Here is a 288,358-nt window from a genome sequence, read left to right as displayed (position 1 = left end):
TTTTCCGGTGCAACGAGGGCCAGGGGGGGTTCCCACTGTGGAGCCGTTGGTCAGGAAGGCAGACAAATGACACAGAGGAGCACCCAAGTGTTCCTGTGGAAGCACCTCACACTCAAATTTTTGCCAAATCTGGGGCAAGTTTCCCGGCAGGCTGTGCCAGGGTTTTGGTCGAACATTCACCCACCACAGATGATCTTTATCAAGATTACCCCAGGGAAGTGTAGATAGACAGCATCCTCCGAACAATGTACTGGTTTCCATATGTTTAATATATTTTCATATCAAAAAGTCAAATCTTGCGCAATTTGACATTTCCTACAGAAGTGTTGTTTGCTGACTAACTAAGCAAAATAGCATGGCTAAATTCTTCTAAAAATTGTTTCATGTGACCTTTAGTTGTCCTCAATAACAAGAAACCAAGTAGCCTACTCCTGCAGAAACCCTGTACACAATTAACAGCCATGGCTTGAGTGATTAGCACCTCGTATGCCTCAAAGAGCTGACAAGAGTTTTACAAACGCTAAATAATGAAGTACATCAGCTCTACAGGCTAATACAACAGAGGAAAAAGAAGGCTCAGGTGACACACCACAAAAATCCAGCTCTGAAGAACACAGCAACTGCACGTTGGTTCAAGACAAGGAGAAAAAAATGGTATCACCCCTTAAAAATTAAAAGGGACTTCAGTTAGTCCAAACACATATAGTTTGACCTAGATTCTCCTGTGAATAGCCCCTTGGTTTTTTAACAATAGTAAAAGCAAGAACTTATTCAGTTCCATCCCATCGGACTGACCAAAGGAGTCATTGTGATCCAGTGGCTTACGCGGAGGAGAGCTGCCTACTGTGTCACCAGCTGCCACAGCATCTCAGCAAACACACGGAGTCTAACTAGGATCAGCTTTGCTAATCCAAGCTCTCTTAGGAGGTTCACAGCACAGGCAATAGGGCTGCTGTCCAGAACTTGGGACAGCATTGGTATCAGCAAACATTTCCTTGAGCACAGTGCTTGTCACAGAACAAGGCTATAGAATTTAAACTGTCGGCAAAGTCAGGTCACACTGTGATCAGTCGTCCTGTTGTCCCTCCAGTATTCATGGGAATGCCTTTATATGTAACAACGATGTTGCTGTATTTATGCACTTACACAAAAAAGGACTGAGGCAATGAGGGCTAGTTATGAACCACACTGATAGAAATCATGGTGCATCCCCGGCAAGGTTTGCACTACCAGAAAACTCAAAGTATTCTCAACAAAGCCTAGTTTTACCACCTACACACAAGGAGAGGATGAAAGCTCCCAATAGGAACTTGTCAGCATTCTCATGTCAGCACACCTGGAGCAGAGTGCAAGAGGAGAGATCTCCTGGAAATTGTGCTGTCAGCAGCTGCACTGCTCTGTGCTGGAGATAGCTATGGAGGGTTGAACAGTCTGTTGGTCTTTCTGGCAGACCAGCCCACACTTCTTATGCATGTTTCATCATTTTCCATGTACCACGAGCTGCAGTTGCCTGGATTTGTGCTGTTGTTACACAGACATATAAGAAGGTTCAGTCTGTTGGTGAGAAGAAAAACATGATCTCTAGGCAGAGCTGTTCTCTATTCTCTGATTTGTTTCATACTTCCTTTTTTTTTTTTTTAGGGGCAGGAGGCATAGTACAACTGCAGTATCTTTGCTTCTGTCAGTCCTCTCACTTCTAGTGATGTCTGAATTCTTGATCAATTGCTCAAAATTCCTCATAGACTGAGAGAAGTAAAAGCCTCAAAGATTTTATGTTGCTGCAGTTTGTGCAAGAACTGCAGGGACGTTAGAGGAAAAAGACCCCAAACAATCCTCCCACAAAGGAAAGGCAGCACAGAGCAGCTCCTGCCCACTCAGAGGCGCTGCTCTCACTTGGCAAGTATGGACTCAGTGCAGCAATAGCATGGGTGGTGGACAATACTGGACGTGGGGGATTGGAAGACCCACATTACACCTCCAGTAAAAAGCAGGCTTAGAACTATATATGAAACTTCATTATCCTTAGATACACTGTCCTGTTTGTCTTTGACTGATAGAATTTACACATTTTTATTGGTTTCTAGCATTCTGCTTGCCTTATCCTGACATCCAGTGCCAGAAATCTACTTTACTATGTTTTATCTCCTAGTGCAATAAAGCTCTATTAAATTTACTGAAATAATGAATGTGAAGTCTCCCAAAATATCTCAACTCCATCTTTTTTACTACTGTGAGGCTGGCTTGTGCCTTTATATGCATGATTAGCTAGCCAGCCATATTAATACAGTCTTGTGTGATTCAGTAGTGCACTGAGTATTTTCAGGGCTTCGAAAGACAAAGGTAACATTTTGTATACAGTGCAAATTACTCCTTACCACTACTGATTGCTCTTCTTCTGGCTGGAGACACCTACATTTTCTTATCTATAAATTTAGAAGCAGAAAATCATTAGTTTTTCTCAAGTAGTTCAATGATTTTGAGTCACCCAAAACAAACAACATAAAACCCAGTATCCCGATCACAGGCCATTGGAGCTCACAGGGCCTTGCCTGCAGTTTGTTTCCATGAAATGTGTGGCAGTAGGGAGCTCATGAGACTCCCTCTTCTGAACATCATGATTGCTCCTTAAAACTGTGAAGTGTCCACCTGAGGGACCTGCTAAGGACTAAGTTATAATTTCTTTACCCCTGAAGGGGGGAAGATATTGTTAAAACCTCCATGCGGGGAATGGGGTGTTTTTTTCCTTTTTTTTTTTTTTTTACCTTTTTTGCATATGTATCAATACAGATGTACAATTGCTAGTTTATCATGGCATAATAGCCACGGCAGCTAATAAATTATTTCACAGATTGAAAAATATATATTTATGAGGTGTCCTGGTATAGTGGTTTGTGGGAGCCAGGAAAGTGCTAATTCTGATCACACAGAGCCATTGACCAATGTCTGCGGTCAGATCAGTTGACCTTCTCTTTCTTCGGTCATCCAAGCTGGAAAGTGTATTAAATGCATCGCCCCTGGAAAACGACAGTGCGCGTTCATGCATTAATGTGTGTTTTACCATGTATAGGGTGTTACACTTCCCCTTCAGTCTGTAGTTTCTGGTTTCCTAAAGTGTTATGTGCAAGTGATATTTTACGTTTCCTAAACCTTTTATATCCTTGAAGTTTAAGAAATTAGATAGTATTAGCTTTCCTCTCTTAGATTTCTACAGACATTACAGGTTTTGTTTTTTTATCGAAATCATTTTATGGCCCATTAATTGAATAGATAATGTTTCTCAGCAAAGCTTGAAGGATCATATAGCATTTTCAGCATGACACAGTATATTTTCAGCCAGGGATGACATTTTTTTTTACAGTTCTAACACCAGCAAGTGAGCCAGCCTTTAATATCCACTATTCTTGATAGACGTAAATCTTTGTCCTGAAATTTACTCAGAAGAAATAGGACTTTGGTTAAAATGGCATATAATCTAACACCATGGTTAAAAATTCTGAGAGGGCAAGGAAGACATGAACTACTGTTTTTAATAAAACAGAATATAATCTCCCAGAGATCTAACCACTAATTCCCATGAAATTCAGAGAAAGTTTTAATATACTAAGGAGTAAAATATGTGTTTTCAAAGAAAAATCTAGTTATATTACACATTTTAAATCCAAGTCAGTTTTGTAAGCCAGTTTAATCTCTGCTAAAGACCTTTGTTAATCATCCAGCTGAAAGCATTGCTCAAGGAATTATGGTCATAGGAAGTCAAACAGATAAGTCAAACTTCTTACAATTATTGGTAGTGTTCTAAACACTGGGCAGTATTCAAAACAATCAGCCTAAGCTGTGTGTAGTCTACTGAGCCACTGTGTTGCACCACATACCAAGGAAAGGGGAATGTGCATCCTCCTTGGGGTTCTGCCACTGCAAACTGGGACACAGTCCTGTAAGGCCTTGGAAACATGCTAAGCTGCACACACTCTTTCCAGGACAGATGTGGACAAGAAGATAACATTCTCTTGACTGACTAGTTGGATATTTTATGTTTGGAGTCTGTAAGACTTCTTGGCTTTTGGAAAAGTAGAAGGAAAACTAGACTTAGAGGTTCAAAAAGGTCTGCAAATTTAGCTTCAGACCTTTGGTTATATCATAGAATGATAGAAAGGTTCGGTTTGGAAGAGACCTTCAAGATCATCTAGTTCCAGTCCCCAACTGTGGGCAGGGACACCTTTCACTAGACAAGATTGCTCAAATAATTATCTGTTCTGAAGTAATGAGACTAAAAACATTCCATAGTATTGCTTCTGTGGGCAATACTTTGTACCTGAGTTGGTATAATTTGTGGTTGGTCTTTAATTTCTTAGTTATTTAGTAACTACTTATGTGGAGGATATTTTTTAGTGAGGTTGAACTGGGGAGGGAGAAGAGAGCTGGTCATTCACAGAAATACATATTTATATATTTATATATATTCATATAAATACCTATAACTAATAGTTAACAGCTACTTAAACTACAGCCTAAGACTATGGCAGTCCGTTATATAATTTTAAGTCATGATAAGTTCAGACTGTAGGTTGTATTGGTGAATAACAAGTAACTGCACTTCATTTCTAGACCTAGTCCCTACTGTTGCAATTCAGGTGGAAGAGATCATATCTGTGCACTCACATGGTAATTACTCCTCCTTATGGTACAGTTGCTCCAGGGACTACTTTCGAATTCACAGTAAGTGTTTATTAAACAGATCACTTAGAGCTTGCAACTTCTATTTCAGTTCCTGCCTTATCATAAAGAAATAACAGGGCAAAACAGGGAAGAAGCATCATAACCCATGTAAAGTTATTTTCTCATTCATGACCTGCATGTGCTAACACAGGGCTTATTCTCTGTGAAATGAGAACAGTAGATCACTAAGTTGTGCCAAGAGGTATCAGAGGTGCAAAATAAAAAATTCCATAGACTTATGATCTTGTAGAAATAATCAGCTTTTAAAGTCTTCTCTGATCTTCAAATTACTGCAGACCCTGAAATTATCTTTAGAACTGGTGTCTCCTGCACATCTGTCCTTGATGAGCAAAAAGACAAAGAAGGACACAAAAGGAGAATCTCAAAGGAGCCTTTGCCCCACATGGTCACAAATCCCTAGTATAGTAAAAACACCCAGAAGTCTTGTGTGAATAAGGGCCTTGTGTATTCCTTTTTACTCTGAAAGTATTACTTACCTCCCAAGGGATAGGAAAATCTCATATTTTTTAAATACTAGATAAACTATCGCATGCTCAAGTGGGAAGCTGTGCAGTCCATCCTCAAACCATAAGCCCACCAAAAGAGCTGTCTACCCATCAGTGGTGCATTTTTAACGTTTTTAACAAAACTTCGTGTACAGTATGGCTTAATACAATATAAGAAGAAGAAACAATAACAAAGGTATTACACAGACTACACAAGGTCCTACCTATGTGCGTAAGAATGACTTTCTGAACAAGGGCAGTGTCCTAATGCCAAGCAGATAGATGCTTCCCAGAGGGAACATAAAAAGTCAAAGGAAAGACTAGTGGAAGGAGGAGGGTAAAAAAGAGCATTTGTGGACTCCTGCACCCATTTTACAAGCGGTAGAAACCGTGATGCATCTTCCTTTACTCATATTGCATGACTTGGAGTAAAAGTAAGATTCAGGCGCTAGAAGGAATCACAAAAGCAGCCAAATCACAAAGCAGGGGTCACTAAACATGGAGAGACACATGGATGTGCATATTTTCAACTCTGTGCATATTTTTGCCTCCTTGGCATAATTGGCATCCTTGGTGTTCTGCTTTGACTGTTTGTTCTAATCCCCTTTTTTTTCACTCCTTCATTTTCTTCCTCTCTGCTTTGCTCCCCTCAAGGCTCTAAACACAAGCACCCAAGAATGTTTGCTGCCATCCCACAGCTAACTGTGCTGTCTCGTGATTTCCTTTTTCTCCTTGTGCACTTATCTCATCCATTTACATTGAAAGGTCTCTGGGACAAGGGACACTCAAGTATTGTCTTTTCCCGATACCTTTAGGCCAACTCTGGTTCCTGTACTGATTTATAAGGTGCTAATCTACTCAATATAAGAACCCACAGAGTATCTTAACCTATAGCACTTTTGAAGTAGATTATATGCACTGCTGAGTTTGAGACCAAAATAATACAGTGTACCTACCTCTTGTAACAGTCATGAGAACACTTCCAATGTATCTTTTAAATGCCAAAATATAACAGGCTCATTTCTCATAATTTATAATGTACATATCCTGATGGAATCCTCTTTTTTTTTTTTTTTTTTTTTTTTTTTTTGCAATGAACATAGAGGACTGAAGCCCTTGCAGGGAAGTATTTCTACTGTAAAATGAAACTCCTCTCTGTTTTTGATCAGGCACATTACAAGGTGTCCAGGTGTACTTTTTTCAAAAATTAAATAGGTAGATGACTTCTTGGCAGTGGGGAAAGACTTGCAATTCTACATTAAACATTTCTGTGGGAAAAAGGCTGTGAGACAAGTCAGAATCAACCCACTGAGAACTTGGAGGGAGCTTGTGGACTCCTGGTGAACACCCAATCCTGCTCTCAGTGGAAGCAGGAAGATCCTACTGTAAGTAGGTAAAATTAAATTAGAGATGAGTAGTAGATAAATCAGATGAGAGACATAACCTGAGATAAATGATTAAAGAAGCAAACCCATTCCATTAAGAATGTGAAACTAAAAATTAAGGGCTCAAGTACAGCTTCCTTTCTAAGGATAAATCTCTGCTTCAATCAGAATTGTGACTTGCGATTTCAGCAACATGCATAGACCTTTACCTTTAAAGTAGCCAGTGCAGATGTTGATATGTGTGGAGTTAGCAGGAGCCATCAAATACTCAGGACAACACTGAGTTCACATTTATTGGTTACACCAGTGGTCTAAGCTAACACAACACTGAGTTCTCATTCACTGGTTACAGCAGTTGTCTAAACTAAAGCAGCTATTTGACAAATCATGATGCTGTCCTAGAGACTCTTCAGGTTCTTCCACACTGGGACTTCTGCTGTGAACAAAAGCACCATGAGGAAGAATTCCAAAATCACAAAAGGAGGGAGTTTCCCAAACTGGCTTTGACAGCAGGTGAAGTAGAGTACCTATAAAGAGAAAGCAGAGTACCTATAAATCTAACTTCATCTAACAGAATTGTTGCATTCATATGAGTGGGACTTAAAATCAGCTTCTCTCTTGTGCGAGCCAGAGTAGGAAATCTTGATCCCTAAATTGGATCTCTACTGTAGATGAACTTGAAGCTTCTGTAGTCTTATTTGTACTTATCTTAACCAAGTTTGCAAGCTCAGCCTTGCCTCTCTAATTTTCTTCAATCTGAGAATGGTAATTCAAACATTTGCCAGAGAAGAGTGTGTCAGGAAAAATCAATGAAGACCTCCGGAAGTGCAGTACTCTACCCCAGGATTTTGCATACTTTGATTCATCAGAAACATTTTAAATAAACAAGACCTTTGCATACATTCACTCCTCCTCTGTATTTAAAATAACGTTCTTGTTATTTATAATTGTATTTCTATATTATTGTTCGACCATATCTTCCAGCTCTTAAAAGCTAAATTGCATAAAACCATGTGACCAAAAATTTGTCTCACTGATATTTATGTAAGTATATTGGGTAAAGCTGGGCCGTACACAAGCTTTATGATGAAATCATTTGTGTCTTGTCCTTATTTGAATTTCCGTATTTACTTAACAAAAGATTTCGCTGGGGCTTTTCAGTCCTTATTTACATAGATCCATCAAAGATGGCATAGTTAGACGCAGGATGTAGTTGAAAGTAGACAATAGCACAGCAGGGTTAAGGTATTGGGCTGCAGCTAAAGTGTTTTGTTAGGAAGATCTGATAAGTGCTTAGACTTTTTGCTAAAATAAAGACCCTAACAACAGTGGGAATTCAACAGGGTAATCACACTTAATGCAGACTGTTTAGCGCAATTAGAGGTGATTGGCAGTGTCTTAAAGCCCTTAAACAGAAACAACATATAAAAAGAACTTACCTCAATTGGATTTCAGCTTCGTTGCCATTTTCAGTCTAATGCATTATATAAACTGGTTAATGCACATATTGGTCCTATGACTGTAAAGTATCTGTAGTGAGACTTCCTGTGCCATGGAAATATCAAAACGCTCCATGTGATATGCAGCCCTATCAGGAGGCAGTGTAAATAAAGAGTTTGTACTTGCCAAAGGATAAATCTCTTCCTCTCTGATATCCATGAGGTGTTTATCAATGAATTGATCAGGAATGCAGAGGGGAAGGCAGGGAGACAGTGACAGATGATCCAATAGCAGAATGGACTGCAAAGTGTATTTTTAATGCAAAACCAAAGTTTGCAAATGCTGATTTACAAACAACTGTGCATTTGTGTTTATAAATAACACACAGATATTTAATCTACTGTGTATGCAATACTCTGCTTTAAATCTATGCAGACATACTGAAGTCACTGAAATAAGGCTGATTTTCCATTTCCTAATGATTTAACTCATAGGTCTGAGTGGAACTAGCTAATGCAATGAATCACCAAGGCAGTTACACACACTTCAGGAGCCTTGGCAGGATACATTTCTGTGAGAGTGTCTTTAGGCCAAAATTTGCTAAAGCATGGCACCACTGACACTACCAAATATTGAGTAGTAGTCTGAGCTTGGTAGAGGAGCTGTATTGAAATAAAATCGCACTTATCCAGAGAGAGAGTGTGGCCAGAAAGATAAGAGATCTACCTTGAACAGTTTAAATTGTGTTGATCCAGATCAGAATTGCCATACTTTCAGATGAGATGAAGGGTTGGAGTAGCTGTGTGCTCCTAAGGTGCTGCAGTGTAGAAGCTGGGTAGCTTAAAAGTGAAAAACCTAATTTAAGGAAACCTTCTTAAAACAGTAGGCAGTACCTTCTTTTGAACGTCTAATGCTACCAAACTTTTATAAGTTTTTATATTTATATTATTTATAGTAATACAGTGGTTGTGCATATAAAATATCTTGTGTTGGTCCAACTTAATCTGTTCTCAAAAGATCGGTATGACCACCATTGTAGCAATGTATCTACAACTGGGGGTGTTGGAATAGCTCTGAAGAGGTGTAGCAAGGGAACAACCATACCATCATGACAGTCACCTCAACCAGTACTTTTTGGTTTCCAAGAGGAGGGGGCAGTGCTGAAATCCACAGCTAGATACACTGCTTCAGCAGAAGAATTTATGCCATATAATTTGTATATTTACACAAGTTCAAAATAATGACCAAAGAGATCAATAATCCTCTGCCAGTTTGAAGACACAGTGAGGTGAGTATATACCAAGAACCTTCCTCTGAATAAAATCTACCAAAAATGAAGATTTGCTCACAGACTTTGCATTATGACAGACAGCAAAGAAAGATGCTGGATTAGGTTTCTTAATCAGAGCTGTAGGTTTAATCAGTAGTCATAGTAATCCAATCTACACTAGGCTGGGAACTGCCTTGGTTCAGCCATCCAAGAGATAAGCTTTTTTTGTCTGACCCTCTCACCTGGACTACCTCCACCATCAGTGAAGACAGAATAGGCACCTTCACCGAAGGACACACACGATTAACTCATCCCAGGTACTTAGTTTTCAGTGATTAAAGTTCAGATGAATGCTTTCACAAGGTGTCTAGCACAGTCAGATTCAGTCAGACACTGAGGTCAGTAGAATAGTGCCAATCTTCAGTGAAAAGATCTGCCCTTCAGGGCTCCTGAACATCCCACCCACACAGATCCCACACAGATCCCCGATCCTGGAGCTATAGATAGTGAAAACTCTTTCTTCTGCTTTCAGATCCTCTAGGACCAGAGTCTTTTTGCAGTTATACACAAACCTCCCTGCACACACGTAACTCCTTAGCCATTTGCGTGTTTCACTTTGTTCCTTACTAGTCATAAGCAAGATGTCTGAAATCTCTGCTTATGAACACATTTTACTAAGAACAGAACAGATAATAAACATTTCATATATTTTCTATTTCATATAGTTTCTACATTAGGATAAAAAATGAACCATTATTTTATTACTTAAGAGACAAAAAAGAAGGTGAAATTAAAATAATCTTCCAAAGGCAAGCTCTCAAAAACAGAGAAACATCATAATTTTGTTTGCTTGGCTAGTAGCATAATTTTGAAGCTTTTTGTTACTCAAGCAACTTTTGTTTCCATTTTTAAAACATTAACTGGAGGCAGAGGCTTATGGCTACTTTGAATGTTAGTTAATTAAAAAAGCGTTAAATTACCATCCTTTCCCTTGCCATGGGGAGCAAACAGAGGGAGTATAATGAGTTTATTAACTCTCATAATGTCAGTGTTGACTGCATCCAAATATTGGATCCATTATTTGTCAGTCCCCAAAGAACCACCTAGAGAAGTAAATGGGTCAAGGATTAATTGATTGGTGGAAGGTTCTCTTTTTCCGGTCACAGTTTTGCTACTGTGCCATTTATATGTGCAGGAGAGGAAAATCAAGGTATTTTGACTCTCCAGTACATTACCCTGCTTTAGCCTGGCTTCTTGAGTCTGTCACACTACTGCAATCTTTCAATTATTTACTGCCAAATATCCTTAGGAAAAGCACTGATCTCAACTGGGAACTACTGAGGAATATTCTAACAAAAGTTTTGGATTTTTTTTGTTTGTTTGCTTTGTTTTTTAAACCTCATGCTAATTCGTGGAGTTGGAGTCATTATCTGAGAACTAACCCCGCAGTCAGTGTAATAAACTTTGTGCTTGCTTATTCTCAAGAGGCTCAGCAAAACTTCCACTTAATACAGCAAGCCAACCTCTGTTTAAAATAGGAGATGTTGCTGGATATTAACACTCAAAGCCATCTGCAACTTGGAAAGCTGCATGTGTTTTAGACCAACCAATCCTCCCAAGGAGCCTTGTTTTGCAAAAAAGGATAGAGAAGCATGTTAAAGGGTCTGAAGATAAATAATAAATGAGTGAGAGCTTAAGACCACAATTAGGCCAACGTTAATAAGCATTAATTCCAAAGGATAAGGGATTTATCTTTAGAAGTAACCACTACATAATAAATGTCCTTCTACGCCTTAATGGATAAACTCACTTGGTATCACAACTGATTACAAAACAGGAAAAGGTTTATACATAGGAAAAGCCCAAGTAAAAGTCAAATGATTAATTTAACTTTTCTTAAAGTCAGGCAGTGGGGTTTTTGTTTGCTTTCCTCACTGTATGTGCTTCCAGTGCACCTAGAGAATGCTACAAACAATTACAAGACACATTTGCAAAGGTTTTTTCTCGCTTTCTTTTTCCCTTACACTGCCTCAGCAACAGCCTTACAATCATTCCCCCCCAGCAAAAAAAAAATACCTGAGTATTTATCCATCTTCCTGTCACACAACTCTAACCTTCAAGAAGGGGTCTTTCGGGTGTAACTAGCTTTGCCCTGTGTGCTATTGGCATCCCATTGTCAATCCAAAGAGGAACCCCTTTCTGTGACAATTTAAAATTTGCTAACTAATAGAAACTATGCTAAATACTGAATATTCCAGCTAGACAGGTAGACCTTCTCAAGGCAGCTGAAGCAACCTGTAGAAAATAACATTTCCAAAGCTGAAATAGTCAGTTAAATTAGATCTTGTTTGTTTGTTTGTTTGTTTATTGGCTTCGTTTCCTCCTCTCTCCTATTCTTACTGTTTATGTGATCAAACTGTACTGAATGGTAGAACATCTCTCTGATGCCTCTGGCTCCTGCTGAGCATATTAGCTTATCTGTCCCTTGATCCCATCTTTTAGAAAATTAGGTGCTGTGACAAATCACAGCATATCAAATTGTTTTAAGTTTCTCAGCTCTAAGTGTTATTTTATTGTCATTGTAACCTTTGTTAAAAACCTCAGTTCTTAGAGACTAGATAAGGACATGATATCAACATACAACAAATAATGACTGGTAAGAAACAGAACTTTAATACGTGATTATAGCAACAAAAATGCAAATCACATAATTAGTCAGGACTGGCTTTAAGCCTTGTCAAACCTACAGAAGTGGAAGTTTTAACGTACCTCCAGTGTGTTAGAGCACTTCAGCCAAGTGCAGGTTTTCATTATGGTGACTCCAAAACAGTCAATTCCATGGTCCTGCCACGCCTATGGTTTTATGGATGGAGTTGATGGACTCATCCTTCAAACTCACGCTCTGGTTCTAGGAAGTATCAAGGCAATTTTTTCACATGAAGCATTGGAGCTGGGAAGAATAGCCCACAAGGTACAACATTGCATCATTTATGTGGGCATCTCACAGCACAAGTACCTTGTTTTACTGATGGAAAATAGAAATGCGTAAGTAACGCAGATATTCTTTTACCTATCAGATAGCCAAGAGATTTTCTCTCTACTCATGAAGGTGTCTTTGGCTAAAACATTTGGAATAAAGAGACTGGATAAGAGAATATATCATAGTTCCCTTAAGGAAAAGTAGTGCTAGGAGTAATATATAAGTTCGATCAGATGCTTTAACAAAATTATATTCTCCAACTATCAAGAATTTAAGAGATGAATATTTTTCTTATTAAAAAAATTTTCTTCATGAAACTAAAAGCTCCATATCAGCCCTGGAGTATAATACTGAAAGTAATGCTAATACTTGTTCTAAAATCAACACTAACAACTTTCCTGAAGTCATTCAAGCAACGACTGTTACTGCAGTTATTGTTTCTGTTGCTTGAAGCCATGGAGGAGATTGTGGAGGAGCTAATAAAAGTGAAAACAGTCTTGTCAAGGACCTGGCACAAAGCTGTTATGCTACTGGCACCTCCAGAGAAATACCAGGTGGTATCAGCTCAGGTAACCAAGATATCTCAGATGAGTGATTAAACGGATTATGGCTTCATTTCACAAATGAGAGGGATGTTTACCCAACTCTCAGTGACTCAATGAAATTTCAGTTTCCCCTCTGTTTGAAGCCCAGTGATTCTAAAATACAAAGAAATACTGGAGATAATAGACTTATTTTCTTACATATTTAAGGGTAAAATTCTTCCCAAGATAATAAATAATTACAGCATTTGCAACTGCTTTATTAAAACTGGGTATGGTATTTCATAAATCACTTAGATGATAGATCTCTCTATGCAGGAAACTGGGAGCAAGAAGCACATGCCATCGCCAAACTAGGCGAGAACAGGAAAAAATCATTACCCCATGTTATAAGCACTGGATATTTCCAAAATAAAAAAGCAAGTAGTAACTGAATATAATTTTGAGAGGCTAACTTTAAAACTACTTTGGGCAGTGAATGATTAACCTGGTCTGATTTCCCTGCTCGTTGCAGAAGGGTTGGAACCTGATGACCTTTAAAGGTCCCTTCCAACTCAAACCATTCCATGATTATATGATTCTATGATTCTATTAAAAGACTGATTAATGTCAAATAGCTCTGCTTCTCACTGTTGTTCCAAGTCTCCCATTCTCCTAGCTCACATCACTCTGCCCTGTCTGCCTGAGACAGAAGACTGCAGCAATTATTGGTGATTACCGTGATAAACTCAGCATTAATGATGTACGATGTGTCAGCGCTTACGTTCATGTATCAGCTACCTATAGACCCTGCACACTTCCAACAGTAGCAATTATGTTCATGATTGATACATTTGCTTTGTATCCTTTTAGATCAATTCAAACTGCAAACACCTATTGGTCATCTTTACTATAAACCTGGCTACTGCAAATCTTGTTGGTGTTCTCAGAGCTTAATATTTCCTCATGCTGTTTTTTTTTTCCTCCAGATCCTTGAGCAATGATTTTGCATTAGTCCATATATCCTTCATATCAGGAAGAATGAACGTATGGGAAATACTGTCTTTATCTGCAGGCTGAAATTCAAACCACCTTCACTCTGTCTCCAGTTTTTATACTATCGAAATTCTAAAAAAAACAGTTGGAGTTTTCCCTCAAATGAGTGCATGCAAGGATTTGGCCCCACTTGAGAAGTCGTTTGGGTGAAGATTGTGCACATCAGGGTTACTCACCAATTGGTGCAATAAGGACTGCTAATGCCTTGCTAAGCTTTCCAGTTCTGGGTTACTGCTGTCTAGAATATGACTCATGGTGGCACCAGGTGCCAGTTGTTCAGTCGCATGACAGATGAGCTGGCAGTAGATGTAAAATCTTTGGGGGCCAGACATCCAAGCAGGAAAGGTGAGTGATGATGGTACCAAACCCATCAGAGTCCTGATGAGTGAATCCTTAGCGTGAACTCCCAAAATGATGGCTTCAAGAGGCTGGGAGGGCCCTGGCACACTGCAAAAGAAGTGCACTATTTACAGTTGCTACTTTTTGCTTCCCAGTGTTGATGGAAACCTGTACTGTTAATTAACCTGTCATTTACAGCTGTTGAAACAGTTACTTTGTTGTTGTGGAAACACAGGTGTGGGTACACTGTCCCCACTGATGTGAAATTTGGTGAAGTCACATAAACCCTGGTATTACCTGCCTGTAGTGCATGTGGTCTGAAGTATATTATTCAGTTTCTTTTAAAATTCCATTGTTAAGTAGCAGGTTTAATAAGCAGTGACAAGAAAACCGTTCCCACAGAGTGTGATTACATGTATTGCTGTGGTGGGTTTTTTGGGGTGGCAGCAGTAGAAGTTGCTCCAAAAACAACTTGATAAACTCACAGTAGAAATGCTGCTTCAAGGACCGTGTTAACAAAAAAGCTGAATGCAAACTCACCTCATGAAATCCTTAAAATGCAGGTGGCAGGAAATGTGAAGAAGCACCAGGAGTACTAGTTTTTTATACGGCTTCTTCTCATATTTTCACTAAATGTGGAGAAATGACTACACAGAGATATAATTTCTTTAACCTTTGATCTGAGCCAGTACAAAATGATCTTATGTCTTTGGTCTACCTTTATGTGATGGCGACCTGAATTATTTCCAGATATTACGTTTGCTTGAACTTTGAGATTTTATAAACATATAGGCTTTTTCTTCCTTATTTTCCCTACTTTTGAAAGGTGTCAAGGATGTTTCATGAATGATGTAACACTTCACGTGAAAGAGATATTGATGTATTTCCCATATTTTCACCAGAATGTTAGCTAGTAGACTTGGTATTTATAAAGATAAATGTTTCAGTAACATTTTATTCCTAATTTCAGTGATTGTACCTTAACAGGCTCATTTCACCTTACAAAGAACAAGTATTAGAAAGGCATGTTTCAATAATATCCTGATAAAGTCCATCCAAAGAAATACTGTTTCATCCAGGTTAAAAATCCAGATGTTGAACTCTGTGCCACTGTTCGCTGATATCTTGAAGTCATTGTTTGTTGGTGAATGATTGCACAAGGCACAAACAAAGTTGGCTACAGGACATATGACAGGTTTTGGCACGAGCTTCCTTTCTTTTTAATGGACAAGCCTGCCTATGCTCGTGACAGTCAACTGCTCATCAAAACACAGAGCTTAAATCCAAAATTTGACATATGCACCACAGCTCTAGCACTTTCCCCTTTCAGTTCCATCGAAAACATAGGCGAGATTAACTAAACATTTCTCTTTAATACACAAAATACTCACTACAGGCTAAATTTATAGATCAGAATAAATCGTTCAAACATATGGATTTAATGCCCTACTACAGAAATAGGTACAGTCTAATTTTCTCTCTCTCTAAAGCTGATAATAAAATAGACAAGAAAAGTAGCATCTGAATCCCATATATCAGCCCCTAGGTATAGTTAAAAAAAAAATAAAAAAATATACATGAACAAAATTTAATTTCTTAAACTGTTCTATTCCAAAATACATATTTAAAGATCATTACTCAATTACTGAAGCACACTTGATCTATATATATTTTCTAGCTCACCAATCTTCATTATTTTTCTATGTTATTAATATTTTACTACATTGTTTGGGTTTTATTTTTGCTAGGCACTTGCAAAATCAAAATCCCCTCAGGTAAGAACATAGGATGAGAATGTCAGCTCATGAAAATTTAAATGCTTCACCTACTCCTTTACTACACTCATTTCTTCAGTGTCAGTTTCTTTAAATACTTGTCTGAATTTTCTCCAAATTATTGTTTTATTTACTTGTATAATAAAAGCCTTAAAAATGTGTTTTAGTCTTGAAAGCAGAATTAAGCTAACAGTAAATTACTGAAATAAAATATTTTTTTCCTGAAATTTCTAGTAAAATAACACATAGATTAACAGTGGATGCTAATGAGCTGCTGTTTCATTTCACTGTGGCTAGCTGTCATCAAATATTAGATCCATCAGTGACTATAAATGCTCTGTTTTTAGGCCTCTAGTGGTTATTCATTGTATGATCTTCACCAAAAATCCTTACCTGAATTATTGCTAATATAACAGAATATAAGCAGAAAGGCTGTAAGACCTGTTTCTTAATGAAACTAAGTTTTTTTTGTGATACTTAGATTACTTTCAGCAAAGGAATTGAGTAAAGAGAGTTTGAGATTTGACCTTCCATAGTAAGCACTCAATAGGCTACAAAATAATACTTTTACATTAATCAATTTTGCCTTGACAAACATATACTTTCTGTAAAAATAGGTTTGTGAGACACGTTGCTTTATTCCATATCCAGCAACCTTGGGATAACAGTCCTAGGCAGTATGAGATTGTGCTGTAGGCCTTGATATTGCAAAAAACCTCAGCTTCTACAACCAAACACAGACTTCTTGGCAATTAGATCAGCTGGACTAAATTCCTCTCTGACATGATTTATAAATTCATCCAATTTAATTTGCTGATAGGAAGCTGAGCACTGTACCTGGGTCATTTGGTCTGATTTATATCAGAAAAGTGTGCAAAAGAAAATGGAGCTTCTCTATCTTGCTCTTGTCCTCTCCTAAATTCCTGTTACTATATAACAGGCATCCTTTTCCTTTAATTACCTTCTTCACGGCTTGAGAGCTTTGATGACTTGATTAAGCCTTGCAGTGCAGTTCCAGTCCCTACCCATCTGATTAATTAGCCCAAACCTTATTAACTTACTAATTCCAATCAATAATGCACTGATGCTGAACTGCGCAAGGGCAAACTAAGGATAGCAATTTTATTTGAAGACACAAAGCCACATACGGTGTGTTCTTTTACTTCTTCACAGCTGCAAAATTAAAACTACACATCAAGAACATATTTGCCCAGGGTTGAATTTGTCACCACGTGGTATACCTGAACTACATCTCCAATAAAACTTACAGTGATGGAGGCATATTGGTGGCACCCCTACGCTGAACAGCCTTTTTCCAAATATTTAGCCGTTGATGGTGGAAAATGGCACCCAGCATGTTGGGGTTGTAGTTTCCTGCACAAAATGCTAATAGCACATGGAAGGCACAGCAGACCCCTACCCTCTCCTGTACACCCTCCCTAAACCTGTCGAGAAGCAGGGAGAGCCACTTGGTGCATTTTGCCTCATTTTAAGAATGCCAGTGGACATATTTCAGTGCTGAAGGATTATTTCAGCAACTACCAGCACAGCCAAAATGGCAGCCAGATGAGTCAGTGCAAGTTTAACTATGGGTAGCTAAACCAGAGCTGGTAGGTGATGGCACTTCTGTGGCCCTCAGCTCCTCTGCCCCAAAGTTTGTCACAGCACTGATGCTGGAGACCTAACATGTTAGTAGAGAATTCAGCCGTGAACTATCAGGCAATTCCATTTCTCAGGCTGCTGTTTTCCTACTCAGTGATTTGCCACCATTTCACATATTTTCATTACAAGTGGATGCTAGACCTAACTTTCACAGTCAGTAGCAGTTGTGTCTTTTTTTTTTTTTTTTTTTAATTCTTTTCCTGTGGTGGGGCTGGGACATTAAAGTAGCTCTACCTGTTGTTTTGAAAAATGTTGCTCTTGTCTAAGTTCATTTGAGTTGGACTAACTTTCTTCAACTGCTAGAAGGGGAAAAATCATAGAATCAAAGAATATCCTGAGTTGGAAGGGACCCACAAGGATCACCAAATCCAGCTCCTGGCTCTCTACACAGGACAGTCCCAAAAATCACACAGTGGTTTTAAAAGCCAAGCAGTACAAGAAAAAGTACAAAAATAGTATGACAAAAAGACTTCTGAATCATTCTTTCACCTGTAGTAGATAGTCCTGGCAATAGTAAAGATAGTAAATGGTACAGCTCCCAGCACACATCTCAGCAATGCATAGTAGTTTGCATCGATGGAATTTAGGATAAGAGTCAGTACCTAAGATTGATGCTTGATGGTAACTACCCACCGTTTATTCTCCAAATAGAAACATCTTCCAGACCAAACACATCTGAATAACAAGCCTTCAAAGCACTGTGCTAAGAACAGTCTGCAAGAGAGGAGCTGCACAGGTAGGATGTGTGGGAGGACACAAGGGCTTCTCATTAAATGCCATTGTTATTCTTATTTTCACTGGGTTTTCATTTTCTGATCACATAAGCAGCTTTTTTGTTCTCATTAATGTATGCCTTTGTAAACAATCTATAGTACCAAGTACCTCTATTATGCTTTGCACAGGCCACTGACAACAAACCACAATTCTCTAAACAATATATTTTCTCGAAGGTAGTGGGTATCAAGGGCTCTTAATAGTACTATGGCGAGGATCAATTGTTCAGCTCTATAGTGCAGGAGTGTCTCCTGAGCCCCTCAGTGCCTGCCTTTGTGTACAGTATCACTGATGGGGAGTGACATTTCTTTCTTAGGGAACCTTCCATTAGAGAGGGGGCTTTCAGGCAAATCCAGTGGTGGAGTGTTTGAAAAACAAAGCATGGGTAGAAATGGGCTTTTATCACATTTGGCCATGTGATTGACAAGGAATCAGACACTTTGCCTGCTACTCAATAAGAAACTCTATAAATGCATTTTCATTCCTGAAGTGTTACTATTTTTCTGAAGTTTTAAATACAAATACCTAGTGCTTCACTATCAGGGTAAATTTCCTAAAACAAAATTAAAGAAAAATTCCAAAAAATTCCTTTGTGTCTGTGTTTGCTAGAAGATTTACATCAGCAACTAGTATTTGGGTACAATGGCTTCACACTACCTCCTGCAGTTTCCTAAAAGCACGAAAGCACGTTTTTCATGTGTCTGCACCAAGTTAGGCCAGGATAGTAATTATGCAAGAGTTGTATTGAAACAAAGCTGTACATGAAGTTTCTACCCCACGAAAGCCATATCTACGCTGCAAGCAGATCTGGTTTTGAATAACTCCTTCTATCATACTCATGTAAAATCCATTTGCATGTGTGATTGTGAGTTTTGAGTCCAGCATCATGCTAGGAGTGCCAAGTAAATCATGAAGACTTCATCTTTACTGATTATGGCCTTTCCTGAAGAAGTAGAATGTAGTGGTTTTTTCTTACATTAACAGCCCTCCAAAGCCATGCCAAAATCCCTTGATTCCTAGCTTCTCCTAGGATATTAGGAGAAATCAAGCTGTAGCTGAGATCAGTAATTGATATGTGAGATATGGGACTGATCATTTGTTAGAACTGAGAGTCACACTGCCCTGGAAGGAACTTATGAGGAGCTTAACATCCCAGCCTTGATGGCTAAGCACCAGGAGTCAGGAAGAGTCATCTGCATGAGAGAAGCCATACAGCCTGGCTGTGCCTCAGCTTCCTGTCTGCAAGACAAAGTGGAGAAGTGTGCTGATAAACCCTAACAGAGGATAATGAACTCCAAGAAGGAGATGAGCAACATAACCTGGCTTCACTAGGTGGTGGTTCTGCACAGCTAGAGAAGGTGTGAGGAAGTTATATTGTGGCAGAATTAAGGTGCAAGTGGAATTCCACATTATGCCCAAATTATGAACACTCCCTTCATCCTGCCGAGGTTCATGAACACATGAGCCCAATCAGGAAGATTTTAAGCCAGTTTGCTACTGGCAACCCAGCTTTGCAGGGGAGTCTCATGCACTGTCACTGCCAGCACAAGATCCCAAGGGTCTGCCAGGCTGGATCCACTATGCAACCTGGCTGTTCTCCCAGGGCTGGCACAGGACAGGGGAGGCATACTTCACTGGTCAAGATAAGCATTTAAGCTGCTTCCAATAATCCTTTCATTCATTAAACCACACTAAACAGATTTGCTTGGTCTTCAAAATTAAGTCAAGCATGGAGAAAGGAAAGTGCACCTAAACTGATTGTACAAAGTTAGCACGGGCTCTTGGCACAAAGGTCTGCCTGCCAGGGACACACAGAGGCATGAGACTGGCTGCAGCAGTGTATCCATGCTGAAACAGGTCACACAGGCTTAATGAACATCCAGCATCCATTGTTCCCTGTCACCAAGGGGTGTTGAGAAGTGATGTGACCACAGGGATGTGTTTGCAGGGCTTTTAGGACTCATAGCTTATAGAGAAGTGCACAAGCTCTCCAGACACTTTTGGTTTGTATTTCTACTGTGCTCAGGACCAGTCAAGAACTTCAGGCAGACAAGGCTTAACACCTATTGAGTTTCCAATCCACCTCACCCAATTATTCCCACCACCCCATCTCCCTTCTGTTTTCTGAAACATACTCTGCACTTCTCCACTCCTCTCATTGTCTTTTGTTTCCTTCCCACCCTCCATTACCTCCTTCGACTTTTACCTTGCTCTGATAAGATCCCTAAAAAAAACCATAAAAGTTTTCACAGATATTCATGTAGCAACTGACACCTTCTAGGTGTTCTTGTTTTCCACTACCTGTTGTTCTCCCATTCCCATTGCCCCTCACCCCACTCATAAACATGCAAACCCGATAACCATCACAGGACACAGACAGCAATCCTGATGGCAGACAGCACTGAAAGAACAATCAGCTCCTGCTACCAAGCCCTTACATACACCATCAAATGCTGTGAAGCTGAACACAATTGGCTGTAGCAAGAGGAGAGGACAGCACGGGTTTGGTCAGCTATACACAAACTGACATTCCTTCCCCAAAGTCACTCAGTGAGAGCCTGTTTTGCCCTGTTATCCTTCCCTTCTAGGCAGACACAAATTCGTAGGGATGCTGGTTTTGTCCAGATACTGTCACCAGTGTGGTGGCCACCACTTCTGACATCGGGCTATATTGTGTCTTGAGTGATCCATGCCCTCAGAGATCCATGCCCCCAAGGACTATAGGGTGAACCTCTTCCTAAACATTGTCTGGGCAAATGCTCCTGACACCATGAATGGCATTATCTGATCTGGTATGCATTTCCCTGCAATGCAACCACACCTGCCAGGTCTGCTAGAAAAGTCTGAGGTTAGGTCATGTGGAAGATGTCTATCTAGTGTACTGGGGGAAGGAACAGCTCGGGGAGAAGGCTTCAAGGACCAAGGACAACCCATTTTCTGCATGGTAAAAACCACAATAAGGGGCTGACTCTGCTGGCCCAGCCCTTCTTCTAGACATCCCTTGACTGAACAACCATCTAAGTAATACCTATTATAAGTAATTACTTTGAAGCTACTCAGTAAAATGTGGTATTACTATATTATGTCTGTTCTCATGATACTCTTATCACAAATTATATATCCCATTCCAATCCATGTCATCCTGTTTCAATAGTAGCTGCTGAATATTCTTTCTTTGTGTTCTTTGGGACTGCAACAACAGGCTAGTTAAAATCCCCCAGGACCCATAATACTAAAGCTCCTCCTCGAATTACACATTTTCATATCATGTAGTTAGCTAATTGCCAAAACATAAAGGGAGTGAATCTGCTCCTCAAGTATGGGAACTCCATGTTTTGTTAAAATATTTATTCATTTTTCTGGTGTGCAGAGGAGGAAAAAACCATGAACACAACCAAATGAAGAGAAGTAGGAAAATAGCTGGTTATATATAAAAGAAGGGGGAGGGGGGAAAGTCTTCTATTTATTTTTTCCTATATTCTTTCCTTTAAGTATGTGGAAAAGTTATTATAAAATACTTATAAGGAATGAGATTTTTAAAAATGCAGCAAGAAGGAAAGATCTGATGAGTTGGTATCAGCCTAAAACCAAATGAAATATTTCAGGTTAGGATCCATCTCACTGAGCATATATTTTTAACGAATGGATTGCAGTGTAGAGAGGACAGTGAAATTCATGTGCTCCAAATATCCTTGAGCTTTCATTCTAGAACATTAATGGAAGATTCCTAACCAGGCTGAGTTTACTAAAACAAAAACACCCCAAGGTCACACTTCTTAAGATAAGATATGTTCAATAGAATCACTGAAAAGGGCACATATGTTCCATGCCGATATATGTCAATCATATATGTTGTTACTTTTTGAAAACTGAAGTGTAATGGGAGTATATTTATGTTAAAAGCATTTAAAAAATCAAGAAATCAATTTCTGGTAAGATGCCTTCATATGAGGAAGAGTAAATTTTTTTTCCATCTCCTTTTCTTTTCCTTTATTTTATTTTATTTCAATTTACATATATCAAAGTATTTATTAAAAGCTATCAATGTACCTATTTACCAAAAGTAAATCCTATGTACTGCAAAGCATGAAGGAAAGTATGATGCTTCATTTCATTTCAGGTTTCACTTCAGACTTCATGCACGTAATTTGTTATTCACTTATTACAAGTTTAGGTTTTTAAAATCAGGTAACACAAAATGTTGTGTATTTTGTGCAGCTCCGGAGAACTGTAAACCTGAAAATAGAAAACATTCTCATTGTAACTTATACATTTTTACTGTCTTTACTTCTACATGCCTTCCTAAATACACACATACACATTTACACACAAGAGAATTAACAAATTGGTCAGGAGCAACTAATAGCAACCACTGATTATGCTGCATGCAGAGCTAAATCCTGCAATATTAGCACCTAGAGAAGAGTTTGAGCCCCTCTACCCCAGGCGATACTCCTTTCAGTGGCTGAGGTGAAGCAAACCACTTGTAACTCAAGAAAGTGGTTTTGCAATGTATGTTCACCTATCTGCCTTTCCATCAGGCCCTTGAGAGTGAGGGCATACAAAGAGAGCAGCTGCTGAGTATCATTGGGGAAAAAGAGGTGTAATAGACAATAAGTAAATATTAGGGGGTGGTGGTGGTGGGTTTCTTTTCTGGTTTTTGGGGTTTTGTTTTTAAAGAACTGGCTAGTAAAGGAGCAAAGTCTTAGTAGCATAATTGACACAGTAGACTGTAGGGTTTTAATCAAGCAATCCATGCATCTTTCCTACTTCTAAAAATCGCAGTCTTTCTTGGATCGTGTCCCATATGTGTGCTAATAATAATCTTGAAAATTTAACTAGGTAAAAAGTTGTGTCAATTTGTTCACTATTTAAAATAACAACAGGGCTTCATCTCCAAAGAGAAAGTCTGCACTAAAGGAAATTCAGCAGTGCAGGAGAAGGAATTTCCAAATATACCTAAAAGGCTATAATAAATAACTTCATTAAAGAGCGAGAGAAATGCAACTGAAAGCAACCTGCCTGGGATATTCTGAACAGCTACTAGAGCCCCAGCTGCAACGGGAGTAGATGTCCTACACTGACCAATTCCAGTGGAGATATTAGCGAAGCAGATTATTAGAGGAGTTCCTGAACATCATTACAGAGGCACATACACGGTGTTCCAACAAAGGGTATCACCAAGCATGTAAATTCAAGCTCTGCTCATGGAAAGCGAAAAGGAACGGGAACAAATGGAATTAGGAAGGCACTGACAGCAGGGCAAAGACAAGGACCTGTCAGAGACTAAAACGCCAAAATGTTGAAGACGGAAACTTTTATTGCATTGGACTGAGCCAATGAAGACATAGTAAACAGTGGTTACAAATGTGTTAATCTGCTGCTTAGGACACTGGGATTTAGAGTAGCTCATTTGCACCGGTGATGTTCGTTTATTGCTCTTCCCCTCGCTCCCGCCCCCCTGACGCTGCGAGGAGCAACACCTCGTAGAGCACATACAGCAAAGGCTGGGACCCTGCAGGCTGTGGAGGGTGCAGCTCCCTTCGAGGCCATGCCCTGAGACTCCTTCCCTTAGAGAATAAGTCATAATGGGAGGAGGCCAAGCTGGCTGTGGGAAATATATATTTCTATCTTGCTTCTGTGTAGTCATTTTTTTCGAGGTCAATTAACGTGGATTTGGGCTCTACTTTCGGCAGCAGGAAAATAATTTAACTGATCTGTGGCTCTTTTTTCCCTCCATTTGGAAAATGAGAATTGCTATCCTGGTTGTCTTTACACAAGCCTCTGAAGATCTGAGGACAAAAAGCATAAGTTGGCATCACAGTGGGACATTAAAATATACCTACTCTAACTCTCCGAAGTTTCTGGCAGTAACCATCAGCCTCGCTACCACCTTCAGTACCTTGAGAAAACCCTCTTTCAACAAAGAAATCACTGAGTAACAAAAGGTCATCGAAATAGCTCCAACACCTCCCTCTCTTGCAGGCTTCCACCTTGTCCTGGTTGCTGTAACAGCGCTTTGGAGAAGGTGGCAGTCAAAAGTCAGCAAGAAAGAGGCTTGGAAGAGACCAGTCTGGACCAGAGCCTGCCCTACACAGCTGGGAGCACGAAATGCCGCCAAGACCAGCTCAGCCGGGCCAGAAATTACAGGATTGAGGTCATTGTACTGCAAAGGAGCCATTGTAGTGAAATCAATAGGGACGTTTTAAAACATCCTTACATGACAATTCCAGTGTCAGAACAGAGCAAGTCAAAGAAGGTTGTTCCTCATAACAGGTTAAACTCCTGAGGGTGGAGATAATCTCCCAGCAGGAAGGGAAGAAAGTGCTGTGCCCGCCTGGGCCAAGATGCTTTCACACTCCCCATTGCCTTTAGGCTACAGAGCCGGCCATTATCAGAGTCATTGTCATTATTATCTTAAAATCTGCTGCCTGACATTCAGGCATCTATCAGGAAAAGACCAAGACCCTATTAGTGCAGGAGATGAGCCCCCAGGAGGAGGGGAGGCAACTTGTTTATAGAGAAATTAACGCTCCTGCTGGCTACATTCCTATCAGCCCTGATAATTCTAAAGTGACATTCATTGGTAAATCTGATTTTACCATCCTTTCCCATCAATCAGTCGAAAAAGTCTCCTACCAGTTTTTGTTGTTGTTGTTGTTGTTTGGGTTTTGTTTTTGTTTTTCTTTTTTTTAATTGTCTCACACATTAATTTGCCTCATAGACACAAGATCTGCTGGCCCCGAGCATCAGACCTCTGTTCGTATGTGAAAACCATGTGCCCGAAAGGCACCACTACCACTGTGTTCCGGCTGTGTTTGTGATATCTGACTTCATCCTCTCAAGCTGCAGTTCAGGAAGTCCCCATTTTCCTATTAAACATATTAATCGATTGTGAAAGAATGTCACTCCCAAGCGATGCTTCCAAAGAACATGATGCTTAAATTAGAAAAATCCTTTACGTGGAAGGGAAGCTTCCATTGCAAATGCACGTTTGAGGTTTGAAAATAGTGGTCAGCAAAGCTTGTGTATTTTACTGATATAAAATAGCTGTTACCTCACCAAGTCCCCTTGAAGCTCTAATTTCTCAAGCTGATTCAGAAATATTTTCCCTGGTTTAGATGGTAGGTCACAAAAGGTACCATCTCACAGGTTCTCATTTGTAATTCTAAGTTAATTCACTATTTTACCAGCAGCTGCATAAAATACAAAATGAAGTAACAATTAAATAGCATTCACACTCCCTTACCCCCATTCTTTTTTGAAATTAAATATTTGATTGTTATAGAATCTTTAAAGATCTGGGCATATATATATATAAAAAATTCACTTCTTGATATATTGCTAAGTGAACGGAAACAGGTGAAAACTTGCAATGGTCCTGTAGCTGTTAAAAAAAAAAAAATCTCTAAATTTGTTGGAGATTTATGTAAAATAATCCAAACTCGTGAAACTGAGTGTGAAGAGTACAGTCTTTAAGGTGATGAATAGTACTAAAAGACCTCTTTACCACACTGAAGGTAGTTAACTGAGCTGACTGCCTCGAGCATTGACACCTTTAAATGACTTGTTTATCAAGGCAAAGATGGGTTAAATTTGTAAAATATTTGTCCTTCTTCTCCTGCAATACATTAATCCATTAAACCGCGTAATTGTTTAATTCTCTTTTTCTCCGTACTCTGTAAGTGGTTATGAAAAGAGATTAGTGACGAGCTGACGTTCAAGGAAACTAAGTTTTCATTCTGTCTACTGGCAGGTGGGGAGATGAACAGGAGGCTGCTGATTGTCTCCCTCCCATTGGAATACTTACAATAGCGCCTTAAAAGCTCTTTCTTACAGCCCTCCGGGGACTGCTATGTATATAGAAACATATAACGCCCCTGAATCCCACTGAGACCTGGCTGAGGAAGGGATCCGCCCAAAAGCAAGAAGAGGTGGGCAAGATGTTGGGCTGTATAGGCAGAAGCATTGAGGGGATGCAGAGTTGTTGGCTTGGTCTGATCCATGGCCATGCTGGGACCATCCCGGTGCCCGAGCTCTCATGGGGCCACCTGGCCACCTCATAACTCAACATGCTGTAGCTAAGGCACCTACGGCAGGTTAAACTTCTGTCGAGTTTTTAACGACTGTAAAAACCTCCCCTTTGGCCTTGGGTATTATAACTATTTATGAGTTTGACCTTTATTTACTCTCTCATGTAGAAATCTTTTAAAATATGTCTTTGAAACCTTGGCAAATACGGACCTACACAGCACTGGTCAATACCAATATAGTAACATAGTAGAGCAGCTTCCACAAAAGCAGATGATAAAGTGTATTACCAGCAAAGCTGCTTCAAAGGACTTTCCCCTTCAGCTGGGCACCATCAGCTCTTTCTTATTGCAGAAGGGTCTAGGGAATGTAAACATGCAAGGGATGCCAAACATCAACGTGACATAAAGTCTGGAAATGGTAAGAACCATTATCCAGCCGGGGTCCAAGGGAATGATGGCTGTCAGCAGCAGTAGGACAAGAGTGACTGCCATCTGCCATTGCTTTAGAATTTTCTGTTCATCCTCAGTTCAGGACTTGGAAATAAGTTGATGATGTTGAGTACCCAGTGTGAATGTCACGACATTTCTTGAAAAGTAGCTCTAGCAAATTCATTATCTTTTGCAACATGAATGCCATCCAAAGTAGTAATGAAACTGAGAGTGGATAGTTATTAGTTTTGTATTTGACTTACTTGAATATTCAGTATTGCATGACTTTTCAAAAGGACATTTTTAATAGATGTTATACACATGCACTAGCATACGTACATGTACACAAATGAATATATATATGTGTGTATATGTACACACAAATAAAATCAAAAAGTCTGTAATATTCTGTTAAGAATGGTGAACACAGTTGGTAAATATTTACACAGTGTAGAGGAGGAGGTTATCAGTACAACCATACAGTTATATAAAACAGAACCTCATAATCCACAATACTTCATTTTGATTTCAACCCACCTATAACTCATATACATATATTATATATAATATAATATAACTTTCAACCACAGTATAACTCTACTGTTATCATGCAAGTTTAATACTTTATGTCATAAGTATTATGGAAATTAAGAGGGGTTTTCCTATGACAATAATTAAAATCACAGAACTATATGAACACAATATGCATCATCTTTGACCATCATTATACATTATACAGAACTGCCATTCATTCTAATCTGATGAAATTCTAGTACCGGGAGGATGAATCCCAAATACTTAGATTGGATAAAAAGTAAGGATAAAATTAAAAGATTTTTTAATAGTTTTCATTTCCTTATCACTGTAGAGAAAGAATTGGTATGACTACTGGAAAGATAAAGAAAAGTGTCACAGACACTTCTGTGTTGCACAGATTTTGTAAGAGGTTTTACATGCTACTAGTCGCTTTAGTTTTGATTCTCTTCTGAATTTTCTCAGAATTAAATTATTTTTCGTATTCAGAAGAACAATTGTCCTCCTTTAGCCCTCCCATAGAACCTTTTTTGTCATAACAACATCCCGACCAAAACAGTTCCCAGGAGACAAAATCAATCAAAGCCATAAAAGGAGAATGTTTTTGTCATGCCAGGCCCTGCTGCTCGTGCCTTGTAGTTATAAAACCATCAGCAACTAAACTGTGACTAGACAGACCCTCTGAATAGATCTAGCCAGTTACTCTAACCAAAATCAACAAACCTGTTTAAGTGGAATAATTTACAGTTAAAACCCCCTAATATATAGAAACAAACTATGTTAACACAATGGTAATGGTGTCACAAGAGCATAGAAACAGAAAAGGAGCTTAAAAGCCCTGAGTCCAGACACCTTCCCTATGAGGAGTTAATGTCATAGTGGTTTTCTCTTGGACTGCCTCCTTGCCTGCAAATCTGGCACCCGAACTCTTTCTTGGATGGAAAGAAACTAAAACCCCCCAAACTACCTCATAGGCAAACTTCCAAAACAAAAGTCTGAGGACACCCTTGTGAAGAGGTCTAAGGGGACAAGTAAAGAACCAACCCAGATGCTTGAGCAAATAACCAAATGTCTCTTTTCCAGGAACTTTCCCGTTTGATGACACATTTTTTCATGCTGAATTTTGGTTTTTTTGTGTATTAGATTAACTGTGTGTGAAACTAAGAGAAAAAAGTCTTAGGAGAAGAGGCATGGGTTAACTTGAAGCCTACTGTGATGAAGTAGAGTGATAAATCTGGTACTATCCATACAAGGGTTCGTACCATCCTGGACCAGAGGTCCAACGAAGTTAAGAGAGAGAGAAATTCATTTTGACTAGTAAACTTCTGGATCAGCCTCCTTACACTGTGTGCAGCACAGACACCCAGCAGGGGACTGTCTCAGCCCTGCTGGCTTCAGAGCCATGGTGTGAAGCCTTCTTTCACTGCCAGCATGAGGAAGGAAGCTTTCAAGAAGGCAGCTCTGGACACACCACAAAAGCAAGATCCTACCCTCCAGGGCAGGACTGTCTCTCTTTCAGCACTGCATGTGGCTTATGGAGGGGAAAGCCCCAGTTCATCCAGTGTCCTTCAGTGCTGACATCTCCAGCGTTTGCTGCTCCTGTCTTGCCCATCCCCAGTAACAGAGCAGGATACTGCCAGCCCATGTTCCCTCTATGCTTACTGATGGGTACATCGGTGGGAAACAGCCAATACCTCAGGCTCTGGGGGGAGACTTAAGAAAAAGAGCAGATTCCCCTCTGGTTATTTCATTGAGGTTTTCACATCTCTGGAGGAAAAAAAAAAAAGAAAAACAAAACCGCTTTTCATTAAAAGAATCGTTTGAGTCTGTTGGTGAAACTGATACTACAGAAATATACATTCCTGTGTGCTGCCTTGCTGCACTATAATGGCTCTTGCATTAGGGACTGGGGGCAGGGGGGTTGCTGTTGTCCATTTACCTTAGTAAAGATTGCTATTGAATGAAACCTTTAATGGGGTGTTTATGCCCTCACTCAGCTAAGAGCTCGGAGCTTGCGGCAGAGTAGTCTTTCCCTCCACCTTGACAGCTATTAGAGAATCAATACAGGTAATCCCTCAGCTGGCCGTCAGCACCCGTCGCTGTGGGGCTGCCACTGCGGTGGGGTCACTTGTGGGAAAGCGAGACTTCTCCAGGGAGGACTTGTCACAATACTCCCCCCACCACCACCGCTGCACCGGGCCAGTGTCCTCCAAACCACGTGAAGCTCTGCAGCTCCGGAGGGAATGCCACTGACTCCACTTAGATTAAGTTAGAGGATGGACTCTACCCTTTCTCTCTAGGGAGCAGGAGCCTCACAGCTTGATTTCACTTCAGGGATTATCTGTGACTTGTCCTTTTTGGCCAGTATAATCCAAGAAATCATCCCTTTCTCCTTCCTTCATCCCCAGTGGATGTTCTCTGCTCCTGAATTTCTGTTAGTGACCAAGGTATCTCCTACCGGCTCTGCTTAAGTCCCTGCAGTCAAAGAAGGAGGGAGTGCATTTTCTCACTGCTGCTCTGCAGACTCATAATACTGTAGTTTGCAGGGGTGTGTGGCATTCTCGACACTAGGGCATGCAACAGTGCTCTCTACACTACTAAACTGCTGGGCTAGCCAGAGGTTAGCCTTGTGACAAGAGATTAGTCCTGTGAATTTAAGTCTGGTTTGCCATTGCTGCAGTGGAGATGAGCTGGGGTTGCAGGACAGTCCCTACAGCAAGAGCTGCTGCAGAGTGACTGCTGGGGATGGAAATGGAGTAGAGTTGCTCAGGTCCTGTTGTAGGACAGGCAGAAGTGCTGTGATATCTCCCCCCGGTGCTGTCCCCTACCCCAGTTTGTTAACGCCCAACCCCAGGCACCTTCGAGGGACTGGCTTTTCAGAAAAGGCATTCACTCTTGGAGATAAGGCCTCTTTTAAAGGTGGAATCAAACACCATAAATACACAGACAGTTGCTGAAAATCTGGGTATGTTCTACATGAGGTCAAAAAAGAAGGAAAGAAGAGTGCAAGGACACTGCAAGAACAGTCTCACACCCCTCCATGTGCCCAAGGCCTTGCACTCTCTACATAAAGGAGAGACAGAAGGAAAGATGCAAGGGGATGTGTGTGAGGAGAGAAAGGGAAAAGGATGACAGTGTCTGTCGGGGTGAAACACCAGCACTTGCTGTGGGGGTATGTAGGAGACTGGGGACCCAAGCAATGGCTTTCTTAAGAGGTGGACAGACAGTCAGGGCTCCCCTGGTGAACGACCTCTCTTGTTTAATGGACAGTTTTGTTTGTGGCATTATATTCAATTTACTAAGCTCCTCTGTGCTTTTCACCTTTCCTCAGTGGTTAACCACCTCCCTCTTCTCAAGAGTCCCCCAGGGTGACAGCAGGACAGAGGCTGGGGCAGCAGGGCTATGGGGACCAGGTGTTTGAAGAGCAGGGATATGCAAGAAATGCTGGAGGCAGCAGATGTCGGTGTCCAGGCCTTTTGTTCCCTCACACTTGCCAGCCTGAGTTCTGGGACCACCTTTTTGTTTTTGTCTCCCCATTGTCATTCACACAGGAGGGGCTCCTCAGGAGTTAACCTCACAGAGTCTCATCTCTCTCTCTCTCTGCACCCTACTGCCCCAAGAAATAGTTGATTGCCCTTATACTCTGGTTTCTATTTAGATCACTTTCTATTAACATTTAAAAAACCCTGACAGAGTTAATGCAGAGCACTGAAAATCCGCTAGTGTCTTACAGGGCTGGTAAGTCCCAGTGACTTGACTTGCCACTCCCCTCGGAAGGACCACTTTTAATCCTCATTAAGAGAAAGAACAACCAGAATGTACACATCCTTTACTTTAGTGAGAATGTGACTCCAGACAGGGATGTCACCCTGGCAGCTGGGGCTGCCCAGCAAAAGGATTGAGCCTTTACAGTTGGTCAAATATTCCCCCTTGAACTTGCAGTGCAGCCTGCCTCCTGCACCTGGCCTCCTGCACCATGCAGTCATCCTGGGAACCTGCCAGACCAAAAACTGCAATATGCACACATGCTCCCTCCCTCCCCCCTATCTGTGTGTATAAACATCCGAAATCCCATTGCTGGTTGAGCTGCCTGGAGCCGCACATTCACCCGGCTCTTGTCAGCATGGTTACAAAAGGTGCAAGTAGTAAATATGTAAATCCTCGGGGAGGAAAACCTCAGCCCTGGCTGCACACTGGCTACATGTCCACTACAGGAGAACTACCTGGTCTCTCCCAAACCCTGTCTGGCAAGGACAGAAATAGGTTTGCGTTGGCAATCCCTGCATTTTCCTTGCATGGAACTAAAATCTGCTGTGGGCTGGCAGGAGGCTCAGCTTGCCGTCCCTCCTGCTCCCTGCTGCTTCATTTCTCTCCACCCTGCTGTGAAGTTTGCAGAGCCAAGCGTCCGCCCTCCCGTCCTCACTGTCCTCAGCCCCTGCACAGCTGGGACTCGCTATTCAAAAGACAGAGTATGCCACTATAGGGTAGTTAAATGCTTTAGGGTAGTTAAATGCCTTATTTAGTTCTCAATCTGGATCCATCATCTTGCTTGGGTAAAGTGGGAGTGTACTCTATCTAGAACTGAATGGTATCAGCTTTCATGAACTATTGGGGCACTTAAGGCCCAATCCATCAAGACACTGGGTGCCTTTGGCTTCCAATACAGTCAGCTGCTACCCAGCAGGACAAGGACTAGAATTCCCAGTAAGACAGTTTGACTCTGTAATGACTTACAAATGACACAGAAAACACCCTTCATCCATTTGCTGGTACCTCAAACACACAACTCCAGTGCATCTGGAAGAAAACAAGCCATCGCCCATCGGTGTATGTTATAACCTCCAGTAATTTATTTTCATTCTTTGCACCACTGTAACTGTAGTAATATTAATAATTAGCATCAACATTTACATACAAAGGTTTAATGTGCAAGACAACCAGTACAATCACATGTGCAAGTAAAATCCTTCACATACTCTTTTACAGGCAACACATCAAATACTGTAGCAAGGTGCAAATATTTTAGTACAACATATTTGGGGTTTCTTCAAGAAGAAGAAAATGCACACAAGTAAGACCACTACAGATGCACCATTTAAATAAACAACCTTCATTCAGAAGAAACAAAGAAGTTACTTGCATGGGAAGCTAACCGTGCATTTCATAGTACTTTAAAGCCACTCTTAGTCACAACATTTATGTCGTTTTTAGTTGACTTCACCCATCCTGAGTTATTTAATGTACTGAACCAGCAAAGCCTTCACACACATAATTTCCATTTCTGTTGGCCAAGATTCTGTATGCTTGAGGAAAAAGACCTCCTAGAGGCAGGCACCTGTAAGAAAGATTCAGCTCCCCTACCTTTTCTTCAGTATGGGTTTGTAGATGTAAGTACTGTGATAATTTTCTGCTCAGGAGTGAATGTTACCTATTTAGAGGTCAGGAGTTCAGCTCTCAATATGCACAAAATTCAGCCTGCTCTATTATAGTAATATTTGATATTAAAATAAGAAAAATAATATCAGACTCTGATTTTCGTTCCACCCTAAAACCCACATATATATGTACAATACAATTGGATTTGCTTATTTAAGATAGTGCCTAGTGCTGAGCCTCAATATTTTACTTATAAGTGGTTCAATAAATATTTAAAAAATATTTTTACTATGAAAACAATGAGGACAGTGCATATTAAGTACAATAAAACTTACAAAATTAGTGCAAATCAACATATTTATGGATGCAATATCTGCACAATAAGTAAATGTAGAGGTAGCATTTTTCTCAAGTTCTGTATTTAGAGACATTTAAGTTGGTACAAAATAAAACCTTTTCTTATACTTTATGTGCAAGATCCTTATTAATATGGGCTGATCTAGAATACTTAGAAGAGAATATCATCATCCCAGTAACATCAAACTACCTGTGTTCATCAACCAGCTTCAGCATGGGCTTCCATTATCTCTCCTGGATGCAACACAGTCCCACAAACAACACTCTCATATGCACAACCTCCTGCCAATTGTGCTGGCCACTCAGTGATAATAAAAACTTCTACACTAATTACAGCACTCCCTATACTCAGTGGTCCTTCAGCACAGCCTCCTAGTTGAGGTTTCACAATGACATGGAATGCCATTTTGTTAAGAATTTTAAAAAATTTTGAAATTACATGAACTTGAACAAATCACTCCTGACTTTGTCGTATGGCCAGTGAGAAGTGGAGGATGACACCTTCTAGTCCTCCCAAGGAGGCAAAGGCTTTCCTGCAGTCTCGGGGAGGAATTTCACATGCTGAGTTTTATGCTTTGAGTCTTGGCATCACCTATTCTATACTTTCAGATTTTGAGCAGAGGAAAGGAGTGCTGCTACAGCAGTCATCCAATGTAGAGCTAGGAGGAAGCAGAAGACCCACTCTTCATATCAGGACTCACCACAAAGACTCATCTGGCCTGGACCAGACAGGTTGAATGACATTCAGAATGAAAAGCCCCACTAGGGTGACTGTGCCTGCTCCTGACCTGTGCTGAGACCACAGTGAAATGCCTCTGTGAGGCCACCTGACTGCTTATGACACACCTTGAAAGCTCACTGATGTTTCTATATGTTTGGTCCTCTAAACTCTACTGGTTGGTATCTGAGGCCTGCACATCTCACCACACCCTGATTCTCTCCCTCTGGGCTAACCAGTATCCTCTGGAAGAGCTAACCTTCAGAGTCCTGGAGCTCTCCATGTCCCAGTAGTTGAATGAAGAAACTGAAATACCTCTATGTTGGTCCAGGAGTCAGTATCTCTGAGGCAGTTCACATATAAATAGAACATAATTAGAAGATTTACAGGATAAGGGAAAGTAGACCTCATACCTGTGCTCATGTGTCCAAACAAAACAGGTTAAATCAATTTTGAGAAATGCACTTGATACAAACATCCCTCGCACAAGTTTTGATATGGATTACACCAGGAAGTCCACAGCCATGGTGCACTAGAGACGCAGAAGCAGTCCTCACAGTGATCTTTGTGCACAAAAGGTTTTTGGGAGGTAAAATTCTCTCCCGCCTGTTAAGATTAGGGTATGGGAGGAGAGGAAAGGACAGGTTGAGTAATGAATGTTCCACTTCACCCCAGTGTGGCATCAGGGTGTACTCAGAGAACTCCTGTCCCCTGGGCTCAGTCATATGCCTTGGGTCCAGAGACTGGACCTACCCCAAGAGTCACAGCCTGGGTGAATGTCACCTCCCGTGGCGTGCACACAACCATGGACAAACACATACACACAGACTGATACACACATGAGCTGGTCCAGGACATGCCAGCAGGGTTCCCGACTAATGAACAGTGTGGATCTTCATGTGGAAGTTATAATCCTCCTGCTCAGGGAAGTGCTGGCCGCACACTGGGCACGTGCAGCCCTTCTCCTTGCTGTGTGTGCGCCGCACGTGGCTGTCGTGGGCTGCGTGTGAGGCGAAGGCTTTGCCGCAGTGCTTGCACTTGAAGGGCTTCTCCCCCGAGTGCTGGCGGATGTGAGTGCGCAGGATGCTGGATGCTGTGAATGCCTGAAGGGGCAGGGATCAGAAAGGGGATGGAGTTGGAAGTAATTTGTTTTCACATATATAATCCCCACCTTCAGCTAACCCAGACCCTACTAGGAGCCATGTGCCCCGAAAATTAAGTCCCGAAAATTAATCCCAAAAATTAAGCTCACATCCTCAGATAACTGGACAAAAATCCCAAAACCCACAGCAGTGAGGAATCAGAAGCCAACAGCTATTGCTACATAGACGTAGCTGAGTCTAGGGAGATGGAGATAGGTGAAGCTCAGAGAAAGATTTCTGACCAGAGACACCAGTAAATATCTTCTATGCGTCAACAGTAAGAAGTCAATACTGTCCTAATTAGCTTTGCAGCTTCTTAGTGTTTGGGAAATATAATGCAAGCTTTTTTTCAGTTTTAATTTTCTAAGTTAAACCCTTTCACTGGCTTGAGATTCAGCTGCTAAAATTCATCCATACAGTCCACCATACATCTTTCATGGGTTCATTTTCCCTACTCCATCATTACTCTTCCTTCAGTCAGATCTTCTAGCCAGTTCCCCCACCATTACACACACACTTGAGTAGCTAAGTGCACAGTTTCCCACTCTGTCACAAAGATGCATCCTCCATTTGGGGATAAAACCCTCTCCCCAAAACTTGATCAGGAATGTTGCAAAGTTGCCAGTGTTTTCCTCATTTTTTCTTTTCCCAGGACACTTTCACTATGTGCAGATAACATACAAGAAATCCTCTCTAGTAAGTTTTCACAGCAAATGGCAATAGACATAAGACCCTGGATGTATATATCAAAGGGGCCAAAATGTGTTCGAGGGACAGAATGGTGATGCTGACCCAACACTGTTCCTTTAATTTCAAAATGTTGCCCAAACAGTGACTGCTTTGCTTTCACATCAAAGGAGTTGGGAATGCAAAGCCGTCATTAGACCTATCAGGGGAAAAGGGGATTCACCTGAAAAAACCAGCCCCTGGTTTTCCAGCCTCAGAAGTGATGGCTATGTCCCAGGATAGGTGCATCCTGGACTAGTAGTTTAACCTGATTCAATCCACAGCAGTAGAATGGGAACTAACTGGAGGCTGATCAAGGCTCGCTAGAGATCTCTTTACAGTACGACCTGTAGAGCTCTGCCACCTCCTTCTGTGATCACAAGATAAGGGATAAAATTTCATCCTAAACTCTGCCTACAAGTGTTCAGGATCTCTGGGAGACAAAAAAATATAACCAAAAGCAGCATTTTCTAAGGTTCGTTGCTTCAGGACCCTTCAGCTCTGAGTTAGTCTCACCAGTCATAAACTAAGTGTCTCTCTCTGAAATCAGGAGCAGCTGACTACATGCTGATGATGCTTCTGCATTGCATGGACACTCCAGAGCACCTGGAGCCCTACCAGTATTCATCCAGCAACAGCCTGTTCATCTATCCTCTGTCTGCTGGGAGAGCTGTCGCTGCTTTCACAGGGAGACCTCACCTGAATCATCTCTGCTGTGATGGGCAGTAACAGCTGAGTACATTTTTGATCAGTGCTGTATGGCTCTGTCTTCTTTTCCAAAAGAAACCTGCATGCCCAGCTGCACACCTACAGCCCTGTTATTTCAAGGTAAGCATGCACAAATCCTTATTGTGCAGGTTCAGTGTACAGAACAAATCTCTTTATGGCAATCCGGAAGCAGTGTCACTAGTATCAAAACTACCTATCTGATGAAAAAGTGGGATACTGGATCTAGCTGTGTGCCTTGGATGGTATTTGAAATGCTCCCAAGCTTTCATAGACCTTACTTCTGCAGCAGATCACTGAGCTGGGTTGAACCACAAATTCCATGTCAGATGAATACCAGACATTTTTTCTTCAGTCTCATCCAGCCCTATCACTTTAACTCACAACTGCCTAGAATATACGCACTTCCCAGCTTAAATGCAAAGCATTTTCTTGAAAGAAAACAGAAAAGAAACAAAGGATAACAGAGGACAGATGGAGGGATGGGACAGGGCTTTGCCTTACCTTGTTGCAATAGACACATTTGTAGGGGCGCTCCCCAGAGTGAACCCTCATGTGTTTGTTCAGGCTGGAGGACTGAGAAAAGCTCTTCCCACACACAGAGCACTGGGGGGAGAAAAAAAAGGGCTGAAGTTAAGGTAAAGCATACAGCAGTAGAGTTAAAAAGAAAAACCAGGTATATGGATGACATGTGCATGTATTCTTCCATATATTTATGTATATACACATGTTATGTATTCATGTATACATAAACACAGTAGTGATTATAAGCAGTAACAATCTGAAATAGCCAGAATTTTAGTATGGTTTTAAGAACAGATTTATATATATATATATATATATATATATATAAAATAATGCAAAAATTTAAAGTCTTTTATTGTTAGAATAGTTAAATATTATTTTTCATAACATGAACAGACCATATTGTCTTTCAGTAATAAAAAATCTGAATATTTCTGTAAAATTATCACTCTTTTAAAAAATGTAAACCAAGCTCCACTTGCTTCCTAGAAGACAAACATTTAAAAAAAAAAAAAAAAGAATAATCTTAAATTGATCTTTTACAGTAATAACCATTGTTTCAGAAATGTGGAGTCAGTCACAGCACTAGAAAGGAAAAGGGGAAAGGAAAGGGGAAAAGGAAAAGGGGAAAGGGAAAGCAAGGCAAGGCAAGGTGGAATTAAATGGTATTTAACACCTTATTTTTAATAGAATGTTTTAATCTGTTACTAATTCCATGCAGATATTCTGACATTGTAATGATGCCGTTTTAGTTACAAAATGTTTTCTTGAAAAAAAAATCCCATTATTGTAGGATGATCTATAAAAAGGTACTTGAAGAATTTTTAGGACTGATTTAACTGTGCCATCTCAAACACTTAAATTTGCCCTTCCCAAGCTTTTTAGAAAAAGTCTGATTTTCCACTCTCAGTGCTCCTAGAGAAAACCAATGCTAGAGCAAGGTGTTTGCTGCAGATGAGTAAAGTATTTTAAAGACTTGCTTTCATCAGTTGAAAATCTACTCCACATGGAGTGTAAAACTTTTGACTCCTGTTTGGATCAACAGAAACAAATACAGATGTGGGTCAGTTTTCAGACCGAAGGGTGCAGGTGGGGTGTGGGAAACAGTCATGAGACATCACCATTCCTGATCCTGGAGAAGGGAAGCACCTTTAAACACAAGTTAGCCATACACTGTTTAAGAAAAGGAGCAACACCCACATGAAAATATCCAAAAAGCCCAGGAGAAAATTAGTTTCATTGTAAACTCTTATGGACACTGTGGGGCTTGTTTTCCTCATATAAATCCATTAAATGTCTTCAACTAAGATTTGCTGCAGAAGACAAGCTCTCCCTGTACAGGCAGAGCTTCCCACCAGGGAACTGCAGGGAGGGAAACTGAAGGAGGGGGAACATCATCAGCAGCACCTTACCTGGGCCAAAAAAGACTTTTTAATCAGTTCCCCCAGAAGAGCCAGTGACTAAAGAGAGACCCGGGAGCAGGCTCACCTTGTGAGGTCTGTGCTTTTCGTGAACGTGTAGAATGTGTATTCTCAGCCGGTCTCTTTTTTCAAAGGATCGGTCACAGAGGTGACAAGGAAATTTGCGGTCCCCCTGGTCCACGCATCGAGTGTACTTGAGGTGCTTGTCCCGATAGTACTTGTAGGCAAAAACCTTGCCGCAGCGCTCACACTTGAAGCTCTCCCCGGCTTCTGTACAGCAGAAAGGATTACACCACACGTGCCATTACACCACGGCAAAAGGGACTCAGTTCAAATCTGCATCCTTGTCAGAGCTGGGACCCAACGGGGAATTCTAAGTCTCTGAGAGGGTGATAACGGTAATCGGATGCTGGCAATATCATCAACAAAATACACGTCGGGTCTCCTAAGCGTTCGCACAGCTCCTTTCCAACGGAGGGGAACAAACTAGAGCCCACAGTCTGCTAAAATGATTGGTTTTAGCTCCTGACTTCAGCAAAGACAGGATTTCATCCTTGTTTCTCTATAAACAGTGGGCGAACGTGTGAAAACCCAATGCAGAGTCCCACATAAAAGCGTCTCCCCATATGGAACCATTGCCAGGTATTTTTCTTATCAAGCACTGTCCGCAAATTTTACCTCCCACTCCCAAAAGAAAATAATTTGCACACCTTTTCTATCGTTTTCAATTAACTATCGAACAAAATATGACGTTTATTTGGTTTTCTTTTGTATTTCAAACCGTTCACAACCACTGAATTTAGCAACAACACCGGAAAATTTTAAGATGTTTTTACATCATTTTCTTTCTTTAATAAAAGTAACTTTGGCTTAAGCCTTAAGATGAAAGGAGCAATTTAGCGTCAGTCTGAATTAAACAGTTCCAGACAACAGGTACAAAAATTTCCATTCCAAATTTCCATGCCAAATGGCATAAATCTGTTTTCTCCACAACTTTTGCTTTTAAGAACGTCATACTTTCAGTACATTACAAGCAGAAGTTTCCTACCCCACCCTCCTCGAGTAAGTGCATTTGCTACTTCTTTCGCATGCAATATCGCCACTGTGGGATCGGAACGACTTCAGCCTGCCCCATTTACTTAGAGCGTTACTTGCATGAAAAATATCACTTAGTCAGATGTGCAATCCTAAGATGAAACACGGCCAAAAAAGGAATGACCCCGAAAAGCCCTTCTCCCCAAAACGGGACCCCTCAACAACGGCGCTGCGGGGCCGAGGCAAGCTCAGCCCAGGACGACCAGATGTTTTACAATCGTCAGACCAACATTTTTAACTCCCCGAGGAACCGCGAACTGTGACCAAGCTGTCGGGGCAGAAAGGGGCGCCTCCTTGCTCCGCGCTGCCGGCAGCCCTCGGTGCAAGCCATGGGCTCCCCGACGCCGAGGGGAAGATGCTGTTTTGGGATGCTGGAAGCTGCAGGAAGGGGCGGCCGATGGTCGGCTCCCTGAGAGGGCGGGCAGACCGGGGGGACCGGGGCTGCGGGGCCACCGCCACCTCGAGCACCCCCGCGGCAGGGCCGGTCACCCCCTCCCCCTCACTGCTCACCGCAGGGTCTGGCAAGTTTTTAAAATAAAATACAGCTGGAAAAAGGTGATGTCTGTGTTTCTTTACCTCCCTTCGCGCGAATCTAGTCCCTGCCAGGTACACATTCGTGGGAATAAGGGACAGTGTCCCCCGAGGGGTCTTTGGTAGGCTCACCTTCGGGGTGCTGCGGAGGCTTCTTCCCTTCCGACATGGCCTTCAAGCTGATGGGGATGCCCAGGAACTGCACGTAGCAATCACCGTACCACACCAGCAGCTCCTGCTTAGGGAAGATTTCCTTGCAGGTCTCGTAGAAGATTTCCCCCTGGCACTGGATAGCTGTCAAATTCTGCTCCTCGGGGAACCTGGCACAGTTCACCAGAGACATCCAGTTGCCAGCGGCGCCCTTCCCGTCTATGAAGTGGCTCAAGCGACCGTATTCAAAGATCTGCAAAACAGAGAGAACAGGATCAGGTTTGACCAACCCTTCCAGCACGGTCCGCTCGCACCAGTCCCACCACCCACACTGGGTCGAACCCCTCTTGCAGGCTACGGCAGAGGGGCGGCCGAAAGCCTCGCCCCGACCCCGCTTTGGGGGTGCGGGGTGAGCCCAGCGGTGCCTCCGCTACCTCCCACATCAGCGAGTTGTCGTCGTAAGTCTTGATCTCGCTGGTGTTGACCACTTTGCCTTGGAAAGGGCCGAAGCGGATTCCTTTGGGGATGGGATCCGTGCAGAAGACTCCAAGGTGAGACACGTCCCCGTAGGCCACCCGCACCACCGAGAGTCCTGCGAGGGACAGGGCGCTGAGTGCGGTGCGGATGGCGCAGCGCGGACGCGGGCGGTCCCGGCCCTACCTTCGGGTAACTGCAGCGAGTCCCGGTCGAGCAGCGGGGCAGAGGAGTCCGCAGCGCCTGCAGAAGAAGGACACCTTCTTCAGCCCAGCACCGACCCTGAAGGAGCGGGTCCTGCCTCCCCGACAGAAGCCGCAGCACTCCCCGGCTTTTTCAGGGTGTGGGCTCATAACCCAGGAAAAACACGGGGAAATCCAAGGTGCCCCGGCGATGGCCCTTGAGCCTGGTTGTACCTGTACCCCCTCTGGGGGTCGACCCGAACCCCCCCGCACACCCGGCTGCAGAGACAGCCCTGCCTCCCGGTGCCACCCAGTGTCCCTCCCGCCGCCGTCAAAGACCCCGTTACCCGAGCTGGTGGGGGACACCCGGAGCCCCGAGATGGCGTGGAGGCTCCCGGTCGGCTGGCTGCTCCGGAGTGCCCCGTACAGCACCGCGTTGAGCTCCTCCTCGGTGAAGTGGTACCTGTAGCTCTGCCCCGCCGCCCCGTCGGCTCCCGGGCTGCGGGCAGTCCTGTGCGGGGGGCTCGGATAGGGCGGCGAGGGTGATCCCAAGGGCCCCGTTCCGCGGGCCGAGCCCTCGCTGGGAGGGAAAGGAACCGGCAGCTTGGTGTAGAGGGGCAAGGGGAGGCTGGGGAAAGGCTCGGCGGGCAGGGGAGGCGGCTGGGTCAGGAAAGCGGGGACCCTGCTGAAGGTGAAGGAGGGCAGAGGCGGGGAGGAGGGAACCAGCCCGCCCAGGGGCTTCAGGGGCTGGAAAAAGTCAGGGGCCGCCTCGAAGTACTGGGTGGGAGGGAGGAAAGAGGGGTAGTAGGAGGGGAGGCTAGGGCTCATCCCGAGCGCGTCTCCGCCGTCTCCGGGGGGGACCGACTCGCCGGATAGGGACAGAGCCATGTCAGGACGAGCCGTCCGGGAAGGGAAAGCGGGACCTGTCGGGAAGCTGAGGGGCAGACACCTGGGTGCTGCCGGCGCGGGGTCCCGCTGCGGGGCGGGGGAGGGACGGAGTCGCAAGAGCCGCTGCTCTCTGCCCTCCGCCGCCAGGCGCCGTCGGGGCGAGCGGGCGGACGGCTGCCGGCCCCCTGCGGCTATATCGGCCTGGCTACCGGGGTGGGCGTGGGGGGCAGGCGGGGGCGGCCCGCCCTGGGGGTCGCACAGCCCCGGGGCTGGTGGGCGGGGGGACAGGGTGCCCCTTCCCCGGGGCGGAGCCGCAGTTACTCGCGGAGCGGCCGGGCCGCCCCTCTCCACGTCGGGGTCGGAGGTGGAGAAACCTTTAGTTCAGGACAAAACCCCATACAGCATGGGTTACTGCAGAGCTCCCTCTTGAGTAACTCGTTCCAACCTGGGTGACACTACACATGCAGGTCTGGAGGGAAGGGAAAGGGTGGGCTCTGCTGCACTGCAGAGAGCTTGGGGACTTGCACCCAAAGGTCTCTCTCAGAGAAAGGTAGCATAGAGCTTCCTGGGGCACAGGATAGCATGAGTCAAACTGCACACAGACTCAGCTGGAGGTTTAAATGCCATTTCAGTGTATATAAGTGCTGTGCTTTTTAATTTATTAATGCCCCATGTGATCCTCTGTAAAGCATTGTCTTCATCCCAAAGAAGAGATGCACTAGGAAGCACTTGAAGCAGCCTCAGAGAAAACCATGGCTCCAGACACAGCCACTGCCTGCACTTGACCAGAGGTAAAGCCATCCTTTCAAACCTTATTTTTTATCTGGTCTCAGTGAAGTGCTCTGAAATAGAGAGTTTGAGAAAGAATCACTGTCTGCCTCGGGGGAATCAGGGTGCTCAGCCCATACTCTCTCAGACACTGTAATTCCTACCTAGCAGAAGTTTTGATTTGTAACCTCCCCTTATTTTTTTTTTTTTTCACTCAGGACATAAACACTAAAACAGCAAACACAAATACACAACACTATTGAGAGAGACTCAGAACTGACCTTGGCTCCCTCAGTTTCCAAGACCCCTTCCATATCCAGCCCAGCACATCTCTGTCCCCATAGCTGAGTAGGAACATTTATGTATTTTGCATTAAATGTATTTGGCTAATTCTCCTACCTACAACCTCATTCTCCATCCTAACCTGTTTGTAAGACAAAAGTACTGAATACACCATGGAGCTAATAAGCACAGGAGTTTTAGGGAGAAGATAGGAATGTAGCTTTCAGAAACTTGCTTAAGGTAGTACCTTAGTTTAAATTGCCTGTTTTTTGTTTTGTTTTGTTTTGGTTTTTTTTTTTTTTAATTTTTTCTGCATTGTTCCAAACCTCTGTTATTTGTAAGACAGAATTATGTTGCAGTGCTTTAGGAAACAGTTTCAGGAAGGCAGTTTAACATGCCTTTATTGATGCAACAGCAGCATAACACTAGTACTAGCATTAATCTGATTTCCAGGAATAAATCTTTGAGCTCTGATCGCACAGAAAAGTTTGAGTTACATTTAGAATTAAAGCATTGAAAGATAATCTACGCTGTGTCCAGGTGTCAGACGACAGGAAGAGGGAAAGAGACTTCTGGAGAAGACATGCTCACATTGGAGATTCATGATAAATGAATACAAATGCAACATGAAAATTTTAAATTCTCATCATTAGTTAATTGTAGAGATGCCCCGAAATAAAATGTTTCCTTTTTCTGATGACACAGAGCCCAGGAGAGGAAGAGGGCTTGAGGCACTCTTGTCACTATACTGCAGATAAGTCTTAAGAGGCTTTAACATCCCCATAGGGGTTAAAGGCATTTATTGCATTAATAAGTCCCAGCCGTGGGAGGACATGTGGGGGACACAGAAGTGCAGCTGCTTAGAGGCACCCCCAGCAGTCTGGTCAGCCCTGTGGACAGCCCCAGCCCTGTGGACCTCCTCTCTGTTTTTATGTCTTGTTACAAAGTAATCAGAGCAGTCTATTAGCCTCCCTTTCCTGCTGCAGGATTTCAGAGTGTATTTGTTCTCTGCAGTTATGTGGGGATGCATAATTAAGACAAGCACCAAGCTGCTTGCATAGCATTCAGTCGCCTAAGTGGCCTTAGTGTTGTTTCCTTGGATTGATCCAGATGTCTCGATCCAAAAAATTGTATCTCAAGCCCTCCACTCCTCCTCTCAATTTGGACACCAGCTCTTCATCATCACTCTTACGCCCACTGTGCATCTCCCTTACTCCAGACTTCAACCGGTCTGCCTCCTGCACATTCCCAAACACACATCATTACACCTAAAAGCAGACTCTTCATCCTTCAAAGACCACAGCAGACCCTGATGCCCAGCTTCCCACGTGTGGGCTCCCCATGCCCCAGCACTTAAACTGATAACCAGCTGCAGCGTGGACATGAGAATCCCGGTGATGGCACCAGACGCTGTCACGGAAATAACCTGAACTGCAATTTAGATCAGGTCAGAGTAGAAATGGTTTATTGTTATGGCTATAGGAGAGCACAGGGAGCAGAAGGGCAACTGGCTCTGCTGATGGACTATTAAAAAAGGGGAAAACACATTAAAGTGCTTCAACTTCCCTTTTCTAGTACTAATTGTATCTTTAGGTACATCAACATTTTAATGATGTTACAATTAATTCTGTGACTTCGATAAAGCAATCCATTGTTCTCACCCCATTCCAAATACACTGAGAACACAGTTAACTGAAAAATACTGCACAAGAAAAAGTTGGGGAAGCCAGTGTAAGATTTGCAGCAAACCAATCCTGTCGCAGAGATGCAATCCTTTTCCCTTTGCTGGGACAGGCCACTCAGTGGGCACGTGAGCAAGGACAGGAATATCTGTTGTTCCCGTCTCTCAAAGAAACTTTGCCAACACTTTGCAGGGAGCTGAATAAATTACTCCAGTCAGGATCACTGTGGGTCCTTCCAGCATCTTAAGTAGTTGTAGTATGAAGTGATAAAGTGAAGTGTAGCCTGAAACTTGGATCAGAGAGACATTTTTCATGCAATAGAAGAATTATCCCACCTCTCCTGCACTATCTTCTCAGGAACATCTCTTAGGGAAAATTTCCTGAGCACACCACAGAAGTTGGAGCAGCTTCATTGATTTCCTTCTACAACAGGGTAACCCACCTAGTTAATCTAGCAAAGCCAGTAGATATAATTATTTTGGACTTCAGCAAAGCTTTTGATACTGTTTCTCACAGTAGCCTTCTGAACAAATTATTTGGCACACAGCTGAAAACTGTGTAATGTGATGAGTGAGCAACTGGCTCACAGGTCGGGCACATAGAGTTACAGTGAATGGGTTAACTTCAGGTCGGTGTTTGGTCACTAGTGGGGTTCCACAGGACTCCATCCTTGGCTCAGTACTCTTCAACATCTTCAGTAATGACTTGGATTCAGGACTAGAAGGAATATAAATAAATTTCCTGATGACACTAACTTGGGAGGAGCCTTTGACTCCCTCGAAGGCAGGGAGGCCCTGCAGAGAGACCTCGACAAGTTAGAGAGTTGGGCAATCATCAACTGTATAAAGTTTAACAAGGGCAAGTGCTGGATTCTGCACCTGGGATGAGACAACCCTGGTTCTGTGTATAGACCAGGGAATGAGAAACTGGAAAGCAGTGCTGCAGGAAGGGACCTGGGGGTCCTGGTCCTGGTTGAGTGCAAGTTGAACATGAGTCAGCAGTGCCCTGGCAGCCAGGAGGGCCAACCATGTCCCGGGCTGCATTAAGCACAGCATCATCAGCTGGTCAAAGGAGGTGGTGGTTCTACTCCACTCTGCACTGGCGCAGCCTCACTTTGAGTACTCTGTGCATTTTTGGGCACCACAAAATGAAAAAGACATTAAGCTATTAGAGAATGTCCAAAAGAGGGCCATGAGGATGGAGAAGAGTCTGGAGGAGAAGCCTTATGAGGAGTGACTAAGGCAGCTTGGTTTGTTCAGCCTGGAGGAGACTGAAGCGAGAACAAATTGCAGTCTTAAACATCCTCATGAAGCAATGTGGAGGGACAGGTATTGGATCTCTTCACTTTTGTGATCAGTGACAGGACTTAAAGGACATGTCATGAAGCTGAAACAGGGGAGGTTTAGGTTAGGTATCAGGAAAAGGTTTTTCACTCAAAGGGTGTTTCAGCACTGAAACAGGCTCCCCAGGAAAGTGGTCACATCACCAAGCCTGTCCAAGAAGTGTTTGGACAATGATCTCATGCACATGGTGTGATTCTTGGGGTGTCCTGTCCAGGACCAGGAGTTAGACTCAATGATCCTGATGGGTCACTTCCAAGTCCTCATATTCAATGATTCTATGATTCACCTCCCCAGCCTCTGTGGTGTATCAGTTTCCCCAGTCTTCACTACCTTCTTCATTCTTAAATATGTCAGTGGGTGGAGGTTGAATAGTTAATTTAGAGCATATTCAGTATGAACTGAAACATTTAAAGCAGAGTTCCTGCTGCCCCAGTGAATGAGTTTGACCTCTGGCTCTCTGGTAGAAGGAGGGTCTGAATGCTATCTCAGCTCCTCCCCTTGCACAGAGACCCTGTCACCGTGGAATGTTGCTGCTGCCTTTACTACCCAACTTCAGGGGAGGCAGAGGGAACACCACATTGGATACCACTGAAACTGTCACATGGCCTGTCCCCTGTGCCCAAACTACTGTTGTTCTTTAGGCCAGAATCTTTTAATGATCGCAGAAAGATTCCAGCTCCTCAGGGGTGGAGAAGTAACAAAAAACAGGCATCCCATTTGTGCTGGTTTTGGCTAGGGTAGAGTTTGTGCTGAACACAGGGTTGATAATATAGTGATATTTTTGTTACTGCTCAGAACTGCTTACACAGGGCCAAGCTCTTTTCCCCTTTTCCTACTGCCACACTGGCAAGGAAGTTGGGGCTGCATGGGAGGTTGGGAGGAGACACAGCCTGGACAGGTGACCCAAACTGACCAAGGGGATGTTCCATATCATATAACATCATGCTCACTATATAAAGTGGAAGGAAAAATGAGGAAGGGGGGAACACTTGGAGTGATGGCATTTGTCTTCCCAAGTAAGTGCTACTTGGGGCCCTGCTCTCATGGAGATGGCTGAACTGAATTCACTTGCCTTCCCATGGGAAGTGTGAATTAATTCTTTGTTTTTTCTTTTCTTGTGTGGAAGTTTTTTCTTTCCCTAATAAACTGTCTTTATCCCGACTCAGCGATTTTCTAGCTTTTACCCTTCCAATTCTCTCCCCAGTCCTTCTGCTGGGACTCTTAACAGTAGTCACTTTTGCTACTCAAATAAGACATAAACACAGCTGAATCCTCACCTCTTCTCTAACTGGTAGAGGTCTATGTTCACAGGTGAAAGCACACCCTGCCCTGCTCTCTAGGTTCACAAGCACACACAGGTTCATGAATGCCCCGGATATGGGCACAGCCCTTCTGCCTGCCCAGTACCCCTGCCCACATCCCAGCCCTCACAGAGGGCTTTACAGCATAGAGCTGCTTTACAGCTCTTTGATTTGCTAGGCTAGTGCAGCTGGATGCATGAAACATGAGCGCTCACACACTCATCCCTACACGCTCTGGTCATAGTCCACTGTACAATCGCCAGATTTCACCCTTTCAGGCAGAAGGTAAGTCACATTCTGTTTCAGCCACCATCAAATGTTTCTCCAACTGTCCTTTAAGATCCTCTACTTGATCCTTAATTTTTTTTTTCCCCCCTGAGAGTTTCTCAAACTTCTAGTTAGGGATTCTGTTTTTCTTCAGAAAGAAGGTGGCCTCCCTGTACCAACTGAAAAATACAACCCACTGAAATTGGGGTATCTTAGGTCCTCTGGACTCCAAGGTGCTCCTTAAGCTTAAATCCTTCAATGCAATCAAGTGTGCTTTTTTTCACCCTCATGGGAAGTATCCAAAATGAGAGACTGAAGAGAAAAAGACAAAGGTACATGAGTGGTCACTTCTGGTTATAACATCTAGCTTAAGCCCACCATGCTGGCTGAGGTTGGAGTCACTAGCAGCAGTAACAAAGGCTTAGACTAGAACCTAAATTAGGGAAGGATTAATGGGGTCCATCACACCCACCTGAGTCTTTAACTGCTGGTGTGGTTTCTTTTGCACTTGAGAGCTGTCCCTAATGCCTGTCGTGAAGCGGCACAGACCTCAGTGCCCAGCTCTGAAGGACGACCATTCATACATGTTCATTCACACTGTAATTCCAACTTGGACCCTTTCCTGACCTACCTCTCCTAAGGACTTTATTGATTTGTGATTGTTCTTCCCTCTTTTAGCCAGTCAAAGAGTAGGAACTCCTGGTGGGACTCCGGACTGACCTGTATTAAAAGCTGGGATTCAGCAGCCCCCACACAATGCTGGAGCCTACAGACAACCCTCAGCTTAAGTTCCATCAGGGATTTCAAAAAGATAAGATGATGTAAGTCATATATACCAAAGGCCAACAGAACCACTCAGGGCTGCCCTGTGTTCTGCTTTCTTCAGTACAAGAACTAATTTATCATGAAAGTTCCACTGTGATTACTGTTTCAGGGCATGGTCAAGAGGCCACGAAGTACCTGGCACCTCTACCTCCACATTTCATAGTCCAAGAATCGAGGAAGAGGGCAGGTACCACTGGCTGCTCTATTCCTTTGCCACAGCCTGAGCCCAAGCACAGCATGGCACGCAGCCCTCCTTTTATACTTGGAACAACACATGGAGAACCGTAAGCAGTGAGAAACAAGCCAGGGAATAATTCTAAATCTCCAGGCATCTCCGTTTTGTCTCTGTGAAAAGTCTATTCTGCAAGACTCCACGTGCAGCTTACCATGAAAAGGACCTTCAAAAGGCAGCATCACATTTTGTCTCTTCTGCCATGATGTCAGGTCCTCATGTCACACGCACTGGTCTCTGTCAACAAAGCCTGATCCAGAAAGTAAAAGGCAGTACTTCTCTTTCATAAAGTCAGTTACAACAGAGGTCATCATTAGCTTGTCATATTTTGATGCCAGGAGTCTTAGTGAAAACTGTTGTATCTTCTTTTTAATATTAATAAATTATAATAATGTCTAAAGGTAAGGTTCTGATTGGAAACATTTCCCCTCTTACTAGACAGATGTTTTCTCTACTTGCTTCTGACTTCACATTTGGAAGAAACATCCTCCTGTTTTGCTTTCTTTAATGTGGCATTATTTTCCTCATATGCAAAGACTACCTTAATTTTGCTGAAGCCACGAGAACTGCAGGATAAGCCTTGTTTTGGTAGGAATGGTGAAAGGTTACCAGCATTTGAAGGTCTTTAGAATAACTTTAGCTTTTAAAATTTTTTATTTAAATAGCTTTTATGCCTCATCCAGTTCCCAGAGACAGCATAAGGTCATTATGATAATCAATCCTTGTAGTGCCTTTAATTGTTTGTCTGTTGTGTTTTTTTTTTTAATTGATCAATCAAACATTTTCAACTGTTTTAAATTCAGCATTTGGCATAGCAAGAATAAGATCATAACTCTACTCAGCCCCACTTCACATCATTTCAGGTCTGCCTCTGCTGACACTGTCGTGAAAGACACCCATTTCATCCTGACTGATACATAAAAAAGTACTCATAATGAACTGTTCTCACATTAAACCAAGAGATTAACATTTTCAGTTAATATAGCACTATAAAGATAAAAGGATTTGCAAGTAACAACTAGCTGGAATATAAAAAAGCCTGCTACCTTCTTAGAACCTACCAATCTATCTACCCCCTTCAGTGCTTTAGTGCTACATCTTATACCCTTCTATGAACAAATAAAGACACAACAGAAACACGTTGAAATCTCTAAAGCCATGTAAAACCCGAAGGCATTAAAATTTATTAAATGATGCAATAACAACAGAATTCTTTATTTACAATAGCATTATTTAACATCAAATAAGCAAATAGCATCAGCAAAGCAATATTAACTTGCATAAATGTATTTAAAATTTCTCTGAATATATCTACCTTTGCATAAACTGCTAACACTAGAAATACAAACATCAATGCAGGTGAACAAAGTGATGTTCAGAGTCAACTCCGTTTTGAAAATAAATCACAACCTGAAACACTGTAAGCTTTCTCCTGAAGAACCATAGTTTATATATTGCTTAATTTTACCCTTGTATAATCTTTTCATATACACACATCTCAGATGCAACTTCATGATGAACTGTACAAATAAAACCCACAAATGACATAAAGGGAAAAAAATTAAATGACAGTAAATGTTTGAAGTAATGTGTCCATCATCTCTATTGAACAACATAAAGATTAAGTGATGATGCACTTATTCCAAAATTGTACACAATTCACTATACAAATATAATACATCAGACAGCTATGTAGGAATATACAAGACTTAAAAACAGATCTAAGGCATTATGCTAGATTTTAGCATTTTGAGGTTCTTGCACATAGCTTTTACCTGTAGTAAGAAACTTAAAAGATTTTGTTTTAGTCTACAAAGAAACACCAGGGAGAAAATTCTAATTAAAATCAAAGCCACTACAGTAAATTTTCTTTTGTGCAGAGAATGCTTTTGCTCTTAGGCAGCATACTACCATACAAATACTAGAAAACTTTTAAATTCACACCAACAATTAATGGCTTAAGTTGCATTTCAAAACTGATTGTGTATCTTTGGGTTCTGCAAGTGGAGCTGTGCCACCCATTTAATCTGTTAAGCCCATATGAATTTCGCTTTTAAACAAAGATTAAAAAATGTATTGTATAAACTGCAAAAACATTGCTTTTAATTAATACAGGCCCAAAGGGATACCGGTGTGGGACAATATTTTAAGGATCGAGTACAAATTAATTCCTTGTAGCAAAACAGCTCACTTCACTTTTTAAACTTACCACATTACATGAACACTTAAACAGGTCGTACGACCGTGTATATATGCTTATTTTTCACATTATGCGCCTTTCACATTTAGTAATGTAAGTAGAACACTGATTAATTGTTCTGTTAAACGAAATCCAAGTACTTTCTCCAACAAATTTACTGTATACAGGATGAAAAATACTGATAATGAAGGGAATTGATTTGGCTTTTTTGTTTCTATAGTGATCAATATGATCAGAAGATTTCTTCACTCACTTTTCTCTTTCATTACTTAGAAGACGACAAAAGTCACAATGAACCCAAACGGAGCCAAAGTGATAGGTACAATCTCCTTTCTTTCAAAATGGCAATGGATGATGAAGTATCATAATCACTACAGATAAGCGTTTGCAGGTCTGTTGTGAAACAGGACAAATTTAAACTATTTTGTCCACTGTGAAAAAGAATAATCTATCTGCAGAGGTTACAGTTAAGAACCAAAAAAGAATGGAATAGAAAAAAAAATTATTCTAAAACCCATTTACACTTAGTGGTGCATGAAGTTAATTTCTTCAAATTTATACACTTCTTACATAAATATTTTTGTCAGATATATAATGCAAGTTTAACACCAATGTTGTAGCAATGAGGCTGTGGAGTTCAGGGCTGATGGTTACTTTGGTTTCCCATCAGCAGGTCAGAGGATGGTTCAGCTGACTAAATATTCTGTTTGAGTTTGGTAACAGAACAGTGACAGCTGAAAAAATGTTGTTTCTCCAGAACGGTGACACTGCCCTCCTTAGGGACAAACACAGAAACAGCCTTTATCATATTTTCCTCAACCTTAACATAAAATAGCTGCTATTTTATTTGAACTCCCACCTGAATACCAGAACAAATTAAACGGCAACAGAACAAGCCTTTCACTCCCAGAAGGCAAGGCTGATGAGATATTATAAAACACACTGTATTTTACATTACATCAAAAAATTTGTGTTCAGCTTAGAAAGTCTGTGGATTAGTGTCCTGGTTCCGGCCAGGGCAGGGTTAATTTTTGCAGTAGCCAGGAGAGGGCATGGCTAGGACCCTATACCACCTCATGTCATTGCTGGGGGTGGGGGAAGGGAGTCCCTTCCAGGGAGAAGGGCTCTCTTCTGGGTCAGCATAGCGAGGTGGAGGGAGCAGTTTGTCCCTGTGAGAAGTTCGCCTCTTTCCTGTACCCTCTGTCATTAGTATTGTTGCTGTTATTGTTACTGTTTCTCATCTGGTTGCTGTTTCCAGTAAATTGTTCTTATCTCAACCCATGATCTTTACCTTTTGTGCCTCCAGTTCTCCTCACCAGCCCTGCCACAGAGGAGGGGGGAGCTATCTAGCATGGTTTGGAGAGTCTCAGTGGGAGCACTTAACTGGGAAGTACCATTCCTAAGCCATGACAATTAGGAGTCAGCAGAAAGAAAACAGAGGTCAAATCCATCAATTTCTTAATATTTCAAGTCCTCAGAAACTGATGTCAGTATAAGAAAAGATTATTCCAACCACAGTGGGCAAGGAAAAAAACCAACATGCCTTAACAGTGGCCTGCTTAGTAACAGTTTTTCTAAGATTCGTTACGAAAGGATATAAACATACAAAAATCAAGAATTGGTTCCTACAGTGGCTGCATATAATATAGGTTAGTTAAATGATATTATGAGCAGAATCACAAGGTTTAGAAAATAAGAAGTCTCAAGCCTACAAATTAGGTCTAATCAAGGCATTGTGATTCTTTACAAAACACTTTTCCAGGAGACACACACGGCTAAGAAGATATCTAATTTAATACTGAAGTACCTCATTTGGAATCAACTTCACAACATGTATATCTCACAAAAATTATACAAGTAAAACACTTAAGTTTTCAACTTAAATTATTGCTTGTTTACATATAAACTGGATTTTATGTACCTTACAAAACGTCCTCGTAGTTCATACTGCTTTAAAATAATCAGAAACACATGATAGTGGTGAAGTCTGTAGTGATATCTGCTATAGGTATTACAGGAATTGTTATTTTCCCAGCTAAGGGGATGGGAACCAGAAATTATCATGCTTTAAAGCAGGTATCTTAGATATTATGCACCAATTCTGCCACTACCATAATCAGTACATGCATTACCATTGAACTTTGCTGTTCAGCATCCAGTAACTGGTTGTCCAGATTGCTGGAAACACACGTAGGGAAATAACGGAGTAACCTGTTCTTTTATTCTATTAGAAAGAAGAGGAAGATGTAAGAGGTCAGGAGAGCCAAGTTAAAAAAAAAAATAAATCAGGATTTGCTGATTGTTAGGAATTTAATTAAATGAAAATGTAACCCACCTGTATGTTTGAATTCATGACTTGCATTATAAACACTACCACAAAACCCAACCAAAACGCCCCTTATAAACAGCCCTCTCACAGGGTAATTTTCATCTGTTTTACAACTTTAACCCCATTCAAAATTGGTCTGTATAGTTTTCTGCATCAGTTGATCTTCTCTGACTTGCTTGTCAGTGGAACACACTCGTTAGAGGTCTCTGTATGTACCAAACGTTGCTTCTACGCCCTCTTCCACGCCTCCTCTCCGCCCCAAAATGCAGGCCTTAGTCTAAAACACCAGTTTTCAGACAGAACTGAATCCTTTGCACCAGACTGAGTAAGCCAGGGAAAACAAAGCAAAAAAACCCCCAAGGTCTAGAACTAAACAGAAACAGAAGAAGAGCATGGTCGTTTTTTCCTTAAATACATACATTTAAATACATTCAATCTGACATGGTTTATGAAAATTGCCTGTCAACATTTACTTTGCAGGAGAGATCTAAGTTGCACTAAGGTGAATGCAGTGAACAGACTGAGCAACTGTCTGTACGCTAGCTTCAGACTGTCAAAGAAGAGGCTGCTCGTCGGCAACCACCACCCGGCTCCCCCTCGGGAAGGCAGGGCTGAGTCCTGTTGGCAGCAGGCGGCCGCCGCCGGTGCTGGCAGCTCAGCTGGGACACGACAAACAGACGCAGCTCTTCAAACTGGTAAGGATTTGGGGCCATAAGCCCGGTCAGCTGAAGAAAGGAGCAACCAAACCACCCTCAGGGTCAGCAATATTTCTGAAAAATAAAAAAATAAAAAAAAAATTAAAAAAAAAAAAAAGAAAAAGAGAGAGAAATGGGGATACTTGTATTAATAAATATTAATTCTTCCTGCTCACATGGTGAAAACAGATAGGTCAATGAGATCTGGGATGCTGTGGTGCACCTCCCACTGTCAAACATACTTGAAATTTAGTTGGAATTTATAAAGCTTTATAAAGGAATTTACAAAACTATTCTTTGTGTACACAGATACAACTGACCTGCTATTTAATTCCAGTGATATCAGTAGTAGTTTAATTTCACTGCATTCTTAGGTCCTTAATTCATTCTATTTATCATGGATATAATAACAACTTGGGATCATTTCCCTCTTGTAAACTCCAATTAAAGGAATGTTAATAGGGTTTAAGAGAAGTCTAGTTCTTGGAATATGTGCAAAGTCTCTATGTATTACTGCTGCATCACACTCAGAGGAAACAACTGCCTTGGTTCACTTTTCCTTCCAAGATGCATAATAAAAAAAAGGGGAATAAAAAAGTAAAACCAGCTTCAGCTACTGATCCCTAGAGATGTTCTTTACCTCATACTTAATACCCTTGCAAGGTCTTTACACAAATACAGTACAAACTGGTTTCAGCTGAGTTGATTATCTTGTACATTCTTACTTAAAAAAAAACCCTGAGGAAGTGGTTTTCACAGTTGTTTTAAGACTGTCCCTTCCAGTGGCTGTAATCTGTGCTTCTCTGTCTTCCTTCCCTTGCAAACGCCTGCTCCCATGGGGTGCTGTGGTCAGTCAGGTCAGAGAGTCAATCCAGCCAAAACCCATTTTCCTTCTCCCCTGGGGTTGCTTTTCACTTGTATCCTGTGACACTGGCAGGGAAGAGGCTCTTTCCTTGCAGCCTCCTGCCATGCCTGACGAAGGCCCCGTTTGCTCGGGGACAGTGCTGGTGGTAGGCAGCTTTCTCACTGGTCCACGTGCATGCTTGTCGTGGCTTTGCCCTGGCTCAATTTGCTTTTATACCCCCCATATAATTACTATCAGTTGAGAGAAGGTTTATGCAGACAAAAAGAGACTGAATTGGGAAAAAAAAGTATGAGCATTTATTATTAACAAGTTAAAACTAAAGAACTATATCTACAACAATTCTACTTAAGTAAAAGATGCTATGTATTTACAGAAAAATACTTCTCCCCCCCTCCCTTTATATCAGTCTAAGGAGGAGAAGCAGTTTCTGTTTCCATTCTTGGAGTTCCAGCTCTTTCTCTAGCAACTCTGCAGCACTCTCGTCGCAGCTGGAACTCCTTTATCTCTCTCTCATTCTGTGTTGGCCTCCAGGGCTGGGCCTACCCCCCTCCTGGGCTAAAACCGAAGGCTGGGGGTTACCCAGGTCCTGAAGGGTTTTCTTCCATAGGCTTGCAAGGGGACACTTGCTTACTATGGATCTTCTTTCACAGAGTTACAGGGGATAATGGTTTAAGAGTTCACCCCTGTTTCCCTATGGAGGTCCCTCCCCATGGGAAAACAGTCCTTGATAGACCTCTCCAACATGGTCTAGCATGGATCCCACACATGGATCCCAACATCCCTACCCGAGCCGTGTTTTGCTCCAGCGTAGGTTCTCTCAGGGTCACAAATCTTCAGCACCAGCAACATGGATCTCTCACTGAGATCCCAAGCTTATCCGAGCCGTCCTTGCTCCGGCATAAGCATCGTCCCCTTCAAGGGTCACAAAGTCTTCAACAGGACTCTGCCTTACCCGAGCTGCTTCTGCTCCATCATAAGGCTTTCTCTCTCTGTCAAAGTCACAAATCTCTGATATATCCACAAGCTCCTCTGTGAGCCGCATGGGGGGTTTTTTCACCCTAACAAACTTATACAAGTGGCAGGGATTTTATTTTTCAGTCTTTTCCCTGCTGGAGGGAGGGAGAATGAAAGGAGAAAGAAGCAGCCCTCCCCCCTTCGAACCTTTCTTCTCTCTCCTCCGACTGCCAACTTTGACCTTGGAGGTTCCTTATTTCTTCGCTGGAATTTCTTTGCAGCGGTTTCTCGTCCAAGCAAGTAGTCTTCTAAAGTTGTTTTTCTTCACTCTCTCACAAGAGAGAAGGGAGGCTTCAGTGCTGCACCTGCCCCCCTGCACCGGCCCAGGGCCGGGGGAGGAGGAGGCCTTGGCCCACTTCAGGGCCCACCACTGCCTTTCCTACATGGCTGCTTAATTTCAACTGCGCAACACAACCCTTCTGTTCCGTTTTCTTAAAGATGTAATTAGCAAAGGCGTCACTGAACTTTTTGATTGGTTTTTTGTCCGGAAATCACCTGGAAAAAAACATCCACAGCCCCAGGGATGGGCTGGTGGGCAAAACCACGACAATGCTGCTAGGCTGCCTTCTGGAAGCTGCCTACACCATGCTTTTGATTTCACCACATTTTCCTCTGCATTGACACAAGGCCCAGAAATGTATCTTTATTGACAAAGTCAGTGTCACGAACTGCCCCGCAATTCAGGAAAGCAAAGTCCTATGTTTTGTACATCCACTATTCCCAGCCCAGCTGGTGCCACTGGAGCTATTTAGGGCAACCAGCTATAGGCAGCAGAGTGAGTCTTGATCCTGGCTCCTCCTTTCTTCATCACAGCACAGAGACACTGCACTGACATCCCTCATGCCCAGACTAATACGGACAAAGCAACCTTTGACTCCTCTTTCAAATATGTCGAGAGGCATCTCAGGGACCCTGTTTACTGGTTTTTTAAAGACAAAGTGGGAAACAAAAGTGAAAATCTAAAGATGTCCTTATTTTTGAGGAGGACATTTAGCAAACAGTATCTCTAGAAAGATGCTAAATAAACACTTCCACTGTGCCAGCAACTTGGAAAAAATTATGCATTGCAAAAATTGCATATCGATTCTCTTCTCAGTTTTCTAATTACACAACTTGAACTTAAAGTTACATAGAAGTAGTTTATAGCTCAGTCACATGAAAAAAAGTAGCTATTTAACCTCTATTACAGTTCAAAGTTTAGTAAAAGGTATAGTGCATATAAATCATCTACATTTTCATTGACAGTCTAGAGGTACATTAGTAGAAAAAAAGGAAAATCACACAGTGCAGTCCAATGTACCTTTACAAAATAATTCAAGGTTTTTAGAAGTTCCTTTTCTTCAGGTGAGACAAAACTGCTTCATGCACGGCTACTGTCCATCTCATTGTCACAGCACTGACTCCATTTTGTTAACTTTACACCCCAGGGATTCCCTGCCTGAAGTAATGCCACTCATTTCTTTCCACCTGCACTGTGAATTCTCTCCATCCTCTCTTGTACCCTTTCTGTCACGTCCACTCTATTTTCCTTCTCCCTTCAACCATTATTTAAAATCTACCTCCTCCTTTAGTCTGTTTCCGCCTCAACAGCCTTATTCCCTTTTTTATCTCAGTGGTACCTGGTATCTTCTTATCTGACAGTTGGGCATCTTTTAGGACATGAAATTTAACTTGTTCGGGGAAGCACTAAGTAGGAGATCTATCAGCCTCCCAGTACCTGAAGAGGTCTATAAGGGACATGGAGAGGGACTTTTTACAACGGTACGTAGTGACTGGACAAGGGCGAATGGCTTTAAACCAAGAGTAGGTTTTGATTAGGTATTAGGAAGAAATTCTGTACTGTGAGGGCGGTGAGACACTGGAACAGGTTACCCAGAGAAGTTGTGGATGCCCCAATCCTGGGAATGTTCAATGTTGGATGGGGCTCTGAGCAGCCTGGTCTAACGGAAGGTGTCCTGGCTATGGCAGGAGGTTGGAACTGGGTATCTTTAAGGTCCCTTCCAACCCAAACCATTCCATGATTCTGTAGAAACACCTTGGTATATGACAGCTTCTACAAGAGCAGAACACTCTGCATCATTTTATTAATCATCATAGTGATCAAGAAATAGTTGCAGATGAGACTTTTTATGCACAGATCCCCCACTCTTGAAGACAGATACTTGTATGTTTATATGAACCACGAAGGTGTGGAAAGGGATGTTTTAAATATACACGTGCATACAAAAAAAGGCAGGGATACAATAAAACACACGTACAGCTACTTCCACCTCAGTACTTTCATATTCTTCACTTTCATTCATGTTGATAACTTTTCAGACAAATCTTCCTCATTTCCCCTATTATTCCAGTTCCTTTTCTCTGAAAGCAGAAAGCCTTACCAGGCCCATGACCAGGAGGGCCTCGGAGGAGTGGGGGCAGAGGCGGCAGCTGCAGCTATGCAGCTAGATGGCGCCTGCCCTGCGCTGCTCCACGCGGCCACCACTCCCTCCCTCCCTGTGCCTATGATGCAAGCGGCTCCCTCAGGTTAATTAATATTTCCCTGGGGCACTTGTAACCCTGCAAGTAAAGAGATACCGTATCCATTCCAGCCCACCGCATATTCATCGTTCTGTTGCCTCTGTGGGCCATTTCTTACCCGTGCTGCATCTCCGTCCTGCTTTATCATATCCATTCCAGGCAGCTGGTTAGGAAAAAGATTGCCTCCCCTCATAGCAGGATCATTAACCTATTGGTAACAAGATATTAAGGAGAATTAAAAAATACACTGGGAGGAGGTCTGGGAGTTAAAAAGAAGCATTATAAACCACTACACTACTTGCATATACCAACACCCACTCCTGAGATGATGCTGAAGTCAGGGAAGTGACTGTACAGCCGAGCACCCTCCTTGCACAGCATGTGTTTGACTCATATTATTCTGCTTCACAGTCAACAACAAAGATTTCCTTCCTGATACTATGACCCTTGTGCATGTTTTACAAAGCAGGCTCCATAAATTAGGTCAGTGTTATCTGAAGAAGACATCCCTGCTATGAAAATTCTGAAAGTAGAAACATGTAACTGCTTTCCTAACCTCAATAATACAAGGCTTGGCTGCTTGCAAACCATCACACAATTTTTTCAAAGCCTGATGAGATAACTTGTAGGCTAAATTATACAAACTATTGACTTAGTTTTAATGACACTTTTCTGTTTGTAAGCAATGGGAGAAAGCATTAAAAGGGAAAATGTGCAGTGGCATGCCTTCCTAAAGGGATGGTCTCCACAATTTTCTGAACACAGTCATGGGAAAGAACTGAAGCTGTGAATTTCCGCACAACCAAAGGGTCTGTCATGCTTAGTTACGTGGAAAAGAGTGGAAAATGCTTTTTATGTGGAAAAAAAATTGCCAAATTTTCAGCACTGCTTTCTTAGTCAAAGGATTCATCTCACCATGTAGGAACAGGTATAAAATACAAAACAGAGCCCTTCAGCAAGGTTCTGAAATATTAGGAAAAAAACAGTTTTCCTTAGAAGTTTTAGGGGGAGAGAAACATCTTCCACAGTCTTTGCTGAATTGGTTCGCTGTTGCTTCTCTCATAGTAGATGGATGTGATAACAGTGAAGATATGCCCCTCCAGATTTGCTGGAAGGAAAAAGATGTTTTTTCTGTCACCTGCCCTTTAGGAGACTTGTGTTGTGAAGGAGAGGAGATTCTGTCTGTGCTCCACCTCACTTCAGCTACAGCAACCTGCTGCAGTGTGGGGGAATCACAAAATCAAAGAACGGGTAAGGTTGGAAGGGACCACAGTGGGTCATCCGGTCCAACCTCCCTGCTCAAGTAGGGTCATCCAAGAGCACATGCCACAGGCTTGTGTCCAGATGGTTGTTGAATATCTCCAATGAGGAAGAGTCCACAACATCTCTGGGCCAGTCTTTTCCAGTGCACAATCACCTGCACAGTAAAGACGTTTTTTCTCATATTCAAGTGGAACTTTCTGAGGACTGTTGCCTCTTGTCCTATTGCTTGGCACTGCCAAGATGACCCTGGCTCCATCCTCTTGACACCCTCCCTTCAGATACTTATAAACATTAATGAAGTCCCATCTCAATCTTCTCTTGTTGAGGAATACTGTCTTGATTTTATCACACCAAACTCTTCTCATTTCAGGTCCTTCTGACTGTTGTTTCTCTCACTATTCATTTATTTTGAAAAAATGCTGCAAAGCTAAATGCAATCACATGCAACCACCTAATGGAGGAGTTTCAAATGCTACCAGAGAGAAGACCACAATTCAGTGGGTACGGTTAAAAATTTAAAATATTTTTGCCATAGGAATTTCAACTCTGAAGAAACTCATTGTTTAAGTCCTGCAAGCCTCCTAGTGATGCTTTCTCCTTCTTAGTATGAGTGAGCAGATTTTTGAACCTGAATGTGAAAATTTAAATTGGGAGGGAAGAGAATCACGTAATTTCATTCATTCATTCATAAAGAAAGAAGACAGCTTTGCAGCTTTATCTACATGCATTTGACTAAGCAACAGAATCTATGTTTGAAAAGTGTTTTCTGTTATTGATCAATATTTATCAGAATACACAAGCACAGACGTCTTTTCTGATTTTTCAGCAGACAAAGGGAGGTAAAAAATCAAAAGCAGAAATAAGTAAGTTGTATATTGAATCAATGGCAGTTTTGGAACGAGAAGATGGCTGCATGATTTGCCTCGTGGCACTTAGGACAGGTATGGAAAAAGAAGGTGGTTCCAGGCTGCATGCTACAAAAGTAGCAAAGGCATCCCGGAAGTTCCTATTACACAATCTCTTTGCCAGTGATGATGCAAGAATTCTGACTGACATGGTATCAGATACCAAAAAGAAAAGTACTATTTTGTTATATAAATACATTTGCTTCAGAAGTCCTTAAAAGACCCCACATTCTCACGTTAACTTTTCTGACTGCAATAAATACTCAATCAGAAAAGTATGGGGAAGGACAGAGAAATGGAAGGGTTTTTATAATTTCCTGAAGACAAGTCAAGCAGTATTATCAGATATGAAACCTGACTAAAACAAGAACAAAGATGTTTTACAATTCCTTAGCAATTAAGTGTATTAATACAGCCTCCTGCTAATAAAGTAGAATTATATACAAGGTGTCTAACAAGAAAAGTTTCCTGCCATTCCTCCTGGATGAGCTCCTTTCATCCAATATGCTAAAACAAAATCAAAATACTGTTTCAAGATAACTCTTCTTAGATGCCATCATAATTTTGGCCTGGAGAGTACTGTCATGAAGACAAGAACAAAGGAAGATGTGTGAATGGTGGAATACCAGGAAGGTTTACTTTCTTGATGCCTGGGGAAGCTGTTTTGGACAGAAGGAACCTGCAGCCCTGGCAGCTGGCATTTCAGCATTCCTGGTAGCAGCCTCCTAGAAAAAACACTAGTTAAGAGCAGCCTGAAGAGCTTTAATGTAATTATGAGAAGATGATAATGAGACAAGGTCTCATTCCTCAAATACATAAAAAGCCATTAAGTATCATTAATAACAAGTCCATTTTGAACATAATCTTTTTATTTGGTAATGCTGAGAGCCCAGATAGTAAACAAGAGAAGATGGAGATACACAAGTGTGAGCAGAAACTTAGTATTTCTGAGCTCTGGCTACATCTCTATGATACAGCATAGTGCCACAATGAGAGAGGAGACAGAGCCAAGCAAGCATGTTTGGTACCAAAGGTAATATACCTGCTTTTTACCAGGTAAATAAGTCCAGGCACAGCTTTTCACTATAGGTAATATATCTTCTGCAACTATCCAGTAACATTGTTGAGTTTTTCTCAAAAGCAAGAATACATTTGCAGTGTAATCAGTGTTACTCACTGTGGTCAGAAACAGACAAGCATGTGAAGTTCAAATTATATACTATGGAACAAAAAATGACATTGAATAAGTAAACAGAAGTGTAGGTGACAGCGTAAGAAAAACCCAAATAGTGAATGAAATAGCAACAGTCAGCAGAATTACAGAAAACGCAGTCATTTTGAAAGCCACCAGTGACAAGAAAAAGTCCAGCACAGTCTAGATAAACTGCTAAATAAAGATGTCAAATAGTAAAAAAAAACCCTATGCCCTAAAAACAGAAAAGTGTCAATGTTAGTACTCAAATATAGAATTTTAGCTATTCATGTCTCTCAGGAAAGAAAATGTAAAGCAGCATGGCAAACACTCCTGAGGACTAAAAAGGACCGCCTCATGGCCCAGAAATGGCCCCTCAGCTGTCAGTTGGCCACTTCTGACCTAGATGAAGCAGAAAACATTTGCTTGCAGATGACACAGTGCTGGGGTGGTAAATCAGAAGGAAAACAGGTTACTGTTACAGTATGAGCCGTGGCACTTTGCTTAAACCAACTCCACCTATGAAATGCAATTTCATGGAGACAAAAGGGAGGCAATACATTTGGGAACAAAGAACGCAGGTCTCATCTATAGAATGTGCTGAGGAGAACTTGGGGATATCATAAGGGCTTCAGTGTGACATTGTCATCAACAGAACCAAGACAACTCATGGTTTGGATTACAAGCTGTCTCTGATTACTCTGTTCGTACTTCTAGAAGGAGGTTACAACAATGGAGTTTAAAGTAGATCCACAAAAGGGAGTGATGGGCTGAAAAACAAATGTTGAGATGGATAAAAAATCCCCAGCCTATTCAGCTTACTGGAAGTTAGGTAAATGTTATCTTGAAACAAGATCTTGTAGTCTAACAGGAAGGAAAAGCAGTGCGACAGCTGTGCCTGGGGAAACAGTAGCCTGCATGGAAATCTTTGAAACAAAATCAGATCTCTTTCTACAGTGCAGTTTCTCAGTTCAGGTTCTTAGGAAAAATTATGCAGCATGGGTATCCTGAGAAATCAGAATAGGTCATCACCTTTAAATCTCCACTCTTTGTTTTTGTTTTACTACATTAAATGTGCTCAACTCTATGCACTTGGGAACTAATAATAATAATGATAAAAAGTCTGATATAACTGGGCTTAGCAACTGGGAATATCAGAGAAGGTGACAGATTTGTGAGTATCAAAATGACTTTCGGTCACCAGTATGTAGCAGCTGTAAAAGACAAATGTGATCTGCAGCTATATCTGTCAGAGTATTCCAAGAGAAACAGGGAACAACAAGTGTTATGCACATGGCTCTGGTGCTTAGGAAATACTGATGCAAACCAGAACAGGTGCAGAAAAGGAGAGGGAATTTAAAGCCTAAGAGACTGAAAAACTTCGGTTTGTTTGGCTTACAAGAAAAATCCCAACAAACCCAAACCAAAATAATCCAACAATCTCAAACCAACAACAACAAAAATCACATTGATAGAATCTTTCTAAAACACAAGACAAGAGCTATTTAAGGTAAAGGACAATACTGGAAAAGAAAATACTCTGTTATCAAATTTAGTCTGGAGAAAGGACATACATTAACAACCCATTAATATAATCAGCTTTAAACTGGAACGTTATCGTATCAGAAAAAAGATTTGTGATATTGTCTGCCATAGAAGGAGATGCTGCCTGAAGACACAAGGGGTACTTTCCCGCCAATATTTTAAAGAAAATTCCATAATTTCAAGACTGTGTTTTAAATAAATTGGAGTTCAGCTTTGAAACAAACATATGAACCTGTTAATTAAGAGGATTTGTTTGTCAAATAGTTATTAATGTACTGTGTGAGCTTAACTGCAGGTTAACAAACAGAAATGTTATTTTTTCTTATTTCAGATACCCTGAGTAGCAGTCTCAAGTAAGAATGAGTCTGTAAACATTCTCTTGGCAGAAAAGAACAGGTTACTTACCTATTGATTCAGCAACCTCTTTTATACGCACCATGTTACAAAAAATGTGGATTTTGTACTCATGAAGTTGCCAGACAGATAGTTCTTGAAACTGATTGCCTATTTATTCTCTGGTACTACACTGTGGCAGTCGAAGCATCTTCCACACCCTGCCCATGCCAGCATCTTTCACTCTTTTCTCTAGGAAACAGCTGCCTGCCATTCAACTCCTAGCCTGAATGTGCTATGGAAACTTACTCACCGAGAGCAGGAGCTAGGTCAGCATGCACTTTCTGCTGAAGTTTGGGAGCAACTACATGTGCTGGCTACAGTGGTGCTAGGTCAAAACAGGAAATTCAGATGCAAAAAATGCTCTCTACCTCATCGGTCACCTTGGTTATTCGAGTGCAGAGCTAAAACCAAAGCCCTTTTAACATCATAATTTCTCAAGAAAACTAGTAAAAGAAACATAATGGCTTACAGCAGTTACAGCCCATCACAGCGGACCTGAAAAGCTACTGAAAATCAAAGCAAATCCTCTAGCTGTCATCTCACATCCTTAAATTCTCACCTGCTCAGGACCCATGGAGGACAACCCTGATGTAGGCACAGAGGTCGCTGAGGTCATGCTGATCTGCCCTGTCATCTGGTTCATGTTGTTCATACCACTTGTGTTGGTTGCCATGGATACACTGATGTTCATGTTATTGTTGTACATGCTGGTGCTTGCTTGCTGCCCAAAATGTGGTGGGGACTGTTGTGAAAACATGCTACAGCAAGGAATGGAAAAAGCAATGTGTCAGACTTAGAATGCTGAAGCCACTAAGAAACTGTTTTCTTTTTAATAAATTTTAAGCTAGAATTTGTATATACTGCCATTTATTCCAACTTCAAAGGAAAAACTAGTTTTCAGCTGCATTAATGTCCGTGGAAAAGATTTTAAAAATTTAAGGTCCCATGTCTGTGCACAAAAATGCATGCCTTTGCGTGTGAAACTATGGCAGAGTACAAATCTGTTATGCATGTGCAGTAACAGCCAATTAGCTGTCTAAATGTGCTTTGTCTGTATTTTAAAGTAATTTTTGGAGGGAAAGGAAACCAGCTTTTTTTCCTTCCAGTGTTAGCACAGCACAGGACTGTTGATCTGAAATTGGAGCTAGTATAATAAACATTCTTTTTTGCAAAATAATCTATTTGCATGTATGAATACCAGATTTGTACATACAATTATGGGCAAGTGGGCTCACAAATATAGACATGCAATTGTGCAGAAATTTATTTACCAAATCTTAGCATCAGATTTTGAAAATGTGCCACCGTAAAGAAACAACATATAGTCTAAGACAATTATCCTCTATGTTCCTTTAAGGCCTTTCTGAACAACTTAAGGAGGAGTAACTGTGGAAGATCTCATCCCACATTTTACTCAGTCAAGTGCTTTCTGGATAGTATCTTCCTTCCCGTTATGTTGGAAGTTATATTAGAGACTTCTTTACATTTCCTGAAATGCACTTCACTGTTTACATACCAGTCTTTTCTACTCTTCAAGCATAACCCAACAGTCAATGAAGAAATTATTACTGACAATAATTTAGAGGATCTGCATTAGACTGAAAGGCTGTGGAAAGGCTGCTGTGTGTCAGATGGCACACGATAACCACCTCTGTATCCATGGCTAACTTTTAGTGCCACGTGAAGCACTGCTCCCACGGCTGAGGAAATCTTTCAAGGTTAACACTCAACCTTGCACTTGGGTACTCCATTAGGCTATTGTTGTGCACTGTGAGACTTGGTGGAGTGCAACAGCATTCCGGGCACAGGACCAAACTTGGAAAATCCCACCATTCTCTTCCTTCCAATTCCATGTCTTTTCAGGCCACCTAACCCCATTTTTAAGTTGTTATCTGGATGGTTGAAACAGTACACTACAGATCATTGTGAATACTCAGTGGCTTGTGTAAACACATTTGACATGCCTCCACTGCAGAGCTGCAGTTTAGCAAAGCCAACCACTACTCTTATCGAGCTGCCCCTGTGCCATTTTTGGCAGAATCCAAGACAGTCGCAGCTATGCCTCCCGCAGATGCTTCAGGAAGACACTGAGGATGGGGTATGGACAAGGATCAGGATAAGAGATAAATCAGACGCTTTAAGGGGTACTTTATTTGGACCAGCCTCATCAATAAAATACTGGTGTTTTGGATTTATTAAATCTTTATCAACCAGTGGGGAAAAGATTTGTGCCTGGGCTAGGACAGTAAGAACAGCCTGAGAACTTCAGGATGATAAAAGCACAGTGCTAGAGACAGCTGTGTGCACCCCAGTGTTAAGTGATACAGGCTGTACCTGATAGTTCCTTCCATCTTCCAACGAAAGGCAAAGGTCACTGCCATCTGGAAGCTGCCTACCGATAGTCTTCCACATCCAGCCCATTTGATTTGGACAGACTGATTGTTAGAGCGATACCAGCTGGGGCAGGGGCCTCAACTGAAGAGGTGACTGCATGCATGAGGCACGCTACGATGCTGTCAGGGAATTAAATTATATGCTAACCTCCAGTATGTGCAAGCACTAATGGGCTGAACCTAGTTACACTCCAGCATTTAAAGTGGGAGGTGATAATCCAGTCACTGCAATTCCAGAGCAGTAGGGAATGCATAGGCTCTGGCTCAGCTGACCCAGCCATGTGGAAAGCAGTGTGGGAGCAGAACATGAAAACTGTATGCAGAAGAAATGCATCCACACAAATGTTGGGGGCTGTTCACTGTGCAGCAGAGGTGCTTCTTAAGGACACACAGTGTTTGATCAGTTACCACAGATGAAGCAATGCACTGCGTGGATGCAGGTCTTTTAGCTATGCACTCACTTTGCCTTGTATGAAGACAGAATTTAAACCAATTTGTCAAGCCAAATTGAAAAGAAATCTCTTTTAGGATAGATAGTTAACAACAAACACACTAACAATTACATAAAACAAGCCCATAAATACATGTAGACTGTAAATGACCCCATTACTCTGTGTGTTGTTCATTTTGGTTTTGTTCTGGATTTACCTGTTACCACCCATATTCCCTTGTGCCCACCCATTCATCTCCGTAGAGGACTGATAGGCAGGATTAGCCTGAGACTGCTGAATCATGGGGCTTTGAGAGTGAGCCAGTCTTGGTGACATTAGTGGACTCTGAGGAGTGGTGGCCCCTGTGAAGCCTGGATCGGGCTGCTGACTTATACCTGAAGAAGAAAACAAGAAATTTACCCACTGAACATTCAGAGTTAAAACATGCCAAGAGCTCATACCCACTGATATATCTTTACACCTGTCAACATGCCTAGTCACACAAGTGGTCTCTCCTCTCTACAGACTGAAAGGAAAACACTAGTGACTCCCTCCCACCCCCCAACTGCATTCAGAACAACAAATAAAACATATTTCTTTTCACCAAAATCCATTTTGGTGAAAGTTACGCATGATCCATTGACTGTATGGCACCACCTTTTAGCAGTTAGGCTATAATTTCCAATTTTTTCTAAAACTCCTAAAACCTCAGAATCTTTGTTTCTGTGTCCCTGCAAAAACAAGCAGTGCCATTTTGTGCAAGCATTTAATGATTCTGTAAAATAAAAAAATCATATAGATGCAAGGAAAACCTAATTAAGGTTGTAAAATGCCAATTGTGTGCAGAACTTTTGTTATAAAACAAGTCACTTTAGTCTTGTTTAAGTTCATTATAAGCAGCATACTGAACATAAACAAGCCATTCAATGCTGGGGTAAGGATAAGGTATTATGAAATCTGTTCTTATATTCATTGGTGTAACTTAACTTCTCTGTATTTTGGGTATATCAAAAATGGGAATAATAATGTCTCTTCATTTTCATCAAGCAGTCACAAACACATGGAGTGAAAGTACCATTATGAAATGTTATTAGTGTTAGAAACTGGCATAAAGGATAACAGATCACTAAGAGTAGATAACAAATTTAGAATTGGATGGGCATAATTGGTTATAGCAGCAGAACTTTCACATAACATACTATTTAATATAATTATAGTATAACTTATGCAATAGATATAAATAAAGAAGCTATAAAACAATAACTGTATGGAGGCAACTGCCCAATGCACCCCTAGAACAAAGTGGTACGCAGCTTTGTGAACCACATGAAGAAAATGGTATTAATTACTGTATTTACACAGGTTTAAGGACAGGGAGTGGAACGCCTTATCTAAAACTAATTTATATTAATAAATTCAATAATTAGTTGTTAATTTTACATTCTAATGTACACTTGAAGATATTTTTTATTTTTTTGAAAAATATGTCTAGTATTTAAGCAATATCTCATTAACGACATTTAAAAACTACATACAGCTTTGCTTCTGGTTACTTTATGGTGTTCATCAATACCTATCCACATCTTTTTCTTCATTTGCACTTTTATCACGTATACTGGTTTGTTCAATTCAGTCAAAATTCAGAGTCCGTCAAGCAAATACATACACACGTATGAGTCTGCGTGTGCACACCCACTTTTATCTGTATGTATCTATATATAAACAAACACACGCATCACACTTCCACTATTGCTCACAAAAAAGAGCGATGCTTGGAGAATAAGTGGTACTAGGGCTAGGAAAGTGGAAAGGCACTATGTTCCATTTAAGGACTCCCAAGGGATCCAAACCCCCACTGTTCCCAGGGAGCCAGGCAAGAGCCTGTGCGAGGAGGGCTTGGATCCAGCACTGAGGGGAGCACGGGGGAGTTAAGGACTGCCAAAATGCACTGAGGTGGGGTGGGACCAGTACCGTAGTTCGGAGGAAACGGAAACTGCTGTGCATTGGCCTGCGGGATCCGCGGGTTGCTCATGGTTGCCGGTATGCCACCAGTGGCCACCATGCTGGGGGTCATGCTCAAGCCTTGCCCTCGCATCATCAGCGTCCGCTGCTGCACCTGCTGCTGCTGCTGCTGCATCTGCCGCTGCCGCAGGTGTTGGCTCAGGATCTCCCGCTGCCTCTGTGCCAGCATCTGCGCGTTGATGGGGCCCTGCAGGGAAAACCCATCAGCAACCCCTCCCAAGGCAACCTCACCAATGGAGGCATATCTACCACAGCAATCTGGAAGATTCCAGCTTTCCCCCCCCCCATCACACAACTAATAATAATATGAAGAAGGAGAAACTAATCCTATTAATATACTTCTGTCAGGAAAGACTTCCAACACTGCAAGAGTCACTAAATGAACTAATACCAGTGTGCTTAAGGTTGCAGCAACTTGTAATTGCAAATAGAGCAGTTCATTAAAAAACCTGCATCTTTAGGAAATTAGAAGCTTGGTTAAAAATGGAGTTATATCATATCCTTAGGAAACAACCACCTGTCCCATGTAAATATGGGAAACTCCCATAAATAAAACAGTAAAGTATTTCCTGTAATGCAGAGTGCATTATTTGTATTCAAACTGTATTTGCTGTATAGCATTATTACTATACTATATGAAGGGAAGAAAGAAAAAAGAAAGTGACTTTTTTTTTTAAAAAGGTATTTCTCTCACCTGTGTTGGCACTCCAGGTCTCAAAGATAGATTCATATTGGAGACACTGCTGATTTGATTTATCAGTGGCTGCCGATTCTAAAGAAAAAACACAAACCACCCCAACAACAAAACCCAAAAGTTTTTAGAAGGAAAGGGAAAAAGGGAGGTGTTACATACAGAGTTATACACATCTACTTCCCCGATTGGTTGGTTTGTAGACCTAGTTTTACATATTCAAGCAGGGACTAATTGTTCTCCACAAATCCTATTATCATGCACAGTATGCTGTTTCCTAAGGAGATAATACACCAGAGAAATAATAACACAGGCACTAAGATGTTTATACCAAACTTCCTCCCTTCACAGTTCCTGTCAATTTTCAGGTTGGGACTGGACTGTTGAAGTTTACTCCAAATTAGACCTTCTCCTGATGTTTGAAGGCACACATGATCTTTCCTTCTCCAACAGAAAAAGCACTGATATCTCATTTATAGTACTATGAACTGATATATTTAAAAATCAAACAAGAAAAACAACCTAAAACAATCCTCAAAAGTAGACCAAAGCCAAGGGGGAAAAAAAGGAGGTAGGTAACAGGCAGCAATAAAAGCAGTTAGATTGGTGGAAGAGTCAAGATATAACAAATAGAAAAAGGTTTGTGTAACAAAAAGCACCAGTGTAACCTTGCTCAAAGACTTAGTGAGACCTAGGCTTAAATACTAGTCACATGTATTATAGAAAGAATAACGTAAAGATGCCAAAAGAAATCAAAAACGAGAATCTGCAAAGTAATGTCCTGTCAAAACTCATCGTGACCGGTGTTTTTACTTTAAAAGTGGAATTCAGCAAGATCTGGTCTATTTGGAGCAGGCTGACAGTATGTGTCGCCCAGGAGAGGTGTCTGCGCCAGCGTGGAACCGGGCGTGGAAGGGGACGTACCTGCTGCGCCTGGAGCCTGTGCTGCAGCTGGAGCCGCAGCTGGTTTGGCTGGTTCTGCACGATGCCAGCGGGCCGGAGGCCGGGCCGGGGCTGCATGCGCAGGGCGGTGTATCCCGGGCGCTGCCCCATGGCGTGGAAGCTCGGGTCCTGCATGGGTGCGTAGCCGCCCTGCGCCATCTGAGCCTGCGCCGCGTACTGCTGGGAGAACACGGGAGCCTTCTGCTCCATCAGGATGCTGGACTCCTGGCTGGGGAAGGACTCAGGGTCGACAGCTTGGCTCTGCAGAAATACGGGAACAATAGGAACAGTTGGTGAGACGCAGCTTTTCAGAGGATTATATGAGACTAATACAGACAGCCTGCAAAAACAACCTTTTGAGATGTGAATGTTTTTAAACAGAAAATTACATAAGTTTGCTTTACCTCAATATAAAACTTAAAAATAAACATAACTGTATTTTTGACTATCAAAACATATCCATGGAGACAAGAGACAAATTCCTCCTCTCTTTTTTCTTTTTTTTACACAAATACCCGCAATCTTTCTCATGTTCTTAACACAACCATTATATCACTCTGCTAATGAAAAAAAACCTGAAATGACAAATGTTGGATCAAAATCTGTAAGTGAAGTGATGGCAGCATATTTTTGCCATTGAATCTGGGATAAATTCACATACTTCACAAATGAATAAGTAGATTTTTTTCAGTATCCTTAAACAAAATAATGACCTCAAATAAAGATGCCTGAAACTATTACAGAAGTTAATGTGAATGGAGTGCCTAATTCTTTCAGGGCACTTTTGCACTAACTGATTATCCATTAGCATAAATAAGGTAACACAAGTCTAAACTGCATTCTAGATATGCCCTTAATATTTGCTCTAGCCAGAATAATTTTATAGCTTATTCCACACTGACCTTGAAAATGAAGTTAATCTAAATTTGTGCCCTCATGAAAGAAAGTCTTTAAGCTGCTATAAAATGATCAATGGTTATTTTAAAAAATATGTTTTAAAATGAGACAGTTTTCTTATCTGCAAAACTCTTTCACTGAGGTATTAATTAAATAGAAACGTATTTACCACTTAGTTTGAAATAAAATATTATTCATATTTTCTGGTGGTGGTATTCCAAAACCTATGTAATATTGCATGAAAGTTTCACACCGCAAAATTGAAGTTAACCAATAAAATGTATCTCCAGCTTAACACCTCACTGAGTTCTGTGTTGCACCAAATAGGCTTGGAGATAGCTTTATGTTCAAAGCAGAATTTCATTGGTCCTATTTCGTATCTAAAATGCAGACATAGTTCAGAAGTTATGTCCAGGGTGCTGATGAGTGCTGGAAAATGAAATGGGTATTCTGGGCTCCTCTGAGAATATTAAATCATCATATAAATATGTACAGCTGATTTTGGAAATACAATTCTTATGCTAGAAACATCAGGAACTAACTTCTCCCCAAAATATTTTTATTTTTACTGTATTTTTTTGCACCATATAAGACTTAAATGGACAAGAACTAAGTGAAAGCCACCAAAACTAACTGTCAGGGAAAATGGATAAAAAAGTATAGAACAATTTCATGCTACAAAGTTTAGGAAGTATGTTCATAATTAAAAAAAAAAAAATTACAGTTTAAGTGCTTGGAACGAAATCAGCTGCTTAAGATGAAACTCATCTCTTAACACCTATTAATCAACTCAGGGAAAAACTACGGGTGAAATGAAACATTACAGGTTTGCTAATCCAAAAGATTGTTGCCCCCATCTCACAAAAGGCTTGATCGTGCTCCTAGGTTTTTGTGTTCATATTCTCCTCTTTCCTATACTCTGTTGCTGGTTGTCATCTTACCTTCCTTCCCCACAGGTGTTATTCTGACCACCATTTTTTTGTTTTGGTCAGTTTACCTGCATAAGGGAGGTCAGAAGGAGATCTAAATGAGGGTGGCAGGGGAGAGGAGGAAACACTAAACCTGGGGCTGAAGGAAGCTCTTCAGGCGACACTGACACATTAGATAGACTGTCACCAAAAGATGTACCTCCGTCCTAGTTTGCAAGAAGTGTTTTATAATCCTGTTTTTCAATTCCACCTCGACAACATATGTTTTCAAAGCAACTACTACATGCAAAATGCCATGTCCCACACTGTATACCTGGCTCACTAATTCTGGTATTCCTAGAGCCCTGTCGATTTCTTCTAAGCCATCAAAATTCCTTAATGCCATGTAAAGCTGATCCAGGAGAGCACCCTCATCACTTGGTGACTCTGATGAAGGATGATTACACAAGAGATCATCTGGTGAGCTGCCAAACGGTTGCCTGTGAAAACATGAACACAGCGTTGGTAAACAGCTGCTGAAAAACAAGAAATAATATCAGAGGATTAGTACTCAAATTGAACTAACAAGTGGAGACAGAATTCTTTTAATCACTGCCAATTTTGTTTAGAAAATTATTCTGGATGAAAGTTATGCTACCCAAAGAAGTAACTAAATAGTGTGATTAATGCCTGTCAAGACCCTACAAGCGTGGTGTATCTGACAAGCAAGAAAGCACACCAAACTTACGCCTGAGTGCTGATATTATATTACAGGGTCAACAGGGGAACAGAGAAGTCAGTACAGAATATAGTCAATGAAGATAGAAGGCTAAATAATTGTGGTTTTTTAACTAACTGTAACTTTGAATTTCAGGTGTCAGATTAAGCATACTATCACAAGTAGACTCTACTCTTAGCTGGTTTTCTATCTAATTTTATTTTAGGCTATCTAATTCTATTTTAGGCTAAGCAAGCTGAAGAGGCCACAGAGGGCCATGGATTGTCTGAGCTTGCAAAACTGAACATCTGGAAGAGCTGGGCAGAAGCATGAGGGAGCAGGGAGAAAAGGACATTCTCCTTTTTGTTTGCAGCAAAACACGGCATCAGCTCACCCTGTCTGCACACCCCATCATCAGCTCACCCCAACTGCCCACTTGGGTACCAATTTATACCACATAAAACCCACATAACTTGGTTATGTGCCTTGGAAGGACATCAGCAAGAATTTGGATATTGTAAGGCAGAGTGTGGTGGCTCTACAAATCCTGCTTACCTCACCCCTAAATTTGTATGCAAAGCACACTCACAGTTACAAAGGCAGAATAAAGGTTTGTTCTAAACCCAAAGGACAAAACTTCCTAAGAAACAAACTAAATCTGAAGTAACACCTTATCTGCAGGCAAATAACACATTTTTGTTTTGCAGCTCACACACCTGCCCTGCTTCATGCACGTTACTACAAGATTACAATAGCAAATACAAAGAGCAAAGCATTCTGCAAGAAGGGCAGCTACAATACGGGCATCATGGAAGAATCTCATCCCAGATAATTACTCGGATACAACAAAAGCTGTCACACATAGAGGGAGGAAAAGCACTATGTATGAACCCTTTTTACATGTCTGTTTAGAAAAACAAAGAAACATGTTTGTGTATTTAGTTTCCATAATGAGATATATGGTTGCCATGGAAGTCTAATCTCTATGTCAAAGCTAAGCAGAAGAGCTGCATCGTCAGGCTATACACTGAAAACACCCAAAGGATGGTAAGCAGGAAAACTAACCAAAATGTATTCTTTTTAATTAGATCACAGACAGTAAAACAAATAACAGGATATATATGACATACCCTTAAAACATTGCAAAGTATTAATCAATCTCATATATATGTTTCTGTAACTGTCACAGATGGAATTATAAATCAGTAAAGGGAAAGAAAAATTAAAAAAAAAAATCCTCTGATTCAAATTGCTTGCAAACTTAAAGATGACCTATAAGAAGGGATCTATGATGTGGAAAAACAACTGATGAGGCTAGCAAAACAAACCTCCCTGAAATTGCAAATGGGCATGAACATGCATGATAAGAAAAATTTTAAAAATTTTGTCAAATCTGTATGTTAAACAATGACAATTACTTACAACTACAATTTCCCCGTTTCTTTTATATATTGGAATAATACTTTTAATTTTTTTACGAATTATATTTACTCATTTAATACACATGACTGTAATCAGATTACAAAAATACCAGTCTTGGGGATTAATAAAATAAGAAATGGCAGCACCAACCAATCCATCATCTCTGGGTGTAAATGATCAAAATATGATTACTTTCAAAGGCAAGGCAATGGGAATTTTTTTCACCATCTTCAGTTACAAGGGAATTATGAAAAATGCAAAGGTAGAAAAAATGGAAGAATTAACTACCTGGCTTGCTGACCAGACACAACCCTATATTTTATTTTAAGGTGTAATTTTTAAAGTTAATAATTCAGTCATGTAAACAGTGCATTTTCCTTAAGTATACCTGAAGAAAACACCAGGAAACATCTTGAAAAGCATAGAAAGTAACAAAGAAAATGCCACATATATTTATGGATAGTATTTTCAGACATCCTAATGAAAATTAACAGAACATAGACAGAAGATTAACATTTTTTCAAACATACTTTTTCCCAGTTGTTTCCACTTCCTTTTGTTTTCATTGATCCCCCCATTTGCTACTGAAAAATATCCCAACTTATGCAGTTGAAAATATTTAAACATTTTGCACTTGCTTGTCCATTTTTCATCACTGAGACAGTCCATATATATATATGTAGATATACAGTTTCTATAAAGTAAGCTGCAAGCCTTTTGGAGAAGATATGGCTCTTTTTTAAGAAGCGTAAACCACTTATCATAGCTTTGCCATTATTTAAAAAGTCTTAATAATGAACAAAGTTAACACATCACATATGAGTTCACGAGTGGTGCTCAAATTGTAGTTCTGATTACCTGAGAAGGAGCTGACTTCAGGAAAGAAGCAGCTTTCCTTTCACTTCATCTTTCCTTCCTCATCTTTTACAGAATTTAAGTCAATTAAAAAAAACCCAAACAAAATATAGTTAACCATGTCCTGCATCACTTAAGATGCTACCCCACTGCAGAAAGAAACAGCTATCTTGTAACTAAACAGTTATGGCTACTAGTACTGGCATTTTCCCACTTTAGTGATAAGTATAATTATTAACAATACGAACAGCAAAATCAAGACAGAATCATGCCAACGTTAATGCTTCAGAGCTGCAAAATGGTGCAAATACCTGAAGTGTCTGGCAGCATTCACTGTGACACAGAATTTTCAATTCTCTCAACACATTAAAGGGCGAAGAGAGCATTTATAAGTATTACTGGAACACGCATACATTTCATGAGCATAAAATACTGTAAGCATTAAATTGATGTACATTTGGTGAATATTTTATGCAGAATTTTGTTTCCAGGAGGTGTATAAAATATAGGCCTGTAAAATCTCTCTGTGTTCTGATGTGAAACCAAGACTCACCTGTTCTGATTACCAAAAGTTGCCTGTTCTATAGGTAAGATGCTGTCTGGCCATGGTGCAGTCTGATTTGGAGGTGCCTGTTGTTGGTTGTACTGAGGTCCTCCTATGTTCATCTCCAATTCGGATGGCCCTAATCAAGAAAAAATAACCATTGAAATGATGCTACTTTCATGTTAATTCTTTCCATTAAATTATCTATGTTATGGTAAAAGCAAATAAAAACATTAAGACTTAGTAACATTACAGTTAGGAGCATCATTGTTTTTTTGTTAAAGTTTGCTTTTAAAGTTTGCGAAAACATGAGAACTCTGAAAGTGGTTCAAAATTACAAAGTAGCAGATACAACATCACAGATGCAAAACTTTATAAGACAAGCATAAAAAAAATAGTATACAGAGACAGTATCATAATGTACTTGCTTTAAAAGTGACCAGAAACACTTATAACGTTCAAAGCATTTCATCTAAAAAAACCTCTACAGTCTTTAGTGAACAGGAGCAACTTCATATCCTCTTTCTTTGGCCATACCACTGAGGAGCTATAGAGTAGCAGGAACTGTCCATCTCAACACATGCATTAATATGTAGTGTTTTAGACACCTTCCTTCCCACATCCACAGGAAATTTTCGCTGTGAAATATGGTTCTCATCAAACCTATAACTGAAGTGAGTATTTTTTTTCTTTTTTATTCTCTGCCTTATCTTTAACAATCCAGCATATGCCAAAAAGGAACAATTCCACACGCGCCCTGACTTACCCATATTCATGACCTGAGATGGAAGCATCTGCCTTGGGCCAGCCTGGTTGCTGGGTCTCAAGGGGATGCTGGCCGTGGGGTTGCGGATCATGCCTGCCTGCACCGGCCTGTTCATGGCGCTGGCTGTGGGTGCACAGCTCACCCTCACAGCAGCAGCCTGGCTTCCCCAGTCTCCAGAAGTCATGGCAGGTCGAGGGGCATTGCCACCGATCATTCCTGCGCAAAAGTCAAACAGACTTAGGTACCAGCACATGATTCAGAACAGGTTTAGCACTACTGCTGCCTGATGAGCTGCATTTTTAGCAACAAAATTGCAGCAGTTTCACTCAAAGCACGTTGTACTGCAACTGCCCATCCAGATGTGCAAAGCTACAGAACGATGCCTTAGTCAAGGGACTGGAGATTGTCATACATTTTACAAGAGGAAGATCCCCTTATTATTTCCAAAATGCTGTTCAGAGAAAGTGTTCCCATATGTAGTCTGCAACAGGTGCTGAGGGTGTGTGGATAGCCTTAACTTCCTTCCTCAGGAAATGAATCACGTTTTCTGATTTGTATGTCACTGCTTTACTTTCCAAGTGCTAAATGAGAATGGAGACTTGCTAAATGGAGAATGGAGTAACAATGTGTTAACGTAAACACGCTTACAAATTAGAAGGATTGTATATAAATTCACATTCTGCAAACATCTTTTGGTGACTTCCTTCATTTGGAACCTAGAGCCTTCTTAGCTTCAAGGCTCACCCAGATAATCTCGCGCCAATGTACAGTGCAGGGAAATTACTCACAGGAACTTTCCGATAGGTGCTGAAGTTCATTACCGTTATTTTAGGGGAAGTCCTCCCACATCTACTGTAAACAACTGATACAATTTATTTACACTTGGATTATATAGAATACTACACTCTGACAGTAGCCAAAAAACCTCAACCAAACCCCAACACAAAAAAAACCCCTAAAATCCAAAGATGGGCATTCATAGTATTTATACATTTCAATTTTAATCAGTCAAGAGAACAGGTAAAACACTCATTTCAGATTGGACTACTGGTTCAGATTTGGTTTTCCAGTTGCATTTTGCAATATCCTTAAATGAATACTAAAAGCCACACAAATAATTATTACTCATCAGTTCAATTACTCGGTGACAAATAACTAAAGAGAAAAACTGCCTGAAGAGGGTCTCTGTTTCGTCTGCTGTACAAAATTTGCTTTAGTGTTACATCCTCAGGTTTGTTCTGTTTGTGTACATATTCTATCAGCTGAAATATGTGGCGTGCTTGAGCAAGGCAGGAACACAATAATAATCTCTAATTTGTACACGTAAGATGAATGAAATCCTCTAATATGTACACAGAATATGAAAGTAATAGAACACTTAAAAGAATACAGGTTGAACTGCTTATAGAAGCTATTTCATTACCTGGCAGCATGTCTTTTTTAATACCGATGTGAACTAAATATAAAAGTTTGACACTGAACAGCCACCTGAAAGGACTTACAATGCCCATTTATTTACTCAGAGCTGTTATAGCTGTTGTTGCACACCTACACAGTCTCAAGCTGCACATTAGTTGAAGTAAGTCCAAAAGCCAGATTTTTCTTTTCAAATATGCTATGACACCTTTGTGCATTATTAAGTGAACATGCTGTAACTGCAACATCCGATGGTTCTCAAAAAGGTTATGTGTCAGAAAATGATGAAAACATCAGCATTTCTTTAATTTGAGAATCAAGGCTACTAAATAAAGGATAATCGACGGCAAAACCAAGTCTGTAGAGATACACATTGTAAGGGCAACAGTATTGCCCACAAATTTGTTTTGAAAGACCCATCTCTACAGACTAGTTGTTCATTTGCTTTTTTTGAGGCAGAAAGATTGGATTTTTACCTATCTAAGCCTCAGCTGAATCTGTAGTATTTATGTGAACAGACTTTAATTGCCATTCCACTGTGTTCATCTAGAAGTTTTCGGGTAGGTGAGAAGCAGTGCATAAGGGTAGGACTAAAAATATGCAGACACAGAAATTCAAAATAAATATGCCAATACACATCCTCCCATAAAACACGATTTTTCCCAGATTTTTTGGAAAGTAATAACCTGCACTTGTAATAACCCAAATGTTAAGTTACACATGCTACAGCCTGTCACTCAAGTATATTAAAAAAAAAAAAAAAAGTCAGCTTACCTGTGCTACTGTTGCCTAAAGTTCCTTGACTTCCTATCATCCCTTCATTCCTGCCCATCAGACTCGGCTGAGGTATCACTGAGTAAGGGCTACTCGTCCTTATGGGTGGGAAAGTTCCTGCACCTGTTGGGTTCTGCAGTGTGATGTCAAGTGGTAAATTCTGGTTTGGTAATAACCTGCCCAGTTGCCCTGCTCGTGGGTTATTAAAAGCTAGACAGGAGGAGCAAAGAAAAAAAGTTACAAAATGGAAACTTTACAGGTTAAAAAAAAAAAAAAAAAAAGAACCCAGACACAATTAAAGCTCTTGGGCTGAGCTATTTAATGCTGCTTAATATACCCACTCCTATCTGTCTGAGAAACATCCCTTCTTGACATTTTAATGTAAATTTCAAAATGGAACATTCTGACACTAAACACAAACCAGATATGATGTATATTTTAAAAAACTTCAAATGATGCAATTTAACTGACAGAAGAGTCACTATAACAAAATACACCTCTATGTGATGTGCACACTACTGCCAATTAATCTTACACCTAGTAGGACTGTAATTGCACACAGATGTCATCCTGAGGCAGATTGTTAGGAATTATCTCAGTTTTGAGTGTTTTCCAGCACAAGCTGTGCCCCTGAAGAAGTTATCAAAATTAAGGGCAGATTGAGTCTATATTGGATCCCACAGCCCCATTTCTACATGTCCCTCTTAATTACTTTTATAAAAAATTTCTTTCATTAATAAAAATAAATACTTCCATGATTCAGCAACAACAAATAACTAGTCCAGAATTAGAGCTGTGCCACAATAATATTCTGGTAAAACAGAAAGTTCCTCGATGGTTACTGTCACCTTTATGTAACTATTTTCTTCTGGTCTGTGCTTTTAAAATCAGCCTCTGCGAAGAAAACTGCCTCAGAAAAGTGAGTTTCAGATTATGATTGGCAAGCATCTGGCTCAGCTAGTCTTTGGGCAATGTTCCAAAGCATAAAGGCATCTCCTGTGTGCACAGCTAGTTCTCAAACATGAATCGAACACTGACCTTGTAGCTATGATTCCATTTCCAATCATACCCACAAAATACATACAAGTAAATTATACACTTTTGTGAAATTATTATTTGCAGTACTTCCTGATAGCTTCCCCTAGTAGAGGTTCTGATATAACAGCATCCTTTAAGCAACTTCTGCATTTCTGTGTTCACCACATTTCAAAGAAGTTAAATAACTTCTTTCTTATTTTAGATTGAAGTAGCGCTACTTTTGAATTTGGAAACTTAGATGAGGTTTAGTAAGCTTATTAAAAAGTACAGAAACATTCTATTCCAAGGGTCTCTGACTTTTGTTCTTATTTTATAAAACCAGACTACAGGAACTCAATATTCTTTTTTTTAATGTAAGTTCTCTGCCAGGTGAATTTGCTTATATGCATGTATAGGAAAGACTTCACATCACATACAACTAATTCTTAACCATGGGATCAAAATTTTGTCTTCTGTCTCTGTTCAAACAAGCAAACAAAACTTACTCATGAAACAAAAATTACCTTCTCAAGATTAGAGGCATCATCAAGTTTAAGGACTGAACCAAAAATGAACTTAAGTGACAGTTTCAGAATAGTTTGTCCCAAAAGTTTGAAAAATCACATAGATGAGTGAGTTGTTGCATGTGTGGTTTTGCCAGCACCCCCTGATCTTACAAAAGGAAAGCTGGAAATGCAGCACAAAATAACAACACAGCTGATGAACTGTGATGGTGATTAGATCACATATTCTGGTCAGGATGGGACTTAAGGAGGCTCCCTGTTCCCGTGTAACAGACTCAAGAAATATAGCAAATCTAGCAGCTTTTTCTTTTAACAGATAAAAATATTTTAAGTATTTTCATGTAAAACTTGTAACATGAAAGCTGGTTATTTCTTCAGAAAAAAAATAGTTAAAAACCCCAAACCTCTGTTGGAATTGTATATGATTTGACATTCATTCTACATTGCTTTTCTGTGAGCATGAGAAGCCTCTCACTATTTCTATGCACCTGTTTTCTGTGTGTTCTTCTACTGAAAACAAAGCAGAAGTTCCTAGGGAGATCAGGCACAGACACAAGACTGAGCCAGGGGAAAAGGTTTTAGGGTTTTAATATAGATGGGAAACAGGATGCTGCTTTTGCAGAACTGCTGCTAACCACCAAGTCACTCTCATTTACAATCATACTGTTACTGTACTGTCAGTAGCTCTGCAAGCAGATTTAAAGCTAGGTTAACTCTAGAAAGCCAAAAGGCTCCACTTGAAGGAACCAACAAACCTTGCTTCAGGAAGAATATACTAAAGACTTTACATGCACAGAGATTTTCTTCTGATTTTTGTGCTGCTGCTGTTAGTACGCCCACACTTAGAAAAATGAGTACCTTAAATCCAAGCATCTTTCTCTGAGTAACATGGATAACAAGTGATTATTAAAGGATCTTGAAGTGCCTTTAATATGAATTTAAACACTAATACTTACTGATAGAGTATTAATATTTATTTAAACATTTCCAAGTAATTTGGGTTACTTTGAAAGTGGCTCGGTGTTATTTTGATATTATAAGAACATCTAAAAATATTATCTAAAAAGTTTTATAAAAAAAGAAATCAGTTTACATTTAAGGAAGTAAATAGATGCTGCCACCCTAGCCAACAGGAGTAAAATATGAAGCAGTGGTTTTTTATGCTATTTTATTCAACATTAGTTGATAAGACTCCTGTCCTGCTTGCTTTCCATTATTCTATGGTGGTAAACCAACATTTCAATGCTGATTTGTTAGCTAATTAATAGAGTTAAGGAAAGCTGTCAGCTGGAAGGGACTCAATTAAAAGCCACAATTTCAAATTAAACTTGGACATTCCTCTTTATCTTCTGTCCTTCTATTAATCTTGTGGTTTTAGAAGAAGACTCTCCTTCATTCATCTTCTGTCCCTTTTACTGCATGAGCTGCTGGAAAGGAGTGATCTGCATCACAAAAAACCACTCTCTATGCCAAAGCCCTCCCAACGGCAGCATCAGATACAGCAGGGGACGTTTGATTTATTTTGAGGGTACCCCTTAAAACTCCTCAGAGGACACAGACTTCCAGGGTGAACTCGGTGCGAATTAGATTTAACCTCCCCGTGTGTGTTGAAACGGGACGACCGCAGGTGGCGCTGTGTCATCATGCAACACCAGAGCAGGACAAGGAGCTGCCGGCTCCTCCCCCAGCCGACCCGGGGACACCTTGACCCCTGCTCTGGGGGCTCACAAGCTTAGTGCACACGTGTGTGGAAGGGGAAGCGGACTCACTGCTCTGTGAAATCCTCATTGCTGGTTTCTGGGTGGCCACCGCCGCGCCAGGGCTGCTGTCACTGGTGAGCTGCATGAGGTCATTGATGATGGCTTGCTTGTCGACCGAGCCCGCTGGCGCGCCTGGGCGGCTATCTGGGAAAAGCTGTGGTAACTGGCTGTTCTGCAGGTCATCCAGAATCTCTTCCAAGTTATCCAATTCACTGCCTGGCTGCAACAAAGAAAGCACAAACCCACAGTACACATCGCTGCTCGCCTGCTCTTGGCATCCTGCTCATACCAAGCCAGGCAGCCTGCAACTGTTACACCCGCACCGGTTTTGGATGCATCCGGCAAGATGCCCGATGTGGAGGAAGCTCATAAAGCTGTTGAAGGCAGGCTTCCCAGGGCTCATCTGCCTTGCTTGTGGGGAGACCAGTGTGGCACTGGCACCCCTTCAAAAGCCCAGCATCAAGATGTATGATTCCACATGGTTCATACCTCGGGCAACAGGGAGACTCTCCCTGTGCACTCGGTGATCGGTGCTGACAGCAGGAATAATTTTGGCAGGAGAAGAGATCCAACAGTGTTGAAGATGGGGGTTTACATAGGTATAACTAATATTCCTTTCAGCACAGTCATATTTCTAGTCTCTTTACGACTTGATTAAAAGCATATGATGGAAAAGTTGCTTCATGGCTAAAACAATTACCCATATGCTTTTTCTTTGTCACGTTCAAAATCTGAACACTGAATAACTCTATACAAGTTAACTGGCAAGAAACACACATTTCAATAAAGTTCAAGAAATAAAAACCTGAGAACTAGTTACTAGAATTTGGAATTTATTTTGCTCACAACTTCCGAAATAATTGAAAAAAACTTCTCTAGAGTAAGAAAAGAGAAATCTAGTTACACTTATTTAAGTAGAAAATTATCATGAATTAAAGCTGGAAGAAAAATTAAGTTCATCCTATACTAACATAAATATTGACCTGCTTGTTTTTCTTAAAAAAGTTGATTTTTGTAAACATTCTTTTTTGTCAGCTTCTCTGTCTGTAAACTCTAAGAATCAGAATACTTTCATGACTGAAATGTGGAAGTCATCACAACTATATTCTCCAATCCCAAACCTTTGAATAGGGTAAAACTTGGGTAATAATTAACAACAGGGAGTCCAGTCTCAGTTACCAGCAAGCTGCACAGGAAACATATTATGACAGTATTTACAACAAGTATCTACTCAAAATCAGCATCTTCATTAGGAAATGTGCAGTGATGGAAGAGAGGCAGAGTGAGCAGCCAGGCGTGAAGGACAGGGAACTGAGAAATAACACCACAAACATGCACAACTGAAACAGAATTCTTCCTGGGTTTTTGTCCTTCCCCATATCATAGAACTTCTGACTTACTGACAGCAAGCTTACAGCACAGATCACAGGATAACGTCAAAATACCTGAGAAAGTTTTAAACTAGCTACAGAGGCCCTTGCAGGCTAGCTAGGAAGCACTGCACATTGTACACTATGTACAAAACTCCTGCTGCCACATCTAACCTGCTCCTGGGAAGCCCAGTTATTTTATTCAGAGGTAGCTAAAATGCCCCGAGGTTACACCACTACATGCCTTTTTTTGGTGATTGGCTGCAAATAAACATGGTATTGTTCTTTACTCCTTCTACATCATCTCCTAGTCTTACAGATTGGAGTATATGGTGCAAAAGAGGAGGGAGTTTACTCCATTAAAAGGCATCCTGTGGGTGATCTGGAGGCTGGTGTTATTGGCAAAATGGTAGGAAATCACAGAATCAGAGGAAATTTAAAACCTCAAGGTGAGATCAGTGTATGCCACTCCCTACAGAAGTTCATACAGCAGCTTGTTAAAACCATCCAGCGACAAAAAATCCACAGCTTCCCTGGGGAACTGGTTTCAGCACTCTGCCATTCTTACTATTCTTGTGGGGTTTTTTGTCAGTCTCAATGCAAAATCTCTCTCACTGAAATTGAGGCCTTTCCTTCCACTTGTATTTTGAATCTGAGAAACACATTGTGCTCCCCTTTCTTTTTCTAGCTTTTCTGTATTTGAAAACACATGCCCTTTTGGGTTTCAAGGTGAAATAAATAAACAAGCTCAACTTGTGAATCTTTGTCAGCATATAACCTGTTTTTTAGACCTCTTATTAGTCTTGTTACTCCTGTGGATTGCCTTCAGTTGATCCACACTTTTGCTGAAGCCATGTCCGGAACAGGACTTAAAATGAAGCCTTACAGCTGCTGAGTAAAGCAGAAAATTTACTCTACACATGGTATGCTTTGATGGCGTTTTCCAGGAAAGCTGTAATTTTTAAAATTACTTGACATTACTGACTCAAACTCACCTTGTACTCACTATGATTCCTAGACACAGTTCTGAAAAAGTCCTATCTAGTCAGTTGTTCCCTCCTTTTTTAAAAAAAATCTGTGACATTATCCTTGACTATTGATAATAAATAGCATTTATTCACCCTGAATGTTCTAATACATTTTCTCTATATCTCCTCTTTGCAGTTGAATTTGAATTCTGTCCCCCAGTGTGCCTGCAGACATTCAAGTACCACACACATCTTTACTAAGCATACGCTCTATTCTCCCATCAGGTCATTTAGGTTAACTAAAACACCGAAAAGCTCTAAATGCTGCATGAGCTCCAGCAGCATCTCCATCTTGACAGTGAATCCTTTCAATAACTACTGCGTGTGTAATGATTTCCAAACAGCTTCCTACCCACTTACAGCAGATTCATCTTGACCACGCATCTGCAACCTGCTTATGAGAATGCCAGAAGTAAAAGGGCCAAAGAGCCTTGCTCAAACCTAGGCACATGGCACACACTGCTTCTCTTATGTCAACAAGCCCACTACCCTCTTGCCAAAGCAAAAAGGGTTGGTCCAACATTACCTGTTTTTGACAAATCCCACTGATGACTCACTACCTTCCAGGCAATTACAAGGAGCTGGATGGACACAGCACATTGACAAAAAAGGCTGAGCCAGGAGGAATCAAGTGTGATTTTATGAAGCCTAAATCATGGCACAGACAGGGAATAAGCAGATTCAAAGAGGTGCTCCAAGAGACAGCCATGAGTGATGTTTATAGGAGCTGCAGTTTGAGTGATGGGAGATCTGGTACAAGAAGACTGCAAGAGCCAGAGGAAGAGACTGATATTGAGTATCATAAATTATAGAAGGATGATTCAATACTCTTTGGGGAATTAAGACATATGGCCTTCATTAAACATATCTGAGACAACAGTGAAGGGAAGTTTTATATGTTGTAAGGGGGTTTTTTGGTTTTGTGAGAGATTTTGTGTTGCTCTTTCTTTTAACATTCTGGCTACAGCAAATTGTTGTTTAAACATTAGGTGTTAAAAATAATAACAACCCCAAACCAAACCCAAAACAATGCCAGCGAAGAACATATTGATCCAAATGTGTCAGAAAACAGCACTCCCTAAAATGCTTTTAATTCCTCTCAGGAAGTGGGAAAGAAAGGCCAAATACAACAGATGTATTTCAACAATACAAATACATAATCTTACCCTTTTTTTTTTTTCTTAACATAATCAATATTATTTTTGATGAGGGTTCTCAACTGCTACAGAAGTTCCAAGATAGGTTTAGAAGTAAGACCAAGCTATGATGTTAACCTAAGTCTTTCCAGACTCACCCTCAAACGGCACCATATGCGCAGAAACTAGCATTAAAATATTTACTTGGTTAGTTTCATGGGATTTTTCTTTTATTTACATTCTATATTTATTTTGTTAATGGTCTAAGTTGAACTTTATGTAAACAGAAGGCACACCCTAACCTCCCTGCAAAACAATTATTTGTCATGAATTGGGGAAAAAAAAAAAAGGCCTGATAAGGTGGTAAGCACCACAAGAAAGTTTTTGTGCATGAATTTTCACTATTTCTAAGCAATGCAATTACTACAATGACACCAGAACTTGGACACCAAATGCCAGAAAGCATAAGACAAATTATTCTTAGACATACTTCTGAATTTGAAAAAAGTACTTATTTTATACTGACATGTAGAGAAATACAGATTAAAGTCAAGTGCTTACAGAATTTTTTCAGCTCTACTGCAAGGCAGCTACACCTCAACATGAAGTTTGGTTTACAAAACTTTCTACGTCAAAGTCTAGCTTCCATGAATAGTAAAGGGCTGGATAAGATCCTCAACTCTCTGGAAAACTCCTTCCTGCCAAGGGCAATGCCCATGGCTTACCCTGAGACCCTGTATTCTAAGGACTGACAATAGGATGGCTTCTGGTGGGGACACAACTTCAAACTATACCTTCAGTACATAAATTGTAAGTTAGCTCATCTGCTACCTCTGAAGCGTGGGCAGAGCAGTTGACCATAAGAGGTAAACAAAACCAAATCCCTGCTCCAAACCAGTGATAAATTAAAGGATTATAAAAAGAAAGGAAAAGGAAATTAGAAGTGAAATCAATATGGTATTTTTCTCAGTGGTAACTGTAATAAAGATAAAATTGGTTAAAAATCCTATTACATTATCAGGCTACTCTACAACTAACTTTTGAAAACAGAATTCTAATTGAAAGACATTCAGAAAATGGAATCCCCATTCTAAGGTTTTGATAGAATTTCAGGAAGAAACCAATGCTCTTCATCAATTTAATGAATTTTAGACCATTAAACAAGAAATAGGTTTTTGGAAGATGAGTGGCATGTGTAAAGAAAATATGCTAGCCTTGGGAAGATAATCATTTCCAAATAAAGCAGAGTTGATAAAGTATGTGTGGAACTCCAGAACAGTTTCTGAGTTTTAGGACAAAAATGTGTATGCTTAAGGTGATTTCTGGAACAGCACTGGTGGAGACTGTTGCATTGTGAAGTCCCTGTGAAATAGGCTGTCTATATTGTCTACTGGCTAAAAAAGAGGAGAGTACACTTGTGAAAATTAGGATTTTATTCCACAATAGCCCAAGTGATTTCCCAGAGAATAAGCTACTTTAGCAAGGCAATACCTGACACTGTTCATCACGTTTCTCTGACATCCCCCTACACTTTCACTCTCCTTTCCCCCTGAAGCTGTCAGCCAGTCCTTGCCACACTTGACCGTCTCCTGAGCACTACATGGGCTGCTCCTGGCCAGCAGCAACATGTGCTGTCTGCAGCCAGAAGCACAACGAGGGGTTTTTCAAGGGACAGCCTGAGCAGTGTAAATGGAAGGTGTAGGGTAAAGTCCCACCTTGCAGCCACACAGTAGCCAGTGGGCTGTCAGGGAGAGCAGGAGAAGGCAGGCTTACTGCTGAGGGATACACTCTTCCCTTTTTAACAGTGGCATGAGCACTTGTGCTCAACAGCAACAGCCCCTGCTACAGCTGGTCCTACAGGAAAAACTCCATTGAGCGTCCCCAGCAGGTCTCTCTTTCATACTTTTCCCTACAGCTGCTGTAACTTGAATAACAATCAGCCTAATAAAGCCTGTTAACCATCATCCCACCAAGGAAGGGAAAAAGGTAGGGCAGTGCTGGAAATACTCTCTGCCATTTGAGAAAGGCTTCCTGTCAGTTGCTGCTCCCTGCAGAAGTGTATGTTTAAACACACTACCTAGAAGACTGCTATTTTTAGTGCAGTGGTGCACTTCAAAGCATTTCCTGCTCAGAAAGTCACACCAAAAGTAAAAGGAGAAAACGCAATTGCTCTGCTGCCTCCCAACACACCCATCTCCCTTGCAGAGGCCATCCCACTGCTGGTCTACTGCAGTTTCCAAAGAAACTGCACACTCCAATGACTAATTACTTAAAAATACAACATTCCTCGGGGAGGAGAAGTTTTAAATAAACCTGCAAAATAGGTAACACAAGCACATGGCTAATTTTTACATATGGAAGGAAGAAGGAGGGGGAAGGATACAGGAGGATGGAAGAATTTAGCACAAGAATCTGTGTTCTGGTCTTATACTAAATAGTTCCAGCTTTGATCTAAATTTAGGCAATGACCACTTCCTGTGGGAGACCATCTTCCAAAGCTGAAGAGTTTTTGATGCTAAATATTTTCAGTGATATCACAATTGGGGTAAAGTGGCTATTTGTTTAAAGGCCTGGCCTTCAGACAGTTAAACACATTATTCTATATTCCCCACCATTTCCTCTCCTACTCCACTCTGGACTTCTGTTTATTCAGCTCCAGGTTTCACTGCATTTTAAGTCGGTTTTAAAACTCTGTTTACAACCACCGGGAGCAACAAAAGCCCTTCTGTCATTATCCAGCAGTCTTCTGTCACAGAGATGGGACTGGCACCTCTATACCTTGGTGATGAGGGAGCCCTTACCACTTTATCACAATTCCTGCACAGCTTTGTGGTTTTCTGAATAAACCTAACTCCTGGGCCTTTTCTGTACCTCTGGTTTCCCTCTCTTGGGAGACAAACTCCGTCTTCAAATTTTAAGAAAAGGCAATACATTCATAGTCCATACTTCAACCCCCTCAAATCCCTCCCCAATCTCAGGAACATAAAACCTAAAAATAAAAAAAATGAATAGACTATTCACTTTATGAAGTTCATAACTCCGGAGAACCTGATTTTCAACTGCTTGGCAGTGCTTGTAGACACTGAAGTCTCTGTAAAGCTGGTCTTAAAATTAGTTACATGTTTACATTTAGGGTGAGACCACTTCGTATCTTTAGTCACGAGAAAGAAAAGCCGCTAGTTTAAATTCTTCATCTGTGCTACCACTTGTCAGTGGCAATATCACTAAAGAGCAGCTTACCTTCTATATTTTAGACACATGATAGGATAAGATAAAAAAATTTGTGTAATATCTTTCTATTTTTCCATCAACGATAAAAGGAACTCGTAGGCCTACCTTGGACTAGACAGTTAATTTCTAGAGGGGACAAAACCTGCTCTCTGAGAATGGGTTTACAAACTAAGATGTTCACTGTGTATTTTGCAGAGATCATAAAAGAGGATACTTGTATTTTTTTAGAAATTTAATTCTTAGGGAATAAACCATTTAAAGGCCATGATTTTGATCTATGGATGATGGACATAAATTTCTTGGTGATAACCAAATTCTACGTTCTCGTCCAGTACCTAATACAGAGGACTAAAGATCCCTGCCTTCAATGTAATCAATGTATAGGATCTGAACTAAAAATGGAAATCTACCAGATACTTTTAAAATAGTTGATTTTTGCCAATTTAGCTGTGATTTTCTTGAGATCTGTGTTTTTCTAGCCTAATGAAGCCTAAGTTTTCACAGAGAATCTAAGACCCACCTCTACAGACACTACAAAATAGCAGTTTCTATTCATCCAGGCTTGAGGATAAATCCCTGTAGAAATTAGTGTAATTTGGCTTGGTTTTCCCTAAAGCATGGGAAGGATTGAAAAACTACAATTGTTCCTACATAATGGCAATAGTTGTCAAATTCTGTTGAAACAGCAGAAGTAACCTTAGGAATAGCCTGGATAACTGACATTTTAAATGCTGCATCCACACTGTAGTGGTGTGTTTGGCATCTGTGTTTTGTGGTTAGAACCACTGCTGAAAGAACTGTCTACTAGTTACAGACTGCTGAAAGGGCAAATAAAAAAAATAATAATCCAATGCTGTGACTTGGGGCTAAGAACATGATGTCTATTCCTCCTCAGCCTCAAAATACAATATAGAAAATATAAAAAAGGATGTTTATATATACACATAATAAAAAAATACAACAGATTACAAACAAACAAGCTCAAACCTGGCCCTCACGTTAAAAATACGCAATATTTTTAAATCCAATATTTTAAAAATGAAGGATATGGCTGTGACTGAGAGCCACGAACGTTTGCAGAGTGTATGATCTGATCATGATTTACAAACTAAGGCTTCATGCACAGGGCTGCCTGGGGATTAATGACCAGCTGTGAGAGCTGATAGTGTAGGACAAATCTAAGGATCATTAACTCCAGCTAGTTATAACCTTCCCCACAAAATGCCTTATATTAAAATTGATATTGTAATTACCCATTTTATAAATAAAATAAACATATCGAAGTAGCAAATTGCTTTTGCTGCGTCCCTTTTCCTGCAAAGCTCTGAAAACTGGAGCATTCTGGGTGAACTTGGTGCTTTTTAAAAGTGAATTCTGCCTGAAAGCCAGTGAAATAACACTTTTTAGCATAGGTCCTAACAACACAGTTTATTAGCAGGTTGGGCAGTAGAGCAACAAGTAATCTTGCACAGAATGTGAAGAAATTCTGAAAGTAAAATAAATTCAGGTAACCTTGCAGAGGGAGACATGATCTCTGCACCGAACGATTAATCAGGCACTCGGGTTGAATATAAAGAAGTTTTAAGGAAAAAAAAAAAAACGAGAGAACAAATCCTCCCAGTTGGCACAGAAGTCTACTAGCTTTGATTTTAATTTGCAGGTGAAGTATAGCACAAAGACCAGTAACACAAAGTTGGTATCAGTCCTTTGAAACAACTCCTGTTCTTGAGCACAAACCTGTTTTCCACAGGAGGAGTGTAGCTGCTATGCTGGGCCACTGGGTCAAGGACCTATTTAGCACACAGCAGTTCAACATCAGCCTGTGGGAAAAGCTGTCAATTAGTGAGCACTAACCAACAGTCATGAGTATTTTCTCTTTGCCTGACTACCATCTGGGAAAGGTTCCCCTCATTATCCATCTCCTCCCAGGCAGAGTCTGTGCTTTTAGACAGTGATGATCACAACCTAGTAACACCAACTGGAAAAATGAGTGAAGACTGGATTTCAAAAGACAGATAATATTTTCCTGAAGTGCCAAGATACTACTCTTAGAGGAAGTCATATGGCAGAAATGCAGGTCTAGAACACGTCATTCACATGGAATGCAAAGATTAGCTTACCTGTTCATTAGGCTCAAAGCTTATCTCTTCTTTTTCCGTCCTCATAGCTATTGACTTTGTGCTACCGGAAGGGTCTGTCTTACTGTCCAACCGCTCCAGTTTTGGGGGTATGTCTGGTAAACCAATATCTTTAGTATCATCTTTATCTAGCAAGTAGCGAAGTAGTGCATTATTATTCTTCTTAGGACTCGCCGGCTCCTGTTTAACAGTCACCTCTGAACCAGGAGCTGTGCTACTGGACTCCTGATTCAGTTCTTTGCCTGTGGCCTCTGCTGTGAGCTTGGCCAAATCTACAGGAGAACTACTGTCCTGCAATAGTCTGTGCAAAATTTTATGCTTCTCCTTGAGCGAGGTTCCATGTGCTGAACCAGACCCAGGCAACCCTCCCGTGGAGTCCTTGCTAATGTCTCCCATGGTACTGGACAAAGGTGAAGGCTCCATCTGATCTGATTTGGTGGTCAGCAACTGTAAGAGCTTTGTCTGGCTTTTTCCATCGTGCAGTTTATTTTGTCCATCAGGTCTCTCGCCACTGACAACCGGTGGCATGTTGCTATCGCTGTTATCTTTCTGTTCTCCTGAATGGCAGCTGCTCTCTGCTTGTCCAGTTGTACCTTCTGATTGCTCCCCGTATATTCCAAAGCAGTCTTTAGAGTCCAGGCTTCCCATCTTGCTTAGCTGGGGAGGATTCATATTCACAGGGGAATTTTGTAAATTTCCCATTTTTAGGTCAGGTGAAGCCAACGACGATCCTAGAGAAACTCCATGGCCCTCGCTGAGGGCCTGAAGTGCGTTCAGGGAACTGTTGGTGTAGTTATGGCTATTTCCTGTGCTGCTGCAGACTCCCACAGGTGAATGTAAGCTTCCTGCAGGCGAGAACTGACTGGGTGGGATGCGAGGACTTCCTGCCACTCCAGGGCTCACACGATGCCTTGGGGAAAGCATAGAGTTTGGCTGCCCTGGGTTCATGACAGGGCTGCTTTGTGAGGGGCTATTCATTTTTAGTGCATAGTTACTACCCTGAGGAGTGGATGCTTGTATGCTTGACACATGGTTCATTCCCCCTGAACCACCAAACCTGCCTGCTGGCATGCCCATTTGTTCCTTTGGGCCATTTATGGCAAAATTTATATTGCTACTGATGGTCATATCCTGACCTGGGTTCCCACTGCACATGGCCTGATGGGCAGGGCTGCTGGAACTAATTGGGTTCAATATCTTCCCCATTCCTTGTCCAGTCAAATCCTGATTCATTCCACAGACATTCTGCTCTCTATGTGGGAAGGGGAAGAAAACCAGCCTGTTAGCTAAAACGACAGTGGCCAAATTGCAATTACTTTACAGAAAAAGAAGCAAACCCCCAAACCTTGCTTTAAAATAACACAAAACCCCTACAGTCAAAAACAAATCAACAATTTGACAAAAGTGATATGCAACTCTCAACATGGCAGAACATTACCAGTATGCTTTTTCAGAGCCTCATTAAAAAATCAGTGGAAGAAAAAAAAATAATAATTAATTTAAATGACAGTCATTAGAAATGCAGATAGGTCACAATTTCAAACCCTCTTCCTTTAATGTATCTTTCCTCTACAATTTGGCAAGAGTTAAAACTTCTAGAACTGAGAGAAATCTCATCTGAAACATATGACCCAACAAATACATGTTTTACAAGACAGCTGTGGACAGCTGTTTGCTGGAGAGTTTTGAACTTCTTTGAGATAGCCTCCACCACAAGGCTGGAGTGGGCTATTTGCCCACCAAGTTCATAGTGAAAAGAAAGTTGAAAAAGTCACATTTCTACACTGCCAGAGTATTTCAATACTGCTCCAAAACAGCATGTGAGCCAAGGGAACTACTGGATACTGCTTCAGAATGAGAACAGTCTGTTAGCAATCTAGTCCTGCACAAGCATTTAGGAAAAGGGAAGAAGGGAAAAAACCCCAAACCACACACACGTGAGCTGAAACTCATATTTTACAGGCTGTAAGACAGAGGAAACAGAACAGAGAGAGACCTCATTGCCAACACCCCCTCCCAAAAAAAAGCTCTTGTGAGAGCACTTGAAGGTCACTTCTCTTTTCCTCAGTAGATTTTAATTAGTTTATGGGAAGACGCAACATACTTTTTACTTCTGTGCTAAAACCTAATTCAGAAAAATCAGAACAGAACATATTCCCAAATACTAAAAGCTACAAAAGAGACAGAGTCAAGTAGCTTAGAAAGAAAAAAAAACCCAGAGGTTCTGACAAAAATCAACTTTGGACTTCTAAAAAGACATACTCATTCCTAATATGCATTTTCCATGAGATGAAAACCACTCCCACTTGCACAGATTAAGTAAGTGCAGATATACCTTCCCATTTTGCTAAAGCATGACAAGTGAAATAACTGAAGAACACAGAGTAGTGACCCTTGTTATTCTGTATTTGTTACCTTACATACAAAGGCAAAGGTGAACAACATTAACTATAAAAAATGAGCTGGATTTTTAAACCTTATTACAAGTACAATAATATCAGCATTCTACTAAAAATAAAAAAATAGGCCAGAATATATGCAAGTGCAATTTTTAACTTAATGGTGCTTTCTTAAATTTAAAATTTAGCACTTCATGAAATGCCAGGTATATTCAGCAATCCAAAGAAAAAAATTTCAGACAGCTTCTTGTCATGTCAATTTGCAAATCTACAATTTCTGTAAAATCGTTTCCGTTGTAATTACATTTAGCAGTATTTTCTTCCTCTCAAAAAACAACAGCAAAAAAAAGATACTGAGGATACAAGGAAAACAGCATTGAAATTATAATCAGCCAATACATCTGACACAAATAGGACATGCAGTGACTTAATAAAAATTGCACGGTGAAGTTCTGATACTCATCCTTGCCTTTAACATATTATTGACTGTGCTTTTTAAAAAAACCCACAAACTAATAGTGGTGGCATTTCTCAGGATTGGACATGTGAAAGCCACTACTCCAAGCACCAGAAAAGACAAGGAATTAAGAATCAAGGAATAAAACATGCATTTTGCCCAAAGTGCGGTCCTAGTAATTATAACATGTTCTTTTAAGAAGACCCAGCACCAATGTGTGATAGACTGTGAACTACAGAAATTGAATCCTTTAAAGTTTTCTAGGTTTAATTATATTTGAAAAGTTTTTTGTGTCTACTGTGCAAAATATAGGAAATTAAAATACTGAAATTAAGAATGTGACATTAAAGGAAATTTTGTATGTTTAATGGAAGATCTTGATGTGAAAATCTAGCATGCCATTTTTAAATCCTGAAATAATCTTACAGTCTTTTCCTGTTGCAAGCACTGATTTCAAAACCTTATGCAACCTTGTACTTTCCACGTCTCTTTGCAGGGTGTGGATGTAGCAAAGTGGCCAGGATTACCTGTGAAGCATATGCAAGGAGATTACAAGCTGAGGTTCATTTGTCGTCTGAGAACGGATGAGCTTGCTCTTCGTTTGGGCAGAAGCGATAGTGCCATCCGACAAGGAGAACCGATAAACAGGACTAAAAGCCAGTCCCTGCCTCAGCACTGCGAGCAAGCAAAATAAGAGAATTAAATTAATGAGAAACTGTAGTACAGGTAGCTTAGCTGCTCAGCATCTCATGTTCTAAATCCATCAGCACTGATACAACAGATACTGTGTTGCTGAAATAAAAAAAAAAAAAGAAAAAACCCTCCACTTTTGAAAATAAATAGATGCAATGCACATAAAATTAAGGATCCCACATACTTCAGGGTGACTAAAAGAAAATCTATACGGAGTGACAGCAATAACAGGAAGTTACTATGAAATACAGTATATTTCAGGAGTAAACAGGAAGTTCCTGATGTCCATTTCACTCTTCATCAAATATATGTCTTAATTCCTTTTGTTCCTCATACATTTTTTCATCTGTATCATCTATACCATGATGATTAATATAAATGCCTTTAGTTTTTAGATCATGTTTCCATTAGCCTGTATCTTTTCCTCCTTATTGCCTGCTTAAATTGTCTTGTACCAGTTACTTTCACTACATCTTTAATTTAAAAAGTACATAAGTCTCTTACATGGGAACAACTGGAAAGAGAAAGTTTTACTTTTTAAAGAACAAATAACAAAGATATACAACTCAAAAAATGACAAATACAATCACCTAACCTAAAGTTTGGGCTGTCCTACCTTTTCCTCAGTGTTGACTACATTTCAGGTTTGGTGTTTACTTCACTGTACATATTCTGCAGCTCTTTAAGTTTTCAGTGTAAATCTGAACTTCAAGAAATTCAACCTCTACAAATACTTTTAATTTGCTATTTTTTTACACATATACATTTTCTGTGGGTTTTTTTTTTAATTAATAGTATAATGTGATCTTAATTTCATTGCTTGTCCTTCAATATCTCCTGTTGTAATGAACAGACTGGTTTTCCAAAGGTGGCCTTTATTTGTCTCATCTACAGAGCTACCACATTTTCAGCCTTGCAAGACTGCGTATGATTGCTTTCCTTCCCTGTCCCCCACTGTTATATATTGTTCTGCAAGGTTTCAAAGTATTATTTAGGCACTGAGAAAACAGGAAGCACAATTTAAACAACCAGAAGAGTTTTTTTCAGAGTAAAAATGTAAAGAAAAACAAAAACCTACAACTGTGAAACAATACAAAGCAAAATTTCACTGTTAGGTATGTCATTGTTTCAGTTTAACCTTTGGGCACCAGAAGGTCCAAAGCTCTTAACTTTAGCATATACCACATCAGGAAATTCCAGTACTCAATGCCAACAGGATACAAGTGAAATCTCTACTTAAATCATTTTCCAAACCAATTCTTTAAGCAAACAAGAATGTTTCCGTATTCCTCCTGAGGAAATGCTGTTTTTCTGACTGTGGCCAATAAAAACTTACCATATATTCTACATTTTATACTGACATTTCATTTCAAAATGTGGGTTTTTATTGTTTATCAAGCTAATACTGCATTTTTTTTCCCACTGTAACACTGGAGTACTTGTAGGAGACCATTACTTTCTTTGCTTCTATTCTCAAACCATAACAGCTTAAAAAATGCAAAGGGTTTCTCAGTCAAGCACAAAGATGCTATGGCCTAAGATATGTCTTGTTTTTCTTCTCCACACTGCAGGACAGGGGAGAGAAACACTTCAGCCATTATTCCTCTCCAGTGCTGTATCCTTTGCAGTAAAGCAATTCCAGAGGTTTTTCCTCCTCCTCTTATCACTCACTCTCTTCAATTCCACAAGAAGAGAAGAGCCTTCTCATTTAGACTAATTGTACAGCTTATACCACAGCCCGAAGCCTCTCCTGCAAAATGATACAGTGTAAACTCCAAAGTACATATATTTTCATCACTTCACAGATAGCGTAGAGAGGACTCATTCAAACCTTGGCACTAGGTGTAGGAGCTGCTAATGTAGTCAGGAATAACTGGAAGAGGACTGAAGTAAGCAGGAGTGGGATGCTGTAACTAAATCACCTTTGGTGCAGATGAGTTCTTACCCGAAACTGCTCTCCAAACCCTTGGTGTAACTTTAATTGCACACTACCCTCTTCAATTCTGTCTGAAAACAGAGCATAAGGCTGCGAACTCTTAGCACTTCTACTGTATATACCCCAAAAACTGTTATCCAAAACACCACAGTATTTCTGTGCCCTCACATTCCTAAAACGTCACATGAAAGTTTCATGAAAGCACAACATATTAAAGACTATTTAACTAATGTCTCATGACTCAAGCTCTTTTTCTGTGTGTATTTGGTGGAATAATTTGATATTTCAGTTACAATTTGGTTTCCAAGATGGCATGCCTGCTGCTTAATGACCATAGTAACTATTTGTTACAGGCTGGCTGTAAACCCTGTTCTACAAACGCAAACCCAAAGAATGATGCTCCTGTACTGGAAATGTTCCAGTTATTCCCCAATGGTTTTGAAATTACTTTCCCATGGACTAGAAAGGGTCATTTGTTTTTACTAATTTGGATCTGTGCTACTGGAATTAGCAGTATAAGGGTTTTATCAAAAATCCCCACCCAGTCACTGCCACAGAAACCTCACGGGGAACCTTTCACAGTTGCAGTATTCTCCTACATCTTCCCTACCATAATCTTGACTAAATAGATGTGCTTGTGGTATATTCTATAACACTTATCAGCTGGATACAGTGCAACAATGCAGGTTTGTAAAAAGTCCAAGTGTTGCAGCTTTGGCAATTCACACTGAGTGTTTCTCACAGGAAACATGGTAGTAGATGTCAATTTTTGTAGAGAAAAGGAATATAGGTCAATGATTTGCAACGTGTGAGTTGAGGTTCTGAACTATGATGGGCAGTGAACATTTCATTGGGCAACATGCAAGGGTCTTTCTTTCCAAAATAACTGACATTTTGAAGCTTTAAAGCACATTCCAAGGTGGCACAGTTATAACAAGCAGGCTAAAACAAATAGGGAGAAAGGTGCAACACCTGTACAGAGAGCCATCAGTATGTTAGGTAAATCAGCTTGAGAAGGGTACTGTCAGTAGTCCTTGATTGTTCCATGTAAACATAACAAAGAGAACAACAACTAAGAGATACAAATGACAAAGAGTTTAAATATAGAAAGTGCTAAAAATATGAAACCTAACCTTCCTGGTGATGCCTCTTGGCAAAAGATATTTCTCCCTCGTGCTGTGAATGAAACCTCTGAATGCATCTTCTCACCAAATCCTCCCAGCCAGGTTTCATGGCTGCTCGCATGGTACTTGTGTCCAGTGAAGTTATTTTGCCTGGTATTAGATACATTAGAAAACACTTGTTACAGCAATTTCCTATTGAGGAAGAGAAATTAAAATTAAAAACTCCCACTCTTGTTTCACAATACCTTGTAAATCCTGGCGTGTAGTAAAGCTCTCTGATGAAGGAAGAAGTGATCTCTCCTTCATTGGTGGCGCTCTTCTTGCAACACAAATTAAGCAAGACTGCAAATCTTAAAGAAAAATGTTATTTTAATTTTTATAGAAGGGGAAGACTTCTGTTTACACAAAGACTTCAGAAATATTTTTAAAAAGATACCTAAATCTATTTGAACCAAAAAATATGTCTTCTACCAAAAAAAAAGGACAGATAAAACTCAGTGAGTTGATATCTTCATTATTTCCTACAATATTAAACAAAACAGAAAAAGTGGCTTTGTTTTCTCTTTTTGAAGAAAAATTACCAAGGACTCCAGCACAACCAATAAGTATTGGCACATGTTTTGCATATACCTGTAGTAGCTCAACCATTCAGGACAGAAATTAACAAGATTAATAAACAAGAATACACTGCAGGCACAAAGAGTCCATTTCTTCAACACTCACCGTTTCATACCTTCTAAGCCACATTTCCTAAACATGCCCCAAATGCTTGCTGTCTCTGAGAAAGCAGCTTCAAAATAACCATTTGTACTTACCTGAATACTTATAAAACAATCTGAGGAAATTTACCTGCTGAAGCAGTAAATTGTAAAGGAAATGGTAAACCACAATTGTCTTCAAATTCTAAGAATTCGAAAAATTGCCCTTCAAAACTTTCTTCCCAGTCAGCTACTTTCTTCTTACAATTGAAGCAATAATAAAACTAGGATATCTCTTTCAGGTAAACAGTTTCTCTCAATTTCAACTATATTGGTTTAATAAATAGATGCATGCAAGTGTATACACTCATAGCCAAGAAGAACAGTATCTTTCTACAGTTAAACAAAGAAGGAAAAAAAAACTTACAACTTTTCCATTTTTTTTTTCAGGACTTAGAGCTCACTTTATCAATTGCCCCAAAACTTCAATAACATAAGTTTAAAGTGGTAATTACCTTCACCGTCCTCCTTGAAGGAATTTGGCTGAGAAACAGCAAAGCACTGCATAGTTTCATATTTCTGATGTGCTTCCTGGTTATCATGGCCTTCTTCAGAATCAGTAAGAGGCTTCACCAGCATCCGACAATTAAAGGTATGGCTATTACGCCTAGGAGTGTCACCAGACCAAGATCCCCCATTCACTGAGCAAAAGCAAAGATTACATAGTGAGATAAATCTGGTAGCAGGCACTTCTGCTGCTTATCCACAGGAAATTAATCAAGGTGCTTTGCAGACTGGTTGGGAAACAAGATCATTTAACAATAACAATCTAATTTTAATATTAAAGTCCAAACCAGGACATAACAAGGTGATTTACAAAATTATCAGATTTTAAGAGCACTGCTAATTTGTTCAGCTATCATGTTTTTTTCAAATGACTAAGAATGACATAGTAGAAAAGCAGGATAAAAGTCCAAATACCGGTGCATGTAAAAGTTATACAGTACTGCATAGATCAAGTTAATCTATAAGTCTGGAAAAAGATAAGGCAGTATGTAGGATCTTTCCAGTGAACTTAAAAGGAATTAATACAAAAGAGATGTCTGCATTGTACAAAAATCTGTGTCCAGATTAGAAAGGGAAAGAAAAGGAACTCATATGCATTTATAAAACCAGGAAGCAATACAATAGGGAATATATTGAAACACAGTCTCAGCTACAGTGGGAAAGACTGGAGGGATGAGAAAGACCTGGGTGGAGTGATGGATAAAATTAAAGCCTAACACAGTGCTTAAGACAAGTAAAAAAAGAAACAAAATCCTGAGATGCACAAATATAGGTACTGGACATTAGAGTGAATTAATGTAGCACGACATAAGGAAATAGTAGGGTCATACTTAAAATACTCTTCACTTGCCCTCTTGAGTCATAAAATGCAATAAAGGCAGTAATATATTGAGTTTAGCCATTTACATTTTTGCTTCTTCAGAGTATATAAGTACACTAATAAAATGCTACAATGAACTGCATGATGCTTTAAGAACTGCTGTAGGTAAGTGAGGCACCCAGTATTGACTTTCTCCTTCTTTTCACCTCCTCCAAAATGCAATAAATTAAAACTAATATTAATATGGATCAAAAAATGGCTTCAATTAACAAAAACAGGTTTTGAAAGATAAGCATACATCCTGATGAGAATAAAAACATTCAAATAAAAATTCTAGTATAAGGAGGTTTCCAATTTTTCTTTTATATTCCCCCTTTCCTGGGCCATTCTTGGAATAACCAGCCTAGACAGAGAACTGACAGAGAGTTCACACAGCTAATGCTGTCTTTTAGTAATTCACTCTGGAGATCCATTAAAAAGTATCAGCTAACATGAGTTACTAAGAGCAATTTTAACAAAGAAAAATCTGAAAAGAGTGGAGGACACTTTTGAGAATAATATTAATCATTCATAGTCTATATATACATTAAAAATATATAGTGTATATGATGAAACTGTAAGTAATAGAAGGACATTAACTTCAGTTATTGAAACACTGACTTATAAGAACAAAGTTAAATAAGTAATGGTATGATATGAGGAAAAGTTATGTACCTAAAGATTTTGGCAGCAGGATTTTGACAAATTCATTGTGGTCCCCTACATGCAGGATGCTATATATGCTTGTGTTCATCAGCTCTTCTTGGTTGTACCTCAGGTACTGTGTCACATTCTCAGAAACAAACACAACATTACCTTCTGGGTTCACTACGAAGAAGAACCCATCTAGGGCCTAAAAGGGGAAAAAAAGAAAAGCAGAGAGAGAGAGAGAAACATAATATAAAACAATCACATTAACAAGACACCCAGAAAATAAATACTCCACCCAGAAGACATAGCAGAATCTTTCCACATCAACCCTAGTTCTTACATTATTGTCTGTAAGAGCAATGGACGCATTTCAGATTCAGAATCTAATCTTACTTATATCAAACTACTGTTAAAGCACAGAAAGGTGCACACCTTGCAAAATAATGAAACCCACCCACAGAAAAAACCAAATCTCCCACCCTAAGCAAACAAACATAAATAATGGAAGAGGTTGCTATCTATCTGCCTGCGTATGAAGTAAGAAACCTGGACCAGAAGATGGTTCTGCTAAACCCACTCCATGCAGTACAGGAAGACTGAGCCCAGGAAAATACCACAGGACATGCTGTCACAAGGCAAGGAAAACACTAGCAGAAAGACTCTCTCCCCATCCCCAGCTTTGCATCTTCACAGAGGCGAGGCCCGGTGCAGCCAGGAATGTGAGGGATTAAAAGCAGAGAAGGGCAAAGGGAGCTGAGAGCAGGCAGTGAGCGGCGAGGATGGGGAGTTTTAGTCTCTACTGCCAGGACTGCTTTCATTTGTTTTTTAATTTGACACCAGTTTAATTCAGTCCACACATGATCCAGGGAACAGGAACCAGACTTTCACCTCTTCAACTCAGCTTCATGGTTTTCCAAAGGATTTAAAGTTTCTGTGAGGAAGTGTATACATTAGTATTTTCTGCTGATTGGTTTCCCCCCTTATCTCTTGTGACAGTGACAACCTAGCTGCAACATTCTTTCCAAGATACCTCCCCTATGCTATCTGAAGCCTAAGCCAAATACTACATCACTTCTACCCAATGAGGATAATGTAAAAATTTGAGTATTGGTAAGAAATTCTCATGCAAACTTTATTTTTCTTAAGATGCAAGCATGACTGCAGATGGTAGAAATGTCAGAATACATCCATCTAACTTTATCTCATAAGAGCAGATAAAGGGGGGGATACATTTAAACTTAAAGCACGAAAGCATTCCACTAACAACCTACACAGACTTCTTCAGCTTTACCTGATTTATTCACCTCTCTAAGGATTGGCAGGAAGTCACTAGAAGAGTTGTGAGTTATTGTATCTCCAGAGACAGAAAGAAATCAGAAAAGTAAGCAACCCATAATTCATTTTGGGTCAAAACCAAGTGGATCTATACTAAATCTGAACACAGCTCACTGCAAAACAGCCTAAAAAGCAGGAGCTGCCACAGCAAGCATGTGGCATTTTTGATATGGTCACATTTGCAAGTGTACAACTTGTGTGCTGGTCTTAGCAGGCAGTTCTCAAGTCCTCTGATTACAGAGATGTTAAAAATATTGTACACTACTGAACAATTAGCAAATCCAGACAGTAAAAGAGAAGCCTAAGGATGGACTTTACTCCTGTCTTCAGCCACCTAGCAGAAGGCTAAGGAGAAGACAGAGCCAGGCTCTAGTCAGAAGTTCACAAGGGAAGGATGAGACACAACAGACACGTGTTGCAAGAAAAGAAACTTCACGGAGATACAAGGAAAAAAAATTCATCATGAAGGTGGGTCAGATATGGGAAGAGGCTGCCCAGAGAGGCTGTGAAACCACACTCCCCAGAGATATTCAAAACTTGGCTGGACTTGGATCTGGGCCACCTGCTGTACTTGGAACAGCTTGCAGTGGGAGGTAGGAATATACAGGCTTCAGAGGTTCTTCCCAAACTAAGTTAGACAATGATTCTGCTCCAGGAGAGGGATAGTTAAAGCACAATGCTCAAGCAGAGCGGCTGAGGCAATGGTTGACACACACTGTTTTGTTCTATTTTATATTACAACACAATAAAACCCACAAATAAATGTACAAGCATATACTTTTCCTGACTGTCTTTAAATTAAGATAAACTAGGTCTCTTTTCCTCCTGTTTTCATAAATTCTAATCTCTGACTTTGTTTTTTGCATTGCCTTCTTGTTTCTGATAATTCTTGGTTTCTCCTGTTAATTTACTTTCTTTGGAGAGCTCCCTCCTTTCTGTGTGCTTTCTTGACATTCATTACATTTTCCTACTGAATACTATTTAGTTTAAGTAGCAAAGATTTAAAAATTATTAATAAATTGAGGCTCTAATATAATTTTCTTTTAGCATCTCTGCTATGGATTAGGGTTTTAGACTGCATTTCACCACCATCTGAAACCAATGTAAGCATGACCTCTTTGATTTAGTCCTCTCTACATGATGACAGCACCCTGTACTGTGTGAGGATATGAAGAGCTGGACCAGAGAACTGAGCTGGCTGAAAACTAATTGAAGAAAAAAAAGATGCTAGCCACATCAGTCCCCTAAACTGGTTCCCCATCATGGAACCACACGGAGTTTAGAGCTGGTAGAAGGGTGTGGGTTTGGCTGAACCATTCTGCTAGGCAGTTGTCCACACATCAATTCAAAGGGATTGCAAAACCAAAGCCATCACAGATGTTTACTGGAGTCCTAAGGAGAAAATTTTCAAAGGTGAAGATGGCAAGCAAGAGATTTTGAGAGTTATTGGTAACCCACAATAATCTTCGGTTTTCCCTACTCTTTTCTAGAGTGGCAACTTCTTTGGCAAGGAAGTGCTCTGTGCTGTTTTCTCACAGATGCTTCTTGGGTTGACCACAGAAGTGGTCTTCTGGGCCTAGAATAACAAAGGGCTTTATATTTCAGTCTCCCATTTCTTTCTCTTCTATTAATAAAATAATCTTACAGATAAGCAGCAGCAGGTTTTTGAGCAAGTGCACCAAGTTACATAAATATTCTAGAAGCTTCCACAATTGTAATAATTTCTTAATTCTGTGTCCAGATGTGAGCGAGCAAAATCAATAACTTTTCTTCAGAGCTATTGGGACAATGGGTTAACAAATAATGGACAACGTGATGGAACAGAAACCAAGAAAACAAATATTGTTCTAGATGACATATTGGAATGGAAAATGCATTTGTGTTCTTTGAGGTGTTGTCAGTTCTCTCTTGACTACTTTTCCACACTTTCATGCTACCTACTTTATGCTTTAACCAAGAAATATGTTAAAATAAACCTCAGAGGGAGCTGCTGCTGACTATTACTCACTTTCTTCAGCTAAAAACACTCGTTATTTTGAGGATTCTTCAGTTTTATTCTTTAATAAAAACAGACTAAATTTCTAAACCAAATCAACTAATAAACTGTTCATCAGCATTGCTGCTTTTATTTGGTAATGAAAAAGGGTAGGTTTTTTGAAGAGGTTGTATAAAGGGGTTTTGTAAAGATGAAATAACTTAATTACATTTCCTTAAGGTGATAAAAACACAGAGAAAGTATCTGTGGTCTTTTCACAGAAAACATGTAACAACTTTCAGTCCTTTTCAAGTTTTTTGGTGCAAAAGGACCATGCTTCATTAATCGAATTCCACAATCTTTCACTGTTAATAAGCAATGGTTTTAATGCAAAGAAAAACTAAATTAGGTGGAATAATGGAATAAACAGGTGATTTTACATGTCATGTTTGCTGCAATAGCCAATCACGCAAGATAAGCCAGGAAAAATACTGCCTTATTCTTATTTTCCCTGTGATTAAAACAGGTCCTTAAAATAAATTAATAGAAAATTTACAGATAAATTTTAACATAGCAATGTAAGAAATGAATGTTTAACCTTGTTTGATAGCAAAACCAACAACATTCAATTCAGTGAGTACGCATCATAAATATTAAATTAAATCAATCTGTTAGCCCCACTTTTCGAAGAACAATGTTTTTGATCCATCCAACCTCTCTAATCTTTCTTATGTTTAGTACTCTGTATTTGGAGCCCTTATTTCATATGCAGTATAGAAAACTATGTGTTTATTTAACAAATTATGAAAAATAACTGGCATATTGGTAAAGGGTTGGCAAATAGTTAAAGCTGTTATAAATGCAGTTAGAAATGGTCAATAATTATGCTTGTGCCAAAGTTGGTTCCTTTAGCTTGATTCACAGTTTGTGTTTTATGTTATCTAAAGTAACATTTATTCTTCCTTACAGATAAAGTCCACAGCCAGAACAGGAATAAACAGTTTGCAAGTGAGCTTAAGCAGATAAAGCAGTAGTGCCAAAGGACAGTAGCCTATGACATTAGAATCCCAGACAATATACCTACCCAACATTACTATTAATACATTTGGAAGCTAGGTTTTACCCACATAGCCTTTCGAGGTATCAAAATAACAGCTAAAATCAGATAGAAATCTTAACCAAACAAACTGAAATACACATTTTTAAAAGCTCTCTAGATTATTTTTATATTTTAGAGGGAAGAGTCCTTCAGTAAGTGCTGAAATGCCAAAATATTAAAACAGTATAGCAATGACATGCAATTCCAGAGGAAGCATTTTTCACTTGTATACTACTGTATATATAAGTTAATGTTTAGGTACAACAGGTCTTCTGCAGCTGTTGTGGTTTAGAACAAATAAAACATGCACAAGCAGACACCCAAGACTTGCCACCAGCTGAAGCCCCTCAAGTTGTCTGTATTCCAAAGAAGCAGAATTCTCTTCGTCTGCCTCTCCCCACCCCAAGTTAAAGAGAGTTGCATCACTGAATCCAACTGAATTATGCTGCCTGTTCTTAAATGACAATCCCAAGTAGCCAAGATGGCTTGTCTCTCTTGACCATTTCCTTATGGTGACCTCTGACTATACCTTTTCATTAATTCATCCTAGGAGGAGCAGAACTACCTCAAAAAAAGAAGTTTTGTGCCCTTTACCTCAAGCATCATTGGTCCAAGTGCATCCTTGTCGATGACACTCTGACCCGTAGATGATACATCTGCTTTTTGCACTTCATCTTCATTAGCCGCTGCTGCTTTTTCTGCAATAAAGAAAACTATGTCTTAAATGACAGAGCAGTGATCTCTCAGTGATACACCAAGAGCCCACAGAGAATTGAGAACAGCTATGAAACGGTTACAGTGCAACAGTTCTGAAAATGAGATTAAACAGTCTTCCAAAATGATTAAACGGAAACATAACCACCCTATTTGCTTCTCAGTTTTCAGGTTTTATGACACAACTGAAATAATTTCTGCTGTTTCTCTGCTAGACATTTTACTGAACTACAAAACTCAACACTGGGCAAAGACAAGGGCCTTACATGAAGATGCAATGAGCAAAAGCCAGGATCAAGGTGTATTAAAAGACTGATCTAAAACAGCATGCAAAGCTTACAGCTGCACAACTTTTCCACGACTGCTATATTTAGAAGGAAAACCATAAGTCCGCAATCTACTGTTTCAGTACTGAGAAACAGCCATCTCGGTTCTGTTCCCATGCCTCCACCCACGTTCTTACTATCACACAATTTTCATACCACCTTATTTACCAATATGTTATTAGAACTACATACAATTTCAAGTGCTGTATTTGAAAATAACAGGCAAGAAAATAATGATCGAAGGTTTCTGGAACACAATGCCTGACATTACAATGTGTTATATAAAGCATCACAGATCATACCCAACTCCAAATGCATGGGATGCTCATAGAACTTTCAAATCTAGTGGGTTTACAGTTCATATCAAGTAATGGACTGTATTAATTTTTCTACTCCAAGAATGATTCTGGTGTTTAAGGGTGAAGTAATAGTAGTAATAAAATCACTATACAAAATACCTATTCTAATACATATTGTACATTGTAAATTAATGAAATTAGTAACTTTTCGTTGCTAGTTCTATACTCAAAACATTCTTTTGTTATTGTCAAGCAGCAGCTATGTAAAAGTAAGGCCACCCTGCAATCTAGAATATTAAAAACAGTTAAAGATTTCTTATTTTCAGTATGATGCAATAGATCATTTTAACAAACACAAAAGCACACTGAAATTACAATAATAAGAAATTATGCCTTCTACAACAATAAACCAGAAGATGAATTTAGGAATTACTGAAAGTACAATGTATGGATGGCACAAGAGGCCTTTGGAAAATCACCTTTAGTGAAAATTAAAGCATCAATCATAGAAATTGAAATGTATCCAAAGGTACAGTATTTTCTGCTATCTGTAGATCTGCAGTACTACAGCCAAAGTTCCTCTGAACTTTCCTTGGCAAAGGTTATACAGTCAGTGTGAATATATGCTGGTCAGACATACAGTAAAGAAATTGCTTCTGAGAACCCCTGGGTGTTCTCCTATCAGCGATCACCCACTGGCAGTAAGGCTTTGGTCACTCGTGCTGTCTCATCTGAGATTTCTACGGTTTCTTGCTTTCATGAAAAGAGTCATGAAAATCTTAGCTGTCTTCTTAGGGTATGTCCTTACACTAGATAACACCATTGTGAACAATGATGAAACAAAATTGTTCTGAAGATGGACTGTTTCAACTAATGGACTAATTTTAAATCACTCTTATTAGCATAATCTCATGGAAATAAACACACTAGAAATAACTATTAACATTTCCTCTACAACTTAAATTCTTCAGGATACAAAATTAGTATTTTTGGTTTAGACTAGCAACTGCAGTGAGATATTATATATAAATATTTTTTTTCTCCTTACCTTTCTTCTTTTGGCAAAAAGCAGAAATTAGGTGTAATGGGAAAACAATTGAACAATCCTTCCCATACTACAATACAGCAGTTGGCACCATATGATGATACAAAACTGAAAACATGTTCTAAAAATTCTAAAAGGATTCTAAAAATAGAGCTGAGCTTTTAATAAAGTCAGTGATGATATCTGTTTCCCATCTGTTCCTGGTAGCATAAAGTGATCTCTAGTTTCACAATGTAAAATGTTATAATGGATAGGGATATCAGCTTCCTGCTCTCATCCCTTCACACTGCTTCAGCCATTGAGATAATCTTGATTGTTTTTCACGTAATACAAAATATTTGCTGTGATTTTTTTCACTCTTACAACCATGGAGTTCATACAAACCACCAGTAACATCTATTAAAACAATTGTTGTATTTTATGCACACTGGTGGGGTTTTATACAAACGCAAAAGAGAATGTTTCTAATTAGTATAATGGTAATCACCACAGAATCTGAAATACCAAGGATCTCTCAAACCTCACATCCAGTTCCTGAGTGGCTGCTTTGTTCTCTGCTTTCCCATTTCTCCATTTTGACTCTTTGAATCCTAACTGCTGGTTTTATCACCAGCTGGCCCTCACAACCATTTGACCTGTCCATTTTCTTTTCCCTTTGACATTCTTTTCCTCAGAGGGCCCAATTCCTTTATGGGATCAATAAACACAGTGCTTGCTCAAGGGAAGAGTGTAATGAACGGAGAAAATATGAAAATGCTATTTAGACACAAATGTTACCTGTCCACCTCACCCCAAGATAGTGACAACATACACTGCATTACTGATGACATTCGGCGAGGCATTCTGAAAAGCATTATAAATCACAAGTGCTCCAAAATGATGGACTTCATAATTGGATCTGTAACTTAAACATGTAAGAATTCAAGTAACTAGAGAGCTTAGAAGAGGTTACACGTTCAGGCCACAAGCCACACTTATTTAAGTGGCATTGTATAGGAAACCACAGCCTCAGACAGCCTCTGAGTAGGACCAGCTGTAACTCAGGTCATTGTTATAAACTGCAGCTACTGATAATGTTCAACTGTGCAATGAATTGTCCATTTTTGACTGAACTACAAAGCCCTCATGAAAACTCTATCAGCACATACAGGAAAAGTAAGTCCAAATCCTGTCAGCAGTGTTGTCCTGACAGTCAGTCATGGGGAACGTCTCGAAAAGCAAATCTTTCCTTCAGCAACACAGCACATGGGGCTAATTAACAACGAAAATTTGTTGCAGGAAGGTTGGAAAAAAACAATGACTGATACACAAATTTTGAATGCTGACAACACTCATGAATTATCACAAGGCAGTATTTTTAATTTTTCTTAACAGTTCCAGCTTATGGTGTTAAGTAATGGTGTAAAAAACGTAAAGTTGACTTTCCCTTTTTTACTTCTCCTATGTTTTCTAGGTTCACTGGGGGCCCTGCAAACCAATAAAAAATTATATGATTTCCACACAAGATTAACGATTTCTGAAAGTTAGGGGTTAGGAAAATATCTGTAGAGGTCCAACCTTGCAACGCCTCTCAGAAGCCTTTTCTCCAGCCCCATGGGAATTGCAGGTATTGCCCTGTGACTAACCACAGCTGCTAGATTTTTCCACTGCAGCCACTCACATGGAGGGTGGGAGCCAGTTCCCCGATCTCGCACCTTCCAGCAGTGCTGCCTCCTGGAACAGCCACGTCCCTGTTCAAACGTCAGCAAAGTGTTACCAGGCATCCTACGGGCACAGTGGCCAAAGCAGAGCACAGGTCTAGTGTGGAAAGAGAAATACAGCCTTGTGTTGGTGGAGGAAGTGAGCTGGGAGGAAAGGGGCTTAGCAGGGCTTCATCAATTCTCCACTGGAGAGAGAGCGTTCAATTAGAAACTGGTTCCATCCTTATGCATATGGCTACCAGGGATCAAGCATATTTTATCCAAATTATAGTGCATGCACATGAAATATTTATTATCTCTGCTCAATTAAGAGATTAGCCTACGAGAGAGAAAAATTTAAATAAAATAGAAGTATCCCTGAGAGAGATACTACAAAGAATATATACATCCAATTATGTAGTATTTTAGTGATGTTTGTAATTTAGACTTTAAACTGTGGGTATGTTTACAATTGCACAAGCATTAATATACTAAAATACATATGAATATTTTCAATTGGGCATCTTCTTAGTGATCATTAACTGTATTTACTTTTCTACATTTAACATGCAGAATAAAGAAGGAAAAAAAAAGCCTCAAAAATATTTTCTGACAAATTTATGAGTGGGAAAGCCTCAAGCTTTATTTCAAGCTCATTCCAGATTCTGAAAGCAAACCTTTGTGAAATCACATTAGTTTAACAGAAATTCCTAAGTCAGAGAAAGAGAAGCCAAAAGCAATAGCTGGAAGTCTCCTGCTACATTTTAACTTAGGAAGTCTTCCTGGTTTTCCATCCTCCCAACTCAAGTTATGTTGGTTCTCTCTGGATTTCTGACAGCAGACTCAGAAGTGCTACTGATGGGCATCACCTTCTCTTGGTTGTATTTTAAACCCTATTTTCCTAGATGTGGACAGGCAGAACCAGTTGAAACACCTAAGAGGCTGTCTTTGTCTGTATTCAAGCTCTGCTCCAGCTTCCTTAAGGAAACCTGCTACAGAAATATTTCCCCCTTGATGCTCTTTGGAAAACCAAGATGCATTTTCGAACTGAAGAACAAAACTGTAGTCTCTGCAGGAATTTCAAAATAACTTTAAAGAGAAAATGTACATCAACACACATTTAGCTTGTTTTTCATGGGAGAAACACTTAAGGTTCTTCACAGAACAAGAAGAGCAAAAAAGAGATGCTGGTGAAATCCTCAGCAGGGATTATACTCTAATTATACTACCAATACTCTAAAAACTGCTGAAGAAAGAGGTTAAGTAAAAAAACCCCTGTAACAGGTAAAATCAAATTTATTATCCAGTATTGTTTAAAACAGGTTGTCTCAAGTGTCCTGCATATAATTCCTGCTTTTCATAATTTTCTGAAATTGCTCTTGAAATGTCACACCCATCTCAAATCACATACTCTCATTTGTATAATTGGTAAAAAAATAAGCTAAGAGATTTATTACATGGGATATTAGAAAGCTCAACTCTGCACATTCAAAAAACCATACAAATCAAGATCCTTGTAACAGTAACAGTAAATTTACTTGAAAGGGAATATAAATGCTATACAAAGTTTTAACATGAAATTAAATTTTACACAGAACTATCCTGAAAACAACTTTTGTTCTCCATTTTTTTGTATGCATTAGCCAACTACTTTTGTCTTGTCTCATCCATATTTGTAAATTTGCCATGTATGATCCTTCTGAATTGCTGAGAGTAGTGAGTTTCTGTGGCTGGGTTTTGGTAGCAAGGGGGCAACCGGAGCTGTGACCCCTGCATCCCGTGGTGCAGACCATGGTGGAGCAGCTGTGCCCCTGCAGCCCATGGAGGACCAGAGTGCAGAGACCCCCTGCAGCCTGTGGAGGAGCCCATGCTGGAGCAGGTGGATGCCTGAAAGAGGCTGTGACCCCGTGGGAGCCCCATGACGGAGCAGGGTCCTGTCAGGGTCCTGCAGGTTGTGGAGAGGGAAGCCCACACTGGAGCAGGTTTTCCCTGGTAGGACTTGTGACTCCTGTGGGGAACCCATGCTGGTACAGCTCATTGTTGAAGGACTGCACCCCATGGAGGAGTGACCCACGGGACAGCAGTTTATGAGGAACTGTTGCCTGAGGGATGGACTCATGCTGGAGAGGTTCATGAAGGACTGTCTCCCATGGGAGGAACCCCACAGGAGCAGGGGAAGGACTCCTTTCCCTGAGGAGCAGCAGAAACAACAACTGACTGTAACCCCCATTCCCAGTCCCCCTGCACCACTGTGGGGAGGAGGTAGAGTCTGGAAAGAAGGAGAGGTGGGGAGAAGGTGTTTTAAGATTATTTTACTTCTCACTCTTTTGCTCTGATCCTGTTAGTAATAAATTTAATTAATATCCCCACTTTGAGTCTGTTTTGTTCGTGATGGTGATCAGTAAGTGACCTCTCCCAGCTCTTAAATCATGAATCCTTTGCTGTTTGTTGTTGTTTTGTTTGTTTGTTTTTGGTGGGTTTTTTTGTTTTTGTTTTTTTCTCCTCTGTCCAGTTGCAGAGGCGAGTGAGAGTGGCTTCAGTGGATATCTGGCATCCAGACAGGGTCAACCCACTACACTGTGCAAAAACAACATCCAAACAAACATTCAAGGAAACAGCAGAAGTATGTAACTGTAGATACAGTATTAAAAACTAATGCTAACATACAGTTATGTTACATACCTAGGCTATGCTATATACCTATAGTTATGCTATATACCTATATACCTAGAAAGTATACCTAGGAAAAGGCTACACTTTCAGCTGACCTTACAGTTTTGAATATTAGATTAAATAAATTTCAATTATTAGCTGTAATAATATCTGTGTGTGACTATTGCTAAGTAATTATATTAACTGTGGTAATGGACAGGGGGTTTTTAACATGAATAGGGCTGTATAGAAAGTGCCTTCAAATTTATCAAATTGAATAAAAACAGAAAAAATTTAAAAAGGGGAATGAAAGCTTGTATTTGATAACGAGTAGTTTTGGATCACAGCATGTGATGAAGCAAGGCTGTAAAGAACGTGTATGTTCTTTTGATGGTTGGCTAACCACAGGGAAAGCAGTTCTGCCTTGTAGCTGTGTAATTCAAAGCACTACAATGCGTGGCTCACATGCAACTTGATATCCCCATGCACGTTCTTACCCAGTTCCCATTGCCTCAACACAAGTTGCTTTTATTCTCTGAAAGCAAGTAATTTTTCAAAACACCAGTGCATAAGAAACAGCAACTATTTCAGCAATCAATTCTAAGACCAGCTTATCCCATCGCTGTGAATAAAGTTAGCTACTATTTTAGGGAAGTGATTATGTAGTGAGGTTGCTCTTTCATCACACAGCACACATCTGTCCAGAGCAAAGAAGCTATTAGACTCTTGGATACGTATTTTCCCCCAGAAACTATAGATCAAGTATTACGGGAAAAACTATGCAACATCTCAGGAAGGTTTTAGGAGGTAAAACAAGGGAGAATTATGCATCTGCACCGAACTAAAATTAGAAAAGCTGCCATATGGCTCTGTGAAGCCAGCAGCACGTTCTTATTCATTAGGAAGCATTCTGCTAACATAAAAACACAAGGCCTTCCTGTGCTCTCCAAATGTGTTTATCTTTTCAACATTAATGCATGATATATCATCAGGCTGCTGAAATCTCCTACAGTGCATATTAAAAAAGCACAGCTGCACTTTTTCTCAGCACGTTTATTCACTGAGAGTAATCTAAGAGCTCAGTTTTGCCCACCTCCCTGACACACAGCCCTCTTGTCAGCCCAGCTCCCCTTTGGTTGGAAAGGGCTGCATTCCTACTGCACGCTCGCCAGCCCAGCTCATCTCCCTATGCTCTGCTCAGCTCATCACACCCACATGGTTTAGCTTCATATTTACTACTGCTGGTAGAAGCACACTTAAATGGTAAACGACCCCAGGGCTTAGGCTAAAAGCCCCTGGAAAGCTGTAAGCTCAATTACTTGCTCAGGAGTAACAGCACTTACAACATCACGGCTTCTCTTCTTTAGCGTTTTCAACTTCTAACTTCTCGCATCCCACACATACCTGCCCCACTTTCCCACAGAAAAGAAGCATCAGTGAGGCACTAGCTCTACAAAAAGCTTTGCATTCTCACAAAACCATTGAATCTAGATAAACTTTCATGGAGCTCTTCAAGTTCTGAGTGAAGTCCGCCCTTAGAAAATTCAGTAACAGTAGCCAGCATATAAAATTTTCATGGACACTGAAAGTAAAACAAACACTGAAAACCCATGATGGATTTAGGAATAGCAACAAATGGAAGTAATAATACCTAAAATTAATACTAGTTTTATGTCTCTTAATAATTTTCACATTTTGCCATCATTCTTTTCTTGTAAAGTCAGCATTTTTGTCACTCATACAACTTCTGTAACAAGTACTGCCTGAGAAATAATTGCCCCCAGCTCAGTTAAACTGGAACAAGGACAAAAATCATGAAATTCAACTTACCAAGAATAATATTTAACTGCTGGAGAGAAAGAAGCCTATTATCTATCTCTGTATGTATTTTTTTACTTAATACTTCAATAGGCATTTTACTACCTTTTCCTTGGTTTCTTCTCTTCCCCTCCCTCTCATTTTGCCTGCCTTTGCTGTCATCACATCTATGACCTCTTTCTCTTCTCATTATCACAAAACTCAATGGTTTACTTCTTGAAAGTGAGGGAGAACACAGGTGGTAGCAGTGGAAGTGCCCACTCCTTGCTCCACTCGCCCCAGGAGCCAGTTGGCTCCAAGCCCCATGAGCTGAGGTCTCACAGTGCTGCTTCCTGGCACATGCCCCCATTCAGGACACCAAGGTGGAATCTCACCCCTCTATAAGTGCACTTAAATAACTTCTGTGAAGATTGCTTACCTTGGATTTAACAGTGACACCTGAAAGTGATGTCACTTACATAAATTTGTACCTACTATTCCCAGATTTATCTACTTAATGCAGTAGCAGAGATTATTCTCACCTGAGATTACCTCAGAAGGTCACTGGTTTCTGGTAAATTAAGGCCTGGGGACTGAAGTAAAATCCAGAATAACAACCCTCTTGCTGCTGCTTAAGTAAAGAATAAAGCATCCTGTCTGAGACCCCAAATTTTCAGTGGGTTGATCCACCCCCAGCACACAATGAAAACATGAAGCAACTCAGTAATTAAAATAATTGCTGATATTATTTCTAGTATTTTTACTTATCAGTAAAGACACAGAAGGACAACTGTCATGCTACCCTTTAAGTGAAATCTAAACTGTCATGCTACCCTTTAAGTGAAATCTAAACTAAGACTAAAAGGAACCTTGGATCCAGAAAGTGTTTCTCACTCCATGCCTTATTTTCAACTGAGAGGATATGTCAAACTACCACACTGTCAGTGGGAAATTGTTTTTCATCTCTTGAGCACAGAAATAAGCTTCTATCCATCACCTGTTGAATCCCTGGACATACTGCAACATTAACCCTTTCCACTAAGTTTAAAAAAAAGTGGAAAGGAATATAACTGGGTAGAGTTTTAATCCTGATGAATTTTTAGACAGGCCTTAGCTTACTAAAATATTTGAAAATATTTAACATATACTTTATGTAAAATGAAAGGGTGTGCTTAACTTGCAAACTGAAAAATCGACCGTGCATGTATATATCACTATGTTTTACAGCTGTATTCTTTCTCTTTTCTCCAAAAGACCACCAACACTATTTTTCCAATGTATACTGGAGAGTGCATAAATAAATTAATCATCAAAGGTGCTGACTGCCCAGGAGACTTCCTTATCAAAGGCCAAAATCCAGGATGACACTGAGAATTTATAATATTCACTGGTTTAAAATGCTGGGGTTTCAGGTTCTTTTTTGCATTTACACTTCCTAAGAATGTCTAGTAACCAGTATAATCATAAATCTCTGATTGATTGTAGTGTAATTTATTTAATAACTGCCTAAAATACAGTACTCAAATAGTAAAGGAGTACACATGACAGATTAAGTACATTGGCTATCAGTTCCTTACTCCAAAATATCCTCAATTTAATCAGTCACTTATTATTCTATGCTAAAATCAGATAAACAGACTCAAATATATGTATCTGTAGGTGCAAACAAAAAGTTTTGCATCTGTTGCTATTTACATGATTTCAAAACAGTCACATAAACTGCTCAACTGTACGTGATAACAAACACCATGCATCCATCAGCACTGACTTAAAATCTTGTTACGTTTATACGGCTGAATTTCAAAAGAAAGAGCCAAGCTAACTGACCTCTGCACTGAAATACTAGATACAAATATTTGGCATTGCTCAGTTAACAAAGTAATTATTTTCTTTGGTATGTATTGAATTAGAATAGAAAATTTTACTGTATTTTTTGGCATTTGCAATTTTATAAGTGTTAGATATTTACTCAATGAGTAACCTCATCTTATTTTGATAATTCATCTCTCAAAACAACATAAATGTGAATGTCTAAATGGTGGGAGCCCAATGTTCTTTAACATTTTGGCTGAGACAATGTTTTCAAAGACAAGAAACATGGCAGGATCTGATAATTTTGTTCAAAACAGGGCTCCACCAGGGTCTCAGAAATAATATATTGCTTTTACAAATGTTAACAGCTCTCCAATTGGTTCTTTGACACATAAAAACACAGGCAAGATTTTTAAAATAAAGATACAAGGGTTAACACTCTTTAGACTAGACTCTGTAGATGTAACTGCCAAGCTAATTAAAGTTATAGGTTTTCAAAACTTAGGCCAAAATAACATACTGGAAAGAAATATTAATCTAGCCAGAATCTGTTTCTTGAAGCCTTACTCTTCTGTAGTCAACCAGCTGCTAAAAGGAAACAGATGACACCCTTTATTCGAATGTCACATCGCTATGATTACAAAATATCTGTCTTATTTTGGGATGCTGACGATAAATCTTTGTGACACATCAGATCATTCACAACAACAGGCAAAGATCTTTTTGCTTTTATAAACTGCCATTGACGACTGCAAAAGTTTTCAAGAGACCTAATATGGTGCACCAAAAAGAAATATGATGGATCATGGGCTCCCTATGAGCCCACAAAAAGAAGTTTCCACAATAAAGTGTAGGCCAAAATGGAGCACAGATAATTGAAGACAGCTAAGGGAGAACAGAAACAGTTTTAATTTAATGTGTCCATGCTAACATGGAGAACAGGGCTCCTACTGCTTTTAATGGTCCAGACTATGGTAGATAAATCTTTTACAAAAAAACTCTAAATCATTAAGAACAAGTCAAGTTTTCTTCTATAATAGCCCAGTGTTCAGAAATAGAAGCTTGGGCCTTTCTTCTTGCACCATCACAGGCCTCGTCAAATTTTTAAGTCAATTTAGAGACAGAAACATTCCTATTACTGGAAGAAAAGCACGAGGAAAAACAAACACTTCTTAAAAGAAACTGTTTACTTCTGCATGTTATTATTTAAAGGGATTTTCTAAATCCAAATCCTTTACAAAACTGTGTTTAAGATTAATTTCATATATTTCAATGGCAGTTACATTACTTCAGGTACATTATGAATACAGTACGGCTGTTTGAAGAATGGTAATGATTATTAACATGCATTGTTTAAAATATTCTCTAAAATTAAAAGATCTTTTTTCATTACCCTAGGAAATCTTTGCTTATCTCATTGCTAAGATTTACATCCAGACAAAGTCTCTTTTAACCTCAATTGCATTAATTTGTTCTGTCACACATTAATTAGCAGACATTTTAAAATGCCTGCTAACAGAACTGATAGGTACAAATGGGCTCCCTTCAACAGACCAAACCATACTTAAAAGTTAATTAATTATGTGTTACCGTTTCTGTTTCACTAATTCAGATTCATGAAGCAGGGATCAGCATCCAGTCTTAAATAAGTCTGTATCATCCATTAACAGAAAAATGATTAAACACTAATTGTTTTCTCTATTTTCTCACTGAGATTTATCAGTTTTCTTCTTAGAATAAACTTCTGAGCTGTCTTAACGATTCCCTTAACCACGGGCAATCAGCATCTCAATGGGAAGGACACTCCATATTGTGCCGGTGGGTGCTGCCACAGCCAGCTCTGCAGTCTTGCTGCTCTTCCCCAGCCCCAAACTGACATGGCACAGGTTGGGAGTGAAGGGCCCCCGTTTGGCACTTGTCACACTGAGTAAGCTGAACAAATGTGGCTTTAACCAGGAAATGCTGAAGATGATGGTCTGGCCCCAGCCATGTTCCTGCTCGGCTCAAAGGCTGATAAATGCAGGTCTGCAGCCAGGCCCGTGCATCAGGTCAGAAGTGATAATCCAAAACCATTTCCTGCACTCTGCAATTTACTTCTTTGCTTGCAAAAAGAACATGGGTGCTCCTGCTCCTCACTTCACCCATTAGAGAACCAACAGGTGAGACTTTTTAAGTAACAGTTGTTATTTCCACAGTATTACAGGTCCACCTCAGCATAAACATTTCAGGATATTGGGTCTTGAGCTGTTTCTAAATTCTAAGCCATTGGTAGACCTAGCCAAAGTCTTTATTAAATAAACCAACCAACTAACGAGCCCAAACCCAAAAACAACAGAAGAAACCATGCCCCCTCCTTTGGAAAGGATTTAAGCTGTTGAAATACAGGATATATGCTCCTTGTTGGAGCTTCAAAGAAAGAACGAATGGCAATGCCCATGACTACCAAATAGCTCAGGGAAAGGAAAAGTAGTCTTGTATGATAAAGGTTTTACAGACTGGCTTCTCTGTCTGTATCGCTGATACAGAAAAGGGAAAAAAGCTTACTGGGCATCTTCACATTTTAGATTGCCAATTGCAAACACATAATTATATTTTGAACATTAAGTACAGTTGCTTGACAAATTTGTATTGCAATGTTCACTTAAAATCAGCACCTGTAGCAGCTAAACAGATGGTGGCTCAACTTTCAAGCTCAATAGTAATCACAATAATCCTTGATATTCAGCAGCGTTACACTCAAGGATTCATTAGTAAATTCTGTCACATCCCCTAAACTATTTGTAATTTCTTACTGCAGCAACTAAGGGTAAAAACAGTATCAGAGAGACAATAGTGAATGGAATAAAACTGTTACAGGTATGGTGTTACTGGTCCTAAAAGTATGGCTAAAGCCACACCGAAGGCAAGAGACGGCATAACTGGGAAAGAAGAGAAAAACAAATCAAAGGCCAGTTATTGAAGAGAAAAAGGCAAAGGCTTAAAAATAAAGCCCTTCAAAAAAAAAGGGAAGAAATATGGAAATACACAGAAAATCCATTTGACATTAAAAAACACTTTTGACAGTTAGTGACAGGGAGCATTGCATTCAGAAAAGTCAAGGCGGATACAAAGAAATAACTGAAGGAAAAAAAAAACCAACCCACAACAACCCCAAACATCTAAATATTTATATATCTAAATATCCTCCAAGACAAGGAAGAATTTTCTGTTACTGGCACAAAACACCTTTGTATTTTTCCACTAAACACCAAAACAAACAAACCTGGAAAAATCTAAATGGGGGCTCCTCTGAGTATTCCAATCCATATTTAGAAATTACAACCTTGATATCTTGATCTCTCTTCCTCTTCTGTGTTTTTTTTTTGTTGTGTTTTGTTTTTTTTTTTTTTTTAAACTTTCCAAGTGAATGAAACGTTATATTTAAACACACTTCCTTTTCAGTGTGGAACATAGGCCCAGACCTAATCTGATGTAAAATAACTTGTCTCTGGGAACATCTTCCCCAGAAGAATCATGGGAATTGCAGGTTGTTCCAAATCTTTCTAGGAAAGAGCGCCTCAGGAGAAAAAGTACCAGTATAATGCTAGTTCTTGTCATGCTCACACATTGTAAGATGACAAGGGACCATTCTACCTGTCTAGTTTCACCAACTCCTGTATCATGACAAGAACCTCCACCAAATGTTTTCAGGACCATTCAAATCTCTTTGGGAGGGCTGACAGAACCTACCAACCTCTTCATTAAGTTGCTCCAAATTTCAGTTAACTTTCCACTAACAATTTGCACCTTATGTATGAGTTGGCTTTGGTCACAAACTGTTAGTCTGTATCCTGTTTCTGTGTGTCCTCTGTGGCAGGCAAACTGTATAGCTCCATTTCATTTTGTGCCAGTAAGCAAAGCAAGGTGCAGGGTACATGCCCTTCTGCTCTAACGAGGGCCTCAGTGAAGGGAGGTATCACACTGCTACTTCAACCAAATATGCATACTATTTCAGACAACACGGCAATACCTGGAGCATCTCCAGTTATGGAGTATCTATTTTGTGGATTTATCATTTATGGAATTATGGAATTATCTACTTTAGCAGAACCTAAACTTCTGTACTTCTCTGTCTTCACCTTCTGACATTTGCTCTGATCTTGTATTGAGCTAAAGAAGGGAAAGAAAGTATGTGTGTGTTTAAATGTGTAGTGCACACACCGGAGTACCCCTTGTCTTGTAAAACACATAGAGATGTGCCAACACACTACAACAACGAAAAGAAACAGAAAGCATATATGTCTTGGATCTCTAACTATTTGTCTGAGGATGTTCACTAAGAGCTCAGCAATGTTCATGACAGAGAAAGCAACTGATCATTTGCCACATCATCCTTCAATCTTCAGTCTGTGGTTTTTTCCCAGTTGCCCACTGTGGGTTTTCATGAAAAAACCCAGATAGCTGAAGTAGCAATTATTTTTCATATTTTTGGTGATTTCACATTCAAGGCCCCCTATTTCTAACTAACTGTCCATACACAAAATTTTCTACAGCAATAACAAAATGCATGACTTAGAATAGATACAATTATCTTGGTTTTAGTTTGAACACAGGGGAGCCTTTCATCAATACCTCTTCCATGTGCTGTGAATCCACGGGTTGTCAGGATTCAAACGTGGTGTGAAAGGCATTGCATCCTATTGTGAGTAAATATTATATTATTGCTTTTCAGGCTGCAGTCTTTAAAAAGAAAAGATAAAAGCTGGGTAACAAAAGCTAGATTCCTTATAATAGGTGATCTTTTTCTGACTGAAGTATCATCACTACTCTCAATGAATAAATTTTACTTGCTTTACATGCCACTGAGATTAGTACGTTGCATTCACTAACCTAAAGCACACAGCAAGATCTGGTGTTCTACAGCCAGTACCTTTTAGATGCAAAAGTTCTAGTTGCAAGAGATCACAAACACAATAATCAAGACTCGAAGGAGAAGGTTCTAATCCTTCCCTAACACCTAAGCTCAGTATTTGTTTTTTAGCACCAAAACTCAGTATTTGTTACTGATCAGACACCTCTAAAGACAGAGCAGCTGGTGAGAAACACTAGACTCAAAAGCTTAGTTCATATTGTGAAGGGCTGGCTGTCAGTCTGCATTTCTGTATTTTATTTTTCCCTCTAATTAAAATTCTAAATGAATTTATGATGTTTACAGTTAATAAGAGATTACATGATTAAATGCAAAAAAACTCCAAACAAACCTGTAAAATTTTGAGGTTTAAAGTGTTCAATGACAACTTAAATGAAGTCTGAGAACAATACATTTATCTAAAAGGAGGTAGCTTCCAAAATGCCAATTTTCAGGAGGAGATGTCTCCATTTCTCTTATGCAAGACATTTTTTTATGCTCTCAGGAGTACATAGACCATTATATGATCATTAAATATTAAAGTAACTAACCCAAAACTTTAATGAAAATATTCCTGGAAAGAAAAAGAAGGAACACTTGACACATATGCCCCAAATCAGACTAAATATAGGAGAAGCAGCTCAATCCTTTATAGCATTCCCCAGCATTGGTATCACAGATCACAACCACTTACACCACAATCATCTTTGCAGCTATAGAATACAAGGTAAACAACCATGCTCTGCTAGTTTGAATTCTTTTTTTTCTCTTGGACATTTAGAAGTTATGAAAGAAAACAAAATAAAGATCAAAGACAAGCAAAATACAAGTAGGATGCAAAGTAAACACGAAAGTTATCCTATACCACCTGCCAACAGTGACTATTTCTACTTGAAAAAGGCCGCTATCTTAACAGTTAAGAATAACATTTAGTTCCTCTTCAACTTTGAGCCATAACTTGGAGTCAAAGCTGACATTTCTGGTCTAAAACTTCAAGGAAATTCTCTCTAGAACAGAAGTCATCCACCATCGACAAAGTTCAAGTATTTAGATTTTACGCTGGTTTCACAATTCCGATTGCCAGTTTGATGATTATTTTTGTCTGTTTTCTTGAAGCAAGAGAATCACAGAATCACAGACTAGTTTGGGTTGAAAAGGCAGATTTAAAGATCACTTAGTCCACTCCTCCCGCCATGGGCAGGGACATCTTTCACTAGACCAGGTTGCTCAAAGCCCTATTCAACCTGGTCTTGAACACCTCTTCATTGTAAAAAATCCTTACGTCCAATCTAAATCTACTCTCTCTCAGCTTAAAACCCTTGTCCTGGCACCACAGGTCTCAGCAAAAAGTCCCTCTTTATCTTTCTTCTAAGTCTCCTTTATATATTGAAAGGCTGCAATAAGGTCTCCCCAGAGCCTTCTCCACTCTAGGTTGAAAAATCCCTTTATCTTAATAGTTTGAGCCCAGTGTAGACACAGCTTTAAGTCGTAAAGATGCCTTCAGCTACTTCTTTCATAAGTAATATTAATTAAATTATAACACTGCTTCCACGGGAAACTATTAGAATAGTTAAAATGCCTTATGTGTAGATGAGGCCTAAGTCAACTACTTTGCATGCAACTCCAGTAAAATAAGTAAACCCCACAAGGTTTCCCACTTGATGGGTCTGCTGGCTAACAACCACTTTTCATCAGAGCCAGGAAAGAAACTGATGGTCTGCACTACCTAAAACCAGTTTAAATTCTTCAGTGAATCAGTAGTTCTCTGGAGGCATGCAAATAGTAAAGTCAACATAAACTGGATATTTAGCCAAAAAGCTTTACCAAGTACAGAGGAAGATCAAAGACACTTTCAGTGCATCACTCTCAGCTCTAGGTAGGGGAGACAGCAAAGCAAGTTCAGTAATAGATTTCTTTTTTAAAATACTCTGCATAAATTCCTTGACTTCACAGCACAAATTACTCTGACACTTAATTCAGTCTTAAAATCCTATCAGGTTGAAAGTACAGAATATACAAATAATGATAGCAATGCAGAATTCCTTGGAAAAAAATAAATTAAAAATTGGCATAAAATTTAAATAGTCCATCTCAAACAGGATTAATATAAAAATATAATTACAGTAACATTGACCCAGTAAAATATTTGCAAAACAAAAACCAACAAACAAACCCCAAATCTGCATATGCTCTCTTGTCTTAATATCCTGATTTGGTAAGATATTTATGCACATAATTTTAAACCTGTAAGTAGTTCCACTGACTTAACAGGGATTACTCATCTGCTTAAAGTTAGGCAGTTGCTTAAATACCTTGTGAAATATAGATCTAAATTCACATCTGACAAATTCAAAGTAGCAGCAGCCAAAGCAATACTTCATTACAGCTTTAAGGCCAGGCTGTTTTCATTTAGCAAGCACTTTTACCTGCATACTGGCGCTGGAGGCAACAATAGACTATCTGCTGGAGCGACCCTGTGATTACATAGTACTGCTACAGGGAAGCCAAAACTGTTTAAGCTATCAAATGCGAAACCAGAAAAAGAAGACAAATATGATTAACAACAAGCCTTCTGTAAAAGTTCATACAGGTTCCACAGCTCTTGAATGTCTCTCTTCATCAAGTACTTCTCTCAACATCATTTAGCTTTCATATAGTGATTCATTTTGTCCAAGGTCTGTCTTTTAAGGCTATTCTGAAAACTAGATCTGTCAACTCAGAAGCGTACACTAATAGCTAGACTGATATTCACCACCCTGATATCCCTTCCCTGAACTACTGAAAAGCTGATCTACACAACACAAAACCTCTTCAGAAACTGGTGACACATGAAAACTGGACTCTGGAGAAAAACGGAAGTGAGATAAAATCACATTTGAGGATCCTTTAACACAGTAGGTTATATCCCACCATATGTGAATCTAAATGAGACAGGTGGATGCCATCTCAAAAAAAGGCTACAGAATACAGGCGTGGAGAGTAGAAGGAGAGAAATATGAGATGGAAACCTAGAGTTTAATAAAAGGTACTCAGGGGACTTGAGAAAAAAAACCCCAAAACCTGCCTTGTACTTGATGTCAGGACACATTCTTCAGCACTCCAACTGAAGGGGTCAGAGGAGACTGCTTAGCTAGAGAAACTGCTGAAGAAGCTTAAGGTGATCTTCACTATCTTCTGTACCTACTGCATTGCTGATATTCAAAGAACAGAGTAAAAGCACAACTAGATAATGAAGAAAAGGAAGTCTCAAAGCCCAAATCAGGAGATGTTCAAACAGTGGAATGCAAAAAATAGTCTCTGCTTTAAAATGTGAGCTATTTACCTGCTGAGACTGAGGCTAGCACGACAGACAAAAGAAGCTTTAAAATACTTTAAAATAGGGCAATAGTTTAATTTTTATAACCTGCTCTATACTCTAAAGGGAAAAAAAAAGAAAACAAAAGAAAACAGCAAAATAGAGACAAAGCAATCAAAAAATAACGAGAAAAAACCCACTAACGTAATGAGGGCAGTCAGGTAGGTGACAAGGAAAAGGACTACTGTTGGAATAAAATCAAATGAGACTGATGTGAAACAGTTCAACTGATTGTCAACTAAGAAAGAAGAAAATTCAGATGTCTTTTATTTGCTGTCAGGATTTTGTTGTCTTCAGATATGAGAAAATAATTTTAGCAGTAGTTATACAACTGAAAATAATGTCTTAAGTGCTGAAGTTTCTTCTTAAAATAAAGCAGGATTCTAAAATCAATCAGATACTATTTTACTAAACATACTTCTTCTAATTACAATCAAATGTTTATAGTTCCTTGGGTGTCTGGCATATAAAGGAATATTTATTCCCAGTGGTCTTCAGACTTGCCTAAAGCAAGCTTTTTAAATTAAGCACGTGCAGATCAGAACTTCTGTGCTTGTACACATCTGTGTACACTATGAACACACCTGCAACATATATGACTATTACTCCTTCAAAGTAACTTAACACAGACTGAAAATAATAGGAGAGTTTACACTTCCACGACTATGTAACACAACCATAAAATCACCATTTCATATAACTTTTATACTTTAAATAAAAAACTGAATGTTTTCCAAAGCCCTTGAAACACAAGTCTCAAATCCCCACTGGAAATATCCACTTAGGATTTACATGAATATAACTTCTGTTTCATCTTCATACTAAAATCATAATTTTTCATCTCCTCTGGACATTCACAAATCTCTATCCAATCAGTGTAAGACAATATGATTAAAGTCCTCAGTAGAAAATTTTGTAAAGGAACCCATCGTCATTTTCCCAAGTACTGTAAACATTTCAAACCCAAGATTAAAACTGCATGCAAAGGTTACATCTACCAAATATCCTTAATTCTTTTAATGAATTCAGCTGTACGCATATATTTATAGCTTGCTTTCAAATTGTAATAAACTGAATCTCTAACATACCACAATTTAGAAATCTTTGAAGTATATACTGTGAGAAATGATGTAAAGATAACAGATAAAGTATTGCAAATATATATTTGCATATAAAATAGATTAGGATAACATTATACTAAATTATAGAGTATTATTAAAGCAAAAAATCTATTCCTTTATTCAGCTACCAGCCCAGCAAGTTTGGCATGGGAAACAAATATTAATCTGCATTTTACCCTTCCTTGTTTTCCTTCCTAGAACATAGAATAGTCTCATTGTCAAATCTCAGTAGCAGGCACAAAACTTGTTGCTTTCAGTGGCTTTACAAGGTATTTATAACAGACTGTGCTTTCGTAAGTACTTAAGACTTTCATGTGCAATTATATTTATAGATGAAAAAGAAAATTAATGAAGAATTTTTAGCATTTATTTTAAAAAAACGAAACTCTTTACTAAGCCTTCTAAATAATAAAACTGTAAACTAAGGTTTCACTGTTTTAATCTAATCTGCCTCAGAAGAAATGCTGAGGAGACCCACTGTGCAAAAACTGAGCCATCTTAATTTGCCCATGTTAGTGTAGAATCACTCCAGTTTCAGAACATTCATTTAGTTTTCTCCTACAGGTATTCTGCATAACACTAAAAAGCAACAAAACATCTTATCTGTAAGAAAATATTATTTTTAACCTGAATTTCATGGCACTTCTGTGCAAGTGTAGTATTATTTTGAAGACTTTTGTTTTAGAAATACATAATACAAGTGTTTGACCATTGTAAAGGTGTTCTAATGGGTCTTAGCAGTGGAAAAGATTTGGAACAACCTAAAAGTTAATAATTTAATCATGAATATATATAAGTACAGGATTCCTAATGTGAGGTGATAAACTACCTATAAAAGCCTGAGAGAACAATAGCAATAGTGTCACTAGGTCTTCAACCTGTTTGCCTTGCCTATGTCAGGTTTTTTGTGGTGCACAACAAAAGTATAGGTGTACTGTACCATTCATGCAGTTTGGGCATTTACTATATGTAAATGTTGATGAAATTCCTGTTCCAAAACTGTATTGCATTTCAGAGAATGTCATTTTTATTTTTCTTAAAAGGAAAAGCCTTTAAAATTCGCTCTTACAACAGAATTAGCTTTATGTAGGAATAGGTATCAAACCTAATTTTAAGTATTCTCATCTTTGCATCTAGACCCTGAGATGCTATTAATCACCACCTTGAAGGTCTCAGTATTTTGTAATGCCCCTTAAAGAGGCTTAAAGTCAACCTGTATCAGCTATGACCTTTATGCAAACACCCAAACAGTTACTAGAACATCTAATTATTCTCAACTGCAGAACCTTGTGCAACAAATCAACATCATGAAGAGTAATTTAGTGTCTTTATTGCTCAAGGATGGCAAACTACTTCTACTTGTTGAAATAAATTCATAGCATTTAGTCTGTGTTTACAATCGTATATTCAGTTGTTTTTGCAATAAGACTTTATGAGCTTAAAGTGCACATTCAGCTTCGGTACAATTCTGGCCCATGATGACTTCAACAACTTACATGTAATCTGGTCTGATGAGTGAATATTTTATAACAATATCAAAACCATTTTCATGATATTGAACTGAACAACAAAACCCTGGATTTGACAAAGTTATGATTACCTAGAGCCAGATTTTCAGCCTAGATTTTCGAGAACTGCTGACAGAATGACCAAGTGGACTAGCAGATTTTAATTTCTGCACCCACTACCCAAGAAAACACAAGGTTTTTTTGTCCTTATCCCTTTCTCAGGTAAAGATAAGAAGTACGTGTCTCTTGGTGACAGCAAAACAATAATTTAAAAATAAATCTGAGAAAACGATGAAGAAAACAAGGTGAAAAGAGTATCTCAAAAGTCAGCAAGGTGCAAAACGATGACGGACATTGTGCCAGGTTAAGAAGTATACTTCTAATATGTGGCATGGCAACATCAATAGAACATCCACTTCAAAAATCATAGCAACCTAATAGGAATAAGAAGAGAACAAGCTGAGAAATAGGAACACTCTAAGATTAATCAGTTAGAGCCACTCTGGAGGTAGCTGACTGACACTTAGCTTTGAACAGACTAATGTCTAAAACTGGAGATCTACTTATATACTTGTTTTAAAAACGAATATGTATGCAACATGTAATCTCCACTTTTATAACTTCAGGCATTATTTTCCCACAGAAATCACAGAATACTGAAAAAGTGAAAGATGTATAATGTGTCTGAAAACCAAAGGAATCACTCTAAACACAGTTTACAAAGAGATAGAAATCTTCTACATTAAAAGAAAAATGATGCACACCTGCTTTAAGAATTTGAATCTGCCCCAAACACCTGCAGTGCTATTCATGCCTGCCCAGACAGACCTGTGCCACAAAAGCCACTTCCAAAAATTTAAAGTTTCTGGAAGATTTGGGTTTTCTCTTTGAATAGGAAATTTATCAAAAGAAAAGAAATACAAAACTAATCTTCTAGACAAAGAACAGGAAGAAAACTGTCACGTTCTCTGGTTTACATTTATAACAGGACCCTATCTAGAGATTAGAATAGTTTCAAATCTATTGTAGTCGAGGATATGATGTCATCATTTAAAGGACGCAGATAATTTAGTCCACAATATCTATTCATACCAACAAAAGAAAGCAAAAAGAGGTATGCAGAATATTTACATACCCCACTCTCCTGGATTATTTCTCTTCTGCATGGATTCATCATCCATGCACGAGTATGTAAGTAGTCTTTTTTTTTTCCGAAAGCCATCTGCGAGTTTAACTTTCGTGAAAGCACAACTTATTTGAATTCCATTAGATACACATATCAGACTGATCGATTTTCTCTCTTTCTAGGCAATTTTCAGTGAAGGTTATTTTTAAAATACCGAATGTGACACTTAACAGACTCCGTTCACATGACAGTACAGCATTTTTCATTACTGATTAATAAACAACATGAGAATTTGCTAAAGAAAAGCTGAAGAGACTATCAGGTTTGCCAAAAATAAAATCATAATCAACGCAAAATATTCAAAGTCAATTAATTAGTCTTCTTACCTTGTTCTTTTATCTGACGAATTTGCTTCACAGTTTCTTTCAAGATTGCACATTTGTCAGGTTTAACGTTAAAGTTGTCAATATCATTAAAATTTGCAAAAATCAGCTCTGCAAGTTCTTCTATATATTTATTCTCTTGCTCACGATTGCGTTTCTCAGTGCTTCTTTTAGGGCTGAAAGAGGAGTTTATGAAAATCTTGTCTTTAATGTCAGTTTGCCTGCCTTCTGGCCAGCTCAAAGATGATTTCAAAAGGTTTGACCGTAGTTTAACAAAATCAGAGACAGAACTGCCCTCTCTCGCTACAAAAATATAACTTACAAGTTTTTCTCAAGCAGAAAAGGTTTCCTCTGGAGCAAGGAAAGGAGTACTAGAAAAGATGTTACTTATTTTTTCCCAGCAGTCATGTTTTTGTTTCAAAGGAGACTTGGGATTTGAAATTCAAAACACACGATTAATTGGGAGGTGTAAGGTGGGATTTGAAAACTTACAAGTATTCCCCCCATGGTACTGAGAATCCAAGGAGTATCATATAGTGACAGCGCATGAAAAAATAAAACAGCTTAAAAAGTTAAACCAAGCAAATCCATACTACCTACCTCCTTGTAAATTTATAAGTCATAAGAAAAGATGATGAACGAGTGGTTATCCTTTAAAATTTATGTGTGTTAGCAATATAACTTCTGTAAAACTGAATATTTTCAAGGCCCTGATTATAATGTACAAGAGAGGTAGTAAAAAAAAGTAAATCTCAGATTGCCAATATGAGTGACTGAAGACTCCTTGAACTGATTAGTAAAAAAAAAAGATTTTTACATATCTCCTAAATGGTCACCAAAATGCTGCATTTTGGCATGACACTAGATTCAAAATAAACAAACAAATAATAATGAGAGAATAGTCCCCATCCCAGAAGCAGTTTGGCACTGACTTCTCTTTGCAAGAATGTTGTTCATCATTTTCTAACTGAAAAATATATGCAAACCTAAAATTTTTGAACTCTTTTTTGTTCAACATGTTCAGAAATAAATGGTCTAACCTGGGTCCAAGCTGATCGGGATCCTTGCGCTTTCTTGACTCTGGTCTGGATGGGTCAGAGGAATTTTCTCCCATCCCACTCATCTTGAACACATATCAGCAACTAAAAGGAAGAAAGAGCAAGAATGGGTTACAGTGGAAAAAGTCTTGAGCTCTTTGTTCGTATTTCCAAGATTCTCATTCCATGATCAGCTCAGATTTTACTTGGCAAATCTATCATTTTAACAAACAGAGTTTGTTTGAAAGGTACCAACAAAAACACTGTGTTTATGACTCCAGAAAATGCTACATAAAAGTCCTTTGGAAGAAAATTTGTGGTGGGCAAGCAAAGTGTTATCATCTCTTTGATTGTTACCAGTTGTGCAAGAACAGATAAGTACGTTTTGTGCCTGGATTGCTGAATTTTCATGGCAAATTTGCAAGGTTGAATGAGGAAAGACAAAGGAAAAGCCAACAAGAAACACAACAGAACTGAAATACATGAAATAAAACATGTGTCCCAGCTACATAAAAAAGCATCACAAGCAGCTTTAGTTAAAAACCAGAAGATAATGCTTGCAGAAGTACATGTACAAAACTGGAGAAACAAAACATCTGTCAACACTAGAAACCACTGAGGAACTGATAAATATTTTGTACACATAATCTACCTCATAAGGAGAATAACTTGTCAAGCTATCATGTATTAAAACAATAATTTGTGCAATAAACAGCCTGTGGAAGTCCTGCCCTGCTCCTGGCTGTCTGTTGTCCTATGCACCATAGAAGCACATGAAACTCGCCTACCTCAGGTTACACGCTACTCAGTAAGTACCAATATTCTGGAGGCAGAAAACACCATTTCAAAGGACAAGGAAGATGATGCAAACAATCAAAAAGCAAGACAGGGCGGTCCCAGATCACCATATGCCTAGTTGCTGCCAGTTTTGAAAGGATGATGGCAGAGAAATGTTGCCAGACATTTCTGAGAGCTCCTGTATGGTTCAGGATTAGCAGAAAAATAAACATGAGGGCCATGAAGGAGGTGAGTGTACCCAGGAGGTGATTCATACCATGCTAAACTATGAGCTGGAGCCTGTAATTCTATGACTACTTCACACTGGCATAAAGTGCAAATCAGGTATCAAAACAAGGGAGTTCACCACCTGCTTCATGACCTTCATTTCTGTCCTACCAGGTCCCTTCCCTCTGCTGGCCTGGTCAGCTGTGCACTGAACTTAATGAGGGAAATGCTGGGGATTAAAGACACAGTCCTCTTCCTTTTTTCTTTTTGACATTTTTTAAAATCTAACATCCAGTCTGTATGTTGGTAATCAGATGGTCATGATGGAAATCTTAGTTTTCCCAATGAACCGACTGAGTGAAAATATTTCAGAGACTGGCAGAAACAGCCCAGACATTAAGGTCCAAGTAATTCTTCAGGGATGCTGAGAAAGGCTTCTCTTTGAAACCTGAGCAAGCAAATGAAGATTTGGAGTCATCTCAGATTCAGGAATGATCACCAGCTAACTTTTTCCTAAATTAAAAATAAAAATTGAAAATCATTTATCTGTGCTGCAAATACTTTTTTAACCAGTTGGAGAAGAAAGTGGAGTAATTTTCCTTTTTCTAGATAATGGTCAAGTTCCACAAAACAGACTGTATGATGCCTAAAACATATAGCTTCCAGATGGTCTTTGACATGGATGGTATAAGATTCTATTTAAAAAGTATCCAGATTATCTTTTTCTCTACCTAGTCAATACAAACATACATATACCTACATGTACATACATACTGCCATTATTTTGAGAAGAACCCACTGTGAGAAGGCCCTGGTTCTGTGGTGGAGCAGAGCTGAGCTCTAAAAGGGAAGATGTACCATGACAATGCCACACCAACACCAACCATACTGCAGAGCGCGAAATATCTACCACAGTCTCCAGTGTGGTCTGTGACACTGGCTGTTCCTTAAGAACTACGTATTTTCAAAGATTTCTAGCCCCAGAAGACATTCACATCCTAATTTATACAAGTACAGGAGTAGAAATACACATTCATCTATTAGGAGCTAAGCACTTTCTTGAAAATACACAATTTCATAAGTATCACAAGCAGAGCTTCAAGGAAGAAGCAAGATGTTATTGAAGGAAACTGTGACAATAATTAAAGAGAAGCTGTGAGGAGACAGCAGTTCCACGTCTCTGTCCAAGGAGAGCTGGAACTGTCCCTGAGGCTCTGTTCCAATGAGAAAATTTTTCACTGACCAGGGCGAGAAAAAATCATGAGCATGATGAAAGCTGTATATTCCCAGATCTGATCTCCGAGCCAAGCTCAGAGGGTGATCTAAAGTTCAGAAGAACAATTAGGCTGTGGAATCCCTTAATTTCTTATGCTTTCCAAGTAATACCTGAGAAATGTAGATCAGCTAACTATTTTTCTTGAAAAAATCAAGCACAACAATTAATGAAAGCCTGTCAAACGCTCAATTGACGTCATCTCACCCCTCTTCCTCTCTAAGTAGTATGAACATTTAGAGTGGACATCCCCCTCCAATTCCCCTTCCTCCCCAAGAAAGCATATAGTAACAGTTACTGACAGCTTTCCCACATACTCTGTCAGACTTACAGAGGGAAACTGTATTTTTGTGGAAACCAAAGTTTAAGCAGTAGCTCTACCAATGCATAGCTCGATTCTTCTTGCATTCACACTAAATGCTATCCTGTAGGAATTCCACTAGGCCTACGTTATCAGCCTTTGGAGGACACCCTAAAACTCATCTCCCACCATAAACTCTAAACTTCATCCTTTTTGTACTGAAGGGAACCAAAGTGGTATCATAATTATCAAACTAGCACCTTCTTCTCTCCTTATTAAACATAGTAAGTGGTTGTAAACAAATAATTTATGCATTCGTTATATTTTGTTTGCACTTAAAGGCTATTATGTCTTTGTCTCAGCAGCATTATCAGATTGTTCTTAGAATGAGTTACCCATTTCTCTTTCACTCATCATAATTTATTTCTGGAAATCTACCACCTACTAACATGTTTGCTCTCTGTTCTCCCTTAAGTCTTCATTAAAAATCATGTTCGAAGACCTGTATAGGTTGTGCAGTTCCTATGCTGTTGGTGCCTGTGCTCCAGAGCAGAATGCAAAATCCAGAGTTAGGTGTCTTGGAAAGTGGAGAGCTATACAGATGATACTAAAGCAATCTACAAAATCTCAGAGGCTACAATGACTCACTTCTCTGTATCTAGTACAAGGTATTAAAATCAAAAGGATGTGCCCCCAAACTCTCTCCCTAGGAATTCAGGGGCTGACTGGGATAGTTAAAGTTCTGCTATTCTCTTGGGATTCAGAAACTGGAATCCACTCCCAAGTTCGGAGAAAGGAGGAGAAATCAACTTGTAGAAGCTGTGGATAGACACTTCAACAATACTATCTACCAATTATAGCAGCCAGAAACTGGGTGATGGAGATACAGTTCGCTCTTCACAGAGGGCTTTCAAGCCTGTATTTATCACCACATGGGACAGCCTCCTGTGTGGCAGGCTGTCTGCCTGCCAAAACTGGATGTTTATGAAGCAAAGAGGGCAAGGTTGATTAACTCCTGCAGTGCAGGAATCTTTAGGTGTGTAGTTCATACCACTAAACTCACAAGTAAGTAGTTCAAACACTGTATAATAACACAGGGATTGAGGTTTGAGCCCCTCAGGCTGAGGAGTGTAGCTTCTCTCATCAATGACTCTAACAAGTCGAGTCAAAGAGGCGAGCACTCTCCCAGCTTCCTCATGTCTTTTAAAAAAGAAAGCAGCTGTTTTGATTTTTTTCCATGAGCTAATTTACATTCAAGAGCTATGCTAATTTACATTCAAGACCTTCATAGAGATGAAGATCTCTAGAAGGTTTAGGTACCTCTACAAATTTAATGTGGCACAAGCAAGGAACTAAACCCATATTTTTCAGAAGAAAGTACTTCTGGGCACATACAGTACCAAGGAACAGGCCCCTAGGAAACTTCCAAGCAACAAAGGGAAAACCTTATGGATTTTGATTGAACTGACTGATGAATTTTAGACACAGAAATAAACATCTGTGGGTCAGGAGCAGCTACACTGCATATAATGCTTTTTAGGTTCTATCCTAACTCCCTCCGTACCCACTAATTTATCTATATCAAAATTTATTGGTTATTACAGTTTCGTAATGCACAAATATTCATATCAATATTTAAAAAAGATAATTTATGAATTTTAAAAGTTGTTCTAAATATTCTTAAGTTCCTGAAACACTCAGAAAATTTCTCAGACCAAAAAATAAAACTCCCACATTTGAAGTCTGAATTTTTCCAAGAAACATTACAAATCAAAACTAAAGCCACTGCAAGTAGAATGACAAGTCAGAGACTCGAAGTTTTACTCCAGTAAACTTCCCCTTAAGGGAAATACCTTAGATTAGAAAGCAATATTCATTCTGCTCCTCTGATCTTTTTATACATCTCTGCAGGAATTTTCAGAAAGACGAAAGATAAAGAAACGGAACATTTCAATCCATTTAATGCTCTAGAAGAAATGGAAATGTAATATCAGCTCTATCATATGTCTCCTGATACAAAAATCAAAAAATGTGCATCAGCATGGCACAAATGTTGTTTAGCATGGTACAAAAAAGAGGATTAACCAAACTGGGAATGAATAAAAACAAAACCAGCGGTAATCAGTGGTTTTGAGGAGAGAGAGAGAAAAACCCCATATTTGATAATGGAAAAAAATGGCATCATATATGTCAGATACTGAACTATTTTTAAAGAAAATGTTTTACAAAGTTGAATTTGAATGCATCTTGCAGAATGAAATGTCATGGAAGATCAGGCACTCCCTTTTCCATTGTGTAAGTTCCTTGAGAGTTGTACTGCACTCCAAAATGCAAACATAATGCCTCACTGTAGAATTAGTATTTGTCTTCAGTGATAGTAGGAGATTTTTCTTCTCAGTATATATTACGGTTTTTTCTATTTGTCTTAACCACAAAAAACAAACCCCTCAAAAAAAAAATCCCCAAAACCAAACCAAAACCCAAACAAACTAATAAAACTGCAACAAAAATTAAGAGCTGAACTTCTAATGCTGACTCAGATGCTACTCAAGCTTCAGTTCCACTGGGCATGAATAAGCAACAGAGTAATGGAAAGATAAATACACTCACTGCAGCATTTTCCTACAAGGAAGGAGATAATTAGAGAAGCAGAATTATTATTACTAAAAATACCTAAAAAACTTATTTTAGTCTCCAACAGATGACCCATTCCAACAGGACATCTCAGGTAACTTAATACTTTCTTTCTCTTTACATTTAGGACCAGAGGTGTATTTTCCTTCTTTCTCCATTTCGCTAGCGTAGGCCTAAGCATTCAAAACACTTGTAGACAAAATCACTGCCTTATTATTCCAACTGTTAAATGTAAATTGAAACAACTGAAAATTTAAATTTAAAAACTCTAAGGTAGTATACGTTAGGAATTACATTTATTGACACCTAACCACTTTTTACCAGATGTTGGGAGACTGAAACAACAGAGGCTGAAATACACTTAAATTCTTTTTTTCTTTTATGTGTGTGTTATCAGCAATAAAACAACAGTCTCTGCCCTTGTGACGGCACATCCTCCTTTACATCCTCCGCCAGCAACCGCTCAAAGTTGGAGTACACAGAGCAACTTAACCTAATTATAAAGCAACAGCAAACATTCATCTTTCAAAGGGGAAAGAAAAACAGAGGACCCTGAAGTGGGAGATAAGAAAATATTTAGCACAAATATCACACACAAACTGTGTGAATTTGTAACATCTCTTCTACTCCTCAAACGCCATGAAGGAACATGGCATGCAGAGTAAGCCTTCCAACACTGATCCTCAGCATCACTGAATTGAGCTAATCATCCAGAGTCAATGTAGAAGAAGATAATGTGCATTTTATCTCTTATCAGAGCAGGCCATCTTCCAAACAAGGCCTTTTAAACTGTCAGATTTATTATAAGCCTAACAAATGCAGTTAAAGAATAAATGAGGATTACACCTTCAAAGCTGCTATTTCAACCTGAAAAGTAGCAAACAAAAGGTAAAGTACCATACAGTGGACAATCAGGTAGCAGTACTATACTACCACTCTTCCATCCCATCAACACATCCAAGCAGTATATATACAACTGATACATATAGAAGCAGTTCATTAAAGTCAGTGTTTTACTGAGTAACAAACAGAAAAAATATCGTTTACTGACCAAAAATACTACAAGTCAGTGAAAAGTTTGGCAAAAGTTTTCTCTCTCTCATTTAAAAAACAGCTCATACTTCTGTGGTTAATTGTTTACTCAAACATACAGCCATTATAGTTCCCCCTTCTTTCCTGTGAAGTTGTCATGACTAGAAAGCTTTCTTGTCTCGGTTTCAGAATTACAAATGTTCTCCACATAGCATTAATTCTGATAGAAGCCAGAAGAAAGTTGGAAGTCACATACAAATTCTAATTCTTCACATTTTTTCCTGCTTATGAACTCTTTTTGTCACTGGCTCCATTTCAGAATCAGAAAATATTTAATATTGGTACATACTGCAATCTTCAACTCTTTTAAAGAAGGTGATACTGGCCAGTCACTTTCCCAGGCCTCCAAAGGAAATTGCTGTCAGAGGCGGAATAAGATAATAGATCAGAGGAAGGCTTGCTTTAACTCCTAGCACATTTCGTTGTAGCACCTGTCAGAATCCCAATCAGTGAGCTGAGCCCGCCTGCCCCACACCACACTGTGCTTGGAAAAGCTCAGCCATTTCACAGCAAACTTGCTCTTGCACAAGTATTTTGACAAATCCAGAGAGACATGAATAAAGGTTTGGAAATTAATAAAGAAATAAGAGGTGAAAATCACAAGAAATAAAAGGAGCACGGGGGAAAAAAGACTACATTACCTGGTAAAATTAAATTAAGGCAAGAGATCCACTGCTAAAAAGTTTGACAGAAAAGAAAGTTAATGATAAATTAAACCATCCTCCTGAATCCCTGGTGTACATAAGCCAGATGTTCTACAAGCAACTTACTGTACCTGTCCATCACCAAACACCTGGAATTGGGATATTCTCCAAACAAAACAATGCCAGTCAGCCAAATCTTGGTTGGTGATGGTAATCTGATACTAAAAACATAAACTAATTTATTTAAGGGTATGCTTTTTTCTTGAAACAGCACTACCACTTTCACCACAGAGGAAACTGCCCAAAATCTTTACCACCCTACACAGTGGTATAAAGTAAAAAGAGAAAACAGAGTTTCTACAAAGACAGTGGTAGCAGCAAGATGAAAAACTCTAGTCACCTTTAAAAGACTTGTACTAAAATCTGACATGCACCTGTAGCCTCTTTTATCTGAAAATAACACTTCTTACTTAGACAATACAACTTTATTTGAAAGAGCCTATTACAGGTAACATTAAAAAAAAATTTTATAGTAATATTTACTAAACTTTATTTTATTCTTCAACTCCACAAACTAGAACTAAGAAAAGGAACATAATTTACTTGCAAATGCCATTGAGCCCATGTATCAAAGAACTGAAAACTGGCTCCAACACCTACTACTCACACTTTTGCTCAGTCTACAAAATGCCATAACAGACTATAAACAGACATTTAAGCTGAAGGCTCCTTCCTCAGTCTTTTCCCTTACTCATGTGTAATGGCTTTAGAGTGGTGTATTAGACAGTAAGAAGATGACATATTCCATTTGCAACCTGAAAGCCAATAATGCTCATGAATTTTTTACCTGACAGACACTTCAAGATGCCACTGGGAAGATTGTCTAATAAACACATTAGGCTGCAAATGGGCGGTAGCAGCTCTTTAACACATGCTGTAACAGTCAAATAAATGGCTAACATTAATGTTCAGTGTTACAGACTGGTATTTAATATGACTTTTCTGTAAAATCTATCTACATCTTGAAGGAGAAATAGGTTCTTCTCAGCTACAGAAACCCACAGCTTTGAGAAGCCCCCAGTCCAGCTTGAGACTGCCAAAACCCCTCCAGACTGACCCCAGAGCTGATGGCTCCTACCTTCTGTATTCCCATAGGCTAAGGCTCTTAACAGAGCCACTCACTCAGCTGCTTACGGATTAGGTTACGTCAGCACCTCTAATATGCCCAGGAATAGCAAAACCAGGCTTTAATAAAACAACAACAAAAAAACATCAGAAGAAGAAAGTACCTTCCCCCCTATACCCCACCCCTCCCCATAATATACAACAGATTTGCTTAATTTCTGCTTTTAAAGAGGAGAGAATCTGTTTTCACCAAAACTTCATGACTCTGTATTGCAGTTTCACATCTGGGATTCTATCTTCCTAGTTATCAACAACTGTTTGTGATTCTTAATAGTCAAGGACCAAAGAAAAGCTTTCCTTAAACACCAGATAAAAACTAATATACAATGCTGGAATACATATATTTGTATATATGTTAGTCATTCTTACATCCTTTTGTTTGCATTGGGTGGGTAACTAAGTTTAAAAAAACCAAACCAAACCAACAAAACCCCAACCACTTATTCTATTTGGCCTTCTATGATGTACTTTATAAGTATTAAACTATGGTTGCAAAAAATATGAAGCCTGAAAGTATTCTCACTAGAAAAGGAATCCAAATTCCCACATAAGATGTTTATTTAATCTATATTTTTTCTTATCGTTCACAATTATTAACAATTTATGAGACTGATTTCAAAGCCTAGTATTTCAAATCTACTGTGATTTAAAATAAAACTTTGTGAACAGCACAACAGATAAATGAAGCAAATCTAACAACACAGAAAAGGATAATATTATAGAAAACTTTGTATTTAAACAGCTTTCATTTTCAGTTGATGGTACTTCTGGAACAGTGAGTTAAGCATGTTAACTACCACTGAATCCTCTCTGCCAATCTCAATTTCAAAAGTGGTATTTATCCACTTAAATACCCACATCACCTTTCTTCACCAGAAATCACTAAAAGGCAAGGGGAAAACCAGACTTAAGAGAGCGGAAGAATGAAACAACTCTTCTCACAAGCGTAAGGCACCGTGGAAAAACATCCAGGAACATTTTCTAATCTCATAAATATAACTGACACAAATGTACATATTTACTTACAATACCAATAAGCTTATACAGTTTGGTGTGATTTTCAAGATGCCTATCTTAGCAATGAGAAAAATATGACGGATCACATAAACAAAGGCATTTACACATCTCTGTGGTGTGGGCAGGCCTACATTAGAATTTCACTCCAGCTAACAGCCTGTCAAACACCAGTCTGTTCACTTCAGATAAAACATGTTCCATTAATAAAAATCTCAGGAAACTGCATTCTGTATCAGTAAAAAGTAAAAAATGGAGGGCAAGCCAGAGAGAACAGCATGTTTCCACATCAGGTGTATACAGGACCCATACACAGAGATATTAAACCTATCATATTTGAATTTGAGCTCCACCACTTATCAACCTGAGTTTCAATGACTGCACACAGTTAGAGAGGTGTTGGTCCTCCTGGTCACTAGGATCAACTTAGATGTCTTGCACTCTCAGGTGCAATGTGATTTGCAACCCAAGTTCGCACTGGAGCCTCAGCAAGAGATGTTTATGTTGCATGCCACGTTTCATATCTCTAACCTGGCCATCACAATAATGTTCCTTCAGTCCCAGAGTAGATACTACCTACTGAAATTTTTGCTGCACTTCAGAAAGTCCAACTCCATGTATCTTCTCTGGTGCCCAATCACAAATTGAACTCATGTTTTCAATTTTCACATACTTGAGGCACCACAATATGGTCTATTTTAACTTTCTACTCAGCCACTTATTACTAGGAAGTATGTTGAAACTTCAGGCCATTCTTTCAAATGCCGAGAACTGAATTAAAACTGATTTGCAGAAAATGTACTTAAACATCATCTATAACATTTCTATATACCTTCATATTGTTATCAGAGCAAATGAATAACCCACTGCGCACGTATGTACAAGATACATAATCCACACTTTCTTCTAAACTACTGAGATGCTCTCATAAAAATACATTTTGTTTAACAGTATAAAATCACAAACTTTCAATTTAAGAATCAAGAATTCAAGCTCCTTTGTTCCAGAAGGTTGCAAGTTAACAATAAAGTCACACATACCTATATTCAAGTTAAACAAATGCCAGAACTCAGCTCCACAAGTGGCCTAGGTCATAGTAACTTTAACAGCTGAGGTGAATTGGACTTCACTTTGATGTCCTCTGTCAGTCAGGGATGTGGTTGGTTCCTCAGCAGATTTGGAATGCTGTACCACTTTTTGAAATTGTATACTGAAATCATCCTGTTCAGTACGGTGCTCAGTACAGCTTACCCATCCTCTGCCTCTGAAATGCATTTAGAGCATCTGCCCTGGGAAACTCAACATCCTCCTCAGCCTATGGCTTGACTCAGCCCTGGTCCCAGAGGGCAAGACATGGTTCTGGGTGTTATGGGAGAGACCAGATGGAGTTTGGCCTCTATTCCCATCCTGTATTTGTATGAACAGGTAGATCCCCTCAGTAGATGCTTCCTGTTGATGCTGGGTACACACGCTAGTATCATCCATTTATCCTGGAGCAGCAGTGTAAGGAGTTGGGAAGCAGAAAAAATTTTATTACATTTTTTCTTATTAAAATTGGAAGAGCAACATGCTTTTTGAGAGCTCTATCGTGAAAGATTGTACTTGTATCACCCCTCCCAACATGCAGAATTACAGTTTTGTGCTTAAAACAGATGTATGTTAGATGGACTCTCAAGGGCAAAGTCATTGAGAGTTCTAACTACACACATTGTTACTAAGCAAAAAACCCAAAACTAATAAATTATGTCAGAGCCACACATGAGTGTATTGCAAACACTCATGAAGTATGATTAACTTCATGTTCTTAATATATCCACAAGTTTAAAAACTTATCTGTGAAGATAACAATTACTAATTACTTCTAATTTCATGTCCATCTTCAATTTATTTCCTTTAGTAAAATACTGCCACCAGCAATAACAAAAGAAGATGGAAGTTTGCCATTTTAAGGCATTTAAAAGGAAAACACAACCCATAAAAATGCTGTTGCCCTCCTTAGTCAACTGCTAAGGAATAACAAGCTTTGTACCCATATAGATACAGACTGTGACCAAATAAAACTTACATAGGGATGGTTATATGAGTCAAATGGAAGAGATATTAGTTAGTGACTGGTCTACATGGAAGCTAATAGCGGACGTCTTGGAAAAAGGTCCAAGGCAGCTGTAGAATGATCCTTCCCCAAATACCTCCCCACTTTACATCTGACAAGCAGTGGTACAAGCTTAGCTGCAGAATTGCTGTGCCTCCTCCCTCTGACCCTATATGCAATGGTGCCTAATTCCTTCTTAAATCCATTTATACTTTTGGTCTCTACAACACTTACAAGCAATACCCCATAAGCTTTAGTACAGCTCCCTATAAGCTCCCCACCGTAGAAATAACTAAAAAATTTGAGCAGTTCTAAGGGGATGTTATGACTCAACTGAAATAAATCAGAATTTTATCACTGACTTCACTGAAGCTTCGATTCTCCTCCTAGTCTACTAAAGGACGATGTCAAACTGCTATTTGTCTCTTTACTGAGACATAAATCACTCCATGGGCCTGAAAAAACTATGTTTGTATCCTGCAGCCTGAGGAAAACAAGACTACTATTAAAGCTGAATGTTCATCATGAGACATTTTATTCTTTTTGTAAAAATAAATTGAAATTAATTTTTGTTAATAATGAAAATACTTATGGTAAAGAAGAATCCCAAGTGCTAAGAAAGAATTAGTGTCTATTCCAAGTATTTTTAATTTTGGATTTAATGGAATATAATTACTAAAGAGAGGAACATCAACTACATTCAGAGACAGAGTTGACCAGAAGCCTGCAATACACTGCCTCAAAATAAAAAATAACATAACATAAGACTGAACATTTGGAAAAACTTCAGGAACAGGATAAAAAATAATTTTATTTCATGAAGTTCTAACAGAAGTTTCTTCATGAGAATCTTGTGATAGATGGTTGTTTAATCACAACAGCCTATGCTATCAGGAATGCAAAACAAGAGTAGTCCAGTATCCTGATGAAGTTTGTTTGGGGACAGTGTGCATAGGAGAAAATTAAATGGGAACAGCAAAGAGGAGATTAACGTACAACACACACTGCAAATTAAATGCATTTATCATACGCTTTTAATTCTTCAATTAGATTTTCATAAAATTCCTGCACTGTTCCTTACACTCTGTATCTTCACAACCCAGCCAGCCCTTTCCAACACCGCACTGTCCAGCTTTAGCTGCCAGGAAAACTACCTGCAGGGACAAGCCAGACACCCGGGTACTGAGCACAGCCCACTTCTGAAAGACAGGCTTTCGCATCTTACACCTCAGCTTCAGAGAACTAAAGTTTTACCTGCTAATAATAATAATTTTTAGTCCAATTCAGGCATCCTTCTAGGCCTGCCACAGCTGAATGTAAGCAGTAAGAGAATCTAAGGAGGAATGCAGGCAGTAAGATGACTCCATCAGGATTTCCTCAGAGTATAGTGATTATCAACTTACAAACACCCTTCTCATTTGCTTAGCTCTAACAGTTTGGCTTGTGGACCCAGTCCTCAGTCTTTAACTCAGTTTTCTTGTTAGAATTATGGTGCTATTATATAGTAATGTGTTAACAAATTTATTCCACTTATTAAAATAGATTCTGAGAATCAAGGTTGTTTTCATACTTTTCATTCTTTTCCATCACTAGACTAAATAAATAAATGGCACTACAAAATCTAATCAGATAGTTGACTTCTTAATGACATTTATTATTAAATATCATTCTAAGAACTCTGGAGTGAAATGAAATATTTCAAAGTACACCTCTAGTTCAGACTTTCCAGTGTGGTTTTTTTTCTTACAAGATGGTATATTTTGCAATGCAGTGACACCTTCCCTCCTTCCTTGCACAAGAAATTTCCCTTACAGCACAGGTGACAACAAAAAAGGGGAAAAAAAAAAGAGAGCAACAGTTTTTGAACATTACCAGTGTAACCTTGTTGACTACAGAAGCTTGTTGACTAAAGAATTTCGAAAAGTGAGCAAACAAAATTACTCTGGTCAAACACAGTGTTTCAAGTTTTACATATGCTAGATACCATACTCATATTAAAAAATGCTTATGAAATAGAACACCCCATCTTGAGCTTTGTGAGAACATGAAGCCACCTGAAGAACACAGTATAAACAAAAGGTTGATTTTATTCAAATTTCCCCCCTTATTATGTCCTAAAAAGGCACAGCAAAAATACCGTAAAAGCAACTAAAATCTATTTTGCTACAAAACATAGGTGCCAACATTTCAGTAAGCACTGCTTGGCCCCCACTATCTTGTTAGATCTTCTGTAATGAAATAAAGGAAGAAAACACAAAAAGCACAGAGGAAGTTTCATTGTTCTTGTGGCTTCGACATTTGCTGCCGTGAACGTGACAGGCTCTCAAGCCTCTACTCAACAGCACCCCTGCCCCAGGCCTCTGTACCAAAATGTTGGTATACTGCAATTAAAACAATCAAACCGAGACAAAAGAGAACAAGCAAATAAATAGTGCTAACTTGTTTACATTTCTGGCTCTGCCTTCACAGTATGAAATAAAGTCTCTTCAAACACAAACTACATTAATTTGAAAAACAATAATATTTTCCTTTCTCCCTCCTATCTCAAAGTAGCACGAGTTTTTCAAAGTCCTAAATAAAATAAACTAAGGCATTTCCTGTATGTATTTAGTTAATCATTAAACGGATTCTAAGCATGATAGTCACCACTGCTATTTCAACATGAATCCAGGAAAACACACTTTTAGCAAACTGCTAGTGCACTGCAGTAATGACTGATTATCTGCATCTCCTCAATCCTGCCCTTAACTCTGAAGGCAAAATTCTAAAGAAGTGATAACCAGCACTCCTATACAAATCCAAACACTTAAATTTTATTTTTTTTTTGGTCTAGGATTAGTGTTACTGCTGTGAGGTAAAGAGCAATGCTGGGCTTAATGCTGTGTACAACAGGAAAGTAAAGTCAACAAGCCTGCAGTAAGTTCCCAAGCAGGGGAGACAGCATACTGTATTCACTTTACTATGAGTAACTACCTATAACCTTTTTCAAGGGATATTATTAGTTAATTAATCTGCAATATTAAATGCTGTCCTCCCAAGGTTAAAAGAAAGGTAAATACTGCCAAGATATTTAATGACATCAGCATGCATAACCATGAGATAAATACGAGGTCTGAAGATTAACCGAATGTCATTCTGTTTACAGGATCATGTACTTGTAAAGAAAACTATTAAGATTAGAGAATAGAGAAAGTTATATAAGGGCTACCAATGTTTCTGTGTGTTTTCCCTACTCAAGCTATTGGTCAGAAAGAGAAAGCTTTATTGCAAAAATGTCTCAGTACTTTGCACTTTTTCATGTGCACAGAAATTACTGAATATTGAACAGTAATTACTGCAATGAAAAAGACACTCTCAGGCTCCACCTCCTCTTGACAGTGGGAAAATACAGATGGGTTTGTGTATTATTCTGAATGCCAGAAAACTTGCTTACAAAAATATTTCCTGTGCACTGACTAAGATATATTTAGCCTCATAAACCCATAAAACTGTCACAGGCAACCACAAGTACACCTGTAGCCATTAAAACGGGGGGCAACAACAGAAACCGGAGAATAAAATTCATATTATTTCTTCGCATTTGTTATTTAGGAACATTATCTTTAAACTCTCTTACTCAAATAGAAACTAACTCTTCCTCCCAATCCCCCAAACCAACATCCCCTTGCCCCCTTAAACCCCTAACATCCAGACACCTATGATGCACACACAGAGCACACATACATGCAAAAAGAAAGCATTAACAATGAAGTCACGGCACTTCAGAAACACACCTTGTCGTCTTCCAGCCTTTGCAGTTGAAGGCAGATCTTACTAATTTTTCTGCGTCTTCAGATCAAGATGTAGATAAATCCCCCATCCATCACACTGGTTTTTTATTAAAAACGGGAGGGGGGGGGAAGATACAATTACCAGTAAATTTACAGCCTTAAAAATATCAGCTCTCCATTATCCCAAACCAGTGTTATGTCTTGATGTAAACCAAAGCACATGCTGAGTGAGGACGTGCGCACACAGCAGCTTATCATCTCTGTCATCTGCTTCTAATGACAGCTGACAAACTGGCCACGCTAATCCTTCCCTAACTGCTGATCAGAGAGATCCCCCTTTGACAATCCAGCATGGTGGAGTACTCGAAAATTCCTCCTGCTTCTGTTCTGTTGCTGCTCTAAAAAGCAGTTTCCTTTTCATTGAGATAATAGCCTTTTCTGCAGTCACGTGGCGCCCGGGCTACATTAGCAGAGCTTGATGATAACAGAGTAACTCCCCTCCCTCCCTCCTGCTGATGTTAAGGGTACGACTCCCGGAGAAGCCCAAACCTGGCACACTTGAAATCGTTTTGCATCTTCTTCTACCAAAAAGCAAATTGTGCTGTTGATGGAGAAGAGGAATAGATGGGCTCTCTCTACTTCTTGCACCAAAACCAACTGGCGAATACATTTTTGGGCGGTGCCTTTGTTGGGGCACACACACTAGTCATAGACACGTCATATGAGACTAAACTGAATACTAAGCATGCTTAATATACTGAGTGCCTCATGTTAGAATTATTCTTTTCACCCTAGAGTACTTTAATTTTTTGCCTGTAATTTTACTTCCACTGCAGTAAATACTCTTCTCTCAGCAACACCCTATGGTTCGACTCCTCCCAGCACCCAACTCTCCCACAAATGCAAAAAAGCACAAATAATAAATGATTCACATTACAAACTCCAGTATCAGTGTTTCTCTCTTTTTTCCTTTTTTTTTTTCCTTTTTTTAAAGTGACATTATTTATCTTACTTTAACTTAGTATCATGACAAACATCTTAAGCATTTTTGTAAATACACTGCCCAGTGGGGAAACCTACCTAAGCTTCAGCTTTAGAGTTCCCTCCTGAATGCCAAGCCCCAGGCAGGTTTGCACCTCAGCATTCAGGTTTCCTGCTTGTAAAAGGCAAAGTACACATACAAGCACACTGCTCTCTCCTGCCTTCACTGAAGTAGTTCTCAGACTCAAAGAACAAGCAAGCCTTTCCTGTTCCACACTAGCACACCATTTCCCTGTTACCTTGGCACACAGCATAAAGATATTCAGTTTATTCCCCCAGCTCTGCCCACCTCTGACAGCACTGGGCAGTGCAGGTGGGCACAGATCAGTGCAGCCTTACCCAGACATTTTAATTGCTGGGATTCACAAACCGTTTTAAAAAGCTGTGGATGAAGCACTTTTAAGTAATTGTCAAGGCCACAGAACAACTGTTGCAGTTTTCTACTTACTCTGTTTCAATATAATCCACAAACACCATTAACTCCTTTTTCCTTCTATTCCCATCTTTTCCCATTACACCAGATCATTCCTCTTTAAGACAACATTGATCATAAACTTACGGTTTCTCCAGAAACTGAAAAGATTTGTGTAAAGACTGCGGTTGCACTTATAGGAAAATAAAATGAAAATCATGAGGAAATAGTGACTATCCTGTACACACCATCTTTGACTACGCTGCCCTGTCACACTTTCTGTTTACACCACTCCCCAAGGACAACTCCACTCAGGAAAGCAGCCCTGCCCAAGACTCTGGGGAAACCCTGCTCCAATGCTACAATCAAAGCTGAGGCACAACATTTCTGCAGCAGAAGCTGAAAATGGAATGGGAATGGACCCCCTTCTGCAGCAGCACGAATCCTCTTTTCTTCTCTGCCCTTTTCCATGCTTTAGAAAAAAACCTCTGAGAAGGATCCTCATTCCAGGAGGAAATAATCTGGTTCCATAAGGAGACTATATATTCAGCAGAAAAACATATACACACTAAATTGGCGTGGTTTATTTTTCCCAGTCTTTTCCGTGAATGTCCTTCCATCTCAAAGCACCACATTATACAAGGTAAGCAGAATGAACATCATTTAGAGCTACAAACAATTCAGCCCAATAGAACAAGAACTTCTTTGCGAACTTAACTTCCTTTTATGTCACTTGCATTTTCCATATGAATTCCTTAGTTGAAGAAGAAGCATCCAGCATACTGGTTAAGTTGGAAAATGATGCAAATGCAACAAAAACTGAAGATTACAGAGAGTATCTCTGATATTTAATAAAATATATTAACAGACAAGTACCAGAAGAAAAATGAGCTTTCACAAGGACACACACACAAAACCCTTCACTTGTGAAGTACTAATCTAAGGAAAAAATAAAAAATGGGAGCATCCCACTCGGGCATCATAACTAGAACTGTACTGCTAATATTTACAGGAATCATTAAATGAGAAATTCAAACTCAAAACAATATGGTGAGCACAAACACAGTAATTACCACGTTAAGGAAAAAATTATGTGTAAATAAGAAGGAGGTAACAGAAAAGAGTCATTGTAGCTATAAAATAGGAGTTGAAGGCTGAAAAAGGAGTAGAAGTACACAGATGTTGTTAAAAAGATTGCCTAGTGAAGAACAGCGTACAGATAAAGCAAATGGTAAAGAGGGGCTATCCTGCAGTGCACAGACTCATTCTAGACAAAAAGGTAAAGAAGAAATAAGTGAAAAATTATTCCTGATGGAAAACACTGCTCTGAATGTAAATAAGAGAACATGCAACAGCGAAGAAGGAAAGGCTGCAAATAAATGCTTCCAATGGAAATTGCAGAGTTGTTGCTTCCTTTTAAATAGTTTCACAGGAATCATACACATAATTTGGGGATGAGAAGGTGACCTTCAAAACTAATTCTGGCACTACAGATTTTTTCATGTTAGGATAAGACACAGACCTTACACAGCAGAAGAGGTTCGTCTAAGTTTTCTCTAAGAAATATATTTCATTAATATTTCATTTTTTTTTTGCCCAGTCACAGGTGACATTGCAGTAGACACAGGGAAGCTACACCTTCACTAAAACATTTACAATTTATATTCTAACAGGATCAAATAATTAAAATTGATTAACAGAACACTGCTTTCATTGCATGCATTTCAGTTTTCTTACATTTGTGTTTTCTCTTTCTTCATTTTTCTTTAGAAAGAATGAATTGGGCAGAGACAGGACATACCACAGCACCACCTGTGGTATTTAAAAGAAGTCTGCCCTTTTTCTAACATACCCATATCTGAGGTAAGGACTGGCAAAACAGTCTCAAAACATCTTTTCAATCTTTTTAATCACAAAACATGATTTCTCTCACCCTCTAAACCATATTCAGGAGGATCCAACCCCACCCTCATAATCCCTTCAATCTTCTCAGTTTTGAGTACCCAAAGGGGTACCCTAACTGACAGCCATAGTGACAGCCCTCGTTTGCATGGCAAAATAGCAAGACACTTCAAACTGTGTTTGAAAGATTACAAAGCTGACTCACTAGGCTTTATTCAAGGCAAGAGGCCACTGACTTTTAGGAAAGCTGACTAGGCAGCATTAAGTACTCTTTGTGAGAAAGACTGGAAGGGCAAAGCCCACACCAGCACAGAGAACAACAACCAGAAACTATTAGGACTGGTTGCCAAGATGCACAATAAGGATATTGCTGCTCTGGTCAAGAACAAAGACAGTACAGTGATTTATATGTTATATTTCAATAAATGTAGCAGAAAACATACAGTTCTCAAATATTAGTTTTGTGGGGGTTTTTTGTTTGGTTTTTTTGGGTTTTTTTTTGTTAATTCCTCTATCTGAACACTAACAAAAACATTGGGGTTTTCATGTCAAAACTGGAAACCTATTGACTTACATGGCAATGACATCAACCTTTTATCAGTTTAGGAACTCCTAATTCACCAGTACTTGAAAACTAGGATTTTTTTCCTTTTACCAGCTGAGGAAAAATAAATAGGATACTGTAGACAAATCTAGTTTTTCTGACCTTTGCATCTCCTCTTGAGGGGCACAGGAATCATATCAAATGTACTTCCACCGGTATTTGTAGCACTTGGCATTTCTCACAGTCAGTCTCTGTATTAGCAGTACATACAACTACAGTGCTAAATACATTTTGACTTCTGTCCGTACAAGGGCAATGAAAAGACACTCCCTCCTCTCTGAATCTCTTCGTAGTATGGAAATGTCCATGCTTCTTGAAGACAGCTCACCAAGGCTCTCATAACTTCCTAAGTGTGCACCCAGCCATGCACTCAGAGTATTCTGTGTGCAAGTTTCTGCAACACCAAACTGGATAATTCAATACTGAGGTGTGTGCTATATATAGCAATTAAGTTCTGTATGGGCATGTCCACTGACAATACTGTTCTCTTTCTTTTCTAAAGGCAAGTTTGATGACTATGGTTAATTGAGATTTTCCAGTAATGGTTGATAAGGTTTTTTTGGTGGTTTTTGTGTGTGTGTGTGTTTGTTTGTTTGTTTTTGTTGTTGTTGGTTTTTGTTTTGGTTTTGCTTGGTTTTTTGTTGTTGTTGTTTTGTTGTTGTTTGTCTGAGGTTTGTTTGTTTGTTAATATTTTTCATTTAATCTCTATTGCTTCACTCCTTTGCCTTTCATTAAGAAAGGATACAGGATAAGAAAAAGGGGTTCTTTCTTTGCAGTCTGGAAACGGTCAGCTCCTGGCTCAGGTCTTTCTCTTCCTGGAACCTAAAAATGGGTAATGTTACCTGCTCAGAGCCTTTGATGCTTCCTGGTGCTCTCTAGGGGTTATACATAGAGAGATGCTCTCTGGTGGAAATGGGCCTTAACCCACAGAGAGACAAGTTCAAGATGGTGAGTTGCTTCCCTCCGTGCTGACGGACCACGAGAGGAATGCAGCACAGGAAGTTGAGCAAGCAGAGAAAACCAGAACCAGACTGGAAACACTACAGCATTGAAAATAAATGTTGCACTAACACAATACATTACATAGATATAATAACACTGAGTGCTAACATGCGTTTTTAATAGAATGTAGTTAAATTATGAAGAATCCATGATTTTTTAAAAAAGAAATTTCTTTCAGCTCTACTGAATATGCCTTCCAGTGAATATATTTTTAAAATCAGCACAAACTCATTATTTTACCTCACTCAGAACAGAAGTACTCATCTGGGAAAAGACTTCTAATAATAAAATGTTCCTGAAACGTGTGGACCGACAGCTAGCAAGATTCAACAGCTGAGATTTGAATTAGACAAGAGTTAAAACTAGACAAAAGTCAAACAACAAAATGTTTATTATTAATAGAAGAACAAAATCATACTAATTCTTCCAAAGATAAGGTAGGGTTTTTTCCTACAGTTTTATCTATAAATAAAATATTTCTAAATGACATCATGACTCAAGCAAGGCAGAGGATTAAAGAAATAATTTGGCAAATTCAAGGTTTCTGATAACCAGGCAGGGCGGCACAGTGTAATGCCCCATCTGGCCGTAACAGCAACACTGTGTGAACTCAGTAAGATTTGATACATTGCCTGTGGTTTCCCTTGAAACAAAATTGCAGATGTGTTTAATGCAAGTGGGACCTCTACCTCTAGTTCAGGATACAGCAAATTACTCTGGTATACCTGGTGACGAATATGAGGGTCTCTGCACCTAGACCTCATTTTGAAGAGAAAGCTAACATCTAGGAAGTCATAAAAATCTCAGGTCTTGTCTATGTTCAGCAGTTGTCTTCTAACTGCTGCTGGTTTGCAGGCATTGTCTTGTATTTGAAAAGCCGGTTCCCACCAGCAGCAAGGAGGAAACACAGAAGAGACTATATCTTGCAGATCCCGAAATTCTGGGCTTTCAGAGCTCACCAAGAGACCTCACTGAAGAAGGGAAATCTACTGATTACAACTAGCAACACATATGGGAGGCTGGAACACAAAGACAGTTGCTCTTTAAAAAATTGAGAATAAATAATAAGCTAATTTATGGTTGCATCATCCACTCAAATCTGACAAGCACCTGAAGCAGCATTAAGTCAGTGCAAATGCTGAGCGATAAAGGCAATGAACAGCAAACATTGAGTACTGACCTCCTGCCTTAACCATTCAGAATGTGGTACACAGGATCATGTTCCAAATTTTGGTACTATTAAACATCCAAATATCAACAGATGATATGAGGTACAGAAGAGAAACTGAAGAAAGCCAGGTTTTCTATTAGGAGTTTTCAAGTGGTAGTTTCTATCAGTATTAGACAGAACCATGAAAAAAGCCCTGTTTAACTGGGTTGAGCCAAAGCATAAGTACTCCTGCAAGGGCTGTCAGTGCTGAATGAGAAAACCAAAAGCCAGAGGCTGCAGCCTATCAAGCAAAACAAAAAGTGAAAGGAAAAGTAGAAGCCACTGGAATTAATTTGGAATTTGACCTGCAATAAAACAATTAAACACTCTGCTATGAAATAAAAATCAGCTTTAGGACAATTGGTCTGCGCTCCTTTTTATAATGATGTAGATGTGACAAAATTGGGATTTAAATGAAGTATTCTGAAAAATCAACAACTCCAAATTTCACTTGTGAGAATAAAACAGGGGAAAAAACCCTTTGTGATAATTCAACAGCAATCACTGAATGTAGGCTATTAAGGAATATTTAACATGACAGTCATGTGTTCAACAGAAACCAGACTTACTCGCTTCTTATCAGACAAAAGTGCAGGTTTGCTACAAGTGCCAGTAATAACAAATGGCAGCCATAAAACATGGAAGACAATACTAATTTCATTTAAATAAAGAAACAATAAATTTTAGGTATGCAGGCAAATATTTGCAGTAGAAACAAGACACCACATTCTTACAGAGACCTAATTCTGAGCAGAAATACTATATAATCTCAAATAACCCCCAGCGTGGTTAGTGTTGAATATTTAAGTCTATGATAAGACGAGACATGTCAGGACTTGGGTCTACTGCTAACACTTAAAAAGTTCAACACACTGAATTCCAAAACAGAAATCTATTTTACAACTTCAGCTGGTTCTACTTTTTTCCTAAAATGAACTGCAAAGTAGGTGCATATATATGACTGAAGGAAAAAGCTCAGAAACATTAGAACAGCTACCAACTGCAAATAGCAGGTCCGACAGGTCTTCCCTTAATGTAAAAATAGTGACCCATGCCATGTTTGCAAACTTCAGATTTTCCACAAAAGCAGTCTCAAAAGTACTACTTTAACAAAAATATCAACAATATGAGTGGTGCTTTTCATTTTCATAAAGATTGCACTTGAGCATGTTATACTGAAGCACAAGAAGATACAAGGTCAGTTAAATGGGGAGAAAAGTCAAGTTTGGAAGAATATGTGGCTATTTCATTCCTTTTCTTTTGGCCAAGAGACTCACATTTTTATCTTTCAAAAACATGGTTGTCACAACTCTCATCTTGAAACAGCACTACTTGACAGTTCACAGAACTATTTCTTAAAACCATTAGCAAATAACCCTTAATACGAGATTTATGAGTTATTTAGATTTTTACAAATTGCCTCCCCCAGGTTCTTAAGAACCTACATTTTCCAAGCTTCGAGTTAATAATGTAATAATAAATAACATTGTATAAGCCATTTACCTTGAGTGAAGCAAATATCCTTTTAAGAAGAAATCAGTCAAGTCCCTGAAATTAACTGTCCTTTCTGCTATGCAATTTTCCCCCCAAAACTACAGAGAAAATAGGTGGGGCATGTAATGCATTAAGACAAAAAGGCCTCAAAGAGAACATTTTGCTGGCAATTTTAACAGCAGTATGGTAAAAGAAGACAAGAGATGATCTGTGAAATAATCTGGACGTAAAGTCATATTTTACTTTCAAAAGTCAGAAACTCAACCACAAGCCAACAGACACCCAAAGCAACGGTGAGAGAACTGATGTGTTCTGTGTTTCCAAACTAGACCTCCACCTGAGGAGCAGGATGTCCCACAGGGCCACCTTAAACTGCAAGTGTATGGCCACCACTGTTGTCCAAAGGCAATCTAGCCTTACTTGCTGAGTAATATTTCAAGACCATCTTGCGACTTTGTTCTATGACGTGCATTTGCATCTACGGACTTACAGATGACACTTCAGTGTTAATTTGGACTGATAAAGCCTTGCAGGGTCCTGAACACTGGAAGACTGATTTTTTCTTTATTGCATATGTGACCAGCAGGTCAAGAGAAGGGATTCTTCCCTTCTATTCTGCACTCCTGAGATCCCACTTGGATTGATGCATCCAGGTCTGCAGCCTTCAACACAGGAAGGATGCAGACCTGATGGAGTGAGTCCAGAGGAGTACCACAAAGATGATCAGAGGCCTGGAGCACCTCTCCTGTAAAGACATACTGAGAGAGTTGGGGTTATCAGTCTGGAGAAGAGAAGGCTCCAGGAAGGCCTTACAGAACCTTCCAGTACCTAAAGGGGGCTTACTGGAAAGCTGAGGAGAGACTCCTTACAAGGGCACGTAGTGACAGGACAAGAGGGAATGGCCCAGAGAGGTTCTGGATGCCCCATCCCTTGATAAGCATATTTGACACTGCATGTGCTTTCTGATGTTACTGTTCAGAGAAAGTTAAGGTATTAGTGGGCTGCTGAAGGAATTCTTTTTCCTTGAAAGGCTTTTGGAAAAAAAGCCCAACTTTTCCATGTTTTTAATTTTACATGGGAGGGTGCAACATACAGTGATGACCATCCAGAAATGTAAGCCCTTCCAGATAAAGAGGAAAAGATATCTAAAGTAAAATAAATTTTAAAAACTATGAAAAGAAACCTACAAATGGCAAATCTATGTCTCTATCAGCCAAGAGTGATGCAATTTCTTAAATTACCTGCTGCCTGGAGACTTTTGATTTAATGTAATTCTGAATATGCTGGCTGTACAATACTATATATAGGCACATAGAGTTGGCACTGAGGGGCACATGTAAGAACAGTTTTTTAGAGGGTCAACAGTGGAAAGCCCTCAGTGGAAGTAATGAGTGATGGGAATTAAGTAATAGGGTCAGTTGAAATGCCTCAGCTTTAGGAAACCAGACAATACGAGATTACAGTCCTGGCTGCAATGCTGTTCTTCTCTACTAAAGCAGGGTTTAAAAAAACCCCAAAGAAAACAACTGTGGTTGCAACAGTATTTTATGACTTTAAATACAGCATATTACAAGGGAAAAAACATCAAAGAAAACATTGAGTTGGGTATCCCCCCACGTAACACTGACACTAACATTTGTATTTGCAATGGTGATTACTGAGAAGGACACGGAGAAAGAAGAGGAAGTGGTAAAGTAGTCATTTAGGGTTTTGGTACTTAGGAAGCTTCCATGACAGAGAATTCCTGCCACCTTTAATACATCACACTCACTTAATATCTATGCTATATGTAAATTTATAGATGAATTACCTTTGTTAATACACAGCCTGCAGTACCTCAGCCATTCTTAGAGTCAGAGCAGTGGATAGATAAGAAAAATGAGACTAGCCAAGACCTCAGATTCTACAGCTGTGAAGACGGCTAGATAAAAATATTCATAAAATACAAAGAACATGTAAAACAATGCCTAAAGTGCAATGGAAGAGGACCAAAATGGAAAGGAACATAAAGGGAAATACTTCCAAGCAGACGGCTCCTTTTAACATGTCCATTTTACTATGGTCTTAACATACAGTCTTCTAAACCAAACACACTGACATGTAAAGGTAACTTTTCTTTGAACAATTTTCTGAAAAATCAAGTCTAACTTGGGCCTAGCACTGCTTCCCTTCTCCATCACAATTTGTCTTCTACTAACATCTCCCCAGTCTTTTCAACTGGACATGACTTCAGCTGTAAAACTGCCCTTCATCCAATAATGCTGTAGAAAACCAAACCTAACCAGGAGTTTGCTATCCTCAGAGAAGTTTTAAAATCTGTGCAAGAACCCTCTTGCCTCTTTTGTCAGTACTAAAAAGAGTCTGGGTCTATCCCAAATATTTAAAGCCTCTTCTGGATTTAGCTGGATACAAATTTGACCTAATATTTAGACTTGGAATAAAGGCCGAGCACTTTAGATTTCTGCTAATGTCACAGATCTCATTGCTAGGTAAGTAAAGTGTGCTCTGTTGAAGACCCTTCCTTACACTCTTTCAGAGGCCAAAACTGATATAGAGAAATGTAATTATTAGTAGCATGTATCAGCAAGAACTTTCATAGTAGTTCTTCAAAACCTGTACTAGTTGCCCACTGATTTCTGAGTACAGTTGAGAATGTTCATGTTGAAGAATAAAGGCTGAACTGACTTGCATATGCCTATTCTTGCTTTCTGTATGTTTTATATCAGTATCTACCTATATACATGTTCAAGATAAGCCATATACATAGACACACATAACACATAGCTAAATTAATAAAATAAACAATGTAAGCAGTAAGCAGAGAACACAACTTTTTTGATGACCAGTAGGGTCTACAACAAATCCCAGCAAACATACTAAAAGACAAATCAGTTTCTTTAAATCATACTGCAGGCATGTCAAATATCAGAAAACAGATAATGGCTACAAGTATTAGCAATCAATTGGAAGTCAAGTAATCTGTTACTCTGCAGTAACTCTACCACAATTCTGATACCATGAAATTCTGATTTGCTTACTTCACAATTCAATCTTTGCCCCACCTCTGACTATTCTTTTTGGTCCTCTCATACTCATTCTTTATTTTAAAAATGTTTATTATTTTGAAAACTGCATTTGCACTTGTCATAGGAAGCTGGATATTGACACTCAAAACCGATTCCTTGAAGATACCAAAGTTTCAGTATTATCAAACACTCATACACATAAAATGATATTAGACTTCATATGACAAATACTTCTTTTTTAAGTAGAGTTTTAAAGGAATGACTTTTATTCTCAGGGGAAAAAGGAACAGACAAGGTATCTATAACCTTACGGTCCACATGCTGTGCATGTCATGTAGCAATAAATAATTCATATTTTGACCTTAGTGGATATCTTTTACTCATGGATTTCAAAGAGCTTTTGCAAAGGTAGATATATGTTTTATTAGCTGAAGTTTATAGATCTCAGGATGAACAGAGATATGAAATAACCTATTCAAGGTCATTTAGTAAGCCATGTGTATTTAAGTGGGTAGTATCAGGCATGCTGCCTTTTCAAATCAGGTTGCAACTTACAGTGATACTATGAAAACATGCAGATACTGCCTTAAAATTCAGTGGTACCCACGAGAAAGCATGATAGATGTTAGTTCTTTAAAAACACAGAAGTCTAAACATATTCCTGGGAGAGAAAGGAGGAAAAATTTCCAACTCTGGGTATGTGGTAGCAGGACAGCACAGAAATTCTCCAGAATAATCTTGTGCAAGCACTCTGGAAACAGCACTGGATCTACAGGAGGAGCTGTCAGGATCTGCTAAACAGGGATCAAAACAAAGCTGTCCTCTTCCACAATGAGATGTTCTTGGACACAACTTTACCAGAAGAAGATACACTAACAGCACTTAAATTACGTAAACCAGAACTGAGCTACAGTAAAAATTCTATGAGATACTATTTTTTTTTAAATTATTTTCATGGGTTAAAAAACAAGTGGTGTTTCCCCAGTGTTAATATTTCACTATAAATTCTGAAAAATACTTTAAATAAAAAATAAATGTGCAAAAAGCTTTGTATAGAAAACTGTTCTGTTGCAACCCCAAAATGATACATAAATATAAGAACATTTAGGAGAATGTAGGATTGGGAAGACAGTTTATTTGTTAGTTAACACCACAGCCATAATGCTTTGGATTAAATACTTAGTCTTGCAATTCTCTGAACTGTCTTACCTAACATTAAGTACAGGGCTCCATTCATGGCCTTAACTGTAAAGATTACGTGTAAATGCTTTCTTGAATCAGGCTCAGAATGTTCTTACTTTTCAGGATGGAGTCCTTATGTTGTCTCAGACCGCTGAGAATTTAGAAGCACATAACACGCATAAATTATCTGTTCAGCTGCCCTCTGAAGTGCAGGAGTAGTAGTAGCCAAGGTCCTTATGGGTTAGCCAAGATAACAAAGAAACAAGCCTTGGGTTGTTTCTTTGTTTTGCTTATGTTTGTTTCTTTTTCTTTTTCCCCAGAGAAAGAAGCTACTATAATCTGCCACAGAGGGAGATTACTCTGTTCAAATAACATGATTTTTAAACAAACCAAAGACTTTTACTTTACAGCGGGAAGAAATTATCACCACTGGCTTGCAACAATTGGTAGTGAAACACTATTTCATAAAAGGTCAGCATTTCAAAGCTAGATTTAACTAACACAACCCCTGAAATGTTTGCTTTACAGAAAACTAGGATTCAAAAAGAAAAAGGAAGTCACAAAAAACACACATGTCCTTATTCATCATTTACTGAGTTGAGGTAAACCCAAAACCTCATTACTGATACACCAAAGTATTGTTGGAGGAGGAAAAAAACCCCAATCTGACTTGTCTATGTAATCAGAATGAAATGGAGTTTAAAGACGTACAGCATGCACTAAGGAATGACAGATTTGCCAGAATTTTCCTGAGATTAATTAAAGGGGAATACTCTTAAATCCTTCTCTTCTTCCCAAGCCTCTCCAAGCTGAATTTACTTCATTTAGGTAACACATGCAAAGTAGGCAGGGAGGTATGTGCTATTTTCCAATCAAGTCATCTGCAGCAAAGCACTCTGGTTTAGAGAGGAGAATTTTTTAAGCTTTCAAAAGACAGTCATTCCGAAGGCCAAACAAAATATATTCCTCTGCACAAATCAAGTCCTTCAGATAGTAAAACGAAATGTGAGCGTGTCATCAAAAATTTCCTGTGCAAGATCTACGAGAAACCTTCTGAAGTCTCGACATTTATGCCTAACTGCAAAAATATTTGAATGTAACAGAGACATAAGTAATGCTTCTTTTCGGAGCTCAGTCTCTGATTTCGCTACCCTACAGCTGTCATGTAAACAGGAGTATCAGCATTGAGGACCGGGATAAACACAAGTCATGGTGCCAAAGGTAAGGGACAATTATCACACACAGCACATGTTTCATCACCACTTGCCCCATACCTTCTCTGTGTTTAAGCTCCTTACCTTTTTTTTTTTTTTTGCTGCTACTTTCACCACCTGTGCTTAAGCAGAAATTATTATAAGCTTATTAGCCGTAAGTGGTCACGTCTACAAACATGGGAAGGGTTGGTGCCTGGTGCCAATCAGCTTTCACTAATCTGCACCCTACCAGTGATCCTACTGCTCCTCAGGACTGACTGTCAGGAGGTCAAAACTGCCCCTGAGCCACGAGGGGCACAGATGCCATGTTCCCTCCTCCCCTCCTTTTACTAAAGACATATATTGATCTAACTTCCATGTCTTATGGAAAACAAATGTATCTAGTTACTTTTTCATTTTGCAGTATTTGTTACGTCACATACACTGTGCAAAGCCAGTGATCTTCACAGCCGAAGAGAAGAAAAAGTTGGGGAGAAGAGAAAATCTCTCTCAGAAGATCACATATCTCAGGAATGGAGATCTACGGAACTCCTCACTCATTTACAAATGAAGAGAGCCAAATTCAACACTTTCTTGTAATAAATATTTTATATTTTAATTTTGATTCTTTATCCAAAAGACAAAACCAAAACAAACAAAAAACTCCACCCCCCCCCAAAAAAAAAAAAAAAAAAAAACAAGAAGAAGAAGAAGAAGGAGGAAGGAAAAAAAAAAACAAAACCAAAAAAACCCACAAACCAAAACCCCAAACTCTAAATCTATATCTTGTCTACCTTTCCACTAGCAACTTAAATGTATCAAGAAAAAACAGTTCTTTTAGCTGGATCTGTATAGGCAGATTACCACTTTTATCCTCCAGTTGTACAGCCAGCACTTAGTTTGGTAAGCAGCATGAAAATAACTGTGTTATAATATACATTATAATTTATGTACTAATTTATTTGTAATGATTATACAATGGTTGATTGATAACTGAAAAACTTCTCAATAGCCAGAATGAATACTCTTGTGGCGATAATTCACTTGTAGTAACCTAAATACTACTGGTATGGAGATGATGGTGCCCTCTCGCCTCACTTATTTCACAATCAAGTCCGGCCAGATTCTGACACAGGTCAGAAACGCCTCAGTATGGGACAATATGAAAAGATTTCACCAGCTTTGCAAAGTTGTCTCCTAGGAGCAGAAAAAGTCCATCACATTTCACTTGAATCAGTATCCAAGGTATGGTCTAATAAATTACAGTTTTTGTCAGTTACTCTTTCAGAGCACATAGAAAGGAAAACTAAATTAGGTATTTAGATAACACTAAAAGGAAACTAAGCTTACCTGTATTGCACACAGGCATTTCACCTACTTACCAAAGGGTAGATAAGAACTTTTTGTGCCACTCATAATGGAAACCTTCATACTTAGCTTTGAACAATATCAGAAGAGTCATTTTAACTATTTTATTTCCAGCAATGATTAGGAAATATGAACATCTCTGTTATATGGTGGCAAGAAATAACGATCAAAATTAAAAGAAGAATATGAAAGCACTATAAAGCACACAGCACTGTTAAAGCTTTAATATATTGCTCAGTTTGCTTCATGTGTTAATATGTGTCACATTTTAAAGCAGAATTCAGGGTATTTATTAAGTAACTATAATTGTTGGAGAGATTTCAGGTACTGGAATACAAAAACAAATAAAAAATAGCTGTGAAAAGTGCACATCCTTCAATTACATTTCTATTTTAATCAGTGAAACTATGACAATAATCCCATTATATTTCAATAATGTTTCAATATTAACATTTCAATAATAACATTACAAGACCTTTCAGGTCATTTCAATACCTTTTTGTACTTAAAAAAGAACATAACTAGACCAAACTCAGAGTATTCTGTGATTCTGAAAATCTATTTCTTTCCCAAATATGAAACCCACCTTTTCAGTTCATTTCCCTTTCTATTCCATATTATGAACTTTTTTTTCCTATAGAGTTGGGTTTGGGTTTTGCATTTTTCAAGTACAACAAATCCAGAACACCTCTAAAGTTGGTACTTACGAGGTACGAAGCTGACAATAACTTGCCCCTATTTTCAGGTGAAACAGCTGTCATGGAAACAAACCCCAGCTCAATAAAGTCATGAACACAACAGACAACCACTTCACACTGAAAAATTATGCTACTACTCTTAGACTAAGGTTACTCAACCACGTTTTAAGGAGGTCTGTGGGGTAACCCTGCCAACCCACTATCGCTGGCAGAGGCCACTGTGATGCCCACAGCCCAGGCTCGGCAGGGAGCACTGGGCAGCACTGAGCCTCCTCTGACGAGGTGGGACATCAACAGGTCCAGACAAATTTTGAGTGCAGCTCAATCCTGGCCATCTGAAAGCTGCTCATCAGTAAACGAGGGGAACGCAGGGGTGGGATTTTTAACTGACTTAAAGTTTGTTTCAGTGGGTTTATTTTGTGCGTGTGTGACATGGGTTATAAAACTGAAGAAGGAATTAATCTACCTTAGTGTGTGCTGTTTGGCATTTAAGGAGAGTAGTTTTCATTTCACTGTATTTTAACAACCAGGAAAGTTTCAAAATCTTGTATGACCATATCAAACTCATGCAGTGGTAGTCACTGAGCTGTTTAAGTGCCTTAAAGCTTGCAGCAGCAGCTCTTTGCTGCAGGTACAGGCATGGCTAAAATGAACACAAGTTGTCTGCAAAAAGAAATGGAATTAAATCCAGCAGTCTATGTACAGTGCAAGCTTCAGCATGATTTAAAAGAAAAAAAAAAACAAACCAAACAATCAACCACCCTTTACTTTATCAGTATTTGAAATTTCTCCCTTCCTCCAAAGAGTACTTCTCCAGTATCTTATTTAGCTTACTACCATATGCTTGCAATTTCTACTCCTCCATAGAAGTCATTCTGAAAAACCAAAGGAAAATTTTTGTGAACCACAAATATAATAAAATAACCCCCTCCATGAAACGGTCTAAAAAGCTTGGATTGCTTCTGCTCCACCTCCCCACATCTGGCACACGCATCAGATTACAGGCCAGCAGGCAACGCAGAGACAGCAAGAGAGATAGTGGCTGGATCACAACTAGAAGGAAGCATGCCTTCTATAATTCAGACTCTCCTCAAATGCCTATACGTCAAAGAATATTTAAAAACAAACCCACACAAAAAACAATTGTGGGAGAAATCTACACACATATATAACACAAAACACACAAACACCCAAAAGGCAGTGAATTGCACAAAATATGCTCAGATGACTTCAGAACTATCAGTCTGTCCCAAAAGTGCAACTGGGTTTCTGATTTTGTAAGTGACAAAGTTTACAGGAAAAGGGCAATCGTTGGTTTCTAATTCACAAGACACTTTCACTTTTTCTAATCTGCCATGTATTTCATAGGCACAAACAAACCCAAAAGCCACTGAATGCCGTAGTATTGTCAAATAAGAGTTTATCAATTGGTCTTTTTGATAGTTTTAGTTTTGTAAACTTAAAACTCAATGAGGAAGATGCATGCATCTACACAAGGATCTAAGGAGCTGGTTGGGGGCCTTGTTTCCCAGACATCCCTCTGGAACCACATTCTCATCCCTTCAAGCCCACATCACCAACACAACAGCATAAAACTTTCACTGAGTCTTTTCTACCTTAGCAATAAATCTATACTGCAATGCGAACTATCAAAATCATTCAGACTGTTCAAATGACTTTTTTCTGTTCCAAATGGACTTGGCACGCTGGTCAGGAACTCGTCCAGTCAAACATAAGCAACAAAAGTGGAATTCTTCTTGCTAAGCTAATTGATGGTCCTACAAAAACGAAACGCAACTGCATATTCAAAACTTTCAAAGACGCACTGTATTAGAGTCACAGAGCGCCTTCCCCTCAGTGCCTGCTGTAATATGATCGTAATTGCTGTGAAAGGGCGAGAGACTGACTATATGTTAAATCCTGCCATCTGTAGGTGCTTTACACAGTTCCATTTGCTGCTGCCGGGTCAAAAGTTTACCCTATTTTCGCTTGTTCATAACCAATCACACAAGTCTCTGCTATGCGTAATCTTTGACCTACTCTCAAAGCAATTTTTGTATTATACAGTCATATGATTACACTGAAAAAACCCACACATTTTATTAAGAATACACTTCTTGTTGGTTAGCTTAATAATTATTATTATTTCCATATTCAGTAAGCATACTGTACCAACCTTGTTTTCTTCCCAGTTAACTCCCTTGGAGCACAATCACAGCGCCATGAATTCTCCAGCATTTCTGACTAGCTGCAATCCAGAACCACATGCAAAACACGGCTGGAAAGCATTTACACTATCTGTCGTTTTAAAAGTAGGGGGAAGGAACTGCTCACTTTGTCCTAACAGGGAGAGAAGACACTCTGTAAACATTTAAATAATGTTCACAGTGAAAACGAGGAAAAAAAAAAACAGTTTCTGAAACTTATTATTGTCATAAGAATATGCCTGTATATTTAGTTTAAATATTAAATATGCAAAAATATACTGCATGGAAACATTTATGCTACTGATAGTATTATTATTAAATATCTAAGGAACAAGTAGTCCCATGAACAACAGAATTAATTAAGCCTCATCTCCCACAGATTTATACCTCCTGATTGGTTGACTTTGGTGTCTAGAAAGGTGAAAGCTTTGAAGGAAGCATTTCCCACCGTTGGGACATTTGTTTAAAGCCTTTCTTTTCCCATCACTAGGATTCCCAGGCAACTAATATGATTATTTCATGCTTCAACCTTTCCCTATGTCAGGGCACCTTTAGGTGCTTCCATCTATACTCAGTTACTTATTTTCATAAAACTTGTGGGATCTGAATTCTGAGACCTCCACTGTGCCAAAAAAATGTGATCAGAAATAGGTTCAAAAGATATAAAGGGGAGATAAAGGGATGTGTGTGCATGAACACAGATGCAAGGTGTGACCTCATGAGCCTTGTTTGTACAGGAAAAGAGGTTAAAAATAAAGGAGAATATTTGACCTTATTACTATTTCACAGAAAGCTAATTTAGATGGGCCAAACTAAACATCTGGCTATACTAACAGATCACCTAAAAGTAATATCACAGTATTAAAATCCATCTCGTACATTTTGCTAGACAGTTTTTAAAGAAAAACAGACACATGGGTGCCATTTAGCCTCTAATAGGAGATATTAAGAGATAATTTTCCACACATATGTATTTTACTGTAATCTATGATACGTGATAGATTTGTGATACTTTAAATTTATTTAATATAGCATTTATGAAAGTGTGTTCTGTCTTCAAGAACATAAACACAAGTCAGCACTCCCATGAATAGTTATATTGCTCCATTTCACATTTGACCCTTGGTTGCTAAACCCTTCGTAAATGTAGCAAGAGAATATAAGCCAGCCCATGCCAATGAGACCAGTTAATGTATACCAGTGAATAATCAAACCCTTCTAGGTATGTCATAGAATATGCTCACATACAAAATTCTAATAGTTATGAAGTTCAATAATTTACTAAAAGACAGAATAAAAATTACCCCAAACAAATAAATAAAAATACAGATTTTGAGGCCAAAATAGTCCACCATCTCACCTATTGTACAACAAAGACCATAGGATTTTACTTAGCAGCTCCTACAGCAAAGACCAAGACCTTAGATCTGCAAGTACATCTCTTTAGAATGCTATACATGAAGTCTTACAATACTTCCATCACATACTACTTCCATAAACTGATCAGTCTTACTCAATGAGATGTTTAGAAAACAGAAAAAGCTACTGATAATGTTGTGTTTCTTTTAAACAAGTAAATAAAACCCAAAGTAAAACAGATATCAACATTTTAAAGCAATGGAAGAGATTTATCTAACGGGGAAACATGTTGGCAAATGTTACCTTATATATAAATCTAAAAGGATTAATTATGAAATTATTAATACTAACAATTACATACCAGATATTAGCTATTACCCGAAGTTCTATACAACACAGATGTTTGTTATAAATACTACATACATAAATACAAAAAATAAACTGTGTGTACATTTACACACAGCATTTAGACATCTGTTAACATGACTGGTATCACCTATGATCCAGGCCAGGAACAAGTGAATAGTCTTTTGCCCAGGGGAAAGAAAGATGGATGCTGTTACAGGAAACTTACTCCACTCAGTTTATCAGCAGCAAAATGAACAGCGGAAAAAGCCTGGTTTAAAAGAAGAAACAGAGAAAACAAGGCAACAGAACTGACTCTTAAAACGCAAAGAGGAAGGTATCCAAAGGTATCTACAACATGTCTCAACACAGGGAAATTTTTCATCTTGGCAGAGAAGTCTGATCTAGAGCAGAGCTCAAACAACTGCAAGAAGAGTGAAGAAGTGAAGCTGAGAACTCAGGAAACCTGACTCAAACCCCAAGGTGATCCAGTAGCGTATAAAGGCACTTGGTAATTTGTGCAAGTTTGTGCATCTCTTCTTATTTTTCTACAGTGCAAAAAGTGATTTTAAAAAGTTTGCAACTGACTGTGAATTTATACTATTTTCTGTATTACTGGGGTAATTTCAAGAGTTGAACACTGATCTTGGTAGTGTGGTTAGCTGACTCATGAGGGTCCCATTCCTGATAAGGAGAAACAATCTGTCTCCAGCAAAGAGATCTTTCATGCCAGAGCCAGAAATTTTGCAGGAGCCTAATGAGGTTTAGGGGAATTTACAAGTACCTGGATTTTATGCCGGTTCATCCCCATGATGGAACTGCCCTGCAGGAGAATTTCTTTCTTTCAGTTTTAAGAACAACAATTCTGCTCTACATATTAGAGATGAGGCCAATTGTAGTAATTCCTTACAAAAATGCAGATATTGCCCTATTTGACTGTATTTGAGTTAAGCAATCCAGATTATTTGTACAAATACACATACACAAAAGTAACGAGTTTTTTCTATCATCAGCTGAAAGAACAAGTTATCGTAAATTGAGATCTTATAGCTAACACCCAATTTGTATATGATTTTTCTATTGTTTCATTTTCATCTGAACCATCTTCATTAGTAAAAGAGCTTAATGGTTTCGTAAGCATGAAAATCCTTAAAACAGTGAATCCGGAAAGTTACCAAAGTTAAAAATTATAAATCTTATAAAAATCTAATTTAGTATTTAAACTTATGATGACACAAACACACAACCAAGTGTGGAGATTATTGTTATAGGCATTTGTTTTGGATGACCTGCACAGACTAAAAAGGTATTCATTGTTCTCACATAATGGGTACATGTATTATCTCAGGATAATAAAAACTTTATATACTATCACTGCATACCAATGAGGAGTGCACATACAATTTTAAGCATTTTACTAATATTATTATGTTTATATATACAGAGCTTTTGAGCTTCCCATGGTCTTTTCTGGTACAGTCTGCTCTAGGTACAGTCTCAAATTAATCTTGCAATTTTCCTAAAAGGTAATATAAAACTATAATATCAAAATCCAGTAAAAAAATTAGTATTTATCTTCTCAAATAGAAATTAGAAGTTTGAATTTGAATTACTTCATATGCAAATAAAATGCTTTTCATATGGCATGAGAGTTTGTAATTCATAAGGTCATTTTTAATGCAGTGTTTTTAAAGGATATGATTTTCTATTAAAAGAGGACACTTATTACAAGAGGTTGGCAATTCCATTTCAGTAGTTTGATGCAGAACCTCCCACCAGCTAATTCTCACAGACCTCACTTCCCAGTCTTTGGGGCAGTCACGAACCTGGCCAGCCTGCACAAGCCACAAGTAGCTACTCCAGAAATATTGTCAAGATTTCCTCATGGAAACAAAGTTGGACCACAGGAGAAGGGAGACACTTCCACTCCCTTGGAGACAGTCCTCTAAACTGGACTGTAGCAAGCCTCAAATATAGTCCAGTTGCTGGGCAGCATTTGCTGCTGCAAAGCTGCTCTCCATCTCCTTTGGTAAAAAGCAGAGCAGATGGAAATTTCCTGTAGGCTGGTCTTGGCCCAGAGACTACTGTTTGGACCATACTCCTCCAGGAATAAGAGCAATCCATTCATTGCATCAAACTGACTGGCCCTACTGTCCTCTTTTACAACACAACCAAGCTCAATCCCTTAAGTCAGTGATAAAACACAGCGCAATGAGAGCACATTTCATCAGCTGTGCCTGGGCTAGGAACTAAGCCATGAAGGAAAATATGGCCATGTCACGCTAAGCAAAGAAATACATGAGTAATTCTGGCAAGCACCTAAGATAAGGCTCTTCTGAATGACTGATGGTAATGTAATATTGATGCTATAATAAATTATTACCTACAGACACAGAGTAAGCAGACACAGCAGCAGAAGCTGTACAACCATCCTCTTCAGAATGGTAGCTGTATGTTCTCTTAAAACATTGGAAGACAAGAATAGGAAGAAATCCTTTATACAATTAAACATGTTATAAACCTGTTTTTATTTAGAATGAAAGAAACACTTCAGTATATGTAACAATCATGGGGCTTTTTTACAGGATGCAAAGGAGTTCTGACTTTCATTGGTCCTCCCTTGTCTCCACTGTTAAATCATAGTCAAAACCACTAGGGAGCTCAAAGCACAACTCTGTCCTGACTTCTGTTCCCTTTGCAATCACTGTTGGATATATCTTGGCTGTCACAAAGAGGCTGTTTCTTCTCTCAAAACTCCATTCAGAAACAATAGTCAAGGTTCTCATCACTGATGTAGCTCTTCTGGTTCTTCTAGTGACAACAAAATGGGTTAGCCAGCTTTTCTTGAAGAAGTGAAAACCTTGGGACAGGATAAAATAATCCTTTTAAGGACTTCTTTGGATAAAGACAAAAATGGTCACTATGAATGTATGATATTCCACTATTTATCTGACAGTTGAAGAGGACAGCTAGGAAAGGGAAGGGAAATGTTCTATATTATGTTTAAGACAGAGTAATCTTTATCAAGCTCTGCCTAGAGGTTTCTCACAGGGATTTGCAAAATGAAGTGATTCCTAATGAAGGAAAGGTCCACTGTCAATTACCGTATGCAGCAAGTGCTGCAGCTTCATTAACCAAGCAGAGTTTCCCTGGAGAAACTCTCCTGAGAGAGCAAACTTGCCCTGGAAAGGCTCCTCAATGGCTCTTTCCAGCCAGAGTACATGGGGAGTATTCAGTAGGTATTTGCTGCTCAAGTGCACGATATCAGCAGAGACAGAGAAGTGTGACAGGCATTTTCTGGATGAAAAGTTAGGGCTCTCCTCAAAGGCTCCCCAAGCAGCCTAAAACATATTTGAACCAACCCGAGAGTGTACGTGAGCAGAAGAGAAACTCTTTCTTATCCTTTTGTATTCACGCTTTTCTGTCACACTAAGTGCATGAGAAGAGTCAAAAGCAGGATGGGTGAATTAACTCAGAAAAAAACCGTCCAAAAAAGCTGAGCAATCAGTCCTCAAAAAATTAATGATAAAAGACTTTGAATAAAGCCAATTTGTAATGGAATGTAAGAAGGGAAGTCCCTAAAGAGAAAAAACTGTCTACCAGCTCTGCAGCAGGTTTTGCTGCCCCATGCAGTTTACCATGGCAAGATGCCAACTTGGCAAGGCTCACTCTTCTCCAAGGAGCCTGGCAGCGTGCCAGCCACACTCACAGGTCTCATTGCTGCTGCCAAGCTCGAGGGGCAACTGAAGACCCTCTTCTGTAAATCTGCAGATCTGGTTATGACTGGAAATATTTGTGTTTTAAAACGTTCTTAACCAAGTCAGGTTCCCTCTGTGTTTATATAGTGACTGAACAGGCGAAACAGAATACTTAACTGAGCTAGAGAAAATGAGCCACAGATTGTTAATTATATGGCTATTTGCACTTTGACTGGAAGAGGAAGTAAGCTGGTTATAACTACTTTGGGCTTTACTCCTGCAACTGCATTGAAACCACATTTATGACAGCTGAAACTGTGCAATTTTATATAAATGTGGGTGCTTCCTGTTTTTGAAACAAGCCCTTGTCTGCCTGCCCTTACCTCACGGTAACGTCACTAGAACCAGAATGTATTAAATGTGCTCAGTTTTACTGACCTTAAGACCTTATTTTACTGTTTTAAACGTGTAGATAAAATGCATTTATTGGACTACTGTTGCCAAGCATCTCTATTTCTAGGACCTAACTGTACTCCTTGGGCATTAGGAAACACATGTTTTTCACGTGTGAGACTGAAAAGCCTGACTATCACCGGGGCGTGCTCAGTCCCTGGTGACGCGGTCATGGTCACTCTCGGATGGGGAGGCAGGTGCATTGCACTCCCCCAGCAGGCAGGCTGCACTCCGGTTAACACAGGCAAGGAGATCTGTTCAATATGCAGCATTTCAAGTAATTTGTAATAGCAGCATTATTATTTTGCACAGTATAGTATTCATTCTTCACTGGGGTAAGTGTATGTTCAGTCTTATAAACACTGAGCGTGGGGAGTAACACAGTCCTCCTTGCATAAATTGAAGAAAATCTCAATTTGACTAGAAGATAATTTTGAAAATATCATTTAACAAACCTAATAAGCAGCAGTATATGTTTCCTGTCCTTTTCTCTCATTTTGCTTATTTATGTTAATTGGATCTCAAAAACCAAACTTCTGCAATGAGTACAATTACATAAATCAGCACCCTGCTTTTCCAGTGACAGTCATTTTCCTACAAGGTTACATCAGGAAGACTGATCATACTGTTCAACTGAAAAGCAAATGCATATCCAGTAATTACGGATGATAAAACATGATAATTTTTACCAAAAAAAAACCCCACCCACATTTAATTTACAATGTACTCCTCCAGATTTAGTTTGGGACATGCTGCTTGAGAGTCGAGTACCTCTATATGAATGCATGATATTAACTGTCAAGACCACAGAGAGAAGGGGCAGCATTTCTACTACCTTTGTTTGGCTCTTTGAGACCACAACCTCTTATTTCAGACCACTTGATCCTACCCTTTAGCTATAGGAACTTGCCACCTTCACAGTGCTAAGAGAAAGTGCTAACAGAAAGTAAAACAATTACAGACCTCTTGATATCACACTGAAGGAAGATTAAATAAAGGTTCGCTTTAAAAGGCCTTGTGCAAAAATCTTCAACTAAAAGAAATACTAAAGCTAAAATTTCAAATTCAATTACACCTGATTCATTGATTTCTCTCAACTTTAAAAGTAAACAGAGTATACAGTTTAACTCAGGCACTCCTTAGAAACACTTCCCTTGGTTGCATTCTTCCTGTTTTAAGTCAAGGCATGGTTTGGAAGCCAATTTACAACTAAAAGAGGCTGGTCCTGCAATCCCTCACTTCCAGGCCATCAGCAGCAGAGACATTTGTCAAACTCTGCAGTTAAGAAGTTCAAAGAGTTCAAGAGCCAGCCAAGTGACCCAACCAAAAATGCAGTTAGCTGGCCACTGGTTTGGCTCTCTGAGCCAGCTCAGCTGAGAGTTGCAGCTGCAGCAGCACTGGCACAAAGGAGAAGGGGTAATACCTCAGCATAGAGGGTGCAATCCACACTTTTGGAAGCTGTTGGACCAATGCTAGCTGTGATGATGCTGTATTTGTGGCATCTCCACAAAAACTGGCCCCATGTTCAGCCCCTATCCTCCAAACAAGGGAGAACACAGAAAAATCCAATTCATGAAGTGCATCTAGAGCTGCCCAAATCAAAGGGACTCACTGAGCTACAAAGTCTCAACTCATGTTCTTTTTTTTTGACTGAAGCCTACTGTTTCTACATGCAAGTGCTCAAGTCCAGATCTTTGCAAAACTTATTCCCCAAAGTAATGTGAGCATTTCTAATAAGCAAAAGTAAAAAAAAAGACTTAATGAAGGCAACCCAGATTAGCTGAATGACACATCACAGTGGAACAATTCTGCTGTTAAAGACCATGCAGATGTTATGATGGAGGCAAAGAAAGTCTTTCTTTAGCTAAGCACAGCTGCTGCATACGACTTCAAAAAGACTTGGCACAGGATTTCAGCCACAAAACTTTCCCCTCACTTCATTTCATGAGCGTCATCTGCAACTTCAGTGAGCTGCACCAAGGACAAAAACAACACACAGGGAGTTTGGAACATCTTATCAGCAACAAGGCAGCTTCTTGCACTGCCAATGCTCACATGCACCTTCAGAAAACTCAACTACACATCTCCATTCCTCATCAGCCCAGCAATCCCTCAAAAGCAATGATGTCCCACACTGTTGTCCCTCCTATTTATACCTCCATTATCTTCTGTTTTAAAAAAGACAAATGACTACATAATTAACATTTATTAAAGCTTTAAAAATAGCCATAATTAACAGATAATTTCCTTTACTTTTTCAGTAACACTAGAAAGTATTATCAACTTCCGTTCACATCCCTCATACACTAAGCTACTCTGAACAGACATCCTGACCACAAAGCTGAAAATGCCATAGCTTACAATCACATTGAATCCACATGCTTAATGCTAGTCTTGTATTTTTCATGTAACATCCGTACTACAAAGAAAAGATATATTCACTGTCTAAATTCAAAGTTCAGCTTTCCCTTTCAAATGTGTCAAAGTATTACAGTTAGTTATATGTAGTACATAAGAAAAACTTGCATTGATTTTATATATTTAACATAAAGCACACAGAAACTTGACTGGCACTACACCTGTGATTTCCTTTCAGTGGTGATTTTGTTAGGAGATGCACCTGAGAACTTCAACTGCTTTAAGGAGCATGTATGTGTATGAAATTAAATTAGAGCATTCCTGACACATGGGAATAGAATCTTAGGAACTGTTTTTAATTTCTCCCTTCTTTCTTCTTTTATTAATTCATATGACATCACCTCGCTGACTCTATAACATTCTTAGGTATTTACCATGTAAAGCAATAAACTGCTTTGTCACCTACAATATTTTTTCCACAACGGTGAAGCTACAAAGAAATAGTCCAAATGAGAAAACAGCAATAGAAGCAACTAAAATTCTGTTAATGCTCAAACTTCATAAGTAAAACAAAGCAGAAAAAATGCAGAAACAAAGAAATACAAATAGAAATGCACTAGAAATAGAAATGCAATTTAAAAATTGCTCAATTACTTCACTATCAAGAACTTGATACAAAGCTGGAAATCCACAACTTTAAAGACTATTAGTAATATTTATTAAAAACAGTGAAGAAAACTCATTTGGGCAAAGGTAAAGCTTGAAATACTAGAAATATTAACAACACTATTACCACATTCATGAAAATATAACACTTCAACATGACCTACTTTAATAACAGTAAAAAAATTAAAGAATATGGACACTAATGTCCTGACTGTACTGATCCAGTAAAATACCATCTACTTCTCAGAATCAGTAACAGACTCACTAAACTGAACCAATTTGTTCAACAGATGGTTCAGTTGACTGAAAAAAATTTTACTTTCCTGTTGTAGAAATAGAGTGCACTGAATAAAATTCCACTATTATTAGCAGGATTCACAATATATTAGCTCATTATTAGCTTCCATTTCCATTCTTTCTCTCTTTCACACAACAGAAAACATTTTCCATCCTGGATTAGATGTGACAATGAAATGAAGTTGGCACACTGATAAAACAAGTCACCCTCCTCCTCTCTGCTCCCACCCCCCCTGCGTTTTATGGGATACACAGGAACGGCAGAGTTTTTATTTTTCTTGGCGTTCCTCTCCCCACATTAGCTGATAATCTCCCCCGTGTAGCTGTGCCAGCGCACTGCCCTGCAGGCCCACAACACCCCTGCTGTTCCAGTCCCATGCTTTTCTCCAGCGGGCCCTGCAAATCGTGCGATCCTTTCGAAATGTGTGCTATTGCGTCAGTCTAATTGCAACATCATTCTCAATGCTCTAGGTAAAGCAAATAATTTCATTTTTAACTTCTGCTCATAAAACACAGATTGTCCCCCCCACCGCCCCCGCCGCCTTTTTCGTTTATTTTTAAAGATTTAAAGAAAGATTTGCACAAACTGCACAGCAGTAGTCAAACAAAAATACCTTATGTTTTCTTAGAAAGCAGCACTTACATTGCTCAACACCTAAAGCATTACTGCAGCCTTTCACAGAGCCATATGCAGTAGATCCCCTGTGAGCAGGCTAGAAGGGGAATGTACAATCTTACTCTGTGTATTTAATATAATATTCAGCCATTATCAAAGCTTCATAGTTTTTTTTTTTCCCCCTCTCTCTCTCTTCCCTGCAATAGAGAGTAACAGCTTATCTGGCAAACACACTCACTATGTTTCTAGTTTTGGTTAATTCATAAAATCTGATCTAATGCTAGATATTTTGCATTCAGTTTAGCTAAGTTAAAACAATATTTAGCGAACCATGCCTTGGCCAAAAAATTCTCTGTTATCTGCTGATTACAACAGCATTGTAGCTAGCTGTGGACATCACACTAGGAAAATACAAATCCTGAGCCTGAGGAAATGCAGATGAAATTTTGACCTCAAGCCACTCTGATAGTGGGCATTACAAACACAGTCTACTTAGTATCTGATACAATAACCAGGCACAAGAGGCATGTGCCTGCAACGCATGATGAATTTAGATGTCATTTTGGTTTTATGTACATATATTATCTGAATTGACAGCATCAAAAAATGCTGTGCTTCATTCTTGCACCCCAAATATCCTACATCATACAAACTAGTCTCTAGAGGCAAGCACTCACAGAAGGAAATAGCAGAAGTTAAGTTTCAGAAAGCTTAAACTTTGCCTTTGTTTGCTTTCGTGGCATGGAATATGTTGCAGTTATGTCATACTATTTCCACAGCACCTCTTCCACGTTCAAGAAATTACAAAATTACCACTAATCTACACAATAATCTGTTTAACTCTTGGCATTTGGCGTATGGTCCTATACCTTATTTAATGCACACTACTCAGTTGTGGGGCTTTTTTTTGGAAGACGGAACAAGTGATTTTTTTGTGAATTCAGTGGTACAGCTGGGTGCTTCATCAACATAATGGGTTAGTCTTACCATTACTCTGTTACTCCTAACTTAGAATAACTGTGTTATTCCTAGCTGCCTAACTAAAGCAGTGACAGCTTTAAGGTCAAAATGATTCTCCAATTCTGAAGACAACTTTGTCTCCAGTTTGGCATAACTCAGACCTAATTTTTTCTCAGTACTTAGCATTATGTTGTGCTTTATATAGCACTTTCAAACCACAGCCCCCACTGCCTCACTCCCAGTTACCAGTGCTCAGCACTTTTTCAAGTAAGATCCAAAGATCTCAAGTCATCTGCAAGACAGTAAGACACATACTAAAGTTAGCAAAGACATGAGAAAAGTTCATTTTCAGCAACTTACCTAGCATCACCTAGGAAGTCTGCAGCACAGCCAGGAAGAGAGTCCCGCTCTCCAGGGCAGCATGCAGCTGCACAGACCACCGGAATGGCTCCTGCCTCCTGCAATCCCCTGCCTCGCCCACCACGTGCGTCCCGACTTCTGCTGGAAGTGAGGCAGGGGTACTACAGAGAACAGCCTTCTCCAACGCATCAACCAGATTCATTCCCAGAACAAGTCCATCCTGTACACAGAATGAAGCAGGGGGCCTGCAGAGAAAAAAAACACATCAGCACACGATTAAATACCATTAAATTGAGGGGCTTCCTCACAAAGGGCCAAATAAAAATTGGTTGCAAATGTGAAACAACTCTCTGCATGGAAATTAGCCAGAGGTGATGGTTAAAAACATTCTCAAGGAGCTTCTACTGAAATCAAAGAGTATTTACTTAATATTCAAAGATCTCTGGACCTTCCAGAACAAACTCCTTTGCCTGTTTTCCTCAAGCCATATCCTCTAACCCACCTTGATTCAAGCCCTGGTCCTTCTTCATTCCTACCTTCAGCACCCTTGCCAAGTCTCTCCTTACCCTCACTCCTCAAGGTTTTTCATCTCTCCTGGCTCAGTCACTTCCAGACTTGGCTAGCAGTGCCACACTCTCCCCCCTTGACTCTCCCTATTTCCTTCATTCCCCAATATTAACTCTCCCTCTCACCCCAGGACTGTCTCCCCTGTTCACAGGCTATGGTATTTTGGCACCATGACCTCACTAGGGTCCCATGCATGTCAGTGTCCCAATGGGTTCACTTCTGACTCTCAGGTACTGAGGTAAAAGGCATGGGTTTTGTCCACCAGACCAGACTGCCCCCCAACTTCCAGGCCACACAGCTCTTACATGAGAGAAGTATCATGTCTTTAAAAAGATACAGTTTGGTAAATCTGAGAATTTTGCAGTGCTGACAAAGGCAAAGCTGTGACTCATAATCTGCTCTTCTTCCCCAGCGCCTATCACCAGTGCTTCCCACACTGCCATCTAACTCCTAGCCTCTGTTTCAAAGGGAGGGACATAGAGCATTTACAAAAAGAGGTTGTTGGTGTTGTTTTGTTTTTTTCTTTTTAATCTTCAGAGAGAAATAAGTTTTTCCACACATTCTCACAGCTAACTACATTACTGGGGGGGTGGGGAAGCCAGAGGCAACTGCCTAGCCCCAAAAACCATTTTGTAAAGTTATTAAAAAACTCTGAGGAGCATCCTACACTGGGAAACACCAGGTAGCCTTCCTTACTGCAACTACTGGCATTCCCCTTTCAGTTCTTAATAGCTTAATTCATTCAGCTCGCTGAAATGAATCCTAACACCTGAGACCAGTGGTCAAACGGAGGAGGAGCAGCTGCAGATGGACAGTGCTGGAGTGAACCCCGTGCCATTGCAAGCCGCCTTTGCCTTCACCACCAGTTTTGTTGCATGCCTACAAGCAGTGTCCAAATAGCACCATCAGACAACAGCACACAGTCCAGCTAGCATTTCTTTGGATGCTGTTGTTTTCATCAGAGAAGTGATCAATGACTGCCTGAACAGCTGTAGCTCTCAAAAAATACTTCTAGGTCATGAAGACCTGAAGTAAAATGGGTGAAGGTCACACACAGCTAAAAGATAATTTAAGCAAATCCATCTTACTTTACATTTGCACTTAATTAGGAGCAGCCCTTTATCAATTGCAAAGAGGAAGGGTAACTGCATACAATACTATTGCTTGTGATCACCTGCCCCTACCTGGATGGGAAATAGCCTTCTTGTATGAAATCCAGGGAAACTTTTTCTTTCCATTTCTCTAATGTAGCAGTTATTTATCATAGCTTTATCTTAGTGAAAAACAAATGCAGCACACTGTCAAGTAATATACAGAAAAAGGAAAACCTCTCAAAACAGGCAACACATTATTTTAGAGCAAAGTCCAATTTACAGATTTTTATACTGAGCTCTTAATAGCAAACAGGACAACAATTTCTCAGTGGCTCTTGTAAATACTCTGCACAAACGTGGTCCAGAAGAGCAGACCAGGAAAAAACAAAAACATTCTCACATGCTTACACACAATGCAAATCATAATATGGATTAAATGCACTATGCCATTTATTTTTCAATAAGAAATAATCATTTCTAAGGAATGACTAACTATTCATGTGAGATCCTATTTAGTCTAGAGATATCTGATCTATGGCAAAAAAAAGTATGGGACCCACATGCAGACTCCTCGAACGTTTGTGTTAATTCTTATGAAAATAAACCGTGAAGCTTCAACTTCACTGTGTAAAACAAAAGGAGCATTAAAAGCTCATTTCCGTCTTCAAAAATTACTAATAAATAATTTAATTATATCTTGAATTCAATTTAGTAATGAAACTGGCTATCAAGCATCTATATGTATTTTTTAAAGGCCAGAATAATTATCTGTTTGCAAGTTACAGTTAAGATGGAAAATATAATTAGGTTGAATGAAACTTCAGTAATTGAATCACGGAAACTACACAAAACTTCTTGCTTAAGAAACAGAGAGCAGAATTTCATGCACTATTTCATTTGGCAGAGCATAACATTTGCTGTCGGCAAAGGACTTTTTTCAATGAAGAAAAAGGAAAGGAAAGTATTTCCAGTCATATAGCATTGCCCAAGTGATTAGAAGTATCAGGCACTGGTAACTGTCTCTCAACTGTAAGCAACTGCAACAGATTTTGCTCCTACAGGCTACCATATAGTGTTCCTAAAAACTCATCTGAAGTCCAGCAGACCTCCAAAAAAGCTATGTGCTTTTTTAACATAAGCTAACCTAATTATTTTGTCATCAAAATCAATATTTATAGGCTACAGCACTACATCAAGCAGGAAAGCTTTAATGTAAAACAAATCATAAAACACTGATAATGGAAATGCTTGTAAAGGCTCCAGGATTGCAAGCATTTATGTAAGATTTGTGAATGTATAAACACTTGGTCATACATGTCAAGAAAAAGGTGAGTCTCGATGCAGTGAATTAAACAACAAAAAGACTAACCTTCCTTAGGACAGCGTATCCTACAAGGACCTAAGACAGCTGGCTGAAGTGTACCAAACATCTTATCCTACAGCAAAGACTCATCCAAGACCATAAATTCATCATAAGGTAAGATTCCCTTTTTCTTTTTGTTTCTAAGTAGTTTCAAGCATTTTTGAAATACAAATTATTCCTTGAAAACCTTCAACAGCTTTCTCTTACTAATACAATTATCACAAAAGCCACACGACAATGCGAATAGAGTGTACTTGCTATCATCAACAATACTGGCATCACTTGAGGAGGGATTCTTCTCTGTATGGTAAAACTAAGTCTGTTATTAAGCCTGTTTAGGGAAGCTCTTCTTTAAATCATAATTTCCTACAATACTAGAATTTTCAATTATCAAAAATCCCCAAATTATTACTCCTTTCTAATTTCAAGAAATATCTTGAAAAATTCTATAATTCTATATAACTATAAAATCCTATATACCAGCATCAATACAAAAACTACTTCATGCATTGATCAATATGTATAGTGTAGTTTACTCTTCTATTTCAATCTGTTCAAGTAACATGATACAATGGGTTCAGTATAAAACCTTATGGCTGTTATGCAAATAAACAGATTCCTACATTAAGGTTACTGCTCCACAATACATTGCACACAGATGCTCACAGCTTGCCCTCACACTGAAAAATAGGTGAAAATAGAAAAGCAAATTTGTACCTGTATTCCATTGATTTTACTGACTTTAGGCATACTATTTAAAAAAAAAAAAAAAAAAGAGGAGTTACCAATACTGACCAGCATCTACATCTTCCAACTGCTGTGGCACTGCATCCTTAATTTTGTGGTTCACTGTCATACAAAACAAAGCCCTTGTCTTGGAAACCCAGTAAAGCACCATAAGTACCCACAAAACCAACCCTCTGCTAACCTCATCCCTAGCACCATCATGGGTTAAAGGTAGTTCTGCTTAAGTTAAATATTTTTAAGGTCAAATGACTTTTCCATTCTCTACCAATTATTGAGGGAAACACCAGGTCCAAAGTGAGTCAAAGTGTCACAGCTCTGTGGAATCAACTCACATCTCCCAATGACTTTTTCTTAGGATTTACAGCAATTTCCAGCACCTCAAACACTGTTCCAACTGACCAAAGCCTGGTCATTTCATAAGCACTTCTTTTAGACCAGTATTTAAGCTCAACTCATTTCATGTACTCTACAGGAAAATTCATTTTTCTTAGTCTGTGAATGGCAGTGCCAAAAGAGCTACAGAGCAAACAGTAAAGGGTATATAGTAGTATGAAATCCATGTGCTATCTACTAAAATAAATCTACTTACAGTCTGTTATGTTTTCAAAACAATACACTTGAGTCTCAGATTTGTGAAAACCTGGAAGATATATACTTACACCTGATTTAAATTTTGAAGTAAATCAGAGAGTTATAAAAGTAAAATTGAGCAACAGCAGGGATACAAGAATATATTGCATAGAAAGCAAACAAAAAGTCCTTAGAATAAATGCAAGTACACCTCTAGTATTCTCTGGCCATTGAACTGGCTCTTAGGACATATTTCAGAGTGAAGATGACTGCTGGCACACATTTAGCTTGGCAATGTACCAAAGCAAACCTTTTAAAGTTATCCCCCTCTTATTACTGTGGCTTGGAAAAGAAATACACTGTGACCATTTATTTTTGTGAGCAAAACCCCCTTTTTGATACAGGGCTTTATGACTACTTTAAAACTATGCTTTAGTTTTCACTAAGGTCATATTCAGAAATCCAAAACTACATGATAAAATTCATACATTTGCTAAAGACAAAAGAAAGTTCTACATAGAGCAGAGAATTAAAAAAATAGGAGAACTGAGAAATATTATTCCTCCTAAACATATAAAAATGCACATCATGCAGTTTCCTTAACAAAATAATTATCATTAAAAGCTATTATAATGTTTGCACCTAATTTGTGAGATTATTTGAAAAAAAAATATCCTTTTTTACACTACTTTGCTATTCCAGTAGTATGCTTTGCTCCAGAAGTTGTAGACTTTGAACCTGAAATCCATGATAAGCAGGACATTTTCTAACAGATGCTGTGTGATTTCTACTCTACTTCCTGGGCTACATTTGTAAAACTTAATAATCTCCCTTTTGAGATCTCTTATTTGAACCCACAAATCCTTCCTCTCATGGAAATACCCCAAACACCACCACATTACTCTGGATAGAAATGCTCAAAGCGTGCTGTCACACCAGAGCACTGAGCCAACCTAACAGCTAACTACTATTAAGTTCCTGCGCTCCTGTCTCCTTTGCTTGTATTCATCCCATCCTGCTCAATTTATCCTGCCATACCAAACCTTGTCACTCACTCTTTGATGCTTCTCCCCCTTGCATAGATAGATTAACACTTGCTAGTCTGGAGAGTAGGAACGAGGCATGTTTGCTGGCAGGGGAGTGCATCTGTTTAAGCTAGACAAACCCTCTGAACTGTGTAACTCTGTCTCTGCAGCCTGATGAGATTATTGCCATCTCCTGTCTCTTTCCTCCCGAGGGTAAAGAATCTCTGAATTCCCCAACCAGCAGTTTCCAAGCTGTAATGCATGGTTGATAGCCACAATAAGTGCTCTATAGCTAATCCAGCAAAACTATATCATAGACCATAATTATAAATGCCTAAATTTCACAGATTTATAGTAGTAACCAGTGAGAAAATTTAGGAGTGGTAAAACATCCTCAAAACTTAAGGAAGCACCTAGTAACAAAGCTTGCCTATCTCAGGTCCTTGTGCAAGAACTGAAGAAAGCCCAGTATGGTCAACAGCCAGAGCACCCTCCATTCCTAATCTATGATACTTCTCTCATCTTCAGCCAGCGTGGCTGGCCAGTAGGCACCACACATTTAATACACTTCAAACTGGACTGTGCAGCAGTTATGAAAGTTTTGTTAAGTTTTTCAGCAAAGAAGGAGAAAAAAAAATCAGCAGTAACTTCAGTAGTTTAGTTCAAGTTGAGCTGCCTGGTTACTATTATTTTTCTTGCCAAGCATGCCTTTTTTTTTTCCCCCTTTAAGCCAACTCACCATCAATTCACTATGAAACCCATATGAAGGAACAGCTTCTCTACCGCATAATCTCTCCAAATGTGAAATGGTTTTAATGCTTATATCCAGTGACAATTACAACACAGAACCAAATAATTATTATATATTAATTCCATGAATTTCTGAGTCAAAAAAGAACATATAGCATTTAAATATAAGTTTTAAATGAGATAATTATACTCAATTTACTAAGCATACTACTATGCATATGTATTTATATAGATATACACAGATTATATATAAAAATATAAAACATACATAGCATATATACAATTTTAAAAAAAACTTCCCCAAAAAATGCTACTCGGTTCTTCTAAAAATCAAACCAGTTCCAATTTTATGACTAAATTCAGTGACTCATTTTTTTCTTTGGTTCCAGAATTTTTCTGCAGACACCCCCAGAAATGAGAAAACTGCTTTGATTCCTGCTGAATACAAATGCAGTAAGTTGCATCTCTCAAAAGAAAGAAAAATTTTTAATTGTTTCGAGTGTTCATTAAGTGCAAGTGGAATCACATGGAAAAGCTGCCGTATCTACAGCTCAGAGTAACTTTAGCAGCTTTTACCAAGTTGAAGCAATGCTCTGATGCAAGGCAGGGTGCAAAGAAATTCTGACTACATATAAATTAAAGGAGGTAAAGAGAGCTTTACACTTTGCTACAACCATCAATCACGCTCATTGCACCTATTCAGATCACTCTGAACACCCCCATGCCACCTTTCTGTCCTCCTTTCTTTCACAGACTATTGACCCACCTCATCCACTCCTTGAGTCACATGCGCCCTCCTCCCTTCAGCCCCTTTTTGGGAAGCTAAGGGTCATTAATATGATTGCTACCTGACTGGTTCATAACCAGGCAGGCCAGTTTTACTGCTGTCTTAGTGACTGCAAATGAGACAACTGTATTTTCCAGTTTTTTGAGGAGCCACTCCAGCAGGGAGTGTGTAGAAACACTGGTACACAAACCTGTCCATGGCTCTGCAGACTCCCAGCTCTTGCACCACACTGGTGCCATACCCTTGGTGTGGCTGGTACCACTGCACATAGGCAGGGCATCTGTGCAGGCAAACCAATCATCTTTAGATGTAATTTATCTTTTTCTCTCTAAAAAGTGGCCGGCTGGCATGCCTAACTCTATTTCTCCTCTTGCACCTCAGCTGGACAGTCAGCATCGCATTTCTATTAACAGCCTGCAAAAGGTTTCATAAACCATCCTTCAGTAGCACCAGGGCTTCCTGCCTCACATTTCTTCCACCTCCCCTTTCACCCTACTCTCTATACACCCCAAATCCTCATTCCCATCTATCTTCTTCCTGTTCATGAGGTAGGTCTTTCCGAGTGCCAACTTTCTGAGCTGCACCAGGAGGATGGGCAGAGAGGGAGCTGGGGATATTATGCTGAAGGTGTTAACGGCCACCATCAAATGGTTCTTTGATCTCCCGGCAATTACAGAGCTGGGCCTGCTAACCAGATGCAAGGGGCTCCCTCTTTCCCCCATTTCTTCCTTCTGCATCCCAGACAGACAGAAATGGCATCAACTTGAATGCAAGGCCCTATAAACCAATTCTAAGTTTATTTTGAATTTAAAAAGAAGAAAAGAACTATTTTGCTATAATAGAAGATGTCAGAAAGTGTTTGCAAACCAACAGCATAATTCTGAAGGAGACTCTTGTAACAACTCCCGTCTGCTTAAGAGCTGTCTGAAAATATGCAATTTGAGTGCTGAAGTTTAACAACAGTTGAAGTTCTCAGAAGTTCTTATCACAATCATATATAAAAAAAGAGAATTTTTAAAAGCTTCAAACACTAGATGAAAAGCATATGAGATTGGTTTAGTGCTTTCTACTAATTAGTACTGCTTTTATTATACAGGGCAAAGAAATGACAATTTTTTTCCTAAACTGGCAGTGAACAGCCAATTCAGTAAGCTGCGTTTTTGTTTTCTGTGACAGGGCAGTGGAAAAATCTCTTTCATTTATTAGGTCTGCAGAGACCAAAACTGGCTGGGTGTCAAACCTGCTTTGTAAAATCCCAGATCCATTCAGCCATGTGTAGATTCCATAATTCTTTATGACCTGTTATCAGTATCAACTTCACAAAAGATGAAACTTCGGTGTCTTCAACGAGCATTACTGCAACCCTTTATAAAAGGGAGCAAAAACCTGAACTGGCAGTTCAACACAGAAAGGAAAAAAAAACCCTAATGGCAGTGCCAAATTAAATTATTAGATTTTTTTTTTCTAGATGGGCTTTGCATAAAGATACAGAATTAGGTTTCCTACAATGGAGAATAAGCTGTGTAACTACGTAAATTTTAAAAACTCCCACTGTTCCATGTCCCACTGCATACACCTATGTTTAAGTGCCAGTTTCATCACCTCACTAGTGATTGCATAGTAGCCCGAGTTTGTCACGAGGCTGGCCTTAAGTTGAAAGGCCTGATGGCAACCTGAGATAGTAAAACAAACTTTTTTTAGAAGGATGGGGCTTTCATGACAGATGAAAACCAGCAGGGTGGAGTGATTGACTTGCTTTTAGCTACAAAAAGGATAAATTCCTAGATGGCTTTGATGAACTGAATAAAATGTGCTGCCGTGTTAAAAAGTCACTTCTAATATCGAATCAGGTGCACACTATATTATATCCAGGGGAAAATATTAAACACACCCAACATCACATTCTTACAGTTTTCATAGCAGAAGTTTATGAATAACAGCACTCACAACACTCCTTCATCTCAGACTTTGAATCTGAATTAATCATTTTATTCAACTGAAATATTCTTGGCTATGCTAAGATTCCTCTGTATCTGTCTATACTGACAGCATTTGTTTGAATTGCCCTTTTTTTTTTTTCAGCAATGCCTTCTATTGCATTCTTTGAAGTAAAAAGAACTGCAAACTAACTCACAAATGTTTCCCACATTATTAAGTACTGTAAATAATAATTTTACCATTAAACCGAGGAATTCTTGTGAAACATTCCATACGTTTCACATATGCTAGAAGCCTAGTGTCCTCATTCCGTACTCAGTTTGCAATCTTGCATCTGACACATATGTAAACATTAGTAGTCTTAACAACACCTGTCCATGCAAGCTACATGTATTTATCAGTACAGATAAACATGCATACGAGCACGTGATTTTCGTCTGAGTTTAATAAAATCTGCAGGGTCTTTAGGTCGTCAAAAAGTATGTGTAATTTTTATCACCACCACATAAACAGCCTTCTTTAATACTCCTCTCTTCACTAGGCAGTCTGCAGATCACAGAAGCACAGAGATTCTGAACTAAGTTTCAATTTCACAAGAGCACAGGGAATGTTACACAGCATCATTCCTCATACAGAGAAGAAGGGAATCTGTGCTCCTCACACACAGGTTTGCTACAATTCAAGCTTCATCCATAATTTGCTGATAGTTTGAGGGTAAGGAGTAAAAATTTTAGAAGCAAACAAACACAGCATTCATGAATACAACGTAGAAACAATTTAGCACTGTTTTAGGAGTACGATGTTCAAATACGGCTTATTTAACATTTCAGAAATCTGCTGCAAAACATTAAAACTCTGTTCTAATCTTTGTCCCTCGCTCAAAGCAAAACAGCTTTGTGTTGCCTCTAAAAATAGGGAGGGAGCAGTGGGGGATGGGAAGGGGAGAGAATAAGAGGATAAGTGGGAGTGATAACTGATACACCACATCGGCAGTAATTTTAAAAAGACCTGGTATTCTTAAAACTATGGCTTTCCTAACAAAGTCAGGCACATTCTCAATTATCAAATAAAAAAGGTCATCCTGTACTTTTTATTTTGTACATGCACATGCAAAGGAAAAAGGGAAAAGTTCTGTTTCATCTGTTACCAAAACCATCATTCTGCAGTCAACACTTTTAATGAAATACAGGCCAAAGGATTAGTCAGAACAGATTCATGGAAAAACAAAGGAAATCTGTATACAAATACAGGCCTACCACATAACTAAACCCAAGAGTAAATCCTGCTCAAGTACCTCCGAGTACTGTCCTACAAGGCTCCCTGCAATGGCTTCCATCACCCCAGCAATTAGCACCAACTGTAGCAGCCACTGCCCTGAAGTTGAGAAATGATACTTATATCATCATTAAAGCACTGAGTCAAGTATTCGAAGTATTCAATGTGTCAGCAATACAGTCCGTGCTACAAGTCTTCAGAAAATTCTTTTTTTAGGGAATGGGCAGACAGAGGCCTGGCAGGGAATACTATAGGGGAAGCTATTGGGCCATAGGGCAGGTTGACGCAGAACTATTGACCAGCTAGGAAGGTAAGTTAATTGAAAGCTACAGTGTAACAAACAAGCAAAGAAAGTCAACTGATTGTGCCTATCACAGAAAAACACTGTTGTGATGAGCCAGAGGCTGGCTGATGGATGGGCACGAGCACGGAGCATCACCAACACAGAGCTGCAGCACTGGCCCCGGAGAGGCAGAAGCAGCAACTCAACACTTTCCATGGCTTAACATTAGGTCAGTCTCGGCTGGGGCTTTGTGTGAGTAAACATGACTCTAGGAGGTTTTTTTCAGAGGGTTATTTTTAAATACCTGACCATATGAGCTTCCTTGGAATAGGAAAAAAGGGGAGGCAAAACTAAACAGTCATTACATATATGTTTAAATATAACATTAAAAAAACCCACAAAATACTTAAACTTACTAGAAATGTTCACTTTCATTTTAATTTTAAAGTTGGCAACAGACCTGGCACAAAAAAAGGTTATATTCTGACTGAGATGCAGCAGTGTGGAATTTCTAAAACCAGTATTTAAAACATATCATAAGAGGGGAAAAAAAAAAACTTGCTTAGAATCTCTTATTTAGAAAAGCAGCAATTTGGGTTTGAGTCCTTGCTCAGAGACAGTCAGTCACTCAGAACTAAAAAGCTCAAATGGAAAAGGCAATACTAATAAGTGCACAACAGGAGTTTGTGGCTGTACAGAGTTCAGTTAACAACAGCAACATCAACAAATAAGGTCAGGAGATTTGACCTACAGTTTTCTCAAAATTACTTTCCCTGCAAGAAGCATTTGCACTAATGCCAAAAAGGCACTTATAAGTCTTTATCTACTTCTGTTTTAAAATATAGACATAAACACATCTAGGTCTATGTAAATCATCTCAAAAGATGCAGTGGGATACTCAGAGGACACAGTTATAAGCGTTAAGCATTATCAAGAGAAAAGGCTGAGACTCAGAAAGAAAACAATTTCATCTCACGATATATTTTGGGAATACTGGTACTATTTGACTGCTGGAAATCTAATACCAGCAGTACCTATTAATATATTTAGAATCAAATTCCGTAACACTACCTAAAATTACAAAGCCAGTACCTGCTTGAAAACATGCTTTCAGTACACAGAGAGAAGCATCTGTATATCAATGAACCTTAAATCAACTGTCCCTTCCTGTTTCCTTGGGATTCTTTTGGCTGTCACTATCAATAAATGCATGCAAAAAATTGCATAGCTCTGCCAAAGTTCTGGTTAATTATCCATTTGCTGAAGTTTTTCTGTTTGTCAAACAAAATGTTTTGACAATGAAACAATAGAATTTGACAATGGAACAGCAAAATTTAAATATTAAAATTACATTACTTTATCTCAATATATGACACTTAAATAGCCATTGAAAGAATGTGACTTTCTCCTAGCATGCACATTAGTTTTCATGGTTACTTTAACTGCTTACTCTCTCATCTTTCCTTAGTTTTCTAAGTTTGGACTTTTATATCACTTCAAGAAACTGATTTTTTGACTTCAAGGAAAGTACACTCACCCCATATCACAAGACTGGAAAACAGAGAAATGCCAACCCTTTTTTCAAATAATACACCCCAAAAGAAACCCCTCAAACCAATTTGTTCTTCGCCTAAACCTACAAAGAGATGAAAAATACCAGAAAGACCCAGCCCTGAGTGATACTGGTTAATACAGGTTTACTCATTCTAATATTTGGATATTCAACACATTTTAATTCACTATGTGTACATCTGGATTTCTCAAATGACAATGCTTCTCTTCACATGGCAGAGCACTAAAAAAATTCTGTGCTATCTGTTCCAGACTGGTTTCCCTTCTGCTACATACACACCATATACTTGAGATGAACTGATAACCTACTTCTGGTTTTGCACAGTTACTGCAGCTAATGAAGTTGTTCATTGTTTATTGGAGAGGGAAAGAAGAGCAACATCGGCTTTTAACCAAACTCTGTGATGCTGTATGAATCTTTCCCACAGTGACCGTTTTTTAATGTTTGTTTCAGTTCCAAAGCATCAATTTTTTTTATGAGCTTCTAGGATTTCTCTCAAAGTACACAACTTTGAAAAAAAAAAAGAAGAAGAAAGGAAGAAAGGAAAAACACCCCCCCAAAACAGCATGAACACTCAAACCACATGTACCATGTGTGCACTAACCATCCACAGAGACAGAATAAACCCCACTATTTCATACACATTTGAGTATCAACAAATTGTGCACTTACTTGTATTTGCAATACCCCTACAGGTCCTAATCACATCTAAGAACCCTTCATTTTAACCAGCATTTAGGTTAATGGTTGGACTTGATCCTCTTTGAGGTCTTTCCCAACCTAAAAGACCCTATGATCTCTGGGTTCGCTCACTCCAAAGAGTTGATGAAAGGCTGAAGGCAATGAACAGAGACTGACAGGAAAATGAAACAAAACATGTAATATTTACAAGGGAAGATTAGGAGTTCCAACCATAAATTACCTTTCTTCATACTTGTTTTATTCCTTGGTATTTATAAACAGTTACAAGATAATAGTTAATTTGGCATGAGTGTGAGTGAGTATCTGCAGGAGACTAAAGCCATTAAAACCATCTGCAGACATTAAGTGATCCTTGGGCTACTTCTTTCTGCTATTACACTGTTGCCTTCCCATCCATATAAGACTTGTCAGTGCTCAACAGAGCTAAGTTATAAGAGCAAAAGAGGAAAAAACAAAAAACTCCCTCACAAAATCACTTTGCACCATCAAAAACAGGTTTCACATGACAATAAGGGTTACAATTTCACTCACTTTGTTTCATGTAAGTGTACCCCAAAACAACCCAAACAACTACAGCACAGGAATAGAAAAATGAAGCTCTTGAGTTAGGACCTAACTGCGCTTGCCTGAGCAAATTGGTCTCCTCACATGGATGAATTATAATGCATCTAACCACACACATTCCAACTGTGCTTCCCTCTGTACTTCACCATAATATTCACTGTATTCAATGCTTTGTCGTACTTCCATTGCCCGTTGTACGACTGCCAACACCATTTGGTGCAGTATTCAGAAGTGTTCAGTGTCAGGGATTATTTTCACAAGAGACCTTTCTATGAAGTTCAAAAGTTAGTTGACCTGCTTAGCTTACAGTATCATTTGTGTTTAGGATCAGCGTTATGCATCATGCTTTCAACATGAGCAACAGGCAGCATATAAGCGTAGGTGATTATTATGGTAACTTAGGCCCTTATTTTCCACAGTACTTAGGAAACAAATTTATTTAAATATTCAAACCACGTAATCTCCTGACTCAAAGTACAGGTTCTCCTTGAGAAGACTGAGAACTCAGCATTTTTGCAAAGCAGACCAAAGCTGAGCATGTGCAACCAAGATGCGTACTTGGTGCTGACCTCCTAAAAAGTTGAACAACATCCGAGCATCACATGGGAAGCTGATGGCAGAGCCCAGTGCAGAATTCAGTTCTTTACAGCTACCTCAGTCTGGAGACTATTTTCTGACTGCAATCCTTCTCTAACTCAGCGTTAACAAACACCTACCACAAAAACTTGGTGAAGACAGAAGCAACTGAAAATCAGATTTCATATTTATATTGAGATTGCTCAGCATACATTATACTAACAGTTTGGCTTTAAATATTACCTTCTCCAACTTTCTGCCCTTTTTATGTGGGTTGTCAGCTTTGGAGGCCACAATTTTTTATGCATTAAGTTTTATTTCTACAAATATGTATATGTTTCTACCTATATATGTATTTTATACATAATCAGCTTTTGGGATGGGGAATAAGGGAGACAATTTTATAACTTAAGCAAATGAAGGGTGAAAGAATCAAGTATCCATTTGGGGGGAAAAGGGTCATTTGATGAAAAATTTCTCAACTAAATGTGAAACAAATTAAAAATACACTAAGGCAACTCCACTTTTTTGGCATCATATTTGTTGCTGAACTCTTCATTCATGATCAAGCACAAGTTTGAAGAAAAACGTAATGTGTAAAATACATAGCCCCAATTCAAGATGTCTGTGAAGTAAAAATAATAAACTAATTCAAGTCTCATGAAAAGCCAGATGTTTACCATGCTGGGGAAATCAGGATTTCATATTATAACATTTTCCACCTTCCCTTTTGGGTTCCCTTAGGAGGAGACTCACACTATTTATGTGTGTTGTAAGCAAACACCTGATCCCATTACAGAGCACGGATTAGCAAACCAGAAGATCTATTGTGATCTACTGCTCTCTCTGTGTATTTCACTGAGCAGAATGACTAGAAGAAACATGGGCAAAGAGCAATAGCAAATGTAATTTATTATTTTTTAGACTAGAGAGTTCTTTTAAGAGAAGAAAGTCCTGATTCCTACTCATGGGTCCCAGGTCTATGTATTTTTTTTTCCCCCCCAACGGCTCTGGATAAAAAGAACAAACAAAAAATATTTTTAAAAATTCATAAGGGAACATCATATTGTCCTTGCACAGTTACTGCTCGGGAGGAGGAAGAGCTGGACAGCAACTTCTCCACTTAATCACCTACAGTTTATCTGAGCTCTGTTTCTTGAACACATTGTATCTTAGAATATGACATGAAAACTACTAATTGTTCCTCCAGAAAAAAATCAGATATGATCTTGTCAAATAAACTATACTGGCTAGCATTCATTATATTACTGTGTTTTAATTCCTGGGTAATCAAGTCCTTGGTCAGCCTTTTCAAGATTTTATTTAGGGTTGGAGTCAGGCTGTTAAGATTAAAAAACTTATCCTGCCAAGACAATATTAAACTTCTTGTCAGTATATCTAAATTTTCCACACATGACAAGTTTGTGTGAATGTGAGAGTGTGAAATAAAAAAGAGAAATCTACATTATCAGTACAGGTAACTCTGCAGATAATCCCACGAAGTTATGGACAGAAGTTGACAAACTAACCCACTATACTTAACTACTCTGCTGTTTCATAGCCTACTGAGACAGCACAGGAAAGGCAAGTGTTTCATCAGCAGCTCAAGACCTCAAAACAGAGTAACATTTTTTCATTTTTAAACCAAAATACAAGAGAAATACATTTTTAATTTTCTGTGTTGTTAATTCCAAAGCTACAGTTTTTTACTTGGGTTGCTTTGGTTTTTCATTTGTAACTTTCTACTATCAAAAGCTTCTGATTCAGATTCATCTTCTCCTCTCCCACCCCCCACCTTACTTTGATTTGTTTCATACCATTCCCGAACTGCCTTAATTCTCTTCGTAATATTCGTGGTTTTCAAACCATCGCTTTTAACCTAAAGTGTTGGTTTCTCGTTGTGTGTTTTTTAAAGCAATTATTTTTCAAATCATGTGGTTTATCATTTGTGTATTTCATACTTTCTGTATGAAAATATACACTAATTTATGGGCACCAAGCTTTAGAGATGTACTTTCCCCTCCCCATTCCAACTAGTTCAGACTTGATCATGCCTTGAAACTTACAGTACTTTTTTTTTTGATTGTGTGCTCAATTTTCCACAACGGGATGTAATGCCTTTTTTCCCAGAGTAGGGTGCAAAATGTCCTTCCATCTTCTTGCCATCTCTATATTTAGAATACTCAAGTTAACGGTACTACCAGAGGGAAACTTAGTATGTATTCCTTAGCTTGAAATCTCCCATGATATCTTCCTCTTTTCTTCTCTTACTCATCTCTTGGAGGGTCAACTGCTCTCATCTGTAGTGTGACTTTAGCAGATCTTCATCTTACACATTGCCACAAAGATTCAGAATCGTTTCCCACAGGATTGTCCGAAAAATCATGGCTAATTAATGACACCATTTCTAACAAAGTCAGATGTCCTCAATATGCTTAGGTCTGTTTCCATTTTTTCCAATCATAAATCTCCACGAGGTGGGTTTTTATATATGTTGTTCACTTTTCTAACACGGGGGAAAAACCTCATCAGCCTATACATACTTTTTTTTTCTTTGCTATATATTTGTATATGGATCAGATGTCCATACACTGGAAACAACACTCTAAAAAGTCCACAATGACTTCCCAAGAGATGCCTTAACTTGAACCTTGACTCACTTTCATCTAGCTGCCTTTTGGGGAAGTAAGTTTACTTCCTTCACCACCATCTTTATTTCATTGGAATAGAAAGTGAACTGAATGGAAACAGGAAGATTCCAACCACAAAGAAAAAAAAATCTACTTCAAATGAGAAGCAGAAAGTGGCAAAACTGGAGACTACAGTATGTTGCAGCAAAAGTTAATCACAGATGTACTCAAATTAGCACAGCTACAGAACTACCATCTGCATATCAGCACGCAGGACACAAGAACTCCATCGCTTTGCTCAAATTAAAGGCTGATGTTGCCAAAGTCCTCCAAAATGACTTTACTCTGCTTTCGAAGATACATTAAATCCCTAAATTATGTCAACATTCATTGAGGAATGTGATCACAATTCCATTTAAAAAGCGGATGGCTTGGTTTACTGAAGACATCAGTTAGGAAGGAAGGCACTTCGTATTGGAATGGCTGCCACCCTGCATCTCTGCTCCAGTTTATCTTAACCACCGCCAGTCTTCTCCATCATTACTTATCACGTGCACAAAGATCTGCCATTTGTTAGAGGGTATTATTAAATTAGTATCATAATCTGTCTCTGACCCATATAACTTTAAAAAAGAAAAATCAAAGTAACAACTTTATTTTCCTTATTAACAAAGTGAATAAAACAGCAAAGAAGAACAAGGAAATAATTGCAGTCCACAGAGACATAAACAACAGGAGCGTTACTGATCCCTTTCATTAGTCAAGTAGAGATGAGAAATAAGGAAAAATGAAGCTATGATCTCAAAGTAGAAAAAGATCATTTTGAAAAAAGATAGTTTACTATAGCAGTTCGAAGACTTTTTATACATTTTAAATTTTATTAAGATTTTTAAAATCTAATAAAATTATAGAATCATTATGGTTGGAAAAGATCTTGAAGATCATCCAGTCCAGCTGTTAACCTAACACTGTTTTGTTCACCACTAAACCATGTTCCCGGGAACCACAGCAACATATTTTTCGAACACTTCCAGGGATGGTGATTACACCACTTTCCTAGATAGCCTGTTGCAATGCCTGACCACCATTTCAGTGAAGAAATTTTTCATAATATCCAATCTAAATCTCCCCTTGCACAACCTGAGGTCACTTCTTCTTGTCCTGTCGCTTGTTACCTGGGAGAAAAGACCAAGCCCCACCTCACTACACTCTCCTTTCAGGTAGCTGAGAGAGAATGATAGCCTTTCCTGAGCCTCCTTTTCTCTAGGATAAACAGATCCAGCTCCCTCAGCTGCTTCTCGTAAGACTTGTGCTCCAGACTCTTCACTAGCTTTGTTGCCCTTCTCTGGACCTGCTCCAGCACCTCCATGTCTTTCCAGTAGTGAGGGACCCAGAACTGAGCATAGGACTTGAGAAGCAGCCTCACCAGTGCTGTGTACAGAGGGACAATCCCTGCCTACTCCTGCTGGCCACACTAGTTCTGATACAGGCCAGGATGCCACTGGCATTCTTGGCCACCTGGGCACACTGCTGGCTCACGTTCAGCTGGCTGTCGACCAAAATCCCCAGGCCCTTTTTCAATGAGCAGCTTCCTCACCACTACCCCAAGCCTGTACCATTGCATGGGGTTGTTGTGATCCTAAAAAATTGTAACTAAAAGCAATAAGTATCAGTTTATCACTTTTGCGTTTCTGACTGACCTAAGAAATGCTTTAAATTAAAACCTTCCCAAGGTAGTGACAGTGTCAGAAACAGGTATCAGACAGTTCTGAGACTTGCCCAAAAGGCTTCATCCCATCACACAATAAATGAGTCTCTGATTTAATAGAAAAACCAGCACATTTGCAGGCAAAGAAAATTCCACTTCTTTCCAATTATCTAAACAAACAGATAACATTACAAATATGAAGCAGTAGTCTTATGGGAAAAAGCAAACAATCTCCTCATTAAAAAATGCCCTTTGCTAAGCACTTTTACATACATTAGAAAAGCGACAAGCCTGCTGATGCCATTATGCAGTCCTTATGCACATACACAAGTTGATTTTCATATACAGCAAAGCATGATAAGATATTATCAATTATCTAACTGGTATAAAGACTCAAAGAAGTCTTCCATATGTTCCCAAACAGAGAAAATAAAGACATCAAGTCACTCTGCAGAACAGAGATATGAGAGATTTAGCTTCATTTACCATCTGTAACTGTGATGCCAGACTGATTCTTCGCAGAAAGCTGAAGCATCTTTTCCCTAAAACTGCATCTAAATACTTTTTTCACTACTGTATAAAGAAAGAAAACCTCTCTGATCTGACACCTTGACACAAGTTACTTGAAAACTCTTATTAGCAAAAAAATTAAACCACTTATATGAAGGATTATACCCAAATAAGAGATGTTTCAATCATTCTACAGAATGGCTTTCAAGGAGTTCACAAAATAACATTAATAAGTAAACGAATTTGCAATCCTGTTCTGAATTAACTTCTGTTCCTATCAGCTCTAGTCCATCATCTCAGACTATGCTTTGACTTTACTAATGACAACGTAATGTAATGCATCTTGAATGCACCTCTGAAATCTAAAATAAAATTATCAGTTAATTCAACATGCACACTATGAATTGCTGACTTCCATAGTCACCTTGTTTAACACAGATTGCTTAAGCTAAAGCTACTTGTAAAATACATGCTTGCTAAATAGAGTAATCCAAGAGCACTATGACTAACAAAGCTTACTCTACTACAGGTTTGTGCCATGTGGTTGGTTGACTTTGTAAAGCTGTTCCCATGCTTTAGATATTGATGAAATCACCCTCACTCATGACAAATCCATTGGTTCTGACACCCTTTCTTCCTCAGTTCAGGTACTATTAAAGTCTCTCTCCTTTATTTGACTTCATGTTGCTATAAATGTCTTTGAGACATTTATTCCTCTTTCCTTTGAGATATTTGCCAATATTCATTGAAAAGGGCTAATAATTCAAAACTAACAAACATTGAGACCCTGAGACAGGCATACAACCTAATGTTTAATCATAATAATTGCTTTAAATGCAAAAGCAAGTTTAAACACTGAATTTCTAAGTTTTCAATAGTCACTAAATCCTTTCTAAGAGAAGGGTATAGTAATAGGTTGGAGATGAGGAAGAATTTCTTCATAGAAAGGGTTGTTAAGCATTGGAATGGGTTGCCCAGGGAGGTGGTAGAGCCACTCCCTCGAGGTGTTCAAGACACAACTGAACAGAGCACTCAGTGCCATAGTCTAATTGACAAGGTGATGATCACTCAAAGGCTGGTCTTGATCTCAGAGGCCTTGTCCAACCGAAATGATTCTGTGATATACAGGGAAAGCATAGTACATTTTATCCCATTTGTATTGTTCTACCCCCAACTCTCAAAAGCTGATATGAACAGAAGCTGCACTGAATCACATAAAGCCCAAAACCCTTGTTTTTTCTGGAAATTAAGAGTGATGTTGGATCTGCTACCTGTTTTGACCTAATTAACTCCTTTCTAAAACTTTATTGAAAGCAATTGTTCTTCAAAAGGTGCTAAAACCCATAAGTTAATGCTTAAGCTTTCCCCTAGACTTTAACTCCATTAACCAGCAGTGTTAATTAGACTGAGCTAGGTAAATCCATCAGGGTCACACCTTCAAAGCCTGGACTAGACAAGACCCAACCCTAATATAAATTGAGTGGATAAATTTATTAGCATGCTTATTGGCATAACCACCTAGTAAATATCCCACTAGGCTTGTAAGCATCAATGGCTATAAAGGGCAATAACATAAACAGACTAAGTGTTTATTGTAACAAAAGAGAGTGGCAACACTTCCGTTGGGCTAAGTGAATACATGCCATTTAAACTCAACATACACTCTGCCTTTAACTGGACACAGGGTACCATCTTCCAGCATCACTTAAATGATAAAGGCCTAGCTTTAACAGCTCTAGATGAAACCTTCAGCAACTTATTATCTGCAAATGGCTTTGATTCTGAACTGATGACAATTCTGTAGCAGAGCTAAGGTCCCTGTAGTCACCATGTGTGTACACCTGGTGTACAGTATTGCACCCACAGCTCCCTGCATTCATTGTAAGATGTTCTGGCTTTTTACTGAGGGATCGTCATCTATGCTGTGCAGTTACCACAAACAATGACAAGAGAATTCCCTTTCTCCAGACTATACAAGACTTTAAAACTAATTCTAAGAAGAAAGGGCAACTCATTATTCCCAGGACACTTCAGCAACATTTGGGTGAGCGGTTCTAAGGAGAGGTGCAGGTGGATGTCATGCAGGCAAAAACCTGCATTCTCCTCTTACTACAGCTTCAGGTTCAACAATCCCAGAACTCCAGAATGTAAGAGCATCCACAGACTACTTCAGGAATGATTACGAGGAGGATTTAATTTAGTATTTCTGTATTTAAAAAAGCTGGATAGAATAATTTCTGATTACTTTCCGCACGAGTTCTCTAGCTTTTTGCAGTTGTGCAGTTTTATTTCGGGCTATCACACAACTGGGAAATCTTGCTGCCTGAAACTCTGAGTAGATTAAAGTGCTGTGATTTTTCTAGAACTATCTTATTGGAAACAATCCTTACATTCAAGCCTCTCTGAAGATAGTTAAGCATGTGCCAAGCCCCCTATTTCAGGCTCATCTTTCATCCATCTCCCTTATAAGGGTAAAGTTTTTCAAGTGTGAATCAATCCAAAGCACTGGTTATATATTTAAAATGTCATGCTAAAATTTTAATTAAATTATTGAACAATTATTCAATTATTTCCCCTTAAATTTAGCAAAACAATGTGGGTTTCAGTCTCCCTCAACCCATACTACCACCATTCACAGTATGAACCAGAACTAAATGCAATCACCACACTACACGAAGTTTAACAAATGCATACTTTAATAGCTTTCTATTTTTTCCTCATCCAACAAGTAGTCCAAATAGACTACAGATTTTAAAGAAGGAGAATTTTCACTGGACTACAGAAAACTATGTCCTGATAGTTCTAAACTACATTTTAGAAAAATCAATATACATAATAATTTTCCTGCAAATTTACTTCAATATTGCATAAAATAAACAGAAAAGAGCAGCATGCAAAGCAAAAAAACCCAAACCAACAAACTAATTTCTACACACTGGCCTTCTCTTATGTGAGTTAAGGGCAGATACCAATTGTATGCATGGGGCTTCTCACAAATGATGTAACCGACAGCAGAATTCCAGTCTTATCAGAGACTTGAATGCTTTCCCACAGACAATGTACTTAGTTTTTCTTACTACTGAATATTTCTTGCCTTGGCAAGTCACGAAACTTTGGCTCAACCTTACGAACGCCCAGATTTGACAATATTTGAAAATACCCAGATTGTCTACCATTGGCTATAATATCATGATTCTTATCCATAAAGCAAAAAAATTAAACAAAATTAAAAGAAAGTAGCGCAAAAAAGTGGAAAACAAAACATTTAAAATGCACTATACTCATCACCTTGTTATTCCTTCACAGATTTTATATCGTTCTAGAAAACTTAAGAGATGCTAGATATGCAGATCTCATTCAAATAGCAGGAGGCACACATTTCTCACTCTAATTTATAATCTGAAGCCTAGTAGAGTTTTGGGGTTGGGACAAGGGGCCATTGGTATTTTGGTTTGGTTTTTAAAATATTGTTCTATAAAGTAAAAACCAAACAAATACAGCAACCACCCCAACCCCAAAAAACCAAACTTGAGATCCTAAAACAGCAAGCATTTTCCATCCCTGACTACATCCCTGAAATAGCCCACCCTCACAGCCTCCTGCTCTTCAACATACAGAAACTGTGGTTGCAGCTAAAAATTATTTAAGTCAACTGAAAACCAGAGAAGCGTTCTGCTGTATTTTTAATTTGGCTTTATCTTTATGGCCAAACTTTGCTCACAACCTTTGCAAGTCAACTGTTTCAAGCAGATGGGAAATCAACACAGTACTCAAAATAGAGACCAAAAAAAAATTGTTTTTAAGGCAGTGAAATGAAGAAAGCATTACTTTACTGAATCTCACTTATGTTAGAGCGCACTTTCTAAAGAACCCATCAAACATAACCTAATGACTTAAAACCTGAATAAACAAATTCAGGATATAGAAGGATAGCCATCTGCCATTTTGTAGAATACTTAGGAATATTAATTTCCCAATCTACTTCCAAAAATTCTGTCATATTCCAACTCACCTTTTTTTTTTAAGTTGTCATCTGATAAATTCACTCTTTCAACATTTGTAGCCGCCTTGCCAAATGAGAGCTGTACTTAACTATTTAATGTACCGCTTTTATGTGCAAAATTTTGTTCTATATTTTATAGAAGAAAAAGTTTGAGTGAAGATACTGGGGGTTTCACTCCCTCTGAAGGAGAACGTAGCTGGAAAAACTACAAATGCTAGGTTTTTTCATCATTCTGCAGAACTTGGGGGGCAGCGGAGCAGGCAGGGGGATGTATGAGCAATACTAAAGAAATTCCAAATTCCTTTTCATATTAGAAGTTTATTTGAAAAAGCATTTTAGAACCACTGTATAATTCCTTAAACCTTGCTGTTGCCTAGTAAACCTGCAGAAAACAAAGTTTTGCCATCTGTCTCAAAAGCAGACAACAAATACATGTTTCTGGCCTTTTCTCACTTCTTTGCAGGACTATTCCCTATCTCCATCCAAGAAAGTCAGATTGGCACATTACAAAGGAATGTCACTGCTTAACTGCTTAGTACATCTCTTTGTATTTCAGTCTTCATGGAAACATAAGTTCATCATGCTAAAAGTAGATGACTTTCCTGTGAAGAAATGAGGAACATACAGGAGACATCCCACAGAAGTGTCTGTACACACACCATAATGACAACAATCCGCTCAGGAATGCTTGAAAACCTGTAGGTTTTGATCTTTGTATTTACATTTTTATACCAAAGGATATAGCTTAGAACATGGAAATACACAACAACTACCTAAGAATCAACATGGAGAGACAGGAGTTAAATTGCAATATCTCTCAGGCAAGTAACTATCATGTTCTAGACAGGATTAAACGTTTTTCCGCAGAACTGAACTATCCACATTCTTCTTGAAATCATATTTGAGGAGCTGGTCCTTAATGCAGCTAGATATAACACGTCAGTACATACTAGAGTTTTCCAGGGACTCAATACTTAAAGAGGAAGACCAGAGGTAAAGAAGGAGACTAAATTATGCTCTCAACCAAGGCAGCATCTTCAAGAGATACTAGGGGATATATTTCCACAGAAAACTTTTCCTCTGGACCCAGAAAGAGTACCTTAGGACCTTTCATTAAAATCCAGCATACCACACAGGTATTTGACTTTAAAAGTTGCATCAACATCACTTCAGTAAAGTTATCTTGCTTTTCAATAAGCAGTCAAAATGAATTTTCTAACAAACACAAGGACTGTAATATTTCAGTGACATTAACTGCAAATTAATAAATCTTTCTCTAGTCTCCAATGCCAATTCTGCCCCACCCACACTTCACTGGGAACTTAGATAAACAAGCCAAACAGGCAAGAAAGTCTCACACATTTGAGCTTGTATACATTAAGTACACTTTACGGCAAACATTCTATTATGTAAACATTTATGAATAATTTCTTTGTATTTAAATTAAAAATTCAAATGGAAGTACAAGGCTGCATACCCCAAGGATTGTTTTAATTAGTGCAATGAAATTAATTCCTGTTTAATGTCAGCCCATTTAAACAACCAGAACCTGTGTTTGTTTGTGGGGGAAAAAAAAAAGCTATACAACAGTACTGGTGACAAGCAAGATGCCCATATAAAGGACACCAAGAAATATGAAGAAGTGTACTACAAAAACACAGTTGCAGTTTTAGCAGTGTTTTGGCATTGGTGGAAGTGAATTAGCATTATAGCAAGCAAGTGAATTCATCTGAAAAGCAAAAAAAATTTTAAAAAGCTAGACATGTAGTCTTTATTAGCAATGATACATACTAAGTTGTTCCAGCAAGACCTTGTCATTTAGAACAGAATATTTTCATACTCCAGCCACATAGATCCCAGAGACTCAACCCACATTTCCTGATTTCTACAACAAAGAGTGTCATTAGCTACCAGCATCATCAGGAATGCAGTACTACAGTAACCATACTTAAAGAAACCTTTCATCTAGTTTGAGAAAAACAAAAGTATGGTGAGACTGGTATGACAAGTTAATCAACTTTTAAGCTATTAACCATTAGCTTCAAACAAGACAGCTCAACTAGTAAGCTCACATGTACAGAACCTGTGCTGAACTCAAGTTAATACAAGTACTAAATGTTCAGTTTAGTCTGCTTACTCCAATTCATTACTTCAGTTTAGTCTGCTTATTCTAATTCTCTACTTCCTTTTGTTTTCATTTGATTCACATATCAAGTAATGCATAATTTCATAAGATTTAACTGCTAAATAAAAGACTCAAAGGGGGTTTTCTTTGCTACACAACTCCACCCCTGGATTCTTATTAAGAGCACAGATTCAAGAGTTACTTGACTAATATGCTGCTTCTCAAAAAATCAGTGCTATTGGGTTGGGGTTATGATTTTTCTAGGTCTTATCTTTTTCTGCAAGTTGTGTTTAACTATTGATTTTAATAAAGCATTAAAATGTTCTTCTATAGTCACACACAGTTGAGTCTTATAATTCCTGGTAATCTTACGACTTTTAATTCCTTACATTCCTGTATGTAATTTTGCTATGCCACAGCCAGCCTAGCTGCAATGGGAGCCAAGACTTCTGTATACAGACCCTCTGACTATGCCTCTTATTGTTACCTCCTTCGCTATCTCTGTATGTTCTACTAAAAAAATACTATTGCATACATTTTTACTCTAGCTTATCCTTACAATTGCTTTTTTCATAAGGTACCTAATGAGAACAATGTGCACAGACGAGGAACACATTGATAAAAACAAGAGAAGTCCTGTAAGCTTCTCAAACACAGGAAAACTGCACTGTGTTTTTAAAAATCTGTGGGGTGGAGGGGGGGTGGGGTGGGGGTTGCTGGTGAGAACCAATATGCAGCTGCTTAAGAATATCATTCCTGCTTCACCTGACTGGAGGAAACATAAGCTGGGGTATTCAAGAAATGTCTTCCAGCAACCCCACAGACAACTTGCCTGGAACAAACCTCTGTTTCCAACTCCGCTCAGACAACTAGCACCTCTCCTTATGTACCCAAGCTGACTGCAGTACTGCCATTGATTTCTTGACAACATGTGTGCACTGAGCTTCCAGAGATCACAGGTTAAATAGTAGAGATAATCCTGTTGCAGTTATCTGTAATTTGTTCACATAAATGTTGATTATATTGGCCAGGCTGGTGGAATAAAACCATTTGCTCTTCCACTGCGTAACTGTGGAGCCCTGTGTGCAGTTCAGCTAAAAAGCTCAATGAAGGTGGTATTGTTGACAAAGAACTTTATTTTCCTTTACCTGCAATTCCTTCTATATTTTATTTACCAGTGACATTATAGGAATGACTGCATCAGTAAAATCTGTAACCTTCAGGAATATTATGTTCTGAAAAGCCTTTTTTAAAATTGTTAAGATTAATTACAAACACTGTGTGTCTGTTTATTTAACTTCAGAGAAATATAAAGGAAAAAAATGCCTGAAAGACAACTGAAGTATAATTTTCAGAAATCCTTTTTAAATTTTTCATATATTTTTAAATACTTAAACACTTTTAAAGTATTTAAGTATATATTTTTTATTTATATTTTTTATTTATATTTAAATATTTTTTAAGTATTTAAATACTTTTTAAAATACTTTTTAAAAACTTTAAAACTCCTCAGACCTCAGCAGCACTCTTCTCACCAGCTTGGTTTTCATTAACTGTTTTACTCTCAGATCTCTAAACAGCCACTCCAGAAGACAAGCTACAATTAGTCACTGAAGATGCTTGCTAGATGAGATTAAGAGTTCCAGATGTATCCTGATTAAATCTACACACACCAAACAAATTAACTTTCACTACAAAATTATCAAATCTATTTCACTTTTACAATTTGAATAAAATTGTTGGTTTTCAGCATGGTTACTGGGGGAAGTAACATATTTCAAATTGCAACGTGCCTGCCAGTTGCAGATTTTGGACAAACTGGCCAATGTCCACTAAAGTTGAAAACGGGAGAAGAACATTCCAGATATCTGAGAATTTTAACGAAAATCAGGAGCAGGTAAATTGGACATCCTTAAACTCCCTCTTTTTTATTTTTAAGCAAATATTTTGGTCATTCTCAAAGATCCTATTCAGAATTTAAGCCTCTGTCTTGCAACATTTACTAGGAAAGTTAATAGCACTCTGCAGGGGTTTCCTACTATTCTCAAGACTGCTGTTTGCAGGGTAGTGATTTCTGCATATACTATATGCAGAAATACTATAATCTTCTAGTACACATCATAATTCTTTGTCCAACATTTAAGTACATAATACACACACACTAGAATGAAAACATCAAACTATCAAAAAAAAAAGTTATGCCTAAAAACATCAGAAACTGTGATACACAAACCCTATAATTTGAATATTTGCTTTTAAAAGAATGAGTTCTCTAGTAATTTTAGGACATTTGTTTGTCGAAGTTGAATTTGGCCCAGTGTGAGCCAGGCCACTGAGATGAAAATGCCAGGCATGCCCAAAAACATCAAATCACAGTATCTTTTCAACGCAGTCTCAATGTCAAATGGCAACAATGAAAAAAAGAAATAAAACAAAGGCCTATTGAGGTCAATGGGACATTTCAAATAACACTGCTATGTACTTTCTAATGTGACTTGTTAGCAGCCCTTATACTTCAACTGCCTAACTCCTTTCATCATAAAGGATCTTGAAAGCTTTTCAAGCAGAAGTGCCTACACCTCAGTGGTTTACAGTATACCTTTGATATTCAGTAGAGGAAATCCCCATGGGCTATATAACTGTTTTCATTTTGTCCCATGAAATTCCATTCACTTCTGGATGATGTATGTGCTGTTAAAATCCAAATTTTTCTCCTTTCTTGCATTCCTGCAAAATTTTTGGCAGCAAACCCTAGTCATAGCCAGCGGTTATAAAGCTGGGCTCATTTCACCAACAAAGCACCAATGGAAATGCCAGAATCATTTTAACTGGTCAGCAGAAAACTTTCCTCCCATGTCCTCTCAATTTACCTTCCAAAAGTCACCATGCAGGTCAGAATATCCCTTACCTCCAGCCATGACACAGTGATCCTAAAAAAACAGAATCGGCATGCAGCTATAGCAGGTGATACTCCTCAAGGTGGTAACAAAGAGAAACATTTTCTTAAGTCTTCGAGGAGGAAGAAAAAACTGCATGATCAGTAATGACCAGGATTTTTCTTGCCCATCCAAACATATTAAAACCTAAATCAAACCATCCATTCTATCAAAGACTAATGGCTGACAATTTCATAGTTCAGTTGAACACCCTAAGACATCAGTGCTACAACTCAAAATTAAAACCTTATTGTTTCCCACTTACTGAACTCAGGAATGTTCCTGCACAAATTATTAGAGAATGTAAATTAGGTTACACACTCTAGACTTTAGAACATGGGAAATGGTAGCTTGACAGTCATCAGTGCTGCTTTGGATATTCTACCATGTCATGCAAATGCGTTATGATTGAATTTTTTTACTTATGTAATACCATTCCTTCATTAACTTCTTTATTGTGAAGAATAACAACATACAAATGTCTGAAAAAGGCAAATGACTACAGTAACCAAATACAAGTAGAGTAGGACCCCTCCCACTGTAGCACCTTCCAGATGAAAAAGTTACACTCACTCACATACTCTGAATTCATTGCCATAGGAAGATTTCTTCAAGCAAAATGTTTTTCTTCCTCAAGATGCCAAATACTTTTTTCAGTATAAGAACTTTGGTCTAGAGAACTTTGAACTCTCAATTTCCTTCTTCTCCTCCCCTCCTTCTTCAGAGCAGAGAAGCACAGATCAAAGGTTTATGCTACAAGAGAGTTCACAAACAACGGTACCCCCAGAGCAGTATGCAAACTACATCCCTCTGCCTCAAATGAAAGGATATACATAGCTTCACCACAGTTTAAAAACCACTGCTAATTTTATTTAGTGCCCCTAGTTCTTGGACTGATGTGATAAAAAAAGAAAATAAAAATCTATTGAAAACTGCCCTGCTTTCAATTTCCCCATGGCATATCAACCTCTCTCCTATCCTTTCTACTCAGAGGAGAGACAGAAGAGGTCCATCTTTAGACTCAAAAGCAGAGATGATCACACCAAGTGAAGTAAGAGAGCAGACTGTGGGAATCAGCCACAGCCCTCATCCACAGCTACAGGTTTCAACTGATCCTACCTCAGAAAGGTTCAGGGCTGCAGGTGTTACTCAATCAGACAGATCATCTCTAAGAGAGGCCAAAACTGTCTGAAGTTTTCTTCTTATTGCTTTAACTAGCAACAAGAAGAGCTATCCCTGCCATCACACCCTCATTCTCAAACTGGGGAAATTTACCCTGGAAACACTGTGACACTAGAAACATAGAATGGCTGAGGTTAGAAAGAACCTCTGGAGATCATCTAGTCCAACACACTGCTCAAAGCAGGGTCAGCTAGAGCAGGCTGCACAAGATACAGTCCAAATGAGTCTTGAGTATCTCCAAGGACGAAGATTCCACAAACTTTCAATGCAAGAACCAAAGTCTACGTAGGTTTTTTATTTATGATGAGCCCACCAAACACTATTTGGGCATTCGTGCCCTGCTGCAGAGTTTGGACTACAAAACATTCATCCAGCTTTGGGATTATATATGCCTCAAAGCCACTTGAAAGAAACTGGCTTTCCTGAGCACAGTCAAGAAAAACTTATTCCCAACTCTATTTATATTCACATAATCTATCTATGGGCTAGAGCTCAGTGGTTCTGTATGGTGTGATTAAGACGTTCAAGGAAGTGTTTAGACTTTTTAAAGAAAAACTGATAACTGCTTTCTTCTCTTCTATGCAATTCTAAAAGGGAGATAGACCTGCTAGAGTTCATAGCATGCACATTAATGAGAACAGCTGAACAAGACTTCAATAGCTCAGAAGTTCACTTGTGGAATATCAAAGAAAACAGAGATCTTCCCATATGATATCCATGATACCTCACCTCAACACAAATTTTCAGAAAGCTTGACAAAGTCCTGGCTACAGCAATCAGAGACCCCAGCAAACAAGATGTTGGAATCTTCCTAGGCCTTTCAAAGATGACTGATTTTGCTTTGGATGTCCAAGTGAAGGAAAAAGGTTGACAATTTTGCAAGGCAGACCATTTCAGTACTGTGCTCCACCAGTCCCTTCTTACACGATAGGAGAGGAAAGTAGTAAAGTAAAAGTAAAGTATCTTTAACAAGAAAATTTCTTCAAGAGAAGCCTAAATGAAGGCACTTTTAAGAGGAAAAAGTAGCACTTTTTCATTATTATGGAGGTTAGACCTACACAGATAAAACTATGTTGGTGGAAGATTTCAGACCTGCAGAGAACAAGCCGTCTTAGAAGAAGAAAGAAATGTCTTCACCAAGAAGTACCAGCCTATCAACATTAACATCACAGAAACAGTCATACTTTGATTCACTCAAAGATGAAGGACGCAGTACTGACTCCAAGGTACGTAATCCTTAACAACCTCACAGAACTGATGTAATTTGGACACAGGAGGTGTGCCTGCTTAGAGAAACCCTCATGAATCTCTTATGCCCCTGTTTAGCCAGCTCTGTGACAGCAAACAACGCAGGGCCACACCTGGGGATCTTTGATCTTTCCCATTTCAGAGAGGAGGAGTAACCACCAGCCCAAACAGATGGATGAAGTGGGTCAGAGTGTTTCTTCATGGCATGAAGTTTCTTTCAGTCAACAGATCTCCTGCTCTTGCAGCCACAACATGAGAGAGGCAACTTCAAAGCAGGACTCTGTTACTGAGACGGCATCTCAGAGTCACACCAGCTCTTCATGAACTTTTCCACTACGAATCATTTTAGACAGGTATTGCAAGCTTCTCAGAAAGCCTCACAGACTTCCCACACGGTCTCCATTGAAAGTTTAGAAAAGAGGAGGGGTGGAATGCTAGAAAACAGGCCCTGTGAATAACTGTCATACAGCAAGACACATTTCAAAGACCAAATACTTTGGTTTTAACTACCCTGCTTCTTTAGGGCTGCCCCAAGGCCACCAACAAGACAGGACCTGCTTGCTCTGCTGATAATGAAATACAAAAATCAGGTGCAGTCACAGACACTGCACTCTCCAGCACACACACAACCTCAAGCACCTCAGCAGCCTAGCACTTGCTTGGCACAGGAAAGACATACAGCTTGAGCAGATCACAAGACAGGGGTACTTAGAAAAGGAGAGTCTGCAAGGCAAAATTTGCACATCGACATTCTCAGGTTAAGTCCTGACTGCTATCAAACAAAGACCTTGGTACCATGAAAAAAAAAAAAAATAAAAGCCAACAATTTATGCCTTACATCATGGTAAAAATACAAAGAGCTTAACTAGAACTTCCCTAGCAAAAGTGACTCCTAACTACCTTCAGGTAAAGAGGAGAGCATAGCCATCTGTGACAAGGGCACAGCAGATGCTGCTTATCTGCTGTATCTTAGCTGGAGTGAAAGCACACACACCAGCCCTGGGCAGCTGTGCACATCTGGTATCCTGCATGTACAGCTACCATGGGCAATCTGGGCACACACCCAGCATACCAGGTTTCAACTCAACATGAACACAATGAAATAATTACATAACAAGAATTTGCCTTTCAAAATCAAAGCCAAAAGCCACTAGATTCAAGAGGTCTGCTAATGTCACAGAAATAGCACTACAGTCAGACTGAAAACAATGCCGCTATTTTCAAGTATTTCTAGTCTTCTCAACTAAATACGTGTGAGAAACTACGAACCAAAACCTGAAAGCTCTCAGTATACAATGAACTTAGATGTCATTCTACCCCTTTTCAGACTGAATACAAGAATAAATTTAACCATATTAACCTTTCTAAGTTACTATTTGAAGTTCTGCAATTCTACTTTGATACTCTTCAAGTTGATATGTTCATAATAAGCAGTTAGAAAAGCTGGGCTTGCTCACATTTTATTAATGCTGAATCAAGGAAAAAAATAAATAGCATGCCTAATTTCCAGTTCAGGAGATAACCCTATTTAACAAGGTGTATGTTACTCTCTTAAATGTTATGTAAATGTTTCCTTGAAAGAAAAAAGAATGGATTTAATTGCTGCTTTGAAAATCAGGGTCCATGAAAAGTCCATATGTGGAAATATATTTATTCTCATTTTTAAGTGATTCCACATGTATAGTTACTCAAGTATAAAAACTTACATTTTCCAAAACAGCAGACCAAACATTAAAAAGTTGGAAAAATGCTGCAATAGTAGAAGATTTATCTAAGAAGAAAATCATGACAGTCAGTGTTATGATTTTTATAGTACTAACACTATTAAAATGCATGTTCATGCAGTGGTCAAAAGAATTATACTACAGGCTTAGAAATAAACATTAAAAAGCAGCAGTTTCCAAACAGTGGTCCAAAACGCCATGGTTGGCACATGGCTCTATTTGGAGTATTTTTCCTCTATGTCTCCATTAGAAATGCATGGTGGTCTTGAATATGCCTGAAGGAGGAGAGCTGTTGCATTGCTGAAAGATTCTGGAATATCCTGGCTCAACTGGAGTTTAAAAATGAAAGAAATATGTTTAAGAAGTGAAACAGTTAACCTTTTGTTTCATACATATTCAATACCTATTAGAGGTTCTACAGAAAAGTACCTTAGTAAAAACTAGTAATTTTTCAGTAGTGTTTTCAAACATACTCAAGGTATTTTGGCAAATTGCTGTCTTTGGACCTGTGTTCCTTTTAGTCTGAAAGGCAGAGGCTGCTTATACTAATCAGTTATTTAACCCTTTTTTACATCTGAAAAGCATGTATATAAGCGTGTATAAGGTCTCAGAGTTTTTCAGGTCCTGAAGGCCCTCTCATTAACTAGCTTTCTACACGAATTAAAAGATGTTTTTTTAAAATCACTCAAAGTTTTGCTTAAATAACTGCCCAGGAAACGCCATTCCATTCAGTGTTTCAATTCATAGTTTAAACATCTCACGGAATTCTATAGCAGAATTTACTATACCCTGGCAAACAAATCAGAAGCATTGTTTTATTCCTTAAATAGCCCTTAAACTCCACACCCAAGTGAGAACGTAAAGTAACAGATTAGTCAGAAAAGGACTGTCTTTCATGTACCTTAGGTCAAACATGACACCACAAGCACAGGAAGCAAGCAGGAAGTTATCTCTTCAGCTTGAGCCAAGCCCAAGCACAGAAGCAACTCCCACCCACCTAAATCAGTATCATAACATGCATTTTTGTGCTAAGATGGCACACTAACCTTTCAGGTAGACACAATGCTCATTTGAACGTGGCATGGATCTATCCATACTCCAGAGTATGTAGTGGATCATGATTTTATACATGGTCAACAAATAAACCCATATTAAAGGGTCTGTTCATCTTCAGAAACAGTAAAACCAAAATACCCAAAATACAAGACTTTCCACAGTGTTTCACTTTCAAAAGCTATCAATGGCTAAAGACAACTTGATTGCAGAGCTATAAGAGGAGAAAAGGATGCTGCTCATATAGTCTCACCCACCTCCAGATGTGCTTAGGGATTTCAAATTGCTAACAATTTCACTATCATCATTGCTATTAAACTTCTTATGGCCTCATAACTACTACATCCTGGTAGTAATATATTGCTCCAGAACTGAGCTTTGTCTTCCTGGTACCTACTGAGTTTACCTTTTACTTTGTCCACCTGATAAAAGGCAATGCACTTTGCCAAGACACACAGTTAAGACTGGCAGTAAGCATGTATGTATGTTTCAGACTGTAGGTTGTACTGAATAGGCAGATTTACATACCTAAATATGATTTTTTTTTCCCAACTCAGATGTATCTTAAGCTAATTTTTTTTCTGTTTACTACATACGAAATCCTACTGCTACCAATCATCCATTATGGCCAATGTAATGAACTCTTATACTAAGGAAGAGGCAAAACTTTTGCACATGCATACAGTCCACCGAGGAAAAAACCCCACAGAATTAGAATAAAGCTTATTTTTTTCCCCTTAACAAGTTTCAAAAAGTATTTATTTAAGGTTAAGTTATTATTTGCTTCATGTAATAGTAACTTTTTTCAAAGTTAGTTAAAATGTTTGCTGTTACAACCTCTGCAGGTTGCTAAACACTTTCTGGGTACAAAGTCACAAGTTCTGTGGAATGCTGATCTATGTACTCTGCCTCTGCCAACACAACTTCCCTAGGCAACACTTGCACCATACAAACACCAGCTATACCTGGGGAGTTAAAGGCCTGTGCGTTTAAGTTTTGTTATCAACAGAACACACAGCAGGTTCCACTTGACCACTCAAAGCATCATCTGGGTTTTCCTATGATCACAGCAAGTGCTATGTCACTGCATCCCTTCTGTGCAGTCAAAAAGGTTTCTAAAGATAATCCAGTAAGTCAAGTAATCACAGGCTTTGTACAGAATTTAATAAAAAAACCAAACAAAACAAACAAAAAAAACAAACAAAAAAAAACACCAACAGAACAAGGTTTCCCTACTCTGTGATACAGTGAAAAGGCATGTCAGCACTCCATTTTAGAATTCATAATTTTTTGTAAAAAATTTAAAAAGATTTTGTTTCCCCAAAATGTTCTTCCAAGTAGTATTATTCTACATAAACACTGTGCTTCCATCAACTTACGCTATTAGTAGAAGTATATACAGTAGCATGTATATTTCCATTCTTTGTCACACAAATGCAATAAATTTCAGTTATTGAAACAAGTGTCCTTGTGAAGTAGGATTTCAAATAACTGCTTGAAACATTCAGGTTTGTCTTATGTGTTAAACAGCTAATATAACATATGTTAAAACTTAAGGTTGAGATTATTGGTTGAACATTCCTGCAAAACTTTAACCGTGCTTCATAACATTCAGAAAAGCCCCATGAAGCCTCCTGACAAATGAGTCCTCTTCCAGGGCAACATATCCCACATTGGACAAATTCTGCAATGTACAAAGGGGCAGCCAACAAAGATTGCTAAACACACTAAAGATCAATATTTTTGAACAAGCAGCACAATCTAGAGAACTAAGCATGGGACTGGCAGCCAGCAACTCTTCAGCTTAATGCTGCTGCAACAGATATGTATCTTCCTGGTTTCTTAAACAAAGAAACTGATGCACAGTTATAATTACAGAAGTTTTGTAAAATATCTGAAGAGTTCTATATGTTACAGTAAAGCATGAAAGCATATCAGGCAACAACAAGCCATTACTGCCTCAATTTTTAGGAACCTTGGTAGTAAAAAAAAAAAAATAAAAAAATTAAAATATTACATTATGTTTTTAAAAAGAGAAAGCATTTCTAGTTCTTCTATTAGCTCAGAATACATCCAAGGGGAAATTCTTTAAAAAAACCCTCAGACATAAATGACTATGCCAAAATAACTAAAATGCTCACACAAAGCAAGAGAACATGATAGAGGTATTATAAACCTGAGCAACTGGAGCAACTGCTCCAACTGTCAAACTTAGCATTCTTATTAAAAAGATGGTATAATTTTGGTTTGTTTCTGTGAAAGAAAAATATAAAATATATACTAGAGTCCTCTAAACTAACTCTACTGAACAAACTTTCGAGACTATTATCAGATTTCTTTTTCTTCTGGCTCATCTTTTAACAACAAATGAGAGGTTTTAGGAGACACCATGTACAAATATCATGAGAATAACAGTACAAACAAATTTTTAGAACATTTCTCCTTGCAGTCATTCAGAACACCAAAATCCCAGATTACTACATAGGGCCTAAAAAGATCTTGCTTACATACTAGAGGTGCCATTGGAATTCATTCTTTCAACACGCTTTAAAAAAGCTCAAGCATATCCCTTATGATAGTAGATTTGTTCAAAATGCCATCAGGAAAAAGCAGTCTCATACCCACAATTTATACTTAAAGAAAACTCATGCACATAAAACTTAAAATACATAGTTCTACTGCCAAGTTGAAGAGCACCCTGACCTTTCAACTCTAGAAGCCTCATTAATGTTTTATACATGCACATACAAAAATCAATTTTTTTTTAAAAGGAGGGGAATGGGAAGGAAAAGAAATTTTTAAAAAAGATCAAGTATACAAGGCTATAGCCTTGAACCCAGTTTTTATGTGAAAACAAGGTAATATAGTTCTGAAGTACTTCTGACTGTAAGAAGAAAATGTTACCTCATAACTGATGTTACCTCATCAGCTGGAACACATAGCTGGTTTGGCTGAGGTCTTTCCCTCTCAGTATTGTTGACTTCTGCCCAAGAGTTAATTTAAAATAAGCAGGTCATATCCATCAAAAGTACAAAAACCGTGTAACAACTAGAAGTTAAGCTCAAGACAGGTAAATCTGCACTGATTTACAGAAGTAAATCTTCTTTTTAACCCTGCAAAGAAATTAAATGTTCTAATCAGCAAAGGTAGATAACTCTCAAACCTGTGTGTACCCAAACACAAAAATGGAAAGAAAGGCAATGCAGTAAAACCTGTTCCAACACGCTGTACATTAGAAATCTGACTCTCATATTTCACAAGAGCCCAAGGAAAAGAAAGATGTAATGAAAAGCAGGTTAAGAACAAGGTAGAACAAAAACAGTAGAAACCTTCCACACATCACAGTATTGAGGAAACCTATTAAAATATATTTTTGTAGTTTCAAAAGGTCAAAAAGAAAAAAAACCCAGAGGATTTAGTCTTAATTCTGTCTTTGAACACACACACACACATACGTGTCCTTCATAAGTGTCCTTGAATCTTAAATTAAACATACTTTCCCTGCAGATCATGAAATTGGCCCTATCACACAAAAATGTTTGGCTAAAGATAGATAACTAAATCAAACATCCATAATTCATCAGAAAATATTAAAATGTTTAAAAATGGATTTACTATGAGGATTTGAACGTTATGTATGTCAGTATTTTGAAATTACAGAGCTGAAGAACAATAGCACAAGAAAAACTCCAGCAATAAGTAATTTCAAACACAACCAGATGCTCAGAAGAATTGCTTGTCCTTTTGTGTACAGCCCATTCAAAGATGGCATTACAATCACAGCTCTGCTGGGCTATTTCTACAATGACAGGTAATTATTTACACACAACTTTCTGGAGCAAAGACAGACATAACATAGAGTTAAGAAAGGCAAATGAAAGACAGCATTGATACTCTCTGAAGGACTCCCGATGTGGAAAGCTTCACAAGAATTCCCACTAAATTGCAACAGCAAAGGAATCATCCCTGGACAGCTGGGCTGTTATTTTACTCTGCTATTGGTTATATTACATTCCTGGTGACAGAAGCTGTTGATATTAAGGTTGAATAGTAGAATTGGCGCTAGAAGAAAAACCATCTTGCATATCCCTTCCAACATTTTTTCACTACTGACAGCACTTGAATGGCCCAAGGACTTTGTTTGAAAGTTTAAGTAGAAGACAGATTACATCAAATGCAATCGAGGAAATAAGTGTTATGTTCTGCCTTACAAAAGGCTGGTTTTGTCTGTTTTTCATTGACATAGGCCAGTGATACTTTGTCATTGCATTTGAAATTGCCCACCTATTTCTTCTTTAAGTTTATAGTTCCTAGGAAATGCATAAATTCCAGGCCAAAATGCTGCAGGACTTCTTTTCCCTGAAGGCCATTCCTTAACAGGAATGAGCTCACACATGTGGCCAACTGCTATATTAAGGAATAGGATTAGTATCTGAAAATAGATCAACATCGACATCACCGCTGGATAGAATAATTGAAATTACTGCACCATCATTCACTGATAGGCCTACAATCAGCTCTGAGCATCGCTAACGCAGTGCATGAGAACAAGACCGGGGCTTTAAAAACTCAGTTGTTTTTCTAACAGGGTTGTCACTGTTGCAAGACGTGACTTGGAAACCTTATGAGGTGCAACTGAGTACTTACTCAGCTGGAAGTAATACAGTGATACTTTCACAAGAGCCCTTAAAAACCAAGTGTGCAAGTGATGTAACACCAGTAGATAGAAAAAGGACAGGAAAACAATATGCATAATGGAGGAATAAAAGGCATTTTTGTGAAAAGTAGAATTGTTACTCTAAAGGTTTTTTCTCCAGCACCTGGTAATATTTCAGTAACATCCACTTGTGTGTTACACTTGGGAGAGCGCTAAACACTCATTTAATTTGTAGAACAGTACTAGATGCAATAGCCCAATCTTTCCAATTCTGCCAGAGTTTATGACAATTTTTTTATTTGTTTATCTGAATCAAGAGGCTGGACCTTTAACTTCTTATATTGACCAAATCCTGACATATATGAAAAGTATATAAATACTTAATTCACATAATTATGTTGAAACAATGCCCTGCTAAAACAAACACAGACATTCACGACTATTGAAATCACTCTTTCAGCTCTCAATTTAGGAGATCTGGAAACAGAAACCTTAGACTACACTTGTGCATGAAAAATAAGTGTCAGTCTTAATTTAGAATTTCCTGGCTATTAGTGATGTAAACAGTGCAACAGAAATTTATGTATTTTGAGATTGTAATATCTTAAAATAAAACATGTTCTTAAAGTATGGTTATAAAAATATCCATCTTAGTATGTGTAGTCATATATACAAATTAATATATTTACAACGGAACTAACATGACATAACAGTTTCTTTGCCAAAAACATTTGTCACTTGGGTAGAATAAACAAGTATCTTAAGTTTTTAAAGTCTTCTGCAGTTCAAAACTCTCATTTTTATGCCCTTCCACATCCTTCTCTTTATTTATCTCCATGATTGTGTTATATTAAAATGCACATAAATTCTGCATTTAAGAAAGGGAGCTAAGATTTTTCATAAAATTAGAATTCTGAATGGTGTTCAAATGCACGCAGATAATGTTACCAGTTTTGTAATGCTGGCACAAATTAGGTCCTATTCATTTTTATGGTTTCTGTTACTGAAGGGAAACAAAGGGTGAGAGTGCTCCATTTCGTTTCTTAAATGCAGAAAAATGAAAAGTATCATATGCACGATTCAAACTGGTGCTCATTTGGAAAGCTGAGGAAAAATATTTTCCAAAAAGAGAAGCGTTAATATTTCAAACCATTATCTGAAAGCTCTTAGGGGAGAAGTTGAGAGAGGGAAGGACAGAATTACAGCAACAATATTTATTAGATACAGTCTTGTAGAGTGAAGTAAAACAAGTGTGTGTATGTGGGTGGGACATTATGTAAAAGAAAATATACAAATGAGTCAACAATTACATTTATTGTTTTAAAAATACCCACATCATTTTATTCTATCATTTTCAGCAGTTTTTAGTGGACTCCCTCACCATCTTATTGCTGCAACCACAGATCTTCCCACCATTTTGTTTTCTCCAGAATCAAATCTCATTTGGAAGAGGATCATAAATACATTAAGGCAATGACATCCAGTTTCTGCTCCTTTCCACTTACCTTTCCACCTCAAGAGAGTGAGGAAAAGGGATCACTGCTGCAACTGCATACTGCTCAACTTCAGGTCAGCAGCACTCATTTTCTAACAGTGTTCATCAAAAAACTAACTAACCAAAACAATTTCCTTTGCAAGAACATTCTCAAGAGAATCCTGTTAGAATAAGATTCAGAATGAACCTTGGAGTGAGGATGAGAGTATCACTCCAACACAACCCACTGAACAGTCCTGGTGCTTACTAAAGGTGTTTAAAACCCTAACCTGATTTGGGCAAGTTGGTAATTTTACAACTTGAGTTCCTGTCACTATAGGAAAATGCCATAGCACTGGTTATTCCTTAATTCAGAATTACACTTTCATCCACACAGTCTGTAAAAAATTTCCAAAAGCCTAATCTCATCCTCATATATAACAAGCATATATCAGATCTCACTATTTTTGAGGAAAGAAAACAAAAAATCTGACTTAACCCTAACCTGCTTAACTTCTGACACTTGTTAAAGCATTAAACCATGGTTCTTCATTACCAGTTCCTAAGATATTCTTGTGAAAAGGGCTGACAGCTGATGTGAATGTATAGCATGAGCTATGGGACCGTCAAAGGACTGGACTGCATTTAGGTCCTTCTTAGGAGGCACTTCCCAGATGCACTAGGAAGCCATGTGGCAGAAGGCACTTCACCTGTTTATCAAGGATTCATAAACTGCCATAAAATAACACATATCAACAGAATCTACCTAAGTCAGTGAAAAAAAAATTTTACAATTGATTATGGGTAACAGGGTTCTGCTCCTTAAAACAGCATCACATGAGTTTCTCAAGGGACACCAAAAGATAATGGAAAGAAAAATAGTGTTAAGCTCTTCAGGTGGTCAAAGGCTTCTCTACCAGAATAAGGTATTTTCTGCTCCTTTTTCTAAAGCCTAAAAAATGGCTGAACCTTTTTAGGTCATGTTTTGGTAAGCTTTTACTTTCTTCACAGCAATTTAAATTACAAGTACATTTTGTGGTAAAATTTTAATCTACTAAAATATAAATGTGCATAAAAGAAAAACAATTAAGCTTCATCTGCAGAATATATTAAAGCTGCCAATATAAAGTGCACACATGAAAAATTAAGCCTATAAAAATATATAATGAAAGACATCTGGCACAAATGTCAGCCTTCACATGCTTGTTTTGTCAGCTGTCAAATCATGGTAATATACTATGGTAAAAGGCACACTGACAGCAACATTCCTGCTATTTTAAAGAACAATCATAAAATACATACATCTGCATTGCTACCAAAGTAACTGAATGGGCTAGCAATCCACAGAAAAATATTCATGTTTAATGCTTCTGACTCTCAAATGAAAGTCTGTGCAGGACAGATCCCAAATTATTTCTGTTCCACACAAGGCTTTCTGAACGTTACCTGGAGTTGTGAGTAATAACTCATGCAATTCTTTACAGTTATTGAAGGTAAATACTGCTCCTAAGCAGCAAATGACATAGGGTCAAGGAATGGTATTCATTATAAACTTACCTTTGTCAAAAGTATTTTAAAATTATACATAACAGGACAAATTTCTTCCCAGTAATTCCCTGCTTGATTTAATCTCAATGAGTTAATTCTTTTGGTACATCTTTCTGATTTAAAAAGTCAGTGTTTTTCCTCTACAACAAACACAAGTTCCAGTTACACTTTGTAGCTGTGCACATGAAGCACTAAACACCAAAAAAACCTCCGGATGTGGTCCCGTTACCATCCTCCTATGGTCCATCCGGACTAACAACAAAAAGTTCAAAGGAAAATGAAAACATTATACTGATACAGGTTTTGAATGTAATATATTTCTTTACAAAGTAACACCATTTGATATATTTCTTTAAAAAACTGAACAGTGAATTGAACACTGGACAGAAACTAAAGCTGTCCACGATGATGCTACCTACCTGAAGATTTTATATAGCATTATAGTCATCATCTCCTGGAAACCAAGGGAGCAGTAGTAATAAGAGTTAGTCATCAAGACTGTAACCTAGTTTCCTGTTAAATATATAATCATGCTGCAAACAACCAAATTGCTTTTAAATAATCATTCCTTAAAAGTATGCATGATTTTTTTTCTGCTGTAGTCAGGAAGCTAAATCAGGTCTGCATTTATTCACATACCAGGCACACTGTGACATTTTACTTAAATGCTGAAGAAGGTGAATGAAGAAAGTTTTCACTAGAAACTAAGTTTATTCACAGTTTGCTTGTTGGGTTTTTTTTTCTTGGTAAAGTTAATTTCTGCCCTGATGTTGATGTTATGAAGTAGAAAAGTTTTAGTGTTTCTTAAACTGACTTCACAGTGAGAAAGGGCAGGAAGACAGGTGAGACAGGAGGGATGAGACTAAGATTCCTGGCTACCAAAGACACTGCCATAGGCCTTGGACCTGTGGAGTCCTGGTGGGAACTGCCAAATGATGGGCTTTTCTGGGGAAACACCAGTAAGAAAATTTTGTTAGGTGTCGTTTTACAAGATAAATTGAAGCAAAGCCATCCAACCACTGAAATTAGGAAATAATGAAGCCTAGGTTAAAACTGGCTTGCAGTCATGCTGAAGAACCTGTTTGGGGCAAGCAAGATGACACTATGTTTTCCTGAAGTACAGCTGGCCTCATCAGAAGTATGAGACCTGACCAAGGGCATTTTCTACCTCACAGAGATCTCTGATGAACACACAACTGGCCAGTAACAGCTCGAGTTTGTGACACTTGCCTATACTGTGTTACCATCCAAAGGATTCTTCCCTCAACCTTTTTACTGAGCAACACTAAATACAGGCTTACTGCGTAAATCTCACTGCTTTAACTCAAATAATCCAAACAGCAACTAAGCACATAAGAAAGTTCTCAAAATGGTGTAAGTCTACAATCACTCTTCCCACAGGATATATGCATACATATATATATATACACACACCTCACTCTTTTCAGTAAGTTTTCGTTATCACCATGACTATTAAAATGAAGCTTTCCACATCAGCAGTAGCTCAGTGAAATATCACTCCCATTTTAAATGCTTTCTGTATAACATCAAATACCACCAAGATACTTAATCAGATTGATTATCTAAGACTGAAACAAACAAATTGCAGCACTGACAATCAAAATCATTATGCTAGACATGGGGAAGGACAAACGAAGGCCTGTACTGCTCCACTGAGAGAGAACATTGAAGATTTTTTTCCTGCCTCTACCTTGAAAAAATCAAGAGACTTAAAAAAGGATGCTAAGAGACGGCATTATGGCTAGCCCACAGATGAAAAACAAGACTACAGCTATAATTTCATAATAATTTTGTAATAATTGTATTTTTGTATAATAAGAGTACCCATAATCTGCATATTCAACCTGAATTTTTCAGTGTATGGAGTTTTTGCACACTTTTCTATAAAGAAAGGAAGTTCTAAATCTTAAATACCCACATACATCTCAGAAGATTATATTAATATTGTACATGTCTTTTTCAGTAGATTTTGAAGCACATGAGACAGTGTCTTGATATAACATATCTTCTGACTTTTAAAAAATAATGTCTTAAGCCTCATACTCCCTCTGCATGAAAAGGTGTTTCAATCCCTAGCTGACAAGCAGAAAGTAAGGCACACAGAAATTTAGTTTGACAACACGCACTTGACCGACTTAGTGCCCTCAGCCATCCGTAATTTTGCTCTCCCATAAAGATTTTCTGATGCCACATCAGAGCTGTCAACAAGTGAGGTCCTTCTTTGACTAACAGGATAGCAGTCATCTACCTGATGATGTAATTTCTTGTAACCTGTAGAAGCAGAGTTTCTTTGGGGCAATGGAAAGAAAGGGCAAACACACACAAATATACATAAACATGTTTTATCTCACTCATGATCACATGAGTTTCACTTCATTCAGAAACCTGACTAAAAATGACAAGGGTAGGGAAGATGCATAAATACACACTACTGAATTCATTTATTCTCACACCTTTTTGTCTCTCTTCTACTCACTTCCTCAGTCATTTTTGGTCAGCCTTCCCTGTTATGTTGTACCGATCATCAAAGAGAAGCTTGGGAAACATTCTGGCATTCCTGTAATTCTTGTAAAAACACCAGGAAGTATAATCCTCTCAAAACAAGGTTCCTAGGGAACTAGGGAAGCAATATTTTGGCTTTTTACCAACCGTTTCACAGCAAAGGTAATTAGTAAAAGTTACATATCATTGTAAGCAACTCCAGCACAAATCCAGCTTCCCTCACTGCTTGCTCTCTTTTCTAATGATGCCAAGATCGTGACAAGCTTACTTAACATGGTTATTGTTTCCAATTTCAAACACTTATACTTAATTAAGTTTCAGCTCTAGATGATCTATCTTAAACAGCCAAACCAACCAAAAATGCTCCAACTCCATTACCTCACCTTTTTACCCCCTCACTATAGCAACAATGCACTGGAAACACTTCAGAAGGATTTTGTTTGTGTAACAGGGCTAGGATTTGGTAAGTGCATGTGATAAGCTACTTTTGAAATAAATTACACAGCATAACATATGTTTCAGTAACAGTAAGTATCCAGATTCTGGTCAGTCTTTTCATATCAAGAGAGAATTCTATGTATCAGGAGCAAAAGTCTGCGACAGAAGCCAGATGAAAAAAACAAGAAGATGAGTAATATGTTGAATTTCATGCATATTAGGTACAGTCTTCCATCACCTGACAAACTGGAAGAGGTGCCCCTCTGTCTCTTGTACAAAAAGCTATTCCCTTTCAAAATCAAAAATACCATTTTCAAGTGCTTTAAAAGTTTTATATAATTCCTATATATATTATATAATTACACATGCCCACACAGAAACCCCCCAAAGGAATTTCAAGATTTCAATTCAAATGCAGAAAGAAGAGCTGAAAAGATTGGGACAGCAATCAGCATCTCAATACTCCTTTCAAGAACAAACAGGAAACGATAACTAATGAAAAATTCCAAATATTATTAATACAAGAAAATATGTCCAGCGTTGACAACCAACCCAGTCATGGAATAAACACTTCCATCTTCAGTAGCTGCTAAAACAAACACTCTTTTACAGGCTTTGACAGAGAACAGAATTCATTTCCCCTTTACAGCTGCAGTGCTTCAAAGTCAGTTAAACATCAATGTGACAGCCTTACTTGCGAGAGCTCAGACATTTACTGTATTATCTTAGCTGGACACGAGCAGAAAGCAGAGACTGTGAAGGCAGAGAAGGCAAGGGGGGAGAGAGGAAAATCAAGATGGTTTTTCTTAAAAAAATAATGGCCAGTCTTCGCAAGCGAAGATCCGGGGAAGGTCTTTACACCTTCCAGCCTGCGCATTGGATTTTTTTTTAGGTGAGACACAGTGTGCGCGGAACTGAGCCCACCCTTTAATCCTAAGGTTCATCTGCCGGGGCCAAGCGAGCTTGGACGGTGGCAGCGAGGTCCTCAGGACGTAGGTGGGTTGCCTTTAAGGGCTAACGAGCCCCACCTGCCCGGGAGTGGCCCTGAAAACACCTAATGAAGTGTTCATCTTGGGGTTTGCCACAGTGTTATTTTTCCTTGTTCATTTATTCTGTATTTAAGGACCCAGCTAATACAAACATAGCACAGGTCTGAAGGCAAAAAGTTCACTGGCATATACCTTGTTTGCTCAGATACTACTCAGTTACCAACTTCCCACTCTGTGACACAGTGTGCTTCTACAAATGCAACCCAGTTGACTGAGTTATTATCAATGCTTACAAATTAGACTATTTTATTTGCAGCTAGCCATCATCCTACTCATTTTCTCATTAATATCTAGAAGACACATAGGTTAGATTCTTACCATAATTTCTGCCACTGACTTTCCTGTATAACCCCTACCTCACAAGACCATTGTGAAGCTTGATATATATTTATTTCACACACAGCAACATGCATGGTAAATACTTAAAAGCAGGCAGTTGGAATATTGGCCAGATGTCAAACCAACCCTTATAATGTGTGCAGACCACTAACTTAAGTATCGTGGACAAAGAATAGGCACCAGATAACTGCTGTACCCATTTGCAAAGAGCAGTCAAGAATATTTTCTGAGATTCTGTGGAAGCCTGGCTGCTCACATGATTATGGTCTTGCCTACTTCCGGATGTTTAATTACATTAAAGAAAACTAAAAATACATGTTCATACTGCTGGTTTCCCATGAAAGCAGTTGTTGTTGCCATTGAGGGAAATTATATGATCACAAAGATAAGATGTCTTACAAATTACCTACCAAAATACAACCCAAACTACTAGCAAAAGATTTGCTGAGTGACTAGTTCTTTCATGACAAACGATCCCTCAGAACTGTGACTCAGAATAAAATCCCTACAACACTGAAAAAGAGGGTTTTTTACATTTTGAACACATTAATCATTTCTCTGTGCATGCTGTAAGCAAGCTTGGGAAAAAAATAATGAGTATTTCTTTCTTTATTCTTAGTGGTATTTTGTACATCAATACTGAAGAGAAACCATGTCTGAAATACATGCCTAAACTACAGGTCTTTTGTTAAAAAACAAACCAACAAAACAAAACAAAAAAACCAAAGGGAAAAAAAAAAGGGAAAACAGTAGCTAGTAATAACAGTAATGTCACATGAAACAATATGCACAAATTATGTTATTAAACAGTATTCTCTTGTAATTCTTTGGCCCAAGTGGAAATTCTAGAGAAAGCCTGATGACTTGTGGCCATATCATTTGGCAAAACATGTAAGCTTATATTCAGGAACTCTCCAAATCTCAGCTAATAAGAGTTTGAGCCATCTTTCACCTTCCGAAGGGTTACTTCAGGGTTAAGGGAAAGACAAATCAAGATACACTTTATCTGCCAAAAATAAAATTGCTCTTCTTCATCCTTCACAGCAGCCCCAATCTGAAGACTTCTATTTCACAATAATACTTTGAGGTTTCTGTCTGCAAGTTGACTGACTCCCATACTCCCTCCCCTAAAACTTCAGTTAGTATTTTCCCTTTAGGAAAAAGAAGAGAAGCAAATCAAGCATTCCCTAACAAAAGCATTTTCTGCCTCTGCATCTTGAAGCCACCCTCTTCCCCAACAGGTCGAATGAATGACCTTCAGGGAAAGCTGCCCAAGCCAGCCAGTCACCCAGGCTCAGGGGAGGAGCTGGCCTGGAACTCCCTACCACAGGGAGATGATGTGTTTTGTTTAACCATTTACTTGTTAAAATCATAGTGTCTGGAGGCTTGGGGAGGTTTTTTGGTGCTGTGCTGCTGTACTCTCCTTACTCCAGCACCACTATTTTTAGTAACCAGCAAATGGGTGGCTGTAGGACCTCTCCTATCACCAGAAAGCTATCCAGCTTCAAGTGGAAAAGCAGCCCAGCTTGTGCATGCTAGCAATTCTTCAGATAGAGGCTTGCAAGCCCAGCCCTGCTTGCTTCTGCTGTAACTAGCACTTCATTACATGCACTTCAATGCAGTACGAAGGTCTTTTGTAAACAAACCTTTGATGAAAACACTGTAAAATAAATCTGCATCTTTTCTATCTTTATAATCCTTGTTGCGCTACATTACTTATGTATTTCTGTCAGCTTCGAGAAAACTTTCATATCCTAAAAAATTCCTTTCCCCTACACGTGTACAAAACTGGTGACTAGGTTGCTTTACCCAATATTTCCTCCCAAAACTGCTGATCCTCCAAACGTAGTCAAGACTTACATTTCCATACGTATTACCAACTTGAGAAACGTGACACAAGGTGTTGAAATACAATTTGAAATTTATTTCAAATTGATATACATCAAACTATGCAATAATAAATATAGATTCACTGGTTAAAAAAAAGAGGTACAAAAAATTCTCAGAAGCAACAGTAAGTAAATTCTGTTAAATACGCAATTCAAACTATGTATAGACCCAGTTATTCAAATCAGAAATCTTGAGTGAAATACAGGCACGTGGTATGTGACAGATTGGCAATGGAAAGTTCTGTAGGACAGGCTACACTCAGAACAGTGCTGGAAATGAGCCCACAACTCATTTCAAAACTGATGTCAAAAAGTCTTGTGAAATTTCTCGGTATATGCAATGCACACTGCACAGCTTGTCTCCATTCAATACTCCTCACCATTAAAATGATATATTATGCTAAGCTTTTCATTGCCTTAGTTTATATCCTATGACATCACAAACTATAGATGTTTAAAAACTCAACTTATAAGACAGAGAAATATGTAACCTGCTAAAGTACGATTAGGTACAGTGTAAGAGTTTTAAAGCTGAAGTGCTGCTGAAAAAATTGTAGCAGCAACATGCACAGAATTTCCAACATAAAATAGCGAAAAGTTAAATGTTAGTCTGAATTAATTTTTAACTAAAATCTCCCTGCTTTTACCCCCCCAAATTCAAGTTATTAAATAAACACTAAATACTCCCTTGATGTATGACACAGCATAAAACACTTAAGCACTTGTGTTTCAGTAATTTGCAAATGAATTTTAAAGGTTTGGGCAGGATAAACATTACATGCATAAACTTGCAAAATATTTAAGCTGCTTCTTATAAAAAGCTGAGCTCCCTTCAATTCCAGTCACATGAATTTAATTTAATAATCAATTTTATTATTAAAAAAACCACATTCTTATTGGGGCACAAAACATTCACACAAATAGAAGAAAACACAAAAGAAAAACTCCTCCATGTGTAAGTAACTCTGAAGACACAACATATACTAAAAACCTAACCCCATCTCCCCCCAGGTAAAGAAGACATTTTCCCCTTATCCCTCAATTATAATAATTTCCAAATATACAGCTGATGTTAAGAGAGGGGAAAAAAACCCAACAAAACAAACCACCCTGCAACTTTCAACCTCAAGTTAGGTCTTAAAAGTAAGCCTACAAGATTCATACAATCCCTTAGTCATCAGGTCACAATCCTAATTTAAAACAACAAATTCTCCCATTTGGTTCCATTATAAGGTGATAACTAACACTTCTAGTAATTTATAGACATCCCATTTTCCTTCAGTTTAACCAGACAGCAAATCAAATAATCCCACAGAGAATTCAGAGCAGGCTTGACCCATTACTGAAGTGTTAAATTAGAATTTCAAAGAGTAACTCCATAGTCACCCTTCACAGGGATAATTTTTAATTCTTCTCCTGTGAAATGTGAAGTTAAGTCAATACTTAATGTTTTATCTCATAACAAAAGCAGACAAAAATACTGCTAACTCAAAACAATCTAGGTTGACTCTTGTTTAATAAAACAGCAAAAAGGCCACTGCTTCAATGTTTTAATAGGCAAGTTCTCTCTAACATTTTTTACAATTTCAGTACTAAATCACATCAAGAGAAACAGGCATTTTATTTATATATTGCTGTATTTAATTTCATCAAATGTAATTATTTTCTCACACAATCCACAAACACCAGTGGATGTGAATTTTGCATATGAAGAAAATAATGAAGGTTGGCCACATTTTACAGCTAAGAGAGACTTGCAGGTCAAGTGGCATATTTAGTATACCTCTGGCAAACCTGGCAGTGAAGAATAAGCTCCTGGCTCTTGATCCACAAGGTCTAGCTCCATTTCTGTTGTTAACCATGTAACCTCATCCTCGTGGGTATAATTATAGGGAAATTTCCACCACATACAGGGGCAAACATTTCAAGTCCCCAAATTCTACAAATGGTTCCAGACACCTTATCTGAATTACCTGTTGATTGAACAACAACAACAACAAAAAGTTGTCCAAGGAAACAATACATTCAGTTTTTGTAGCTGACCCTCAGCCAGCCTAAATAAATTGTTTTAACTCCCTGTTCAACACAGGAACACCAGAAGCTTGGCACAGTAAGAGCCACAGAGCCCATCGATGGCATGGCAGAAGAGTGGTTGAGATTACCTGGAATCCTGAACAAAGTAACAGGACAGAACTAAAACTGGTAATACAATCAGTACAAATTACAACACAGAAAACATACACACAGAGAAAAACCCCACACATTTTCAATTTCTAAAATATTAAATAAAAAATTCTCATATTGTTGCAGATACGCATCCTCACAGAATGTAGTATTAATTTATTCTGTTCCTCAAGATATTGTCTGTATAAGAAAATATCGGTTCCCTTTTACTGACTTCTTTCCCTGCCAGTGCTAAGCAAAAATCAGTTAAAAACCAATAAACCACAAAGTTGCCTTTATATTCAGCTAATGCAGGTGAAATATTAGCAGAAGTAAGTTTGACCCAATATTGGATTTTACATTTTTATCTTTCCTGTGTTGCCAGTTAGCTCAAACTTTCTGCAAGAAACCTTCTTATTTCCTTTCTCAGAATCTTGTCTCTAAAAAAGTCCCTCCTCCCACAAGGAAATTCTACAGGCAGGCTCATACTCTTTCTTTTCTCAGTTTCTGGAATACAACTTGAGAAAAAATTATTTACACGAGTGTAACAGAATAGAATACAGCTCATTTATAAAAAAACCTACCACTGTACTTATAGAACAGTATTTCTACAAAATCAGAACAGTAAGAACAGTCCCCAGATCATGTCAACAGCAAGGAAAGTTACAGCATATGGCCCTTCCCACCATAACAGAAAATACTCTCTAGTGGGTTTAAATTTTTAAGAGTTTAATTCTACCATTGCCAGCCACATTATATATAGTTCCCATTTTTACTTCTCAATTGCTCTGAGAGATCTAAATATGTCTCGTTTTGGTCTTTTCAGGTTTTCAAAAATTAATCAGTTTTAAATGATAAAATACTTCACACTGACCTTATCAATAGATTTGGAAAAAAAGGCGGCATACACAGTGGCAACCATGTGAACCTTTAATTTGTGTTACATCTTTGTAGTCAAATGCATCCATTTAATTATAGACAATGATACTTCTGATACAAGGAGCCTATAATGAATTTTTAATTTCAGCCATTGAACAGGAAAAACACATATTTTAAAACTGTTTCAAGTTGTGCAAATAGTCAATTCACCAGGAAAAAATGCCCTTGTTTCAGATAGCTTACTTCATGTCAAAGTAGGGTAAAGCTATTCGAAGCATTAAGAACATCCACAAGGGGATTTAATTGCTAAATATATCTGTGAATGTATACCTTCACTTCCTTTGCAGTACCTTGTCTGAGAAGACAACCTTATGGGTAGCAGATAAATAAATTCGATCTACAGAAGTAGGCAAGTGAAGAAACTACTGTCCTTTACTGTAGGACACACAACACAGACAGGATGCTCACCTCACACGTAGGAAATCAGTTCACCAGCAAAGTATTTACACACCAATAAAAAAGTAGAGCTATTTCAGAGGCAGCAAAGCTCTGCTCAGAAACACTGAGCAGCCCAGAAAGGGCAGCAATCTCCTAAGAGGCAGGAGAGCCAAGTGCAAGACTCTGCTCTGAATCAGGAGCACTGTGATTCCCTCCTCCATCTTGTTGGACTCACATCCCAGTGTTCACGAGGAGGGCTGCAATCTGCTCTCCAGCCTCTCCCTGCTTCAGCAAAGATGGTTGTACTCCCCAGTTTCCTTCCATGCATGCTGGTGCATTTGCAGGTACAGGAAAGGGCTCCCCAGCTCCTGTACTCAATCCGGGTGAAGTGGGTGACACCCTCTGCCACAGCGATAAGAACCTGGCAAACTGCCCATTCCCAGCTTGGCTCAGTGGGGAGAGTCTGGGCCACTCTGGACCCAGGGTGAACTCCAGCTCCTGGGGAGCGAGACCAGAGGCCGTCACGAGCTGTCCCTCTACCCAGGGCACAGGTGGTGCCACTGAAACTATATCCCTGTAGGAGCCCTTACCTCGCACACCCACAGCAGCTCCCCACCCACAACTGTACCTACAGCTGGCCAGACTGCTTCCCTGTGGCTGACTGACTGTTAAGTCTTGCTGTGACTCTAGCCTTGAAATCCAAAACTTTTCATTTCAGAATTTTCTAAGTGAGCCATCATAGCATTTCTGATTAACAGTCAGTTTTCTCCCTTCCTCAACGAAGCTACTTATGAAATTCATGCCAACTCATTAATAGCTTCAAGCTAGCAAAAAATACATTTTCAGTAAGCAATTCCCCCTTAAAACACATATACACAAATAAGTCTAACTCTTATTAGAGAGTCTCAACCACAGATCAAGCTGTCCTGACCCAAAACATGGGACTATCCCAAAGCTTCATGAGGTTATATCTGAAGACCACAAAACACTTCTCTTGGAAGCTGGGGGCGGAAGGAAATAGCTCAGAAACTGAGTGATGAAGCAAATAAGAGGAAGAGTAAGTAGGAGGCAACTGATAACTACTATTACTGGAATCAAGTTCATCAGCAGCAGGTTGTTAGGTTTCCCCCACACACACTTTAAGTGCTCACAGTACCTAAAACAGGACCAGAGCAACATATGCATGGTTCCATGCCAATATTAAAAAATACATACTATTGTGAAACATATGTACCATATGCACAGCATATTTGACACTAACCAACTAAAAAGAAAATTAATAGACCAATTCTATGTGCCCCTGTAGGTGATGGCACACAGCCTGTGGTGTACAGTAATGGTGTAGTGTGTTTGGGGCATGACAGTGGTAGAATAGCAACTTATCTCATATAAAATGGACTAATTTTGGGTGGTTTTGAAGTGGTTTTTTTTTTTTTTTTGCTTCTGTAGATTTGTATTGAGTATGTTTTAAGTGTGGCAGCCATACTGTTACACAATTTGAGTCACATGTATTGATTCCTCAAATATTTCAATGTTGACCAAGAGCCTAGAACCTGGATATTGACAAAAAAGTGAGCTCATGAGGAAGGAAAACTAAAATCACAGTAAGGGACAAGGAATATTTTAAACATTAGTAGTCATGAATCAAGCTTCACATACAATCAGCTTCACATAAACCCTATTCCACCACAGGATACGTTCTGGAAGTTGCACACTGTAACTCCAGACAGAAAAAGTTTTACATGAGTCTGTTCAGCAGGACTAAGCAATAAAAACACAGTTAACCAGGATCTGTGAAGAGAAGCCAAGCAAAAAACCACAACTGAAAACTGAAAGGCCATAAAAATTAACCCAAGTGAAATTTCATATGTGTTGGCCACCTACTTTTAGAGAAATGTAGATGTTTTTATCCCATTTTAAAATACTATTAAACTGTGGCACCACACAGTAATTTCAAGCTCACAATCTGAAAAAAGAAATGTAGGGGGTATATCACTCTCTTAAAGCAGTAAAACAGGTACCCAGAACTGCAGGACAAAAAAAACCAAAGGAAAAAAGGATCTTCCATTTCCATGTGTTACTTGAAAGGATAATGTTTCAAAGTTTAAGTGAAAATATGCAACTATAAGCAAAAGAAAAACATGCTGAAAAAACGTGAATTTTACCTCCTCCTGACACTACTACAGCATCCCTCAAGCAAGAACAAAATTGCAATACCTACTATAAAAGTAATTCTTTTCTCAATTCTAATTTTAAATATTCCTAGTTTGCCTATTGCTGTCATTTTGAAATATACAGAGTTTGGTGTACACAGAACGCTGTAGTTTATTGATTTGGGATTACTGAAGGAATAAAAGTCCTGATAATGAAAAAAAAAAGGAAAAATCTGGACCATAAAACAGATGTCAGAACAGGAGAACAGAGGGTGTTCTTCACTTACCATGGCCACAGTTGTAAATGGAGTTTCAGCAATGCATTTACACACTGCAAATATTGCATGCATAAGGGTGTCAGTACCCTTTTTTGCTTGTGGTGAGATGACTAGAGGAGGATTCTGTAACACATTTTGAATAGCTAGAGCCACGTGCAGTGACTGTAAACTCCCCGATATTTCTAAATCATATGAATAATACTGAACTTCTGTGACTTATCTGAATTTTCAACATCCAAAGTTTGTTTTAAAAAGAAAACCTGGAATTTCTTGCCAGTCCAGTTAACATAAAAGTAAATTAATCAGACAGAAACACACTGTGCTACACTTCATAATCACCTACAAATTTGCTTACTGTTATAATCACATAAGTCTTCTGAGCCTAACATCCCAGCATTGTGACATTGTAAAAATTCACCCACTTTTATGTAGAAATATATCCACGAACCTCCAAATATTGTACCATAATGCTGTCAAATAAAGAGACCACTGGAATTTAATTTCCAGAAGCCAAGGCAAAATCTACTGGCCTTCATCTGAAATACCAGTGTCATTTTCAAGCCCTGTATTTAATTAATACTATTTACTGTCAAGAGCCAAGCCATGTAAATATTTCACTCTTCCCAATTCAGGGACTAAAGGCAGGCCCAGAGGAAAATTTGCCCAAGTAAATGCATCTCATCTTCTTTGATCACACAAGTGCTCAGCTGTCCTGTTCTTGACCCCTCTAGAATTCCCAGGCTCCAATACTGGTGGTACAATGTCATCAATCTATATACAAAATATACATTGATTTTCCACAGATGATAATGACAGCTATTTCTTCTGCTGATGTGTATATAGGAAACCTTTGCCCATATAAAAAGGTTCCTATCAAGGTAAGAAATGAAAAAATCTTAGGAAAGTCCATTACGAAGTCAAAAACAATGTTTAAGAAGTGAATAAAATCAAGTTAGCAATCTCATTTCCTAAATATTTTTTATTTATCTCACTGAAACTGAAACGTTAAAAATAATCTTCCAGGATATAACTACATACAAAAGGCAAGTTTCAATTGACTAAACCAGAGTTTTCAACAGTCCTGGATATATATGAAGTTTCGTTCCATCAATTGAGTAAAAAGTTCACTGACGGAGCACTCCATTTAAATCCATTTAGAGTAATTAATGAGTTTTACATATGTAAGAATAGTTTAATCCAGCTTTACAATGAATTTGAACATTGTGGCCTCAAAACTATGAAAGTACTTTAAAAGTGCTTTCATTATGAACAAATCTAGTTCTGCCAGCTGCAACCATCATGAGATTTTCTTAGAGTACTCTAAATTTTCATGAATTTTAAAGGAAAGAAATGCAATATATTACATTTTTATATATATATTTCAGCTTTTCCACAAAATAATGTTTTTCATAAGCTTCCAGTTCCAATTTCAGGAGGAAAAAAATCTTTAGGGTGCAATTGTATAAATCTCAATAGATGCTCATTTCTTAATATTTCAGTTCTTATCATACCACCCACACAGAACTTCATTTTCAGAATAGGAGTATCATTTTAATGCTGATTACAATAAATTCACTATAATCAAGCATCCACTATTACAAGCATCTATATAGGCAATTCACATTAACTAATGTCACTACTGAACAGTGGTGACTGAACACACAATAATCTGATCACATTCCATGCAACACACAGCTCTCCGACTTCGAGGTCTAGGAGCGGAACCATATTCCCTTTATTTATCACAAACTAATTCAACATAGATTAAATATCCCTCACAGAGAAGACCCGATTCAGCAAAGATTACCCATACCTATATTTTATTTTAGGTATTTCAGAAACACAGCTACTGTGGGAATTAGGGTTCTCTGAATTAACTCCAGAGCTCTAGGTAGGCACCATTCCAGCCCTGCTTTGCATGCTGATAGAAGTGAGCTCTGCCTTATGCAGTTTTGATACTTGGAATCTACTCTAAGTTCCTCACTTTCATCCTTAAACTAATACCAAAGGCTCTTAAAACTTGTTTTGATATAAGGCACTTGCATTGTCAGTGTTACATGTCATTTTCTGACAGCACTCCCTTTACACACACATGTATAAGGAGAAGAGTCAAAAATGAGACGTCAGAATTTTCTTTATCTACTACAGCTGTAAACAATGAGCACTATAACTCAGAATGAAAAGACACACAAATATTTTCTATCTATCACACTTGACACTAACTACAACACAAATGCCAATGAAATCACTACAAAGTTAGATTGAAACAGACTCTCCACATCGAGTGTGACAGAAAACTGAGATTTCGCTAATCTATGCTCTTTTTGCTGAAAAATATTCCTTACAAAGCAAACCACTTCATGCAAAAAGAACAGAAGAGAGAGAGAAAATGTTTTCTGACTGATAACTTTTAGACTAGGAACCAAACTAGGTTATTTATTTGTTTGGGTTTTTTGTAAGTCTTAACTTCTCCCCACTCTAACTGCATTGGTTTTTTTGTTAGCACACAGTAGTTACCTCCCACCACTCCAATTAACATTTAAGAAATAGATCCAGTAAGTTTTAAGTAGTAGTTTCACTTTCCAAAAAACTTAATACAATGGTAGACAGGCTGAATGTGCCCAATTTCAGTCACAGTAGTGGTACAGTCTCACAACATTCAGTCAAACCCAAGATGTATTATTCCACAAGTAACACTTGTGGAAGTGTGTTACTTGGCCAAGGCCAGGATTTCTTTAAATGAAACTCCAACAGATATGTCCTTCCTACAATACTATATAATTTCAGATGGGTATACTGGTTAAAATAAACAGCTATAGCTCTTCTATCTTGCAATGGAGAAGGTGAACATGTATGTCAAACAAATAAGACTAGAATCCCAGACATTCAAAAAGTGAATAGAAGAAATTCCATGGATTCAATGGAACCAAAATTTTAAACTATTTCTTGTCCTTTATTCCTATGCAACCTACTTTTGCTGAACTATCTATCACAGGAACACATGGATAACCACCCACTTTGGAGTAAAGGATATTTTGAGTGGAAAACTACATCTCTACATCATCCTTGCCCTCATCCTAAATCCTTTCATGACACTGATTTTTTACAGTGGTATATTCCACACTCTCATCACCACAGACTTCATATACAAATATTCATGTCCCATTTGCTCTTATTAAAGGTTTCGAACTTCCCAAACACAGCAACTGTATTTTAGTGAGCATCTTTAAAGTTACCAGATTACTTTCTAGCACTGTAAAAACCAAATCTATGGCTTTATCAATTTGGAGTAGAATGTCACAACACTAAGCAAGAGACAGCCTGGGGTTTTTTATTCTCCACATATATTAATTAGGGAAAAAACCCACAATTACATGGAAATTGTTTTTTATTTTTGTAGTTACCTTTTTCAGTCTTTCCATGATGCACGTTCTCTAATGAAAAATTACAACTGAGACAACTGAAAACAAATATACTATCAATTTGACATCAAAATTTCATGTTCCCTATAGACGAACTTGGCAGTGACATTTTTGTCTTTATTTCACACACATAACTCAGAATGAGTCCTATTCACTAGGAAAAAATTTTTAAATCTTTGTCTTTCTTTTTTAAAACAATTTGTTTAAACGATTTCAAAAGCAGATTATTATTGAGAAGACCTGCACATACACATTATGATCATTATGCAGTCCCGATAAGTACTGTAAATAAATAATATAATGTAAGTAATAAGTATAAATAAGCAATAACATCTATGTGGCTAAGCCTTTTCAAATTAATATGTAAATAAACTATTAACTAGTACTATAAACGTCATTGAACACAATGAACTGAAACGTTTTATCAGAACTAAAAAGGGAAAAGACAGAAAAATGCACTGGAAAGCTGCTTAACCTATTTTCATTCATTGCTGCTAGAAAATTCAGTAAGTTAAGAAAAGCATTGTTAGTTTGCAAAAATCGCTCAATATAATTAACAAAAGAGGAAATGATACTTGATGTGCATGTACATAATTTTACCCATATTTGGTTAGCATTTTATAAACAGTTATCCCCAAACAACTAAAAACCTTTCCAGCAGGCTCATTTCCCACCTCTATATTTAGTGTGCAAGCCTCAAAAATACATATTTCTGACCTTAATAAGTCACTCTAGGTGTTAAATGACAACATTTATTCATGAGTACACTGAAAAGGTTCTCACAGAAAATCTCAAATGTGTATTTGTTGTAAAAGATTTATACGAAGTGAGCATATTGATATATCAAACACACCTAGAATAAAACCACACCATTTGTATTCTACTTTCTTTCACTGCACTACCAAACTATTATTAGTCTGCATTTAAACAATCCACGGGGGTCTCTTTTTCTAATTCTCAGTGGTATTATCCCTTCTTGAGAGCAGAGTTAAACAGGCACAGCACTGCCTGATGGAGTCATCAGACAGTAATTCATGAGCAACAAGCAGTTTAAGTCATCAGTGTCATTATACCAATTTCAACCCTCAATTTAAGTAATTTATTAGTGCACAGAGTTGGATGGAAAAGCTTGTATTATTCCATATCCAACCTTTGCCATAAGACAGACCATAATCAGCACATTTGAAAAACGTCAATTCCTTAGTTACAATATCAAATATCAAACAAACCTCATGAGAAAGAATATCACACGTTGACCCCTTCAGCCTTTCTTTGCTGAAAGTCCATTCCTTGTTCTGGCACTAAAGCAAGGACCCTGCTTCCATAACCAGTCCAGGTACTATTTTTCCAAGTTTCTAAAATGTTAGTGGTTTAACTCACTATACAGGATCATACATTACTTAAAACTAAGGCTTGTTCTGCTGTATCTACACAAACAATCTAAGATATCTCACATCAAACTTCCCCATGAAGAAGATTAATCCAATTAAATGCAATAGGATATAGACAACTCACCGAGACTCAGTGATGCAGATAGCAGTTTCTAGGGGCTGTGTGTGCAGAGGGCCTCACTAGTCAGATCTCAAGCATACTAGGAACAAATTTGAGAGAAAAATATCAGTCTTTTTTTTTCTGGAGACAGGCATAGGCAAAAAAATATGTTTAGCACAGTGCAGTTCTAAGCATAACACAGCAAGGGAAACAAACTTTGCAGAGCATTATCTGCTTTTCCAGACATAAGTACAACCCTCTTCTAGTTGCACAATCACTCCAGGCACACAACTTCCTCTCTACCTGCTGCCTACTGCAAATTCACAGCGATAGCAACTAAAATGTTTACATTAACTAACACAGTACACAGCCTCTATTTTCACAAAAGAATCTATGAGAACTCTCTGTGAAAGTGGTTGGTTCCTTTTTTTGTTGACTGCTTGGCTGGTTGACTTTATAGCAAAGTAGTTTCAAATCTCTAAAAAGGAGAAAGTAGTGTTCTTATAAAGTGTCTTTCAACCATTATTACAACTTGTATGTACAGGAGCACATTTTTTCTCTCAGTCTCCCCTTACAATAATCCTGACCCAAGTGACAAGTATCAGTGATCAGAAAGGTTTTCATTATTATGAAGTCCCATAAATCAGTAAAGAGTCCCACAGAGTAGAGGACATATATTGTACAGAAAATCACATTTCTTTGGGGAGGAGGAGTGTGCCACTGCCCACATAAATATTATACCTGCATTTCTGTTTGTAGGTCAAACAGTACTTTATGTCAAATGTATCCAGGCAAACTACCAAAGAAGAGTTTTCTACTTTCTTATTCTAACAAACAAAAAAAAGGCAGACCATAAAGCAAATGAGAACACAAAGAAAATGAAAGATACACTACAAGAGTCATCAACAGGAAAAAAAAAACCCACACCCTTACGCCTCAAGAGAAATGGAATTTAGAATCAAGTTCATTCCTTCTGTCATTTCTGCCATCTTACAGAAACCTTCTTCAAACCAACTCTGCTTAAGTTCTTTCAGTCACAGACAGGACACCACTACAGTAACAGACTATTCAGGGGCACCACTAACAAAGTACTATTCTTATATAAAATATATTCACAGAAAATATGACTGTTATTTCCTCAAGAACGCACAAAAAGCACACAAGCTGTACAGTGCTTCGAGTGGGTCCTTGTTGACAGAAAACAATCTTAGTCTCAGAATAAAATTTTAAGTAAACTACTAGATCTTTTGGTGATTTAGTGGGATTTCCAGTATCTCTTAGACACCTGCAGTTCAGAAACACACCAAAGAGAAGCTACTGTCTCACCAGCAGATGGGGGCTGCAGCTCCAACCCACAGTGGGGAGACCTTTTCCACAGAGAAGCAGTAACTGCCTATGCAGACAGAAGCATTTCCCACTCATCTCCTGTCCCTCACCTGCTGCGCACCAGTGAATGAGAATGAGTACTCTACTACCATTTTGTTTCTTGATAACTAGCGTGGCTGCTCACTTGTATTTTCCTATTGTGTTTTCCTATTTTTGGGTCCCACCTCCCGATCTCCGTGGCCTCCAGTACTGCAGCTCAAGGAGTCTGTACACAAATAATGTGGCTCCTGACCATGACACTGGTGTCCACAGAGCACCACTGGAAGGGACAAGTTTTGCTGATTTTCATTTTTTCTGCTCATAGACTGTTTACCAGTAATACTGTCTGAAAACAAAGATGGCACTACCTTCAAAATACTAACAAGATCTTTCTTCCCAAATAAAACTCTTGAATTATACAGTAACTAGTGACAAGCTTATGTACCTGAATAGGTGTATCTAGTATATTTCAGATATATTTCTCCAAGTAAACTAGACTGCCAGTGAAGAAAAAAACTGATGAAGATGAATTGATTGACAATTAAATTATCTGTTAGTCCTTTGCCTTCTCTTCTCGAGCCCATTCTGGAGCTCGAAACAAAAGCGAGCCAACTAGCATGCTACTACCCACATCTATGCAAATTCCCACCAGAATCAGGAGGTTTTTGAGAAGCCCCTCAAAATGCAAGAGAACTACTCTTGCATGAAGACAGCTCTCACAGTGACATAACTCTGCTAATGCTGGTGCACAAAGGCCTGTGTAGGTAGGTCTCACACAACGGCCTACACAAAGAAGAGGTCTCTTCCTCAAACAGTACACAAATTATCAACATTAGCTACAATATAAAAATGGAATATATCACCATTCTCCACACCTGCCATTTTCCAACACCACCATTCAATCCTCCCTCCTACAAAAAGAGTAAAAGAAAACTGTTTCAAGGTCAAAAAAAAAAAAAACAACTAAAAGCAATTGATATAGAGCAGAACAACACACCATTCTCTGACTTCAGAGCACTTTACATCTTTGTTTTCCATTCATGCACACTCCTTTCTTTCCAGTCTCTATTCCAGGTATCTAAGATGCATTACCTCCTTGGTCCATAAAAACTTTAGATTGTGAACAAAATACACACAATGCCAACTCTACAAACTACAGTTTAGCTAAGAGTGAAAACTGCCTCTTTCAGACATACCTGGAGATCATCTACAGCATGTAAAGCTAAGTGAGCACGAACTAGGTGAGCTTAGTGAGGCTTTTCTCATCTACAATCTTCAGGTTCCCTCATTCTTATACTAAGAAGAAAACGAGGCACAAACAATCTTCACCATTGTGCAGTTAACAGTAACTTCACACAGCACTCTAGCAAGAAAATAGTTTGAGGCTCCATTAAAAATTCAGTGTCTGTTTCAAAGTAATGCCTAAAAAAACAGCAAAACAAGCAAAAGTATGTTTGCACTGCAAATGCCAACAAAAACTGGCAAGCAATTAAAAAGGAAAAACCTTTAAAGTATATTATTAGAGCTACATTTTATAGCCAGTAAACCATCAACAAGTTGACTTCCCCCCCCGCCTCCAGGATAATGGCAACAACTTTTCTGGCCATATTTAAAGAAAATAGTGTATTTCTGGCCAAAACCTTTCATCTGGGAAAAAACCCCAAAGATTTAGACTGGAAGATGAGCTTTTCTCCTTGAGAATACAATCAGAAACTGTTAAAATAAATTATTTATTTATTTGTACACACTCTATCTTCCTCTATATGGAATCTGTTTTAGAAAATGGATAGAACAGGATGAGGAGATTGTTCACAGCTCTGCAGACCAAGGTATAAATCTGAGTATGGGTAGCAAGTGAAATTAGTTGACAATAATCACATGTATTTCTATGAATATATAACTGGTTGGTCAGCAAGTCCCAACAACAAATTTGAAAGAGCAAGAACTGAAGAGGTGCTTTGTGAACTCAAAGCATGGTAGAAGCAGAATGAAGAAAAGCAACCTCCACTGTAGACTAGGTCATACCTGAACTCTCAGTTGCACGAGTATTAAAACTTAGGACCTCGGGTTTTCTTGGGTTTTGGTTCAGGTTTTGTCTGGGGGTTGTTTTTGTTGTTTGTTTGTTTTTTTAATTTTTAATTTGATTCCATCACACAAGTATAACACGAATTTCAAGTTCATAAAAATATCTGTAATAAAAGTGTCAGTATATACTTTCAAATTTATTCATAGGCAGACTTTCTTCTATCCTCCTAATGTTCTCTTTTTAAATGCAGTTTAGTCATCCTATATGATCCGTGAAGTACAAATGGGTGAGGTACAAACTGCATTGTTTTTAATTGAAGTGGTTTTCTTCAAAATCCATGGGCAAGGCTCATTAGAGATCAATACTGACAGCAATGAAAAACTAAGTCTATTCACACACAGATGAATTACAGCATAGGCAGAGTAAGAGTAAAATTCCATAATAATTCTGACCCAACATGTAAAATGTTATTTCACTTTCCATGCCCATTCTTTAATCTCAGACTTCTGCACCGAGGCAGCCAATAAAGCAGGCAATTGTGATATGCCCACTATAAATCCTAGCAAAGAGCAACAATATGTCTTACGTAGCTCACTAAAAAAGCATCAAAGTAGCAACTCTCAGTCAACAGGATATCAGATCTATGTTCTCACTGTGTCCCCTCACACAAGCTCATGTGATCCATACTACATAAGATTTATGGATAAATCAACACATTCAGGAGAGACTTTAATTATTTTGTCACCCACGCCCTCTGCTCTTTCATTATTATTGTAAAGGTGTCCATGTAATGTGGACTATTTTAGCAAAAATACAAGTTTTCCTTCTCAAACTTAGGTAACATCTTGAAGTTTAAAAACATACCAAAAAAATGCAAATAGGCTTTACTGAGGGCATTGCATCTTAGCTGTAAAATGCAAATGCACATTATAATGAAGTTTCTGAATATCTAAGTAATGGGTGCACACTCACAGAAAGAGTGAGATTTACAATCAGTTATAACTGCTAAAATAAGAGCAAAGGCAAAATAATATCTGTCACTAACTGTATTAATGGGAGATTGTTATGGAAGCCATTTAAGGAAATGCAAGACTTGGAAGAGCATAATGATGCAGCTGCAGAAGTAAAAAAAAAACGTGCATATTGTTAATATGTTGTGGTATAGCTTCAGACATTTAAATTAATGAACTAATTTCAAACTTCAGAATGCCAAACACCCCACTGACCATACATTTTCCATAGGAATTGTACACATTTTATTTCCATTAAACTCTTAAATAAAATTTCCATTAGTCTTTTACTAGAATAATGTGCAATCTCCATAGAGAAAGATTGAAAAATCATAAACAGTTACAAAACACAGTGCAGCAAATCCACCACGTTCAAGATCTATTTTTCAAACTATTCATCAACTCAAAATAATTGCATAATATCAGCAAAAGTATTCCAAATGCTCAGGAGAGGAAATGTTGTTATAGGTAATAGGTAAATGCAGGACTGAATGAAAGAAAATTAATTTCTTTCACTCTTCCATCACGTAAATGTTATTTCTAAATACAACACTGACAAAATGGCTTTGTTTTAAAACCCTGTTTAAAAAAATTCCCCTTTTTTTTTCTGTGGTTTTTTTTTTCCTCCTTCTAATTCTGTATCCTAAATTGATTAAACTATACAACCTGTCATTTTTCATGTCAGATTTCTACTTGGTATGTTTTGAAAAGGCTAAGCTACTGAATCATTAAGAATAGGGAGTGTTTCCATAATATAAATACTGCTGACAAGCTACTAACTGTAGAACTGGTAAGATGCCTTAGTAGTATGTAACCACTGATGTAATATTACAAATTATTCTTAGTACTCAACGTTGCCATTTCACCAATACATATGACTGTTTAAAATGCTAGTCCAACACAGAGCAGGAGTCCTGGCAACCGTATTTATTCCCTGAAATCATAAAATATTATCAAAATATTATCTATAATAAAGATGTGAAATATATGTTATCTAAGCTTGATCATCCTTACGGGTAAAAGCCAAAGAATACTTCTTGTAGGTTTAAATTCCCAAGAGAAGAAGTGCTCAGATCCTGTCTGCAAGCACACAATGGAATCACAGCTGACGATGCACATCTTTTTCTGGATGTCTCCATATGCTCAGGAGGGTTTTCCCCCCCACCCCTCCCCGTTTCTCCCTCTCCGCCTCCCTTGCTCCCAGCATTACATTGAAGAATTTGTCATTATCCGCTGCCAGGAGTATGAGAATGTTTTAACAACTAACAAAAATAAAGCAGTGCAGTGAACTTCACCTCATTTAAAAGTAAGGGATCTTGCCAGAGTAGCCGTCTGTAACTAAGTTAACTACCAGCAGAAAATGGGTGGATGAATGGATGCTGTTTTATGCCTTCTATAAAGTAACTATCCATGTTACTTTGGTAACAGTTTAAAATGCTGCGTCACACAGAAGAGTATATACTGTAACAACGCATTTAACCTCTGACCTCTAAAGCCAAACAGACGTAAATGAATATTAAGCATTTTAATGCCTATAAGAATACTGAAGAAATGTGTGGAATTTGTTAAATACTTTATACCTACTTGCATGTGAACTGCATTGTTTAGAGAGGCCAACCACAGAAAACACACAAAAAACATCAATGTGGCAAGAACAATTTTAATTCTTTCCCTTTCTCCAATGTACACCTATTAGTGTTCATTAGACAAAGAGAGTTACATTTATATTTGAATTTGCTACCACTCTTTAGTGCATCTTTTTCTTTTAAATGAGCTGACAGCATCCTCAAGGCTTAGACCCCATAAGCCTCTGCAATTCTGGTGTCAGGTGTTAGAGAAACTCCAGCTGAGCACAGAAGCCCAGATTTTGCCAATGAGACAGTGACATCAGCAACAAAGGCAAGGAGCAGAAGACAGTAGGCATTGTAGCAGCAGCTGGCTCGCTCACAGACTTTGTTCTTCCTGCTGCAAAACCTGGGCTCCCTACAGATGGACTAGCTCTTACTGGGTTTTTTAGAGGATGGAGGGAAAAGTTGGGAATGCCAACACTACAGACTCCTTACACACCTCTTTCAAGAGCGCCTTTCAGCCTTCCCATGAGCGAGCTACACCTTAAGTGATTATAAAAATATAAACATTATTTATAAATAATTTATTTTTACTTCAGAGCTTCAGTTTAATGCAATACACTACACTATAAGCAAATAAAACCCTTCTATTTTCTAATTTTTCCACCAGAAATAACCTTTATTTTCTTTCTCAAATAACACAATTCCAGCTTAAAAACTTAAGCTGATTCCAAAAGTATCCTTATTGATTGCAATACAGTATTCCTTTCTGAAATGTCTCAAGTTCTCAAATCTAGCACTGACACCACCAGGACACGCAAAGAGGAATCTACGTGCTTAATAAAGAAGTGCCTTCAGATACTGCAGAGATACTGATAAAGCACATCATACAGAGACTCTCGCCCTAGTAAAGACCACAAGCCTGAGAAAATAAAAAGTTGAGAAATCTTCAGGTTTTTTGTGAAATAAAACAGTACAGTGGTTGAAAAGATGAGGTGATTACAGCACCTTTGTCATGCATTTATTGCATAATGCTCACCAAGATGAGATACAAACATATTAAAAATAACATGATTCTTCAAATTATTGCATGACATTAAAAAAATCAACTTTTCTTCTTAAAGTTGTTCTCAGTATTTCTGAAGATTGAGTCCATGACAAACTATTTTCTTCAAGACTATAGATGACCAAGACTGGCTATGAACATTAAGCTTCTCACAGCATTTGTCAAATTTAGGGATCCACCATCTGGGGGCAATTTATGTCTTTCTTTATCTCATGTGACACAGTAGAGCCAACTTCTATGTCCCATCCCTAAGGAGCTGTATCACAAATGCCAAAAGAAGGAACACAAATGCATGAGTGTCTGTATGTGCTTCTATACACATCTGTATGTGCAAATACTCACAAGCCCTATTTGTGACACCATCGGTGACAATAAACAAATGTTCTAAAAAATATGTAGGAGGCACAGTACCTACACTAACTGCACAAAACAACCAATTTCCATTCACACTAAGTTGCATGTAAGCAAAGATGATCCCTGCTTTGAGGAATAATAATTTGTCGTTTCCCAGAGAGTATCCAACACATCAGACCAGCAGCTCCCTCCCTCCCTTTGGGCATTGCCAGAGGATTCCCCCACGAGTGGAGCACACCAGGTGGCCCAACAGGGCTGTGGGGTTACAAGGAGCCAGGAAATTAACTGACTAGAGATGTTTTTACAGTTCAGTAGATAAAAAACCCAAAGGTATAAAACTCAAATTACTGTCTTCAGCCACAATGGCAGAACAACAACAACAAAAATGCTTTAAGTAAGAAGACCGGCAGTTTAAAATACTTACTTATTTACAGTGGCAATAGAGCTCTGCTGTAACTGCCATAGTCAAACACTATATGCTTAGCTCAAACTATACTTAAACATTATGGGTTCAGTTCTAAAGCCTATTCACCTGCTTTCTACTACTCTGGGGAAAAGAAAAAAAATACAAAAACAATTGATTATTATCAAACAAGCAGGTTATTCTCCTTTCACAAGGAGACTCCCCGCTAAATTACAAGTATATTTATACAGTGAACTCCCACGTACGCACACTTCAGACACAGGTATACAGGCTAACTCCAACTAGAATCCAGATATCATTATTTCCCGGTGACTACCAGCAACCAAACCTCCTTGCCTTTTTTTATTTCCCTCCCCCCCCACCTTTTTCTGCCAGGCTCTCGGGCAGGTTTCCCGCAGACAAACTGAATGCCCCTCTCCGGCAAGAGCAGCGTGCGGTCCCTGGGCTGGGGGAAAAGCTCAGGCCCAAGCGGCGGCAAAGGAGCGAGGGGCAGCGAGGCAGGAGAGGGACGCGGCTCCGGTTACACCTCACCCCGCAGACTCGGAGCCGCGCGGTGCCCGCGGCGGCGGCGGCGCACACACCGCCCCCCGCGGAGGCGGGGAGGGGCTGCGCACCCGCCCTCCGCGGAGGCGCCGGGCATCTCCGCACCCCTCCCCCGCGCACCACGCGTGGGGCCCCGCTCGCCGCGGAGCTCCCTCCCCGCCCGCAGTCGCCGCCCGCGGCGGCGAAGCGGCAGCGAGCGGAGCGGCACCCGCCCAAGGACCCCGGCCCCGCGCCCGGCCGGCTGCTCTCCTGCTCTCCCCTCCTCCCGCCGCCGCTCCCCGCCCCGCGCACACACGCAGGCACACGGCACTGCGGCGGCCGGGCCCCCACCCCTCCCCGGGCCGCGGGGAGGCGGCGGTCGGGCGCCCCGGGCTGCGCTCGCTCGCACGCAGCTGCGCGGCTGCGGCGCCCGCCGCCCGCCCCCGCGGCCCGGCCCGGCCCGGCCCGGCGCTGCGCGGCGCACACAGGGCCGGCACGGCCCTCGCGCACAAAGTTGGAGAAGTTGCCCGCTTCGCCACCTCCTTCCCCGCGCGTCCCCGGCGAGCGCGGAGCGGCGGCGGGGCGCCCGGCGAAGGGGGGAGGACGCCGGGCACCGCCGGTGCCTGACCGGCGCGGGAAGGGGGGCGGCGAGCTCGGCACCGCCGAGGGGGCGCGGAGCGGCCCGCGCTGCTGCGCACCGAGCCGTTGTCAGCCGGAGAAGGGGAGGTGGCGTGCACCGCCCTGCACCCCAAATCACCCCTTTTGTCATCGGGGAGAGACCATCGCTCAAGTTTCGCTGTCGCTGCGTGCTGGGGATGAAGGGGAACGTCCCGATCAATTCCCTAAAAACAGCACCCCGCTGCCCCATCCTCCTCCGGCCCAGGCAGGGCAGACCCTGCCTCCCGGATCAGCCCCTCGCCTCCCCGGCTCCTCGCACTTCTCCCCCCAGCCAGGGGCGCGGAGAGGCGGCACCCGACCTCCGCCTGGCCTGGGAGAAGGAAGCCGGTCCCCTCGGCCCGGCAGGGTGGGGTGCTCTATCCCTCCCCTTCTACCTCCCTCGCCGAAACGGGGGACGTCCCGGAGAAGTAACCCCGCGCGCCCACCCCCACCGCCGGGCGCGGGAGTGCGAGCACGATGCCCCAGCGAGGGGCGGCCCCGCGGTCCCCTTGGCTCCCCACGGAAGGGCCGCAACCTCCGCCCCGCTCCCCCCGCCGCCGGCGCGGGGGAAGCCGCCTCGCCGCGGCCGCGGTGCCGCCCGCCAACGCCGCCCCTCCGCGCACCGGCGCGGCCCCGGGCGTCCCCTCGGCGGGGCACGGGGCGGCCGGGGAGGCGCGGGGGCCCGGGCACACCCCCCGCCGCGCCGGGGCCGTGCGGGGGCCGTTACCGGGGTCAGTGCCGTCTCCCGCCGCTGCCGCCGGCGCTGACCTTCGCTTTGTAAGATGAAGCTGAAGCTGGGGCTGCAGCCGCCATGTTCCCGTTTTAATAACTGCCTGCTTGTTTATTTCAATGGAGACCCTCCCACCGCTCGCCCTCCTCCTCCTCCCCTTCTACCCAGAAGAGGGCTGGACGGGGAGGAGGCGGGGGGAGGCACAAGTCACTCCCCCCTGCCCCCGGGCACAGCGGCAGCGGACGGGCCCCGGGCGGGGGGAGGCTGGGCCGAGCCGGGCCGGGCCGGGCCGGGCAGGCGGCACCGCGGCGCGGTTCGGGCGCCGCCGCCGCCCCTCGGCGATGCCGCCCGGCCGAGTGGGGGCTGCTCCGCGCCCCGCCCGAGGGACAATGGCAGCCGCCCCCCTCGCTCGCAGCGCTGCGCAGCGCTCCCGGGAGCCTCCTCCTCGGCGCCTGAGCCGGCGAGAAAGGGGAAGGGAAAAACAAAGTCCTTCGCCCTCGCAGGGAGAGACTTTGGTTGTGGCCCTTTGCTGTCCGCCCTCGGAGGAGCCCCGCTTCCAGGCGGGACCGGAGCAATCAGCCCTGTTACGGCTTTCCGTGGCCCATATTCACAAAAAACAGGGAGGCTAGGCGGGGGAATACAGTCTTATTTCCTTTCTTTGCCTCCGGGGGAAAAAAAGAAAAAAAAAAAAAGGCACACATGGCTGAAAATTGTGTCAGCTGTATCTCACTCACGGGAGAGAGGGGATGGAGACGCAGGCTTTTCCTAGGCTGGAGGAGTGAATACATGAGTTAAAAATTGTTAAGGGCTGTAGGGCGATTGTTAAACATTTCCCTTTAGTTCAAGAAGAAATCCGCGATGCAGAAATCCTATCTTACAAGAAAAGCTTTATGTTTTCACACGTCAGTAATGGCGAGCTATACTTTACACACTGCAACAATCCTTATTTTTTATATTTTCTCATAGGGATGTGCAGCCTCAAGTTGTTCTGTAGCTATCCGCAGATACATTGTTCCTGGTGGTATGGCTAACTCTGCTTGCAATTAGGCTTGTCCAATACTTTTTTGATCATTACCCTTGTTTTCCAATTTGTTACACTTCACCCTACTGTGCTGCATACAATTTCCCACACTTGTGTCTGACTCAATTTTTTTAAAGCTTTTTTTTTTTTTTCACTGGGCAAAAATAGTTCAATTGTTTCTCCAAACAAATTGAAGGAAAACTCTTTCCCACTCTTCTCTCCAAAGTTAAAGACAAAAGTCTTTGCAGCCAAGTAACTGAACACTTGTAATATTTTCGTCTTCTGGAGAAAGAACTCAGGAATGGGAGGGATGACCACCAGAAATCCATTGAATTTTGTCCCATCAGGAGATGGGGATGGAGGGATTGTCGTTTGTATATGCTCAGTTATAGCTCTGATGTGAAAGTAACCAGAGATCCAACCCACATTAAATGCTGTTCTTTTAAGGGAAGTACTTTTGGCATCATTTCAGAAGACAAGGCTCGAGCATTGGGCTGCAGCAGCTGGAGAGGACAACCTTTCTGAATGTCCCTCTTCATCCGTTGTGTTTGACAGAGAAATTATTTAGTCTTCAGGAAGCTCTTCCACACAGACAGGAAAAAAGAGATTGAAGGTTAATTCCATCTGGAGAGCAGAGAAATCAGAATATTACCTTGAAATAATATAGCAATTAAAAGTAGCTTATAAGTGAAAAAGAAAGAAACCAAGCAAAACTGGGGTAAAGAGTCCTGTACAGACAGAGTTTTCCCTTGACCCCATTTGTTATATCTGTGCAAATCTCTGTAGCAAATAAGCTAACAGTTATACAGGCAATAATCTCATTTACCTCACAGTTGTGATTCATTCGTTCTCCCATGCTAAGTGAAACAGTGGTCCACTGCGGGGGGAAGGAGGGAATAAATAAAGTATGTATTTAATTTTATGACCATAAGCACTCCAATTTAAAATTGCACAGGTAATTTTTACCCCAGTATTTCTTATTTATGAAAGCTTGATTTTTTTTTCTTTCCTAACTTCACTCTTCCTTTATCATAACCAAAAGTCTTTATTAAACTAGTACCTAAATCCACTGGGAAAAGCAAGGAAGACCTTTTAACTTGCTGCAGTATGGACATAAAAGATAGCCCATGTAATGTAAAGTTTATGGTCTCAACACACAAAAAACCCTAGGTCCATTGTAGCTGAGTGTCCTATCCAACCTGGGTGGTAGAGGGGATTTAATTACACATACACACAACATATCCACTGCAATTTGTTGGAATCTTCTAACTCAAAAGCAAATACATTTTGTCATCTAAGGCCCAAACCCAAAAGCCTGGTTACAAGTATCACTGTATGCAAAGACCAGTAATGATGTTATGCCTAAATGCTCTTCTTTGAAAGGAAGGCACCATATTTCAGATGGGAAATAGATTTGATAAACACTCTTCAGTGAAGATTTTATTCAGTATTACAGCTCTTCTCTGAACCTTCTCCAGTATCACCATTGCTGCATTGTGCCGACTAGAGCTGAGCTTAGTTTTTACACAAAAGCTTCATCCATTCTAAACAATAGACCAGCTTCCTGTCATCCTCTTGTGTTCACTTTCCTCCCATTTATTCTTCTGCTGTCTATTTTGTTCACAACATCATTTTATGCATTCACTTGGTTCTTCACTGTGATCTGCAAACCTTTCCTGATGTGAAATGTAGCAGCAGGAGAAGTTTTTAGTTATTTTAGATTTCAGAGAAGTTTGGTTAAATATCCTCTCATAGCTTTCCCCTCCTTTAAATTAACATGAAAAAAAAATCAGAATCTGACTGCAACCATGTTTTCCTGATCATTATAGCCATATATTGTCAATGTTCTTTTTTCTTACTTACTTTTTCTATGTACCTTATTTCTTTAAAAATTGGTACATGGGGTGAGTAAAACTAGTTGTTTTACTCACTGCATTTGCAGGTGTGTTTCTAACTGGTTTTCAAATAAGTAAAGTTATTCTTCCGTAAGGTGAAAGGTTATGAATAAGCTGTTGGGTGCTTATGAACTTGGTAGACCATTCAGGTATAGCTGTTGTCTCATAAAGCTCTATCTGCAGCTTTAATGCATAAGGAAGAATGGTTTATGTGCACCTGCTGACACCAGGGCTATATGTAATGCAGCTGTTGGTGCACAAAGCCTTTTTCATGAGCAGCTGCATTTACCCTGCAGAATCACTCTGCCCATCTTTATGGGGAATTGACTCCCCACTTACTCATTAACATTCCCAAGTGGATTTAAATATGGTCTTTATGAAACCAATAAGATTTTTGTTGACACAGTATATACCTAACTCAAACCCACAAAGAAAACAAAATGAAATTTAGAACTATGTAAAACTTCTCCACCATCTTCGTCTTCTTCATGATTCGGGGGACCCATTAAGGTTGAAGCTTCAGCTCCAAGTAGGGCCAATTTTGAAGTTGTGCCAGGTTTTCCAGGGTCATACTCAGTTGAGTTTTTACTGTCTCCACAGCCTCTTTGAACAGCCCACTCCACTGTGTGAAGTTTTAACTAATACGTGAATTTTTCTTTTCCCCTGATATTTAATCGGTCTGTTCCAACTTGTGCATGTTGCATCTCACAATGAAAAGGTCACTATGGACCTCAAAAAATGCTCGATCTTTTCTATGTCTGCCCATTAGGTAGTGGAAGAGAACATTTAAATTTACACCAACCTTCTCTTCTTCAGACTAATAGCCTGACCTTATCAGCCTCTTCTTGTATATCATGTGCTCCAGCACCCTCACAGTCATGACGACTCTCCCCTGGATTTTCTTTTTTATGTCTGTGTTTTTCACATACTGGGTAGCTCAAAACTGCACTCAGTAATCCAGATGGGATCTCACAAGTACTCCATGGATGAGAATAAATAAGTTTATTAACCTGCTGTCTATTCTTTTGCTATTGTGGCCCAGAATACTATTGACCTTCTTTGTTGCAAGGTCACTGCTGACTTACCTGTTGCTCACCAGGATTCCCAAATTTCTTTTTGAAAATCCTTTGCCATCCTCTTGGCCTTTGGCTCCTAAAGCAATGACTATACTGTCCCAGATACAGGATGCTGCACCATCATTCACTGGACTTTATGAGGTTTCTGCCAGCCCATTTCTCCAGTCTGCTGAGGTCCCTCCAGTGTACTGACCACTATTTCCCAACTTGCTGTCAACTGCACTTCCTCTCGTCACTGAGGTCACTGACTGTTACCCAGTAACAATACCAGTATCCACCCTTGAAGTATACTGACCACCAGCTGGATCTGCTACTGCTGATCACAGCCCTTGAGCCCAATGGTACAGTCAATGTTCCACCTAACTTATCTTCTACTTAACCTAGCTCATACCTGTCCAGTGTGGTTAAAGGAGGTCTGTGGGTGATTCTGTCTAAAGCTTTGCTAAAGTCAAAGTAAACGACATCAGCTGCTCTCCCCTTCTCCACAGATTCAGTTATCTCATTATAAAAAGCAGTCATATCGGTCTAGCAGAATCTGCCCTTTGTAAACCATTACTGCCTGCCCCCAGACACCTTCTTGTCTTTCAAGCACCTGGACATGGTGTGCAGGAGGATTTACTACTTAATCCTCCCACAGACTGAGGTCAGGCTGGCTGGCCCGTAGTTCCTTGGATCTCCCTCGTTGAAGATGGACATGACATTTGTCTTTTTCCAGCTTTCCCCACTCACCACCACCTTTATAAACTACACACACTCCTGCATGCACACCCCGTCGTTGTTACTACAAGTACTGTGCCCCTCTGATCTCCCTTCACATCTCCAAATATCTCTGATTATCCTCCTTCCATTAGCTCTTTACCACAATCTGCCCTTTCAAAATAACACATTGACTTACATGGTGTTATGTTCTTTTAAAGTACCTAGGATCTGGCTCAGCTTCTTCAACCACTTTGGCTGTATCGTCATTTGATACAGTGATACACTGGACTCATTAAGAGCTTGCAGTGAAGAGCATATTCTAGGTGTATAGTGCTTATGTACTAAAACTAAAACTAAGATTGTTTTTCCTAGAAACTCTTCAGGCATAAATATTTTTTTCACCTCAAATAACAAACTTGTAAATAAAAAAAAATGGTTAATCAAACACTTTGTTGTATGTTTCTGCCTTATTAATTGAATAATCTGTTTCACATTAATTTTTTTTTAAATCAAGTAATTTTGAAAAGCTCCATACTTTTTAAACACAAGAAATCATTCAAGATAAATTTTACCATATGAAATGTTTTGAAGTAAGTTATTAATACATAGGTTAAGAATTAGTATTTTAATAATATTTGTGCAAATATTTTTATCCTAGAGTAAAAGGCCTATTTTACTGATGTTGTAACAGTTCCTGCTACAACAAAATAATATTCAGCTAAGGGATATATACCTATAGAGCTAAATACGACTGTGCTTTATCAGTGTTAGTATCAGAAGTGTACTTACTTTTCTTATAGTGTCATACCAAAACCCTTGCATCTTTTCCTTGCTGGACCTGCACTTCCATTCACCCACTTGTTTCTGCCAGTTTTCTTCAGCTTTGTATAGCAATTGTGACCACATGAAGTACTGGATCAGACAAACAAAACCTGCCTCTAAAATTCTTCTTCAACACTGTGATGGGACTGCTGAGCAGATGACACTAAATTCCAACCATGAGAAAAGGGTAAGTGCCTGCTGGGTACTCCAGGATAGCCTGCTGGAAATGACCCACTTGAGGAGGACCAGGTGATCTCCAGAGGTCCCATCCAGTCTCAGGAATTCTGTGGTAATTGTTATGGAAAACACAAATTTCTTTAAGCTATCATGCTTTATTTCACACTCCACTCCCAGCTTCTCCAGTTGTTCTTCTCTTTAACCACTTTTTTTTTCCTTATGCCCTTATTTTCCCTTTTATGTTTGTTTTTGCTAGTCTTTTATTCTCAGTCGCTCCCATATTCTCATCCTGCAGCATGTGCTCAACAATAGTTGTGCTATGACATATTCTGTGTATTCATGCAGTCTATTAAAAAAGACATTGCCATTCCTTCTACTAAGGATTAAAAAAGCCGAGTTTAACCCTGTACTCTGCCTTTAACCAAAAAGGTAAACAACCCTCCAGCATACACATTAAGGGGCATAACTGAGGTACATATAAGAAAGAAAGCTACAAATGTTTCATTATGGTTTTTCTGTTTAAAAAGCAATCTTTTCTTCCCCTTGTAATTACATTAATGAATATGTTAACTTACATTTTGTTTAGAATTGTGCAACACTGTCTCCTTCCCTTGATTTCCTGCATTTGAATACACAAATTTTTGTACCTTTACTCAAATGTGATATTAAAAAACATTGCTGAGGAAGGGCAGAATTAAAAGCCATCCCACCACTAGCAAGTGGAGATGTACACATTAACAAGCCCCCTATACCCACTGTGTGCTGCTCTCTTTAGGATGTCCTCTGAAAATTTACTCTAAGGCAACTTTATTAATTCATATTTAACAATTACTTCTCCTCACTGACCATATGCACTAGAAAACTTTCCTCCTAAATTATGATTGTGCAACTCTCATCCTAAATGCCCCTACCATTCTGTGTTGAATGTACTTTCTAAATTTACCATTAAGCTGATTACATCTTGAGTATGATCAACCTCTGCTCATCATTGGCCACTTACTATGTAAATCTAGAGTTACGTACACATGTAAATTTACTAGCTCATGTAATTAGAGTGCAGAAGATATAAAAAAAATCAGAATGGTGGTGAAGCATGTTTTTAACTGGCAAAAAGTAAGCATGTCTGTACAAGCAACACATTTCATGCAGCAGGCTTAAGATCTGCCTCGCTCTGTTGCAGTTCTTAATGCCATTATGAAAGATGAAATCAAGATGGAAGGATGACAGTGATTTAGTCACAGAACCAGTTAAATGACTTTCCAAACTGGAGGCCACAGATAGCTTTCTGATCTACAGATAGCACAGAAGCTTGATCTTACAAACCTTTAACTGAAGTAAATAAAGTCCAGAAAGTAAGAAGAAAACATAAGGAGCCTGGTTTCACTTCAGGATAGAGTTAAGAGTTTCAAGTTATAATTCTGTAAATCCAGACATTCAGCTTCATGCTGTATTTTTTTTAATTATTAGTTTATTTTGATTTATTATTAAAACAATTTCATTTTCATTAGAGCTTCCTGATCTCATGTTTTTGGTTTGACTTCCAGCTTTAAACCCTAGAATAACAAAATTTTTATATGGAATTATTTTAATCTAACAAATATTAGAAAAAAATTATTGTCCCTGAGCTTTTTGGACTATGTGGTATGACAGAGGGTATCCATTCCCTGAGATTACCTCTGTTTCACCCTAGTGGCGTAGCCTCTGAAAGCTCCTTGACACAGATTCATCTGACTCACCAGACAGAGGCATCAGGAATGGGGAACAGTCCTACTGGAGGACTGAAATAGAGAATGCAGAACGACCAGAACAGCTGAAGATTTCTCTGAACAGTTGTGGACATCTGTGCATCTGTCCTTTCCTTCCCCAAACAGCTCCTTGGATGTGGAGACTGGTGTTCTCCTTTAACTACCTTCCCCACTCTGGGCTTTAAGAACAGACATTGTTACCACATGGATCTCCTTATGTAGGCCAAGATGACACATTGTTCACAACACAACAAGAAATTCCGTGGGTTTCTTTTTCCTCTTCTGTATCAGGAAAAAAACCCAGCACTGACCTTTAAATGATCACTGGGCGTCAGAACTATCACCTCACCAAACTGAGTCTCTGCTCCAACCTCCTTGCATGCTCAAGGAGACAGCTCTATATCAATAGAAGATGGTTCACCTTTCTGAAATTGAGATCCTACCATACTACACTCTCACATCTCTGTTTTTCTGGGGTTTTTTTAGGCAGAGGTTTTGCTTTTGGTTTTAATTCACGTGTCTGTTATACAGCCATTAAATATGGTTCATCAGGAAATAGCTAGGTTAACAAAGCCAAGGCTGATGAAGAAAGAGGCTACAACTGTATTAACTTTTGATATTTTTCTTTTGCCATCCCACTTTTAAGTTCTCAAATACATTTGTAATAATGCTAATAATGTTTAAAATTATTAGACAGCAAAGTTGCTTCATAAAAAAAAGAAGAGAAAAGGGACTAGGAGAGAAATGGATAAATTAACTTGTATTTGCAGTAAGATAATACATGCTTGAGCAGGTGCTTGAAAGACGATGCAAATGTACTGAATGGTTTGGAAAAATACAATTTGTAACCATGCGTGTACTTACACACAACTTAACCAACTCAACCTTACTATTGTCTGGTGAGTTCAACCTGACAGCGAAGGTAATGGGCTCTGTCAATAGCTCTGCTTGCACTCTTTAAATCAACAAGTGTTTTGCAAGAGCCACTGTAGCCGTAAGGTTTGTAAGAGAAGAGATGTAAAGCTATTCCTCCTCCCCCACCCTTGAAGTCCTTTCTATGCTGTCCCTCTCAGAAGGCTTTCCCCTCCCCGTTTTGACACTTATACTTCAGAAAAATTCTGGGTTAGACAAGTCGAGTATATTTGGTGAGATTGTTGCAGATACTGTGATTGCTGAGATGCAGACTTCCAAAACCAATTGTTCTTTGTGTACTTTGTGTACTTTGATACTCCTGTATCAAGTCTCAGTCATATGTTTACCAAAGGGAAAAAAAGGTCCCATGAAGGACAGATCGAGTGTGTCCATCAGAGACTGCCAAAGTACGAAAAGGAATTTAATTTTTATATAGAAAACTAGCACATCCCCTCTTAGTTTAAATACAGCTGAGTTGGTTAAATATATACCAGGAATCCAGAAAAAAAAAAAAGGACAACAAGATCATGAGGCTGAAAGAGGTCAAGAGGCCATCCGTGTCCACCCCCCTCCTTTAAGGCAGGATGATCAACACCTATCTCACTCCTAATGCATTGGTCTAACCTGTTCTTAATGACCTGTGATGAGCACATCTCAGCCTCCCAGGCAACTGCATCACTCTACTGTTCTCGCCATTAGTTTTTCTAGTGCTCAAACAGGATTTCTTTTGCTACATTTTAGCCCTTTATCTTCTCCTCAAATCTACCATAGATATGGAGATATTTTTCCCCCTCTCTTTTTGCTAGTTCTCAACCTTAAGCAGAACTGCTGCACTGTTTCTCTTAAGTCTGGTTGCTAAACTGAGCAATTCCAGTTCCTTCCAGTCCTCCTTCCAGGGCGTTATGCCGGTCCCTGGTCATTCAAGCAGCTATGGGTTTTCTACAGTTGATGCAGACAAAGGGATGCATTTTTGATACTGAGCATAGTGCAAAGTCTGAGGCCTTATTGAAGCATTATTTTGAAGCATTACTTTGCCACTGCCATAATTTGCCATGCAAGCTGTATGTCCCTTTCTACATTCCAATAATTATTTTATTCCTCCCCCACCCCTCCAACAATATGGTATTGCTTAGTATTGTTCAGAGATCGGATTTACCATCCTAACTTTAGGATTCCCCAAATTTAAAAATGCACTTTAATACATTATCTCATACATTGTATTGATGCAAAGGCATGCACTACTTCAACTGAAGACTTTGAGTTTAAGACGTGTGTGAGTACAAGCATTGTTACAAGCCATTAAGTAAACAAAAATTAAAGAAGGAAATCTAACAGGGGTATTTAGACCACAGATATATGTGAATTTTGGCAAAATCAAAACTCTAAAACAAAGCATAATACAGAACAATACCACTAGTTCTTGTGTGTAGATCTGCCTGGATTTTTCTACAAATCATGATCAGGAATAACAGAGAACCGTTAGAGAACTACAGAAAAGGCTCAATAATATCTCATTATAGTCTTAAGCCAAACAGTCTAATTTGTAGGAAAAAAAACCCTACAAGGATGGACAAAGATACAATTTATGTCTATGAAACTGAGATGGTCACATTTGCTTAGGTATTCTGTTCATAGCTATGTATTTTTTAAAACAGGTCACATAACTATAGTTTAAACAGGGCACTACACTTCTGTAGCAGAGATTAGCTCTTGAACAGGGTCCCATTTTGCTAAGGACTGTACAGGCTTACTTCAAAAAGATTTTCCCTGGCCAGCCATTTCAAGCTAAATACCAGATAAGGAATAGGTGGACTGAAATTAAAAAAAACAACACTCAACCAACCAAAAAAACAACCAAAAAAACCCCAAACCAAACCTAACAAACAGAAACCGAACAAACCCCCCAGACAAAGCCAAACTAACAAACAAAACAACAATAAAAAACAAAACCCCAAACCAACCAACAATGGAAAACTGGCCAGGTACAGGATTTGGTATGACAGAGAAGTGTCCTGCTCCAGTAGCTGCTTAACTGTCGTTGAGTCACTTGGTAGAAACTAGAGCAGGGTAAACAATGCAACAATTCAAAAAATCCAGGAGACACCCTTAGGTAAGTGATTTGGCAAATATATTTAGCTTTGCTGGGGATACTCACTGAGACTACTTACATGCCTAAGCACCTTGCTAATCAGGATGCTATTTAAGCTATTTGAAGTCAGAAATGGAAATGTTTTTGTTTGTGTGAAGCTGTTGGGCCTGGTTTTAGCTGGTTCTTGCAGGACAAAATCATACATAATACAATGTGCGTGTAATTGAGTTTATTTGTTACCTATACAATTTTAAAGATTTTTTTCATACTCATCATTGTAGATCCATATATTACCTTTTTTTCTGTAAACACTGTATCAATTTAAAAAAAATTAATCCATCCAACACTTTGCTATTCATTAAATACTTATGATTTTGAGGTAAAACATGTCTGCAGACAAAAAAAAAAGCTTTTTTTAGAAATTACTTAAATCTCACTCATCTCCTTCTGCTTTGATAAAATCTTTCATTTTCTTTGAATAACAATGATAAAGAAGGAACTCTGGATTGTGACAGGTAGAACAAACAGCATTCAAGGAAAACAATGTATAGTTGTGTGTAACTTGTGTATAATTTTGAGTGTGTCGATATTCATAAATATAATAATTTTTCATACACAGGTTTAGTTTTCCATACTGACTGTGTTACATGCAATTTTATGCCAAAATGTATTTTAATTTATAAGCTACCCATAAGAACTGAGTAAAATACCAGCTATTTCTATTAAATTGATTATACGCCTTTTCTCTGGAGGAACTTCTCATGATATTATTAAAGAATTCTATTTGATTCATTACTTTAAAATGCGTTCAGTTCCTGAGTGTCTATTTCTTAACACCCTCTTCTCACTGACACGTTGTTTGTGAATACTTGCAAATTTTAGTGGAGTAAGAAAATACATTGGTTAGAGAAGTCAGATATTATATTTTATTTCACATAAGAAAACCTATGCAACTATGTAGTAATAAATTACAATTTACTCATCATGTGAGCTTATTTTCCAAATACTTTCTCACTATTTTGTCTAAAACTAGAAAAAGTGAATTATAACCATGGATACCGGGAAGAGCACGAGCAAGGAGTAGTAGGCTTGCCTACGTCTAACAAGCCTCCCTAATTCTCATGACTCAAACAAGAAAATCAAGTGAGTTGGCAAACCCCAAACAATGGAATGAAGAAGTAATGCAAGAGTAATTCCTAATTAATGATGTTAATTTTGTAGAAGCAGACTATTTAAACATTTAGAATTTCATCTGAACACCACCTTTCAGAATATGTTGCTTTTAAAACCTATATTTATCACTTATAAAATAATGCATTATATCTAGATATATGCCTAAATACACATTATAGACATAAAATGCCATCTATAAAATTACCAGCTGTAGTTATTCATAGTCATCTTAATTAAACAGGCTGAAGTCAAGGCAAAAAAGACAAAGTAATAGAAGTTAAAAGAGGAGAAGATAAGACCATGTGGATTTCTGAGCAGATAAAATTCTAATAAACAAGACTACTTTCAAGAGATAATTTCTCCTCTTTACATACTCCATGCCAGTTTGGTGACCGGAGTAAGAAATTAAATGCAAATTAAGGTGAAACTGAAAATGAAGTTGTTTCTTAAACAGGGAAATGTGCATACATATTAGATATCCCATAATCCATAACCAAATCATGACTGAAAAAAAAAAAAAATTAAGTTCCTGAATAGTCAAGGCATGAAAATGTCTCTTTATAACTGCAGCAACCTCAAGCTTCATATGTTCCTCTAAGACCTACCTACATACCTATATTCCACATAGGAAACATATGAGAAAATACTGTACAGATTGCAATAAGGATAAGAATCTACACTGAAATACAGCTTGATTTTATTGAAAAAAGCTGCCAAAGGATACAATGTGAAGGTTACTGTGTTTTGTAAATGCAAGTATTATTCTAAATAGAAGCAGAAAGGAACCTCGCCCTACCTCAAATCATAGTGTCTGCAACTACCACTTAGTGAAGAAAAAAAAAAGAGGAGACAAGAACACTTTGTAGTTCTTGTGTAACTGGTTTGCACACAGGTAGGTAGAAATCTGCATCAAACCCCTGTGTCAGCTCTTTTTCATATGAGTGCCATGTGTTACCCTTTCCTTGCCCCATGCAATGCTTGCCACAATGCAAAACTGCAGCACGGATGTCTCTTGCATAAAGCAAAGTAAGTCGTACAGCATTAAAAGCAGACCACATACAGTCTTTATTTGGCTATACACTATGCCTTTCTTCCAGCCAGCAGCAGTCCTCTGTCTGCATTGCAAGCTCTTCCTGTTGATACTGCTACTTATTGCTTGTTTTAAGGATAAATAACACTATGGAGAAAATGCTGCAATGAGCAAGGTGATGGAAACCAAGCAGCTAGCAGTGTATCAGCTCCAAACCGAATGCTTAAAATTCCTTGAACATACTACCTTTTTAACTCTATTAAAAAGCACAGTACATCTGTACTCTTTCACAATCAATTGCATAGTGTGTTGTATACACCAGGAATTAAGCCCTTCTGCCGCATCCAAACCAGTGTGTGTGTTTGGGGGTTCCAGATGTAATAGGCCTTGTAAGTTGAGCAAGTCTTTAGACACTGAAAGTACTTGTAAATACTTCAGGTACATGTAAAACTTCTGAACAAAACCACGGAAACCAAACTTTCAAAAGTGACAAAAACTAGCAATCCCACCACAGTTTTAAGGATGAGGGGGAGGGAGGGGAGAAGAAAAAAAAAAGCAAGCATACAAGCATTTGATTTTCAGAAAATAAAACAACTGCTTTGGACTTTTTAGCCAAAATAATGAGATATTATTTACCACATGAGCCAAGGGGCCCGTTTTAGTCCAGGCCAGAACCGAGGCATGAATTTACACCTCTTGGATTTGCACCTGTACGGTTTCTAGTGGGGTGATCTTACCCCAGCTGCACTCCTTAAAATCAACCCTTATCTCTATCATATCTTCTCTTAGTCTTTCCTTCCTCTTTCACTAAGATTGTTAAAAAATACCCAGGCTCCATTTTCCACAGAGAATCTACTTTCTCTCCCATCTTGAGCAAGCATGGCCAGAGGGAAGGCATTGGTGGGGAAGGACATGATCCCAGGAGTGGCTAGAGCTTGGGGCTCCTGCCTCATTAGGTGCTGGCAAATGTAATGTGGTCCCCCATCTCTCCAAAAGCCAGTGTTGAACCTCAGAAGTCCTTCACAGGCACCAGGAAAAAAAAATTGCACTACTGTCAATTTGAAGCAATAACTGAGTGAAGAAACAATACAAAAACAATAAACATTCTGAGGTTTATTTGTTTCCTGCTTTTTAAAAAGAAACCAAGTATTGCTTTTTTCTGTGGAACTTCTTTTCTTGAAAGTTGGACATCACTTAGATGTGGGGAAAATAAAATAATAAAAATAAAATAAATGAAACAAAATAAAATCCCTACACGATGATAACAAAGGACAACCTGCCATTGTTTTCCATAGGCAGTGCATCTCATCAGAAGCTGCGTGGCTTTGGGTACCAGCAACATGCCTGAGATGAGCAGCCTCAGCAGTCAGGACCAAGAGGCCACTGCTTTGACTTTTCACAGACAAAGAGAACGGGCCTGAAATAAGGAAAATGTATCTGATGCTGATGGGCCTGAAGCACAGGGATGGAGCTCACAGCAGCAAAGTTATCTCTGTAATTTCCTCGTATCTCCATAGGATACCTTCTGCAGAGCAATTAATTCACTTACAAACTAATTAGAAGAGGCTCAACACCTTTAAAACTTGGGCCCTCATTGATGTAAAGAATTAACAAAGCACTAATTCTGTTTATAGAAGTTAATTTCCCACAAAGTAGTAACTGGTTTTTTTGGACTTTAATTCCTTAGTTAATTTGATTGCATGGATTAAGATGTAGAAGTTTCATCAAGAATATAGTTAGCTGAAGTTTCTTCAGGTTTATTTTTCAAGGGATACAAAAGTTTCTCTGTATGTAGCTTTGTTTGGGAACCTAACATTTACTGAGATAAATGGTAAGGTAATTATATTCAATGTTACTGAAAGAAAATGACAGAGGACCTTATGTAATCATTCTATTTCTGCAAATCTATGTTTTTTAGTTGCTAGCCTGCAATCTGTATTTTACCCAGTAATATCCCAATTTCCTCCCTAAGACAAGCTGCAAATTGAGTTTATAGTTTATTTTAATATTTCCTGCCATCAAATTATATGGATAAGAAATCCTGTATACTCGTGCCATAATCCCATTTCTGATGAAGAAAAGAATATACAGGCCTGTAGTATAATATTGTCATGCAAATGGATTTGAGTCTCCCTATCTTAGCTTGCCCAGACTTTCAAATCTTTTAAAGTAAACAACATATTTTTCTTAGGTTAGCTGGAGAATGAACTTAGAAACTTCACATGGAAAACTGAGATACCATCTTTCAAAATGAATAAAATAATAGACAGTAAAAAAAACCAAACAAACACAAACTGTGTAACATGGTTTTGCTTAGACTTCCATTAAGAAATGAAGAACAGTTCTCTAAACCCTTCACTGAAATACTGCAATATAGCATGAGACACAAAACAGATCTTTGTTTTTTACTAAGCACAAGTTTTGTGACATGGATGTTTAATTTCATTAGAAGATGAGGATGAAAGTAAAAGAAAGAATTATAGCTGTATTAAATTTCAAAAGAAAAAAAACACCAACTAAACAAATGGTCACCGTACAGAAAGCAGAATATAATACAGGAGGGCAAGGTGTCTCTATGAGGTTGGTGAAAGTGCATAAGAAAAGATGTCCTAAGAAAAAAATGCTGAAAATTGATATAAATAGATGAAAGTAAGGGGAAACATAGTGGGACCAACATAACTCCAGTTCCTCCACAGGAGTGCCAAGCAAACTCTAAAACCAAAGTGAAAAATACTCAATTATATCATAAATAGGCAAGTTAAAGTCAATTGAGGGACAAATTTAAAACTGTTATTTACATATTTTTAGCACAGTTGAAATCATTACTATAAATGAGCAAAGCACAGGAATTATGTATCCATTGAAATCCCTTAAATTAGATACTTTTTACAGCAAATATGTAGGAGGAGAAAACACTTGTTAGTTTTAATACTAGATGATATGCAAAGTACAGAGTACGATCTGGGGAAATATGCAGAATGCAGAAATAGTCAAGATTTAACAGTTGGTAATTTCAGGGTAGTTGAAACTTTAATGTGGTCTGTTTTCCTGTCCTCATTGCTTTCTGAAAATCAGGTCCCCTCTGATGTTTCCACAAAAACTGGGACACACAGAATAACTAGCAATTTGTTAAAACTGTGGCCTGAAAATACTTTCAGGAAATAGATAACCTCACAAAGCTTGATGAATATTCTGACTGACTCCTGTGAAAATTTTGGGCAGAGGCAGAATAAAGTGTAATGTCCAACAAGGAATATTAACATATAAGTCATATCTCCTCTAAAGAAAAACTAAAATGCAGCATCTTACCTGATAAAGCTATGAAGCAAAAAGAATCCAACTTACTTATAAGAAGAAGAAACAACCTCCCAGCATACCAGAATAATCACTAACAAGTAAATCAATTATCAGACATATTAAATATTTTAGGAAAATGCTGAACTAAAAGCCAGGAATGCCCAGTATTTCTCAGCATGACAATCTAACCACAGTACCGTGTGATGCTGAGGAGTTTCTCTCCAACCACGTTACCACGATAAGTTGGTGCAATTAATGCTAACAATAAAGGGTGGAATGGTGCTTTGATTTCTGTAGAGCACTGTAAAACTATAAAGTGCTACATGTTGTATTTTTTTTTACTATTGTTACAATGCTTTTTAGTTTTCAGGCAGAAAGCTGCAGGTAAGTATTTTTAACATACCAGAGTGTATAGGATAGCCACAATACAAAATCAAGACTGTTGACCGAAAAAGTAGGATACAATTGTTCCAAGATATTCGAATATGTACTGGGGAAAGTCAAGACCAGACAGAAAGGATATAAGGTCCTATATTTGAGTCTACTCAAAATTTTCCTTTCCCCTTATCCTTGTGTCAAGTGTATTTTCCAGCCCATGGTGTGGACTTGTAGCCACATGGGTGCCTACTTTCTAAATTAAAAGTCAGGAATAACTGAAGAGTATTCTGGAGAACTTTTACTCCTCCAAATACCTTTTCCATACTTGTAAGGAATAACTTCAAAAAGGCAATGCTCAAATGCTTTGATTTTTGTTGCAGGGCAGCAGATCAGAAGAGAAAATGCTTTTTCCAAATAAGGCGCAGCAAGGAGCCTAATACACCAGAAAGAAATATCAATTGCTTAAAAAAAATTGATTACACAATTTTATTTAAAATGCTCTAAAAAAGGAAGTAACGCCTGTAGTCCCCAACCTGATTGTCCTCATGAAATAATAACAGGGCCTGTTTTGCAGGTTTGTGTGAGAGTCGGTGATGGGTCTTGTTAACCTTCCATAAAGAGTGACTTCAAGCTGGCTTATATGGGCTTGAAAGCCATTTAAAGCCATCTTTAAAAACCAGAAAGGTAAGCAGTGAGAATTCACGTTTATTTAGCTCTCTATGAGCTTAAGGAGGTTTATAAATTGGTTTCATTTCATTTAGCAGCTTCAGTAATAACGTGGCAGAGCGTGTTGTAAACAACATGCTAATCACATCACATAATGCTTAAATAAGAGGGTCTGATGGCATTAATGAGAATGGAGATAATATTAAAAAAACCCAAACAAAACCAAGAGATGATGAAAACACTGTAAGAAAATACAATAATGAGCTTAGAAAATTATTACAGGGAGAGTACAGGCAACGTCTGTGAAGGGAAGGCTGAGCAGGTGGAAGCAGGTGTGCCCAAGCTACCCTGCAGGTGACACTAGACAGTGACTCAGAGGAGGTTTCACATTGTGATGTAATAGCACAAAGAGCATGTAAAATTCAGGCTGCTACTGTGGTATTTCTCTTCTAATAGAGCAGAGAAGGCCACTTTTGCTAGCTAAATCAGTTTTCAATCCCAAAAGACATGCAACATGCTGGCATAGATTGAAATGAACTGAAATTAAGGGTAGAAAGAGAGAAAAAGTTCTAAAGGTTGCAAGGAAAGCATTAAACTGTTAGAGGTTATAAATTTTCCCCTTCACAGTTGTTACAAGAGGGAAAGTTTGGAAACACTAGATAAAATACGATGGAGGAAAATGAAGGAGGGGGTTGGCAATGGGTATATTTTTTGTTTGAGTCAATTCATTCCAGTCAGAAACCATTCAAAGTCTATTGCAGAAGAATGGTGGGGAATTAGAAATGGGTTGTGGTTCTCTCTGCTAGTCCCATGGAGAAGGGCTTCATTTTGCAAAGGCCTTTTGCCAAGCAGTATCTCTCCATCATTCACAACAAAAGAGTCAAGATCTGAAAGGAGAAGACAGGCAGCTTCCTTTCAGAAGAACATGTTCTCAATAATTCTTATACTATTTCATGAACAGTATTCATCACGAAGAGCGGGAGCTCATTGTCTGCATTTTTCACAGGAATTCTGACCAACATTTTAATAATGTGTCATTCTGAAAGCTGAATCTCAAATCATATAAAGTCATCTGAACACCAAAACCACAAACTTTGCTGTTTAGTACAGATCACCACGGCCATCAGGCTTTGGTACTTCCTCATCCCGTCAAAGCTTCCTGCCAAAGCTTCCTTTAAATTGTGTTATCCCTGAGGCTTTCCAGCTCCTCTCTTTTAACCAGTGCTTAAGGTAATGGCTGCTACTGACAACTGCCTTGATAATACACAATTTCTGGCCTAGTTTCTGATAAATATATAACAGCTACTACATCCCCAGTAGGGTCTGTGTGTGCTCCTTCCTCACTGCTTCTGTTATTCTCTGAAACTTTGGAGTAGTCATGTTGTAATACAAACCACTCTTCTTTATGGAGAAGGAGAGCTGTAAAACTTCATTAATAACTGGTGTGTTTTTTTCCTTTCTGAAGGGCTAAAACCAAAACAACATGCTTTTCATCCTTGATTTTATGCATTCAGGTTTGAAAATGGTGACTCACCAGAATTAAAAGGCAGTGCAACTCTGTCTTTTGAGCCAAGACAGAAAGCCTCATCTGCTGTATAAATCTTGGGACTGTACTAGACAACAACATAAAAGTGGAACTGGGCATTCTCAGTCCAGCCAGCACACAAAACAGTACCAGAGAATGTCCACCATCACTTATCTAGGATCTCTCACTCCTCAAAGTGTCTTCCTCTGGCAGTAACCCATGATGTTTGAAATAAGCACATGTACTTGGCTCATCCTTGCATTGCAACCAACCTGCCTCCTGCATGGCACTTCTGCTGCTTGGCCCTGAACAGCATCTTCAGGACTCCACCCTGCTGTAACCCACAGGATTTCTTCTGAGTTCTGTTTGTGGGCTGTATCTAATAGGTTCTGCCCAAACACAGGAGTAGAAAAAACAGCTCTGGCACTGTGGGCAACAGCGTGGTCCTCTGAGACTGAAGGAGCATGAAGGCAAAGAGCCATCCCACCTTTGGTCAGCTTCCTGATACTTGAGCAGGCACCTACCTGTTCACATACATGCCTGTATGTACACACAGTGTGACAGCCATTCAAAGCCAGAAAAGAGAGTGGTGGATGAGTTCTTACCCCTTTCCTCTCAAAAAGAGGACCATTTTATGCACTGCTATATGTCCTCCATTGGCAGAATCAGTGGTAAGCTTCATCCTGTTTGTAAATCAAAACAAAATTGTTTTCCTAATTACATTTACATCACTTTGTTTTTTAAAATTTTCATCATAGACAGGACACGTAGTCTGGAATGTCATCATGGACATAGAAAATAGGCAGATGCTTTTGCAGCAATATTGATTTGTGATGCTTCGTGCAATAAAATAAAGGGGTTTTTTAATCGGGACTCTGAACGTGGGGGATTCCAAAAGAAGAGAGGAAGCAATGAGAGATTGTTTATGAACTATAATTTTATATTCATAATCAGAGGAAAAAAAGACAGAACAGTAGACAAAACCCAATTTTAATTAATGATCTTTACTATTCTTCTAGGCTTTTCTGACACTGGCTCAGCCTCCCCCACTCTTCCTCTTCTTGCACTGAATTCTGCCTGATCACATGGTCACAAGTCAAAATGAGATCAAATGACGCAGAAAACTAAAACTGAACTTTAACCCCCATCTCCTCTCCCCAGTTATTCCCCCCTTGCACTAGCAGGAAAGAAAAAAAAAAAAAAAAATTCAGATATGAAGCAGAAGTCATTCCTCCACAAATGCTGAAATCAAGCAAAAAATGAAAAAAAAAGTACTATTAATTTGACACAAAGACTTTCCTTTTTGCAGAGTGCTGTCAGTAAGATTATCTGCAACCAGAAGTAGAGCATTTAGAATGAAGAGCAGAAATAGAAATGTAGGGGTGGGGACTGCTTGCTCAGAAGAGTCTTTTGTCTGGCGATACTGTGACTAAAGATAATCTTTGTTTATCTTGTGTGTTTAACTTGTGTCTTGTATACCCAAAGTGTTGGAAAAAAATGTGGAATTACAAGTGAGTAACTGAACAAACCCATTACACAGGGTATAATTTCCAGGCATGGTGAAGGCAGGAAAAACAAACTCAGCAGTTATTATACCATATTTATTTTTTTTCTTTTTAATCTCTCCCAGACTTGTGGCACAATAATGTTACAATTAAAGCATACTTTGACTAACAATTTCACATCAGAATGAAAAGAATTATGTCACATTACTAATACAGCAAAGCAGAGCTGCAATGCACCCTGGCTACGCAAGTACAGCTTAAAGCTAAAACTTTACAGAGACGAAGCATAAGCTCAAGGCTGCTGAAAACTGAATAGGATTTAAGTATTTAGTGTCACCCAATCAGTGAAATATGATTAATGAGTCTGGAGGAGTACACTGCTTTTTAGTCTCCGAAGCAAGGCGGACATGGGGGGAAACATATTTGAGCTCTTCAGCGATAAAAGCCCCAGCAAAATTCTGCACAGTTAAACTACACGTTCAATTGCAGCTGCTTATTTCTCCTCTGTGTGATTAGAGCCTCCCATTTCCCTCATTACAGGCTTGATATTATTGAAGCAAAGCCAACAGCGAGTTAGCAAGCCAGCAGGGGATCAAATTGATTATACAGTTAGCTATGGAAAAACTGAAATTCTTTATTATGGGGAAATGAAATACAGTTAATTTATGCTTCAGCTGAACCCCTCCCACACTACGCTTACTCTGCTGGTACTCTGAATTTTCTCTGAAGCTACAAGACAGCTGAGAAATTACAGAAGCTTTACTGATACAAAAATAAGTCAGGCATTCAGTATTTTTTTAAAGGATTTTTCTATTACTAATTATCATAACTCACTATATAGGACAACATTGCTATAAAGCTGAAAAGAAAGAAAGGTGGAAGGCATTTGGGCTTATGTAGACTAGACAATTTGCTATCTGTCTTTAGCTGGTATTGCAGAGTAGTCCACAAGCAAATGAAAGCATTACCTTATCAGTAAAACAGCAACTCAATTTTTGTGGTATTTCAACTAAAAATCTCTTTCCTAAAATGAAGAAATTAATCATTTGAGACCACAAGTAATTTTTTGAGAATAAGAACAGGTCTGTTGCTTTATTTCTGACAAGGATAGACCATGAGATAAAGTTTGTTTCTGAAATGAGAACTTGCAGAAGACAGCATCACATTTGGCCCATCCCAAGCAATTATATCCAAGAAATTGAGATCTTCCCTACAGAGCTGAAAAGTGCTGAGAGCTCACAAGCAGAAAATTCCTCCTACCCCAGAGCCCTTTGCTTTCAAGCTCCAAACATTTGTCCTCAGTGAAGCGAGCTCTGGATGGGACCCTACCGAGGAACGTCCCCTCTCCAAACAGCTGTCACCTCCCATTGCTCTCAGCAATGTGGTCCCAGGCCACCAGCCACCCTTCCCAAAGACAGTCACTGCTTCTCTTAAGGTATTTTCCACTGTCCTTTTCCATCCCCTGGCAGTACAAGGGATACATCCTCTTCAGAAGGCACCTTGGTTTCTGTCCCACGAGGCAAGAAGAATGCTGTAACTTGTCAAAGATTAGCAGGAGAGCCCACACAAGGGTCCCATGGAGGGAAATGCTTAATGACACTGTTTTGCAGGAAGGGAAAATACCATACAATGCATCTTTAATAAAAAGTGTGACTTTATCAGGATTCACAACCTTAATCAAGCTGCAAGAAGGAACAGCCCTCTAACTGCTGGCCTGCCTCATGTAGAACTCCCTGTGTTTCATTAGCCTTTCTTGTGCCTTTTCTGCATTTCATGCCACAACATCACGTAATATATTTTTTTCTCCCAATCACTGATGAATGCTTTGAGATATCTCCCTGGTTTTCAGACAAAACTTCTGCCAAATTTTTTACCTGTCAGTGTCTTTTTGGCTGAAAAGATTGTGCTGGTTTTGGCTGTGGTAGAATCAATTTTCTTCATTGACAGAAGAAATTCTGGTATGGGACTGTGTTTTGGATTTTTGCTGGAAACAATGTTGATAACACAGAGATTTTTTAGCTCTTGCTGATTAGTGCTTACACAGAGTCAAGGCCTTTTTTTTTTCTCCTCACTCCACTCCACCAGCAAGCAGGCTCGGGGTACACAAGCATTTGGAGGGGACATAGTTGGGACAGCTGACCCCAGCTGACCACAGGTATACTCCATACCATATGACATCATGCCCGGTATACAAAGTAGGGGGAAGAAGGAGTAAGGGGAGGGACATTCAGAGTGATGGTATTTGTCTTCTCAAGTCACCATCACATGGTTTGGAGCCCTGCTCACCTGGGGGTGGCTGAATATCTGCCTGCCCCTGGGAAATGCTGAATTAATTTCTTGTTTTGCTTTGCTTATGTGTGTTTCTTTTGCTTTACCCATTGACTTGTCTTTATCTCAACCCATTAGTTTTCTCACTTTACCCTTCCAATTCTCTCCCTGATCCCACTGTGGGGAATGAGTGAGTGGCTGTGTGGGGCTGAGTTGCCGGCTGGGGTTAAACCACGACAAACATCCTATGGTCTTACTAGAACAAAAGCAATCAAACTTCATTTGCACTACCCACTTTAGCAATATTAATACTAAAAGAAAAGTAAAAATACACATTACACTTTTATTTCCTCTTTCCCTTCTCACTCAAGAATTAATAGAATAAAAGTCTTTTTCATTTGTTGCTATAATATCCACTGACTGATCTGAGGAAGTGCTAATAAATGCAAGTGAAAGTTTGCACACAACTTAAAATGCAGAGGAGCTTACTTCACTGAAGGCTGGATGTTTACCAGGAAATGAGATGGACTCAAATTGCCCTTGTGACTGCTTGAGACATACACTCATTAAAGATACCATTGAAGTAATATGGAGGAGAAAATAAATTGCTTGAAAGGATAGTGCCAAGACTGGCAAATCTAAAATTTACTACACAGTCATACAGAAGCTATTTTTGGGAGCCACAATCACCTCTTGGAAAAATAAACACGTTTCCACAGAACGGCAATTCCGTATGTTGCACTTGGCCATCTTGACTGAAGCCAATAGGGTAATGACTTTTACAAGTGGCAAAACCCAGGCTCTCGGCAAAAACAATCCCTAACCTCAAGAAATACAGAAGAATTTGTTAAAAGAAAAATAAAACTGAAATTTGTTGTATGTAAATATGGAGATATATATAGTTGTTGTTTATGAGAAAACTTTTACTAGGAGAGAAAGACTGTAAATCTACAGTACACAAACTCTGACACAAACAATCATTGACATAAAAATGTTGCTTTTATGTTGACAGGTGGTTTTCTAGAAGAAGCAAAAATAACTGCTTCACAAAAAATTAGTGAGACAGATCTCCAAGAAATTCTGTGTAATTTTCAACAAGTTCTTTCCTGATCCATAGCAGTTATCTATTCCAAACAGTACTATTTACATGTGATGCAAATGCCCCACAAGGAAACCAATCACCCGAACACACTGAATACATCGTAGCTGTGACTGGAATGTAACCAGAAAGCTTCCAGAAGGTTGTGTGTGTATGTGTATATACATCTATACTCTGATATATATGCATGCAGAGTCTTTTCATAGGCTTTTCTCCTACATTTTGATACATTTCATTGTGCTTTTCCTTTGCTATGTAACTGGTTTGACATTTATGTGTATGTATATAATATATTTCTTTAAGATACAACTTGAAAGATACTTTGCAAAGGGAGCATGGCAAAGACTGTAAAACAACTAGGGCTCTTCTCAGTAACCTAAAGTAAGGTCATGAAAAATGCCTGTTGTGAAAATCCATCCTCACATGGCTGTGGGGGCTCTGTAAATGGTGTCATATTAAGGCAAGGGCTTGAACTCTAGAGCCTGAGCCCCCATTTGGAAAGCCCCCATTATTTGCAATAGAGCTGCCAGGCGTAGCCAATACCATGTGATTTCATAGTATATGACCAAAGAAACCCCTCCATGGTGCAGAAAAAGCACAGGGGACAGAGCTTTTCTGTTAGGAACAGGTTGTTTTTCTGGGGGTAGAGCTGCATACATGTAAGAGAATTGCATCACTGAACAGATCTATCCATGTGCAACAAATCTGACACTGGGCTCCCTGTGAACAGTATGAACCTTCATCTTCAGCACGGTGAAGACAACCTGATCATAGTGCATGTGTCATTTAACCATCTGAGGCTTTAGAAACCCCCGGACTGTGGTTGAGAATTTGCAGGTCCAAGGTCTCTAAATTCCTTTAGGTGACCCTGTTACTGGTCTCAAATGGGAAATAAAATACAATTAATATACTTTGAAGGTGGAAAAAACTTCTTTTGTACAATAGGTAACAAAGAAAAGTGATTGACAGCATATGCTGAGTGAATTGCAGAGCCAGAGCCTCTGTCCTAGCCAAGTGCTTTGTGTGTTACACAGTATTGTTTCCTAAAAGTTTCACAGTTGCTTCTAATGGTTTTCTGCCAATAAGCTCCAAATGCATTACAAAGATTCAGACATTTCAAAAAATCATTAATATTTTTGAGTATATTTTTCTGTGAAGCCAAGCTGAAATCCTAAAAGGAGCCTTTAAGAAGTTGGCCTGGCGGTTAGTGCAACAAACAGGCATCTCAAAGGCATATGGCATCAAGAAGAGTGACAAAAATCCAGGTATTTAAAAATCCTCTGTGAGTTTCAGAAATCTGTGGCCTGTGAGTCCTGCATCTTTAAGACATAACATGTCATCGTTATGCGTCAGAGACGCAGCTGGGACTGACTGCAGCTGGGAGCAACAGGTATCACTGATACCATCCACTTCTTTTACCAGGTGTATAAACCTGGAGTTAAATAATTTTGTCCCTAGGTCATTCTTTGAGTCAGTTACAGTACAAAGAAGAGGTGCCTTTCCATCACCTTGATGACAGATGCTCAACGGATGCAAAGCACTCACTCTTCTCTCTACCAAAAGTGAAAACAATCCTTAATACAGAATTTCCTTGCTGTAACAAAAGTGAAAGTTTCATTTTTTTTCCAGTTTACTAGAATTTGAAAGGTCATATAAGTCTACTTTTATGATTACTGTTAACATAATCTGGAATATAAACACAATATCAATGTAAATTAAAAGGATTCTGAAATGGTAGAGAGATGGAGAATAATGCTTTACTGTTGTAATGCTGTTTTATTAACATCACCTCTTGAGTGAGGCTGATGCACTGTACAGGAATCTGGGCTGTTTTGCTATAAGTGGAAAGTTACTTAAGTAGGGTGTCTCCACAGAGATGAAGATGCAGCAAAGAGGTGGAGATTAAAAAAGCCAGATCTGATTCTCAAAAAGAATGCAGCAACATAAGAACAGGTGTAGAAATCTTGAGGACTTTTGTTTCACCTACTATATTTTTGTAGCTTTTCTACCCTGTATAGAATCAACTCTTCAGCATTTAGAGCACTAGAAGACATGGGAAACCCTAGAACAACTGGAAAACAAAACAAAAAACTGAAACCCCAAACCATCTGAAGCAGTATAACTATGCTGATTCACTCGGAATCCTAGGTAATACAACCCACCAAATCTAAGACCCTTTATGGGGACCCAAATGAGGACCCAGTAGGGAAATCAAGAAAGGTAAAAGGTAAAAAAAGAGAAAGGAGAAAGTTTGATGTAGTGATAAAACACAGGTCTTTGCTTGCCTCTGGGCTAGTTGTATTTTGAACTAAAGGTTCCTTGAGCTTGGAAGATGTGTAATCTCCAAGCCAGTGGGGATCTAATGAAGTTTAACACTCACTATTTTTTCCATTGGTGTAAATGTACAAACCAGGAATGCTTAAGTTTGGAACAAGAAGAAAACAGACAAAACTGTCTAACATTCATATAATTTCTATAAGCTTTTGCTTACCTAGGACTACAGCAGAAGGCTGCTCTGTTCAGCCTGTTTTTGAACAGCAACTGGAGACGAGCTAGGATAGTTACAGCATTAAAGCATCCAGCTGACACTTGAACAACATGTCTAAAATGAGCATATCCAGAAGCACCTAGTGGCTGACAAAAAAAAAAAATTCCCTGCTTTTGTATTACAAGTCCTATTTTTAGATCATTGGTATTTTAGAAAGGTTTTCAAGAAGTAAAAAACAGTCAGAATTTACAGAACTAGACCAAAATGTGAAGTGCTGGATGACTGTGGGTGAAGGGAAAGACTTTGGCACAGGCTTTTCAGCAAGACAGCCTAGCCCAGACTCCTGGCCGGGCTCCAGCTTTGGAAGCTGTCCTCAGACTCCTCCGAGATGACTATCAGCCCCTCTTCCTGCTCCAAGCTGTTGAGCAATAACGCTCTGTGTTGTCAAACTGATACTGCTCTTTGAAGCAGAAGTGGCTGTGATTCAGTCATTGGTGAAATAACCCTCCTGATACTAAAACTCCCTGAGCTCCTCTGGAATTAAAAGCACGATCATAAGTACAGTGAATTTGTTTTGTTAAGCTTTTTGGTAACTATTGGTTTATAATTATCTTTACGCTTGTGATGTCTCATTAGTAAGGACTGACCACATGATACAGGAAATCCTCCTTCGCTACAAGCAGGAGTAAGGTTGTGCACTTCACAGCTGCATTTCAGTAGCATGAGCAGTGTTATGAAAAATGGTTTTATTCTTTCACCATGTCATTTCAGTAAAGCAAGAGGAAAGAGGAAAGCATTTAAAAATCGTGGGACTGGCAAAGCTAAACTTGAAAGATTACTCCTTCCCCCATAGAAGCACTGCTCTCTTACATGCCAGCATTTCTTCAGCATCCCTAAAAGTGAACCAGGACATCCTGTGAATATTGAAACTAACTCTCTCTTGCCCAACAGCCACTTTTTTGTTGTTGTTGTTGTTTTGGGGTGAGTTTTTTCTGTTTTGTTTTTGGGTTTTCTGTTGTTGTTGTTTTTGTTTTATTATTTTTTATTTTATTTTTTTTTATTTATTTTAGTTTGATTTGGGTTTTGTGTGGGTTTTTTGTTAATATATTTTTGGTTAGTTGGTTGGTTGGTTGTGTTTTCCAAGGAGATCAAAATTTGACACCTATAGTATTTTGTTTCCCACACCAAATTCAAACTTCTGGTCACCACCATCTGTACCTCAGCACTGATTTCTTCTGGTTGTCTTCTTGACTATCCCACTAGAAAGCGTTTCCCCTCCATAACATTTCTTCATTTGCTAAAACATTTCTAAACCAGCATTACTCCTTTCCATGTTCTCCAAGTGATGCTGTCAGGAACTTTCTATCAGTGTCTTTGTGAATCAAAGCTGGTATTTTATAGAGGTTTAGTGCTGGGCTTGGCAGGGTTGGATTAATGGCTGGATTTGGTCTTAAGAGTCTTTTCCAACCTAAATGATTCTATGTATCTGTTGCTGAATTAACCTGTATTTACACTTACCTCTTAAGCAACAAAGCATCCATGAGAAAGGAATGAGACAGAAAAAACCAATCATTTAAACAGCTAGAAACAGAGAAAAAAACTAGCTTTTGTACAAAGGGTTTTCTGACTAAGGCCAAGTTTCTTTATGTAAAGAAAAGCAGATCAAAACTACCCAGTCTTTCTGATCTAAAGCATGTTTCTGGTTGTATTACAAAAATTTGTTCTTTGGGATACACCCATTGGAACTTCCAGCATTTTTGGTCATGTTGGCTGTCAAAAATGCATAGAGCTTTGTTGGTGGGAAGGACCATTTTCTGTTTCCAGGCTCAGGCTCTTATTATAGCTTAGTTCAAACCCTGTAATAAAACCCTCTAACAGACGCCAATTTTATCATATGCAAATACTTAAACCTCTACTGAATCCCCTAGCCTAATCAACCATCTACAGCCCTTACCCTGAGAACGTTGCCAGAGGTGCATTTGTTCCTCATCATTTCATGTTCTAGGCATAGAAACAACGCAAAATTCAGTTGTCGTGTTCATCTTATGGCACGAAAAGAACTACCATAACATCACAAGCTCAGAAGAAACAAATTCAGATATGTTGTTTTTGTCTGTAAACTGGATTTTGAACTAACAGACCTTCATAGTTTTGTTTGACCACCCCTGTGAAAGCTTGGAAAAAGTGTGCTGCACTACTAGGTACACTTGTAAGAACACAGAAAACATCCCCCCCTCCCAGACCAAGTTGGCTGTGGCCTTTCTCTTTGTCCCTCTCCAAAAAAAGACACAAAGTTCTCTGGAGGAAGAGGGCACTGCTGCGTGTCCAGTGGCTGTATCAGGCTAACAGGAGCTGCTGCAGCTATGCTACTGCAAAGTACATGTCATTTCTCATTTTTGCCAGAGAAGACAACCCATGCACAGTGACAAGGCTGCCATTAAGAGTGTGATGTGTCTGTATTACACACCAGCTCTCTAGTGAGCTATGAAAAGGAAGACACAGTAAAAAAAAAACCCAAGCGAGATCTACTGCATGAAAACAAAATGTGAAATGGCACTCAAGGAAAAATAAAATAAAAGAATTTTTCCTTTATAATACCACCGTTAAAGTTTACTTTAGCCTTATTCCTTTGGTAAGTCAAGGAAGCTCACATGGACTCCAGGTTGAGCTGGGATGAGTGTATATTGACAATAAAAGTTTTCTATTAAGCCATGTCACAATCTACTGGCAGATCACTGAGATTTTTTTTTATTAAGGAGGCAGCAAATAGCCTTCTAACCCAGACCTGTATTCAGAGTGTGGACACATACAGCAGCCTACAAATACCTACAAATCTGAGAATTCTTAAGAGTGACTTGAGGCTGCTTCCAGTCTCAGGCTGGCCAGCCCTTACACCTCTTCTTCTCCAGAGAGCTGCTCCCGTCCCCACACCAGACCAGGAAACCAGCCCTCCCTACCAGGTTCTCACCCCAAGACCACAGGCTGAACAGCAGAAGACTTCTCCTTCTCATCCCTTAGCATTTCCCTGACCAGCTATCGAACCTCCTTGCTCCTCACCCCTCCTTTCCACACTGCTCTCACTTTTGCACTTTCAAGCTTTTTATCTCAAATAGTCCTGTTCCTTAGCCTGTAGCTGGTAGAGGTAACCAGACCCCCTTCTTAGCCCTTTTGCTTTCCCCTCTGCAGGTGCTTGTATCCCAGCTCAGGAATCACCTAATAAAGTGGCCAGTGTCCAGGACAAACTTTTTAATAGATTCACTGAAATATTTTAGGGGAAACAAGTAAAAAAACCAACCAAAACCCTAAGGAAAAAAAATGCACCAGCAGAGCAGCCTGCAGCAGCAAAAGACAGTAATTTGCTTTCTGAACTCATTTGCTGTTGAGTAAATTATGAAATAAAATTATATTTCCAGTTGCTGCCTCCAAGGGAGCAGAAGGAAACAGAGGGGAAAGCATAGCTCCGGAGAATCAGGAGATGTGGCTGCAGTTTTCACCTCTGCTAGGGAAATCCTCTGACAGAAGCACTACCTCCACCAGGCTGTAGGCTTAGCATTAAGTACCCAGGGTTCAGTTTGATTCACTCTGCTCAAAACCACTCTGCCATTTTCAGGTGAAAGTTGATGTAGTTGGAGGTTCGTAATCAAATATGTTGTGCTTTATCCTTTTTACTTACATTCTTTTCATCACGCACGTCGCCAAGACACATAGGAAAACCAAGACAGAACAGTGATAAAACCTGAAAATAAAGACTTTTAACCTTGTAAATAAGTGCTAAGCCTTGCTAGTGACTGCAGCATTCCCAGTGCAGATAAACATCGCTCCCTCGTGTGGTTAAAGCTCACTATTGCTAATTTAGCGGTACTGCAGATCTTTGCATGAAAATTCAGGGAAGAAAGGATTATTTGCATCTCAATGCACAGTCACATACAAGTTCATGCATGTAAAAGTATGAGTACAATAATACACTTTGCACAGAGTTTACTCTGTATAGATAATTTTACCTCGTATCTGTGTTAAAAGGCTAAAAAAATTATCTCCCTCAAAAGGTGATAAAATCAGAAAAAAACCTCTGGGATCTTATATGGAGAAATCTACAACTCCATACAAAAGAGGCTGTAGGGGTTCGATTTTTTCATACGCAAACACTGATTGAGCTGTTGCTCTCTAGATAACTAATAGTTAAACTCACAGACTAGCTTGGAAATTAAAGATGTGAAACTACCTGACCCCTTGACAGGATTAACACACATTCTTAAATGTCTTCTCAGGGTGTGCAGAATCCTATACAAGACTTTCTGTGAGAATTTCAAGACTTTGGGGGGTCTGTTAGTTCACCTGAATGGCCATTATAAATCCAACATAGAGTGCAATGACGGAGTCCCTTACTGCATGTAAGTATACATGTGTTATTAGTGCTCTTTAATGGAGCTGCACTAATGCATCCTAATGCCTCAGAGCCCCCTCCTTTGCCCTGGTTTCCAACTTGATAGCAAAACAGAGGATGCCTCTCATTTTGTCTCAACGCAGTGGACCCTTCTTTATGCAGCTTAGCACAATAAGCTTGCATAAACAGGTCCCCATGGACAAAAAAACCTCCTAAAACAGTACTACTACCAGTCAAGCTGCAATCTAATCAACAGATCAATTAATCATTTATTATGCTTTCAATGTTAACAAATCACAGTTTATTTAAAAGGTAAGTACATTAGAATTTTTATATGAAATATCAGTGTGCAATAGATTCTTCCCCAAAACCACTGGAGAGTAAAGATGGGAATAGAAGACTGAAATTATTGAAATTTGTGTTATCTTAAATCAATAGCAAGTTATTTGAATAAGAAAGCATTATTTCATTATATAGTATGAGTACTATGCTTATTCACAGGAGTAACAGCTAACAAGTATTTTCAGCTGATATCAGGAAATGTTCAAATTTATCTAAAATACATAGCTACTGTTATGTGTTGCAAAGAATGGTTGGAGATTAAGAACTAAAATACCTTGAACATAGGACATACAATGTCATTTAAGACATTGTATGAGAGCGGGGGAAGTGCTCTCAGGGACTTTTCTATCCCACCTTCTGTAAAACTCTTTCAAAATATTTGTTCTATTCAAAGTGCAAATGCCCTTGAAAGAGAAAAATAAAGAGAGCCTAAAGGTGATATTTGGGGAACAAACTGCAACTACATATGTCTGTGCTTTCCAGGAACTCACAGCTGCTTTTTTTTCCCCTCAGTAGTGACTGCAGCTGATCTTATTCTTAAAAGAAAATAGACCCATCCCTACAGGAGTTTCCCCTCAAGCAGCCTCCCCTTCTCCCCCCCACCTTTCCCCATCCTTAAGGAACCATAATTCAAGCTTAAATACTTTGGAAATAAATTCATTTTCCTGCAGCAAAGGAAGACTGATGCACAAACATTAGAGCAATCTAATTTTAGATCATTCAGACAATACGCTGGATCCTTACGCGCATTTATTTGAGGCTATTTATAGTCCTCCAGACGCTGCTGGAAGTATAGTCGTCCATTGTGGAGCTAGTCCGCTGTGCCCCGGTTTGGGAGGGAGGAAGGGAGGGAGGGATGGAGGAGGCAGTCAAGAGTCTGATTGTTCTGGGGAACACAGGTATGGAGGTGTTGGATGAAATGTTCATTTGCAGCCTGAACGGAGATCAAAAGGTTCAGCTGCTTAGCAACTCTGCTGCTGCCAAAAACTATAGGGGCACTGGAGAACTTGGAAGTCCCAAAGGACACCAAATTACAGGCCCAGATACAAATACTGCTCATAGCTCCAGGCATGGAAAAGGGACCATGTGCCAGAGTGGGGGGAAAAAACCTGAAAAACCCTGAAAAAGTTTTTAGTCCCCTGGGGACACTTTTGGAGTAGTATAAATGGCTATACTGTACCTCAGAGCCTGAGTGTTGAAGTCAGCAGTTCCCTCGAAGGCATGTGACCTCCAGAGTTCTTCTTTTTGTTGTAGGCACTTGCAAGTTCATCTAAACATTGGCACCCCACAGTCTCTAGGCCTTCGTTATCAGAAGGCCTTTCAAACCCAGACCTTCTTCAGTTCTTCTTTTTAATTTGTCTTTAAAAAAATCCCCAACCAAACAAAAGCAACACAGCTTCTGGGTTCAGATGAATTTTAACAGCACATCTGAGGCAACATTTCCAGTGCACACACCCAGTGGTTGAACTATAATTCATGCTCCATTCCATGGTATCACAGAAGCCTTTGGACCATCCAGCTCCGGTTCTCCTGCTGTACAATGAGAACGTACTGCTTCTCCAGTTCGCCTTGTCGGATACACGGATCATCTTTTATCACATTTAGATGCAAGTCCTGGGGCCACTAGCTATTCTAGAGCAGACATGCTATTTTAACTCACAGTGTCATTCAGATATCCGGGTCAAAAGATTCCCAGTTGAAAGTATGGAAAACCCTAAGCACGATAGCACAGCGTCTTGTTTTGTTCACAGTATGCCTTAAGTAGGAAAATCTGCTTTTGATATTATTGGTGATTTTTGACAACCCTCCCCATGAACCTGGCCATGCAGAACACGAGGCCTTACTGTTTTTCTTTAGAGCAGTAACTGCAAGGCACAGCAGATAAAATACATTTGTAGGTCACAGATCCTTAAGTCAGTGTCCCAGTATCTACGTGAGCTAAATATGATCCACTATATAAAGAGAAGCATGTAGGAAGTTTAAAATGACTATTCCAAGGCTCACAAAAAGACTGAGATCTTTGTTATCAGATCTAAGTCTGCCCTTGGAAGTCTTAGCCAGATGACGTTGCGGTGATCAAACCATACTGTTTGGAACTCCAAAAGATAGTTCCTCACTGGAAGAAAACAACTTTGCATTTTATGAAACTACCATGGACAAAGATACTAGCAAAATGGGAAAAGGACAAAACAAACCAGCACAACAACTAAAGTAGCTCTATCTTGAAGATTTTTGTTTCTAAAATTATGCATTGTAAATTTGTTATGATCCTTTAGGAATTAGCTGATCTTCAGTGAAAGAAATCCAAGCTACTCCTCGCAATGAGGGCAGGCCAACAGTGCTCCTGCCAAAAGGGGTTAATTTGTTACATTGCCTTCTTGTAAGACCTCATCATCCCAGACCTTTGAAACATCCAGTGCTTGCTCCTGAAATATTGCAGAACTAAGGTGTTATGGTCACTTTCAGTCATACACTTGCATATAAATGGTACTATCAAAAACCAGATAAATCATCTGGAAAATGTTTTGATGGCATCAACAAGAACAACAACAGAGAACAACCACTGCATAGACACTACATTACAAACAAAACCAAGAGGCCACTAGAGAGTGAGCACATGGAGGAAGACCAGGCTGCATTCAAGATAAAGTCTTTCACTTCTGTATTGGTAAGTTACTGTTTATTTAACTTGTGAAGAACTATTGTATCACTGATCAAAGTCCTAAAATGAATATTGCAGTGTTCTAGGAGTACAGTTATGCAACTCAACTGATGTGTAAACTCCTGCAGCAAAACTACCTTAAATAGGATGCCATCCAGAGGGACCTGGGCAAACCCTAGAAGTGAGCCCATGGAAATCTCATGAGGTTTGTGAAGTGCAAGGTGCTGCACAGGTGGTTGGGGCAACCCTCCAGTACCGGTACAGGCTGGGGGATGAACAGATGGAGAGCAGCCCTGCTAAGAAGGACTTGGGGATGCTGGTGGATATTCTCAGGCAGATGGTGTGACTCTTGCATGGTCTCGTCACAGGGCGAAGAGTTGGATCCTTGTGGGTCCCTTCCAACTCAGCATCTTCTGTGATTCTGTGGATGAAAGGCTGCACAGAGCCAGCAATGTGTGCTTGCAGGCCAGAAAGCCAATTGTGTCCTGGGCTGCATCAAAAGCAGTGTGGGCAGCAGTTCAAGGGAGGTGATTCTTCCCCCCCTGCTCTTGTGAAAACCCTCATGGAATACTGCATCCAGCTCTGGGGTCCCCAGCACAGGAAGGACACTGACCTACAGAAGGGTTACCAAGCAAATTAGCATGAAAGAGCCCCTCTCCTACAAGGAGAGACTGAGGGAACTGGGTTTATTCAGCCTGGAAAAAAGAAGGTTTCAGGATGACCTCCTTGCAGCCTTGTGGTACCTGAGCCTACAGAAAAGCTGGAGAGGAACTTTCTACAAGAGCATGTAGTGACAGGGGAAATGGATTCAAGCTAAAAGGAGTAGGTTTATTTTTATATTAGGAAGGTATTCTTTACTGTGAAGGTGGTGAGGTACTGGAATAGGCTGCCCAGAGAAGTTGTGGATGTCCAATAACCGGAGATGTTCAAGGCCAGGCTGGATGGGGCTCTGAGCAACCTGGTTTAGTGAAAGGTGTCCATGCCCATGGCAAGGGGTTTTGAACTAGATGATCTTTAAGGTCCCTTCCAACCCAAACCATTCTATGATTCTCTAATGTGAAATGTGTGTCAGACAAAAGTGGTTAAAAAAACCCCAAACCTAGAAGTGAATGAATCGTCAGGATCTCCTTCCAAATAAACTTAAAATAAGGCCAAAAATGAAGCATTTAGGTGAATTAGAAAAGGTGTGTAAAAGATAGCACAGATAATCCTATGTACAGAACCATTTCTGCACCAGAAAATACTAAATAGACAGGGAATCCTCAGGCTTGAAATAGAGAGGTCTATGAAATCAAGCATAGTACGAGAGAGATGAAGACAGAATGATTATTCAGTACTTGAGACTCACACAAGGAAATCATCAGGTTTAAAACATAAGCCACAGGAAATACTTCTTTCAAACAAGGCATAGTTAAATTGTGTAACTTATTGAGTGTTGTGGATGCCAAGTATTTAAATGGGTTCAAAAGGGATTATACAAATGCATGTAGACTACTTCCATTGGTGGCTATAAAAAATTAAAAATAAAATAAAAAACCTCCTACAGTTTTGATGCACCAGATGCTTCAGAAGTCCATAAACTGATGACTGCCAGAAACTGGGGAGATGAAACAGCAGGACCCTTCTCACAGTTTTGCATCTCCTCCCTAAAGGGCCATGAATGCCAGACTCTGGAGCACGTGGTCTTCTGGGTTTGTCCAGGGTAGCAGCTCTTTGCAAGGGAGCTTTACAGCTGTGGAGACAAGAAGTCTGGCAGGGTCCTCTGTAAGAGGAACCTCCAGGGTTAACCAGAGTTTCTCTTGGCCTACACTGCAGTTCATTGTCATGACTTCCCTGACCTGGGGGGCAGAGAAGAGGAAGAGGGGAGATTGAGAGAGCAGAAGCAAAGAGGGCCAAGAGAACTATAGCACCATTCATGTTGCCTCTAGAAACCATTTCCTTCACCTTCTAAAAATTTTCCTCCAGAAAGCTTCTGAGACTTTTCTTGACAAAACAGACAGTTTACAGTGTCTGAAAGGTTTTTTATGGCATGCTATGAACAAAATTTAAATACCAGTGCCAAGAATTAGAATGATTTACATCATTCTCTCCAGGGTAGGGCATACTCTATTCTACACTCAGAGGTTCCTGATGTCCCCCATGGTGCTGAGCTGCATTTATTGCTATAAATTAAAAAGTTTCAGCTTCAAATCTCTGAAGCTCTTGAAACAGGGCAGGCTTGGTGGTGGGGAGATGGGGGTATGTATTCAAGTCCTGAGGGTATCAACTGCTTGGTGCAGCCATTCATCTCTGAAGCGACAGCCACAGCAAGAGGAGAATGCTTAACATGGTGCCTTCTCAGTGGAAGCACTGCAAGTCTTGGGACCTGTTTTCAACTGCATCTCCATAGATGTGGAGCCACAGAAATTAATCTTTTGCACATTGTCTGTCTCGGAGGTCAGCGTGGCAATACTAAGCCAGTGATTAGGTCAGTCAGACACTCAACCTGTCGCCATCAATTTAATGAATTACAAATCAAAGCACGTTCACAGCTCACGACATAATTCAGATACTTTGCCGTCTCTTACCAGGACTACCCAAATCCAGATGTTCAGGAAAGTTTTGCTCAGACTCCACCGAAGTCCCAGGACAATCCTGAAGGAGAGCCATTATTTCTTATTTTTCTTCCAGAGATAGATTTCCCTGCACTGCACTGCTTTCCAACAGCAAAAGCAATCCTTCCAGGACCCAGAACAGATAGAACTAGGGCAGGATTTTTTTTTCTGAGCAGACTAGAGTAAAACTACCCCAAAGACAACCACAAAAATTAGAGGACCAGATTGTTTTCCAACGTCACACCAAAACACTTTGTTCTATGTAAAAGGGGGCATATGCTAAAAGAACAAAACACTTCCTTATTATTGTAAGCAAAATCTGTAAACTGCAACTTTTAACTTACATTTTCTGAAAAGTTGTTTTAACTACTGTAGGCAAAGTTTTTATATGGCTCCTGCAGCATCTAAGGGAGATGTCCATAAGCAACATTCCCACCAAACAAGGGCCTCCTATTGGCAGATAAAAGCTGAAATTTCAGTGCATGAAACATTTTATAAACTTCTCTAACAATAACCTTGTTTTGAAAGCATTAAAAATTAGTGGAAATACAGAGCACAGGTTTTCTATACTTTCTCCCACCCCAGGGATTAAGAAATCAGCATCTGCCACAGCACTGCGTACGTGTCTACAAAACCGATCACAGACGGCAGATATAATCCGAGGCTTACTTTGCACTCTCAGTGCTGCTTTTAATCTAAGGCGTTGCACTTTTGGGTTAAGATAAAGCCTTCATACTGGACGTCTACATCCTGTTCTCTCAACCAGAAGTGAGGAAGTAGCTTCTGGCCAAATAAGGGCACCTTCCAAGCCCTGCAGAACACAGGATGGGTTTTACTACTATGACAAAACTACAAAGAGTTTGGTCTAATTAAATTCAATGCTCTGTTTTCTGAGTTACAGCAGAAATGATTCTTAAAGCAAAAAGTAATTTTTGTCAGAAGTGCAGCAAAAACATAGGCCTCTGAAGACATTCTTGCTGGCTACCAGTCACCCAAATTCAAGAGCAGCTGTCACAGACTTTGGTGGCCTCTAGTGGCTGCTTTTCCCACATCCCAAACTCGTCACGTGATTTGGCTCCTAAGATCGCATCTGCTCCGCCTCCCATCTATGTCTGCTGGATCCCTCCACAAGTGGCAGTAGAATGAGATGATGATACTGAGAGGTGCAGGAGGTGAAAGATAAAGTAGAAGTTGTTACAATCATCTAAGATGCCACTTATCAGTATCTACCTGTCCTTAACACCTACAGTAGATTTAGTCACCTGACAGGTACACATGGTGGCAAGATAGCTCTGGTTCTTAAAATTATATTTTTTCCATTGATTTTCTAACACAATTTCTTTTTAAACTACAGTTTAAGCTATGATGCCTAACAATGAAGTCAAGAACAAGATGTGTGTTTATGAAAGACCAACCTTCACCTAACATTTTCATTCAATTAGTTTGAGGATTTACAAGTTACAAATGCAGGTTTTTAAGACTTAAGTAGTTCAACAGTTCTTCAAAAGCAGCAATCTGATGTATGTTGAGCTGAATTGAGTACAGAGCTCATGGGATCTGTAGTCAGCCCCTCCACCATATATCAAATAAAACCCCTGGGAAAGTAACATTCATGGTATAAGTTTTCCAAAAACAGCAGAACTTTTCCTAAGTTGGGTACAGTCCTCAGGTTCCATCATGTCGCTGAGATCCTTAATAGAGCAGTGTGGAGGCTCAGCTTCAGACTGGATGAAATTTTACTCTTTCTGTATCAGTGCATCTGAAATCTACCAAGGCTTTAAAAGTTTTTCAGCTGAAGATCATGGAAACACTGGAGTAGCAAGCCACCAGGCCACACCAGACACTGCCCAGCACAGCTCTTGATGTTCTCCAAGTTCATGGTTACCCTCTCAAGCTGGAAAGTGCTACTCAGAGGATACAAAACACTGCACAAGTATTACAGCAAACAAGCCTCACCTTCTCAAAAGGGAGGGCCAATGCGGTTTCTCAAGCTGACAGGTGAGAAACTCAATCCTGAACTCCTGATAATTTTGTGCAAGCTCCAGCTCCAGTCTGAGTTACATGCCATTCCTCTGCAGCCTAAGCAGATTTCCTGCCTCTGTGTTCACTGGTTTAAGTGAATATCCCCAAATAAAACACTGTATTTGTCTTTGACCATGCCTCCATTTTTGTAACAGACTATTCGAGCACAGTTTTAATTTGATACTCTTTATTATGATATCCAGGAAAACAATAACAAGGTGATTGCTTATTACAGCTTCCACAGACTGGGGCTCCAGACCTTATTGTCCTGGGTACACACACGCACACACACACACACAAAAGACAACCCTTGCCACATGAACTTACAGTCTAAATAAACAAAACAAATATAATGATTAATCAAGAAACAAAGAGGAGGAATTACCCGTGTGAGAACACGAGTTAAGTTTTGGCTTGATTTCTAGTCTGGAGTTCAGGAGTCAAAATTTCTACCCTGTTACAGTATTCTTATTATCATGGGCTGAATTTTTATCTGTTGATTACAATGCAAAAGATAATATTCAATATTTATAGCCAATATATGGAGACACAAAGCTCAAGTTCTAGACCATAATCTGTCAACTGCTATGCAGCAAAACTACAGTCTAGAGATTCAGAGACCTTAAGTATCCAGTTTCTTAAATGAGAAAGGCAGCAAGAGTGAACTGCAATATGCAAAGGAAAAACATTCAGGAATATCAATTTCTGCAAAACCAGTCAAGATTAATTTTTTTTTTTCAATTCAGTATATCAAATTGCTCAACACTCTTCTGTGTGGAATGAAGAGGTAACAACTGTGTTGTGCTGCATGACAATGCCTGATCTCTAATATTAAACACAATAAATACAGACAAGGAATGAATACTGAAGGGCTATTGAATTATAAAGCTACACTCAAGCTGCTCTGATTCTGCAAAGAGTTTCAAACACAACAAGAAGAAAAAGGAGTTGTCATTTCTGGCACTCACATCACATATTTGCCATCCTTTAGCAGGATAAAACTGAAGTATTTGCAGAAACCTAAAATAAAAATGACAGGACCCATAGAGATCAAGTGTATTGGATTCAAAACTAGGCTGTTTTTTTTTAAACCAGAAATAGTTGTTGCCTTTTGAATTGGCAACATCAAAAGAACTTTTTTCTAAAAGGTAGAAAACAGTCTACTGCTGCTAGAGCCCAGCACTCCTCACCCATTGCTCACCAAAGGCAACTGACAGTGGCAGATGCTAAAAGCAGTTCCATTTCATCCACAATGGCACTTGCTCTGGATGTGAGCTATATCCAATATAAGTTGTATTGCAATGTATTCATACTAAAGAGTTTCAGTTCCCATTAAGGAGGTTCTGATGACACGCAGCATATTGATGTGCTTATTTCTTGCAAGTCTGATCCAGAAACAGTCCAGCCCTGCTCCTATTTTAGTTCTGAAGAGTATGCAAAATTCCTTAATGTGTAGAGATCTAGGCTTATCAGACCCAAAACTGCGTAGTTCAGGGAACAGTGTGAAGAGCAGATACTCATTAAACATCCACCACAACAACCTACAGTATATAAAACAACCCCACCAACAAACCAGCAAGCACGGGCTAATCCAGTGCTCCAAAGATAATCCACAGCTAACAACTTAAGAAATTCAAATATGATGAACAGATGATAATTGACGTCAGTCCTTTGAAGTCTCATTCCTTTTAAAGGACCTTCTAAATATTCCCCAAGCCTACATTTTGTAGGACATCCTTATACCCTGCACACCAGAAGTAACCTAAATATTTGCACAAGATGACTGCGGGTATTAAATCACAGCTCCCCCTCCCTGGAGTGCAGGATCTGTGCACAGGCTCTCACCAGCCTGCAAACGTTACAAGCATCACGACTGTCTCTCCTTTGTGTTCAAGTCCCTTCAATACTGACCTTTTAGAGAGAGAACAATTAGGACAGCAGTGACCAACACCGCATAGGAAGCCTATTCAAGCTGCCAGTCTCCATCATTTACAACACAGGCCCGAAGGGCTGAGTCACAAATGGAACCAAACCCAAGTATGACCTACGAATCAGCTGGTGAACTTCCTGAAAACAGGAAAACAAAATAAGAGAAACCAAACAATCCTCCCCTCCATGTACCAAGACAGGCATACTGTGCAATTCTTGCAAAACTCTCTGGAGGATTTACTTCAATACATGAAGGGTTTGATCCAGGACAATCTACATTTTCAAAATTCCAATTTCTATATCACCAGTATCATTCTACACTGCTTGGAAACCCTCATGACAGTTAAAAAGGTATCTCAGTACAGTAAAGCACAATAAATATTTCCCCTTCTCCCACGATATCCAACAAAAATCCATTAATACTTAATGGATTTGGCAAGTAAGAACTACCAGAGACGAATCTCCCTTCTGGTACTGATGACTGGAAGCCTTTCAAAGAGATCTCCCAACTCATACTGCAGTCTAGTGTAATTTTTAAGCCACATGTCAATGGAAGGGGTAGCTGCCTTAGAACCTGAATTCATCTCTTCCCTGCATCCTTTCTTCTTGCTTATACATAACTACTTGTTAGCCTCTGGGATTACTATCAGGTAACTAATCCAATGGAAAAAACCCCAAGCAAACACCTGCACCAGCTCCCTCATCTAGCACACCGTGCAACCAGAAAGGCTTGTGCTAGCCAAGGCAAGGGACAGAACCCCAATTCTGGCATCAACCTACATTACTTTCAGCTTAGCATGACCATGAAAATGCTCCCTTCCCTTTAATATCAAGTTTTGCCACCAACAAAATTCCCTCAGGTGCAGTTAGTCAGAAGTCTTCAAAGAAAAAGAGGACTGCAGATGTGTATTGATCCTTTTTACAGAAGTAAACTACTTGTACCAGAGTAGTGCACTGCTTATTACAATTCTGGCTAATATAACTCCATAAACACAACTAAAACTTTCAAAGAAAAAAAGTATTTAGGAAAAATATCAAATGTTTACAAATAACTGACTTTCTACGTGCATTATCCCAACATACTTAATTTACCACCAGCATAACCTAACTTTAGCAGAAATAGCCTATGCATTTTCTCTGCTCGGCAAATTCTTTCATAATTCCTAATTTTGGGCATGAGATCACCACAAAAGCAGTATTTCCAAAGAGTATTTCCACATTCATCAGTAATTCACATAGGAGAAATCGGTCTTTGCAACTAGTCAAAGTGTCCAGATGAAACTAAAACTCTGAAAATTATTTTCAGCTGGTCTGAGTTCCTTGCTTGTACTTTGAAGTTCAATATAATCACTTTAAAAGTAAAATAATAGTTTTGATAGCAGATTCTGGCACAGAAACCAAACACACATTTGGGGGGCAAAAAAGGGTTTAAATCATCTGTTGTTAAATCTTGAAAAGTTCTGACAAGACAGAGCTAAAGGAAGGGGGTTTAAGAAAAAAAAAACAAACCCAACAAACCCTACCCACTGACTGCATAATTATTCAATTAAAATCCATCTATACGGACAAAGCTTTCTCTTCACAGGATCTGTCAATTGATCAGGATAAATTACTGCAGCCTAGGCAAAAATTATTTTATTAGGCATAGAAATAAAATTATTAACTCTTCAGCCATTTCCATTTTTCCTGACTCCATAGTTAAGCAAACATGATTAGACTTCCATTTCACTGAATCCCAGATTTCAAGCAAAGAGCCAAAAATGCAATAACATTTAAAAACCAGTTTTAAGCAATTAAAAAGAAATTATCCAGCCAAACAATAATCTTATACTAAAACAAGTAATACCGAACTGGAAACAGAAGTATCAAAATCTTCTAAGTTCATGAGTGTTTCCATCCCAAGGTAGAAAATTAAAAATCACTTCTTTTGCCTCAAACATAATAAATATGTATTTTTAGTTATGACACAAAAGACAGAAGATACTGGTTTCCAATACTCTACCCAAATTTTAGAACAACTGTTATTATTCTCTATTACTTGGCAGACAGCGTCAACTCCTATAAGGCAAGGATGAAGATTAAGCCATTGTGGAAACAAAAGTGCTTTTGTTAAAGTCCAAAGACCAAGAATTTCTGTCCATAAGGCTAAAAGGAGACAAAAAGCAATGTCAGTATTAACAGTCAAGAATATATTCTTTCGAAGTTTTTGGAAATTAACCTGAAGTTTACATTTCAAGACCACTGTGAACGAGGTTTACAAGAAACAGTTTGCCTTAGGGAAACAACTATTACAACCCTCAGACTCCTATAAGTCTTAAAGATCTCAAGAAGTACCTTAGATGTTCCCTTCATAATTTGTTCCTCCACCCATTATTCTGAGAGCCCCAGTACAACTGGATATCACAACCAAACTGATTTAGAGTCAAAGTACCAGACTAGACACTTAAAATTTCCCCCCCTGGCTTAAGGTACAAGTTGAGAGCAAGGCACACAGAATTTATGAAGGTCTTTCTAGAAACATAAGACTAGAAATGTGATTTTTGGGCAGCAAGTATATAATACACACAATTCTCTCAAAATTTCTGATTTCCAATTTTCCAGTTTCATGGTCACATCAGACAGATTCAGAGTTCCACCACTTCAAATCAAGACATGGCATAGCTACTTCTGCTGAAGCAGACTGGGCATATTACAGGGCATGCTGCCCCAGAGTTCTCAAGCTAAGCAAGTATATAAGTCTGCCAAGTCCACTTCAGGAGCTGTGAAGCAAATATTTGGGAAGTGTGACGGTAATTAGCGGAGACATATAATAAATTATACTGCAATAACTTTAAATAGCACTAAACAATTGAAGAATGGATAGTTACTTGTAGAGGAGATTTTGTACTAGAAACGTTTATTCTGAATAGTAAGCAACTGAACTGTAGAAGATACAGAATGAAGATTTATTACTCTGTTGGGTATAAACTCAATTATAATAACAGGTTTTAATTAAAATTATTTTATTTATCAGCTTGATTGCTCATAATTATCCTCAATCAATAAGCAGTTCAATACTTTGGTTAACGTGATAGACTAATTTAGCAACTTCTTCTTAAGACTGAAATAAATCTCTCACTCGTTCTCAAGTGCAATGGGTTGAATTTTATCCATTACAAAAGCGTACAGAGGAAACATTATCTGCATATTAAACTGGAAAACTAACTGGACAAAGCTTCACATTGAATACAATTTTGAAAGATAATGGAAGAATTCTTAAATTGAGATTTTTCCAGTTGTAGCAAAGGGCACAATAAATCAGTTTTAAGAAGTTGCAGCTTCTAAATATTTTTTTCATAAAAACATATATAGGAGAAATCAAACTATTTCCTAAAAGAGGTGAAACAAAGCAAAGCGGTTAGAATAAAGGAATGTTTCTCATTACTTGATCCATTTATTTAATTCCCTCTTCATGGAGCATTAATTGCCTCCCAAAACAAACACAACACATTGTAAGAAGAACCTCCACCCTCTAAAATCGGACAGACAAGTTTTTAAAGAAGGTCCAACGCACACTAATTCTCCAAGATACATACACTTTAAAAGCACACACAGAAGTGAACAGTGCTACTCAAATCAACTCTTCCTATGATCATACACGCTCCCTTCTAATTTTCAAGTGCTAAAAGCTATATCTCAAAAAGGTTTTTTGTTCCTTGTATGAGATTTCTAACCAACAAACAATAAGACTCTGCAACATTTCCGATTATTTCAGTTTTGTTTTAATGATATGGGGCAATTCTAAGAGCAGACATTGTGCAGCTAGTAACTACAAAATAAAAGAGGGCTATTGGTGTGGTCTTGGAATCCCAATTTGAAACGTAAATTTGAGTCAAGGTAATTAACTGAAAAGCCAGAGTATCTGAAAATTCATACTAAGTTTTTACTTTAATTTTGCAATACTTCTTGAGGAACTTGGAAAAAGCGAAGTTGGTAGAACATCATGTATCACCAAGATTACAAAAACTGGAGGGAAATAATACATTGCAACAGTGATCCTCATTAAGTAAGTTATTTCATCACAGTAAATGTTTAAAAAAGCGTCAATGTTTTTTAAAAAGTGTTGAATCCTCCCCTCAATTATTTGAAGAGAGATAAACCTTTTTCCTTAGTCAAAATGGCTTTTTAAAAAAAGTTTCTCAAAACAACATCAATAATCAAAAAACATGAATTGTATTTTCCTTAATCCACAATATCTCTAGTGCTGAAGAGCCATCCATGTAAAAAGCAGATTCTTTGGGGACATTAGTCAATTAACTTAATAAACCCCAGTTTTACGAGGATTTATCCTTCCTGCTGCGAGGTGAGTCTGCTCCATTTGAGGTCACTGTTCCATTTATTCCGTTTTCTACAAAACAAGAAAACATTTTTCAAACACAATGAGATGCTTTATATTTTTTTACATTTTTCTAGGTCCTATACAAACAGTCTTTTATCTTCTTTTCTGACGTATCTTCTTCATTAAACCTCATAATTATCATCAAAATGCAACAATATAACAAAGTTTTTACAAAGTGCAAAATTTGAAGTTTGCTACAATAAATTCCAGTTTGCTGATGTGGCCAGACACTGAAATATGTGCATTATATACACCTAGACCGAAAAATCAAGACCAGTTATAATATTTTAGAAGATATTCTGTGAAAAAGTAAAACACAACCTGTGTTCTGTGAAATTTTGGAGACACACTGTATATACACAATTCCCTTGTATAGGTCTTAATTATTAGTCCCATCTATTTCATACTATAATTCTTGCTAAAATTACACTCCTTCATTTACAAGTATTTCATACATACAGGAAAGCCTTTACCTAAACATGCACATACAATTTTTAAAGCATATACTTTAAAAGATGGACAGAAGGAAAACACTAAAAGTTCAGATTTGCAAAGAGTATGTGTACGTGGAAAGAGTACTTGAAAAAGCTGGGACACAAAAAAGTATTTTAAACAGTTCCATTACATATATTACTCTTTCAAAAACACAGCTTTGCTGCATCCTGTGCAAGTGTTCTGAACAGATAACATTACAGGAAAACTCAAACCAGAAGAATATGAAAGAACAGAGTTCTTTTCTTTCTATTTAAAATAAAAAATTTCTTCAGTCTTCAAGACAGATATAGCTCAATTATTTTGTGAATTAAACCACAACCCCAATTAACTGACTTCTTTCACTCTTCGTTTACCACTTGCAAGTGTCCATTGAAGATGGATGAAAACCAGCAAGTTCATCAAAGTATATGAATGAAATAGATGATGAGATTTTAAAAAGGTACTACCTTATTGACTCACTGATTAAAACATCATTTAAGCTTATATTTTAAAATTATTTGACATAAAAGACTTCAATTAAAGAAACATCATAGTGATTATGCAATGAACATGAAGCTCTGATTAAATAGGACACTTCTGATTAAATAAGACACTTTTACATAGGAAACTACCTTCATTCAATTATAAAAAAAATCCCCCTGAATTTTCTGATGAAAACAAAAAACTCCAACACCACGCAAAAGCCAAGTTATGATAATTACAAATCATCTAAAGGGAGTACAGCAATAATCTAAAGCATATAATTTTAATAAAAAAGAAACTTGGGGGAAATAAAAAAAAATTATGGATCTCCCACTACAAATCTCAGTTCTTGATGCAAATGGTCTTCACACACACTAGGTTCAATATATCGAAAAGTGGAATAGGTTGGTAATACATGATTGGGAACAAAGGATCATGTTGAAAAAAAGCTTTTGTAACAACTTCAGCAGTTTCAAAAAAGTCCAGAAGTTATTCAAGCTAGTAGTTAAGTACATAGAAGCTTAACTGTCGGTACAACAGAAATACTGAAGTAAGGGGATACTTTATTTTTAAAAGAGGACATGATTTTTCTTGGAGGAAAGAGCATTCAGTTCATCTTTCATGCCCTTTCTATAAAAAGAGTGTGACATAATCAAAAAGTGAAACCTGGAGTCATCAGTTCATTTCCAAATGCTTCAACACAGGTTTAGACTAGTAAGTAGTTACTACCTCCCCTTAGACAACTATCAAATTCTATTTTCTGTAAAAACAGTCCAACACAAGACTATTTAATGAGTGGATCATCAAACCATCTCTTTGCCCTAAAATCTCAGAATTTTGTGGCAATAAACAACAAGTTTGAAATTCACTGCAAGAAAATTTTACAAATAATTGTTTCTGTTCCCTTTTTATAAAGGAACAAAACATAAGCATGACGTATTTTGTTCAAGTACTGAAATTAAAGATATTAAAAATATCATGTTACATTAACTAAAGAAACAGTAGTTCCTTCATTGGGCAATCAGAAAACCCAAAATACACAGTGGGTTTTTTTAAACCAATTCTCCCCACAGTAATATTCATCAATACTGTTTCTGTAACTGAGTCCTCTCACTTGCAAGTTAAACATAAAATGCTTCTTTAGCAACTCTATTAAAAAAGGTTCTCCACATCCTAAGGTTGTTTCTGAGAAGTCAAGGCAACATAAAAACTGAAACTACAAACCTCTTTCTTTTCTGGAGTTCTTTCCTTTAGCTGATACAAACTTCTTTTTCACTGACTGAGGCTGAGAAGAAGAATGCTCTCTCCACCTCCGAAGCTGGAAATTAATGAACTTCCACATCATAAATGCTTGAGTCATGCAGATAGAGGCCAGCACGCTGATTCTAGAAACAAAACACAAGTGAAGTTTTATCAGTAAGTTTGTCACACATTAGAGTGATTCTTTCTAGATAATACAAATTTTTGTAAGCTCAGTTTTGTTCAGGTTTGTTTTTTTTTTTGGCAACTTCCAACCCATCCTCCTAGTAACATCCATTTTCTAAGCCATGCAAGTGTTTGCTCCCACAGGAAGACTGGGCTTAAGCACAGATGATCAAAACTGGGTATACAGTGATAGTGAAGTCTTTACCCATGAAAACTGGGAAGTACCAGGTTTCTTTCCTGCTTTTACAGAATTACTCTCAAGGTACCAGGCAGCAACAGCTGAAAATGGTTGAAGAGTGTCTTGCCATTCTGAGTATTAATTCTGCAGGGTAGTGCTTACATTGTCAATGTCTCAATAACTTTTCTAGATTTAATTCATAAGAAGGCCAGGTGATTGGCAGAACATTCTGCATCATGTAGCAACAACAGAAGCCATAACAACAACAGAGAAAGAGGCAGAAATCTTCAACCAGGACCAAAGATGCTCTGGACATAACACCTTGACCTCTATAGATGAATTCTAGATGTAATTGCAGTTAGTTTAATTTACTAACTCTAAAACATTTAAAATAAGTGTTTATAATTGAATATTCCTCTTAATTCTGGGTTTCTTTTGACACAAAAGAGTAACCAGTTACAGATTTCTCAACTGTAGACTGTAAATAATTCATTTCATTTCACTGTGGCTTAAAAGTCTGTTACATAAACTATTCCCATTGATCCCATCGGTTGCATGAAATTACTCAATCATTCAGAATTAATACCGGCATTAATACCATACCATTTATACTGTGTATCTAACACAGGTTTACAGTACATGCTTAAGAAGTGTTCCAGGTTTACTATACCTAACAGCCAGGATATTAAAGTTTCCAGTACTGAAATTCAGCTGCTGATCTTCTGCTCTTGCTAGTCCAAAGCCAAAAGTGAGGACCGAGAGAATCAAGGTGAGAAGCCTTCCCAAAACAAAAAGAACTGCCCATAGTGAAAATCTAGAAATAAAAACAGTACAAACACTAAATGAATTTTCCATTCAAAACACATGTACTAACAAGGCAAATGTTTACGCTTCACCATGCAAATTTGTTTGGAATATAAGAACTTACCTAAATTCATTTCCACATATTCCACATGAGTCTTGCATTACGTTCTGAAAACTAATTTCAACTCAATGGAAAGTGCTTTCCAGTACTATTAGAACATGAGCATGTTCTTAATTCCTACAGTACTGGCTGTTGGATAGATACTGAACCTATCCTGTTCCTTTCTCTACAAAACTTAGGGTAAAACCCGAGTTTTTTAAGAGATATAAGTACTAACATTATTCTGGAGAACTGTGGTCTCTAAGAAAAACTGTTTGAATTTCCTTCTAATTTTGGTTTCTGGTTAGTTGAATGTGAAAAGCTTTAAGACAGAAATTACATGAATTTAAAAGATAAAGACTACTTACCCTTTCTGGTACTTTTCATCACTGAAGTAGAAAAGACGAGATATGTGGAAAAGAAACTCAACGAAGTAATGCAATACCAGAAGAACAAGTCCAAGATGGGTCAGACTATGAAAACAAAGAAAACAAACATTCAGACATTTTGTTAGATGTTTAAGAAAGGGAATGAGGTCAGAAAAAGTTTGCAACTGACTTACTTCAGGAGATAGGCTCCAGCAATATGAAAGAGGTAAAGTCCAATGTAGACAATCTGGCGAAAGATATCTTCCTATTAGGAAGAAAAAAACCAACCATGACTTATATGCAATGTTATACAGTATTGAACAATGTTATCTATTATTACTACTATTACTATTTATTCCTTAGTCTTGGAAATCCTTCTTTGTTTATCAACTACCTTAACATGGCCTGGTCTGGCCTGGCACTGAATTAGTCAGCCTGGCTCATCTAATTCCACATACAACTTACTGCTTACTTAGCAATAATATTCAGAATCTTACACATATCCTATTGTGAGAAAATGCACCAAACATCACAAAGAGGCTTTTTAAAAGGGCCCAGTTTTATTTGTTATGGCTCTTGTGAATTTGTACAAGCTATTACAATACTTATTTTGTATATATATAACTGTATCATCAGCTCCTACATTTCCATGTGTTTGCTGCTTATCAGATGGTCAGACTGCTACAGAAATAAAAAACCCCAGTGTATAAACCAAAATGAAAAGTTTTCCTAGTGTTGGCATTGATTTTAAAAATTCAAGAACATTTGAAATTCTGGCACACCGTTGCTGACAAATACAGAGAATACAGTTATTAACCAGTCATGTTAAACCACGTGGTCACACTTCAATTCAGGTTTTAGCTAGCCCCATTAAATTGAACACTTCATGGAGACAAAATAATAAAGAGGGAGACACAGAACACATGGAAAGCATATTGTGCCATCTGTGAACAGAGGAACCACTAAAATATGCCAGATCACAATAAAAATCTGTTTTGAAGTGGTATGCAGAGTACATTCAAGTTATGCTTAAGCAACTCCTACTTTTTGGAAAAATTCCCTAAACACTTGTGACAACAGCAAGCACCACGTACAAAGCACCATGCACAAAGAGCAAGGAAAGAGATGAACAAAGACCTACTCTAAATTATTTGAAAGAAAACAAATTAAAACCTTCTTCAAGAATAGTCAGTACAAACCATTAGTTTCTTTAAGTACTACCAGGAGGAGCCTTTTACACTTGAACTTTAGAACTGAGGTAACATTTCAACACCCTGCTTAGACAAACTGGCAGAGACTGAAGGCCTACTGGAATAATGCAACTGGAGATATACATGACTATACAGAGGAACCAGAGTTAAGAAGTTCTTCCCTTGTCTGTGTCAGCAATAAGGCAAGGAATAAGGCAAGGAAGCCAAGATGGCAGAGGTTAAGCCATGGTGAAAGAAATATCGACTATGAACTCGCTAAAACAAATGAACTATCACTCTTCAAACTTAATGCAAAAGTCAGAGGTCAAAAGTTCAAGTACTGACCCAATAAAACACTACTATTCATCATACAGCACTTAGGCCACTTGTGACAGCTTTCTTGATGTTATGAAAAAAATCTCCAGACTTG

The 288,358-nt window shown here is 38.9% G+C and overlaps 3 protein-coding genes across 8 annotated transcripts in view; all 3 read right to left on the bottom strand.

Annotated features, from left to right (window-relative positions):
- Positions 1–34,746: 34,746 nt before the first annotated feature.
- PRDM14 (PR/SET domain 14) lies at positions 34,747–41,731 on the bottom strand. Its single transcript, XM_050318990.1, has 7 exons — positions 41,208–41,731; positions 40,848–40,921; positions 40,622–40,779; positions 40,170–40,440; positions 38,479–38,681; positions 36,970–37,071; positions 34,747–34,974 (listed from the first exon to the last, which is right to left on the bottom strand). The coding sequence occupies exons 1-7, from the start codon at positions 41,729–41,731 to the stop codon at positions 34,747–34,749; spliced, it is 1,560 nt and encodes a 519-aa protein (XP_050174947.1).
- Positions 41,732–49,572: 7,841 nt separating this feature from the next.
- Positions 49,573–238,927, bottom strand: NCOA2 (nuclear receptor coactivator 2). 5 transcript variants are annotated; one of them, XM_050318852.1, is made up of 24 exons: positions 238,728–238,927; positions 229,033–229,108; positions 171,335–171,579; positions 127,877–127,978; positions 126,840–127,012; positions 104,726–104,829; positions 99,747–99,924; positions 98,161–98,346; positions 97,193–97,297; positions 96,957–97,097; positions 93,722–93,869; positions 90,321–91,590; positions 81,445–81,655; positions 78,135–78,344; positions 75,945–76,160; positions 75,188–75,317; positions 71,974–72,139; positions 69,817–70,095; positions 68,896–68,973; positions 68,151–68,388; positions 66,397–66,574; positions 63,915–64,113; positions 58,173–58,262; positions 49,573–53,730 (listed from the first exon to the last, which is right to left on the bottom strand). In XM_050318852.1, the coding sequence occupies exons 4-24, from the start codon at positions 127,957–127,959 to the stop codon at positions 53,719–53,721; spliced, it is 4,395 nt and encodes a 1,464-aa protein (XP_050174809.1). In that variant the 5' UTR covers positions 127,960–127,978; positions 171,335–171,579; positions 229,033–229,108; positions 238,728–238,927; the 3' UTR covers positions 49,573–53,718. The 5 variants fall into 5 exon arrangements, with proteins under 5 accessions (XP_050174809.1, XP_050174818.1, XP_050174826.1 ...); XM_050318861.1 differs by having other exon boundaries at positions 238,769–238,920; XM_050318869.1 differs by lacking the exon at positions 238,728–238,927 and adding an exon at positions 237,184–237,290.
- Positions 238,928–276,769: 37,842 nt separating this feature from the next.
- TRAM1 (translocation associated membrane protein 1) overlaps positions 276,770–288,358 on the bottom strand; it is a 19,351-nt gene continuing 7,762 nt past the window's right edge. For both annotated transcript variants that reach the window (XM_050319015.1, XM_050319023.1), the window contains exons 7-11: positions 286,933–287,003; positions 286,739–286,843; positions 286,137–286,280; positions 285,088–285,248; positions 276,770–282,915 (exon numbers count right to left, since the gene is read on the bottom strand). In XM_050319015.1, coding sequence (XP_050174972.1) covers positions 282,842–282,915; positions 285,088–285,248; positions 286,137–286,280; positions 286,739–286,843; positions 286,933–287,003 — 555 coding nt within the window. In that variant the 3' untranslated portion in view covers positions 276,770–282,841. The remainder of the gene's footprint in view (positions 282,916–285,087; positions 285,249–286,136; positions 286,281–286,738; positions 286,844–286,932; positions 287,004–288,358) is intronic.

The sequence above is a fragment of the Myiozetetes cayanensis genome, unplaced genomic scaffold (assembly GCF_022539395.1).
Source record: "Myiozetetes cayanensis isolate MyiCay16 unplaced genomic scaffold, myiCay2020 scf1, whole genome shotgun sequence".
NCBI lineage: Eukaryota > Metazoa > Chordata > Aves > Passeriformes > Tyrannidae > Myiozetetes > Myiozetetes cayanensis.
The sequence above is the reverse complement of the archived record's forward strand: the minus strand, read 5'-3'. Positions and strand labels throughout refer to the sequence as shown.

What these genes read in the sequence shown, in the direction of transcription:
- NCOA2 (XM_050318852.1), bottom strand. Translation starts at nt 127,959, where the DNA reads ATGAGTGGGATGGGAGAAAATTCCTCTGACCCATCCAGACCAGAGTCA. An exon ending in TTGGACCAATGATGCTTGAG is followed by an intron (nt 99,925 to 104,725) that starts GTAAAGGGCACA and finishes TTCCCCTTTTAG; the next exon opens with GCCCTAGATGGGTTCTTCTT. An exon ending in GGGAATATGGGTGGTAACAG is followed by an intron (nt 64,114 to 66,396) that starts GTAAATCCAGAA and finishes TCCTTGCTGTAG; the next exon opens with CATGTTTTCACAACAGTCCC.
- PRDM14 (XM_050318990.1), bottom strand. Translation starts at nt 41,731, where the DNA reads ATGGCTCTGTCCCTATCCGGCGAGTCGGTCCCCCCCGGAGACGGCGGA. An exon ending in GCCTCCGCAGCACCCCGAAG is followed by an intron (nt 38,682 to 40,169) that starts GTGAGCCTACCA and finishes TCTGCTGTACAG; the next exon opens with AAGCCGGGGAGAGCTTCAAG. An exon ending in AAAAGCACAGACCTCACAAG is followed by an intron (nt 37,072 to 38,478) that starts GTGAGCCTGCTC and finishes TTCTCCCCCCAG; the next exon opens with TGCTCTGTGTGTGGGAAGAG.